At 43.6% G+C, this 239,212-nt stretch overlaps 4 protein-coding genes across 6 annotated transcripts in view; 2 read left to right on the forward strand and 2 right to left on the reverse strand.

Moving 5' to 3' along the window:
* Nucleotides 1-34,654: 34,654 nt before the first annotated feature.
* Nucleotides 34,655-53,814, reverse strand: tafa5l (TAFA chemokine like family member 5, like). Its single transcript, XM_071900159.2, has 3 exons — nt 53,718-53,814; nt 42,173-42,322; nt 34,655-34,806 (listed from the first exon to the last, which is right to left on the reverse strand). Exons 1-3 carry the CDS (start codon nt 53,812-53,814, stop codon nt 34,655-34,657), a joined length of 399 nt encoding a protein of 132 aa, XP_071756260.2.
* A 23,270-nt stretch (nt 53,815-77,084) lies between these two features.
* On the reverse strand, nt 77,085-167,805 carry mtor (mechanistic target of rapamycin kinase). 3 transcript variants are annotated; one of them, XM_071900163.2, is made up of 58 exons: nt 167,692-167,805; nt 167,069-167,218; nt 166,525-166,633; nt 166,131-166,363; nt 164,345-164,545; nt 164,095-164,229; nt 163,718-163,993; nt 162,577-162,685; nt 162,267-162,450; nt 161,000-161,128; nt 160,060-160,304; nt 159,218-159,433; nt 158,354-158,559; nt 157,580-157,702; nt 157,324-157,407; nt 155,087-155,179; nt 154,634-154,768; nt 153,215-153,344; nt 147,073-147,323; nt 146,549-146,635; nt 144,702-144,869; nt 142,646-142,758; nt 142,046-142,208; nt 141,453-141,545; nt 140,849-140,995; nt 139,278-139,420; nt 138,790-138,952; nt 137,957-138,102; nt 114,299-114,374; nt 110,439-110,578; nt 107,523-107,623; nt 106,769-106,884; nt 103,908-103,985; nt 103,114-103,221; nt 99,104-99,229; nt 97,477-97,608; nt 95,897-96,012; nt 90,699-90,816; nt 90,096-90,293; nt 88,910-89,010; nt 88,577-88,673; nt 87,992-88,090; nt 87,724-87,846; nt 86,384-86,566; nt 85,467-85,601; nt 83,555-83,729; nt 82,147-82,282; nt 81,787-81,934; nt 80,995-81,117; nt 80,282-80,364; nt 80,097-80,169; nt 79,945-80,019; nt 79,261-79,396; nt 79,003-79,068; nt 78,824-78,904; nt 78,448-78,528; nt 77,940-78,045; nt 77,085-77,625 (listed from the first exon to the last, which is right to left on the reverse strand). In XM_071900163.2, the coding sequence occupies exons 2-58, from the start codon at nt 167,195-167,197 to the stop codon at nt 77,610-77,612; spliced, it is 7,557 nt and encodes a 2,518-aa protein (XP_071756264.1). In that variant the 5' UTR covers nt 167,198-167,218; nt 167,692-167,805; the 3' UTR covers nt 77,085-77,609. The 3 variants fall into 3 exon arrangements, with proteins under 3 accessions (XP_071756264.1, XP_078144130.1, XP_071756265.1); XM_078288004.1 differs by having other exon boundaries at nt 167,069-167,213; nt 167,692-167,733; XM_071900164.2 differs by lacking the exon at nt 167,069-167,218 and having other exon boundaries at nt 167,692-167,760.
* angptl7 (angiopoietin-like 7) lies at nt 129,151-132,816 on the forward strand. Its single transcript, XM_071900161.2, has 5 exons — nt 129,151-129,749; nt 131,098-131,198; nt 131,328-131,522; nt 131,780-131,975; nt 132,089-132,816. Exons 1-5 carry the CDS (start codon nt 129,389-129,391, stop codon nt 132,256-132,258), a joined length of 1,023 nt encoding a protein of 340 aa, XP_071756262.1. The 5' UTR covers nt 129,151-129,388; the 3' UTR covers nt 132,259-132,816.
* Nucleotides 167,806-185,833: 18,028 nt separating the features above from the next.
* The window catches only part of agrn (agrin), a 247,780-nt gene continuing 194,401 nt past the window's right edge, over nt 185,834-239,212 (forward strand). The window contains exons 1-2 of the mRNA XM_078288305.1: nt 185,834-186,272; nt 188,138-188,399. Of these exons, the coding sequence (XP_078144431.1) occupies nt 186,072-186,272; nt 188,138-188,399 (463 nt within the window). The 5' untranslated portion in view covers nt 185,834-186,071. The remainder of the gene's footprint in view (nt 186,273-188,137; nt 188,400-239,212) is intronic.

Here is a 239,212-nt window from a genome sequence, read left to right on the forward strand (position 1 = left end):
AAGTATATCTTAGATATTTTATTGAGAAAATGACATTGCATGTTGAAAACTTGTCTAAATTATAGTATATGTGTATGTATAGTTATAGTTATGTGGTAGTTATGGATAGGATGGTGGCAGTGATGTATGCTTATTTGTGTGAGTCTGTTATGTCAGTTCAAAAATCAATTTGTTTCATTCACTCTCTCTACGTCTGTCTGCGTGTTTCAAACCTGATCCAGTTTTGCAATGAGATGGGACAACACTGCTGTTAATGCATGAGGTCCAAAAGAGTGTGTTTGCAAACTGAAATCTGAATTCACATTGATGTTGTGCTTCACGTTATCCAACATGGTCTGCAGAGTCTGCCTGTGGAAAAACACAAAACACATTAAACCAAGACATGATGGTGGGCCTGGACTAACACTGATGGTCCTGGGCAAATGGCCCTGAAGTTACATTGATGTCCGATGCAAACGTTATTAGAAGTTAACAAACGTCATTACTTAATAAACCTCACTTATGTGAAAATGTTGTGTATACGAGTGTGTGTATGTGTGTGTCAGAGACATAACGTTACATAAGAAATATGCTATCAATTGTGATAATGAGAAGGGTTAATGCACACGTTGCTGAGATGCAGGTCTGGTCAGTAATGTCAATTATTCAGAAAAATACCGCCAGACACACGCTTGGCTCCGATACAAATATTGTTTTATTGAATATGAGAACCAAAAGAAAAAACGTTTCAGCAGCAAGCTGCCTTAGATAGAGGTAGAGCTACCACAAGTCGTAAATATCTAGTAACGTCTATTTTCACACATATTTCTTCACCATTAAATAGAACCCACAGAGGTTAAATACATATAATAATCCCCCCACCCAAAAATCGTTTGTAAAATCCAAGCAAATCTCACCTTTTCTGCGTTAGGACAGCCATGCACCAGCTAAACTTCACGCCAGGGCACCTAAGATGAAATGACGATGTTGCATGGGAACGCAAAACTATTGCAAGGGAATGCAAAAGTATTGCGAGGTAACGCAAAAGTATTGCGAGAGAACGCAAAATTTATTGCGAGAGAACGCAAAACATATTACGAGGGAACGCAAAATATTGCGAGGTAACGCAAAACATATTGCGAGGGTATCATATGTCATGTAAATTTTACCAATGTCTTACACAATACTGCCAGATGTAGCCGTATATCATTTAAGATAAATTACCATTTAGCCTTTTGAGCCGCTACAAATTTTCATTTTCTGACAATTCAGATACTGCCAGTGGCCTCATCAACATAGTGTATGCTAAACTGTTAGCATGGAGCCTAGTATCATCAACATATAGTGATGCTAAAGTGTTAGCATGGAGCCTACTATCACTCATAGTGTAGCCTATGCAAAAGTGTTGGCATGGAACCTACTATCACTCATCATAGTGTGCTAAAGTGTTAGCATTGATCCTACTATCACTCATCATAGTGTATGCTAAAGTATTAGCATGGAAACTGCTATCACTCATCACTCATGCTAAAGTGTTAGCATGGAGCAGAGCCAATGATCTACCGGGGACACATGGATGATTTTGGTATCTCTCCCAAATCTCCCCAAAACTCGTTGTATCCCTCTAACGTGTTTAGTTTTGAAATTGTTAGTCCTGTTATGTTTAAACCCCCAAATTTACTCTATTCTTATTTGTATCCTAATTTACTTTGCTGTATCTTTATTATGTGCTGCTGCAATAACCTAGTCTCCTCATGGGGATCATTAAAGTTTCATCTTATCTCTGTTTCTTTCCCATCTCATCCCTCCTCTCCTCTGTCCTTTTGGATGGCCCCGCTCCAAGCCTCTGCCTCCCACCCTGCAGCGCCTCAGCCCAGCTACACTCAGCCTCTCTCTCTCCCAGCTTTTCCTCCTCCTCTCTCCTCTCCAGTGGTCCTTGTCTAAGTGTGTATTTGCGTCTCTCTCTGAGGCCCAGTGTGTTAGTGCCAGATGACCTGAGGCCGCCCATGGCCAGTGGTCCACAGCTAAAACGATAAGGCAGAGGACTCCTTTCCTCACCGCACTTCCTTTCCTCTTCTCTCTTCACCTCCTTTCGTTTCATGTTGTTTCCTTTCCTTTTCTTTCCCCTCTCCTCCTCCTGCTCAGCCTCCTATCTTCCACTTTAAAGTACAAAGCATGGACCATGGATGTGTTTTTCCTCATTAACATGTGTTACACCAATATATCAGTTTGCCAATATTGGCCTTTTGATTAAAAATCAGACCATGGCCTGTCAGTGTCGTCCACCTGCAATTTGTTTGATTACATATTTATTGTAGAATTGATCAATACTTCACTGGTTGTCTATGGGAAGCCTTGAACCTGAACTGATTCTAATGAGACATTTCGATCAGATTCCACATGGAAATGCATGAATGTTTTATTATGATGATGATGATGATGATGATTATTATTATAAATAGATTGAGGCAGTGGGTTGGTGTCTCTGGAACTGCCTTAAAATGTTTCATCCTTAATCCTGTCTTTCCAACAGGATTTTGACAGTGTTAATTGGTAACTTTATATGATCAGCTTCTAAAATTACTTGTGGAGTGCCCCAGGGCTCAATCCTTGGGCCAATATTGTTCTCTATTTATATGATACCCTTGGGGCAAATTATTTGTCAGCATGATATTGTTCTTCACTTTTATGCGGATGATAGATGCATCTCTCAATTAATCCTACTGATCTTACTAGGCTGGCCATCTTACATGATTATTTGGCTGATATCAAGGATTGGATAGCTCAAAATTTGTCTAAATCCAGATAAGAAGTTCTGTTATTGGTCCTGAATGCTTTTCCAAACAAATTCAGCACTCCCTCGGCTCTTAAGCCCATGTAAAAAAATGTAGGCATCATTTTTGATCCAAACTTAAATTTTGAACACGCCAAGAATTTGGTATAGTCATGTTTTTTTTCAGTTGAGAAATATTGCCAAAATCAGTCCCTTTTTGTCTTTTCACAACATTGAACGGGTTACTCATGCCTTTGTGACATCATGTTTAAATATAGACAATTTAGACCATTACAATCTGACTAGACTACTACATGCTGATAGCATGACCAAAGCGTGACCAAGCATAACCATATTGCCATTTTTCAAATGACTGTTAAAAATCTGGAGAAAAAAGTATTTCAATTTGAAGATATTATCCGCAGCTCCAGTCCAATAATATTGCTGTTGGTATTGTCCTTCAGAAACCCATATCAGTCAAACTAGACTCATGACCACTTAATCTGACGAGGAAATATCACAAAGCAACATGATTACCTTCCACAAAATGAAAGTCACAGAGTTAGGGAAACGTATATAAATATATAAAGTAAATGTCAAACTACATCATCTGATTTTGTGAAAGACTGTCTGACTTTTGGAGCAATCATTTGCTGACATTTATTTTTAGGCTCAGCATTGATCCAAATGAACAGGTAACAGTGAGCTAATTATTTATAGAAATATGTTAACTTGTCATGAAATGTTAACTTCTAGCCTTGACGTGTGATCAAGCTAGATATTTTCCCCTCAAGGAAATGTGTTCATCCTCAAGTATTAATTTCTTATTACGGATATATAATTAAACTTTTTGTTAATATTCAGAAGTTCACGCACTGTAACTCAAAGGGAAATTGCCCGCATGTTCACAAGCCTATCTGACCGATCACATTTCATCAATCCTCTCGGTCTGCATAGAAAATATTCCCCCAACATTGATCTAGTTGTGGAGAAGCAGTCGGCAGCCTTCTGATTGTATTTCCCTAGTAATACCCGTGCAAGTCAATGGGGAACCGATGTATTTTGTCCCCAAATCAAATCCTACAACATCTTATGCAACCTAATGGAACAGCTTGCAAATGATTTTGCGAGAAATGGTCCGTGTCCCCATTGACTTTGACTGCAGCTTGCAGCCGTCTATTGGCTTCCAAAACCCCCAGAGAGTTTTGGTTAACCGCATCTGGTCTCTCTCTTTATTGGAATTCATCACAGCAAACTCTTTGGTAATTAGAAAGACCGTCCTTCATGTCAAATCAAAAACATGACTGATGGCTATTTGTAATCTTTTGTGTGTGCGTGTGTGTGCGTGTGTATGTGTGTGCGTGTTGATAGTATGCAATAGAAAAATCTGATTAATGATGCTCATCTCGCCCTCCCTTGGCCGTCCAAATGTAAACAGAGGACTCAACTGTTTGCTTGCAGTGTAATTAGTCAGCAGTGACAGGTCTCTCACTCTCTCTCTCTTTCTCTCTCTCCCTCTCTCTCTCTCTGCCTTTCTTGTCAACAGGACAGATACACACCATGCTGTCAACAAGCCTGATAGCCAGCACTGGAGGAAAGGTTAGGATTTACATAAAATACAGCAATCTGCTTACACACACTCTGCGTCAGAGAGCTTTCCCATTATTGTGTTTTTGTTTTGTCTCTCTCGCTTCTTTCTGTGTTCTCTATCTCTTTATTATTGCTCTTTTTCTAATGCAGACTCCATCGCTCTGATTGACTCCGCCTCTGTCACTCTCACACACACACACGGGCCGGCATGCATGTGCATGACTGAGTACACACACACACACACGGTCATAAACATTCCTTTGTGTTGAACAGCAGGTAGACAACAGAATAATGGTCATCTGTCACAGTCAAGGTAATCTAGTTCATACATAGGTTCCTATATATGTATACTATACATACATAACATATTGTTGCATTGTGCAGACGCTATCATTACATTATCCTCTTCAACAGCCAAAATTAAAATAGTCCTTGAAAGACAGAAACGGAGTGAGTCATTCAGCAGTTCATTTTCTAAAGCCTGAGGATCCATAATGCCATGAGCATTTCCTGGAAAGGCTGAGGAAAAACACGCAGGAGGGAATGCATGCATTGTGATACAGACTATGTATTGCCAGGATCCTGCAGCAATGATGATAATAATAACCTTCATGTTCAGAGCGGTGATCAAAGCAGTGTGGGGACGGAGCCCGGCTGCGGTAAGGAGTGAAAGGGGCTGGTGTTGAGGTTGACCGATAACCTTGTGCCGACAAAATGTCAACTTCTCCAAGGATCTGAAAACAGCCGGTTGATTTCCCATTAAGGCCCACTTACCTTTGACATTTTGCAATACACTCAGTAGGTGCACCTCCGTTTACGGAAATAACTCGCTCCTCCAGACAGTGAGTCACGTATGAATAAAGCATAAGTATAAAGCATGCAGGGAGAGGTTCAGTTGCTGTTCGACTAAATGTTACAATAGGCAAGACGCATGGTTTAAGCGACTTTGAACATTTCCCCACACAGTCCTGCTAGGGCCCTCAGGTCCTCTAATCAGGGGCTTCTGGCAGTCCCAAGGTCCTGGTTAAGACTGAATGGGTGATGGAGTTTTTGCCATGGCTGCACCAAAACTGTGGAATATCCTTCCCCAAAGCATCAGTTCAGCCGCATCGCTCGAAATTTTGAAAACTTGTCTTAAAACTCGTCTGTTGCTCTTATTCAGAGCTTTTCACAATGCTCTTATTTCCCTTATGTCTGCAATTTGCTGTTGGCGCTCCATGCTCTGCCTCCATTTTCCCCACTTTGATAAACACTGACTCTGTGTTTTTAAAGAGCTATATGAATGTAGTTGACTTGGGTTGAGTTGTACATGGTATGATTGGGTCTCAGAAATGGTCAACCTCCTGGGATTTTGACACCACAGTGTCCAGAGTTTACCAAGAATGGTGCAATAAACACTGCAACCCATGCCCATCCACTCCTGTCAGCTAGGACTATGAAGATGAAGCTACAGTGGGGACGTGATCACCAAAACGAGAACATGTACCATCGTCTCAAGATGGTTACTGGTACTGCTAGGTGTACCTAATAAAGTGAGTGTACATTGATATGCTACCAGTTCTTGAAAAGTATCACTGTTGATGGTTCCTTAGGTGGAACTCTAACTCGTTTTCGTGATTTCTATGTTTTAATTTAAATGGAACGATTACATGGTCCTCTATGTTTTGAGAAGAATTCTACAACCCTTGGGCTGATGAAACCCTTACAAAACACATTGGATAAATTCACTAAATGCATGGTCACACAAAAAAAAGAGTCTGTTTTGCTTAGTTTCTGAAATCTGGAGATACAACGTTTTCACCTGACAGCAATGATTTACACAGGAAGAGAGAAACAAGGTTATTTTAAGGTGCTATATATAGCATTTTAACATCAATAAATCAGTTCCACAAACAAGACCATCACTGAGAAGATTGGCAGCATCAAGTTGGCCTCTACTCTGCATTCTCCATTGTTTCTCCACCTGGTGGATTTGGAGGGAAATCTGCTGGATTGCTTTACGGCACAAAAGAAGAAGAGGGCGCTGTTCTTCTTTCTGTCAAGTTTCTGACAATGGCAGATGGTGGAAGGAGTGAAAGACTGCTGGAAAAATCACTTTCAACATGTTTATCCTCTTCAGGAGGGGGAGGGGGGACAGGAAGCAACAGGCATTATGGGAAATGTAGTCTTAATTTACAGACACACAGAGACTAATAATCGTCTCCACCATGGTCTCATTTGTTTACAGTATTATTACCATCTATTACCATCACATCTAAGGTTTGTGCCTGTGTAAATCCAGCTATAGCGGCATCAGGTCTCCTCAGATCCTGTTTCACCTCCCGCCTCCTCAAAACTACCCAGAAACCCTGCTGGCTCCGAAGCAGCAGAGAGAGAGGCAGGCGTTAGTCAACATTTTCCCTCAGATTCCTCCCCACTGATGCGCCACCCACTCCCGTGAATGCCAAACAGTTTCCCTTTATTATCTCTTGCATTTACATGATTTTTTTCGGGAGCAGCTTTTGCTTCATTCGTCCTACCTCCCTCTCCTCCTTTTCTTCCCCCCCACCCCCCACCCCCCCCCACCCCCCCTCTGCTATCAAAGTGCTGTATCATTACGCTTGGGATAATCCTGGACCCGTCCCACCTCCCTCCCTCCTACCCGTCTTGAGCCTCAGCCCTTCAGATTCCTCTGTTTTACAGCGTGTTGGGGGTTTGGAGGGGTCTTTTTTTTGTTTTGTTTTGTGCTACTGCGAAATGATGATGAAACCATATGGAGGTCGGTGGTGGAGGGGTGGGGGGAATAGGGAGATGGGGGGGGGGGGGGTTACATGGCGGCGTAAATGACTTCTTAGCAGTGCAGCGAGATGTGAAGGACAGACTGACGTGAGACGGTGTGGCAAGCAAACTAATGAGCTACACATTTCACACCGGGAAAGAGAAAGAAAGAAGAGAGAGGGAGGGAGGGGGAAGGAGAGAGAGAGAGAGAGGGAAGGAGCAAGGGGGAGGCGACGCTGACAGAGATAGAGAGATGAGAGAAAGGGAAAAAAGAGGAGGAGGAAGGAGGAGACGACGCAGAGGAGGAAGAGAGAAAGTGGGAGAATGATGGAGAGCAGAGGATGAGGGGAAAGGCCTTGCATTTGTGAAGTTAGGGAGAGAGAAGGAGAGGAAGAGGAGGAGAGAGGAAAGAGAGAAGACTTGGGGGGGGGTAGGATAAAGAGAGACATGAAAAATGACCTTTCTTCGCCAGCTTTTCTCATTTATCCTTGCCATGACAATGAACAATAAAGTTAGTTTCAGTGAGATATTGCATGGCTCCGCCGTCTCACAGCCAGCTGATACCTTTTACCTTTTTTTGTTGTGGCTTTCAAAGATTTCTATTCATTTGTCTGCAAAGGAAATACACATTTGATGCAATCTTCAAAGCATTAGTGTTATATGGGGCCGATATTGACTTTCTATTGTGAATCAGATATCAGCCAGTCTGTGTCGTTCACTTCTGATATGATGGATATGATGCAGTTTGTTTGATTCCATATTTATTGTAGAATTCATCAATACTACACTGGTTGTCTATAGGAAGACCTGAACCTGAGCTGATTCTAATGAGACATTTTGATCAGATTCTAAGTCTGCATGAATATGTTATTAGTAGTAGTAGTAGTAATGAATACATTATTTATATAGTTATATAAATATATATATAGTTTCTAATTTTAATTCTTATTCTTATCATCCAGGGTTTCAGTGGAGAGCTTTAGTGTGCCATGATGGTATTGCTCTCTGCTGTTGCTGTTGAGTACTTAATATTTTTTTAGTATGAAAATGGTTGAATTTAAAGATACTGAGTATCACTACAAAATATTGGCTATGGGCAGCTTCAATCCAAAGATAGAATAGAATTTGATTTATGTTATGAACAAGACAGATAATAATAGTGTACTAATAGTGTTTAGCATTACAATGAAATGAAAAGTGACTTTTTTAAATTTTTTTTATCTTGTTAGCTAATTCTCCATATCATAGCATGCACCTATGTAACAATAAATGTCAACGAAATTACATTTTTTACTTTCTACTATTTTTAATTTCACTTTTATTTTTATTTCAATCAAGAGAGACTAGGATGAATGCTCAAATAAAAAACTTTATTCATGGCATGAAACATGATGGAAACTTTGGCGTAAGCTCCATGGAGGAACTCCTCCCATTCGTGAAGTTAGGAGTGCATCCGGGATGGACATAGGAATTAGGATGTCCCCCTGGGGAGTTCCTCTGGAGCCTGGAGCCTGGACCCTGGTGGTGATGGGGTGGAGGAGGGACGAAGGAAAGCACAGTGACTGGAATGACAGCAGCATACAGCATAGTTCTGTGAGTAGCACAATAGCATAGTAGGTGACGTGTTTATACTCTCGTCACCTAGACGATTGGCTCTCTGAAAAAGAGAGGGAAGTGACGGCTAACTCTGATTGGTTCTCTGGAAAAAAAAAATTGGTGCCAAGTGATGTCACCACCTGTTATACTCTATAGAAGGTGACATCATCTGGCACCAAATATCAGCCAATAGCAGATGGCAATTTCAGTAGCATGCTTTTTACCATTAGATGTCAGGCTTTACACACTTTTGGGTTTGTTGTTCAGTTACTCTTTAAATAAAAGTGACACGAGTGGCAACATGGCACGGTGGTGCAATTTTGCATTTTTGGCCTCACAAGCAAGACATCATCAACATGCTTTTTACCTGTAATTTTAAAGGAAATAATAGTTCTTGCTTTGACCGTTTAAACTCTGGTTGGTGTGAACTAATTACAGCACCACAAAAAATGGCCCTGCAGAACCTAAGGGCCACTAGTTATCTCCCTTACAGAGCAACAAACAATTCTCGGACCAATATGTGTCTAAACCATATAATTATCTTATTACAACTTAAAGGGGAATACCACTAAAATTTATATAATTATCTAGTGTCCGCGCATTTTTGCTGGGCCGTGTTACTGTAGGTGGTAGTGTAATGTAATTGGTTCATCCTGACCAGAGGTTAAAAAGGGCTAACGTGTGAATAATCAGCTTTTCCTCTCTCTCTCTCTCTGTCTCTATCTACCTCTCTCTTCCTCCCTCTGCACTATGCTGATATATTATGCTATTTAAGTCTCCCTCTTTTCCTCTTTTAGTTGAGATAAGAGTTAATTTCCACTGCCTCTCTGCCTCTCTCATTATTGTAAAAGTCCTCCTTTTCATGCCAAGGAACCTGGCAAAGGCGCAAATTGCTTGTCCTGCTAATACTTTATTAGAGGCTGCTGGTGTGCACGCACTCCTTCAAACTCACTCGCAGTCGAACTCGCTCACGCTCTCGATCAATCACAAATACTCTCCTCTGCTCTCTCTATCTGCTGTAGCGACCACTGACACTAAAACTGGACCGTATGCAGACAACCATGAGTGAAAAAAAATCTTATTTTTCTTAAAGTGGTAATATGCATGATCCTCATTTTTTCTTATTGTGGAGACATCTTTGATGCTAAGCGCTCACTGATGTGGTGTTGATTTATTTTGTCTCCATCTCTGGTGCTCAGCACTCATTGCTGTGGTGTTTCTGCACTGCACTTTCCAGAGATCACCTGTCAATCAAACAGTGTGTCCAGTACTGTTACATCTTTTTCCTTGGATTTTCTGTTTCTGTTTTCCATGGTGGCTATCACTGCTCATGCGAACTACCCAGTTCTTCTTCTTCTATTTATTCCAAACAAACCGGAAACATAAAACGCATCACTTCCTGTGTACCAGAGGATTTTTCCCAGGAAATAGCTACCAGATACTGGGTGTTTAGAACAAAAGATGTAAAAACTTCCATGAACTGGATATAGGTTGAATCACTATTGTGCTAGATCAATCGGTGGTAGAGTAGCAAAACAGATATTGAGGTGAGATTGTTCCACTTGTTTCAAATGCAGTTTCACTTGTTTTAGGAATTTTAGAAGCAAGTGTCTGTATTTTTAAAGAAAGCCAAATGAGGCAGATCACACTGCTATTATTGAGAAAATGACACTTGATACAAGGAAATTCTTGAAACAAGTTGATTTGCATTGGAAACAAGTGAATTATCTGACCGCAGTGGCACATTTTGTCACTTGTTTGAAGAAAAATCATAAGGCTTACTACTGGACTAAATTACTACCGTATTTCCTCTAATAGTGGCCCGGGCCTTTATTTACCTCAACTGCAGAGGGTACCAGGCCTTTATTGGAAGCAGGCTTATATTAGAGACAGGCCTTTATTTCTAATTCCCTCTGTTTGATAAGTATATTTGCTCATATTTTAGTACGAAGCCTCCTTGTTTTCTGATCTGCTTCTGTTGGGGTACGTTAGGTAGACGTTTTTTTGTTACTGCAATGCATTATGATAATTACGGTAATCGACGACGGCATGCTCCAGAGACTTCCGCTGGCCGAGCCATCTTGTGGCACTTGTACGTTACTACAAACTACAGTTACAAACAGGCACCAGGAGTTTACCGGTATCCACCGTTGTTTGCATGTAAGCTGAAGCTAACTGAAGCTAACTGAACCTGGGCGCCGATGTGTTCCCGGTGATCCGGCCGAGATTTCGGCGGGGGTCCGGGGCTTGGATCGGGAGGATCAATGCGGGCCGTGGGCGCGGTGGAGAGGCAGCAGCGGAGAGAGGAGACGGACACGGTGCAGCTATATACTAGGTTTTGACCTAGTCTTGTTTCCTTTGTTTTTTCCCCCGGCCTGTATTTGAGACCGGCCTTTATTTGTTTGTGTCGACGACGGCCCCGGCCATTATCGGAGACCCGGCTTTTAATTGACTACAGGCCACTATTAGAGGAAATACGGTATGTTAAGAAGGCTATTTTTTGCCATGCACATACTTGCTGACGAATGCATAGACACGCGCATACTTGAAAAAAGACACATTTGTGCACACGTATAGACATGCAACACATAACGTCATGTAGGCAGAAAAAACAGAGCGATGGGAAGCTCATCTGGGTCTAGATCAGTGATTCTCAACCTTTTTCATATTGAGGACCCCTAATTTAGTCCACATTAGAGCCACATTAGGACCCCCATTTGATGAGATTTTGTCTCTCAGCCCCAAATCTGAGAATATTTGTATTGTTAGATATGATTTTGTCCAGAATTCCATGACTAATTGTATTGTAGATAGAGAGATAACAGTGAAACTATGACCAAAACAGTCATTCTTCTACATTCTCTAATTGTGTTAACTTCTTGTAAATTAAATAACGCTGAAGTTTAACAATTCATCAATTTTCTGGGGACCCCCTGGAACCCCCTCAAGGACCCCTGGTGGTCCCTGGGCCCCACGTTGAGAACCACTGGTCTAGAGGAAGAGGAAAACTAGGAAGAAATGCCATGGTTGCCCATTGCTTTAACCAAAATCTGACAGGAGGAGGTGAAGGCGATCATCTAATTGACTATAGACAGCATCTCTCCTCCCATAACAACTCTGCTCAACTGCTGCGTCAGCCTCCAACACACAGCATTAATCTGATGGAGAACATCAGGAACGTCTGTCTCTTAACTCCCTTTCTTTATCCGTCTGTTCTCTTTCCTCTTGCCTCATTTCCTTTCTCTCTCTCTCTGTCATCCACTGATTCCCTCCTCCTTTTCCTCCTTTCTCTCTGCTAATCACTTCCTCCCTCACTGCCTCTCTCTCTCTCTCTCTCTCTCTCTCTCTCATCACCATGCTTCACTACAAGGGATCTGAGCCAAGCCTTTAAGACAGATGGATGATGATGAATGGCGAGAGGAAACTTGATCTCTCTCTCTCTCTCTCTCTGTCTTTCGGTCTGTCTCTTTCTTTCTTTCTTCCTTTTCTTTCAGCTGGTCTCGACTTTGTTTTCTTTGATGCACTTTTGAAGATAATGAGAATGCGCCTTTGGGAGGGAGATGATATGCTTTCAAATGACTAGGGCCAAGAGCTACTTCCTCGGTCATCGAACATCAATAGAACAACACCAGTTGGACACCATCAGGGTCGAGGCTGCATTTTCCCTTGTTTCTTTAGAAGCCAGAAACTGTTGCACTCAGAAGTCGGTTAAGATCCTTCTTGTGGAAAACCAAGTTGGAGTTGTCGCCAACTTGTTTTAGCCCTTTACTGTCCTCCTTCCCTATGATAATGATGCGACTCTGCTCGTATCTCCATCGGTTTGAGGGTAGTTGGGGATAAAGATCTGTGAGCAGAGTGACATGTAGCTGTAGCCTTTGATGAGACGCAGATGAAACCTTCTGGGAAATCCCCCCAAGACCCAAGATGGACTCCCCTCGGTCTCAATTATGCCAAGCTCTGCTTGGTATTACGACTTTCTCTCTCTCTCTACAGTCTCTCCCTCTCTGTCTCTCTCTCTGCGTGGCATCTCTGTGGCTCTTGTAGCACCACAGGACAGTTCTGTCCTTTACCTTTTGATCCCAGGCAGATCAAACACCAGCAGGTCTTTGATGATAGTGGCGGTGGGACGGATCCCAGGGCTTCGGACCCCCTCGGTTTGTCACTGGAAAACCCCTTGACAACCTGTAGCAGCAGGCCTGGAGTTATGTTGCTGATGACTCCTCACAGGAGGCACCACAAATAACGGCTGTGTGGCCATGGGGGCGCAAGACGGGAGCGTACATCTTGATGACTGTTACGCTTTGAGGGGTGTTTGAGGAGTGGCGAGCCGCTCTGGTGGGATACACTGTGATGTAGGTGTTTGAGCGATTTGTGACTCAGGTGTCTGAGGGATTGACAGAGGTTCAGGCTTACCAATGAGACAGTAGGTCTCAAAGTGAGTTCCGGGGATCCCCAGGGGTCCTTGAGTGGGTCCCAGGGGATCTCCAGCAAAATGAGGAATAGTTTAAAGGTCCCATATCGTGTAAAACGGGATTTCCCTTGCCTCTGTGATGATAAAGGAGTTGGATGTGCTATCTAAACATGGTGAAAGTATCAAAATGCACGATCGCCAACTAAATCCACACAATCCATATTAGAAAACCAAGCCTCTAAACAAGCTGCTTGGACTTCTGTAATTTGTGGCGTCACAAAGGTTTGCTCATTATCATTTTTGTAAGAAATAATAGACTAAAAAAGTGTTTTTTTCAAAGCAGTTGAGCGGTTGTCATGGTTTAGTACCAGAGAGTTTTCCCTACCTGTCGCTGCCTGCTCTGCCGTGTCTGTGGTGTCTCACGTTTCACTCTTGAAACGGTTAGCCAATCAGAACAGAGGGTCGTTAATATTAATGAGCCTTAAAGACACAGCGACAGAAACAGCCTGTTCTTGGTAAGGCTCAGAGAGATGCTGGAAAATGAACGTGTAAAAATTGATTGAGAGTGTTTTTGGTACATGACACCACACACACAGCTTTGAATGGACCTCAAGACATGAAATAAAACACTGGAAAGTGTAGAATATGGGACCTTTAATTCACTCTCACTATCACTATAATTCAAAAATTATAATAATTACAATAAAACATATCCCAATTAAAGAATGTTTTAGAATTCTGATCATTGGTCTCGGTCTGACCACTATTATCCCCCCACAGCTCTACAATTTAATATGAATGGCCTAATGGATGCCTATCTGTTGCTCCAGGACATTAAAACATTTGTGAACCCCTGGACTCAGATAAGAATATATCTATATATCCCATATCACCATTAGTATAGCAGAAAATTAGCACAATAACCATCCACATAGCAATAATGACCTACAAACAACTCCAGAAAAGGACTTGGATGAGCAGCAAGGCTCTCCAGGGAGATTTATGTGTTAGTCATCATCTATTCAGCTCTTTCCATTAGCTCAGGTTCTTACCTTCTCCAGCCCTTGCTAATACAGTTCTGAGCAGTGATATAAAATGATACAGCTGATATGGACATTTACGGCGCCCATATCCATACACAGAAGAGACCAGACACTTGAAGGTCAAGTGGAAGAGGGGGGGTGGGGTGGGGGGGGCAGTCAATTTCAAAGGACCTTTTGTCAAGTCCTTATTGAAATTCATCAATAAAAACGGGCCGCCCTAAGCCTTTTCAGAAATAAAATTGTCATGCTAATTCATTTTGATTGCCACATTGGAACGGCTAAACAAAATGAATGGCGGGGGCCAGATGCGCCCGCCGAAGCGTAACTCTGGATATTTCATAGCGAATTACCCTCGATCGACTTGCCCCATGGATCTTCGCGCAAATTCCGATCAAATGCCCATGTGTGGAATTCCAATCACCGCTTTGCTAACTCATTGATTTGCATGCCGAAGAAGCACGCATTAAAACCCCACCAAAGGCTATACTGCTGAGTGGGAGTTTTTCCAAATCAAAGAACGAAGCGGATTTGAATTTTCATCTGAAGAGTGCGCCTGCTGACATTAAATGAAAGAATTATTCAACCGCTCGTGAATCAACAGATGAACGTTCCTCCTTACCATTCAGTACATTTTCGACTCATGCAGACTGTAATATGTTTCATTAAGTCGCTGGCGCTCGAACACACTCAAACATAAGAATTCACATATCAAATGTCTTTCAGCTGCTATTCTGAAATGCAGGGAGAGACACAACTGACTCAGACCAAGGAACGGAAAAGTGCATCAAATACATGGACGGTTGTATATGTTAAAGACCAAAGACCATCGTATAGAGACACAGTAGTGGGATAACAAGCCCTCTGTGTTGCATGAGAGACAGGGCTCTTGTGGATGAGAGGGGGAGGATGCTTTCCAATGAGCCATCTGGACATAGGCCCCCCAGGGGACATAGAGCCAAACATGCTCAATCCTTCTCTCTCTCCCTCTCTCTCTTTCTATCTATCTATGTATCTATATATCTATCCGTCTCCCTCTCGCTGTCTCTCTCTCTGAGCAATCAAAGTGAGAAACAGCTATAGAAATACATTGGGAAACACTCCCACATACTGGCAGCAACTCATTCAGGCTGCATTCACACTGCAGGCCTTCATGCTCAATTCCAAATTGCTGCTTACATCAGATTTTTTTGAATGACTGTTCATATGTATTCTAGGATGTTAGGATACACAGAAGAACAATAAGAGAACTTCTTCTTCGCTTCTCCTGCTCTTTACTAGCAAACATGTTGTCTTAGATAAATGACAGCTAATGATAATTCAGATACAAGTCGGATGTAGGTCGCATGCCTCAAGATTCGTTTTTGTAGCACATATCCATGTGGTCCAGATGGGAATTGAAAAAATGGGACTATGCTGGTTTTTGCTGTTCACACTGCAGTGTGAACGTAGCCCCACACTCGACGCCCCTACCCGTCTCTTTCCTCGTCATTTCTCCATCACCCTCACTCTGCCTCTCGCCTTCACCCTCTCTTACTCCCCTTCTTGTGTTTCTGCCTCTCCGCCTCTCAGTTGCAGGGATTGGAGGCCCTCAGGGTATTGATTGGGCTCGGCTCGATGCTGTCAGAGTGATGGGAGACATGTGATTCACAGACGGGCTCCTGGCCCTGGTACATTCAGCCCGCAACCACACACATGCACACACACCCCCCCACCCCCCCATACACACACACAGATGCAAGGAAGCAAATGCATGTATACACGCTTACTCTGGCACCACGCACATGCACAGCTGCACAGACGCATCACATCGCATGCCGATGCAAAAAAGCAAATGTATATACACACCTAAATGGGTGCCACACGCAAGTATGAATGCACACACACCCCCATACACACACACACACACACACCCTTGGGAGTCTCTCCTGACACCCTCAATCTGTCACAGCTAAAACCCAAGGGAGCAAGTCTTCAAGTCAGGAGGGCTGGGACAGTACACTGAGCTCAGTGGAGTTTGAGCTAATCAAGACTGGCAATGACAGACTGCCTGGAATGACAGACTTTTTTTTCGTTTTACTCTTACATTTTTCACAGTCGAGGATATCTTGTGTCTTGGGTTGGAGGCATGGAAAAGGGAGTTCGCCCTGGTGAGCAAATATGTAACGTGCTTAATCACCCATCATGGGACTTGGGCACAAGTCTGAATGGATATACAGTAGATAGTGAGAGTTCTGGATTTAAGGTTGGAAGCAAAAACCAAAGACCAAAAGCATGGCAGAGAGATAGAGAGGGGGGGGGGGGGGGGGGGGGATTTTGATTACATCAATCTAATTTTCATCTTACAGCCAATTTAAATTGGATGGAACAAAGGAATAATGGCTTATGGCCATATTTAGCCACATTTACTGACAATAATTATAGGACTGCACTCTAAGGACAAGTTAACGTTTCTTCTCCCTGGTTTTCAAGCTGAGAAAAAATACAGAAGAATGTAATATTATCACAGCCAGTCAAAGATGTGGGCTATAAGCAGTAATGTAATAGTAAATAAAACGGGTAAAATATGAGCTCCAGTCACTGATCATCAGGAAAACAAACACCAGTATAAACAGCAATCAATTCTATTTTCAGACAAGCATTAATTATATGTTTTCTGTCCTGTGTCCTCATGTAACCTACATCAGTTAGATACTACTTACGTCAATGAATTTACATCATAAAGATAAACTACATCCCTGGCTACAGCACAACCTCACTATCCATATGCTGTAGCCCCAATTACGCAAGTTTGTTATTAATTTATTATACATCTGCTGTATTTTATTTCATCAAAAGGAATACATTTTTTTATTACATATACCGCTGTTGTCCTTGACTTCACTGTATTGTTGTTATAGTCATTGAGTCTTAATGCAGCTTTGCGCTTATCTTTGTGCCTAATTCTTGGTACTGTTGTTGCCCTAGTAAAATGTAGATTCGTCCTTCTCCTTCAGCGAGTCCTCGGTGTCCTCTGTGATGTTGGATGCTGGTTTGTTCGCTTTGTGCGGATCCCAGGAAGAGCAGCTGCTGGCAAGTCCAAAGCTAATGAAGAATCCAAATAAACAACGAAGTCATCTGCATCTGCGATGGCTGGAGCTCGGCGAGACGGATGCTTCAGGAAACAATCGTGTGATGAACTGACCCAGGTGTTAATTGGTGCCACTCAACCTTTTAAAATTCAATAAACACGTCGATAGTCCCGCGTGGCAGATCCGGACCCTCATCGTGGTGAGATTCCCGCTCCTTAAGTGGGTCAATGGCAAAATCTGACCCCTGACTTCATCAGGAGGGCCCAAGAGGTGCTGAGAGGGACGATTCACCGTCAACACAGTACATCAAAGTCAACGTATGGGGCAGTGCTGCGCTACACTGTTACGTTTCCCAGTAACATTTCAATTTCAGTAATATCAAAGTTACGAACCAAAAAAATAAGTCTTTACTTTTGTTGTCACTCCCTCTAAATATCAAATTAAAGTTGAATTAACCAAAAACTAGATCCCAACCCCATATCTCCCCTGATTGTTCTTTCACACTCAGCATGTATCTTCATAGCCCGTGAAGAAATGCGAATGAATACCATACTCTTCATAACACCTTGAATATATCACCTTACTGCGTCCTGTTAGTGTGCGAAAATGACGGCTCCATTGGTTAAATTTGGCCCCGGCCCACTCTCTCCTTGACTCACTAAATGAGGGGAGTGAAGGATGTTGTGCTCTTCTGCATAAGCGCTCGCAGCAAAATAGAGTTTATTAAGACCCATAAAAAACAACATTAAAATTCACAACCAAGGGAGCGTCGCCTGACCCCCGGAGAATGATAAATTAGCTTGTGTTGCTCTAGCAAAACGACCATTTTATACCTTCATCCGCCCCCCCCCCCCCCCCCCCCCGGAGCCGACTCCCCTTCAGTGTGGAAGCACTCCAGAGGGCCCCGGACTGTTGGAGCCGGACTACGACTGGTGGAGCGGCGAAATGTTCCTCATCTTTTTGGATTCCGTTCATCAGCTTTTGTCGTTTTTCCTCCTCAAAGGAAATCAATCAACAGTGGGCTATGAGGCGTGAATGACATTTAATTCAGCTGCAGGTCTGTTTTTTTCCCCATTGAAGGCATGGTACAGTACTTGCCATACCTTACCCTAAGTGAGTTCAAATTTGATCTTATAGTTTTTATCATTATAATGGAGAGCAAAGATAAAGCTAAAAAATAAAAAATAAAATCAGAAATTAGCCATTTCTTCAAAAAAAAATGTCACATCAAGGCAGCATTCAGGAACCAATATTCCCTATAAGCTTCTACTTTAGTGACCTACATCTAATAATTTATCACACTGACCAAATAATAACCGCTTTGTCCCCAGAAATTTAGTTGATGTAAGCAGGTTTGAAATTTTGGTGAGAAATTATATTAGTCTTTAAACTTTGCATTACATTAGCGTTTAGTGAATACACGTCCCAGATTGTATTCTACTTTTCACTAGCTATGTATCAAGTATTTCCACTGCCAATGCCGGTCTACATGTCTGGCAGCGTTTGTAATTGTTGAGTTGATTGCAGCCACCTCCTCATCATTAGTTTGAGGAATGGCACAACAGATTCCATGTGACAGCGGTACTTAGATTTCCCAAGAGCCAAACATACAGGTGTCTGGGCAGCATTTGAGGTGCGATGAAGGAAAAAACATCTAGGATTGGCCATCAAGTAAATGCTTATCAGTGATATTCAAAGTGAGATTGTGCAATGCGTGTTTGCAATTAAAGTGATGTTGAACTTTGGTAGTACCCTGGGTTGTGTAGTTTCCCGTCCATGATATAACCCCAAAATCGTTGATTATCTGTAATTGGTTGAAAAAAAAGTTTGACTCGTTTTTTATATATTGGCACAATCTGCTTCGTTCCATCGGCATAAGTTTCGATTTCAGTGTTACAGTTGTTCAAATTGAAAGGTTTAAAACATGAAGAAGTAATTCACTTAACCACAAGTGAGTGACAGGACTAGTGTTTGTTTGTGTTCGTTTATGTGCTAGAAGTGTGATTTTGAGACCTGTTCTGCCGTACAATGGCAGTGAATGAAGAGAGAAAAAATGCAATTCTGCAATTGTCTCCCATGGAGCACAGGAGCAACAACAACAATTGCCGATTTTGGGGTTATATCATGGTCAGGAAGCTACACAACCCAAGGTACTACCAAAGTTCAACATCACTTTAAAAAACATTTGGCCGGGAGGTTATTAATAAGTTGTGCTATGTTCCTGCCAACGGGTAGAGTGGTAAATCGTCAACGTAGGTTTGTGAAAAAAGAATTCGGAGTTGGTTATGGTTTCAGCAGTTGGAGGAGCCCAGGGCATGTACTCTTTCCACGTGGAAAGCCATTGCCCTGTAAGTACCTAGCTTCTTTTATTTAGGCATTTTTTATGCTTTAATTGACAGAGATAGTGAGAGAAAGACAGAAAGGTATGGGTGGGAGAGAGAGAGAGGGGAGGACATGCAGCAAATGACCGCGGGCTGGATTCGAACCCGGGTCGCTGCGGGAAGGACTGAGCCTTATATGGTACGCGCTCTACTTGGTGAGCCACCGGGGGGGGGGGCCCCCAAGTATCTACCTTTAATGACGATGCGCTAGCTAACCAAAGTCCCTCGTGACTCGTCATTGGCATCTCATTAGTGCTATGCTAAGCTAATGGCTCAGTAAATGGACTTTTATGTGCGCATAAATGCTAATTTGCTACGCTGCAGCGCTGTTCCAACGACGCTGTGTTTAGCAAGTCCGAGCCTCAGGAGTGTGTTTGTGTCTCATTAGCCTCGTCCTGGGATCTGCTATGGAAGGAGGAGGACTCGGTTACAAAACAAAAATGAAGTCAATAAGACCAGAACCAGTGCCAGTCGTCATTACGGACGGACATTGTCACAAAATGAAGCCACTTGAGTGTCAGAGCCTTGGTGGTAGCGCTTTGAGAACTAAGCTAATACCTGGAAGGAATACAGCGGGAAATACGATGGCTCACTCTGACTGCTGTTGCAGCAGCAGTTCCTGTGAGAATTGTTATTTTCTCACCGCTGTTGACCTGGAAACCAACATACGTGCACACATACACAAATATACACGCTAGCTCCAGGGAGGGGAGGCTGTCCTTTTATCCTCCTGTCATTTCAGAGGAACAAATACATTACATTAACATGGACATCTACAGTGTTTCTAGTAAAAAAAATAAAAATAAAAAAAATAAAAAATCAATGTATACATAGTTCTCTCACCAGAATCTTGCTTGTGCCCTTCCTTTTCTTTCATATTCCATCAAAAGGAAATGTATCTTCCTGTAATGACACCCATGGAGCATAAAATTAATTGAATATATACATTATTTCAAACATATTAAGCATCTGCAAATGGCGCATCCCGCTGTCCTGCCAAAACGCATTCCATATCAAAATATAGGCAATTTAGACAACGATTTTGAAATACATTTAATCACACATGAATGGATGTTAATTACAGAATTTAATTTATGTGACATACTGTAGATCTTTCCCCCTTTTTCAATAATATTTCCCCAATATAAATATATCTATGTACTTAAAGAAAAGACCAGAATGAAAGTAAAAATCAAACCAAAATTCATCCATGATGATTGAAATGAAAATGAAAGTCTGTAAAATTACAAATGAGGGTGAGCTCTGGCCTCGGCGTGTCCCAAAAATATACAAGAGTATGAATGATGTATCGGATATGATTTATTTCACAGTGTATCTCAGGATGTGCACACTCACACACACACACACACACACAAGCATGTCCACACCCATACAGGAACCGACACACATGCACACCCATACATACAGACACACGCAAACACAGACACACATATGCGCGCACACATACACAAAGACAGACATATATACTGTATATACACAGATGCAAACAGTTGCATACACACACACACACGCGCACACATACACACACATGAATATAGACCGGTAAAATCAGCCAGGGGTCCATATCTGCTAAATGCTCCCAGTGGTGTGTACAGGATGTGTGAGGTTCATTGACAAAATCTATTGGGCTAGTCTATGTTTGCACCACATAAAAAAACATAAGTTATAAGCCAAGTGTCCACATTTCACCATCATGACCTTCATTCACTGACGAAAGACAGAGCCAAGTCATTTATGTCCTCTGCACTTTTGTGACACTACAATACACTTCCATGCTGCTTCACGATGTCCATCCTACGTATACGGAGATTCTGCAGGCTAGAGCCTCGAAAGTTTCACCCAGCCCCACAGGAGATAAGCATAAAAGGCTGGAATTCAATGAAGGATACGCCCTGGCTCAACCCCAATAAAGTCACGACTGTTTACCAGAGAGCGCTGTCATTAAAGAAACTCTGTTCTGGGCTGGAATATCACCCCGGATGGCTTCACAGCGGAGATAGTAAAGAAGATGACGGGGCTGACTTTTGAAAGACCTTCGGAGTCAACTCGAAAATCATATCTTCAAGGAGTCCTCCCCGGCGCAAACTGACAGTGGCAAACAAAAAAAACAAAAGGTACTTCAAAAGACTTCAATGAATATTCCGCTACCCCTGTTAATGTCTTTTCATGGATTGGTTGTGGTGAAGGCTCAATGCCGATGGTGTGCGGTGCGGTTCGCTCGAGACTTCCCCCGAGAGATCTCGAGACGTTCGGACCAAGCGAAGAGCCGAGAGTCTTTTCGTTGTGGTGATCGGAGAGAGGCTCTGGGTGGTTTTAACGGAAGGTCGGGCCTTTTGCGTATTCGTTTGGGGGGCTTGGAGTCGGTGAATGGATACAATGTTCTGGTGTGGTGATTGGCCTCAGTCCCTGTTGTACCATGGATGTCAATAAACCTGCGGAGGAATGGGAGAAAAACAGAAGGGAGAAAATAGAAACCGTGAGATGAAGACATTTCACATTTGAGCACAGTCTCTTGTGGGGTTTTTTCCCCCTCCTCTAGCTCTACTTCTAGAAGATTTCACCCTCTTCAGAAAGCTAATTCTATAAATATTAGGTACATAGTAGGTGTATTTGATAGATAATAAATATATTATTTTCCACATATCTAATTCATTTCACATCCAGTGAAATTCTGCAGTTAATGGGTTAATTTAGCCAATCAACTGACTTAAAAACCGTTTTTTGAATTATAATAGAACTATATCATGAATATGTTATGTGGAGGAATCTATAAATTTAAATACATAAATGATTCAAGGTGACAGTGGACAAATTTGACACCCAAGACTGCCCATATGAATCATTCAGACGCTTAAATATGAGTTGGCAAATCTACAAAGAATTGCATGAATTCCCAGGCCTGGCAAATAAATATTTATGATGCCCCCAATTCCCCTTTTCTCCCTGTCCTTGGTAATTGTGCGTGATTCATTTTGTTTTCTTGGTGGAAGAGGGAAAATCAATCTTAGAATATTGGCTAGGAGACATAAAGCATGCAGATTCCAAATGCCTCTGGTTCTGCGGACTATAAAAGCTTCACAGCCACTCAGTCATGTTCTCGGGAGTGAAATTCGGTTTAAATCTCCAGTAGATTTCCTTCTTTACTAAAGGAAACAACAACATTTCTGGAAGTGAAGTTAACCTGCCAGCGAATGTCAGGCTAACCTCGATGCAACGTTTGCCCAGGGAATATCGGCCTGGGGGAACACAAGGCTGACCCTTAAGTCTTATTCATTAATCTGACTAATTACCATAGTCAATGGCATTTAGAAAGCGATTTTGAAAGCATAGGTTTCGTTAAGGCTTCCCATTTCTTCGGCCAAAAACATCCCTCCATAAATATCAGCGTGTGCTTTGTTTGTCCTAACGGAAAACCTGGCCATTTGAAGTAGCCTCTCCCTTTGATGTAACGTCAGCGGGCTTTGTTAATTTGCAACCTTACGCATTTCAACAACTTCTACCAATAACTCCCTTTGATTTCCCTTTTTACTATTTCTTTACATAGGAAGATCAAAGTTACTCAGCATCCTAGTGGGGGAGGAAGGAGCCCATTGTGTCTTCTCCATGTCCCAGACAGAGCTGATTAAAGTGGTGGTGGGAGTGGTATTTGGGAAATAGATGATGAATAGACACTAATGGCTGATCCACTACTGCAGTAATTGTCTGAGTTAAATTTAACCTGTATACCATATGTGCTACCTTTGTATACCATAGAATTTGTAATGACTCATATTTTGCCCTTACAAATGATTATTTCTGCTTTCGAATACTGCATTCTACAAGATTCAGCATTCAAAATATTCTTGGTTGCTTGTATGTGGCAACAAAAGCAATAGGCCAGAACCAAGGTGACTCACTAGAAATCTTGACTCAGTATGCAGCACGGAATAAAATATGTAACGAAACAAACTCACCTACTCGCTTGTTTTCCTCCGTTTTCTACGACGGCTCCTTGGGCAAAGGCTGGAAAAGAGAGGAGAAGGTCAGCGTCAGAGGAGCAGAGGAGCAGAGGAGCAGCCTTCACTTTCTTTTCCATTCAAGTAAACTGTCAGGCTGTTTCCCTCAGAATATTGGCCTTGGACGCGGAGCAGCATATGTCCGCTTAAAAGCACAGATGGCACGGCTCTCAATTATATCTAAGGCGAGACGATGGAAGCTGAAGGTTACTTTGTTCTCTCCCAGTTTTTATGACCTCTGAGGACGCTGCTGCTCTCTCCGACCAGGAAATCCCAGCAAGTAATGGCCGCCTCATCATCTGGGCTAAAGACTGAGAGAAACCTTTGCTTCTTTACGGTATCACACAGATTGAAAATTTGATCACATTAGCTACAGGGCAGAGCGATGAACACATGCCTCCTCTTTTTCTCCATTTTTTTCCCACTTTGCATCTCTGTGAACAACAACTTCTCACCTCCCACTTTCATTTTTAGGAGAACACGTGAAAAGACTGTTTTCCCCTTGACCGGAGGAAGAAAACAGCTCCCTTGCTTTCTTAATATTGGTGAACGAGCCACTTTTGTGTAGATAATGACTCGGCTAATCATAATCAGGAAGCTAATGGTCTGTTTAGCCAATCAGAGCAGCCGAGGCGAGACGGCTGTCTGGGCAGCGCATTGGAATTCCCAGCAGCAGCCACTCTCTCCTCTTGGCTGTGCCAGGCTTTTTTTCTGCAGCAGCAGCGAGGCAAACTTGGTATGCTGCTGCCCGCCCCGGCCTGTCGCTCTGCCCGACGTTCCGCGATCTGTTCGGTCTGTCTGTCCCGCCGAACCGGCCCCAGCGCCGACGAAGAAAATGCAGCCCCTCCGAAGAGGCGCTGATCCATCACACCTCTCCGCCAGCATGTCATCTAAATGCTAAATACTTCCACTGCATCTTTAAATCAAAACAAGAAAAGAAACGAGGACTGGCGGGCGGTTAGGGGTTGGAAGGGATAAAAGCTTATAAGGGCACAATAGAATCCACCGAGCAAACCCTTGGCTTTTTGATTACATTCATTTTTGGGGGGAAGAGGAGATGCGGAGGTGGAGGCGGGGGCACGGAATGCTTAGAAACATTATGTGTTTTCCCTGAGCGTGTGAGAGGAATCCCAAGATCTTGTTATCCATTCAAATGTACAAGGGGAAAAGAAACAGGATAGGTATTGATACACCCAGCTTTCAAAGAAAACAGCATTTTTTTTTTTTTTTGCTTTCTCCCCAAAGAACATCACGAGTGCACCTGAGCTGCTCCCATAACAGAGCGCCCTCCTCTCCCCCTGCTCTCTGTCTCAGTCCAACTCTTAGCGATCGATTGGAGGGATTCTTGAAGTCGGAGCAGAGTGCTGAGGCGGCAGAAGTGGCCAGCACTATTAACTGCTCCTACTAATTAAAAGGGTAACAAGGTGAGTTTGGCCCCACGGGACGAACTGTGCAAGAGACAGAGAAGGCTGCTCGCCTGCCAAGCGAACCACTGAGCAGTGCTCACTGCCCATGGTGTTTACAAGACAGGAATCCAAGGACATCGCAGACATATTCATCTACCGCTGGCACAAGGGATGAGGGAGATTGAAAGATAGGGGGAGAGAGAGAAACACACTACTAAGCGCTTTGCTAATTGCTTATGTTGGGATGAAATTGAAACACTTGGACCTCATCTCTGAGCTCGAGGTGCTCTTGTTTCATCATCACTTGTAAACATTGAACACTGTGCATAAATGATAAAGTTTCACAGTTCGAATGAGGTGCACAGGCTGGATCTTTGAAAGAGTGCCAATGGAGATTGGCAAAAATATTAAGGGATTCAATTAAGTTCTTCCCTTATCATCAAGACAGCATATTTTGGGATCAAAGTCTTCTTAAAATACAGTGCGCTTCATATTACACAAATAAAAACCTCAGCCAAGGTAGCATTGGAATTCTTTTTTTTTTTTTTTTGCATTTACCAGTGTGTATTAATGTTGTTGTTTTTAGCATTGGAATTCTGAGAAATTGTTTCTCGCCGAAAGGCAGAGCCACTCCAGGTACACCAGACAGCTTGTTTGCTCGCTGCTCAAGGGGAAACGAAGCAGGAACCGCAAACGCGGTGGCACTTCAAGCCGCTAATTCTCACCCGCAGCCCAGCCAGCCATTACAGAGACAGGCGCTCTGCCATCGCAGCGGTAACTAAAAAACACAATCCCTGGGGTCTTTCCTAACAAGTGGGCTCCAGAGTGACATGCTGGGCTGCTGGAGAGGGCTTCATCGGCTTCATCAACTAAAGACTCATGGAGCTCCTAGCCATTAGCAGCCACTAGAACTGCTGTTATTATTAGGCTAACAAGCACAGCTATACTGAAGATCCTGAATGCACGCTGAAGGCCCGGACTATGAGCTCCATGTACAAATACATCAGTGTGAGGCACTGTGCTTTCAGAGGGCCAAAAACAACATTAGTTACCAAGCAGCTGGCCCCATTTGCTGCATTATTTCCAAAGGGGATGCCACCTACAGCAAAACCTCACACCTATTGTCCCTCGCTGTTTGAGGAAATCGCGGTGACATAATGCAGGAATTGCACGTGTCGGGTGACGAAGGCTTCTTAAATAGGACAGAAATTATCAAGATTTTGGTTGCATCACTGGTAGGGGCACTGAATAATTCATTAAAAATGCATAAACAAAAGATCCAAAGGGCACAAAAAGCATCAGAACTGTGAAATACAATGTTACGTAACATGCTTGAATGTGTCCAGTCGGTCCATAGACCGAGCTTCTGCACTCCTTATTCTTCTTCATGCCCCGTGCTGAAACGTGGCCTATGGCTCTGACAATTTCACACCAGACGAGACTCGGGAGAAAAGCAGCGTGCGGAGTAAAACACAAATGGCAGTTCAAAGCCTGGCAATGACAGAACTTCAAATAGGGGAGTGGGCGAAAGTGTGCTGAAAGTGACAGCAGAAAGGGACCACATTCACTCCGGGTCTCTGACGGGGGAGAGGAGAGGGGTAACATACGCCCGGCGAAACCCCGAAGAAAAAAGAACTGGATTAATAGAGGATGGCAGCACCAGAGGAAACAAAAAAAAATAATACAAAAACAATGAAGTGTTGCTTTATGAAGAGTGAAAGGCAACGCCAAAGGAGACGTTAGATATTGTAAATGTAATCATGACGTTAACGACCTTCTGTAACAGCAACAGCTATGATAACGCAAATGAAAAAGGGGGGGGAAGCAAATGAAAGGGTGAGAAGTTTAAATGTGTCTTTCTTTTTTCTGCACACCTCTATCCATCCAACCTGCCTGGGTGTATTTTTCTGCATCAATCCCCGCACTATCGCCTAAAGACGGATGATCATGTCACCGCATCTGACAAACAGATGAGGGAAAACCAAAAGGAGTGCATTTTTCTTTTCCGCTTGATGAATGGAAGATCTAGAAATAAATAGAAATGAACAATACATTTGCTTATCAACCATAGCCTCTGTCTACGCTGTGTTTGGCAGTGACATTTATGCTGTTGGAACGTCAGTCCTTTAATAAATATACATCAAAAGACATAGCAGCCTACAGTGTCTATCCCTTAGGATTCAATAGTGACAGTCAGATATGTTGACCAGATGGGTTTCCAGCACTGGGATATCAAAGGAAGGCTGGGCTATGATGAAAAATGGCTTGGCTGGTGGGTAGTTTATCACAAATTGAGGTGTTATCAAGTCAGCAGTAGCTTGATTGATTACTAATCACTGATAATAGTTTCAATGAATTGTAGATTTACATTCGTTTAGACAGATGCCTCCACAAAAAGCTCAAGTGCAGTAAAGTAAAACCTCGCTTCTCCAAAACCTAAGACGGCTGAAATATATTCTATTAGTTGTGCACGATTGTTGGAATTTACTTGCTGGTGCATGGAATTTAATAATTTCAACTGCAAATTAGACTGAAGGCCAATAGAGCATTGAAGGACACGGTACAAAGCATGCATATCTAATATTTGATAATGCTTTTGCCTTTTGCATTTTGAAGTTCATTTCTCTAATGACCTTCATTCCTGATGGCCTTTCTAATACTTTTCTACTGTATTAGAAAGAAGACTCAGGGGAACACTCATGACACAGTAACTGCTGTATGTATCTGCCCAAATCCTTTCAGGACCATGAATTAAAAAATTATTTATTTTCTTTCATTACGTATTTTGCTTAAATGAATGCTGCTGGTCACAGACTGCCCAATGAATTACTAACTAAAAGTGATTTCACTTTCATAGACCGTTTTCCCATTTTGTTTTGCCTAACCTTTATCTAACTAGGTCAACCCACTGAGAATGAAAATCTCTTTTTCAAGAGGCCAGAAAGCAGCATCATGACTAATTTAACAGTTGTAGATAGACAATATACAACAACAACACATAAAATACAAAAATACAGTCAAATAAAAGATAAGTGGAAAGCCACATATGCTAATGAACAGCGAAGCACCAGCACTGGCTGCCGCTGTGACCCCTAGCCACCACCAGCATTCAGGCTGTTCAGCCAGTTCTCCATTCACTTGTAGTCATTTAAAAGTTATGCTCTAATACATATACCAATTACAGTGATGTGGCTGCCAGTAATATTCGTTTTTCCGATTCATCACAGTGCCTGTAGCTAACAGTGTTCACGGTTTGTTTTGTGCATCAATGTGTTTATGCATCAATGTGTGCAGTATGGTCACTATTTCATGGCACACGTATATGCAGATTGGAGTTTTAATTATACAAACATTTTTTGGAGGCAGAGCTGCTCTGGAGGCGGAAATAATCTCATTGGTTGAGTTAAGGATCAAAGAACCTCTCAATTATGTCTAAGGCTTTTAAAGTTTTTTCTGGTTTAGTAATGTTACATATAGCAGTCGTGTCACACCTGTAGCATGTGGGACGCCAGGTGAATGCAATTAACTAGCTGGTAGGATAGAAAACCAGCAGTACTGTGGGTCCAGAGGACCAGGACTGAGAACCACTGACTGTGTGATGTTCTTATAGTTAGCTCTATAGAAAAAGTGAGATTGCAAAAGTTACCACAGGAATGTAATGGAAAGTTTAAAAAGTTTCTAAAAATAGAAATGTGTTGAAATTGTTCACTTATCGGTCCATGATGAATATGTAGAATTGAAACCAAAAGGAATATGGAGAACCATATTCCACCATTTTTTTGACAGTGACCATGGAGAGATCGGATCATTCTCAGCTATTGTCTTGTTAATAGACAAAATACACCAAAATACTGGTATTTAAATGCGTTTACATGCATAAGAAGGGGGCTAATGCTCTGAAGTCTAGCGCTCTTGCCACAAACTGAAAGAAAAAATGCAATGTAGCCATACTAAGTTATCTAGGTTAACTAGTTAGCCTGCCTGACCTTCCAAGTTCAAACCGGTTCAAACTAGCCATACTAGCCTGCAGCTATCTAGGTAAGCTAGTTAGCTAGCTGCTGACCTTCAACATCATGAATGCCATGGTCATGGTCATTGGCATTTATATTTTTTATTTATATTTTGACTGGAGTTCCTTCTTTGCCATTCAAGCTTGCCAGTTAGCAAGCCTGCTATTTGCAAAATAGCAACATTTTAGAGGATGTTTTTTTTTTTAAATATTCACCAGTGAAGATCAGGTAACATTTTCCCCGCAATAGAGATAAACCATTTTGGCATAAAACCCTGCAGATATTCCTATTATCAGGGTCCATTTTTGCATGTATTTAATATATGGTCTGTATGATTTGACTAGGTTTTCAAATTGTAAGCAAGAGAGAGAGAATACAAATTTTGACTAACACCAGGGTCAAATGACATTTGTGAGTGTCCATGAACTCATATGGAGGAATGCATGTTAAGTGAAATACCACTTAATCTTAATAACATGTTGTCTGATGGCCACGGCATCACCAAGCTGAGACAGTTCAGTAGCATGGACTGTATGCTGATCCAGACCTCAGCAAATTCACCAGTAGGTGTTCACTTCAAAAGATATCCATCTTAACATGTCATTTTGTGTCATGTTCTGTCTTAAAATTGTATTTTTCTTAAAACAAGTGGAAGATTCTGCCAATAGGAGATAATTCCACTTGTTTCTAGTGCCAAGTTTCACTTGAAACAAGGAAGAGTAAGGCAGATCACCTCACTTGTATAAAGAAAATGATAAGAATTGAAGAGTTGATTTGCACTGGATAAAGTGAAATTATCTCACCCCAATGGTAGATTTTACCAATTGTTTTACAAAGATGAGACTCCATTCTAGATAAAATTACTTGTTAAGATGGATATTTTCTGCAGTGTACCTGAGAGTCAATCTTAAACCTCACTGCCTTGTGTTTATTCTTACCTGGACACATATAACATTATCCCTTTCCATGCTTTTACACTGACAACAGCTGTTTCTGTCAGTCGTCAACCGGAATCTGTCAGCTGCACCGCGATCAAAATTCCCGACTCATTTAAAGCTGGACACACACATTCGTATTACTGACTGTGCCTGTGACTCTGTGGCGTTGCCTTTGAGCGGCGAGCTCATTAGAAGTCTGTCTCTGGTCAGATGGGTTTCCAGCAGAACAGTGACTGTGGTGAAACATGACTTGGCTGCCTGGTAGTTTGTCACAGACATTGAAGCCTTTATAACCGAGGTGCTATCAAGTCTTACATCATAGCGCCGTTGAACTGCAGATTAAATTGGTCCGAATGGCATCCCCTGCCTCGCCATCCATCAAAATTCTCACCTCTTTAAATACTGGACAGGAACATTTGTATTGCTGACTGTGCCTCAAGTCCAATTTAGCCAATTTTTTTGCCTTTCTTTATTATGTTTTTAATGCTTTCCTTTGATGGTTTATATTTCTCTATGCCTCTTTTTACAAGGCACACCTTTTGCTGCTGCTGCCCCTCTAAATCAAGATTTAATGTCATATGGCATCCATTCAAAAAAGCCACACAGGGAATGCGTGCAGACCCAAATTCTCCATCTATTGAAGTGGCAAGCCAAAAAGCCCGCAGAGCTAACTGGCTATGATGTCTTCATGTTTGCAGCAACACTGGCAGGACTACACACACTCCACTAGCTTTTTAGCCCTGGCGAATGCTGGAACAAAGAGCACATCGCTGGAGGATGGCCACCGGAGCAGAAAAAAAGAAAATGCTACAAAAACATGATGCAAGCCTCTCTGACCTACTGGGTCGTGCTGTGTGCGCGTGCTGCTCATTTTGCAACTCGACTTCATTTGGAAAAATACACAACTGCAGCTATTCTCTTGCTCTCCGGGCCACACACTAGCTGAGCAATGGCATTTGCTGCGTGGGCGTAGTTATTTTCTTCACAGCTACTGTCAAGTATTGTCTGAGGGACACAGAGTGCACATGAAACCGCGGTTGCCTATGATCAAATCAGCGTTTCAATTACTTACAGTTCATAATACACAGCTCCTCTACCGTGTAAAGTAACATTTGCGGCGTAGAGCATCGTATTGAGGAAATTGCCTGGTTTTATCCCGCAGTGAAGAAGAATTTCTAATAGGCTTAGTTTTAATTTGAACCCATCACTTGATTGGCAAAGGCCAACGATCCAGTGCTCTCTCAGCACGCAGGGAGCCAGTGATATCATCTCACAGCCCCGCAGCTTGCCTGAATGGAGAAAAAACAATTTACTGTCCTCTCTTCTGTCAACTTTCCACCCAGCAACCAGCCTCCACTTCACACGTTACACACAGTGGACGCAGCACCCGATAAACCATTAGCCGTCACAGCCATGAATATCGGATGTCCGAACGCCCTCAGAATGCACCACCAGTTTGAATACAGTCCCAGGGCGAGACACCGCCCCCCCCCAACCCCCTGTAAAGTTTGTGGAACCCCCCCCACCCCCCTTCCTTCTGACCCCATCGGGCTCTCCACCTCGGAGAATATCATATCTGGACCTTTCAGCAGCTCACTAGTGAAGACAAATTGCCAGCTTGTTTGGGGGGGGTTGGGTGGTGTGGGGGGGCTCCTGAGAGTGATTCATATTAATGGCTAGCTGGCAGTGGAGAGCCGGCTGCATATGCAAACTCCATTAGCAGGTTAGGCTGGAGTGTGTGACCTGGCAGTGCCACCACGAGCTACACACTGGAGTTGAAGGGGGGGGGTTGCAAGTGCAATGGAATGTGTGTGTGTGTGTATGTGTGTGTAGTTGAGTTAGACCGACATATCAGTTTGCCAATATATCAGGCCAATACTGGCGTTTTATTAAAAATTGCCTTTCTCTCCCTGACTCATATTCCACTGGTTTAGACTTTTGAATGATCCCTCACTGCATTATGTCCCGCCCCCAACATCCTGTTTCGACAGGAAATGCATCAAATCAAGGAAGTAAAGATGCCATTTCATGGGGTCCTTAAGGATCAGATATCGGCCAGTCAATATCGTCCACCTCTGATATGATGGATGTGATGTAGTTTGATTGATTGCATACATTACATTACATTACATGCATATTCATTGTAGAATTGATCAATACTACACTGGTTGCCAGACTGCAATGTGACATTTTGATCAGATTCCACACAAGTATGCATTAATATGTTATAATATATGCAGACTCTTAGTGTCCCATGGTCTAAATGTTGTTTCAGAGGATTTCCCCACCCTGACAAGAATAACATTCGGGGGAAACTGAATGGGACTGTTTTAGAAATGATCAAATTGAAAGATATTGAATATCAGCACAGATTATCAGCTATCAGCAGCTTCAATTCAAAAATATCGGTATTGGCCTTCAATAACCCCTATCCGTCGAAACCTAGTGTGCGTGTGATGACAGAGAGACATTCACAGATTAAAACCTACATGCCTACACACACACACACACACACACACACACACAGGCAGACACAGACACAGTCCGACAGCGCTTGGCCGGTCGCCGAACTGGAGCCTGGCCCTGTCATCCTTTCCTCCTCTCTCTCTCTCTGTCCTTCTCTCCATCCTCCAGTCTGATCAATCCTCTTTATAGATTTCTCATTTTCATCCATCTTGCAGAATGTGCTTTCCTCCCATTTCAGGTCTTACAACAAATACATCTGAATACCTCCTCTTCTCTGCTGCCAAATCCTCCCTATCCCTGCCCCCTCAAAAAAAACACAAAAAAACACCAGCATCACTTGCAATTAACTTCTCCAAAAAAAAAACCCTCTTCACCAAAAGCAAATTGAGAATACGCAGTAGAACATGTAATCTGCATTTTTTTTCTTATCTATTTACAAAAGCTGTAAACACTAACGCAACTCTGCTGTCAGGATAGATTACAGCATGATGGGAATGCGAGCGTGAAATCTGCTGCAGCTGCCCAGGGCTGCCAGACAAGAGAGAGAGAGAGAGAGAGAGAGAGAGAGAGAGAGTGAGAGAGAGAGACTGAAATCCATCAGACCCAGTCACAGGTTGACCCTTGACCCTGTGTACCTGACAATGAGGACAGCAGTCTTTCCCTCCCTCTCCATCTTGTCATCCTTCGCTGACATAAACTTGCTGTATTGTGCTGTCTCCGTCTCTCTGTCTCTGTAAGTTACCGTCTCCCTCTTCTGCTTCTTCCCTTACTCTCTCTCTCTCTCTCTCTTTCCCCTAACGTCTTGGAACCCGAGGCAGATGTCTGTGTGCTTCAACTGTAGAACTGCATGTTTGAGCAGATTCATTCACTTTATTGACACGGCAGCCATATTTGATTTACGTTATACTCTGGGCGGGAAACCCTAAAAATGTTAAATATACACCATAATTATCCTCCAATATATAACTGGAGGCCAAATTATCCAGGGAGGTCCAGATCAAAGGCTACAGCAACTGGATTGAAGGGAACCCATGATTTTGATCCATAACGTTAGCTAATGTTAGCAGTTGGCTACCTCATATTAAATGTATTTCCAAGCCAACTAGGTTGAATTGTGTAAATTGTAGTCAACAAACTAGTTAAAACTAGTTTTAACAGTAGCAGCTTTAACAAGCTTAAGTCACCTATCGCTAGTGTTAGCTACATTGAAGACCCGGCTAACAAACAATTTGACTGTCAAAGAAGTCCTGCTAAGGATATGAAGTAATGTTAAATAGACAACATTTCTGGAGACTGATGACTGAAGTTATTATTATTTGGTGAATGTGATAAATAATTTGACATAGCTCACCAAACTATCACTGTCATGGCTTCCAAGTAGTTTTCTGGTGATTTTTGCTGGATCTTTGCTCTCCACTCTAATGATAAAAACAACAAGATCAAGATCTTGTTGATTTGGACTCAATCTGGCTGAGGTATGATGAGTGCCACACCTTGCCATACCCAACTGACGCCTGTGTGTTGTTTCACTGGTGAACAAAGTAAGTAGCAATCACAGTGCAAACTGTTCAGTAGCGTCAACGCTGCAGCGTTGCCAGTTCAGAGGCACTAGATGCATGTTGCACTGCGAGCCGGGCCTCAGAGGACCAGGTGACATCATACTGAAGGGATCAAAAATTAAGCAAGTTTTCTATTCTTTTACGTCTCTCACAAAGCCTTAGTCAGAAACAGGTCCTCACTGTTGTCAGCTATGTTTTTTTTACTACTCTCAGCGCTGTACTGATACATTATAAATAATCTTATCCAGAGACCACCAAAATTTTAGTTCTCTCTCGTGTCAGCAGATGAGTCAATCAACTGCTCATATTCATATCCTGATTTAGTATTGTTTACCTTCATCATTATAACCTTCTTAGGTAGTCAGCATTAGTCAGAACCATTATACGTATGTTCTAGGCAGAATTTCTGCAAATTGTCTTTCACTTCAGAGAGCCACACTGGTGTGTTTGCTTAATTGAACCTGAACGATGGCCTGCTGTTTGACTGAAGTCTGCTGCTGCTAGTCCTGAGTTGACTGGTGGCTGAGGCCTCACATGGTACGAACGCTGTCAGGGTTAGAGGTTTGATTCCCACTGGGGGCCACCCATGCTAAAAATGTATGCGTGCCGTGCAGGGTACTGTAAGGTGCTTTGGATAAAAGCCTCCACCAAACAGCATATGCTAGTGCTGTGTCTTGTAAATTACCGTGACGGTCTTGATGCGACCGCTGTCTCTGGTGCAGGTCCACCCAGATCGGTTGAACAGGAGGCCGCAGACTTCGCCCTCCAGGCAGGGCGCCATCTCACACCACTGACGGCTCCGGACGATTCGCGCTGGGGAGGGGAAATAAGTAAAATTAGACGGACAGACACATAGATAGATAGATCCTGTTTTATGCTAGCCAGAAGCATGTCCATGTGCTGCTGTGTCTAAGGGACTGTAGGATTTTCATTAGGTCCTTGCTGAACTGCCATGTCTGAACTGCCTGTGGTAGTAACCTTTATAGACCAGCTGATGCTCCAGCTGCCGCTAGTTTTCACTGCAGCTGCATCAGAAGATTGATTTTTACTTTTTAATTGCTTTTGAAAGTATTTGGCTGGCTAGTACAAGATTCATTTCAAGTTCCCTCGTTTCCTACGTAAGTCGTGTCATGTTACAACATGAGATTGTTGGATTTAGTTTTTGCTTACAGGGTTTAATCCTTTGTTGAGTATTTAATGTTACTGTAGTAGGCCTTGCTATGTGTATGTTAGCAGTAACTTTAGTTATTAGTTTCATCTAGTTTTTATCTTAATGACCATGCACTTTTGAGGTTTATTCTATGCGCTTTGAAAGGGTTTCATAAGTTCAAAGGTTGTAGCATTTTCTGAACCCATAGATGACCATGTAATCCTCCAATTAGTTAAGTTAAAAAGGGAAAATTGTTGAAAGTTGTGAGGTTTTCATATGACAACAGCAACAGATGGAAAGAGATAATGACAGGGTGTGGTAGTAATGAAATACTTGTAACAGCGTTTTGTATTCTCAATATACATTTTTTTTTAACTATTTTGTTATGTTACCGAAAATATAATGTATTTTGATTATAGATACTGGAGGATTACTTACAGGAAGGCCATTTAAATAGTGTCAGGTGTTCTAGGTCTTTGGAAAACACAGCACAGAAGAAAATTTGAACAAGAGTTCAAAGTACATTTCTTGAACTTTGTAAATTTTTCACCTTTTCTTCCTTTATACCTCAAATATGGCAAAGTAATCTGAAAGTAATCAGAATACATTATTGAATTTGGCTAATCCCTTGGATTGCATTACAATTTTGATGAGGTAAACTGGTAACTGTAATGGAATATACTTTCAAAGTAACCTACCTAACCCCAGATAAATATATAGAGAGAATGGAATACAGAGGAGGAAGGCAATAAAAATCGAATGGACTTGGTTTTCAATCTTATGAAAGTTATTTGTCTGCTGTAGATGTCAGGCGGTTGGAGTGAGAGCCAGCGATGCCCCCATTCTCTCTCTCTCTGCAATCTGTCTGCATGACACTGAATTAGCATCTGCCTGTAGTCCACGCTGATAAGCACTGATTGTTCTTTACACAGTGTGCTAAAGCAACACTGAAAGGTTATCAGCTCTCTGCGGACCTGGCCGGGGCCGCCGCTCCTGCCTACCCACGATCCCTCAGGGCAGCGCGCTATGGAACGAGGTAACACGGGCGGCAAATTGAAAGAGAGGGAGTACAATTCGTTGAATGTCCACAGGAGAGCCGAGGGCGGCAGAAAGAGGGAGAGAGAGAGAGAGAGAGTAAAGAGGTGTGGAAAGGGAGGCCTTGTGACATTTCACTGTGAGGTAACCCCGGTCCAAGCCTTGTTAACAGTCTGTCGTTGGAAATTGGTCCTTGGAAATTACTGCTCTGTAGATATAAAGCCATTCTCCCTCAGCAAATAACAGATATTGTTGACACATCTGAGGAAAGAGGAAGGTGCATACAGTGCAATAAGGAAGCTAGGTTTACCGTGGACAGAGCAATGGAACAAAGCAGTCCATCCCCCTGTCACTTCATTGAACAGAACAAGCTAAACAAAATATTAAAGGCCTGCAACTAGATTTTAGGACAGAGCGGTCATTTCTGCTTCACCCTACCCAGCGATTCCTTGATGAACGGGGGAAAAACTAAAGCGACCCTGCTCCTGACACAGCAACATGCCGCGGTGAATTTCCATTTTCACAGCCATCCGTCAGGCGCGACAAAGCGTAGATTTATCAGTCACTTGCAGATGTAGTTTTGAGTACATTACAGGGCCAGCAAAACTCAATTTCCAGGGCACAGAATAAAAGCTGAGCTGGCAAAGCGGGGGGAGTGCTGACTAACCGCGGAGTGCATCAGCCAACCAACCCAGAGTAGCGGAGGTTGGCTAAAATAAATGCATTTTCAGCTCCTGCCACAGTATCTAGGTACTCCATAGCATGCCCTTGTTACTTTTTCAATGCCATCTATGACAGTTTGACTTGATCTATGATGACTTGATGAATTTCCTGGTGCCATAAGCCGTGGAGCATTTGTTGGGAGAGCATTGTGGTGATACTATCATCAACAAAGGCATCATGAATAACACAAGCAGCATCAAAATGGCATCGCTGCAGTTTCACTTCGGCCCGCCTCCATCCATCAAACCTATCTCTATCCAATATGCTTGCGTACACACATGCAGACACACACAAACACAATACTAGACTTTCAGCTTCCTGGTTATATATGGGGTTGTTAGCAGTAGCAGTACTAGTAGTAGTAGTATCAGTAGCAGTATAGTAGCCGTAGTAGTAGTAGTAGCAGTTGTAGTATTAGTAGTAGCAGTAGTAATAGTAGTAGCAGTAGTAGTAGTAGTAGTAGCAGTTGTAGTAGTAGTAGTAGCAGTAGTAATAGTAGTAGCAGTAGTAGTAGTAGTAGTAGCAGTTGTAGTAGTAGTAGTAGCAGTAATAGTAGCAGTAGTAATCGTAGTATTAGCAGTAGTAGTAGGCTATTAGTTTTGTACTGCGTTTTTAACATGGTTTTCTGAGTTTTGGCCAACCAAAGTCCTGTTTTCCTGTTTTGTAATGGCTGGGTGTGCAGTAGCAGAGGTGAAACAGCTGGCTGTCGTGGTTAAGGCCGTCTGTCCGTCTGGCTGGGTGACACCTGGGTGGCCCGTTCTGTCGCCGTCACTGTCGGAGTCCCACCCAGAGTTCGTGGACGTCGGCCCAGGCTTGTCAGCTGCCAGGGTCCCTGCTGGGGGACAGCTCTGGACCTCCCACCAGATACACATATGACCATCTGTCCCCCTGTACGCGGTGCCAAGCCCTGCCTAGCTGCCCGGCACAGCACAGCAACACAGCCAGACGGCTGCAAACTACCATGTTATCCAAGGTAGAAGCACTGTTGGTTTGCTGGAATTTACTCTAGTAGAAGTGAAAGTAGTGGTGTAAAAATTCTACTAAAGTTAAAGTAAAAAGTAGCTCATTTAAAATGCACTCAGAGTACGTTTAAGTTACTGAGTTACCTAAACAAAAACAGACATTGTTAGAGACATGCAATGTAAAAAGGAGTTAAGGCTATAAAAAAACAAAATGAAGTGCATAAAGTAAAGCAATTTATTGTGTGATAGAACAAAAAAAGAAAAAAAGAAAATGCCAATCATTTAATAACATTACTACATTGATGTGTCTTTTCCTCTATCCAACTAGTTAGCAATGCTAGCAAACTAGCTATACAACAACCAGGCTAACACAAACCAGTAACAGCTGGATGGATGTTAACTAAGCTGCTATCATGGATACATTTGAGCATTTATGTCACAGTTAGTTAAAACTGAGGTGAAGAGAGAGAAAGCGTGTGACGCTTGCAGCTTGCATATATCTTTGCTGCATGCAGACTCTTATCACGGTGGCCATCAAGCTTCATATGATTGCAGTGTGATGCGGTGGCATGGCAACAACAGGCCAAGGAGAGAGAGGGAGACAGGGAGGAGAGGAGAGAAGATTAGAGTGAGAGGAGGGAGACGAGCACATAATCCTCCAGTGTATACAGACTAAACCAGCACAACGGTAACTCACATCACAGGAAGGGAGCAGAAAAGGCTTGCAACGCAAAAAAGGCTTGCAACACTTCATGAAAAAAAAAAAACGAACAAAAGAAGTTACTTTTAATAGCGTTGCACTTATCTTTTGTCATGTAGTGTGATATTGTTCAATGAATAAAAAAAAAAAGAATAACAAGTCGTAGGTAGGCTAGTCGATATGTCGTCACAAAAGCGCGCAAGCTAGCAGGAAGGCGGGGGATATAAAAACATTCGTTGACGCCAAATCGTCTCTTCTAAGCCACCAGTTGCAGATCGTACATTTGTACAATGTACCTGAGCTTAGATCTGAAGAAAGCTGTGGATTTTTCTTATTCATCAAATAAGAGTTTGGGTACATGAAATATTAGTAAGTTTTGAGGCAAAAGTAGCACTGCCACCGCTCTCCATAGGCAAACGATGATCATGTGTACCAGCATTTAGGGGGAAAAACAGAGAAATTCTAAATGGTGGAAAATCCATTATGGCATACATCAATGATCCTGGAAGCAAATTTGTAGAGCAAAGATAGCTGGGTATGTGCATCAGATTCCATGGCATTCAAGCATGAAGGAGATATGACTGGTTATTGAAGTTTTTCACTTTGACCTGTAATCACTGTCATTTTGAAACTACCGGAGCGCAGGGGTAAGGAGTTCCTAATGTTTTATTCACTCGGCATGGACAGTTCCTGATGTTTCCATTTCCATGAAAGAGCACCATTCTAAAAAAATCAAATCTCATGTATTAGGAACATTGTCTCACACATCTCCCAAAACTGCAGAGAGCGGCCCACTACTTCCTTCGCTTTGAGATTTATCGAGTTTGAGAGTTACTTGAAATTGACCTCGAGTGATATGACCCAGAGGACGCTGAGCCCTTGCTGTTTTAATAACAGCTCAGTGGGGGGAAAAAAATGGAATATCCCAAAGCCTCAGCGAGAATAAATATGTTTATAAGTCCGTAAATTGGTTTATATACTTAGAAGGGCAAAGGAGAATTTATGGGAATTCACATCAACACAAAGCGTAACTGAATATCTTATGAACTAAAGGTCGGGGAAGAACATGTTTATAGCGAAAGCATTAAACCCACTGTGTTCGTATAATATGGATGAGTTTCCCTTTAAATCCTCGTGATGACGGACACCATTTCAGTTGTCAGCGGCCAGGCCTTTTAGATGGGCCCGTGAGCAACAGGTTCCATCTTTAATGCACTGGCTATTAATGGAGTGTAGGGCGCGGCGCGGCGCACAGCCAGTAATAATCAATTTCCTGCCGCTGTAATCATAGTTCTCTCTAAGTTAATTAGCATCTGTTGAGTGTTACAGAGAGCCGTCTGCAGAGAGAGAGAGAGAGAGAGAGAGAGAGAGAGAGAGAGAGAGAGAGTGGGGTAGTTAAAAGGAGTGTGGAAAGCATGACACTGGCTCTACGGGGACGGCAGGGTCATATCAGGCCTATTAGATTAAGATTGTCATCGGGGATGAGTCATTGCGTGACGTAGCGGACCTAATGGTGCATCTGATGCTTGTGATATTGTGAGATCCAATCTGCATCGCCTATCCCCCACCCCCCATCTCTCCCATCACTCTCCGCTAGATGCTGTCCAATAAAAGCGAAATGGTTCCCAAAAATAACAATTACAAAATGGATGGGCGCTACACACTCTCCATTAAAAGCAATGCTTATTGAACTAGAGCATATTGAACGCTGGCCAAGGAAGCCTTCAGACAACAATCAACAGGAAAATGCAGCACTATATATACACACCGAAGACGATGGGAGAGACGCAAAGTGTTGACCAATTTGCTGGTGTCACACTGATTGGGTGGGGGAGGCATAAAGCAGACAACCAATAGGAGTCTAATATGCATCAAAAAAGGGAGAGACGCAATACCCTTTCCTATGTTGGGCTGGCAAAGCCTTCCTATCCTAAACCATTGATAGTGGAGGGTAAACACAACTAAAACCAATTTACCACCTTTTTATTTATAATAATAATAATTAATTGATTACATTTATATAGCGCTTTTCAAGGCACTCAAAGCGCTTCACATGTCGGGGGGGGGGGGGGGGGACTCAACTCATCCACCACCAATGAGTAGCACCCACCTGGGTGATGCACGGCAGCCAGTTTGCGCCAGAACGCTCACCACACATCAGCTATCTCAGTGGAGAGTAGAGAACTGAAAGAGCCAATTAGGTAACGAGGGATGATTAGGTGGCCATGATGGAAGGAAGGCCTGTTTTTTGGGGGGAATTTTGCCAGGGCACCGGGGTTACACCCCTACTCTTGCGATAAGTGCCGATGGGATCTTTATTGACCAGAGTCAGGACCTCGGTTTAACGTCTCATCCGAAGGACGGTGCTCACTCACAGGACAGAGTCCCTGTTTCTGCCCTGGGGCATTGGGGATATTATTCATGAGACCAGAGGGAAGAGCACCTCCTACTGGTCCTCCAACACCACTTCCAGCACCAGGTGGTCTCCCATCCAAGGACTAACCACAGCTAGACCTGCTTAGCTTCCCAGACAAGCTAGCGATGTGATGCAGGAGCTATGGTGCTGGCTAAATTAATAGAATACATCTTAGTAAGCAGTATCGAATTGTTATATGCAAATATGGCATGACTGCATTTCTGAATAATCTGCGTTAATGAATATCTGAAAATATGACTGATTTTTGTATATATCAGTGGTTGTTTGCCTTATGCTAATCACCAACTGCCAACACCACCAACAGTTTCATGTCATGGACCCCCAAATAGACACATTAAACAACTACAGACCCTCATTGACTCCATATGGGAAGAATTCTGTTGTTGTTGATTTAGCATTGAACTGTAGAACTGTGCGCTGTAGGTGGAGAGATTATAGCGGAGAGAGCGGCGGCTATGATTAGAATAGTCATTCTTATAATCGTTCTCTAACTGGGATAATTTCTAATGAATTCAATTATAGTTTAATTAAACTGTTCCTAATTTTCCTGGGGGCCCATTGGGACCTCCCTCAATGACCTTTTGGTTACATTTATCCAGGGGGAAGTTGCTCTTTTCCATTAACCCCCTGCTTCACGTTTATACAGTTCCACGCATTCACACTGGGAATCCAGTGGGGTTCAGTGCCTTGCTCAATGGGACTGTGACAGTAGGTGTTGAGGGAAGGGAGAGGATTCACTTTCCCCACCCACATTTTCTCAATCGGTTGGGAGATTCGAACCGGCAACCTTCCTCTCAGAAAGCCCCCCTCTCTCATCTGCCTTTTCATTTCACTACCTAAAGCCCTTTCAGCAAGAGAGGGGGAACTATTAAGTGAAATCAGCTGGGGTGGTGTTTCATTGGAATGAAAACCTGCAGACTCTTGAGTCACAGTTGCACATGATTGAAACCCACTGCTCTAGGCTACTGCTTTTAGGAATACTGATTAGAGCAGGGAGGGCAATTATGTGTCATGGAGGGCCGGGAGTCTGCAGGTTTTCATTCCAACCAAACGCTCCAGCCGCTGATTTCTCTAATCAGCACACTTTCAACCAGGGAGGAAGAGCTAAAAAGCGAAATCGTCATCCCATCCCTGAGTTAGACAGACAGACAGCGCGGAGTCGTCCCACTCACCGTCTACGCAGGCCGGCTTCGCCCTCGTGGTCCCGGCAATCTGGCCTCTCCGGCAGGCGCAGCGGGCCGTCTGCCGGGCGATGGTCCGTCTGGGAACGCTGCTGTCTCTGTTGAGCATCACTATCTCACAGGTTCCCACCGCCAACTGGCCTGCCAAACACAGCAGCGAGGAGCAAAGTACATCGCATTACCATAATGAGACTGTAATGAACATATTATGCAGGAGGAACCGGCGTTCAGAGTTACAAACAACCAACAGGCAGCCCAGATGCAGAGCCATTTGGCGGTCTGTGTAACGCTTAGCAGTTTAATATTCTAATTCAACATGAAAAATAGATAAATGGGAGATTCACTGCGATGTGCTGAAATCTCAGAAAACAGGAGGCTGGATTGCTTTGTAACTTTTAATGCTAAATAGTAGGATTGTGTGCTCTTTGGATAAAAAAGATCCTCTGGTAATTGTGGAAAAGAGAAATCCAAGGCACTCCGAAATCTGTTAAAAAAGCCTCTTTTTCTATTTGGCTAGTCTTAATTGTAAGTTAAAAACTGTGTTTTTCATTCGGAAACCATTTGTTTCCCCCTTTATCCAAAGGGTGACTTTTTCCATTTCTCCAGTTTAGATTTTTAATTAGAATATTAAACTGGTAAAGTGTTACATGGGCCATTCTGTGAAATATTTTGGCCAATTCTTGGTTGGGTTGACATGCCAGTGGCTGCTGGGTAATGCTGACCTGCAGCACAACCAAGCCTGCTGCCCTGGTGAGGCAGCAAATGGACAAAATGTCTTAACTTGACGAGTGCCTTTGCTCAGAAATCTCCATGGTGTCTGTCTGTCTCATGTTGCTGTCCAAGCAAAGAGAATTATTTCAGGCACTGCAAATTGATGGATAACTCCAAGCCTAGGGATGTCTGGTTTATTAGGGTTTTTTTTCAGAGAAGTTTGTCAGAATGTGATCTCTAAATTAATTGGAGAAACGGGCAACTCACATGGGGGCTTCAGCAGCAAATGGACTGTTTGGGAAATACAAATTTTCCATCTCTAAAAACATCTGAGAGGGAGCATTCCCTTCATCATCTTGACTTCTCATGTCAGGGGAGTATAAAGAGTTGATAAAAAAAAAACACTTTCAAACTCTTTACTCAACTTTTTCCCAACAAATAGTCCAATTTGAATTATGTCCACATGAAATATTGAGTGAATTTGAATGATTCAAGTTGGAGAGGAGGAACATTTTGAGGCATTTTAGGACCCAGAGAGGTGAATTTCTAGTGGGAATAACCACAACGCAAATGTTTCTACAAACACGCGGGATCACGATTAACGCAAGGTCGGACGACTCTGAAGGTTTTAAGTTTCGCTCCAGCTCCAGAACTGCAGCTGAAGCTTTTACATGATAAGTGTTATCTAGTCAATAATCTCCTTATATGCAGAGCTGAGTCAGACAAACACACTCGGCTCTGCAGCCTTCCCTGTGCAAGAGCCATAGGCAAACAATACAATACGGCAGTAACAATTACAATGCGTAGATGTTTGGATGTAGTGAATGAAGCCCCCTGCATGGCCTTTTGTAGTTCACAGCCTCATTTTAACATTTAATGATGAGATAGTGATTTTGTCTAGGAGGCATATTGGAAAATCTTTGAGGAGCATAGTTAATTGTCTTTTATTTGGGCTAACCTGGTGTGTACGAGGAAGTTATTAACTGCTATATGTCTTATGTTTTGCAGAGAAGTGAGCTTTACTCAAAGTTTAATCTCCGTTGCTTAGGGCTACCAACTCCCTTCAGAAATACTTCAAACACACATCTGGAAGAACAAAGGTTTCAATATATGTACAGTCGAGGACACATTTTCCATATCAATTAGTCATTTAAAGTCTAGTAGTGCACCACCAGCCTCAAGTGAGCAAACTAACAAAACCATTCAATAGACAGATGTTTGCCTGCTTAGCTGAACTTAATTAGTACATGTGTGACCATCAAATGGGACTGAATTTGAACTGTAATTATCTGCTCCTTTTCCAAGAGTAAAGTATAGAATTAATTGTGGATACAGAGCAACTCATGACCTTAGAACTGTAATCTGAAGAAAGAAACACCTTTCACTTAGCCTACTGAATGAATAGGAAAACACATTGAAATAAAAGCTGCTCAGTTCAGGGACAGATTTGAGATAAGCATAAGGTCAGACCCTCCAATTCCATTTTATTCCTGGCTACTGTATTATGGCACGCTCCAACCACCACTCCTTAATATTGCCACTTCTCAAAAACCACCAAATTAAAGGTGATTAAGTAACATATGTATTTTACTGTCCAATAGCACAAAATGACCATGATGAACCTGTCAGTCTCTGCGCTCTGACCATTTTCAGCTGCTCAAAGACAGTGCTACAAGTGAACTACCACTACCACTACCAGCATTGCAGCACATTTCGTTCTCAAGCCAAAAAAAGCAAAAAGCAGTATTATTTTGCATAGTGATATATTACCTTGTTAGTAGACGTTTCTGTTGGATATCAGCTCTAATTAGCTAGCTTACTCGTTCTATTGAATCTGAAAATGTGACCGTAAGCTGTGCCAGAGACTTGTCAATGTTGGTGCAATTTCTTGATCGCAGATAGAGGGCGATAAAAGTCACAAATAACTTAAATAAGGCTGCATTAAGCAACTTCACACTTTGATGACCCCAAGTGGCAGCGAGCGATAATTGTTTGAATTTTTTAAAAATTGAAGGACTTCATTACCCAGAAATTATGTAGGCCTAATGTGATATCAGTAAACTGCACTGCTGTTAGGAGACCATTTAGAATTTCGCGCTGAAGTTTGGATTTGTGGGAAGATTTCGTGTCAATGACCATACCCAACACCAGAATTTAATTTGGGTAAATTGGGTAAATCTACAGTGTCTGAATTAGTGGGGATGGGACGCTCTTCTCTGTTGTAGCCACAATTTGTGATTTAGACTGATAAGATGGATGGATTTTTACATTAAACTATCACCTAGAGCAGTCTAGGGAGACATAAAACACAACCGGCTCTACAAAGAACTGGGGGCCGGCTTGGAGTGCTATGCACGTTTTCATTTCACGGCATCAACCCGACTACCCCACCCGCCACTCCCCCGCCACCAACACCGCCACCTACCCCACCCTCCACTCCCTTTTTTTTGCTGAAACGAGTCCCTGCACTTGGCGGGTGCTTGGGGGGCGGCAGCGCCATCAGATATCGGCGCTCTCTCCCATGTTTCAACAGTGAACAGATGAATGGGCTTCATGCGATAAGCCTGAAGGAGGCGGATAGGAAGGGAGGGAGGGAGCGAGCTGAAGTGGGGAGCGGTGGTGGTGGTGGTGGTGGTGGTGGGGGGGGTACGCTTCGTAAAGTGCCCTCAGCCACGGCCAGCGCTCCGTCATGCGTAGGGGAGTTAATTCATGTGACAGGGGGTTTCTGTCACTCGGCAGCGCGAAGGCACTTGGCCTCGTCTCTATTTCAGATGATGAAATGCGCATACGGCTGCGGCGGCGGCGACAAGCGTGCCAAGTGAGGGATGGCACCGGGCGGCCGTCCGGGCTCCGGTTTCCATCACAGGCGACGTCTACGGCGCTACGGGAAGCCGATACAGAGCGCAGAGACTGGCTCTGAGCGGCGACCGGCAGCCACATGACCTCATCGCTGAATCACAAGACGATACATGTGCAAAGCGGCGATATATACACTAAGACACTCACGCGCACAGTGGTTCCAATGCACAGCTTAGAGCAAAGACACGAGTGAACTCATGTCTGTGCTGGACAATATCAATGTTTTGATCAAACATTGCAGATGACAAAACCACAGGACCATAAATATCTTTATATTTCTACATGGAATAGGCTGCAATGTGTCCACATACTGTATGTCTCCCTATATTTTATGTCCATCGTTGCAGGACTGAGAAATGATTGATAAAGTGAGATTAGCAACTTAAAGCAATACATATCTTGAGTTGCAATGTACAGGGTATGATTAAAATATAGAAAAACCTATACTTGAAATATCTGGTGCTGGGTACAACCACAGAACTTGAATGGATAGAACGGTCATTCCTATTCAAATCAACATTCCAGGATGGTCGGAGCAGAGGCCATTTTGATGTTTACCATCGGGCTAGCTTCTGTATGAACCGGCATCCGGTAAGTCGCCGAGGTGAGAGGTTTTACAGCAAGAACCAAAGCAGCTTCTCTGTCTCCTTGCTGCCGTGGATTGCTAACATGCTAATGTTGACTAGAAGAGCTAGAGAGAGAAGTACAGTCTTTGATAAAGCTACGTTAGCCTCGTCGCTAACGGTAGCTTTCAGTTGAGTTTTGACAGTTTGCTAAGCCCTCGTGCAACAGACACATCTACACTAACACTAACCCTCAAGCAAGTGTGACACACTTAACAGCCTTAATGCCCAGAGTTGTGTTGTCACCATAGCAATTGCATAATCGCCATTTTAAAATGTACTAGCCAAATTATCATGGCAAACAGTGGAAGGACCGTTCTATCCATTCAAGTTCTGTGGGTACAACCCATTGGCCAGGGTTACTACTGTACCGGTGCTTCATGTTAATGTGCCTGTTAACACTGCAACGTTATTGATTCTGACTATTTTACAGTCTTTTGACACCTTTAACAGCCAGGGCTCCAGACTAGATGTTTGACCAAGGGATTAATTTTCTGTTGGACTCAACAAAACATGAAGATCTCCCAATTTAGCTAACCTTCCTTCTTGTTCACAAATAAATTCAAATTAATAAAGTTCAGAAATATCAGTGGTTGCTCCTAATTGATTAAATACCTTTATCAATTTCAGACAAGGCAATCATATGAGTCACAGCTCCCTCCTCTGCGATATTCTTATAGCATTGAAACATATTCCAGATTGGTGGCTGTGAGAAAGGCTTGACTTCTCCATAGGGACTTTGCTATAAAATTATATGACAGGCTACACTGAATGAACTATGACAAGGATTACATTTCCATATTAAAACAATATTCCTTTATAGATTGTAATTACTTGCGGGCTGCTAAAGACGAAAGTGAGGTTTTATTGCAATGAACATCATTGCAATCTATAGTTTCTAACCATATGTTCTGGTAAAGTTAGTGCAGTTAAATATTCATGACAATATTTTTTGTAGTTGTTATTATTCCTCATAAAGACCCAGCCATAGTGGGGAGTTTTGGACATTCTGTGCTGGCTACATTTCCTGGCATCGAATTCAACCAGTGTTCCGTAAGAGAGCCAATCAAATTCTAATCACTGCACTAACATACAATAATAAGTCTGAGTAATTATCTTCATCCAATTTGCATTTCTTTCTTGATAGAAGTGGTGTTTTCAAGTATGAAAATGGCGGCGTTAACAAGGTACCAGTGGATACAAAATGGTTTAGAGAGCAGGACAATCATATTAACATGTACCGAATCAGATATGACCCCAACTACTCATCTGTGCAAGATTAAAATGCTGTGAGACATAATTATTAAGGGCCCAAGTGATCACTCAAAATCGTTATGTTTGTAGTAGCTATAGTTATCGATTTGAATTGCAATTACCACTTTTTTAAACAGTGAAGTAGTGGTGAATAAAAAGGAGGGTGAACTATGATCTCCAATAAGACAAACAGCCACCAATATAAACAAAAATGTATTATATTTTCAGAAAAGTATTCATTTATACTTTTTTCCTTGAAAGCCCAATCCTCATATAACATATCCTCACTATTTTTGACGTATACTATGAATAAAAAAGTCAATAAACTTCTATCCCACAAATGAAAAGGTGGATAAAAGCGAGTTTAGCTGGCTTTACCCTCCACTGCATCGCTCATTATGACCATAACCTGCAGCACTAAGCTGTCATCTTCCCTTCATGCCCATTCTAATCTCACAGCTCCATCCGTTATTAACAAATCAGGATGACATCTAATGGCAATCCGATTCAAATAAGCATATGCTAGTCAAGACAGCTACAGCCAAGTGCATCTCATTACGTTAACACCATTTGACGCCTGCAGCGCAGTAGGTAGCATGTAATAGGACACCAGGTGAGAGGAGCAGATGTTTCATTGACCCCATGCTATACGCTTCCTGACACCACTATGATCCTCTGCTGCTAAACAAGTAGGGCAGCGGAGCACTGGAGCGACACACACACCTTATATTAATGTGCATGCTTTAAAGGGGAATACCTCCAGTCTATTTCAGATCTACAACAGTCCAATCAATATTTATGCAAGTTAACATATAGTATAATCTGGAGCTGAGAGAAACGATTTAGGAAAGAAGGTAAAGGAGAGCATGGGAGCAGACGTGGTGATTTCTGGAGATGTGAGGTATGCTATGCTATTATAGAATGAGGCTCATTTCTCTATAATAATAGCAAAATAAGCACTCTGTTGGCCCACAGTCAGTTGACTATCCATTGTCTATGGAGCCGTTCCAGGTATTGCATCTTGTTGACATTACAGGTTCGAGTCTTTGGACTCGAGAGTCGCTCATGTTCACAAATGCGTAACTGGATTGTACTAGACCTTAGGAATGAAGTAGGAATTTTTAAAGCTGCACTAGGCAAGATTTTATGCAAAAATACAGCCGTCTTATCGGCCCAACGCCTGAACTACACTGCATGCTTTAAATTTGTGTATCCGAACTTGTTGCGGCCAGGTTGCAGCGCAGCATTTTAAGCTGCTACACCCGTTCCACTACTGTTCCGCCAAGGTCTGCTGGTTGTGTTGCGCCTGTCTACATTTTACCTATGTGTAAGTGAACACAATTATCTAGTTTTGCTTATTTTTCCATAAACAACTCAAGCTGTACCGGAACTTTAATGCAAAACATAGGGTACTTATGTCCCTTTTTTGAGAGCATAGGTGTACAGTCGCCAAATAGAGGGCTTGTCAGCAAATGCATGGATAACCTCATCTCCAACATTTACTTCAGTGGCATTGGTTTATGTATGCTCTATGTTGTTTACTGACATTGTGATAAATGACTATAATAGGCAAAATCTTGACATTTATATGTGTAAATGGCTCAAACACACAACAGACCGCTGCGTTGCCCGACAAAATAGAACCCATGCGTATCTCCAAATCCTCCGATCCAGCTCCGTTTCAGATCCGCTGTATTGATGTAAATGGCTGCGTATCTGATCCGACCCTTCAGACACAAACGGACGGGGCAGAAACATGGCCTAGCACCGGACAGCTGACTCTGGAGTCAATATTCTCTGTGGGTCCAAGTACTACAAGTATGTAAGAGACAAATTATATATAGGTCCAAAATCACTGAACTTATCCTTTAAATAAACACTTGAATAGGACTAAGACACTGAAACTTCGGTCTTGTCTACATAGTGTTAAGGTTATTGTTTAGGGTTTAGGGTTAGGTTTAGGGTATGTGCGTTGTCTATATATAATGTACATAACTTCTCATAGATTTGTTACCTGAATCATTGCAGTGGTGCAGCATCAGCCCAGATTGTGGTGATATTACAATGTGGAGTTCACTCAAACAATTGGTTCTGGGTGAATACAGGCTTGAGGCGTAAAGACTGAATGCAAAGGCAAATAGCTGCTTTGTTGAATGTAACGCAGAGGGGACTGTACAGCCACAGTGAGTCACCTCAAATTTTTTTTTACTGAGAAAGCCCTCTAGGATGCACTCCTTTGTTTTCCTTATGTTAATGCAAACATGAAGAAAATAGTGAGCATCGGAGAGACTGTTACGCCTCCGCAAGCAATCGCGTATCTGGAGCGAACTGTGGCTTTAACGTTCGAGCGCGGCCCCGTCCTGAGGAGAATGCGATCATGGTATCAAGACAGAAAATAGAACAGGACACAAGATTGAAGGAATATAACCCAAATCACTTACACCGCTCTGCCATTGATGGAGCAATTTCAAACCCGGTACTTTCCACAGAGAAAATAACAATGCAGAAATACACTGAGCGGTGCACTATACTCAACCACAAGGGAGGTCAAAGCTGACGGCTAAACAGAATTCATAGTCAGGGAGCTATGAAATATGAGCTTTGTGCGCTGCCAAATTGATTTAGCTGTAAAAGTTCTTTTCATTTTTTTGTCATAAAGATGCTCATATTTTTACAGCTTCGGCGCCTATAGAGGAAAGCCGGGATGATTTGCTTACAATTTACAGCCAAGGTCATAATCAAAGCGATCCTCCCTGTGCATGCTTAATGCCGGCTTGAAGAGGACCGGAATTTGAAATCATCCCTTTTTTTGCTTCAAAAAGTCAGTAATTCTACTGCTACTCTGATTAGTTTAATGCTCGGATGGATAGGCAGCGCTCCCTAAGCTTAAAAGAGAATACCGACCAAAGATTTTTTAAATTCATCATTCATCTGCCCCATGAAAGATTACTGCGTCCCACATAGAGACGGAACTGTTAAAAGATGGGGGGAAAAGGTAACTGCGATGGTGCTCCGGAATCATTTTCTGGGATAAAAGACCATTGTCTGGTTTGCAACTGACATTTGGATATGAAACTTCAGAGAGGCGTCGCATGAGTCCATGAGTCCCTCATCAATGGAGCAGCTCCATAGTGATTGTAGAGCCACAGTGAGTCACTACTGACAATAGCCTGTAGATCTGTCTCATGTAATCTGCGCTGTCATTCCCATCTATAGCATGGAGATCAGAATGACAGCACAGATTGTCGTCTCTGGTTCCTAGCTTTGGGACAGAGTTATTTGTGTCTGTAAGTCCTGATTGGATTGTCCGAAGCAATCAAAATGACATGTGAATTGTGACTTGTGACATGTGCTATGACATGCGGTATTCCCCTTTAAGTGACTTGTTGCATTAATATGACAATGAGTTTCGGATGCAGATTTATTACAAGGCTGCGAGTCACTTGGTTGATCTAACTTATCTTGATTATAGTTTTAAAGTAATAATCCATGACATTTTAATAGAAATAAATGTCTGTTTTGCTATGTCCTATTGTTGATTGCTATAACACAATAGTGATTCAACCTATATCCAGGTCATGAAAGCTTTTATATTTGCTGTTCTAAACACCCGGTGTCTGGAAAGTTGGAAAACCCTCTGGTGCACAGGAAGTGATGCGATTTAGGTTTCTGGTTTGTTTGGAATCAACAGAAGAAGAAGAACTGGGTAGTTAGCATGAGCAGTGATAGCCACCATGGCTGAACAGACAAAGAAAAGAGAAACTCAAACTGCATCAACAGAAAAAGGAAAAAGACGTCAAAAAAAGTACTGAACACACTGTTTGATTGACAGGTGATCTCTGGGAAGGGCAGTGCAGAAACACCACAGCAGCGCTGAGCACCAAAGATGGAGACAGAATTAAAAAAAAAAAACAGGGATCTTAAGGATTAGCAATGGCTTCATTTGATTACATACAGTACATTATTTCAGTAGGAGGATATTGCGTATTGTCACTTAAAGTCAAAGCACTGATTCATGGCATTGAATTCCAGCAGAGGCCAACTGTCCATGTACCTCAAACTTACAAATAGGAGAAAAATTCCTCTTTCTCCAACCTCACAATGACACCCACCCCCACACCCCACCCCCCACCCCCCACCAAGGTTTGTGGTTGACAAAGCAGAGAAGGGTTGCCACCGCTCCCTGACTGCACCACTGAACCGGAATGGGGTCCGGCGAGGAAATCCAGACATTTCCAAATTTATCGTTGAATAAACTGGCAGCGTGGAGGGGGGAGGGGGGGGGGGGGGGGGGGGGGGGGGGGGGGCTGACAGGCCATTCATCGTGGCGTGCGCCGGCCCAATGGCGTGCGCGGACAGGCTACTGTGCTTTGATTTCCTGTCCCGGCCACCATGACGGATGAGCCACAGAGGGGCGGAAGGGGAGGCGGAGGAGGGAGGCAAAGCAGCCGCTCACCACCACCACCATCACACCGCTTCACCTCCTGCCCACCCGTTCACCCACACCTCGCTCTGTTGCCGGGGCCCTCGGGGGCCGTGGAGGTGGAAGCGGTGAAGAGGTGGTTTGACTCACAGGTCTGCCATCAGAAAAGAGACGCACACACTAAATGATACAGGCTTAACTTAACGCCGACTAATGAAACGAGAGTCCGAATTATAAAACAGCGATGGCGGTCAGAAGTGCGTACTCTCACAACAGGATTGAGTGGTCAAAGCAGCCAGTTTCAAAGGAGGATTTTAGCAGGATTTGCAGATTACCAGTATGGATTAAAAAATACTACAACCTTCATCCTTAAAATTCAGCCCAAAGCGAGGCGGAGGAGCGGAGGAGATACCTTGAGCGACGCACGCAGAGCATGTCAAAGATCAAATCATATCCGGAGGAGTAAATGGGGTGGGCGAACCCGGGAGATTAGTTTTACTCTGCGGAACACCAGGGGTGGTCAAGTTCATAACGGATTGATTAACCGGTTTGGCACCTCACAATAACAAGGTAATGAGATCATTTTCAGATGAAAACAAGTCAATAATAGATGCCTGGGGGGAGGAGGAGGGATGCTGTAACTCCTCAGATGATATGCCGTAGCTTGAGAGACAGGGAAGAAGACAGTGACGGCAGCATTTTGGGCCAAAACACTGCAAATTAAAGGAAAAGGGAGGATATTTCAGTGTATTTTTCACATCAGTGTCTACTTTTGTATCCGGCAAGCGGCCAAAGACATCGATGTGGGCACTGTCCCTCCTCCACAGGGGTAATTATGCTCCCGGCCGACGCTTGATTGGAAGATCTAATCTGCAAACTTTAGCGTTCAACGTTTCCCCAAAAAGTTCCAGAGCTTTGGTCTGTATTCTGCATGCCTTCGACAACACCGGCCCTGCTAAACGTGAGAGGAAGCATCCTTTGGCTTTCCGCTGTGTGTCGGGGTGAAGGTGTAATTGCACCAGCAGATAAATGGTTTTATTATTCAGCAGGAAAGCGTGGATGGATGTAGTCTTAACCAGAGAGAAATGATGTAGCTCTGAAACGATCTAATGAAGGCACGAAGTCAGGCCTTTCCCCCGTCACAGCCAACTATCTGACCAGAGTGTTGCTTTTTTCACCTGAAGCTCAATCATGGCTTCACCGAAGCATCAATCCCTGCAAATTAGCACCTGAGAAAAGAGGCTGATGTGTGTTGCTTTAGGAAACGGCACCGAAACAAGGAAAATGGTGAGGTTAGTTTGAAAAGGACACCAGACAAATATCACAGCAAAAAATATAAACTCTATATAAAATGTCCTATAGGAATGTTCCACAGAAGATACAAAATACCATAAAGTATGATAAGGTCACTACAAAACATCATAAGTTCTTATAGGAATGTTATAGTGATACCATATGAGATATAAAAAATACGATTAAGTACAACAAGGTCACTACAGACACATGACAAGTCCCTGCAGGGCTATTTTCATTATATTCTAGGGATTTTTCTAGCATGGCGGGATGCGACCACACCGCGTGCAGCTGCACCCCAGCCACCACCAGGCCCCTTGGAGACAATGCCGACTTGCTGACAGAGGTAATAAACAGATGTAAATGGCCTTACCCTCTCTCAGCAGATGGGAGTAGATGAGCCAGAGGAGCAGCAGGCAGCAGAGTGACGCACCTCCACCTGCGGAGAGCGCCTTCACTCCAGACTGCATCCTACACACCTCGCACCTTTCAGTATCAGCCCAACTTGAAAACACGGGAGGAGGGGGGTTTGCGGGGCTCAGATATCACGCGGATCGGCGGGGAGAACGGCTATTCCAGCGGTGTTTCCATAGCCTGTCGTCGGCATCCATTTTGAGCTTATAATAGGAGAGGGACTGATAATAATCCCCCCTTTTTGCTTATCACATTCCCTCGGCGCGCCGCATATCCACCCGGGCTGGTCACCACACAGAGAGGCTACAATGTCACCAGATTTGGCAAGTTGAGCAGCCGACATAGACTTTTGCGAACGGGTCGAAGTAGGCAGAGGGCAGATTGGATCCTCAGACCGGGCTGATGATGATGGTGATGGTGATGATGATGGTAAATTCGGGGGCTGAAGACCTCCTGGAAGCCGCCGTCACCTTTTTTTTTCCTCCCCTCTGCGCACCGCACTATTATTATTCCGACCAACTTCTGCACCGAGGCAGGCTGGGTGACACTATTGGGGAAACATAGAAGTTAACGCTGTCGCACATGAGCAGTCCGCCAATCAGCACGGGAACTTGTCCTAAAACGCAACACATAGCCTACGCGCCTAAAAAAAATAAAAAAAACAGCAATGGGCGCAAATGCGTCACGCGCGGCCACATATGGACCTTAACGGGCAAAAAGAGTGTCACGTCAAAACAAAATGCACGCGAGTCCGGAGCGCGTCGATGTCACTGGATGCGGTGAAGTTGCAAAAAAGGGCAGAAATAAGCGTCGTCTTGTCACCTGTATGAGCCTGGAGAGCGGGATGGATGGACGGACGCTCTGGAAAATTCTCCGCGCTGCTGGTGCTGCCTTGCTCCGCGGGCTCAGGGAAGCTCTCCGTATAAGCGCTGGCTTCAGATCAGTTGTCCGGCGTTGTTATTCTGTCCCGGTCGGGTCGATTCGAACACCGAAGAAGAGGATTTTCTCCCCCTCCTCCTTCGCTTTCATCCATGGAATGAATTGCTGCTGCTGCTGCTGCACCCCGAGTTGCCTTCAGTTACAGTGTTCCCATCTGATGCCCCCCACCCCATACACATACACTTAGTCTCTCGCGCACGCACACACTGTCCTCATTCCTTCCCTGAAAGTGAGAGAAAACTTTGGGCTTCCAGGCTGTAAATCCCCAAACTGTAGATGATGAAGCTTGTTTACATTGCAGCAATATGTCCCTTTTTACCCAGAGGTAAAGGGATTGGGATGGGGGGGCACAAAATAGCATCAGCATTGCCTACATTTTGACACGTTATTTTTCTCTCTGTCCTTATGCGCTCTCTTATAGGCAGGAAATTGCTGTTCTAGGGGCCATGGTTAACATTTTGCCTACTGGCACTGAGGGGAAATGGAATCAGAGGCTTCTTCCTTCTGAGAATAGGTGGTGAAGTCACATTATTGCAATGAGCCGGGACTCAGTTTACTATATTGTGAGCATGAACAAGTGTCTCCAAACCCTAGAAACAACTTTACTGGCAGTGAGTGAGCAGGAGGCAGCTGTAACAGTACTGTAGCCTACACCAGGCTGCTGCTGTAGGGATAAGAGTCTGTTTACCTCACAGCTACAAGTGCAAGCAGCCTGTGTGCAGTCTGAGCTTTGATTCTCTGGGTTCTAGTTTTGACTTGTTCATGTCAAAGTTCATATGCACTGTATCAACCTGTGTACTACTACTACTACTACTACTACTACTACTACTACTGCTGCTAGTACTACTACTACTACTAGTACTGGGCTATACTGCTACTACTAGCCTACTACTACTGCTGCTAGTCTACTACTGCAACTACTACTACTATTACTGCTAGTACTAGGCTACTGTTGCTACTATTACTACTACTGCTACTACTAATATTACTAGTACTATTCCTACTACTAGCCTACTATTCCTACTACTGCTGCTACTACTAGGCTACTAATATTACTATTACTACTGCTGCTACTACTACAACTACTACTGCTCCTAATAACAGTGATAATAACAATAACACATATTGAGTCAGCTCTCCAAGATTAAAAGAATAGCAACATGTGGATTCTGTTTTTAGAGTGGATATGTAGAATCTCAGAAGGCAGTGACTCATCATCCACCTATTGCAAGTGGTGTGTGAGAGAGTATGTGTGTGTGTGTGTGTGTGTGTGTGTGTGTCAACTAAAGAGCCCTGCAGATGCCAGTCTATCTTCTGAAAGAGCGCCATTTAAAACTCCCTTGCCACTTGAGGACCATAGCTATAACTCACCCACCCCCCCACGCGATTCCATGACCAGTCAATGTGCACTTTATTAGCAGATGGAGAGGTGGCCCCCACTGCACTGCTGTGCTATCACCCTTTCACTGAATGGCTTTTATGATGACGTATTGGCCCGGGCTGGAAGACAGGGGCCGCTCACATCATCACTGTAATATAGGAAAAAGTTGCTGGTCCTCACACTGCAAAGAATATGCATCTGTTACGTCTTACAATAGTATTTTTGTTAAAACAACTGAAAAATGTAATCAAATTATTGAATCAAGAGATATTATTTTGATACTAGTTGGGTGATCTGCATTGTTTAAAGATATTGTCCATCATTTCAAAAAAACAAATTTTTGTCTCACACCATTGGCAACTGGAAAACAACATTTCAAGACTCAATACTACACTAAATGATTTGTTAAGATGGACATTCTTTTGCAGTGCAGCTATTCAGTAAGAAATGATTCAGTGTTCAAACATAAATGAACCAATAGGAACACTGTAGAAATGGCACTTGTTAAATGTTGCTACTGAAGTTTTTGTTACATTTGTATATTTTTATTCAAGCCCATTTTGTTGCTCTAGCTTGTTTTAAGTGCAAATACTGGTAGTAGGTTACATGTTACCAAATATAGCAACTGGCTTTGACTATAAATTAATTGAATACATTTCTGTCACAGGTTTACTATGAGGCTTGGCTTATACAGAAGAACAGTACATAATAAAGTGGACTAGAACCTCACTTATCCAAACCCCTTAGGAATAGAAGTACAATGAACTGTACACAGAAGTGCAGACTTGTGAAGAGTAATTACAAGAATTCTTCTAATGGAATGCCATAGTTGTAGAATGTGTTGAAGTTATTCTACAACATTTGTCAAGTGGTAGAAAAACAAGCCAACTAGGACTCTGAAAATTGAAAATCCTAATAGCAGGAGCATTAGGAAACACAGGCACCTCCTGAATGTGATTTGTTATGTACTATCAGATCAAGACAGGCCACAGCGACATGGACCCCCACCTCCAGTACTCCTTTTCCCACCCACTCGGCGTTCATTGGCTTTGCTCACATGCCGGAGCCGAGCATATGGTGCCTCATAGCATCTGTAGAAAATGGACCTTTCTTCTGCATATAGCGAGGAAAAAATATAAATTCAGTGGGCGGTTAACGATTCTGCCATATACATGCTGCATAGATTTTGTTTGAAGTCATGAGGTGAAACTGTTCACGTTTGCCCCGGAAAATGCTCGGCGTAATTCAAAAGTTAACCCCTTAAAGTGGAGTCTTTATTGTTGCACCGGGAACTCAAGGCAACCTTTTCAGCAAGAGAGCGTGAGTGTGAACAAAACCCCATTCAGTACGCTTCTACCCGCTTGTGCGCTGCAAAAAATGACAAGCTGGGAATGGGATTTTATTTTGTATCCAGACTTCTAAACCTTACTTCAGGATATTTTTCATCACATAAGGTTAACAAGTCCGGATACACAAAATAAAATCCCTTTCTAAGCCTGTCTTCTTTTGCAATGTGCATAGTGTAGTGCCGGCAGACAGATCAGCGGCGTCCAGCTGTGGTATTCATGCCTCTAAACGATCCAAATTTTGCAAAGCAGGTGACCCCTAAGGACTCCGGCAGCATTATATTGGCTCGGCCCCGTGGACTGCGCCTTCTAAAATAACTCCCCATGTTCCACACGGATGTTTGTTTGGTTATTACAAGCATAATTCCCTTCCTGCTCTTTCCATGCGGACGACGCGCGTGGCGTGCCACTCAGACGGGACGCGGACTGGACCCTTTTTCTGCTCCGCTGGAGAGAGAGCCGTGTTGACAAGCCGCCGCAGAAAAGCAAAGGAGCGTCTGTCCTTTTGAGGCGCAGCGGACCTTGAAAGAACAACACAAACAAATCCGAGAGCAACTGCAAGGTCCCTCACGCAATTACTGAAGATGCAACGTGCCCCTCATGATGATTCAGACTGAAGAGTTCTCCCTCTTTCTAGCCTCTTCCTATGGAAAATCTCTGGGTGATTTTCAGGAGGAGACCAACCTACTGCAGCATTCGCATATACAGTATATGTCAAAAGAGCCAAACACAAGGTTAAAGTAAGAAATATCTGTTTTGCTGCTCTCTATTGCTGATTGATAAAACACAACAATAATTCAAGCTATTCCCAGTTCAGGAAAGCTTTTACATTTGAAGGGTCTCTTTCCAAAATGCTATATCCATTTTGGAAAAATGTTGCTTCCTGAAATTCATCAGGCAATATTTGAACAACAGAAATGATTCTGTCCTCAAATAATGAACTATTTTATAAGCAAATGTGTTTTAAGAACACTCCTAACGTCAATGCTAATCCATAATTTGCTTCCTCGTGCGATGAAAGCAGTGCGAATACGAATGTGCGAAACTCTTCATTTGCTGTTCTAAACACCTAGTGTCTGGTTGGTCTTTGCACAGCAAGTGATGCATTTTATGTTTCTGGTTTGTTTGGAATAAACAGAAGAAGAACTGGGTAGTTAGCATGAGCAGTGATAGCCACCATGGCTGAACAGACAAAGAAAAGAGAAACTCAAACTGCTTCAACAGAAAATCCAAGGAGAAAGACGTCACAGTACTGGACACACTGTTTGATTGACAGGTGATCTTTGGGAAGAGCAGTGCAGAAACACCACAGCAATGAGCGCTGAGCACCAGAGATGGAGACTAAATAAAACGAAAGAGGATCAATGGCTTCATTTGATCACATACTTTGATTCAAATTGCTCTTCCTCCCCTTTTCCCCTTCAAACTCTACATAAACGCTATTCCATCTGTTTACGAGCACTTGACCAGAGACCAAACAACAGCATTGATTGTCTTGTGTTGGGTTTGTTAACTAGTAATATCGAGCCACCAACTTCATATGAGTTGTGGTGACACTGAAGTCCAATCAATAGTGCAGATTCAATGGAGATGCAGTGATTTCCAGCCCCACGCGATAGTCACTATTAGTGACTTACTAACCTCTTCGCTAGTGGAATGCAGCCTCTGAGAACATTTCAATTACAAAGTGTTTTTTTGTTTTTGTCCGTCTCTTCTCCTTCAACTGTTATGATCAAGATGCCGACTCAGGGAATTCAATATGGTGTCCGCGCCTCAAGGAATTCAGCCTATTTTCTGGCCTGTCAAGTTCTGAACTGTCAGCACTGATAGCCGCCCCCCCCAAAAAAGACCAACTCTTTAGACCAAGATAAACAGAGCCCACTTTTTTACTCTTTCCTTAGGTTTCAGCAAACAAGCTTCCATTGTTGTTGCATCTTATTGTTCTGCAGGAACTGTAGCTTTGGAGAGTTTGTTTTTGATTAGGAATGTTTAATGGCCTCTACACATTCAATTATCAGCAGCCTGCTCCACCAGTCGATAGTCATCCGCTCATTAATGGCCCAGAACTGATTACCAAGGAGAGAGAGAGGTATGGGTGAAATGTGATTCATTCAAAGTGCTAATTAAATCCTCCTAGGTGGGAGTTTCAATCCCTCTAGAAACTTTGCCAGTATTTTACTAAGTACCACAAATAGCAGGGTCAATACTGGTACGATTATAAGATGCACTTAGTAAAATTGGGTTTTGGGTTGCTGTAGTATAGGCTTGTTCAACCACCTGGGTTCAATACCGAAAGGATAAGTTCTGTGATTTTTGACCTACATATAGTTTGTCTCTTACATACCTGCAGTACTTGGACCCATAGAGAATATTGACTCCAGAGTCAGCTGTCAGTTGAAATGGCAAGTTCTTGTTGCTAGGCCTCTTGCTGCTAATAATGAGTCCAAATGGGGTTTGTGAGTACATCTCCAGCAGCAAGAGGCAACGGAGCTTGCCATTTCAACCGACAGCTGTTAATATTCTCTGTGGGTCCAAGTACTACAGGTATGTAAGAGACAAATTATATATAGGTCCAAAATCGACAAACGTACCCTTTAAATCTACCTCAGATATAGACCACTGGCATTGCCAACAAGACTATCAAGGAAATTGTAGTAGCAAAAAGAGGGAACACTGTCTCTGATGATGTCATATTGAAATGCTTGTCGGCCGGTGTTTGCATTTTGCACTTTTTTTGTGGAGCGGAGCACAGAGTAAAAAATGCCATCAGAGGATTTTCGACTTCTTTTTGCCTTTTTGATGTTTAGAGGTGCGCAGGTTCCCTCCTCTTTCTCTTCACACTAATTTAACAAACCTGCCGCCAATTGAACTGAAGGACCTAATCTTGACACAACAGTTTCCTCTATTACTCGGATCAAATCGTAGCCTTCACATCTTCACAGAGCCCTCCTTTGAACCACATCATCAGTGCGGAGTGGATCTGTTCAGTTTTAGATGTTCAAAAGCTCCACTAGGCATACTGCCAGCATCCTATTGTCCCTTTCCTGGGCCTCTTGGTTTAAGCTCTCTCCCACTAGCACTGGGAGGAGAGGGTTTATGCGGGTGGGTGTGCAAAGTTTTTCCTGTCACAATTAATTCTATGGGAAATGCCAGTGACGAACAGGGTTTTTTTGCACCCGGTTGCTCCCGGCCTCATTTGCCTCGCTGCCGTGACACACCAGCAGCATCGACGACGGTGAGCAATAAAAAGGATTTTTACATTTTCCCTCCCCCCTTGGACCGCCTACTCGTTTCTCAGCGCTCATTCACTTTGTCTCATTCACTTCCCAAAGACAAGCAAAATGAGCTCCTGTGTCCGCGGAACTGTGCGGAGAGCAGGTGGCGTCTAACGGGGGCGTTGATAGGTTCGTGCCAAATGTTCAATGCCAACATATTTCTGTGGTACAGGGTTTTGGTGAGTATGTGTCATATTGTACTATATATAGCTATAGTGAAAGCACAATGAACCAGGCGCCTAAAGATGGGGGGGGGACACCTAGTTTGACGTCAAAGTATCCAGACATCAACATTGTTCATGCAAATTTGGAAACACTGGGTTCCTGTTGCACTCTGGGACACGCCAGGAGGACTGAACCCCCTCAAGCCGGGAAGCTGCCATCATTAACGCTCCATTCCTCCCACCGACTAGAGCCGTGTTCTGGTATCTTGTTCTCTCTGGAGGAGCTGTTGTGACAGTCAGCAGTAGATGCTACTGCATGTGGCCCTGCTATCACTAGCGCTCGCTCCTAGAACATTTACTGCCTTATGTCTACAAGGCGGCCCGCGAATGCATCCCTCTCCCCGTCGAGAGATGCCGCTTCGCATTCCCGTCAAGGCCGGTTGTAATCACCGCCTGTAGGCCTACGGGCGTCTCTCGGTTTAATCTCGGTTCCAAACTCCTCGGGCCGCCGGCTCTCGATGCGTCAGCCCCGCTTTCATCACACGAGGAGAACTCGACGTGGAGGAATACCTTAAAACTACTGAAATATGTAGAGGCGTACCCTGAAACCAACAAAAAAAAAGTGTGCAGCTCAGGCTGGTTGAGTGGGTGAGTGCATCCGCATCTGCATGCCGTGTCCCACTTTGCTCTTCACCTCCGACAGAAGGGGGAAAAGAAATGTATGACAGGGCTTACTGTCACTGTCGAGAAAAGCAACAGAGACAGTCAAGAGTGCAACAGTACAGTAACAAAGTGTCTCAGGCTTGCTTTTGCTCTCTCCGTTTCTGTCTGTCTCTCTCTCCTTTGATGCCGTTTCCATGAGAACAGCAAGACAGCGCAGGTAGGTGTTGTTGCCCCCAGTGTAAGAACAACCAAACTGAATGGAGGAGAAGCAACGCCGGGAGATTTTTTTTTATCGTACTCACTCTCCTGCAGAAGCAATGGTATTTCAAGTCGACGCTTTTGTTGTGCACATATACAAACAGACAACACACGCACGAGCCTATGCCCACATTGAAATACATCATAGCACATATCAGGGTGGAGTCCTGGATACTGAAACTGTAATCCAAATATTCAAATTAGAATATTTGCTCTCAATTATTTTGTCCTTGCCTTAACAATCTTCACCGTTTCTCTTTTCTATTTTTATTAAAGTGAAATGAAAACCTGCTTACATGAACGCGAATTGAGCCTGACCCTATTAACACACATACATGGCTTCACCCCCTGCCCATATTCTAACTTTAGTTTATACACACACCAAAGCCTCTTAAGTCAGTGGGGTAATGTTCTCATTTTCACACAACTTCGCCTGTTCGCGTACGCAAGGTTACGTGGGGGCGCGGAGATCCCATTTGCCCGAGCCAGAGAGTCTCTCAATGCCATTTAGAGCCTTCTTGGACACCATGACAAAGTGGAGTGGTGCGGCACTATTCATCTTCCAGCTATGGCCAGGAGCCCCTGACACCCGAGCAGACAGAGGGAAATGAAAAGAGGGTGCAGCGGGCCAACGGCGCCATACTCTATCTGCCGAGAGACTTGGCTTATCCTCCAGCTGTGTGGGCACTGCCTTTGAATGCAAACAATATGGCTGCAGAATGTAGGGCAGGCGAGAAAAGAGGCTCGGGCGGCGCGGTCGCGAAAGCTATTGCTGTCTCCGAGGCTTAACGAACTTTCTGTGTGTTGGGGGTTTAGGAGTAGCGCCGTCTTTAAATGGGAAGTCCCTGTTGAATTTGTGCGACTGCAACTTCTGTGATCCCTATTGTCACATGCCGTCATTTTAACGAGACCATGGCTGTGGCATGACGGAAAAAAAAAACGGCTTCTCGTAATATTAGTGTCACCGCTGTTGCATGATTCACCCAGTAAGCTAAGGCAGCGGTTCTCAACGCGGGGACCGGGGACCACCAGGGGTCCTTGAGGGGGTTCCAGGGGGTCCCCAGCAAATTGAGGAATTGTTAAACTTCAGCATTATTTCACTTACAAGAAGTTAACACAATTAGAGAATGAAAAAGAATGACTGTTTTGATCATTTTACTCTTATCTCTCTACCTACAGTACAGATAGTCATGGGATTCTGGACAAAATAAAAATATTCTCAGATTTGGGTCCAAGATGAAAAAAAAAAAAGTTGAGACTCACTGAGCTAAATTTTACAACCCTGTATTTCCTCTTCAGCGGGTGTAGCCAGCAGGTAAGCTCTCTTAAGTTAACCAAGTTCTCATATGAGGTAAAATTTATTTGCTCTGCTGAATCGTTTCTTCAGAAAAAAAAAAAGAAAACGTGTGAATTATGGGGAAAACCAAGCTTTTGATCATGTTTCTATGACTACCTAAGAGCCATCTGTCTGTGTGAGAGTTGTCAAAATGATGGGCAGGAATTTAATCTGTGCACCTGAAATTAGACTTTTGGGAGAGCGGGAAAGAGAGATGGCTCATCTTTTTTGGTTGACATCAGCTGAGTCACAGCTGCCAAACCCACTGCTTTTATTTTGTCATAGACCTAATCAAATATTCATGTCATAAAGCAAGGAAATCTGCACAATATCATCTAACATAGGCTACTGCTACTGTTCATGCCTATCAGATTTTCCATCAGATGGACTATTATAACTGAAATGTCTTGAGATAATTGTCCACTCCCAGCTATTTAAAGATGTGTAACTGCAGTGTGGGTGTTAATGTGTTGAAAGGATGGGTTTTAATCACTTTTTGGGTTTGATTGTTAGAGATTGCATTGGCCCTCTGGGTGTGTATTGGAGAGCAACGCTCCCAACAGCCCGGCACACTAGAGGCACGTAAAGCTCTACGAAAGTATGAACACAATCAATCGTTGTGATGGCAAAAACTAGGAAAATAAGGTTGAAAATAACCAGAATTATCCTTTAAACTGTAGAGCGCCAGCCAGCCGGCCAGGAAACATTCACAGCAGGAATTTGGGGGTTTTGCTTGTCAAGTAGTCGGTGGCAAAGTGACTCCAAGGTCCTGGAACAGCGGGCTTGTCTCCGCAGCTTCCCCTGATGGTGCCTCACTGTCTCCTTCCCAGCAGCATCCCTGATAATCCTGAGCAAACCAGCAAGCGCACATTAACATTGTATGGGGAAACATCTGAAGAGGCTCCCTTTTCTGCGTCTACCAGAAAATTCGTTGTAATTGCGAGAGAGAAAAAATTCCTCGCTACCGCACGTTTGCCATTCATGCTCGTTTTACCTCCACCAAGAGCTGCTGCTTTGTTGTTCCTGTAGAGAAAGCGCTGTCCACTTGAATGTCAAATGGCCTCTTCTTTTACTTGGCAAAGTGATTATAATGACTCATCCTCTTATAAGAGAGCTAATCTGAGCATCCATTTAGCAAAGAAGTGTTTCACCGCTATATCAAGCAAGCAGCTATTTCCTTTCATGGAAACCACTGCTTCCTGCTTGAATCAGAGAATTGCCAGCAGGCACAGAATCCAAATACGGTCCTGAAAAATGCTCTGCCTGCAGATTACAAAGAGGGCCCTGAACTGCGCGAAATATTGTAGCATTAAGACCGCACAACGAAAGTATGTCACAAGATCTTGCCACTGTCAGTCAGCTGAGAACGATTCAATTTTTAGGAAGGAGGAAAACAAAGAGAGCACCCGAGTGAAAGCAGACAGAAAACAAGAAAAGGCTGAAAACAAAGACGCAAAACGCACAGGGGGGGAAAAATGAGAGAAAGAGCAGTCAGTAGAGGGAAAAAGAGAGAAAGAGAGTAAAGCAGACAGAATGAAAGGAGGCACGGTGAGCGGAGATGAAAAGGGGGAGAGAGCGAAAACTCAGATCAGGGGTAATCAAGCATGTGGCCGTTGTGCAAAATTTACAGGCGTAATTTGGGATCCCACGGCCCCGGAGTTTGGATGGAGACAGAGGCACGACAGATTCTCATTTTGCCAAAAACAGTGCATGCTTGGTGGGCTTTTCTGTCACTGCCCTCACCCCCCTCCCTTTCCCTCCTCTCTCTGGTGGAGTGCTTCTCCAATCCTGCACAAATGAAACCTGCGTCAGAAGACAGGCAGCATATCTGGACTGTACTGTACCTGAAGACACAGTGCCGAGAGGGATCGTTTCAATTGTGGAGGGCAAAAAGAAAAAAAAAAAAAAGAAAAAAAATTGTGAATTAATTTTCATTTGTTTTCATTTGGAGCACGTCAACCCCCACCCCCAAAATTTTTTGATTTTGATTGATTTTTAATAATCCACAAGATTTTCATATAAATGCCCCTTTTGCTACTCTCTATATTCTATATCTATATATAACAGCAGGCTCCCTCATGCAATTACCGAAGATGCAACGTGCCCCTCATGATGATTCAGACTGAAGAGTTTTGCCTCTTTCTAGCCTCTTCCTATGGAAAATCTCTGGGTGATTTCAAGAGAAGACCAACCTACTGCAGCATTCACATGTACAGTGTATGCCTTAAGAGCCAACAACAAGGTTAAAGTAAGAATGACCTTCATATAAATAATTTCTGTTTTGCTACTTTGCCATTTGCTGTTCTATACACTCGGTGTCTGGTGGCTCTTTCCTGAGAAAAATCCTCAGCAGGGTAAACACAGGTGTAATTAATAACATTAATGATGGTTCCATTCCACCTAGGTGTTCCAGTGCCAGGGCCCTGGTGTTCCTAAGGCCGTGTCCACACTAAGCCAGGTAAATTTGAAAACGCATCTTTATTTCTCCATTTTGGCCTTCCATCCACACTAAGACGGCATTTTTGACCACCGATAACGGAGCTTTCTGAAAACGCCAGCTTCGTGTTGTAGTGTGGATGGTGAAAACTGAGCTTTTCAAAAACACTGACGTGGAATTGTCATGTGATCTCAGGCGGTAGTCACACTCCCAAAAGACTCCTAGTCTATATTCTCTGTGGCTTTGACGGTCTTGTAGTCATTCGTTACTTTCAAAAGCAGCTCAACTTTGTCATCTGTCCAGACAAAGACGCTTAAGGCTCTGCTACTGCAGCCATGACAACACTTCCGTAAACAGTGGTAACCATGGTGGTAACGAGGTCATGGGTCAGAGGATTGTGCATGCCCAATAGGGTAGATTTCACTGTTTTCCTATATTTTTTGCATATTAGTGTGGACGGGAAACTTTTAGAAAACGGCCTGGAAACACTAGTGTGGATGGAAACGCAAACGACACGAAAACGCCATTTTCAAATTTACCCGGATGTGGATATGGCCTAAATGGAATAGAACCATCATTAATCTTATTACTTACACCTGTGTTTACCCTGCTGTGACACATCAAAATGGCTGCCGTGAAATGGGAAGAACATGAGTTAGCATAGTTAGCATGAGCAGCGATAGCCACCATGACTGAACAGACAAAGAAAAGAACGCCACTTACAGAAACTTCATCAACAGAAAATCCAAGCTCCGCCCACACTGTTGGATTGACAGGTGATCTCTGGGAAGTGCAGTGCAGAAACACCACAGCAATGAGCGTTTAGCACCAAAGATGGACACTAAATCAAAAAACACCACAGCAATGAGCACTTAGGCAGCGGGACATTGGCATGGCAGGTTGCCTTGTTGTGGGCGTGTCTCGAAACCTTTTGAGACCTTTTGAAACCTTAAGAACAAACCTACAAGGGCAGTTTGAGTGCTCACCACCTGCCATGCAAATGCTCTCCGGTGACTAACTTTATAAATTGTTTGAGTTGGATTATACAGTTCTGGAAAGGCAGAGACAGCAGGGATGACCATGGACTGAAATCACATCTGTACAAATTACATTGGCCGATAAAACATGTTTGCAGATGACGCTCACCTGCACTCCGCCAAAAGTTCAACTAGTTTCAACTTTTTTGACAGACTGGGTTGCGATATTCTCACGCACTGCTTCTCCGTCAATCCATGTCATCCATCATGCGAGGATAATACCAGGACTATCAATGGTATTCATACCTGCTGAGTATTTAATCACGTGCTTCAAGGACATTTTTCTCTTGTAGTTCATGTGTATAACAGCGAGGCAATTTGGAAAGTGCAACAAAAACTCTTCGCGGGGACAAAGTCCGCTGTCGATAACGCTAAAAAAAAAGGCTAAATTAGGAACACAGTGTTTCAGCGCGGCATCAATGATATTCATTTGGATTAATGGCAAAGTGGTGCATATTCACTTCACAGCTTTCAAACTCTGGTTACCTTGAAGAACAGCCTGCAGTTTAATTAGAAAGCGGCTCGGCTCCATTGTGAGGGGGGGGGGGGGGGCGGAGGAAGGGGGTGGCAGCAGTCACTGATTGAGCACTCTGTCTTCAAACCCATTTACCAGACGAGAACCCACTAAGAAACCTTGAGGAGGAGGAGGAGGAAGAGAGAGGGAGGGGAGGGGAAAGAGGAGGGAGAGAAAGTGGGAGATAGTGTGATCGTATCAGTGTCCTAACAAGGGGAAAGATAGGAATGGACACACACATACTGTAAAGCAGGGGTGTCCGGTCACGTGGAGGGCTGGGAGGAACGCTACGCTACACCTGCAACCAGAGAGGAGGAAAGAATCCGTGAAATCAGCTGCTGTAGTGTTTGGTTGGAAGTAAAACCTGCAGAGTCTCGGTCCTTCGCGGCACACGATTGGAGGCCCCTGCCGTGAAGGAAGTGTGTGTGTGTGTGTCTGTGCAGCAACTTCATGGTCTTGTGAGATTTCCTTCGCTGAGGCCGGGCCAGCCAGCACGCTGTCACAGCTTGGCTTTGCGGCTATGTAAATAGGCTAAAAATGGTGGCTGTACAGTATCTGGCTGTGTTGCCCTGTGGCTAACAAGCCCACCACTGTCACCAACGCCACCACCAGCCTTACTGGACCAGCAGCGGTATTGAGTAAATGCCATAATGCTCCCATGATGTCTTCCTACGGAGGGAGTGGGCCACCGCCGCCTGCTTGCCCGTGGTTTCGCTGCGTAATGAAATATGTCTCCCTTGATGTATGGCTGCAGGAGAAGCCCAAATCGAAAATTGAATCACACTAACTTAATTTGTGGTCGGGGCAATCAAATTACTTGTTTTGGCTGCAGTGCTGACGATGAATTCATCTTTGTGACAAAGCTGTCACGGCAGCGTAAAGGGGGTGGAGGAGACAGAGTGCGTATGTGTATGTGTGTGTGTGTGTGTGTGTACTGTATCGGGTAATGGTGAAAAGAAGTAGCTCAGAAATTTGCCGTGGGTGCTGTCGTTTGCAGTATTGTGCCGGTGGCCACCTTACTGTCAGTGGAAATAGCGAAGTTCCTCTTCACGCGTTTCTTAGCACAGACAAAAAAAAAAGGTGTTTTACAGCAAGCAACGGACAGCTAGGAATGTAAGCAGATTAGAGACACTTGGGTTGCCATGTGGTATACTTCGGAGCATTTGTGTGTGTTCCTCCCTATCATAGTTGAGCTTGACATGAATGCCTTACGCAGTTGGGACCCAACTGGACCTCATAGGACTCAGGTTGAGCCCAATTGTTCACATGATTGCTCCACGTTGGGTTGGACTTGGGTACAAAAATATCTAGAACATACTATTTTTATGACAGAACTGTTAGCCAACAGTTAGGTTAGTTGGGTTTGGGCTCACAAAAAGCTATATCTCTGACCTTAGTTTGGGTTCGGACATAAGTCTTTTGTGTTTAGTTTAAGCCAAAGTCCATTTTTCAGGCTCTTAACCAACTCTTAAGCACTTGTGATGACAAAAGACACCCAAGACATCTCGAGATACAGCAACCACTGCATAACCCTACGTTCCCAGAAAGAAGAGGTCTACCTTTGGCAGCAGGTCAAGCCGGCTGTCTTGTCTGGGGGGACAAAGGGTGGCAGGGTCCACTTCAGACCCCGTCAAGACTTGGTGGTGGAGTTTTCCAGGGCGAAAGGCTGACAGGAGACGGAGAGAGTGGGGGCAGTGTTTGTGTGCTGTTCCTTCTTCCTTCCCCTCGCTTCACACGTTCTGAAGACCAACGCCGCAGGCACGGAATAGTTATGCGCTGAATAAGTCCCATGAAAGCAGAAATAACAGAGTTTTTATTCACGGAGGTGAACACGGCACGCAGAATTAACGAGTTGCGAGATCCGGGCCCCTGTTCAACCAATTTCCCCAATTGGGAATAAGTGTGTGATGGGCCATCGTAAATAAAGCCTGTCACACATACTTCACATCTATGGACATTTCGCACTAAGGCTTGACTTAGTACACACATAAAGCACATACAAATGGAGGGCCACCGTTTTTTTTTTTTAGGTCGGGGGGGCAAAGGACAGCCAAGTACAAAAGATAGAAATGACAGTCAGCCTCTCACAGTGATGGATAAACATCAGTGTTTTTTTGCCTATGATCACTGACATCTCTGGTCATAACACTTGACAAATTATGTTACATGGTGCAAATTTGCTTATGGCAGCGCACACTTACACCCACCTCTTACCGTTTCTCTTAACATCTACAGCATAACCAACCGGGTCTCTCCCTCTCTCCTCCTCCCGATATCTCCATCTTCCAGTCTCGCACAGAAACAACGCTGCTTTTGGCTTCTTAAGGCCGAGCGACAACACGCTATAAATAGGCCCCTGTTTACCCCTCTGTGTTTTGTTGGGCCCGTGTCCTGCTGTGACTCTGTGTGCCAGCTCACTGTTTTTGCTTTGGTAGTGTCACATTCGATAGCCTCGAGAACAGAACAAACAGACTGAGGGCTTGCCGAGGAGGAGGGGGAGAGAGCGAGATATGTAGGGGAAGGTGGGTACGAAACGACGAGCGAGATGGGTGATAATCCAAAGACAGAGAGAGGTAAGGAGGGGGAAGCTACAAAGAGAGAGAGAGGAGACTGCAGTAGAGGATGAAAGAGGAGACATTTTGAGGGGTGAGGGGGACTGAAGAGCTTTAGAGAGAGACAGCTTTTAAGAGAGAGGGGATGGAGAGGAAAAAAGCTCCAGGGAGAGGACAGAGATGGAGTTCAAAAAAAGACAGGAGGCAGACTGAATGAAAAGAGCTAGAGAGAGAGGAGTAAAGATGCAGAAAAAAGTGTGTCAAAGCCAAGGGACTGCTCTTTCGAGAACTCTCTGGACGTCCTGGCGGGGCAACCGCTCCCCTGTCAGGTCCACCTTCCCCCTGGACAAGGCCCGCTTGTCACGTTAATGGCCTGGAAGGAAGACCGTGTCACTTTATCACCTCCGCCGCGCCGCCAACACGGCCATGGCTTTTGTCTTTCCCGGCTCCCTCTCCGCTCCACAACTCCCTGGAAGTGACTAATTGATCCTGGGAGACGGGGGGCTTTTTGTGTCTCGGGGTCTGATGAACAATGCGAGGAAGAAGCCGCTGATAAAGGGGAAAAAAAGAAAGCGAGAGAGAGGAGAATGTGCGAGCGGATAATGTAGCCTACTGTCTGCTGCAGTGCCATCTCATTTCCCGGCACAAAAGTAACATCGCCACTTTGTAAATGAAAGTCAGTCAGGCAAAAGATGCCCCTCACGCTCCGCCGGCCCCCTTTTTGAGATAATGGCCGCTCGCACATTATTTCTCTAGTCACAAGATTGAGTCAAAAAGCAGCGCGTGGGTAGTAAATGAAATCCATTCAACCGTGTGCGTGTCTCATGTATCCAACCCTCAAAGCGTTCCGAAGTATTCTCACAGGAATGTGTACAGGAGAAGAAGTCGCGGGCCTGTATTCTGTAATCGCCGTCCTATCACTTGACTCCAAATCTCTATACTAGGGATGGGACGATATATCGAAATTCAATATATCACGATACAAAAATGTGACAATACGTATCGCGGGGCAGAAAAATGAATCACGATATTAGCTCCATTTTATTCTGCTGTAGTAATCACAAATGAGACGGCTTGCCCATCAGAACTTTACAAGATCTCTGTTGAAATTATATTATTTGCACTTTGTGATGACATTTTTAAATTGTTGTTTATATTCTAGCAAGCCAGTGCCATCGCTAGAAAGATCTGTGACTCAGAAATCAACATAATTCTGCACAGTCAGACTTGTTGTCATTGAACTTTTATTTATTACACCGTATCGTGCTTATATTGAATCGTGAACCCTGTATCGCGTATCGTATCGTGAAATAAGCATATCATCCCATCCCTACTCTATACTCATCGCCCCTGGATCCAGTCCCTTTGCATATCTGAATCTACTATCGTTTACTCATCTGCCCCAGGACATGCACGAGCGGGGTAAAAGAAAACGCTCGAGCAAACGATGAGGAAAAAAGGAAAAGGCAGCAAAGATTCAAGGAAGACGAGGTGGTTTAGGCCAGTGAGCACCGGTGGATATCAGCCAAGAGAAGAGAAGGGAGGAAACCTATCTAAAAGGAGGCAAGGAGGCAAGACCCCCCTCCCCCTCATCCTCCAAGAGCTCTGGCCTTGTCAGATATGGTTATGCTTATTAGAGACACAGGCGAGGGGGGTCACTGCACCAGCATGCTTTAGAACATCGCTACACGCAGGCTACGATAAGAATAGTGCACTGAATCATCGCTTACAGTGTTGTGTGTATGGATGATGCGCGGTGGATGAATTGGAGATAAGGCCAGGGAACTGTACGGGCCGGACAGGGCTACTGTACCGCACGCTGTGTGTGTGTGTAAATCCATTTGACTCATGACTCAAGGATCCTTCGAAAGGCTGAATTACATGTAAGAGCCGTTTAAGTTTCCCTACTTTGCTCCCTCTCCTCATTTCCCTTCTTCTAGGGACTTGTGGACAATCAAAAGCCCTTCCAGAACGATTCAAACGTGAATGGGTAGGGTTGAGGCACGCAATAAACTTGTTTTAGATTGCCGCATAATGAATGTGACATTTCTTATGGGACGCCGCTCTGGAGGCGACAATTCAATGACTTCATACCGGAGTGACTTTTTACATAACAATAACTATTGAATGTTGTTTTTACCCTGTTCAAGCTGAGCCTAAAGTGCTGTGTTAGAGGAACGCTGATTGGGCCGGGCTGCAGCTAACCCCAGGAGCAAGTCCATCACGATTGAAGATTCGAGAGAAAGCAAACATCCGACCAACCCCCCGAAAACACTTAGTCTTTCCCCATCTCTTCCTCTATACCCCTTTTTCCATTTTCTCACGGTACCCCCGTCCCATCTCATCCCCCCACCCCCAAAGCTCCTCTCCTCCTACACCATCCCCAACCCCCTCGCCTCACCCCCTCCTTTCACACCCTAATCGTTGAGACTTATAGAAAAATCAATTTCCACTCCCCCGCGGAGAGGCCCAATGTTTCACCGCCGCGTCTGATTGATGACACGCAGACACCATCTCACACCCCGCCACTTTTTATCGCGCCGCAGAGTTGGTCACCATTCAGCGCATTTTTATGGCAAATAATAACAGGAGATGTAATGGCCGTTCCCTCCGGTGAGTAAATCTAAGCGCAGAGACAAGAGGATGGGCCACCCGGACAGCTGGAGGACGGCTCCGCGTCAACAAGTTACTTAGGCTGAATGATTAGGTACATGGCTGTGAAGGGCTCGGACAATTCAACAGCCAGACGTGAAGGCTGTTTCTTAGATGGGTGCCATCCAATCTGAGCTCCCAGTTCTTAACGTGACGACAATGTCCGCTGCTTCAATACTGGAGAGCCTTCACTAAGGCCAAGCCAGCTACTAATCTGTACCAAATGGACTATCATCAACAATGTATTGGAAGGAGCATCCTTGTGGTTCAGTTTGACGCCATAGAATCAATTTTTTGAAGACCTGTAAAACTTCATACTTTTCATTTTTCATACTTAAAATGATGTATTTAGGCTTCGAGTTGAGCTCGTTTAAAACAATAGGAGACCTTTTCAGGACCTGCGGACTCCATACTTGAGACTACCTAGGTTTGAAGCCCAGCTCATGTAGTCGGATCTCTCTGCCTGCTGATTCTGTTGATTGTACCTGAAAATAAAGAAAGATGAGGAGAGTGACTGTCCAATTTCTCTCTCTCTCAAGTCAGTAGTCCTTTAAGCTGTGAAGATGTACACACATGCAATGGAATGAATGCAGTTGGTGGCTGAAATATTGTCATAGTACTTCCTGATCCAAGGATGTAATGAGACAAAATTAAAGTCTATTATCTCTTGACCCTGTTTACATGGCATGTAAACATGTTAGAAAATGTCAGTTAAGGCATGTGTCTCCTATCTCTCTCCACTATCCAATACAGCAGAAATGCAACAGAAATCTCAATACCGCCAGTTGTTGTGGCCACTGAAACAAACACGTTTTAACAATCTTTATTTATCCGGGGAAAGCTTTTGCTGAACATGCACATTCACAGTCAGATACAGTCACACCTGGGAGCCGTCAGAACAGCCTCTCCTACTGTACCGCCGGCCACCGAGCGAGCTCTGCCGCAGCAAATATAAGGTCACTTTGTGGTCAGACGCCCACGTAACCGTGTCAAGTTCAGAATAATATTATCAGCCTCGCAGCATCGTTCTTTGAGAAACTGTCAAGCCAAAGTGTAGCCTCTTGTTTGTTACCTCTGCCCCGCAGCACTTTAGTACAGTGTGCGGAGTACATGGATGACTCAGTGTCCAGGCTCAGGGCTAATGGAAACCTTTACCTCCCCCAGCATCGTGCCTCAGACCACACGGGGGCACGTAAGCGGTAATAAGACATGCCGGCGGGAGGGTAAATGTTGGCTGGTACACTAGGGTCAGGTCCTGGATGGTGAGTCAGTTGTACTGTAGACAAGAGTGATGATACAACTGAAGTCATACAGAGACAAACAGATGTAAGAAGCTGCGTTTAGGGCTTGCTGTGATATCTTAAAGCAGTGGTTCTAACTGTTATTTCCTAGATAAGAAAACCACAAGAAAGGATGCAACTTAAAGCTGCACTCAGCAAGGTATTTTATGTAAAAATATCTTACCGGGCTAAATCACAAAGTGGGGCTGTAGAGAAGAGTGTCCATCGCCTCCAATTAAAATGCTGTAGATTCACCCTATTTGCCCAAATTAAATGCTGGTGTTAGCTATGTACAGGCACAAGTGAAAGCTGGACTCACCAACGTTAGATCTTTTCCTCTCTCGTCTCTTTGGTATTCTTTGGTGTAAAGCATCACAGACTGGGCCAGGTTGGGAAACATGAGCGTGCTGTGTGCAGTTTACTGACATCACTGGGTGTTGAAGTTACATTTTTTTCCAAACAGCTACCTCTTGCTGCCATTTGGGGCTTCATTTGTAATGGCGGAATCGATGAAGCAAGCGAGTAAACTTGTTAAACTAGTAACCTTGCTACCTACCTCTTCACTTGTCATTGTGGGACATGTGATCTTCAGCAGGAGAAAAATCGGGCAAAGTCAGACTGGTAACTGGCGACACTTCTCCGTAGGTATGTTTAGCTTAGCTATTAGCCTTTATGCATAGTCCTTCGCTAGCTTTGTCCTTGGGGGCCTCCATAGTCCAGCAGCTTTGCTGTGCTTTATTTACAAATGTGTTGTGATTTCCGTCACCCTCTAGTGGTCAGAAACACGCTTATTGCAGCTTTAATCTCATCCTTGTTTAGCCTGCAGCTATTTGTGTTTACCTTGACACTTGACAGCCAGTGGTGTTGACTGTAGCTGAATACAACAGATTTTTATTTTTCCATGTTCAGATTTCATGTTTATATTTTTTCATGTTTTCAAATGTTCTGCTCAATTTCTGTGGTATTTTAACAAAGTGACTGTACATGACTTAATCAAACTGTCCCAAAATTTGCTACTGACATTCGCCATACAGATGGAAAAAAAACAAAATAAAAGTCACTGCACTGTACCTATGCTTACACGGTTGACCATACATACATTTCTGACATCCCGGCTCTGGGGTGTACTAGCAGGCAGGGTAAACAAGGCTGGAGCTGGTGGGAGTGCGTGTTTGAAGCGTCCTTAGAGAGCAGCGGATCTCAGGCAGGCTAAACTGCTGTCAAGTTCATCGATACTAGCTTTACACCACAGTGCACAAAGACAGCCCGAGCCCCGGCTGCGGGGCCCCCGCTTTAAACACTCCAGAGCCCGCTATCGAACTCCTCTGGCTGGCCGTCAATATCGCCTGTGTCTCTCTCGCTCTCTCTCTTCACAGCTGTTAGCCATGCCAGAGAGAAGAGTTGGAGGAGGGAGGTAGGGGGACAATATGAGCCTATACATGGTGAGTCAAAGTGTTTTTCTCATAACCACAGGGAGGCACTGTGAGTTTGGGCAAGTTCTTGGTGAAGTACTCAGTTGGGAGAGTGCTTCCAGCTAGCATTGTGCAGATGTACCACAGTTGTGCTGGACCCATTAGCAGTCTGACAACTTGAATCCTGCAGTGAGACACACTGGAGAAGTATTCTCAACAATGTGATACCATTGATGACTATGTGCGTCACAAACGCGTTAAGAAGGCGAGAGTGTGAAAAATTGAAGGCGCTCGTTGCGTAAGGAGACCATCGAGCTTGAGTTGAATTCCTCTTGTTTGGTGTAGGCTGCCTTCCTCTTGGGGAGTCTGTTAGTGTGAAGATAAGTAGACCGCAGAACAATAAGGGGCGTCAAGGATGTAAAATCTCAAGTTCGAAGCAAAGCGAGAAGCTGTTGGGCACGTACTTATTTTTTTTCTTCCCCCTATAAAGTTTGAAAATCATCTTGAGAAATTGAAGGGAGAGAGAGGGAGAGAAATGAGACGCTTTTGCTAGAAAATTGAAATCTCGTCCGCAGGGCAAACGTGCGCATTAGTTTGTGTGACTAAACTCCAGACATCGAGCACTTATGAAATCTCTAGACACGCCGAAAAGCCAAAGGAGTGGAATAACATCCAGCGGGTAGCTCTTGTGGAGGGAGACGTGCTTAAGGATGGAGGACGAGATAACAGGCTGGAGGAACAGGCTGACATCCCATAGGGGGGGTGGGTGCTGTACTCCTGAACGTGCCGCTGTATCCCATCAGTCCTCATGTCGTGGCTCAAGGTGCCTGGCCTGGGTGGCCTCGTGCGACAGCCTTAAGGCCTGATGGAGCGTGGGCCGCCGCGTCCCCCCCCCTGCCTCCACCGCCGAGCCCCTTCACCTTCCATCACTTAGGGGCATCGTCTCCCGGCAAGTATCATTCCTCACCGCCGACTCAGCTCCACGCGGGCGGCCTCCTTCTCCCTCGGCGGCCTCCCGGACCCATCTCCACAGTCGGTAAACAGCTAAATCCCTCTCCCGATCGATGGAGCCTATTTAACTTGAGCTATTGACTCGCCTGCCCCTCAACAGACTTGAGAGGCTGAAAAAATACAAACAAATTAGACGGGCGAGAAAGAACAACAGGAACGATGGCACAGACTATGAAAAGTCGCATTTTCAATAATGAGTTTTTTTTGGGGGGGAGGGGAGGGGGGGGAGAAGGAAGAGTGACAGAGAGAGGGGGGAAAGGAAGCGAGAAAGAGAAGGAGAGCGAGAGGAAAAACAGAGGAGGAATCGATCGATGTGAACAGATAATCGCCGGGGCTCTGTCCCGATGTGTAAAGAGTGTGACATTGCAGAGGTGGCCGCGCCAGGGAAGAGATCAATTGGCTGCTTTTTGTTGCTCCGTAATCCTTAACTATCTATAAGTAATTAACCTTCAGAGGAGAATGCAGGGAACAAATAAAGGGAGAAATCAGAGGGGGAATAGCAATGAGCCGAGCTGAGGCAGAAGCTGCCTCGCACTGACCAGATTACAGCTGAGGAAACCAGATTTATAGCTCACCGCCGCCTCTGCAATCCGATTCGGTTTTTATTCCTGCCAATGACTACATTTGCTGTAAACGATTGCGTTTCCTTGTGGTCTTACTAATGAAGATAAATATAGATTGTAGATGATGTTAGAACTAGCAATTTCATCTAATTTCAAGAGTGTATGTTCAAAATCCTTAGTATTTTTATTTTTTTTAGAGATCCAGTCTCATCTCATCATCTCTGGCCTGATGGCTGCATCCTCTTCCAAAGCATTTGCTGAGAATATGGAGGAGGAGTTTGTTATTAGGAGTCATAGTGCCCTCTATGGGTGCTAGCAGAAAAAAAAAAAAAGGGAGAGATGCATCCCTGCTTTTCAACAGGAATCCTATCTGATCCAAAAAAACAGGATTTTTCATTTCTATATCATAATTAAGCCCCTTTGAAAATCTTTTGAACTAGTTCAGTGAAATTAACAACCTGTATAGTCAAAGAACACAAGGCAGTCATTTGTAGTATCTTTACAGGATTTAATGGCACACAAATGCCCATACAGTACATTATGACCATCTTAAATCAAAGTCCCTCATTTGTATTCAATCATGAGTAACCTTCAAAGAACGTTTAAGTTAGTAAAAGGCATACAATATGTTATTCAAATTTGTCACATTAATACACAATAATACAATTGACTGGTGGGTTTCTGAGAAGCATACAGGGTGCGAAGTAAGAAATCGGATTACTTGATACAATATGGCCACTGTAGAAAGCATTTAGCAAATAATGACGTAAAAAGCAAGTCCTTCCTCATCAAGACAGTGACTTAAATTATGTTAAATTATGATAATCAGGTAAAAACAGCTCTTCAGGTACTTCTTCATAAACTTAAAAAAAAAAAAGCCCATGGCAAACCGAAATCCTCTAACAAAGGCTAGCCTTGTGACTTGTAAGTACCTTTTCAGAGCATACCTGTTTGGCTACAGTGCCTTTTCATGGTTTGTCAGTGAGAGAGACTGGCTGTCAAGTGTAACCTCTGCTGCCAGAGAAGGTCCTTCACCAAAATGGACACCTGCAGGGAGGAAAAAGAGCAGCTTATTCACCAAAGTCTAGCAAACCGTTGTTATCCATCTGTTGCTGCTTTGCTCATCCTTTTGTTAGGTCGAAACCAGTGATGTAGTGGTAAATGATGTATGTGATGATTTTACATCGTCAAGATTTATGTCAGCCTAAAGAGGTGGGAAACCAACCCTCCACTTACATTTACCCTCCACTACATCCCTGGTCTAAATACAAGACTAGAGAGTTGACTGGAGCAGAAAAAGAAGCCGTCTGATGCAAACAACAGCCAGCAGGCAGTTGAAAGGTATTAGCAATGCTACTGACCATCCGATGTAGCACTGGCACAGGTTTTCATGCGACGTGGCTTGCTTGATGAGGAGCTCCACTTGCGTCGGCACGTCCAGCGTCTCGTCGTGAGAAAAGTCTCGGCCTGAAGGGAACAAACTCCCATCAAAACTGACGGCATGCCTTGACATTTTCAATTCTGAGCATTTTCTCCACCAGGTACTTTATTCAAACCAGTGGGTTCTGTTAAGCTAACGGTGCCGACTGATTTCAAGAAGGAATTTTATAAAGTGCTACCAAGGCTTTTTTGGGGTGGCTGAGGAAGATATGGAGAGACCTTTCCTCTGCATTATGATAAGTGACTGGTGAAGAAAAATGCCTGTAATATTGTGTGACTGAGGAGAATGTTTGAAACATTTTTGGACAGCACTTGAGCACCTATGGACATCTGAAATTAACAATAAAATCTTCATTTCAGAATAAGGAATTTTAACAATGCTATCAAAACATGACTATCTTCAGGTTTGACTTGTGCTGAGGAGCGTACCTGTGAGTTTGTCCCGCACCCTGTTGATAATCTGGATAGCTTTCTTGTTGAGCGCCTCGGGTTGCACCAAGCCATCTCCAACTGAAAAAAACCAAAACAAACACACACGTGGTTAGTGAGTGTCTCCAGGCACGAAACGGCTATCAACATCATAAGACACGGACAAGCGTGACTGTGCCGTCTCCGGCCAAAAACCCTTCACAGTTGAACGAAAGGGAAGTGGACTTAAGCGCCGGCTTACGACGGCGCGACAATTGCGGCGATCATTTATGACGGCGAGAGAGCTCCGTGTTGCAACGGCGTTACAAATACAGAAAAATAAAATGATATTTCGACAAATTAGCCATGAAATGGCAAGTGAAAGCTGGCGACTCACTGAAGGAGTGAATGGATTCAGGCACTGTGGTTCCCGGTTTCTTGTGGGTGCTCTCTCCGAGGTCGATTCCTTCCAGAGCCTCTGCAGAGGACGCAGTACAGAGAAGACACATTGAGACACATTCCTATAATATTCATTAGATTAAATGGAAGCAAAATGGTCACAGTTTGCAGACTAACCCACTGACTGTCCAGCGGTGTAGGAGTCTGTTCTGGTGCGGGAGCGCTTGTTGCCTTTGGTATTCGCTGTGGGTGAAACAGGTAAGGTGTGTGAGAACGTGTAGATTTTTGCTTGATAGGTATGCCAGTAAGTGACAAATATCTTTCCTTGGTCATTCTTGAAATGAGCATGATATTTTAAGATGCAAATAACTTGCTCCATACATGAAAAGTGAGAGAAATACGTATACTGAGTGTGAACAGCTGATAATCCCTTACTGTCCATGAGCCTCCAGTTGAGCAGCGGGTCGTAGACGAAGGCCTCCAGCACGGCCATGACGCTGTCCCGGTGCTCCCTCAGCACCTCCATGACCGTGTGGCATGTGATGCGGTAGTTACCGTCCAGCCCCGTCACCTAACAGACAACCACACACACACATACAATGATCACATCACTGTGAATGATGCATTTTCTTGTTCTGTTAACCTCACAACAGTAAAGGTCAGTTGGGCTCGCTGAAAATTTAAAAAGTCTCTACTTTTTAAGACATTTAAGTTAAATTCTTGATTTTTTTTTTACTGAAATAAATGGTGGAGAGTGAGTAGTGGCATCTGATGGTAAAATTGTAAACACTTTGAAAAGATAAACAATCACCTTTAAGTATTTAAGTGTTTATTGAGACAAAGCTGAAAGGGAGACAGAATAGGGGAGACGCAGGACAAGAAACTCTGGCAGGATTCGATGAAAGGCCAGCAGAAGAATACACACGGCTCCTGAGGCGGGGGACTTAACCACCCGGCTGACTCTGGAACAAGCTGAAGTCATTACATCCCTCTCTTCCTAACCAGTTCACTTTTTAACCTTTCAAGCTGAAGCGAGCACACTTCCAGCTGCTTTCAGCCGGCCCACACATTTCCTCCTTTTCTTGGTGTGTATTGCAGGATGGCGAAGCGCCCGCCTACCTCCATGGCGTTGGTCAGCATTCTCGTCAGCCGGAACGGGATCTTTTCAGGGAATTTCTCTCTGGTCATGGCGACCTGTTGAGGATTGTAAATGAAGCTCAGTCTCAGATACCTTTAAACCAGGATCTATCGAAAAAGGAACTACCTCTCACCTCGAAACAGTCTCCGAAGTCGATGTGGAGGATCTTGCCGCTCAGCCGGTCCAACATCAAGTTGGATGGATGCCTAAGGACAAATGGAAATACCGTCTCCCCATTAACCTCTCGATATTATTAACAACCTGGTGTAAATGATGCATCACAGGGCTTATGAAATCCTTTTTGGCGGAGACGCTCACCTATCACCCAGACCCAGGATGTAGCCCACCATTGACATCACAGCCAGGGAGCGAGTGTAATTGGTCCTCCTGTCAAACCACACCTGGTGGGGAAATAACATCTGGATTATGCAGCCTCTACTGACAAATGTACAGTATATAGCAGAGCACAGCAGAAAAGCACAGGAATCACTGGTAGGGTGTTTGATTCATCTTTCCAGACGCTTCAGCTGCATGAGGTAAATAAGGGGCTTGTCACATATTTCCAAAAATCTAAAATGGATTCAACATGAAGGTCTGCTTTGTCAGTTGGACTCGGGGAACCCAGAGAACTGATTCTCGAGGGTAAATTAGTGTCATTTCCCTATTATTTCAGGTAATATGTAGCACAATGAGAGATTGCACTGAGAAACTGGGTATTCTAAACACATGCTTCCCTCTTCCCACTATGGTCACCCCCATTATAGAAAATCATTTGACCATTCTGCAACAAATCGGATGTAAATTTTGTCCAAAATGATAGTTTCCAGGCAAAATACCTCTCATACGCCAGTCCCTGGATGAATAATTTATTGATCTGAATTACAAATTGGTACTTTGTATGAAGAAGTTTAAGCATTCTTCTTTTAACCCTCCCCCCCTCCAACCACTGAGATGTGAGGATGGGTGCTGCTAAAGAAGCTCAAGTGAACTCCATCATTCTTTCCCTGTGCAAACAGAGTGCGGCGTCGTACCTCGGAGCTGGGGCTCTTGAGCCACAGCAGCTTGGCGAGGTCGTCTCCGGCTGTGTTGTTGACGGCGTGTTCGAACACCTCCACCTTCTCCATCAGCGTCAGGTGGTCGTAGTCTGGGGCCATCTGGAATCCACAAACGCAAAGCACGCTACATTACAAAAGTACTCGCAGATGTGCACACATACAACCACGGCACAAGTTTCATCAAGCTGAATTTAAGATTTCTTCGTACCAGTGAGAACAAAATATAGGACCGATTATCAGCAACATTTTTAAGACTTCTACAAGTGGATATAAGACCTAAAATGCTACATTTAGCTGTATTTAAAGCCTTGAGTTTAGATAATATATGTTAAGACATTGTAAGACTTTTTCATAACCTTCAGACACACACTCAAACACTATAATCTATTCTTGTCTCCTCCCAGCTTCCTCATTTTTCAGCTTAGACTGATCGATCGACTGATTGATCGACTGATCTACTTAACGCCTTGCTATCGTGGATGCTCAATCTGAATGGACAAGTAGAACATCATTAGTAAATGGAAAATGGTCAAAACCGTGGCAACACTGTTGGCACATTGGCACCAACAATGGGTCATTTGCAAGCATACAGGCTCATTTAAACATGGGTTAACAGATAGCTTGATCAGAAAGGATTCAGTAGTGTGATCTTGTCAAACTTCTTACTACTGTATAGCTGAGCTTCTTCACCCAAATAGAGAGATTGGTGCTCTAACAATGGGAGCAAAAATTTATGCAAGGGATGTTAGTGCTTGGGGTGGTCCTGACCCTGAGCATGATGCGATGTTCAATGTTGAGTAGGATCTTCTTCTTCTCCCTGTAGTCTCTGATGAGGGCGTGCAGGGTGTCACAGTGGGGCACCCAGCCAATCAGGCCCGAGTTGGTCGACAGGGGGATCACTGCGTAGCGCTGGATGCTGACGAATGCAGCGCACAGACAAGACACACACACACATATACACTTAACTGTTATGCATTCAATAGTTCAATTGTGAAACTACGTGTCCATGCCGGTGAGGGTGTGTAAGTGTGTACTGCAGGATATTCCTGTGTGAGCATGACTCTGTGTGTAGCCTAGGTTTGGTAAGAGAGAGAGAGTGTGTGTGTGTGTGTGTGTGTATGTGTGTACCTGAGGTTCTTGCGCAAGGACGCGGGGTCGTTGGCCAGCAGCGTGTTGACCAGGCCAAAAAGCTGCATCACCCTCTCGTCCTGTCTCAGGTCCTCGTGGCCCTTCAGCAGGAACATGAACTCATGGCCATTACTGCCTGCAGAGGGCGCCACACAAAACAACACAACGCCTTTCAGACTTGAATGAAATGAACGAAACTGAGCTGAAGTGATTTGAACTGAACTGAGATGAACAGGACTGAGCTGAGCTGAACTGAGAAAAACTGAGCTGAACTTAGGTAAACTGAGCCCATTTGTGCCACACTGAAAAAACTGGTGGAGTTCATATAAAGTTTGAAGTTTCAAATGATCTGCTGCAGTGTAACTTTATGATTGTGGCCAAGACATTTTTCCTGATCAACTCACGTGGAGAGGAAAAATATATGCATGTACTGGCTAAACTGCGGTTAGGTATCAACCCCAATCCTCCCGAGCAGAATCCAGTTTTCACCATGACAGAAAGGAAAATCTATTTAACTTATCGGCAGTACAGATGACTCCAGTTATGTAACTGTACCGAGATCTTACAATGCCCTCAGTATTCTCAGCAGACCGCATTACGGTGATTCCGCCACCACTGTAATTTTCATACTAGCTTTAATGGAGTCAACCAATACCCCCGGTGGAACCAGCAAGACAATGGATCTATATAGTCTCTGTTCAGCCCCTCTGGCATGGCTGATGGAAAGACAGACGGGGTGAGAAGAGAGACGGATGAAGTGAGAGGATTTTGCTACTGATGACAATCCCAGTAGGCGATGTGTTTTGTGTCGCTAGGAGAGGAGAGAGCGCCGACGTTAAATCCGAACCATCTGTGGCGGGCGACGGGTCTTGATCTTGGTCTCGCTGGAAGGGTCAAGTGATTTATTGGCCATCGTCTTTTACAAAGGATGCTGCGCAACACTGACCGATGCCATAATACATATCAAAGGGAAGAGTAGAGGAGAAGTTGTCGACATTACTTATTCAGATCAGCGCCAATGAATGGTGATGAGGAATCCGTAATTGATTTGAGCATGGCATACTCCATTGTTTGGGATAGAAAATGAAAAAACAAAAGACTAAAAAAATAAAAAAATAAACAAATAAATAAATAAAAAATAAGACTTCATAGTAAGACTGAGTGATTCCCCTATTGGTTTAATCTTCTTTCTGTTTTGCAATGCAGGTTGTTGCTCTAGTGTTTTATCCAGATACTTTGCCATGACAGATGCATTAATTCTAAATAAACAATATCACATTCTTTCTAATGTGGTGCCCCACCACAGCTGAAACAATACGAGGGTAACGCTAAAACTCCTCTTTAATCTATTCTCCTATTCTAATGCGTTCACAGGCCCAAGGCTCGTGCGCTCTCCTCCTCGTCTTACCCATGATGGTGAGCTTGCGCGGGCGCTGCTTGGAGGTGATGACCTGCAGGGAGGGGGCGATGGACTGGATGCGGATTATGGGCTGGTTGGGGTCGTAGGTGCCCGGCACGGCCAGCTCCAGGTCCCTGCACATCAGCAGCTTGGGAGACACGTACTGCAGCTCCAGGGAGGTCAGCTGCACGAGGGGGATGTGGCACAGGAACAGCCAATTAGTTTTCAGTTTATTAGGCTGACAAAATGGCACGCTCCTGCAAACAGTGCCTACGCTAATATGCACACAGTGTTCCAGATATTGGCTCATATCCAGGATGTATATATGCACCTTTGTCATGTTTGAGTCAAATAACTACTGTGCAAAACTCATTTTGCATAGGCTGAGAAAATAAATGGTAATCAGGATAACATATTTACTGGCATCAGTATCCCAAGTAATATTGTAATATCCCAGGCACTTTATCCAGGTTTCTCATAACCAGGATAAGAGCTGATCCCGCTTATTGTAAATGGGATATGGTGTTTACATGCACCGGCTCAGAAACAGAATGCTAGAGTATCCCAACATTATGAGAATATTAATGTGCATGTAAAGGTAACCAGTGAGTCATATGCCAGAGGTTTGCTAAATAAAACAGGAAGAAATGTATCGAGGGATTCAGTTACTGCAGAAATGAACATTAAAATAGGTGAAAACAAGTGAACCTGAGTGACTGTGAGTGTGGTGTAATCATTGGTGGAGGGCACACTGGTTCCAATATCAAGGGAACAGCTGTCCTCCTGGGACCATCCTGTATGACGCTGCCTTGGGATTACTGAGAACGCTACACTGAGCAAAAAACCCAGTCAGCAGCAATCTCATGAGCCAAAACAGTTGGTTAAATAGAGAGACTGAAAGAGAATTACAAATTGTGTACGATAATCGATAAGCCAAGAAAGGGCAAATGATGGCCAAAAGGGCAAATGATGGACAAACACCCAGAGGAAAGTTTGCGACACCTTGCAGAAAAATTCAGGCTTTTGTGAGAAAAGTGGGTTTGACAAGGCATTAGATAAGTATCCCTCATAATATAGCTAATAAAATGCCTACTGAGTGTATGTGTGGGTGTATGTTGATATTGGGAGGGGACTGCTATGCTATCCAAGGTTCCCGTCATTCTTCTTTGAATTCCATCATCCTTCTCTCTCATCAGGTCTCAGTCTCCTGCCATCTTTCGACAGCTTTCACCGGTATTCTCCCTTGGAACATAGTTCAATGACTTTACCTGGAGAGGGAAGAATGAAAGGCGTCCCTTGTTTCTCTATTATTTCTTTCCAATCAGTCTTTGCTAGTGTTGGCACGGGTAAGGTAATAGCGCTGCGATGGCATGGTGAGCTTAAACCGTGAATAACAACACCTTCAAGGCACTAATTCCACTCAAATCATGGTATCCATCACAGCTGAATGGCTCTCATTCTTCGGGCCAATTTACCTGACCTAGATAGATCAGCTTCCCCTGCCACGGGATAAAAGAACATAGGCTCGGACATGAAAGGCAAAATATATCTCATCACAAGTCAAATGATGAGAGATGGGAATGGAGATTGGAATGCTTACTTATAGCTTAACTGGTGGGCTGGCAGCTCGCTGCCTCGCAGCAGGGCTTCAGTCAGAGGGGCTTATTCAGCTGGCAGAGCAGACACCACCGCCGCCGCCTCGAGCAGGTTTCCTCATCTGACTCATTTCAACCATGTTTCTTTCATTTACATTAGTTTGATGAGTTGGGATTCACTCATACAGGCTGATGTATCTTTGTTCCTTTGGTACACGAAGTGCTTCACATATTCCTACCCGAGGCGAGTTGCGAACGCTCCAGAGGTTATGTGTCAATTTGTTTCTGGTGGAGCGCTGTAGTGTCAATGTTGTGATTCCCCTCACCTGTGGCAGCTGCTTGGAGATGCGTCGGAAGACGTGGTAGTACAGGTCCCAGGCCTGGGTCAGGTCTTTGACGTTCCCGGAGCGCATGTACTTCCTGCACCAGTCCTGAGCCTCCATCAGGTCCCTGCCGTAAGCCTGGATCACCATGCAAGACAAACACGCTCAGTCCCTTCATCACAACTAATTCATTTAATTGACTGAAGATGTTCTGTCGAAGCAGCGGTGTAAAATTCAATGTCAAGGCATTAAACGGCACTTGGAACAGATAAAAAAAAATTTTTTTCAACAGCATTAAATGAAACAGAGCATTTCAGTGTGCGGGCTCTATTTCATTTGACTTTTTTCCTTCTGTAAATTCACATTGATTTTTTTATTCTCACTTTCTTAGTTGTTATATATGGCATACATTTTAGATTTTCATTCATTTTCATAATGCATATATTCTCATTTTTTGTTAATTTTTCTTTGTCTCAGAAAGAATTCATATATTTTAATAATTTTTTACATTCATATATTTTTATGTAATATGTTCAAGTGTTGTAATTGTCACTTACGTTACATTTAAATACCCCCCATTTGCTCCATTCTTTTTTATATCCTGTGCTCTTTGGTGTATCCTATTATTTGCCAATTTTCCCCTCAGGAATCATTTAAATTTCATCTAATCTAATCAAAACCAATTCCCCAGTTTATCAGTAGGAAAGAATCCAACCACCATTAACGCAACTCCAATTCATTGTAATTTGTTACATCACCACACGGCCATCTTGGTAGGAAAATAACAGGTGATTGTAATCAATTGACAAACATAGCCAAGCTGTGTGCATGGTAAAGCACCATATTGGTAGAAAATGCATGTGACATCATGGGAATACTATAAATAGCAAAATTCGAGCTGAAATGGAAATGGGACGGACCTGGTTGAAGGAGGTCTCTTTGAGGGTCTGCGGCCCCCTCTCCATCATGGCGTGGAGGGGCTCCAGCACGGCGAACATGCCCTTTACATTGCGCTCGCCGAAGTAGAGGCGCGAGGCCTCCTCCAGGCCCTCGTGCCACATCTCATGCCACAGGATGGCCACTCGGATGAGCTCCTCGCTCACCTGGGTGGAGGAAAGGAGCAAGTCAGGCTGCTGTCTCATAGTTCCCCTCAATACTTTCAAAAGGCAATGTGATTAACTCTCCCGAGGCTTACATTTACATTTTAGCTTACCTCATGATATATTGATGAAATTTTTTTGGAATAGAACGAATATCACAGCATTGGCTAAGCCTCTGAAAGCCAATAATCCTACTACACAGCAACCATCAGCACAACCTAGAGAGCAGCCTTAGGTAGAAATATCCTCTGTAACGGTGGTAGCAGTTTTTTACTTCTTTGTTTATATATCCATTGGGATATATAAATATCCAAGAGAAAGGTGGAAGCAGAAGTGCTGGAGAGATGGATGAGTAATGCTAAACAACTACAGAGGTGATAATAACTTCCCCCTTCTTTTGTGAGTGTATTCATTTTGTACCTTTGACCATTTATCTACATACTATCCAGTTTGGAGACTATGGGTGCTTAGCACAAGACTAGCACCCAGTATTACATGTTTGCAATACCATTTAGACATTAGGAAACTCAAGATGCCTTTCGACATAGTTGATATATTTACGAACACAACAGTCATTATTTATTTTCTGAGGCTGAAATGTTGGGGGAGTTCATCTCTTAGATAATGGGAGGCTATGTGTCCTTGGAAAATAATGAATGTTTGAGTTCACCTTTTTCTTAAAGTTCAACAATTATTACTGGTCAGCATAATGAAGAGGCAACCGTTAACCAATGGTAGCGATAGAAATTATCTGTATTACCATAAACATGAATATTCAACACTATAAAATTCTGTGTATTCCTGAATAAATCGTTGAACTGCCAACTCTCTCATTCTTGAGATTTCTTCAACATATCACAATTTTCCTTTTATTTTTTTATTTTTTAGTCCCAGCACACACCAAGTGTTACAGAGTATAGTTGATGATGCAAGTTAGAATAGGTTAAGGAAATAACAGGTTAACTGATGGCTGGAAGGCTGGAAGCAGAAGAACCAGTTACATGGAGAAGGCCCAACTGTCTAATTTATTCTGATGGGGGAACAGATAAACTGCTAAAATAATCCATAAATGGTTGCCGTGACCAATCGAAGCCGCCATTTAACCCTCTGAGGGTCAAATGCATATCTTTAATCTAATTAGAGAAGATAAATCCCCATACCATGATGGCCTGCTGGACCAGGGTGTTGCAGTGTTCGCACATGTTTTTCAGGATCTTGTTGGCAGCGTTGTGGCGGGCTGTGGTGGTGGACTTGGAGGCCACGGTCAGAGGGTAGATCAACGCCTTGGAAGAGAACATAGAAACAATCCCGCAATTAATCACTGACGCAGTACTGTGTGAAGTTATGCAAACATGTTGTGTTTTCTTTGTAATGTCCTAAATTGTGAGCCAAAACAGTAACTAAGTGTTGTGTGGAGAGGTTTATTACTTGGGGATGATAGCGTCCGATGTCCGTTAGCAGCTGGTGGATGAGGCGGCCCACCAGGGCTCGAGGGGTGTCGATACGAGCGATGAGCTGAGGGATCACCTGTGCAGGTAGAAAGAGAGAGAGAAAGAGAGAGAGAGGAATGACACTCTACTTCAACAACTTGGATTGTATAGGAAAGATGAAATGTAGCAAGATATGCAGTGTATTGTAAAGTTATTTGTTTTGTATTTAGACCTACCAGTAACCAATTTTCACTTGTAATTGTGTACAATTAAAAGATGGAAATATTTCTTTGCCTGTATTAATAAGTTGTATTGCCTGCTGTTCATTACAAGTGTTGAAATACCAAATTTAACAATCCCTTCCTCCCAAAGTCATTATATATAAAACTGCAATAACTTCACCACCTTGATGTGTTTTATGAAAAGTCACTAAAGCACCAAACAATACGAACATACAGTATAGCACATCTAATACAATCCCAATGAAGACCATTTACAGATAGAAATGTTCAAATCAACCCACTTCCTGAACCTTTAAGCAGTCTCCACCTCAAATTTGTGTATGTGTGCGTGTGTATGTTACCTGTAGCCAAGTGTCGATCTGAATGGTCTTGATCCCCTCCACTAGGGCCTCGTTCACCTCAGGCCAGTGACCGTAGTCAAACCACAGAGTCAAGACCCTGAATGATAGAGAAAAACATCAACAACAAAAAAAAATCTGCCCTTTTCTGTCTCATTCTAGAGAATAGTGACAATCTTGATTTCAAGAAATCACATTATAAATACCATACAGTTCCAGAACCAACCACTAGAGGCCCAGCTATCCCCACACATTAGGTCTCTGAGGTGTTTATGAGTCGGTGCTGTTGGTTTGGCTGGAGTACTGACCCCGTCTATGTTAGAGTGATTTCCTTACCTGAGAGTGTCCTGTAGGTTATTGCCCCTGGACAGGGAGATGGAGCGGAAGAAGCCCTGGACTGCAGGAACCGTGTACAGAAGTAACGTCTTAGACAGGTCCTGCGGAGGGACAGCCAGACAACAGACGCTTTTTCATAGAAGTTTAGAAGGCAGCAGTTATATGGGAACAACATTGGCATCAACTGGGTATGGCAATTATATTATTTAGCCTAAATGAGTCTAAATTTCTTAGTCTTTATCAAGTAAAGATCAAGCAAAAATTGTTCCAATGTTCCCTCTAAGCTGATAGTTTGGTTATCACGCTTAGTACAAAATAATATCATGTCAGTCATCAGCCAGTGCTCCAGTTTGGCCACAGAAATTTAGTTCATATAAATGAGTTCGATGTTTTTCAAATTATATTAGAAGCAGGGACTTTGCCATATCCTAGGCTTTCATGAAATGATGCCCAAAGAAAAAAGTCCCAATACATTTTTTTTGTTGCAGTTGATATTTTGAATGTGGCAATAGCATTACTAAATTTAGTTCAGCGACTGATCATCATTTTGTTTCTGATAGTAGGCTGGAGCAGGCAAAACTGATATTTATTTAATTTATTTACTTTACTACATCTTTGTGATTGTGAAATCCGAATGGAAAGATACATATACTATACTGTATATATATATATATACTATATATATAGATATATCTTACTATCATCACATGACTTATTTGCACTCCTCACCTTACCTGTCTACCTTGGCTATCCTGATGAAGATAATGTGTAAATGGAACACAATTAGGGAACATTACAGCCATTATAGTGTGGACTCTATTAATTCGGTGTGAAATCCAGTTATTATTTCCATCTTAGGGGAATCAAGACCACTGAGGGCCGGTCCTTCAAACCCTCCAGTTGACAGGTGAATGTATGATTTAGGACCAAGTTATTGCTGGACAAAGTGTGTAATTGTGCGCATACCTGTGACAGTGTGTATGCCTAGATGATATATCAAGGTCTCAACTCATTTAACATTTGACCTGGGGTGGACACAGGGGTTGGGCATGGTATTTATGTGGCTGTTGTGTGTGTATGTGTTAAAGAGAGACAGAGAAAACCCAAAGACCCTCCTCTGGTCTTGCATGGGTGTGAAGGAGGCTAAATTCTACTGATTCCACGCGTGTGTACATGGGACCTTCACCTCGTTGACCTTCTTCTGGCCCGGTGAGGGCACGGGGCTGTGTTCGGTGCTGTCCACCTCGCTATCGCTGTTGCTCGCCTCGCTGTTGGCGCTGGCGCCGCTGGTGTGCCGCAGCTTCTTCTTCTCGTCGCGCCCCTGGTTCTGGTGCTTGTAGTGCAGCACCGCCTCGAAGTTCATCACCGCCCAGGCGTGCCAGGCCTGCCGGGGGAAGGCGCAGACGGGGTGAATTAGGGTCTCATGCAAGCAATTTTCCAGTTTACTGAGGGATAGATGAGATATCTATAGGGGTATAGTGCCATCTTTGTAGCCTGCGGCACAGGTGTGGACAAGGTAAAGCAAAGATGCTCTCAGCTCCATCACCTCATATCTCTGATGCATCAGTAGAGATACCGCAATTATAACGATTTAATGCATGGAACACATGAACACAAAAAGCTAAATGAACTACGTTACGCCATTTTGGGTTCAAAGGCAATAACACCGGGTCTAAGGTTTTCCTGGTGAGACTGCGGCGTCAACCTCCTGCCGACACACCTGGGATTTTACTGGGGCCAGTGTGAGGTCAAAGGCGAGAGGTTGGAGTTGAGAGGGGGTGAAACTGACCTTGTACCAGTTGCGGTCGTGCTCGGTGGAATGGCTGTAGTACTGCAGCACCTTGGGGATGGTGCTCTCGTTGATGCCCTGCAGACTGAGCTGCCACTCCCCGAGCTTCAGGAAACATCTACATGGAGGAGAGCGAGAGAGAAGGGAGATGGGGGAGGTCTCGAGTCAGCGGTCAACATGTGGACCTTTAAGTGATAATCCATGACATTTTCATATAAAAATGTCTGTTTTGCTACGCTCTATTGACGATTCATATAACACAACATGCAATAGTGATTCAACTTATACCCATGTCATGAAAGCTTTTAAATTTGCAGATCAGAACACCCAGTGTCAGGCAGGTCTTTCCCTGGAAAAATGCTCTGACATACAGGAAGTGATGTGTTTTACGTTTCCAGCAGCAGCAACAGCGGTTTGCTCTGATGTCAGGCCCTTGTACTGTATTCTGGAAGTAATTAATACCCTAACTGCCATTTTCTGGCATAGAACGGACACATACAGATATAGAGTAGAGTAGAGAACAGTAGAGAAAAGAGTCTACGCAGTCTTTTCAATGCCAAGATAGCGACTTAGGCCAGAGGCCAATACTGGCGGTAGAAGCTCTGTAGTAACAATTCAGTGATTCCAAATTAAGCATGAGGGGGGGGGGGAAGTACTGTTGTGACAGGTCAACAAGAAATATCATCATGAGTTTATAACCATGCTTTTGCTGTCATCGCTAAGAGAGAAGAATTGGCAGTGATATTCAGTCCGACCCAGAGCAGTGCATTAAGGGAGAGAGAGAATGATAGTCTTGGATATCATGCGGGCATTTATCATCAGTATCATTACCTAGAGCTGCAGTGCATTTATCTACTGAAAGGTTCTGGGATCAGATTCCGGAAATTTTCAATTATCCTAACCGCTTTTCCTTCAATTTCAGCCGACCGGGAGTTCTGTGGCATCCTTGACGGTGCTCTTAGCTCCATCCATCACTCCAAGAGACACTGAAGGTAAATAGTCAAACTAGTTGCGTCTGGCCGGGCCAAGACGCGTGGCCGGTTTACAACACGGTGGACTGAGGAGCTGGCAAGCACCGTATAGTCGTCCCGTCTATAAGCATCTAACGGTAGTCTGCACTACTGCTTCCAGAGCACCTCCAATAAATTGTCCTTTAGGATTACGTAATTTCTTCGGAGTGTTTTTCCATGCGAGTGTACAGTATGGGCTTGGTGGGCCGATGCCAAACTGTTTCTTGAGACCGCAGTAAAATGTTAACAGGTTGAATTGTTGGGGAGGGGGCGGGGGTGGGTGGGGGGTTTGCGGGTTATGGGACAACATGTTGATTTATACAGGAGACGCCAGGTTCACTGATCTTATCGATAACTCCAGAAATGTTGCCACCGTGTAAAATAAATAACAGTGAAATTACCCTGGATTCTTTGGGGAGATGGCGGAGGCATCTATGTGATTGTGTGGATGTGTGTGTGTGTGTGTGCGTGTGACAGAGCAGACCAGGTGTGCTCCATTCCACACAGCCGACCTGTATTCATGGAAGTGTGTCAGCACGTCTGGAGAAAACCCATCCTAGCTGAGATTATACAGGTGTTTTCCCCAACGTGCATTCCTCAGACGGCCAGAGTCGCTGTCTGGAAGATGCAAAAAAAACACCCCAAAAAACAACCTTCTTCCCTCGTGTCATGCTCGCTTGTTGCCACACAAGATTTATGAGATGCGAAGATGTACATGACTGGTGTGTGTTTGTGCAGAAGGCCCGATCAGTGTACTGTACATGGGACTGTACTTGTCTGCCGTCCCGAGCCCGTAAATATTCAGCCCCCCGCTTTGCACCTCTTCCTTGTTTTTAGTTGTTGGGTCAGAGTGATATACAGTGAAATGTTTTTCGCTCCAGCTGTGCCAGAAGTAAACTTCTCCAAAAAAGTAATCGCTCTGGGAGATTGTTTTCGAATCTCTCCCCCGTGGGCAGGCATTTAACGTCCAACCTTACAGGAGAGAGCTTTGAAGATCCCACTGCAAATATGTTTATGAGCCTGCGGTGTATGCAAACAACTTCCTTAGGGCTTTGGGGTCTTTCAGAGCAATTTTTGCAAATATGAAACCTTCCATTTCCATTTTCTAATCCCCTAAATCAGCCTTGTAAACTAAGGTTAAAGATCGTCCCCTGCTGACTATGAACTATGAAGTATGATAGCGATTTGAATATCAAGTAAAAATGACTTCAATATGGATTTAATTCTGAAATTTTGACTGGAAGAGTTAGCTGCTGCCATCGTGCTGGCAGTAAGGGGCCGACTTTGTGTTGCTTGTCCTCAGCTGCGATGGCATTTCTGAGCTTGCTGCTGCATCCCTTGCGCAAAATGACTAAGAAGTTCAGGGTGTTGCTTTGACAGCTGTTTGGTGCTGAAACCAGCTCCACATTGCATCTTTTCCATGGTGAGATAAGGTGATGATAGTGGGGAAGTGCCAATGCTGTGCCAGGGCTGTGCATGTCAGATGAGGAGGACAACACCCATGGGAGAGGTGCGGGTGCAGGTGGTCACGCTCGAATTGCATAGCAACGCTGGGGAGGAGACACACTTGGTCTGTGTTACCTGTAGGCACATTGCCATGTTTGCATAGAGATAAGCAGCTGGGGACAAGCTGCCAAAGGGGCTGATTTTGCTAAGAGAGAGAGGGTGAGATGTGCAGAGAACTTGGCCGGCAGTGAAAAGGAAAAATGGGATGCAAATGGACCAGTAAAAGGTATCATGCCAGATTGGGTCATGCTCACGGAAAAGGAGCAGAACGCTCTGTACATGACCCCTAGTGTTTACAACGTGAGGGCAGAGAATACGTGAGGCTGCTTTTTCCTTGACTCAGCTTGTCGCTCTGTATTTTCACCATTCTGCTGGAGTGGGAGCATGGAGATTGGCTACTGAGATTAATGAGACATAATGACACGCTGGCATTAGTTACGGCAAGTTTGACTAACTGCAGATTACCGTAGCTTTCCCTCAAGACCTTTGGGCCAAGAAACCAATGCCATGGAGCCAAGCTTAACTGTGCATCCATCTGAAGAGATAATGTAAGAGTGTATTGCTTTTAAGGGCAGTATACAATGGATATCAGAGGTGCCGCAACACTATCTGGATTGCTATTTAGGGCAATCCAGCTACCCAAGTACTCGTACTTGGATCACCAGATGAAGCTGTCATGATACCAATACTTCAATGAGCTGCAATTTGGCGTAATAAAATACTTAACCAGCGAGAGGAAAAATGTCTGCAGTGTGCCGACTCTTTGATCTCAGGGAAGCAAAGTGCCGGCTGTGCCAAGCTAAGGTGTCTGGCAGTGTTGATAGTGGAGGGGAGGCAATGCAGCTCCGTCACTCCCCGGCCAGAGACAGAATCATTCTGGAAGTGAGGCGATTCTGCCTTCAAAATAAAAGTGTACCATTTCTCGCGGTCGCTTTTGGAAAAAAGAACAATTTAATAGAATCTTTGCCGCTGCCATTGTGGACATTTATTCCATTTAGAGGGCTACTGAAATCCACAACATTACCAAAGTAACTCATAGTGGCAAAGGATTTGGACGTTCCTTGCTCACAGAGCCTTTACCCACAGAGCCTTCATGTATCAATTTGTGTGCTAGCTTCTCCACGCCACCTCCATGACTTGCCCCCAACTACCTAGCTTGCAGAGGTGGGTGTGTCTACCTCCCGCTTGTAGGATCTCTCACTTACGTCCGCTTCACATCAAGACATAGTTCACATGTAGCGAACATTACCCTTTTACGAGAAAGTGGATTACACACTTTAATTTGTTTTAATTACAGATTGTTACAGATTGTCTGGATGGCGGGAAGCAAGGAGGAAGAGTGAGTTCTCACCCTTTTCCAGAGAAGGATTACAAACTATGCAAACAGTGGCTCAGAGCAATCAAACACCCGCAATATGACGAGAACACACCGTCAAGTAAATTAAAAAATCTTTGGGTATTCAGCTTGCATACCCTTGCAAAATTTGTTATCAATCAGACCGGTAGACCGTCACAAAAATGACAGTTAAGTCAGGAACACTCTCGTCATGAACATAAAACCATAATTGCACAAATGGTTATACAGTTGGATTGGGAGGTACAGGTTCTGCTCTCTGCTTTTCACTGAGGTGATAGCCAGCAACATGTCAGCACCTTCACGCATGTGCCAAAATGCAAACTCTAACTTACAGAAATAACCTGACATTGAGAGTGAAGCCCAGCCAACCACCCATTAATGAGTCATATTTAATAAATGTGATTTTAGCTGCAAATACTACATTAATACTCAGCTTAGGTGAAATTGCAGCGGCAAAAGGGAACAAGGGGACCTCAGTTGAGGCAGCGGGGATTGCAGTTCCAAGCGTTCTTAGCGGAATAGTGACATCATTCACATGCGACAAACTCCCTAGGGAAGAGGAAGGTCCCTGGTGTCGAGGGAGCCGCAAGTGCTGGAGATGGAGCCGGGCAGGATAAAGACCAGTTCCAGGGTTGAATGTAAGCATTCACATGACCCAGTGATGTCTGGAATTATGAAGAGCGGAAAGGACTGGCTCGTTGTTGGGGTCGAAGTTGTTGGAGTCGCAGCAGTAGCAGTGTGACCACTGTTTTATCTTTTTGACAAAGTCTTCATGAGGTGGTAAGAACAGAAAAGGCAAGCGGGACAGCAGCATTTTCTTGATCCAGGACATATAAACCAGGGGGGGTTCGAGTCTGACACCCCGGGAGGCGAAGTGCCATGACTGTATAGTGTATCTAAGATTTGAACACTGGCCAATTGCCAATGGAATTAGGACTTTTATTTCCTAGACAAGAACTCTGATGGCGGGTTTGGATAGAGGTGGTACTGGTGCCAAACTCTTCAAGCTTGATGTGTTTTTTTTTCTTATGCGAGTATCCAAAAAAACCTCTTCTGCCTCCTAAGGCTCAAAGCAAGACATCTTAAGCACAAGACAGTAGATAAGGCACAACCAGTCCGCAACAGCATGAGGAAGGTAGGAACCACAGGGAAGAATGAGGAGTTGGCAGCTCAAATAGACCACTCATTAAAAGTGTCAAACGTGATTGGTGTTTGTATGGATCAGCTGATGGTCAGCTGATGTGGTGTGCATGAATTATGTATCCTGCCTGAACTAATGCAAGCATCATTAGTGCACATTGGGAGGCAAACATGGTGGGGCAGACCTGGCCATTAGCTTGTGGAGCTCTTGCTTGTGTTGCTGGTCCTCAGCTGCGATGGCGTGTTGGGCTTGCTGCTGCATCCCTTGCACAAAGTGCTGCATGTGCTGGAAGGCATCGATCTGGAAAGACAAGATAAAACCCTGGTGAGGAACGTGGTAGCAGCGAGGGAAATATGTTGGCTGGTGGTGTTTTGGACTTTTCTACAATCATAATTCTTTCCACAGGAGGTCAGAGCAACAAGACTGCAACAATAGTTCAGCTCAATTCAAATAGTGGGAGGCCATTTCACATGAATTTAGTTTTTAAAATTAATTAAAGCTGAGTGTGTGGCAAGCTTTTTTCAAGATAGTTTTTTAGTCATAGCACCTCTCAATACTGGTGCACATTTTGTTTTTCTCACATGAGAAAAACAAAATGCTCTTCCCTTTACTTTCCCTTTACTTCTAGTCCAGTATCCCTCATAGATGACTCATTACTGCATTTGATAGCACCCCAGCCACGGCAAGAATGACAAGTGACCCTCCATCAGGCAGACAGAGCTGAGGTTCCCTACTGTTTCAAAACTAATCTATAATAATAAGAATAATAAACTTTATTTGTATAGCACCTTTCTTAACAGTGTTACAAAGTGCTTCACAAAAGCAAGTACAAAATACAGCAGTAAAACAATAAAATAAAAGGATAGGTCGTCTCTGGCTCTGTGTGTGTGTGTTTGTATTCAGATTCCAGCCTGGTGAGCAGAGCAGCTGGCCCTGGCAACAGCAACAACACTCACGCTCACACTTACCTAAGTCCCCTAATGAGGCCTGCACTCTGGGAGCCACAACCGCTACACAACACCTGGTAAAGAATGCGGGTGTGTTTATGTGTGTTTTGGGGGAGCGTGCATTGCATATGAGTGTGTGTGTGTGTGTGTGTGGGGGGGGGGGGGGTAGGGAAAAAGGGGCGGAGCAGATCAATCCCATGCTGCTCTGGTGGCGTGCAGGGGCTAGCCACTTTAGTTAAGCTCGACTATACTGTCACTCAAATACCACTTATAGTTAGGGATGGGACAATATATCAAAATTCAATATATTGCAATACAGAAATGTGATAATATGTATCGTGGGGCAGAAAAATGAATGGTGATATTAGCTCCATTTTATTCTGCTGTAGTAATCACAAATGAGACAAGCTCTCCATTGAAATTATATTATTTGCACTTTGTAATGACATTTTTAAATTGTTTACATTCTAGCAAGCCAATGTCATCATTTGTCTGTGTTTGTCATACGTTTGTCATATAATTTTCCAGACTGTTCCCCTTGCCACATTAAATATTATTTGCTCTTTTTGTGACTGATGCTCCTGCAATTCAGGCACCAGGAACTCTGTTAGTTGCCTCATTTTGCTTTGAAAACTTGCATATAGAAGTGCTGATTATCAGGCTTCTTTTAAAGTTGACACATACTGCTGATTACCATTCAACTTAAAATGACTCCCCTGTGTTCATATGAAGAATGTTGAATGATGACAAGTAAAACACATGGATCTACAACTTGTGTTCACCATCAAACCAGCATGTCAGGTTTGTTTGCTCCTACCTTGCGGGCGCTCTTCCACATGTACTTCATGTAAGCGTAGGTGACATGGGGGTGGGCGGTGGGCAGCGGGTGGTCCAGCTGCTTGGAGGGGTCGACGCCCAGGAGGAGCACCAAGGTCTTGTGGGCCAGCGCCTGGAGGGAGGGAGGGGACGAGGGAACGGGGGCAAATGAAGGGCCAGAGGGGGAAGGATTAAGTGTCAGGGGGGTTAAATGGTTCAAGAAGACCCGAGAAGGTGACTCTGACCCCTGCCAGCCCTTGTTAATAGAGGCCCTTCACCAGCCTGAGCCAACAGACAGCTTGACTACTGCAGCTATGTGTGTGTGTGCTTTGGAAATGAGTGAAATAGCGAAAGTGAATAAATAAATGAGTGCATGAATAAGTACTTAAGAGTGTGTGAATGAGGGAAAGACATAAAAGAGAGATAGATAGAAAGAAACCCAAACTGGATGACCACCCAAGGTTAAAGTCTTATAAAACAGTGGGGTGATTTTTCCACAGTGGGCATTCCTTCACTTAAGTGTTTTGTTTTTTTTACCCCCTGCAATCACATTTCACGCCACCACATTTGATGTTGGCTGCAATGGGCCAATTACAGCTCTTTTCTTTACATCATAGCAGGTGATTATGGCTTTGTGTGTGTGCGCGCGTGTCTGCTTGAGCATGTAGATGGAAAACTTGGCCAATTGCCTGTAATCACTTACAATCACTTCAAGAAACAGTGAGGTAAAGGAGGGAAAATGTGACACTTTTATTGGGGTTTCTGTTTCTAAACAGTGTGATTGAGAGTCCTGCGCTTCTATCATCAAAGCTCGACTCAACAGAGGTTGAAATTCTACGGCTAGAGTTCACGCTTGCATTCGACTCCATCATGGCTTGATTTCCCTCTTCTGTTTGACAAGAATGATTTAATCAACTCCAATTCTATTCCTGCTGAATGCGATGTGAAATTATGCAGGAGTCAGCACAGAGGATACTGTGGGGCCTTTGTGTAAAATAATATATATTGCATCGTTAGATTTTCAAACTTGCTACAGCTTCCAACTAGGAGTCTCGTTAGAGTTTCCAGCTAGGCATTTGTTCTAGTAGTACATTTAAAGTGTCAGATATGTGGACATGTGCGAGTGTTCCTTCATGCATTTATCCTGCATTAACACTGCAGACAATTCTGTCTTGGACGTTATACAGTAGGACCAGTTAAGTACATTTTAACATAAAAATCGAATTAGTTATCAGATGACTCCTTGTAACTTCTGATGGCTGAAAAGGGTAAGGCTTGATTTTTCCACTTTACTCTTAGGAATGGAGCCAAAGTGCAGCAGTCATTCAGCCAGCATACAGTAAAAAGTATGACTTCTACAATGCCTACATCTGTATTACAGGTTTAGATCTGTCGGGAAAGGTTTTCCATCATTTCGACAGGGGGAAAAAAATGTAAATCCACCTCTGAGGCCATATCTTATCAGTCAAATCCACACCGCAAGGTACGAATCACAAATAAATCATTTATACACTCCTTTTGTACCAGATATAATAGCTTAACCACATAATTTGATCCACATCTGCCAGTGTGTGTGTGTTTTTTTTAATCATTTGGGGAAGGGGTGCGCTTTAATTGCGTGTACTGACCAGGCGTCCACTCTTGCCACAGAGGCTGGCGTACTTCAACCAAGTCCTCATGTCCTCATGGGGGTTGATGACCAGCGATCTGACCATCAAGATCCTCTGCCAGTCTTCCACAATGCGCTGGCAGCCCTGGGGGGGAGACACACACACACACACACACACACACACACACACAAAAGAAAAACAAGGGACAGCCAGGTCACACACACATTTCTTTAGTTACTCCCTTCAAAGAGGCACTTCATCGTAAAACTCTCAAGAGAATGAACACGTGAGAGCAGGGTGGGGTATTAACAGTGGTCCCTCTCTTTAACTCACGTGCACGTGCCTAAAAATTCACGTGCTGGAAAAACAATAAGCCCACACACACATTTGTATTATTAGACTTTTTAGGATCTTCCACTGGCTACATTCATTCCCTATCCACCCAAAGTTCCACCCTTGGACACCCTTACACTGTTATACATCATCAATTTGTGATGTTCGATACGTTCCAGGGGTTATTTTGTGATGAAGTGTTAATTTACTTTCCCACACGCCACTTTCCCTCAACCTGCCTTGTCCACTTCTACTTCAGTTAGTGATTTCCTACATTTCCCAGAATGACTTTCAGCAACCCCCAGAGAACTCACCTGGTTTTACATATAGGTAGAAAGAGCAATAACAGTAGTGATTGCTTTAGAAACGACAAGAGGGAAAGAGTTACCAGTCTAAAGAAAGCGAGTCACGCCCCTTTACTCAAAACACAACATGTGTTGCGGCTGTGCTGCATTATGGACTATTGAGACAATGGCTGGTGGAGAACTTGGTATCACTTATCCACAGGAATAAGAAAAATACCACCAAACAACAAAATGGACCCAGAAATTCAAGGTACTGTACTTCACCAACAGCTGTCCTCTAACAGTCTTAAAGGTCCCATATTCTCCACTTCCCAGAGTTTTATTTTGTGTCTTGAGGTCCATTCAAAGCTGTGTGTGGTGCCATGTACCAAAAACACTCTCAATCAATTTTTACACGTTCATTTCCCAGCATCTCTCTGAGCCTTACCAAGAACAGGCTGTATATGTTGCTGTGTCTTTAAGGCTCATTAATATTAACGACCTCTCTGTTCTGATTGGCTAACCGTTTCAAGAGTGAAACATGAGACACCACAGACCAGCAGAACAGACAGGCACAGGTAGGGAAAACTCTCCGGTAATAAACAATGACAACCACTCAACCGCTTTGAAAAAAACACTTTACGTGATACACGTGATACACGATACTTTTACACGTCTATTATTTCTTACAAAAATGATAATGAGCGAACCTTTGTGACGCCACAAAGTTATGGAAGTCCAAACGGCTCGTTTAGAGGCTCGCTTTTATAATATGGATTGTGTGGATTTAGTTGGCGACCGTGCGTTTTGATACTTTCACCATGTTTAGATAGACCATCCAACTCCTTTATCATCACAGAGGCAAGTGGAATCCTGTTTTACAACATATGGGACCTTTAAAGTGTTTTAGGGTAGATTTTGCATTTAACCTCACCACTACATGCCTAACCTCACACCACGACTATCATTGGCTGAGGGAAAATTCCAATCACCAAGTTGGTAGTTTGCATGAGCAGCGATAGCCACCATGGCTGAACAGACAGAAAAAAAGCAGTACCTACAGAAACTCAAATGTCATCAAAAGAAAATCCAAGGAAAAGAAGTGTCAGTACTGGCCTCATTGTTTAATTGCCAAGTGATCTCTAGGAAGTGCAATGCAAATACACCACAGCAATGATAATTTAGCACCAAAGTTATAAATAAATATACATTTAAAAAAAAGGATCTTGCAGATTATCACTTTAACCTTTACCCTAACCTAACACTAATCCTAATTTTAACCTTAATCCTAAACCCAAATCCGTTAAACTAGCCCCTTGAAGCAGTGAGGACTGTTCAAAATGACCTCACTCGGAAGGTCTAAAATCTATACTGGTTTTCACAAGGACAGAGGTGCAAGAACACACTCATCCACACACACGCTAAACAGCGTGGTGGTGGCGTCCTTTGCCATACCTCTAATCCTTTGATGAGAGAGAGAGTTGGAGGAAGAAAGACAGAGGAAGAGTAAAGGAGGAGAGAGGTGACTCCTTGACAGATGTGTGAGGTTGGCCTCCAATAAATCACTATGGAGAGGGGAGGCCTGTCAAGCACGGAGCCCCGGTGCTGGTGCTGCCATTATGGGCCCTGTGTGTTTGCTCAGGAAGGCCCTGCTTGATCCCCAATATCCCTGAAACCCAACCTTCATCTTTTATGAATGGAAAAAGTCAAGATGATCAAGGGCAACTTCACTTTACTGCATGGGGATTCAAGTGTGTGTGTAGCTATGTTTCCATCCAACTGTCAAGCTAATTTAAGGCTGACTTTTGAAATGTCACAAAAAATAAAATGCAAATTAGGTGAATTTCCATCAGATGGGTTGAGACACATAAATAGGCCTCCTGAACCTCAGAAAAAAACCACATCTACCATTTCAATATTTGATTAGTAGTGGGCAAGTTGTTGCTGTTCTTTAGTGTCTGCTTATGTTGGCCATATTTCATGCTTTTATCCCAAGACAAATACAAAGAAATGCATTTGATAATACACTAATGCACCAACTAATGGTCATACAACCACAATGGATACTCACACATGTGAGAGACCATGTATGGCATTTCTGGGAGGTCAAAGTTGACAGAAAATTATGTGAAGAATGTGTCCAAAGCCATTTTTGTAGTTGTGCAAAGAGTCTGAACCATTCAGTGGTCTGTTCAAGCCAAGCCTACATCATTATTTATTCACAAAACACGTTTCCATCGCAACTTATTACATAATTTCTTTATCGACAAAACAAAAACATTTTTGCAATACTGAGGAAATTTCGAATCTTGCCGTTTCCATAGTATAAGAGAAATACTAGAAATTCTTGGATACAAAACCCAGCTTATGTGTGTGGAAGAGAAAATGATGTGTGTGCCACTGATATCCCCCTCAGGGTGAGGCAAGACAGTCCTAGAATGTAAATACGACCTTGCGGGGCTGCTGTCGAGGCAGAAGGCGTTGTTTTTTTGGTGAAGAGGACTTTCCAAAAATGTCAATAACACCTGAGCTGGCGAAGAGGGGCAGGAATGTCAACACGGACTGAGAGCTGGGTGCCAAGGTGTCAAGAGTCAGGAATGGTACATCGCAAAAAGCAAAAGGCGGACCCGCTTATCGCCTACCTGACTTGAATCTCTCCCTCGACGTGCGCGGACAGGACAGAGGCATGTTTTTGATTCAGCTGCGAAAAAGGCCAACGTGGAAAAGATGAACTCTTGATTTCGTAGCGTGGTATTATCTCGGATGGGCTGGCATTTACAGTGAATTGCGAAGACTTGGCGGGCGGGCGGCATTTTTCCCTCCGACCGCCGGCGGATTTGCGGTTCTTCCACATGTCCCCTTGTCTCATTTTAACAGCCTGTATTATGTACAACTCTGTAATTCTCAATTAATAATGATAATAACAGTAATCATAATCAGTCTCGGGAAGCAGGGAGGGTTTGGAAGGGGTTTTTAGTGTGGGTTATGCAAACATAATACGAAAGGGTATTTCTCTTTTTCTAACATGAGCCATGCTTTTTCTTTTTAATAACCCTACTTGTAGACAACAAGGACAAGGTTTTGTTTTGTTTCTTTGACGTTTTATTAAGGCTTAGGCCAGATGTTAAGTGTGTTTCTATATGTGTGTGTGTGTATTTTTGTGTGTGTGTAAAGAGGAGTTGTGGGGGAGGCTGCAGAAAAGCACCAAGAAACATACAAATCTACAAGATGGATGAAGCATTATTCACAGAGGCACTGGCGTGTGTGTTTGTGTATATGAATGTGTCTGTCTGGTAACTTCTCCCATTAGTAACAGTAGCCTTTCCCACATCTGCTTTGGATTGCGTTTGTACGTGTACACGTGAGCGTGTGAGTATGCGTGTGTGTCCATATATCATGTGCCAGAGTTACCTGAAGCCTCTCCCACCATGTTTCCCTGATAATGTCCCTCCTCTCTGGCACCAGCTTGTACTGGATCACCTCCTCCAGCTCCGACAGCATCTGGCAAGACACCATGGCCTGGGAAACACGCACATACGCAGTCATTTCACTGGTATAGTTACAGAAATTTGTATTACAGAGGATGTGGCAAAAGCTTGTTAATAGGACTGTTATTTTCTTGCTTTGCTGGCACCCATCTCATAGCTTATGTAATCCTTGAGGGTATGGTGGCCAAATGTTGTTGCAACCACCTAGACCTTTGTGTGTGAAGTCTTTAAGGAGAGCTCAGTCATCTCCATACTGTGGTTTTCTGTGCATCTGCCATTTCCAAACACCACTAGAGTCATCCAGAGTCTAAACGCCTGCTGAAGTGTCTAGTCCTGCGCGTGTGGTGGATTTGCTATGCCGGTCCACGCTGACCCGATACACACAACTAATTAAATTTGGAACAGAAAAGAAAAAACTGCGGGCCTCAATGCGGACTCCGATTTTTCAGCGGGCAACATCTGTATGAGATGAATGCTGCTGTTATCTGGCTCCAGCTAGTGATTTGGAATGGTTGCTCGCATAATTCCATACATAGATAGTGGAAGGAGAAACCGTAAACAGTTATAGTTTCGACTTCCAAGGCACACAATTTGTCAGATTAAAGTGTTTTATCATATAAATCTTTGCTAAAACTTGTATTGTTGTGACGTAACCCCTCCGCACATAAATGCTATGAAAAATGAGATGGTTGACCGATGCATGAAAGGAACACTTACTCCATAGGCTCGACTGTAGCTCTCTCCAGCCATGGCCGTCAGCTCGGCGTCCAGGAGGTCTCTGGCTTTGTCAATGCACTGCAACACCAAAACACACATATTTACAGTCTGAATTTAAATCTTCCTGATATAATGAATTTAACACATTCATAATGACGCGTAAAGATAACAAGAGCAGTAATGCAATGCTGAAGATGACCATAGTTTTTTAATCCTTCCCCTGCTACTCCAACTCTTCGGCAAAACTAACGAGGAGCGAAATGTGGCATTTCCTCAGCAATAAAAAAGCGAGTGTGACCCCAGAATGTACCATGACACATCGTCTTGCACTCCGAAACCGCAAGCTGCTTAACCTGCGTCAACTGCAGGCACCTCTCTTGCATCAGGACCAACGGGGGATTGGACTGAGCCCGGAGTGTATCAAAATGTAGGAACGCCCTTCTCAATTTTGGTACTGCCAATAGTGACACATTAGTGACACATTAGTGACACATTAGTGCGGCTAGGAGTAGAACGCCTTGTATAACAGGACGGTTTGATGCACTGCTGAGTGCCAGGTGTTTTATGAGAGGTCAATGAACCGCTGAGCACAACACTGTAAAGTTATGTAACCACAGCCGTGGATGTCAAATGTATCTCACAAAAACTTTTTATACTTTTTAAACTTTTAAAAAAAATTTATGCACATACAGAGCATTCAGAGAGAAACGGGGGAAAGGGAGCGGGATAGAGAGAGAATCAAAAGGGGGGACAGGGGTCAGGGTTCCTACCTTGGCCATGATAAAAATTACAGGACTTTTCCATGACTTTCAATAACTAAGATGGAGCACATCCAGGACATAAAAATGTTATTCTGGTATATTCCTGTAAAGTGACTCATTTGTCACTTACAACTTCCCCAGAGAATTTATCAAATTCCCTTACTTTCCCTGCCTGGAACACACCTCTCAAAATTCCATGATATTCCAGAAATTCCATGACCATTAAGAACCCCGAGGGGTGGTTATGATGGAGAGATGGAGACAGAGAGAAATAAATGATGGAGATCACAGAACAGGAAAAAGGGGCAAACATGGGTGTTGTGGAGGGAATCCTGCTGCCTTCTTGCGCGTCTCCAGCCCATGATTCCGGGGACTGTAATTAGCGGGCCGGTCCCGATGAGGGAGGACGACGGATGAAGCTCTCCGAGGCCCGGGACACACAGCTGTTTCAGCCCGACTCCCGGCAATTACTTTTTTTCGAAGGGGAGGGAGGCGAGAGGGAGAGATGGCGTGCCAAAAACACCCCGGCAGGCGCGCACAACAAGAGGAGGGGGGGTTGCGGGGAGGGCGGTTCGGGACGAGGTGACAATGAGGCTGCTCCTTTATGGCCTGGACTCGGTTATGGCTCTGTTTACTTTCGACTTACTGCGCCGGGGCCTCGTTGGAAATGTGCAGCCCAGACGACTCCTGATAAGTGCAGTGTCTGGCTTCTGGCATGAACATGAGCACAAACAAACCAGTGAACCAATCTCCCATTCTCCGACATAAAGGTTGCGCCTGTGTGCTGAACTTAGGTTTAAGCCCGGTGACGTTACTTCATCACTACGGTGCGGTATGCGTGCCTCCATGTGAACGGGTCGCTCGAAGAAACTCAAAACCCAAACACGGGCTACGGTTTGTAAAAGGCACGAGACAATTTACAAATCAGACGCACACTGGAGGCTTGGGTATATCATAAATCTTGGCACAGCGAACGATGTTGTTGGCGTGAGAGCCACTGGTGTGTCTACACATCGTCGCTGGGACGGACCAATCACGGAGATTTATAAAGCAGAGCAAGCTGAAACCGTTCAGACAGATGCATGCTGAGACTCCCGGTGCACATGTCTGGTTGTTGGGGGTAGAGAGGGAGGAAAGAAAAAACCCTAAGGAATCAAAAGGACTTAAGCACGAGGATTACCAACCATATCCGGAAGACTAGACTGAGCTCATGTTGACATTTAAGCTTTCGCCCTCACTCCATCTGCTTTTCATTCCTCCTTGTTCATTGTGAACGGCCTCATCATCGACGAGAGTCAAGAGTCGGCTTTCCCTCTTCAGCTGATGGAGAATCCTATAGGCCACACCTGGACCTAATCTCCGAATTAGAGGGGGAAGGATGGGGAAGGGTGGCTGCGGGGGGGCACAGGGAGTAAGTCTCCAGGGCTTTGTGGTGAAAGAGCGACTTGGAGGATGAGTCCAAGGAGAGTGGAGGAGCAGGTGTACATTGGTATCAGCGCTGGGGCTCGTGTTCGTTAGACTCGTTGGCATCCAGCCTGAATGGATCCAACGCCAGGGACTATGAGCTCATCTAATCTCATCTCCTCCATCAACCCCCATCAGATGAGGAAAACACCAGTGACCACCACCAGACCTTGTTGATAGGCAGGCGGGGGGGGGGTGGGGGGGGGAACAGGCTCTTTATTTGCCGAAGGCTGAATAGCTGTGATGATTTATGATTCGGGGAGTTACATAATGTTTCCACACCAAGGAAGTACCACATTGTAAAAGGAAAAAAAAAAAAAAAAGCTTGTGTATTTTATTCCTTTTATGAAAAGGCTTGAGTTGAAGGGGGAATTCGATCCTGTCTGGAATAACGCTGAGGCCATTTTTATATTTCTTTACCGTGTTCTTTTCCATAGCTTTTAGTACAAGGCATTAACTTTTCACACCTTGCTATAAAGTCTAATGCAAACGCCAGGAGCCACGAGACTAGACAAATTCCCATGTGGCATGTCTTTATGGGATGTTTTCTAAAAATATAGACCTTTAATGTACATGGAGTGCAAAAGAACAGCGCCACTGAGTGTATTTGTGAAGGATGATGACGACGTCACTCGCCTGCTGGGCCAATGAGAAGAGGTCCTGATGCAGGGCTAGCACGGCTCTGTAGAACGCCCCGTCGTGTGTGTCTCTTGGGATCATACAGGTGTACTCCTCCATGCTGTCCCAGTGTCCTGCAGAAACAGCAGCAATATGAAAGTTTAACTGTCTCTGTGACTTTGAACCAAACTGCATACAAGCTTGCGATGACATAAATGAAAGCAACCTCAATATTCAGTTTCCTAATGACACCAATAAAAACAAAAGACGTTCTGAGTCTGGTTGGGTATCGTTTCAGGGTTCACAGTTAAATTTGGAAAAGTCAAAGCCACGGGCCTCAGGAGACGCTTCTCCACTACGTGTGGTCTCTGCTCTCAGTGCAGTCGTGTCAAGAGGGAAGTGCTTTTCTCCACCATTGCACGTTATGATATGTCAACGTTATGACTAGATGCCATTTCCAGCTGGATATGAGAGGGGGACTTGGCTAGAGCTGTTGCTGTTTTCATTAATGCTTGGCTTCAGGTGCATTGAGTCAGGGAGAAGATGGTCCTAAATGCTCCATGCAAAAGTCTACAATGCTAGGAATGGAGAACAATATTTCCACTGTTGCACAATGTCTTTTCTCCTGACTCCTTTGTTATGTCGCTGAACCAGGAAATCTCTGACACTGCACGGTCTGTGTAAATTCCAATGAATCATTTGCTTTTATTGTATAACAGATCTGTCACACTGTTTTCTGTTCAGCTCGGATAGGGAGAATGTGAGCGGTTACCTAGACCCCAGGCGGCAGCAGCAGCCATGCGGGCCATCTTGGCCTGGGTCTCCTCGCTGACCAGCGTCCACTCCTCGCAGCACTGCTGGTGCAACTGGCCCCTGGGAAACAGACAAACCACAGGCTTAGGATGGCAGAACAAACAAGGGTTACTGACGACATAGAGACATAATGAATTATCAGTTTATTTGAATGTGATGTCAGCTATCAGGCTCCTTAGTTGATCAGCTGCCTTAATCTTTTATGCAGAGAATGCAGTAATGTTAGGCTACCTTTCATAAGATTAAGATTGCACTTTATTGACCATTTTCATGGAAATTTGTTTTGCGACCAGCGCCAGAACAACATAAATCACACCAAATGGATAAAATCACAAAACTAAACACATCCAAAAACAATATTGCACTAAAAATTAAGCGTTCAGACAAGATACACATTTCCCACCTGTCTCCCTCCTGCCTCCATAGACCAAGTCTTAAAAGTGTGTACCTGTGTGCTAATGTGTGTGTACATGTGTGACCATGTGTGTGTGTACTTTGTGTATGCGTATGCAAAGACCTAACGTGAGTCCCAATGTTGGTTTAGAGTCCTTAGTGAATAGGGAATGAATGCTAGGTAAGTTATGTGCTTTATTATAAAACGTCAGAGTATGCTGTCTTACAATGATAAATGGATTCAGCTATGTATATCACCATATGTCACTGGATTGCAGCAGTGCAAACAAATCACCATTAAGAACCCAGTTGTGCGATGTTACGTGAATTTCATTTGCGTACGAGAAAAGGATTCTGGGAGCTGTGTGAAAAAACGCAGCGGAAGTGTGAAGATTCTATTAATGAGATACTACTCAATAAAGAACAGACATGATTTGTAGAAAATTATTTTCTGTACAACATGATGAAGATTCATATTGCACAGGTATAGAAGAGTGAAGTGTCTCATCCCTGACTGACTAAAAAAAAAGTTATTCTACAAAAAAAAAGGCATGCACTGTTCCTGTAAGAACAGCCTTAATCTTCCATGGACAAAGAGGTTCTTCTAAGATCCAAGACAATGTTAATAATCATCCATACACGTGAAGACACTAAATTAAAATTTTCCATTTTTCCTGCGCCAAGCATTATTTGATGAACTCATTCACCAGTATGGCCAAGCAGAGCTGGCCGAGGATGAGAAGGAAAAATGACCGGAGCTAAAACTTGGTTTCTATTATATCTGCCATTATTTATTTATTCATTTGTTCTTACAGCTGAACATCTTAAAGCGGTGTAACGGCCTGCAACACTCCGACGATATCATGTATCCCAGCAAAACAGATGCGCGTCCCTGTCGGGGTCAGGTGCATCTGACCACGGCTAATTCTTCATTAACAACAATCAGTGCTGCATTATCCGTTCACTGCACAGGAGGACGAAACCCAACGCATGTGTTTTACAGGAAGGACGTTGGAGCAGGCTTAGATGAGAGAGAGGGAGAGGGACAGACGGAGAGAAAAAGAGAGAAGCAGGTTTGGAAAGGGGGGTCATTGGAGTGAAGCCGTTCTCCAGCTGCCTGGCTATGGTATAATATATGGAAGCTACAACAACAAAAAGACCCAGTATATTGGCTCTATGCGTGTCTGCAGTGGCCTAACACAGCAGGGCCAGCGGAAAAGAGCTAGGGCTATCATTTGACTCAGCAGACCATCATTCACGTCTTTGGAATTTCACTTGAAAAGACACTTAAATAAATACTGTGTGATTGAAGAGATATACCTATGATTTTGCAGTGAATACTGACACAGTCCAAGCATAATGAAAGTCGATCTCTAGTTGTTCATTTCATTTTAGTAAAGTATGAGCATAGAACTTTAACAGAGCGCATAGACATGCAAAAACTTCATCAATCTACTAAAAAATAATCCAGATTATAACCTCAAAATAATGAATAAATGAATTTTCTCCATGCATTTAACACAAGTAGTATCTCCAAATAATATGTATCTACATTCTAGACAAAAGGCTCGTTAAAAAGGTCTGTAAAACTCCATCCAGCTTTGAGTTTGGACTGTCAAAAAACATGAATCATCAGATCAGCATGAACAAAGAACTGTACAAATCCCGTTTACCTTAACTGGAAACAATGTGTTCCCATGAGACTGGCCTCCTTTGACACATGACTGGGTCAACTGTTATGTCACTCCGGGCCTTACCCGCCCACACGCAAACACATATGCCCACCTTCACTTGAATCATTTCCTTGTAAAAATGAATCACAGAGCGTATACAACAATGGCACAGGGACCCCGGGTTACATAAGCAAATTAACATCTGCTTAGCGTCGTGAGCGTTGTGACGATCCACATATTTAGACCCTTCAGATATTCTGTGATTTTTCTTTTTCCCCCAAAACTGCTCTGTGAAGGTGGGCGGCGTTGCTGGAACTAAGCCGGAGTCGCGGTGAGCTTTCATTGAGCTTGGGATTGGCGACGCCTATTATTGCCGTGGGTTGTCTCTTCTTGCATTTCCCAGTAATATTACCTTGGTCAACTTAGAGAAACCGTTTTCTCTCTCTTTTCGCCCGGTCATTAAAAGGCCTAGTGTCAGGACTCATTAGGAACGGGCTGCTAGGGATGGGTAAACTCCAGGCAAATCTACTGTCTCCATCCATTATAGTCATGGATGAAAACTGAAGAATGCAAGCTGCTCTCTATCACTTCAGTGAATCACGCATAATACATTTACATTGAAACGCCAATGGTAGAGTGTATATAGGCGTGATCAAAAGACTCCGAAAGAAATACTTATGGTATGGCAGTCTTACAGCAGGGTTATGTGGAATACAGGCAGAAAGCATTACTCAGCCAATCAGAAATGTGGAGTGGGACCATCAGTTTTGTAATTACTGCACTGACAACAGATATGACTCCTAACGTACCATTCTCCCAGGGCCTCTAAGCAGCGCATTCGGCCCAGGATGAGCTCCGGGTCCTCCTTGTTCATGTCGATCTTCTTGTCGTACGCCACCAGGGCATCCTCCCACTCATGCAGCTTCTCGTACCAGGTGGCTTGGATTTCCTAGTGAACGAGACAGTAGGAAGGAGACACGGGAGAAACATGACAACTGGAACTATGCGACTTTAAGAATTCACACAAATTAGTCTTACTTTGAATCCAATTCTCTGGCATCAATCGAGTTCTCAAGTCTGTCATCATGACAATTTGACAGTTTACTGATATGGCTTTTTGGTGTAAGGGAAGGCTTTCAGAATTGCTCTCCCTGTTTATTTACCAGATGCTGAGCTGGAAGTTAAGGATTCTCTGTTAGTGAGACATAGGTCTAAACAAAGTTCCACAACTGACTCTTATTATGTCAATGACCTTAATTTCTTTATGATTATGTTGAACCGGATAGTCGGGGTGGTGGTCTAGCAGTTATTCATAAGACCCGTTTGAAACCTTTTCTTCATTTGAACTTGAACTTGAACAATTTGAAATTTATGATAAATGGAAAGAACCCTGTATTTTGTGTTTTGGTTTAAAGACCCCCCCCCCGCCCCAAGCTGGACAAAGCCTTTATAGTGATATGATGTCCTTAGTTATGCATAAATGACAGAATTTTAATTCGTGGTGATTTCAACAGTAGTAAATTCCTGCTTCTAAATAAATCCTAATTAAATAATTGAATCTTGCACAGCATGTTCTCGGTCCCAAACTTCTTTTGGTATTGATGTTTGTAACCTGGAGGTTACAAACCTTCTCCATCTACATGCTCCTGTTAGGAAGAATCATACAAAAATATAACGTCTCTTATCACTGCTATGCAGATGACACACTGCTCTACCTTCCATTAAAACCAAATGATCAGCACTGCTTAGCAAATTTAAGAGATTGTCTGTATGAGATCAAAAGCTGGATGGCTCTCAATATCCTCCAACTGAATGAAAGTCTGAGATTGTCCTATGTGGTCCACTGAGCTACACCAACATCATCAGTAATGATTTAGGCAAACTGTCCAGTTTTGTCAAACCTCATGCAAAAAATCTGGTATTTTTGATTCAGCCCTGAAGTTTGACAAACAGATTAACTCAATGGTTAAATCCAGCTTTTATCAGCTCAGAATCATCTCGAAAATCAAGCCCTTCCTATCTTTCCCTGATCTAGAGATAGTCACACGTGCTTTCATATCCTCCCTTCTTGACTACAGTAACGTCTTTTACTCTAGTATCAGCAAAGCCTCTCTCTCCTGCTTCCAGCTTAGTGCAAAATCCTGCGAGTATTCTCCTGACTGGCTCTAAAAAAAGGGAGCATATTACCCCCATCCTGAAATCCCTTCATTGGCTCCCAGTCAGGTGCAGAGTTGATTTAAAAATCCTTCTGTTGACCCCTGGATGGATCTCAGAACTCCTGCACCCACACGTTCCCACCAAGCCCCTTAGACCCTGTACCCAGGGGCGTTTAGCTGCTCTATAGTCGCGTCTTTCCTCCAAGGGCGACTGCGCCTTTGCTGTGATGGCCCCGTCTCTATGGATGTCCTACCACTTACAGATTCCATTGATATATTTAAAAAACGTTTGAAATCCTACCTTTCCTACAAGGCTTTTGTTTGTGACTGATCCTTTGTCTTTCTTGTTTTGCTTTCTGCTGCATCTGTCTTTACTTTATGGTTTGTAGATTTGCTTTATTTGCTTTCTCTTTTGTCTTTCTCTGATTTCCTTTTGCCCTGTTTTTATTCCCCACCTCGTAAAGTACTTTGGTCAAACTTGTTTTGTATTTAATGTGCTATATAAATAAACTGACATTGACAGTACTGCATGGTTGATTGGAGATTCCAACTTGAAACACCTTCCTGGACCTGTAACTTATAAATGTTGACTTCCTGGTAAGAGTGACCTGTGGGTATTGGGTTCCTTCAGGTGACCTCGGCCAATGATACACAGATCCTTTGTCGACCTGGTGATGAGCCTGACTGGGATACCAAACAGAAAAGTGCTGCCACCTCCCACAGTAAACCTTTCCAAATGTTGACCTCATAAACAAGGATCCTGGAAGTGCACTGTGGAGCTGCTTTTACTGAATCTCGTCACTTCAGCCGTGCTTTTAATGGGGAGCATAATTGCAGCTTACAAAGACAGAAGGAAAGGCCATTTCCCTGGGAGCCCCACCTGTGAAACGGTCGGTGGGCTAACAACTTGACTTTGGCCTAAAAGTAACCACTTAATAAAAATCGAGTGGGTGCATATTGTAAAGAGATCCGTTTGGGATATTTCTTCAACACAGCTCTGCTTCGTCCCTGCTTCTTCCCACAATTGCCCCCATTCATTGATGTACATGCGCTTCAAGGCTATTTAACTTCTTACATTTAGATTTATGCTCAGACTGCCAGGGAAGCTTGTGGATTCTGTATTGTTTACTACTGTGCTCTCATACAGTAAATGCTAACTAGTTGAAGTCAACAGAGCAAAGGACGGATTGTAAATAAAAAAAAAAACAAGGGTGACAGGGTGGGAGACATGTTGTAACAAAGAATGCCTTTTCCCTCTTATATAATTGATGTGGAAAATCTGTGTGAGGGCGTCCAATGCCTTGTCTTCTGTTTAGAAGGGTATCTGGACCAGCTCCCTCCATAGAGAACATGAAACACTGTGGAGCTTTAGGTAATAGCAGTGAGAGGTATCCTTGTGCATACAGTTAGGGTATTACTGAAAAAGGTAAAAAAAAAGTTCATATTAAAAGCCATAACATATTAAAAGCCATAACATACTAAAAATCACATAAAGACTAGACCTTTCTTTAATTTAATATGAATATCAATGCCAACATTTGGAAGTGACATATTTTGTGGGCTTTCCACTTGGCAGGTCAGAAGCCACACAGGGACTTGCAGTGAATGAAGTTATTAAGGGGCTTTACAAACCATTCATTATTACAATTTACAATTACAATTACAATTTCCCATTTGGCAGACGCTTTTATCCAAAGCGACGTACACATGAGACTTTAATACAACACAAGCAAGGTTCTAGTCAGGAGAGAACAACGAGAATAAGTGCCATAACGCTAAATTCTGGTCCAACAGGACATAGGTGCTACAAGGCAGTGCATAGAGTGCATAGAGGCAGATAAAGAGTTTTTTTTTTAGTTTTTTTTTTGGTTACACAGTCCATCAGGTGAGAAGGTGTTCACTAAAGAGCTGGGTCTTTAGCCTTTTCTTAAAGATTGAGAGGGACTCTGCGGATTGAATGGAGTTTGGTAACTCGTTCCACCACCGAGGAACCACAGAAGAGAAGACTCTGGCTAATGAGCCAGAGAAGACTCTGGCTCATTATTACGAAACTATTACTGTACACATTGTTTTTTGGTATGAAGCATTACATGTTTTTACCATTGGCAAGCAACAGCCCAGCAGTCCGAATCTTTACAGAATATACAGGGAAGACAATAACAGTAAAGTGAATGTTACTGTCTTATTATTGAAGTGAACAATCCTGAAGGCAGCCCATGTATTGGATAAAAGAAGTACATAACTCTGGTCCTTGCACTTGTCTAGCGACCAGTGTAGCAGATGTTTTTTTCCACGTGCGGCAGATTAGAAACAGGGCGTTCTGGGGGCACGTGTCTCAAATGATGCTCATCCCCATGTTAAAGTGTGTGTATAGGGAGGAGATAGGAAGACACTTACTACAGCCCACAGAGAATGGGTTTAGTTTACAGAGCAGATAATAAAAAAAATAAATAAATACATAAATAAATTAAAAAAAGACTAGGGGAAATTTTTAAAAAAAAAAAAAGACTCACCAGCTCGCCAAAATGTTTCATGGCATATTCCAACACCCCGGACGCTGCCTCTGGCTGCTGCAGTTTATTGTTGATGCTGCAAGATATGACAGAAACAAAGAGGATGTTTTAGGCTAATTTACATACCAAAATCTGGCAACCCAATCTTAGGGAGCTCGTGCTTGCTCTAGGTAATGGATAACAGTTTAGTTTAGACATGCATACCAGTAAGAGCTGATGAAATGGGAGGAAAGGATGTAGGTACCACCGTCACTGACCTAGTATGTGATTATACATGGACAAACAATTGAGTAGGTGGTATATGTAAGTATGTCAAATGAAGCTAACTGACCTGTTAAGAAAAAATGTGAGCAGAAAGAGTAAAAAAGATTTAATAGAGACGAATATCCTCTTGACACCTTGAAGACATTGAACTGTTAACACGGCTAAAGCTACCATAAATTCTGAGAAGAGACATATTTTGACAAGGAATATTACCAGCATTTACAAAACAATGACGCTCTTGCTCCTGCCGGTAAACTGAGACGCTCACTGCCTTGCTTTTTGGCATGCTAAACAAATGTTTCCTTTCAACAAAGGTGTATATTTTTGAAAGGTAAATGTGTTGGGCAGCGCATCAACTTGTGTCATGCTTGGGAGATAAATTATGTGTCATCAAGACGCCGGTCCCTCAAATGTGTGTAACCCCCACTCCCCACCCCAAAAACCACATCTGGAAACACTCATCTGAAACGCAAGTCTGTTGTATTTCCTCAACTGCAAAAGCCGTGCTCGGCTGCGGCCAATACATCTGTAAAAATGTAGCGTTTGAAGGGACCTGGTATGCGGTGGAGGTCCCGAAGACAGCGGGCAAGAGAGTTGATGAAGGATACCTGAGCGTGTGTGTCAGACACCCGGGCGTGACGCGGGGCGAGGGCCAGACAAATGTGATGAGAGGGCACAGCAAGTGGTCACACCCAGGCTACAGAAGCTGCTGGTATCAAGCCGCATGCTAGACAGGCAGCATAACAAATACAACAAAGAACAGGAGTGCTCTTGTACGTAGTTGTGCACAGAAAACTTTTACAAGCAGGTGATAACTACGAGTCATTTTGAAAAAAAACTTCATTGCCAAATTAGTAGATCAATGCACTGAGGTGTTCATCATATGACAATACACACGAAACGATTATTTTTAACAGAGCCACTATATAGTGGCCACTTCTATGAGTCAGTTTGGTGTATGTTGTCTTTTTTGGGGGGTAAAGTTTGCGACTGGCCGTGTTGTAGGCAAACAGCTTTTCATGGTTGGCTGTTTGAGAGAGGGGAGGGGATTAGTCACAATAACGTTTCTAGTAGACTGTAGTTTCGTGCAGTTTAAGCAAGCCACTTATAGTCGCTGTCAATTCGCCAATCAGAGTCCATATTCCCGCTGCACGTCTCTCTCTGCCTTGAGTGGCAGAAAAAAAAAAAGCAGAGAAATGACTGAGCCTCTTTGTCTTAAAGGGTAACTTCGGTATTTTTCAACCTGGACCCTATTTTCCCAACTTTTTGTGTCTAAGTGACTAATGGGGACAACAATTTTTGAAATTGGTACAGTATTGAGCGAGATCGCTTCAGCCGGCAGCCGTGAAACGAGCTGCAATGTAATCCGACGGGGCAAATCGCACCGTCAATGTACGTCCACTAAAAGTGCTTGTTTTTGCCACTGACAGGCTCAGATTGTTATTATAAGTGTCTGACAACATTATGGAAAGGACCCTACAGAGAAATAAAACGTTTTTCTTTACCTTTGGCTTGAGCCGGTCTGTGTGTAACTTCCTGCAACAACTCAACTCTCGCGAGACATGGTTACAAAAAAATAGGGTCCAGGTTGAAAAATACCAAAGTTACCCTTTAATGTCCATCCGGTTATTTCAATTTTAGCAGCTGAGGCAATGCAGAGAGGTTGGCTATTTGTTGCTTTGCCATGGGCTCTCCGCAGGGAAAGAAGCCACAGACCTGGTCACTCCCCGCAGTAGGTCTGGCTACTTGGCTAGCAGTGTTTCCCATACATAAACATTACCTGTGCAGCCTGGCCAGGAAGATTTGTTCACGTCCACTCCATTCCCCCTCTTACCCTCTATGTAACTAAACACAGTGAGAGAAGAGCGAGATACGGTGTGGCATCCTATGCTGTTTTTTTTTGTTTTTTAAGATTATTTTTTGTCTTTATTAGATAGTTGGAAGTGGAGAGAAACAGGAAAGACTAGGGGACAGGGGGGTGACATGAGACAGAGGTCCTGGGCCAGATTCAAACCCAGGACATCATGGTTACATGGTATGCGCCTTAGACCACTGAGCCACCAGGACGACCCATCCTATGCTGATTACCTCAGGTAAGCCCCCACAGGGATTGAACTTTTCCCTCCCTACGACAGATTTCAGGGAAGGCAGCAGTATGATCAGTATAAAGTGGCATAGGTAACATAGGTGGCATAGTATAGTGATGATGGGTGTGTGTTTGAGATGGTAAAAAATATACAAGGTGAGTGACGGTTCCTTCTTGATTTTTGTTGTTTGTGTGATGTCATCAGTTTAGCCTAGATGTTGGGAATTATTGGAAATTTTGAATGTACAATTGATATACTTGGCTTTGATATTTTATGTTATATTGGTCAGCTTCACAGACAAAACAGGTGGTGAGCTTATAAATTGCATTAATTAAGTTTTTACTTGTTACTGTAAGATTTGTGTGGGTTGTTCTTGAAGACAGCCATTATGCAACAAGAAGCCATACAGGATATGTGTGATAAACTTTAGTGTTGCCCGTAGAACCAAGAGCCACATTTGTATTTATGTGTTGAAGATATGGGGTGTCACAACAGTCAGGGCATAAGCCTTCTTCATTTCCTTTTAAAAGGCAATTAGTGAGCATCCAATGTAGCATGTTATTGTTACTGACAGCTATAACCCAATATTAGTTTAGCTGCTGTGGAACTGTGGAAACTGTATTACAGTTAGACCTAAGCATCCAGGGTATTTAGAAGTGAAATACATATTCTAACCTTGATTACGAACCGAGTCGAACATCTTGAACATCCTTTGAATCCACATGACACCCTATATTGTCCTTTCGCACGATCTAGCCTTTGATGACTGATATTTCCAAAACAAGTCGGTGTATATAGGTGACAGAGAGGGCAAGCGTCTAGCACCTGAAGGATATCAAACTAGACAGAAAGAGTGTGGTTGCATAACATGGGAAAGTGAGCTCATCTCAGTAAATTAGTGTTTGTCTGTGACTCTTATGGGCTGTGATTCAGTGGCTCAGCAAGCAGTTTTAACCAATGTTCCATTGTTATTCCACAACTACCATCCAGCATTACACCTAATACTGACGATATCACAAGGCTATCTTGTGTATACTTGAGTCATTTTTGACTGAACCCAGAAATTGCCACCTGCAGTCAAACAATCAACCTCCGAGCACCAAATCAAAAATGAAGAACTGCAAAGCCTCCTTGTCCCACCGCAGACAAGCTGCCGAGGTATGCTAAGGCTGCCCAGATGTGCTCTCGTCTGCGAAGACAAATCAGAATAAATAAGAGCTTTCTCTCCTGTGGACCCTGGAGAATTCATTGTCCCTCAGTCAGAGCCATCTGGCTGCCAGCTCCAAACACACACACTCTAAACACATCCAGATGACGAGGCTCACGTAACGTGCTCCTCAGTGAGAACTCCGTCAAACTACGAGCGAGCAGAAAACTTTCTCGAGACCACTGTCAAGCCATCTTCGTGTTCAGGGCCACAAGCATCGCTTCCCAACTGAAGCATTCCTTTAATTTGCTCCTGTGAAGCACGGGGAAGGCGGTTGAAAAAGCTTGAGCTTAAGTTGTACCAAGTGTAAAATCTTCATGATTTATTATATCTTGCCATAGAAATTTAGAGAATGTGCTCTGTATCTTGAATCCAATTTCTTTGTGGTTTTAGTCCAAACTTGCTTGGTTCCATAGAGGTTTAGAGGGGGCAAACATCCATTGCCTTTTTAAGTGAAGGACAAGGGCATTTGAATGTGTAATGTAAACAATATGAAATGAAATAGCTTGAGAGTGAATTCATTAACAACTTTTCCAGTAAAGCTTCGGAACCTACCTAATGTGGCCATAACTTGCAGTTCGTTCCCAAAGTCAGTGTAAATAGGTTGATCATGTTTCTGAGCCATCATTCAGCTTGCTTTATGCCTGGGAATTTTTAATAACTCTTCTATCAAAAACAGAGCTGTCTGTGACATTGCTAAATAATAATAATAACGCATTTCATTTGTATAGCACTTTTCATTCATAGTGAATCTCAAAGTGCTACAGAGTTAAAAACATTTTAAAAAAAAATGAAAACAAAGAAAAAAGAGATCGCTAACAAAAGTTAACACGAAAAAGCCTTCCTGAATAAAAAGGTTTTTAGGCCTGTCTTAAAAGAGTCCAGGGTCTGCGCTGCCCTTAGATGGTTGGCAGGAAGGCTGTTCCACAAGCGCGGTGCAGCTGAGCAGAAGGCCCGATCCCCCATGGTGCGGAGCTTGGTACTGGGGGCCCGGAGGAGCAAGCTGTTGGTAGATCTGAGAGTGCGGGTGGAGGTTTGTGGGGTGATCAGTTCTTGCTGTTCATCATTTCAAACCAGGGGAGGAAAAAATCATTACACCTCTAAAATTGAAGTCAACCAACCACCTTAAACGGACTTGGATTTCTAATTCTAAAGAACTTCTAAGTGTGTCTTGAGTATTGTGCTTTAAACTATTATAAATTCTAGTCATGGCAAAAGTATTGGGTATATTTTTTAATCAAAAATGTTGATTTGAGTATTGCAACTGGGGCCTCAGGTAACAGAGACAGGCTGCTGAATTTCCAACACAGAGAGAAACATATCACTCTATCCTCATGGGCCCAAAGAGTGAGGCACAAACAGCTTATCACATTGCAAACTCTACACCAACGTGTATGCATTAATCATAACAAAAAACTGAATGACTACCTCGGGTCAGAAAGTGTCCCAGGGGAGTTGAGGTAACCCCTAAACACCTTTCAAATGTTAAACAAACTTAGCTTGTCAGATAATGAGAACTAAAAGAGCCACGTAGAAAGACAAATCCCTCTATTCCCGTAAAATCATCCGCAATCCCCATCTCTTCCATTCTTAAGTGGCTTGGCTTTTTCATTAAACAGAGACAGACTGATCCCTGGGGAAAACGTCGAAAATTCCCCCGCGGAGCATAACATGTGCGAGAAGGAGAGGAAAAAGCGGGCCTCACTACTGGACCTAATCTAATCTAATCAGGAAGATATCCACTTGATCCTTGCTGATTTTTTTTGGCCTTTCCCTTGCCAAATGTTGACTCCATCCCTTAATGTTGACCATAATAACTTTGAAATGTGAGCGGCTATCTAAACACTGTTCAAGGAAAGACTGAATCAAGGTCCAATGAATTGATGCACATTAGTTTCACTTTGAACATCATGCACATATTTGTAAGCTTGGATATTTCTTCGATGCATATTACATAATCATGGTAGAGGCCATCCACAGACATGTAATGGAAGCGCTTTTCAATCATCACTCAAACCGGGCATAATGACAGAGATGTGTCCTGGAGCTCTCTCAGTTAAGTGCAAGGGGTTTCTGGAACTGCCCAAACCAGTGATATCACATTGTCAAAGCTCCATCAAAATTGAGAAAATTGTTCAATTATTCTGTGGTCAGTCATCTGCTGGGCAACTGGTGGGCGTATGTGAAGGTTCAGGATGAGTAGGGAATCATGTGTAGGCCACACATGACTTAGGAAGAACTGCATGTGAGGAAAGTCCATTAAGGAAGCTTCAAGCTGTGGCAGCTCCAATAAAGGAGGAGGAGGGTTACTCAATTTGCAAGAAGGAAAAGGTTTCCCATATACACCTCTAAAAATATATACAAATGAAAAATATACTGTGATGATGTTGCAGTCTTTTGCCCTTAACTCCACTCTTATCCAGGAGAGTAGATGGTTGCTGGAGACATGCATTTGCATCAGTCAAATGATGCAGTCTCTCTCGTAGGCAGAATCGCTACATGTAATTGAGATGAGCCGAAACATGAGTGTGTACACACAACTGCTTATTGTGCTTAATTCTCTCTAACCCTTCTCTCTGAATTCTGTCTCAGCTTACACATGCTCCACAACAGGGGAAAGTGGAAAGTGACATCGGCTGTCTGACACAACTCTGGCCTTTGCTCCTAAGGAACCGTACATCTGTGGGGCGGCCAGAACGCAATCAACAATGGTCTGAGGCGCTTGGCCAGAATGAGCCGAACCATCTAGCACCTTGGGGGTGTTCTTTCCATTGCGCAGGCCTTTTCCTAGCAGATTACAGATGAGAAACGGGGGGGGGGGGGGGGGGGCTGGGACTCTCTTGACAAGTCACACTCCACTGCTTCCACATACCACTTTCTTTGAAGCTACCACTTTCCAAGACGACAGCGCATAGAAAGCAAAGAAAAAAAAATCCATCGAGGATGACCTCATGTTGTAGAAAGGAGTCGATGCGTGGCTTGAGCCTGGTTGGAGAACCTGTATTATAAAACAAAAGGTTCCAACATCGAATCCCTCTATCAGAGCTGAAGGACAAGTTGCGCATACTGCCCTCAAGCTCATGAAAAGAAAGGTATCCACCAAGCCATAAAATGCTGCACAACTTAACAACTTGTAACATTTTTTATTTATTTGTGTAATTAGTATTTTGGAGAAGAATTCCAGGTGGCAAGCAAATACTTCTTGGTTGCATTGACTAAAAACGAATAGTCACTCTAAATGCTTAGCCTAGTACCTATGGTATGTTTGTATTAATTTGAGAGATTTCTTGACTTAAAGCAAAAGTACTTCTGAAGCAATCTAGTTAAAGAATTATTGCATTACTACCAGAGATGGACTCACCAGGAAGACACTAATGTGCTTTCAGGTGGGAGCCTTCTAATGTTGTAAGTAAAGCACTCAAACCATTATGAAATTTAAAATTCATGTTTGTTATGAACTATTGAAGCTGAAGCAATCCATGCATTTTTCCTCTAGACAGAAAACTATTGACTAATGTTGACTCACATCAAATAGCAGCAGGACTCGGAAGTGCAGAAAGATGAATGGTCTTCCAAAACAACAAAAGGCAGCCCTTTTGCCATTACCCATTCCTTTTTTCCTTTTCCAAAAATCCCTCATTTGGAGAAATGATCAGTATCGAATTCTCCGCGTTTGTGCATTGTATGATAGTGAGCATGGTGGTGGGCCAAGACTAGCTTTGTTTTCCTTCTCCATACATAGAAACGTGTGCCAACGGGCCCATTCAGACTAAGGCAATTAGACAATGATTGACATTAAAGGGCCCAAAACATTCCTATTTTTTCAGCTGGATATTCCACAGGAGCATGACTGAGCTCTGACTGAATGAAAATGATACTCTACTACAGACTATTGACACACGTGAATCAAGGGATGAATGTAGCATGCTGTTACACTGTAGTTTTATTTGATTTTCCATTTAACCTAACGGGAAATATCCTGTCCAAAGCACTGCCTCAGTACAGATTATAGCTATCTAAACAGCTGCTATTGTTTGATGCTGATAAGATCTTAACTCTTGAAAGAGTCTGTCTAGATTTGAATAGACGCAGAATTATCTCTCCAGCTGTTTGAAGCGCAGGGTTAAGGTACTATGATAAATGTTGCGTGACATATCCAACACTTCATTTTTCAATTAGATATCTCAGCAAACTATCCCATATCTGACCAGTTTCATTCAACACCATCTAAATTGAAGACCCGAATCCTAAACTTGTAGTACATGAACACGACATAAATCTTCAAAGAGTATGACCCCAGTGTTGCATGAGCGCATCTAGTAAGGATGTAATGAGGAACATGTTATCATTATCAAATACAGACGTTGGCCACTACAGGTCTTTGGGGGAAAGCAACACATCCCAGCATGCTATGAGCATGGGGGCAAAGGAAGGGGTCACCCTCGGTCATCTTTTTCCTCCCAGATGGCGTTGGGACGTGGGTGGCTGGAGGGGGATTTCATTCATCCTTGACACAGTTTGACTAGGCCATTGTTTCTTATTTCCCTACAAACATCAACATGAAAAAGGGGTTCTTTCATCATTAGGAAGATGCCTTGCTTTCATTTTCCACAGCATGGGAAAAAATTTCTTCACTTGAAATGGGTACATGTGAAACCCTTGAACCTTAGAACCATTTAAAAACTTTGGAACTTGGCGTCCTACATGTCCCAGGTCAATTCAAACATGATTTCATGGAAGACAATTTCTCAGACAGAAGCCTAAAGAACTCTCTTAACATAAAAGCTTAGTGCTAGAATTCATTTTTGGGGGTTCTGTGAGTAAAATACTGTAGCATATATACAAGTTGTGACCACTTCACAGATGAACAAAAATGCCTCTGTTGAAATGTTATACATGAAAAAAGAGGCCACTCTATCACTTACATCATTTGACATGACATTTCTCTGCTTTTCTTTTGCCTCAAGTTAGTTAGGCATGTTAGGGGGCCATTGAGACATCGGCCGGAGAAACCATTCCACCCATGTTTACGCCACACTGTTAACACATTGAGACACAACCGCAGAATGTGTCTCCTGGGTCCCTCACCTTGAGGTCAAGAGGCCAAAGGAACAAAGTGTCTCCTATGGCAAAAAAGAAAAAACTGGAGCCTGACTGTTACCTCATTGGAATGTTGCCGTTGCTATTTGGATGGAGACAAAAGGATCCACAGACAATGTTGCGAGACAGACTTGAGTTTCCATAGGCTACATACTGACTACATTTTCGGTAAAATTACCCATTAAAATGCGCTTCCGCTGAATGATGCCAGTCCTGTGATGATCACATTAATTTTGCTTTTGTTCAACTTAAATTGACTTATGCTATAATTGACTTTCCTCCTAAACAATGGAAAACAAGCTGTGGCTGCGGTTGTCTCATTTCAACAAAGGGATTACGATAGAATCATAAAATAGCAATGCTGGCTATTGGTCAAAGGGACAAAAGTTCTTTAGCCTTTGGTTACATGCTGTATATAATTTTCAGCAGCAGTTTTCAACAGAAAACTCATTGAGCAATTCCATCCTCGAGGCACAGAAATTGGTATGGAATTGGTTAAGGCCCACACTGTAGCATTATAAAGAGGAAATGCTCAAATTTTTGCATTTTTATCATCTATCTTAATGGCATTACCTACTTCAGAATGCATGAGAAGACACTCGCAAACACAAACACAGTTAACAGTTATCGACGTTGAATCCTGAAACGCCGGCACACGTGTTCTTTGTTTTCTGTCCGGTGACACAGCAATTCTTTTTGTCCTCCTGATGTCACGCGATGTCTCTTTGAAGCGGTGCCACGTAGCCAACTGTGCTTACACAAAGCGGAGGAGACTACTCAAGTGGGATAGTGGCTAATCCGTCTTCCCTTCCTCCAGTACACCTCGTTCCGGCTACCGCTTTGCAGGGTGGTGAGCAGACGGCCAGTACCTGGCCCGTGTCCCTTGTACGATAACAGACGCCACCTGGTAGCCATCACCGGCCTAAGCCACCAGACCTCTTGGTGGCGTGCCAGGGCATGAGGTCTGCCGCTCAGACGGTTGGTGGATGCTCAGGCGCATACGGTCTCCCTCATTATAGAGAATATGGAACAGTTTATTTAACCTCTACACGTGACCAGGTCTAACTGGGATGCGGATAATTTTCCATATTGTTATTTTAAAATTTAAAACAGTAAGTCAGTTGCTTGCCTTATAAAAATAATAAAAATAACATCCATCCCATTTGCGGTAACATTGAGCAATAAGCCACAAGAGGCCGTAGTTTAATGATTTAAAACGGCCTAGAGGCGTTGTTAGGCACGAGATGAAGCGGCGGAGTGATATACGTGCTACCAAACCACAAACGAGAAGGCCAATGTTAAACAAATATTTTACTTTTAAAATAACAATGAAATGTTATTTTTCTAACTCTAACCCACCTAGCAATATAGTTCTTCAAGATTAGTAAACCAACATGACTACAGAGTGACATAAGTAGCAGTCTGAGTGGTGAAAGCAAAGCAATCTCCAACAGTCACACCCAAAAAGCGATTAAAACACGTCCTTTCAACACAACACCACCCACACTGCCTACATCTAATTTCCAATTATCCATTGGCTGAAACCTCTGTATAGTGCAGTATTAGATGTTATTTTAACTTGTGTGAGGTAGTTGCCAAGTTCAAGTTCTCTGATGCTGCATTCATGCCATATCGGATAAATAAATATGAACTGCCGACTGGGAAAAGGTGTTCACATCAGCCTCCTAGTGGTAATTATGAGTAGGATATGTGGGATTTTTTTGCGGGCTTTGATATCTCCTACCTGGGGTCACAAACTGCGGAAGTGTGTCAACACAAGCGGTAAACACAGCAGGGAATCCAGTTATATTCACACTAATAAAATCAGCAATACTTACAAAAAGCAAAAAAAAGATCTATGTAGTTCGATTATGGTTGATTTTAAATCAAAACATGCAAAAAACGTGTTCAATCTGAAACAAAATTGCTTGTACATATTGCTACAATGATAACCCAACAAGTCAATGGTTACCTTCAGCTATAGTACATTTTTTTAACGTATATAAGAGAAATGCTTCAGGAAACGGTCAGTTCAAGCAGCTCAGGGAACTATAATGCCTTCATACATTCAAAGCTCACACCATAATATGTGCGATTCAAAAGGAAGATTATCTGCACGAAGGCTCTTCACAGGTGGAACAGGTTACCGTTAATAAAGATTATATAATTCCACGTCTTCAGATAGAAGCCCTGGAATTCACTGGCTCCTGCTTTCACCTTCTGCCTTTCCCCTAATTGAACCCATGAGCGCTCTGCCTGAGACTGACAACTTGGCCCCACTGGTCAATGAATGGTTGATTTCAAAATGGATTTTCCAGGATATTTAGGGGAAAAAGACGCCTGTTGGTGAGTATACTCTGACTAAACACAAGTCACGATTCGCTTTGTCAGCTCACGCTTATCAAAGATAGATGACTGCAATCAGAAGAGCAGGAGGTACACTTGATACGTCTTGTAGGGTGGAGAAAAAAAACCTGTAAAAGGAAATGTGCGGGCTTACCGTGGGGGTGGAAGTTTAGAGTATGGTGAGACATGTTTAACGGGTAGAAGGTGTTTAGAGGAGCCATTTCTAAGGAAAAAGCAACATGATGCTGAACGTATAAAACGGCATCCAGCTGGACTTTGCTGCACCAGCGCTGAATGACAGAGTCCAGGGCAAGAGGAAAGCGATGCCGCAGGGACGCATTGCTGGAGAGTGAGATGTGACTCACGGCGCAGTTAGGGCAATGAGAATATCCAGGAAAGCGAATTATCTGAATTTTTCCAAAAGAGACTGACTCACACCGATGACTTAAGGTTCGGACTTAACGGGGGAAGTCAAAAAGGTACTGGGCACAGAAAGTATCCGTTTACTGGACAAAAAAACAACAAGGAATCAGGACTCAGTGTTCCTGTAAGTCTGTATCATGCCTGCAGAAATATTCTTCAGAAGAGAGATGACAAGAAAAATATGGAAAAATGGAAACGTGACTAACTTGTGACTGAAATGCGACTCAACTTCTGTCAACCAAAAACACACACCTAGTTTATGAAGTCTTCAGTTAACTTAAGTTCTACATTGTTGACTATCTATGCTTTAGAGACTAAGATTTATCATAAAGTCAAATCTTTTAACACAATGTGATCTTTGTTGTGATGTTTCTTTCAGGTAGAGATCATCTAAATGCTACCAAATATTATCCAATATTCTGGAAAGGCGAGACAGAATATCCAGTAATACACTGTGTGAGGTAATGCGACTTGCCCTGCATGTTACAATCATCTTATCTATGTGCTGTTTTGTGTTAAAGGCACTAGCAGGTACATGTGGCTAAACCCATCATTATCAATTTTTTTTTAGACAAATTGGGGAAACAAAAAAATATTACATCGTGTTCAGCATATAATCGGAGTTACAAAATTGTCAGAGACAATCAAGTTAAAACTTCCAGCAATGTGAACATGTATATATATTCTAATATCTCTCTATCATGTTTGTATAAAGGACAAATAGGCTTATGACTCCCAGATGCCTCGCAGAAATGAAATAAATACGGTAAACTAAGAACACATGTCAACATTCAACAAATAAAGCACAACAAGCAAAGGGGGAAATTGCAAAGCAGTGACCAGTTCTAAAGAACAGCCAGTAACAGTCAGTGAGCCAAATGCCCGGGCAAAGGACAAGCGATGCACATCCAAATATTTAGCCTTCAACACAGTGACACATCAAAGCCATTACAGACTGGCCATTCATACTTATGTAATATTTTGGAATATGAAAAAAGTCTTTTTTTTGTTTTGTTTTTGCTCCTGACCGCAGCTCCCATGATACAAAGATGATGGTGAGCAGAACAGTCTGAAATATTTCCTTGTTTGCCTGACCAAGTGAGGAAAATTTAGGAGAGGGATGCCTGCCAACTTAGCAGGAGGGACACCAAAAAAAAAAAAAAAGGCTCAGCTGGTGATGAGGTATTATGCAATGAGGTGGCAGATGAGGGCGAAAGTGTCAAGTTTTGTTTTGGTTCCATATATGCCTTTCATATTCCGTGAAAAACCCGACCACCTGGTTCTTGCCTCCACAGATTACGTAAATTCACATAACTGAATTATATCACGAATCCACTCAGGATTGTATAATCAATGAGTCGTATATAAAAGGTGCGTATTTTTGGACAAGAGATAAAAATGCAAGCCGTGGCATAATGCATACAAAAGTGAAGGTCTTGATACCATGGTTTCCGGGGCATGTCATTGCCATCTTATTTTATATGCAGTGAACTCTTTGATTCATTACATCATTTAACCCCTTCTTTTCCATAAAGGTGGTCCAAAAATATACAATGTTTCCCGTTTCAGTGAATTATTTCATGAACGCAGCAGTCTCTAAGACCGGAATACAATTCAGATTGTTTTTTTAATTGGCCATTGTGTGGGGCTATCACACTCACTGGTCTGAGGTCACTGCTTTGTATTTTTCATTAATCAAGCCGTGAAAACATTTGGCTCTTGGAGAAATATTCCCCAACCTTTTCCAATGTTTTTCAAAAGCCCATGACACACCCACTGCCTCGTGTATGCAGCGTTTTCCCCCACAAATCACTGAATTACTACAGAATAGCACTGAGCAATGAGTCTGCATAACACGCTACAGACAGTTGTGTTAAACAATAAAAGTATAGGGGCTCTTTTAACAGCTTTGATGGAACCCTGGGGTAGAGAGGGGGAAGCATTTTCCCATGAATAAAGTGTAGAGCCACAAATTAAGTTTTGTGAGGACTGCCTGAAGTATAGAATGATATATTTCTATTATATAAATACTGAAAAACGAACACCAGGGCACATCTTTTTGGTTTTCCAACCTCTTTTACATATAAATACTACCACACAAACATTTTTGTGACCTCTTTTATACATAAAAGGGCAAGAATATAGTGTTATGTATCATATAGGGTTAAGAATATACTGTTTTTTGGCCAAAAAAGATTACCTTAACATACCAAAAGCATGGGTTTGAGACCTCAAGGACACTATACTGTTAAGTACAAATACTACTATGACAATCACAGTCACCTTTATATTTGTTTATAACTGCATAGTCCTTTCTAGCGGCACCGTGTCGTCAGACCCTTTGCCGATTGTTCCCTAACAACTTGTACTTAATATTGTTCACTTAACTGATTCAGAGGCAGGAGTTTCATTCAAGAAAACATGAAAACAGATGTCAATGTGGTCCTGTGGTCTGACATATAGGTGAGAAAAAACTCAAATGAAAAGCGTTTGGCAGCTATTCATGTAAGTCACATTAATATCACTTTATTGTGTTGCCTGCTGGTTCTCACAGGGAAATAGTGTATCGTTTTAGCTGCTTTGGAAAATATAATGCGAGCGTGACGGACAAGTTTTTATACACATGGACAGCGGGGTAATTTTAACCTTAAGGCTTAACAAAGCCTTTTTCTCTTTGTATCAACACCCTTTTGAAATGCAGCGTTGTACCGCTCTGCTGTGTGCGGAGCAGAAGGCATGCGTGCTTCAACTGCTGCCAAAAAAGGTGAGGAATTCAGTGGCATCAATAGCGTACTTAACCTACAATTAAGAGTAGTTAGTGACTTCACACACCTCTTCGGCATGTAAAGACTGAATTTACTGAAGAAATGGTCACCCCTAAGGATATAGTAAAATCTATCATTAACAGGGATAATTAAGGTGTGAAGACAAGGGAGAAAATTGCACACTTGCATACAACTGCTTTTAGCTATAAACTTACAAAGCCTAATACAAGTTCTACAATAAGTTTCTATATAGCTAATCCACTGAAATACAATGAAATACAGTTAAACCCAAGGCAAACAGAAGGATGTAATTCAACTCTGTCACAAGTGGCACATCAGTAGAAGCGTAACAAATTCGGACAGTAGCCTTTGTTTTGTTTCCTCGGCTCCTTCTGCCGCTCCACCAGGCAGAGGCAAAAAAAACAGCCTATCGCCCTGAAACTTTCAACACCTGACAAAGAGAGGAGAAACGGGGGCCGAGCTATTAAGGAATGAGCGAAAGTAAGAGAGAAGGAGAGGTGGAGGGGAGGGGGGGCGGGAAAAAGGAGGGATGGGGAAGGTCCTCCGCCCAGGAGGTTGGAGGGTCAGTGCAGTGACTGGTGTGCACCAGGAGAGAGGGGGAGGACCCACATGTAAAAATATTTAAGATGCACAGACAGAGCAGGGCTTCACTGAGGAGATAAGACAGAGCCTGGGTGAACACTTGGTCAAAGGAAGGCTCCAACTCTACTGGTCGGCACTGAACTAACTAACTGAACCAAACCAGTCTCCAGCGTCTTTTTGAGACTTCCAGCGAAGAATTTCAATTGGGACCGATTGCTTTCGAACAGAGCGAGCAAAAACAAGCAAGACTCTGACGTGATTGTGAAGATCTAGGACTTTTTTTTTTGCACAGAAAATGGCAAAAGTAAATTTAAGTGTAGTGGCGTTAGGGCTCACCCTGCTCCTGTTGGCAGAAACGTGGGCCCAGAACCCCAGGAAGAGACTGGCGCCTCCGAAGCCTCCCAAGGCTCAGTGCTGCGACGAGGTGCGCTCGCTCAAGGTGCAGGTGGCCAATCTGACCAGTCTCCTCGAGGAACTGGGCCGCAAGCAGGAAACGGACTTGATGAACGTCGTGCGGCAAATGATGGAGCTGGATAAGCAGAACCGGCAGCAGGAGGCCCGCGTCACGGAGGCGGAGAGCAAGTACTCAGAGATCAACAACCGCGTGGAGATCATTCAGCTGCAAGCCGCACAGTCTGTCACTCAGACCTCGTCAGGTAAGCGCCAACTCTTCGGCTGTTGACAGCTGTGAACATTCTGGTCGCTGCTTAGCGCGCTGCTGCTTAGTGTCAAAGCATCTCAGGTAACAAGCTTTGGCTGAGCATTTCTTTACGCGAAAGTAATTTGTTAATAGAACAGTACAGCGACTATGTGAAAAGTTCACCGCTTCCACATGGTAGAACAGATCCAATACCTGCTTCTTTCTTTCCCTCGCCTGTTGAGCAGCTGCTTCCAGATTGCGCTCTTCTGGTGTGACCAGATTCAGACCAGATGATTGCCATACGCACAGCAAAGCCATAAAAAAATCACAGACATGGACTTTTCAAATCTAACAGAAAATTTAGCTGACCTTAAAATGTCTCTCTTTCCCCTGAAGACCTCTTCAGCCAGTCTTACTGAAAACTGCTGTTTGGAATTCTGTGAAGTTTGATTTGAGTACATTATAGGGTCTTCTTTGATTTGGATATGTGCTTATTTCTTTTTTTTTCTTTTTTAGATATTCTTGATAAGCCATTAATTTCACTGGAATGTGAACCGTTTTTTTTCCAAAACTCAAATAGGCAAACTATTTCAGATACAGGACGCTATACCTATATTTTAGCTGTGAAAAACTATAGTCAACCTTGCATGCTTCAAATCATGGGCACCAGACAGCTGCCGTGCATTGGTGATAATGTAGACTGCAGTGTACACACTTGTCTGAGTTGCCCTACAGCAGCCGAAAGCAATAATTTGGAGCTGTAGAGTCCCGTCTGCAGGGTTGTCAATAAAGACCACCTCCATCATCTCCATCATTCGTCTCGACTTTAACAAACCATTAATCACTATTGGCTGCTGCAGAAAAGGTTTAGCCAGGCATGACGCAGTTTATTATTTCAATACTTTAATAGCGTGGTCTAGCAGGGCTACATACAGCATGCCACTGGCAAAGAGAACACAGAGACCTTTTTTATAGCTTCAGCAAATTAGAGACACTGTGCAGACAGGAAAGCGGGGCAGGAAGAGAAGCAAAGATTAAAGTGGAGGTTTCCACATCAGGCTCTCTCTCTCTCTCTCTGACAGACACTTTTGAAGTATCAGGTTCATTTCTCCGCAGTGATCTCATAGCCCTTCTAAAGGCATCACCATGCCATGACAGGAATAAAAGAGGGAATTACGCAAGAACCATGAGCCATGCTGCGCGTAATTATCCTCTTTTTTGATCTCTTTCACTTTTGGTGGGAGAGAAGACAATTTTCCCTGCCGTCCCCTCGCTCAGATATCCATCCACCATTTATGGTCAATTTACATTTTTAAAACGACATGTGGTTTCGCCATAATTGACCAGATCCCTGTTTTTTCTAGATGCCATCTACGACTGTGCATCACTGTACAGCAGGAACTACAAGATCTCTGGAGAGTACAAACTGCCTAAAGACGAGTTACTGGGTTCCCCTGAGCTGGACGTAAGTCATACTCAATGACCTGTGAGCTCTTCATTGCTCATATAGGTCTGTTGTGCATACTTTTTGGTAGAGTGTGATGCTTTTCTGTACATATATTAAGAAATGCTAAATTCCTGTCGACGCTTTTAGGTCTTCTGCGATATGGAGACAAATGGCGGTGGCTGGACTCTGATCCAAAGGCGCAAGGTGGGCGTGACATCCTTCAACCGTGACTGGAAGCAGTACAAAAACGGCTTCGGAACAATCCGCGGAGACTTCTGGCTGGGCAATGACCACATCTTCCGTCTAACAAGGCAGCCCAGTGTACTGAGGATAGAGATGGAGGTACGTGTTTGGAAACAGGGCACTAATGTAGGCCTGGACTGACACACCAAGAACACATAATCCATGGTGATTCCATAGCCAAAACTAAGAGAACATCAACAATTTACACCAGTTAATTCTTATGGGCTTTGAAAATTAACAAGTCAAACTAATGGCTTTTAGAAACCTTAAGCAGACAGTGGGAGTCAATGCTCTCAGGTGCACACTTTTCTATAACCTTTATTTCTCTGAATCATGTTGTGTGTTTTCCACTATAGGACTGGGAAGGAGAGACTCGCTATGCTCAGTACGGCTTCTTCACTGTGAGCAATGAGGTCAACAGCTACAAGCTCTTCCTTGCCAACTACACTGGGAACGCTGGAGACTCCCTGCGCTACCACAACAACACCAACTTCAGCACCATCCACAAGGACAATGACAAATGCGTGGACGACTGTGCTTCACTGCGCAAAGGTACGACAGCGAAGTAACTCTTACTCCTTACAATTTACGTGGTCTAGTGTTTAATATTAGTTATTTCCCATTGATTGGTAATGACTCTAATATTTACCTTGACCTCCTTACAGGTGGTTACTGGTACAACTGCTGCACTGACTCCAACCTGAATGGTGTTTTCTATCGCAACGGCGAGCACACCAAAAGCACAGATGGGATCACTTGGTACGGCTGGCACGGGCCCAACTACTCCCTGAAGAGAGTGGAGATGAAGGTCCGACCACAGAGTTTTCATCCATAAGTGCTTCAGCTGCAGGCCCGGGATGAAGACGATACGCATGCTTGCTGAGAGATTTAACAAATACCTGTGCAACCAAATTGTGGCTGTGGGCTGAATGTGTGATGTTTTTACCATGTTTGATTGTAAATTGTAGTTGATTTCATATATTTATCGGTGAAATATTTTATTTTCTTAAAAGCTTCGATAGAAGCTCTTCTACCACTGTTCCATATGGGTAACTGGATTTTGATTGCCTCTTGTCATTTGTCTCAAAAGCACTAGGATATTTTCCTCCATCATAACAGGCCATCTATAGGCTATAGTGAGAATGGTTACAACTAATGGACTGGTACAACAATTCATAGCAAAAAAAACCCTATCACAATCTATCACATATGTTGCAAAGGACCTTTGTGAATTACTGGAATGGGACCAACCACCCAAGTTATTTCCTATGAATTACACTGCAAATTTTATTGTAAAAACCTACCTGTTGATGATGGAAATGTGTAATTTGTAAAATGTGTACAGCTCTATAATTGTTGTTTTATGGGATAGAAAATAAACTTGTATTTTTAAAAAAAAGTCTGAGTATCCTGTCTCAAACATGATTCTACATTAGTTGTAACTACTTAGTTGCTAAACACAATATTAGAAAATGTGACAAATTCTTAGGGAGTCTAATTGGAGTCTTGCCTCCATTCATGTCCAACAATGACCACACATTTGCCCTAAGCCATTGACCTCTGACACTTAGGTCACCTCCTGACATCCTGGCCAAAGGTCCCAGGCACATAAACCAAAGGCAGGAATTAAGACCACACACATTTCTAACAACTGCCATCTAGGTAAATGCCTCTATACCTAGCTTTTACTACTTTGAAAACAATAACACCATTTTGCTACACTTTGAACAAACTGAGAGCATTCCTTGGAGCATTCCGAATAGTTGAATACCTACAGAGAGGGTGCACTGCCTATACAGCCAATGCCAATGACAACAGTGGACTGAATGGTGCTCTAAACAGACCTTTGGACAGTCACAAATGACCAGGTCTTTCTATTCCAAGGGCCATAAACATCCAGACAAACTTGTGGCCCTGGCAGCAGAAGCAGAGCTTCAACAGTGGTGGAAGACAGAATCTAAGCAGCTCTGAGAGGTCAGTTACTACTAGGGCTACTCTTTACAGAATGGGGGCCTACCATAGCCTTTGGGCCAACATAAGTAGTACACCCCAGTTCTAATGGCTATCATGCTTCATTTCAAAGACTGCTGCTGAGAGTCAGTCATATTTGGACTCTGGGTTCCTTTGTAGGCATAAAACCAGCATAGAAGCCATATTGAGGAAAATGACTGAATAAATATGCCATCAAACAGACTATTTCATATGAACCTGAGCATAAACTATGTATTTATAAAATGTTCCACAATTACATTCAACACAATTGAAATACCTTGCGTACACTTGGTGGTTAAAAAACATCCTTACTGGAATTCAGATTTTACCGAAAATACAAAAAAAACATAACACCCAAAACCCTGGTAAATCTTTATCTTTCCAACATAGATGTAATACTACAGCAAGTCCACTTCAGCGGTTAAGAGGCAGAATTAAATAATACACAAAAGCCTAATCCAGCACTAGATGGGTATGATAGCATGGGTTGCTGCTTAAGATTTTGCTTTACATCTGAGCATACCAGACTTTATTTGAAATTCCATTTCCATGGTGCCCAGTAACATTATGGCCACATATTTACAATAAAAACTGGGTTCTAGTCACTGCATTGGCAATGGAACCGCCGGCCATATGGTTACACTGTAAATGTACCAGCCTTTTTCTTTTAGAGGTCTTCATAGTAGCTACCACACTACATACGCTCCTATCATTAAATTCAACCAGAAATCTTCAAGTTTAACACTCATGAGTGATAGAAATAAAACAAACAAGCGAGTATCAAATCCCCTTTAAAGTCCTTGAGTGATGTATCAGTAATAGCTCAATTGTATCTTATGTTTCAAATGCTCAACTGATAGCTTTCCCCTATTGTTAGGAATAACAGGGAAAATGTGAGCAACTTCCTGGCTCTAGCAAGGCTCTGGGGGCTGAGCACAGAGTCAGACCCCAAACTAATTCATTTGTTTTTCTCCAAAGCCCCCATGCCTGATTCATAGTGTACCCTTGCATCTGGACACTTCCAGGAGTGGTTCAAAGTTGGGCACATGTCTATCTCTCTTACCCATGTGCAAAAGCCTAAGTTTCAATATAAACAGGGATATGAAGAGCAGTTCCTAAAATACTGACAAATTCACCTTCAAACACCATGACTCACCAACACTGACACAGCAATGACAGTGCCTCCTCCAGTGTCATCAAAGAGTGTGAATCAGATGCTTTCTAATACAGTCACGGCAGGATAGAGCCGGGTTTACGTAGCGCTTTTCTGCACACAAGACTCTGGATCTTTTATGGGAAATCCTGGAGAGGTGAGAACCATATGGAGAGATTGAAAACACTGCAGTGCCGGCTCCCATCATTCATCATCATCAAGGCCCCCGAGAAATTGAAAACAGGCCCCTGAGAAACACTATTCCAGACACTCGTAGATGAAAAGGAGGCGAGCGTCCAATTAGATGCCTGGAAAACAGATTTCTTCATACAATGCCGAAAGACACAGAAATACAGGAGAAAGGATGAGAAAAGGGGGTGGAAAAGATGAACGCAGATACCAACGTGTTACAGGATAGGAGGATATGTATGTTATCATTTATTTATCTATTAATTAGAATAAAATGGACTTTAGAGAGAGCGATAGTCCAATCGTTGTCTTTAAATTCTAACTTCTAAGTCAAGGATTGTTATTTATAAATGTACCTGCCAGCTTAGCCATTTATTTATGAGGAAAAAATGAGAAAAAAAAAGGAGGAAAAAGGAGAATAATGCCTTTTAACCTTTAGAGGAACTTCACATCAACCAGCCAGCATACATAGCTCTACTAGTGTCACACTATAGATGCACCACTCAGGACTCGATCTCACGACCTTTCTTGCCATAGGCAGGTCATGAATTTCTTGAGCCAGCTAGGAAGTGATTCCACATGTGTTTTGTTTCACAGTATGTCTTTGTGAGTGCAGGGTTTAAAACTGGTGCATTTTTAATATCCAAGAAAATCTTTTGCCACCGTTACTGTGGAATCTGCTTGAACAAAGTAGATTGAATTTATTTTGTCAAAATGGCAGTCTGCAACATAATTCTCTGTTCACTCATTTGCATATATCTTCTTCACATATCTTCTGTATAATTTCATCAAAAAATGTGTTTTATCACAGATAAACTTTGGTTGGTAATCTAGTCAGATATAAAATTGTGTATGAGTGGAGATGTAGACATTTTTGTTGTGTGGGAGGAGTCTGACTGAATTAGTTGTTGCACACTTGTAGCACATATGGCTGATATTCAATGAATTTTTGAAGTTTTAAACTTTGGACAGTTGCTATAGCACCACCATCAGGAAGATTGGCCAGATGTTACAGTATACATGGTTTTGGACCAGACCGGACTACTGTGCAAAGTTTTGAGCATTTTTGTTCATAGGAAGGGAGTTTTTGTCAGAAGAAACAAAGAAAGCTATAAAGAACACTAGGGGTGTCACGATTCTCCAAATCCACGATTTGATTTGACTTTCGATTTTAAGGTCACGATTCGATTCGATTTTCAATTTAAACGGGTTTTTTTTTCAGCACTGACGGCTATGCCATTGTTAGACTATCGAGTCTTGATTTGTAAAGATCAACAGATCATTGGTTTTATGCCCTGACAACTGTCATTTACATTTTTAAATTCTTCTTTAAAAAGATGGTATCAAGTGTGATATAACTGCCATATTTTTTTTTTGGAATGTACCACAGGCCATATGGTCAAATTTTTTCAAAGTTTTTCCATTTAAAAAAACACAACTTTCCTTTTAATTTGGTACCAAATACATGGCAAGGCGATTCAGGGCGTCTCCTTACTGAAGTGTCATTCACAGTATGACAACAAAACAGATCCTTCCTATCTTGGCTAACGATAAGCTTTCAAAATCCATACAAAACCTCCAGCGCTTCATCCCACACAGTAATAAGATCAGACAATAATAGTCGCCAAACAAATATGGAAAAATTCGCCAAACTTATATGGATAAAAGTCGCTGCAACCCGGCCAGTCCTCCTACCGGAAAACAGCGTCTGTCTCCGGCGGTGAGAGCAAGTACGTCCCGCTGTTTAGTGAAGGTGATCTTGTGTCTTGTTTTATCGAGGAAGAACAAGCGATTTCGATCAAAAGACTTCAACTCACAATGTCTTCGTAACTTTCCACTACATACGGCGGGTCAGGTTCTGTTTCACAGCACAATCTGACAGCTTCCAGAAGGTTTTAAAAGCGTGACGCTTAGCCGGCGAAGCCATTTCTAGATCTAACGTTACCGGTGGAGGACGACTAAACCCGGGGAAAATCAAACGTCTCAGTGTCACCCGATATACAGTATTTTCCGGTTCCAGTTCATCGATGACAACTTGAAGTATATAGGAAAACAAAGCTGATAACTTGATTTTCAGTTTTTGGTACATTTTAAATGATTTAAAAATGACGGGCGCTCTTGGGCGCTATAGTGAAATATAGAACGGGCGCCCTCTAGCAGCTACGCTGTGTCGTCATTGAAATGTTGTTGTTTTTTTTTCTTCAGACACGTGCAAGTAGGCAGGGGTGGAGAGAAAAAAAATACTGGGAGAATCGCGAACCTGCTTGTGATTTCGAAGGTCGAAATCGAACACTCATTTCGATCGATTTTCGATTTAGAATCGAAATCGTGACACCCCTAAAGAACACATACAAAAACATTAGGCTGCCTGTCCTATGGGCCCTGCCACCTAATAAGGAGTATAGGGCCATAGGAGGTACCACTTTTGACCCACTAGAGATGATTTTTCATCAGCACCTACCCTTCAAGAGGCTACGTACATGCCCTCGATTAACATGAAGAACTGAGATTGCGGTATATGCATTTAGCAACAATTGATTATTTTAGCTATAATGACACTAATCAAAGCGTCCCATGGCATCACAGCAGAAGACTTCACTAAGAGATCGACTCCACAGATGACTTTTGGTCACAAGTTCCACAACAAACGATTTTCCAAAGTAGAATGCCTCGTGCAGCATATTATTGGATATTTACCATACATCTTGAGGGAACTGAATGGGTAAAATAGACATTTGACACCAAATCATAATAGTCTTACATAGCCTGTGCTCTCGCAGTATTTACATTTAGTCACAAAAGTGAGTGACAGGCCTGCGTTGAACAACACAATGTCTAGCATGTCACTTTTGGGGCCATGACATGCCACCAAAACTAAGACCAGTGAGCCAAAGGACATGGCTCCTAAGACTTCAGGTTTTCCACTTAAACAACTGCGGTTTAACCAAGTAGAAATACAGTTAGTCGCTTACTTGGCCTAAACAAAACATTACATAAGCAGAATGTACGTTTGAGCTGGACCGTTAAATGCAGTCACTTTTCATTTGTCTCAATACTGCAAAGCGAATACCTCTTGAAAAAATCTGACGACGGTTAAGCTGCTTTCAATCGAATGCTGTTCGAGTTTTCAGTGTTGACAAAGACCATGCTTACTTCTCCTTTGGAAAACTACCGCCTCTGTTCTTATCAGAGCTCCTACCTGATAAGGGACTCCAGGATGAGCGGAGAAGGGCCTTTCTGGAACTCCAGCTCTTTGTAATGCAGAGCCTTGGCGTAGGCACGACACTTCGCGGCTCTTTCTCCGAGCAGCACGATGCCATTATCGTCTCTCAGAGGCAGAGGGCCCTGAAAGAGGAAACAATTGTGTACAACTTGAGCAAGGAAGGGGACAATTTGGGGAAAAATCTTTAATTGCTCATAAAATGGAATTCTTGCACTTTATACCTTGTCGAGCATATAATAACACAAAAACATTACATTTTTGTGACAGCACCATAAAAGTTTCTAGTTCCTAACTTTAAGCCACTTCAGTACACTTTATATGTAAGGGGCATAATTCAACTGACCCTAAATCTGTTCAAGAGCATTTTAATGCCAATTAGAATGAAAAGTAAGACCAACTATAGACCTTTCAGAATATAGGTCTGCAGGACTGGGCTGATTTCTCACCAGAAATAACAGCACACCAACAAAATGACTGGTTTTAAAGATGCCTAACAGTGAATTTCAGACTTAAAGAGACTGGGAGTGTCTTGAAATTCCAATGGCTGGGTAGTTTTTGTTCCAAAACAGAGTATGGGCCGAAAAGTGTGTTGTGAAGGCCAGAAATCTCATGGTTGAGTCAGTAGTATGGATCAACAACCCTATCAATGCAGATATATTATGGCCATTTTGTGATTTTACACTGTGAGGCGGTAAAAATGTTACTGCCCCTTTAAAATGTTCTTGAAATGCTCTAAAACGGTCTAACTGTATTCAAGACGTTTTAAGGCCTTCAATTGAGCCACATTGCCACGGTCCGATCCCACCGACCTTGTCACTGTGCTCCATGAACTCGGCCAGGTTGAGCAGGGTCTGGGTGACCTCGGCGATGTCCTGCGAGGTGAGGGCTAACTCGATGCTGCGGATCAGCTCGTCCTGCTGGTCCTCGCTCAGCTCCGACCAACAGGACAGGAAGGCCGCATTGAACAGGTCTCTGTTTACACATAATTACAGAAAGGTTTGTAACTGCAATTGGAGTAGTAAATCAATTAGTAAGAAGTTGACTATGGTTTCATGAAGAATCACTGTACAACCAGGTACGATGTTGTTTTATGGCTTAGATTACTAAGGTGTACCCAAATTAAAAACAAAGCCATTTCGCCGTGAAAAGTCCTCTTCCACTTCCAGCTGTTTTATAACCCAATCTTAATATGGGGAACATGTGGAAGCAGTCTCACTGTGCTTAGCTTGTGATGCGGCGGGGATGTGGAGTGTTGAGGAGGGAATAACAGAGGAAGGCAGACATGATAGCAGCGTACCTGGCGAGTGGGATGTACGTTTGGGCCAGCGACCAGCAGGATCGCAGCGCCGGGGAAGACGACTCCTTGAGCAGGACCACGCTCAGGCGCCTCAGCCACTCCAGCCAATCGTCTTTGGACACCTTCCTGGCTGCGCCCCAAGCCTGCGGACAGACAAAGAAATCATCGATCATCAAGCCAGTCCACTTCATAAAGTCAGTGGGAACTAAGTGGGAGTCGCGCAGAGTTTCTCCAGACCTGCGTTGTCACAGGCGACGTGTGTGGGACGGCCTGGCACGCCGAGATGCTGACTTGAATATTTGTCACGTTCTAATTAGCGGCCCTGCCTTTGCTTAAACTGACTTATTATCACAGTGTCAAGCCAAATTCAAGAAACTTCACTCCTCTATACCTGGCCGCTATTAGACTTCAGCACAGGGTACAGAAAATCTTCAACAAATAGGATCTTTATTGAGCAGCATCTAATTAATAAAAGGAAGTTGCATTGTTGTGAAATTTTAACTGCACACCTTAGCTGTGATTTTTCACAAAACTCATAATCCTCTTCTCATGCAGATTAAATTCATGACATCAAGAACTTGTGTTTTTTTCCCATTACATGGACTGCTGCCACATAGTGATACATGGCAATATGCATACACTATTTCTTCTGTATTCATTTAGCACAGCAAGGAAATTACCACCACTGATAGAGGAAATGTGAAATTAAAAATAGCACTGTAATTTAGTCTTACCATCATTTAAAACTAAAAATGTTTCAGAAGTAATGATTTAATTATGACAGTTTTAGCACTACAACCTTAACTTGTAACATACCTGAGACCCAAACAGCAACAGATATGGGACTAAACTACAATTATCCCCCCCAAGCACCACAGCTGCATAACATTACGGAGGAAATACTGTACATAGTTAAATATATTTATGATCGCAAGACAACACATCCTTTTATAATAGAGCACACTGTGGTACAAGCAGTTTGTCTATGCATGTATGCAATATGCTCTATGTTTGCTGTATTCTCCACAAAAGAGGTAAAGGCAGCTGATCAACTAGGGAGCCAGAGAGCTGAGATCACATTCAAATAAACTCATTAACTAGACGGCACTCAGTAGAGCTCATACCTCCGCCAACACTATGCAATTGTCAATATATGCCAGTTCCACATGTCAGATTTTCACCAAAAGTTAATAATTTCTTCCATGCCACATTACCAAGTTGTTTCACATTTTCATGACTGGAGCTGAAATGGGACATGAGATCTGCCTGTTCAAATTCTAACCACTTTTAAGCATTTTAGCTGATTATCATAACACCACATGGCCAATCAGCTCTATATCTGTTCAGTGGTCATTATGGCTGCCCTTCTACCACTGGACCAAATTTTGCAAAAATTAGCAGGGTGGTTATGTCTGCAAATATGAGTTATACCTCTGAAAACTACATTGGACCTGTCCGGTTTGGTCAGGTTTGGTCAGGTTTGGCCAGGTTTGGTGTTCACATTCATTAACTATGTAACTGTAAAATCAAAATTGATGGTAAAACGTCCGTTATCCCTCCACCCTCCTGACCTTCTGAAGTGCGGTGGTGCTGACGTGAAGCTTCTTCATAGGCCCCGCCTCCACCGGCCCGCTAACCAGCGTGTCGCCCTGGTTGCCGCGAAGCTGGCGATGCTGGAAGATTAGAGGGTCCTCTTCCTCCTCCGCCAGAGTGTAGCCCTGATGCGACCACAAACACACACACACACACGCAGTCAGCCCACACACAGACTAACCACTGAGTCAGGCCTCGGAACATGTTTTGTGAATGTACAAGTGCATTTCCTTCCTGAGGGGAAACTGTTGATAAACAGTACGTGGTAATGACTGTTTGTAGTAGACTGTATCTTAACAGCTGTTGTTTATTTATTGTATATAATTTGAGTGCTTTGAGCTGTGCAGTTACTCTCCAGCTTGAAGGGTTGCAGTGTTTGGGCTTGAGTGAGTGAGGGGTGCAGAACAATGAACATATGCTCATGCGTTCAGGAGAATTGTTTGAATTTTGCAGAGTATCAAATCGTTCCATATGTTCCCTGTCTAAAATGAGAATCTGAGTGCGGATTACAGGTGGAGTCTGGGTCTACGATGTACAGTGGGCAGAGAGAAGCTGGATACAGTGGGAGGAAGGGAAACTGACCTTGACGATGCGACATATGAGGATGTCATAGCGCTGGTGGTTGATCCTGTGCTTCAGCATCACTTTGTTCACCATGGGGATAAAGATCTGGTACTGAGGATAAGAGAAAAGGGACAGCCAGTAAATAAAACGGTGTACACGTGCTTGTTTATGCAATTTAGTCTCGCTGCTTCATTCCCACCACCATAAGCCAAATAACAAAGTGTCCTGCGCTCGTACCTAACCCCCACGGGCCTCGGATCAAAAGCTTCCCCTTTCAAGTCGGGGGCCAGACACGGCTACATGTGGTCTGGTGGTTCTGAGGTTAGGGATGAAAAAGATGGGAGGGGTGAGGGATGAGGGAGGGGAAGTCTAGGGAGGGGAGGGAGGGGTAAGCGTGACCTCATCCACTCTCATAAACACCCCTCCCCGCTGCCAAACGGTCAATGACATCAGCGGCCTGGCAGGAAGTAGTAAAAACCGTGGGGGGGGAGGGAGCAGATCCCCTGAGAGGAGATACCGACACACTGTTCAACTAAAAGCAGCAGCAGGGAGGCTGGAGGTAGTCTACTGAATAATAGCTACATCTGAAGAGAGCCCTGGGGCCCGGCTACCTTCTTGCCCAGCTGGAAGACGAGCGAGGACAGGGTGTCCATGGAGGTGGCGCGCAGCTCGGGCGTGCTGTCGAGCGTCCGCACGATGGGGTGGATGATGCGCGAGGCGTAGTCGGTGAAGTCCAGCGACTCTGTCAGCCGGTCCAGCGTCTCCAAGGCGACCCTGAGCCAGACGGAGGGAAAACAGATCAACACAAAGTGCTTCGGCTTTACTTTAAACGCTAGCGATCCACCGAGGGACAGAGGCACGGCCCGTTCCAGACGCTCTGACATTAAAAGGGGGGAACTTGAAAAGCTTCACAGCCTTACAGTATTTACGAACTGGTTTCTTCCATGATGCCGCAGAGAGTGCAAATAAAAATGAAAACACGGCGAAGTATGTAAATGCTGGCAGTGGATCATTATTTCTGGTATTGGGGGCTCGTTATTTCTGTGGAGCAAGTGCGTACACTTTAGAAGCGAGATGCGGGAGAAAATGCAACATTAGCAAATACAGTTCACTCATTTAAAAGCATATTTGGGATCCAGTGAGATTGTCAGTATGGCTTTCAGCAATCTCACTGCATCCCATGCTAACACTACATGGGCACAGGTACTGACTTGCGGGCCTGCAGGGGCACGTCGGGGGCATCGAACAGCTTGACGATGGGGGGTAGCAGCAAGTGGAGGTAGTCGTCCAGGTTGGCGCCGAACAGCTGGATGGCGTTGAGCAGCTGGAAAGGAAAGTTACACACCACTCAGTCCCAAGTACCTCAACAGATAACGGTGACCGGTTCTGTTTTAATGAGCTTGTTATGGCTAAACTGTTTTCTTCAGGAATTCTCATGAAAAGCTGCGCTGTAGCTTTTCCGCACGGTGTTGGCAGATGTGCAGACACTTCTGGTAAAATTCTGCATTACTGCTAAGGTTACAAGGCATAATGGATGTTTTGGGTACCGCTAAACCTCCAATCCCACAAGGCAGCTGTCCTCAACACGTCTTTAAAAGAAGAAATTCAACACGTTCGGTGAATTTGGTGTTTTCTGAGGAACCCGCATTTGGATCTGATGGGAAATGTTGTCATGTTGTATGCGTGCGTGTGTGTGGAGTGTGGGTGGCTGGTGAGGTCGTGGTCTTAATGGATGACGTATGTTGCTGCCAACTAAAGACCCCCCCTCCCACCAGAAACCACCACCCCCACCCCCCCCTCTTCTAACCCCCACCTCCGACCCGCCTGTCTAAATTGCACTGGGGTGAGACTGCAGGAAGTTGAGGTGGAGGTGTGTGTGTGTGTGTGTGTTAGGGATGGGGGGGGGGGGGCAGAGCAGCTCCTTGAAATGATGGAGGTATGTTTTCTTTTCGTCTCCTTTGGACTAGAGGGTAACCGGATTCCCTGGCTCCCTCCGTCCATGACCCCCCATCCCATGCTGAAGATTAGGCTGGAGACCCCGGGCCTGAGTTATAGACTATCCAGACTGCGGGCTGCTGGGTTATCTAACACCGCAGACACTGAGACAAAACAGGACCCGCCGAGAGAGAGAGAACTTCGGATGACCGTGGGCCCCGTGTGATGTTGTCCTTGCGGTCTGCGCCCAAACCATGATTTAGGGTTTGGGAGAAAACCTGGATAAGTATTGGCGGCGATGGGTGAAAGAGGAGAGTGTGCCTGCTATGGGTCCATGCTTGCTCTGAGTTGTTGTATTAGCGCTGTGTGGGCCAGACCTGAAAGTTCTTGATGGATATCGACGCCGACCACAAACAGAACACAGCACCCCGATATGTCATTAGTTAGCTGGACTCCTGTGCTTTCTGAATGTGTGTGGAGTTCTTAGGCCACACAGACCGCTTCCACTTCTTGGCAGTGCTGGCAAAATGAACTTATCGACTCAAATACGTAACGAAACTTGACATATCTGTTAATTTTGTTAGCTTTCTTTAGTAGTGGTTACTGGTCAAAGTCCCCCCAAAAAAATCAAAGCCCAACCTTGATCAAACAAAGGTCAATTACATAACAAACATCATTTGGGGTCATGAGTGTAGCAGCTGTGATCATGACTAGGAATTTATTGATATCGCTCTGTCACTGCCAATATCAATTCTGAGTACTTTTACATTAATCAGCTGATACTGAGTACCAATCCCATCCATTACTTTTACCAAACATCAGTTTGGGTTTTTGAGAAAATGCACTTACTTCATATTTAATAATCCATATTTTAGTAAGTACTCAGTACTTAGTACTCAGTGCTCCAAGTAACATCTGTAAGTGACAACTCTTAAGTAAATCCATATAAGTAATCCATACTCTTTCCGATACTTCCCACTCTTAAGGCTGGTTCATGCTTCATGTGGAAACCACTAAAAATTAGAAACAATGCAGCACCTCCATCCAAGATTGGCTGAAAAAGAGGAAACAGGAACTATTGTCCGATCCCGGTGGGGTTCTTGAGCTGTAATTGTTGGATGCATACATAACCCCACAACTGTTATATATTCATGTATATTATCTATCATTTTGACTCTTTGCGTGAGATAGTTCGGTATTGGGAAAATACCCTGATGACCCTGAATTACACTATTTTAGCCTGGTGTAGACGTGCTATCTGACATCAGTGTTTGTGCGTTCTTCATCCGGCCTGCTTCCCTCAGTGCTGTCCCTCCATGGTGCTCTCCTCACCTTGATGGTGACGCTGCGCCCAGTGCTGTTGTCGTGCATGAAGACGCGCAGCATGTGTGGGATGAGCTGGGGCAGGTAGAGCTTGAACTCTCCGCCCAGCGCCACCACGATCTGCTCGATCAGCAGGATGATGGTGTTCTGCATGGGGTTGTTGGGTGTCCAGTACTCCTGAAGCACAGAATGGAATAAGTTAGCATGCAACAGTATAGAAAAGCTTTATGTGGAGTAATTACTCCATTACTGATAGACTTGAGGAGTCCAAACAGCAACCTGTCCTGACCAAACTTACTCAGCTGCTATATGGCTGACGTCTGCCTCTGAAGGGAAATGTGCAACATTCTCAGCCAAATGTACGCTACACAATTTCAGATTATGATTACCCTTCCAACTTAGCCTAAATATTAACTGTGTCCTGATGATAAAAATCGGTTTCCCACTTTAAAGTTCAGATTCTTCTATAATGGTAAAAATACACACTAAACTAATTACGCCTAAGTCTATAGACAGACACAACAGCTGTACTGAACTATGAGTTTGTCCTAAATAACGAGTGACCTAAATTCAGTTGAGTCCAATGTCTTTATGTAGAGTTTTTATGATAGTCAGAAGGTACATCCAAAGCACTCAGTACCAAGGACTACCTCATCCACCTTGCTTTGGTATATATTAGTGTTGAGGGAGCGTGTGGGTGTGGAGAACTGGGTCAGAATGTGTTTCCATCAGTGAGTTCAGGGAGAGCGGCGTTTGGACAGAGATTTCCCACCGGCAACACAAAGGCTTTCACGTGCCAGAGGCAGAAAGGGAGTTTTGGGGACGCCAGATGGGGAGGCATGGAGACAATTTCCTGTCAATTGGGATTGACATCACATCCCTGAGTGGCTCATGACGGCGTTTTGGAGAAACTAAGCCACTGTGTATATTAGAGACAATAGGAATTGGGGTCGGGGGTGGCGGGTTTGAAGTCACACAATCTGCCAACGGGCTTCAGCTGTGAGATCTGGCGGAGGTGTTTTTTTCAAAACCAGCCCCCGACTTCCTGCTTCCCTCGCCTGTGGCCGCTGACTGGAGAGCAGAGTGAGTGTACATCCTGAATGGCTATTCCAGCCCCCTCATCTGGACGCGGGAGCGAGGCTGGAGCGAAAATGAATGGATTCTTTGTTTTGCTCGCCATTTATTAACTCAGAGGGACTGGAGGTGCGACGGCCCAGTTCTCTCAATTTCGTCTCCGCGGGAGGAGTTGCTGCCGCGGCCGATAGTTTCGAAATGTTACCGAGATTCCAATAAAGGGCGGACACTTGATATTTTGTGCCTTGCTATATGATTATGTGCTAGACAAGTGTGTTTGCGCAAGTGTAGGGGCTATGGCTTTAGCAGCCATCGTCCCACATCGTGTGGTAAAGTCATGAGTCATCAATAGTTTTTGCTTCAGAGTGGATTGGATAGAGCAAATGGAAACATGCATCGGAGCTGTTAATTGAAATCATGCATTTCAGGGCTGTGTGGGAAATAACTGTTCATAGTCCACATAACTAGTCATGTGGACTATACACAAAATGAGAGAGGGCGAAGACTATTACCCCACTGTAAATAACATTATTTCCCCATAACTCCCATAACCGTAGTCTCTTTTTATCTCGCTCTTTAAGCGCGCCACACATGTTGTGCGCTGGTGTGTGACACGGGGCCGAACTTCGTCCAGGGGCCCTGAACACATTACCCCTAATGAGGAAAGCGGAGAGAGCGCAACTGAGCGCAATTAAGAGTTTGCAGCTGTTTGTCTGACTCACAGGAAAATAAGAGAGGAGGGGTTGGGTGACGGGGGAGGAGGGGGGGTTACCGTTACTCACTCTGATGAGGGTGAAGATGTCGTCCATGTAGGGCCGGATGTGGATCTTCACGAAGCACACCACCATTCCCATCTGCTGGAAGAGGAACTGGAGGACAGCAAGAACACAGAGATGAGAGAGAGACGGAGAGAGAGAGAGAAAACAGGTGTAACCAAAACAAGATGAGAGGCTTGGCTTGTGAGCGGGCGTCGGGAAACTATCTGGTCCCAGGGTCAGTGCTTTAGTCATGGGCACCTGGCTTTTCATTTCACGGCCTGGACACCCTGCTCTTGAATTTATTGGATGGAAAAATGTATAGTCGAGATAAAAATAAAAGGAGGTGAGCGAGTGCAGAACAAGTCTTGCCCGCTGGCTTGAAAAAAAAGGGAGGAACGGGAAGATACCATTATGGCTACTTCATTCCATTTTAACATTCCAGCATCTTCTAAACGTCATTTTACATTTTCTCTGTGTTTTATATGTGCTCTTTATTTGTGAATCAATATTTTACCCTGAAATACCAGGGACTAACCTCTACCACTTACCTCTCGGATGCTGGCGTCGCAGACCCGGATGACGTTGAGGAAAGTGGGCATGACCTGGGGCAGGAACTGGACGCACTTGAGGCCCAGCGACTTGAAGATGAAGGTGACAGCCTGCACCACCATGGTGTGGTGGTTGGAGAGTGACGGGTCCCTCAGGATGCGCATCAGCGTGACGATGGCCACCGCCGGGTAAAACTCGTCCAGGGGCAGGTTGCCCATGTTCACCAGCATCTCGCTGGTGCTGTAGTCCGCTGGGAAGAAGAGAAAGGGGCAGGGTTAAATTTGCTTTCTATGGTATATAATAAACCAGTGGCCCTGACTATGTTTTTCTGGATGGAAACCACTTTGGCCAGAGCAAGGGGGGATTCATTTTCCCAGTTTCCTACATCCCATATTTCTGCCCTCTGCTGAACTGCAGCAGTTGACGATTGCGTTTTGTGCTTTACACGTTTTGTCTTGTTCACATCCCGACATCAACTGTGGAAAACAACTTTGTTTGCCAACACAAACGCAGCACTCCGCTTCTCTCTTAGGCTTCTTTTCTTCCTTGTTTTGGAGGAATGAGGCAACGCTCCATGATATAGTTTCACGCGGTTAAGCAAGTTTCAGTCAGACGCGTGCCAGAGCAAGAACAAATAACCTCGCATGAACACGACAAATAAGATAATGGAGGAATATATTACAGAGAGGGAGGTCTGTGCTATGCAAGACTAATTTTTGAAGCATCGGCTTTTGGCATAAACGCCTCTCCGGGATTCAAGAAATTCATGTGATTGGCCTCCAACTGTAATTAATCATTTCAGAATCTTTTTGGAAAGACACAATGAAATAGCTGGGGAATTATGTAGCAGTACAGTGAGGCGCACGGTTACACAGTGTAATTTCACATATTACATCACATACACCAAGCAATAGCAGAGGATCCATAGTTCTTATTTAAGTAAGTAGTTTTATGAACGTTGTGATAAGGCTATGTGAAAGGGTCTGTCCACCTATCATTGTACTGGTGCTGAGTTTTACAAGCAAGCTGGGAAGACAGACAGACGTCTGGTATTCAGCTTTTCATTGCCCCGGTGTGGGAGTACAGTTTCACTCGCTGCACTCTGCTATTGTCTTCTCCCTCCCTTCAGCCTCCCGACTCTAGACATAATAGATTGGCACAGAGCCTGTGGGCTAAGCAGGCTAGCTCAGCTTTTACTATCCAGGCCTTCACCGAGTCTAGATTGATGATGACGTGGTGATAGATGGTCACACATCTGCATCATCTCACAAAGAGGCATCAATTTGCCTACGTGAGGCAGCGGTACTGTACTATATCAGCTGCTAATCCTAACAAATAATAAAAGGCACAAATCACAGAATCTACCGAGGAGGAATACGTATCTTGTCATCATTCCTCAGGTATGTATGAGTGTCAGCTTTCTGGTCTTGACCTCTGTGGGTATCCGGCAGGTCATGCTTGAAGTCAGGTGAGGAGCTGGGACCGAGCCAGTGACCTCCCACAACAAGAGGACACAAAGCAGCTGCCAAAGATGGCTAGTGCTCCAGACAGTGACCCTGACTGTAACCAAATCTGTCCACAGAGAGATATACAGCCTCCCATTCTGGTCACAGTCCATTTAGCTAGGGAACAAACTGTTAAAACTATTACCGGATAGTCCAATGTCACATTCAGCAATGCATCGCTGGTTTGGAAAATACAGATCTCCTGTATTTTCACACACACACACAAACAATGCACATGACTTAAAACAGACCTGCATTTACAGGGTATCTGCAGGTTTCAGGGAGCCAAATTTAAGACTTTTCAAGACCTTTTTTTAACATCACCTGGAATTGAATTTAATGCCAATTTATAAACCAAAATAAAGAAAGCTGGGAAAACCAGTATATTAGTGATTGAACACAGCTAATCAAAGTTGTGAAACTATAAATGGGCAGTATAAGAAAAACAACACCAGGAAATTAATTTGTAAGTGACATTACGTCCAATTGCGTTAGTAAAGCAGATATAATACACAAACATGTTTTGCATATTGCACTACTTAATCAGTTCTGTATTGATCTAAGAGTGAACTTGCAGTGCAACAAAATCTGTCATTGCATGGTGAAAAATATGACATTTTAATACTTTTTAAGGCCTAAAATCTAGTTAATTTCTATTTTTTTTTTTTTCACTTTTTAAGGATCTGAAATACCCAATCTTACCGAAGGACTAAAAACAACAGGATTTCAGTGTTTTTGTCAAATGGTGATATGGGGTAAAAGTCAGCGCAGCAGGAGGGTGAAAGGTTGGGGGGGGAGAATACGTTTAGATGTGTAACCTGGTGTGAACTCGGTGATGACAGTATTTTGACATGAAGATATCTTTCCATGCAGACACTGCCAAGGTATGAATATGCCTCCAGGGCTCTGGGATCCAGTTCATACTTTGCCCTCATCATTTGAGACTACAAATATATGGACGACATTGCGGCAGAGAAATATTCTCCATCTCTGTATACAAGGCTGATACAGCATCCTAATGATCCAGCTAATAAATATGGACTATCAATACACATATCTCCTCTGTAAAAGGTACTGATGTAAGTCATACACAATCTAAAGCAGATGCTTGAAGAGCTATAAGTCTTAAGTAGGTCTCCATAAATCAAAAACCTCCACTCCAAAAGATCCCAAACCACTTGTGGCAATTGCATTTCCCTCTGAACTGGCAGAGCCTCGTTCTGGATGAGCTCTGGTTGGGTACAGATCAGACAGAAGCCAGCAATCAGATCCTGAAAGACGGAGGCTCCCACAGATCGTAAACCCACGGCCACATTCGCTGTTGACTTTTCAAATGCGGGGGCAAGGCCTACTCCAAATTCTATTTTGTCTTGAATGCGTAGACGTATCACTTTGCCCTGCTCCATTTCTAATAAGCTGGAGATTTATGAAAGATAATACAGCTTAGTCATAAAGGATAATAAGCGTTTTTGGCCAGACAGGAATTACTTGGTTCATGTGAGCCAGATTTGGCACTTCAGATAATTGAAGATGAAAATAGTTTCTCTCTAGAGTAATCGTATTCTGAGCAAAAAAAAAACAAAAAAACCTGTGTGCATGTGCTTGTGCGAGACTGAACACATGTGTTTTATTCAGTTTTTTCCATGGCAGCGACTCGTGACCGACTGAGGGGCTTCTGTGTGTGCGCACGCATGTGTCTGAACATGTGTGACTGTGCGTGAAAGACTGTGTGAACATCAGCACAATTAGTTTATTTCTTTTAGATTGCACAATTATCGTACAATTCGGTGAAACGGAGAATGTTTCATTTCATTAAGAACAGCTGCTGTATGAATGCTCCTCTGCTGTGGCCTTCTTTTCTATTCACATCAGCCATTAAACGTGACTAAGTCAAGCACGAGCACAGCAAAAAGTGAACTGAATAGGCTGCTTGGGAGAGAGACAAGCTGCTTCATGCTTGAACTTCAGATAAGGGATAACTGAATGCTTAGCTGGCATTATTTCATCAGTCCAACCTTGCAGAAGAAGAGACAAACCCAACTATGATCAATGGCAAAGGCCTCCTTTTACACCTAGCATGCGTCTTGTATCCAAAATTGTGTATAGATATGATTTATCTGGATTACATTTACACCTGGCATTAAAATGCATCTCTAAAACTGCATCACCAAAATGCAAATTGCTACGCACGTCGCTTGATAATATTTGCATCCTTTAAAACTGACAGTAAACACCTCATCTCGCTTGACGAGTGTCCTGAAAATACATTTTAGAGTGTTACTATCCGAAATGCCTGCCGGCTGTTTAATTTGTGTGCGCTTCCTGATAGAGAGATCCGTACATTTACATTTATTTCTTTTTCCATAGTGGCTTTAAGTGGAGTGGAGACACATTGCATTTACACTTTGTTGTTAATGTGTGCAAATGTATCTCTAACCACCTCCAGAAGTGGTTTGGGTAATGGGGCCTCCAATGTGTCTCAGATGCATTTACGGATTGGATTTTATGTATTTTTGCACTCTATCCAATCACAATCTGATCAGTCAGGTGGAAAGGGTATAAAATGGCAAATCTGTCCTCCAGGCCCAAAGAGGAAAAAAAAAGCAAAAAAGAAAACCAAAACATTTACTAGTGAAAAATGTGTCAAATATTTTGGTTACAAACCATGTGAAAATAAGTACAAAACTGTGCAAACTTTGTCTTGGGGTTTAGTTGCCCCTCAATATTTGACTGACTCATCACAAATTCCAGTATGATGTGTGCAGGAAGGCCAAGCCTGCTGCAATACCAACTCCTCTAACGATCCATCAGGCTCACACAGGCACAGTGAAATCACAGCACCAAGCCAAAGGTAACGTAAAGGCCCATTATGTGAATGTGTGAATAAGGCCCACACAGTAAGACTGAAAACAGTCTCCTGTTGATTTAGACTTTCCAGCTGCTGCTGCTGCTGCTGCTTTTACTGCTGTTGTTGCACTGAGAAGCTAATACTACTCTGACTTAGAGGGACCCAAGGAAAAAGTTAGTAGTTAATAGTTAATAGTCAATATGTTCAGGGTTTTTCCTGCATAGAAAGTTTCTTTGGCAGCCGCCAAAGCGTAACTGGTGAGCGCCAAAGCCACCAGAATGGAAAAATAATAATTTGGTGCTTGTAAAACGTGATTTAGAAGAGTTTTAAATGAGATTTTCCCCATGTTCTATTTTTGGTTGCTGTGCACTACTCTTTCCAGCAGGGCAGCGGTCGTGAGCGCTGTTGTACCAACTCTCGCTTTGCATAAGAAGTCAAGTGAAAGCAACAAGCAGGGCGGATCCCAAAGCTCCAAAAATCACTCCTCCTTTCCTCCGTGAGCCAGAAATTGCTGTTGGTGCCACTTGCTGTCCCGATAGCGGAGGAGACGAGAGAAGCCGCTCCTGAAGTCTCCTTCGGTGGAGGATGCACAGGTGTATCCTCCCCAGGAAGTCTCTTCAGTTTTTGGGAGGTCAGTGCCTGGACCTTGCTGTGACCATTCGCAGAATATGACATCAAACTTGGTAGGGGAATTACTAGCTCATAAATGTGAGTAAATCAGCAACTTAACGTAACTCACAGTTAAAATTACAGTCAGTGCTACTTTCAATCTTGTACAATTACTAGTCAAGTAGCCACTTCATCAGCAGCAGACATCCAGACATAGCAAATAAACTGTCCCAAATGGCCTCATCTTTCCCTCGCTCCTCCTCACCTCCACTCCATTCCTCCCCTTGTCTCCTCTAAGTTACTTCCTGGTAGGAGAGGAGTGGTAGTGAGGGAGGGGGGGGGGGAGGAAGAGTGAAAAAGCTTTGGGATCCACCCGTGGCGTTCAGCAACATGCACAAAACTACCAATTCAAAACAAGATGCAATCGAGACAAAAATGTTAGTGAACTTCATCTGCCAGCCACTAACTGTGGGTAGGCTGAGGCTTAGATCTGACTTATTAGCCTGTAATTTGTATGCAGTGTTCAAAACTAAATGTGAACAGCCAAATATTTTTCCAAACTTGGTATTTTTCTGTTAATTCTCTTAATTTTGTGAAATACTTAAAGATATGCAGACCTCATTTTATATTGCCTAATGATAGAAAGTAGAATATAAAGATATATTTTTTACTATGTGTTATGGTTCTTGTCTGGTTCAGTTCTGCATCACTGTCCCAAGTTTCATAATGGTTAATTGTGAAAACAGTCAGAATAGAGGAAATTTCACTTGCTTGCATAAATTGTACAGTTAATCAACAAAAACTGTCAAATCAACAGCAATCAACAGTCAAAATTAAGATATTCTTTTATACATTTAATTATACATTTTATTTTTTAGATTTCCCCTTATAGGCAGAATATGATCAAACCACTTCAGCACTGAAAATTATTTGGGGGCCAATCGGTGGCCCCAAATAACAAGGGTCCAAATTTATTGTATAGAGGGTTGATCGATTGAAGCCCTTTTCTGAGCCAGGAAAAACCCTGATGTTTATTTATGGTGCAATAAAATATTTTTGTTCCCAAAATTGTGACAAATAATCATGATCACAATATTAAACAAAACATTCAAGGTTATCATTTTAGCCATGTGTCTGTATGTGTGTGTGTGAGTGTGTCCCACACAGAGAGAGGCCTACCAGAGTCCTGGCTGGACTTGGACTCGGAGAGGCTGACGGCAGAGGCGTCCCGTGACTGGTCGATCATGCCTATGTTCACCTTGTGCTTGTAGGGGTCCAGAGCTCCCAGCAGGCCCAGCACACGGATAGCCTGGTGGACACACACACACCACTATTGATATCACCGTTTCCTCTATTTCTTCAGCACTGGCAAACTCCACTGCAACTGAAATTTGCCCTCCGCTAGTATAAAAATCTGATGGTACAGAAATCTGTATCAAGTCTTATTGGCCCTGATGGACACATGAATATGGGGCTAATGTTTAGAATTAATCCTAATATCATAGTATAAGCATTTAAGAGACAGTTGGCTATTTATGAAGTACTTTCACGTGCTTTTTGAAGGAGAAAAACAGCCAAACAGATCAAATCAGCAGAAAAAGCAATGAAAGTGAGGTAAGAAGTATAAAAGCCAGGCAAAAAGCATTAAAGTAAACCACAAAAGAGTGGTCAAAGGCAATAAATAAAAGATTATAACATAGAAGTACGTCTATAAAAATGAGTTTTAAGAAGTGATTTAAAAGATGATATAGATTTTGCAGCCAAAGCTGCACCAATCGCATCTGGTTTTTAATCTAGGATTTGGAACCGCCAAAAGGAACCTCTTGGTTTGGATCTAGACATTTGGAACAGCCAATAGGGACCTCTTGTTTATAATCTAGACTGTGGCACAGCCAATAGGGACCTCTTGTTTTTAAGACAGACTTTGGAACAGCCAATAGGGACCTGTTCGAGGACCTCATGCTGTGATATAGCTTGGTGCCAGACCCATGCATGACTTAAAAGGGATCAGTAAAATCTTCCAAGCTGCATTTTGTACAAGCTGAGGCAGGGATACAGAGAGTTGCAGTAGACAAAACGAGAAGAGATAAAAGCATGGCAGACTTTTTCTAAATCACTAAAAGGATAAAAAAAAAAATGTCACATGAACAGTGACTGGGTCTGTACTGGATTTTTGGGGAGATGTTAAACTGCCATCCATGACTCCCTTGTAGGTATGATGTAAATAATGCATTATTTTAGTGACAAATTATTTTGACTATGTGCCCGCTGAGCCTCAAGTAATGGATTAGGAAAGAAGCTATGACAATTATCGCTTACATCACAGCCTGAGGCTTAGGAAAAAGCTCAATTTAACTATGGAAAGTCCACATAGCCTCATACATATTCCTGTGATTATAATGATTATAATTCCCTGGTCAAAGCCAATGCATTCGAACAGACCTTCATTTGTTTAGTGAATGTTGACAGGTAATGTTTTTGGCGTCCTAACGAGTCGCTGTGTGCCACCGAGGCGAAACCGGGGGGTTGGGTGTGTGTGTGTGTGTGTGTGTGAGGTGGGCAAGGAGTAAGTGCCAAGATGGGGGCAGCCATGCATACCTCTCTCCTGATGCCCTGGTTCTGCTCCGTCTTGAGGAAGTTGAGCAGCACCTCCAGAAGGGAAGGGTACTTGCGGTAGGGCTCCACCACGTAGCCTGTACTGGCCACCTGCTGGCCCAGGGTCCACAGCGCCACCTGGTGGGAGCAAATGTAAATATTCTGTCACTTTTTTATTTCATAATTGTATCAAAATGAAACTTCATTAAAAATAAACCTGCATATACATACATTTTTTTTAAAGAAATAAATACCCTGCATGAAGCAGAATAGAAAGCTTCTTAAAACCGGGAAAATGCTGATGCACATGATGCACACTACTGAAGATGATAATAAAAATTCCTCTGGAGGCTTAAATTGGGGGCCGGTTTAGAGGTAAAGAACACTGGAAGGTGTTGGAATGAACTGAGGAAATATTGGAACCAGATGAAGCGGCCGGTCGTTTCCTTGACTTACCTGTCGCTTGGCCAATGAGGAGGAGTCCTGCAGCATGTCCATGATGATGGGGAAGAGCTCGTCCATCCACTTCCTCATCTCCAGGCCGCTCACCTTACAGGGAGAGTGCAGGAGAACCAGTCAAAACAGAGCAATCTCGCAATCTGTCCAAATTTGTGTCAATAAAATCTGAGAAAGGTGTAATTTTATAATCACCTTTTACAGTAAGTCAGCTTTGTAAAAGATGTCATAAATGACTGTAGTGAACCTGTGCTAATTTCAACAAATTTACACTGAAAACTAGGGTTAGACCAATACAGGCTTTGAAGACCGATACCACTATTTCTAGATTGAAACTCCAGGTAGCCAATAGTTTATTCCAATATTTAATATGTCCACGTTTGACCATTTTCAAGCCCTAAATATTCCCAAAAATTACAAGGATTCAGTGTTTCCCTCAGAATTGTATTCTTGTCAGGGTGGAAACAGGCCATCATGGGACACTAAAACTCTCCATTGAAAGCTATGCTGATCAAATTCTTTTAGTTGGGGTAGCAGCTCCACAAGGCCAAAATCTGCCTAAGATATATATCAGTAAATTGGTCTAACCCTACTGAAAACACTAACTCTGCTTTGTTCAAACACACTAAACTAACATCTTTTTAATGGTTGGCCTAAAATTTGCCAGCTGTCCTCTGTCTTCCCTACATTTCCTTTTGTCTTCCTGTGATGGGTCCTGAGCTGCTGGGACTCTTCTGCCACTGACTCAACCTTGAACACTTGGTCTACCCGAGCATCTCCTGCACTGTCTCTGCGCTGCAGGGTCAGCTTTCTTTTAACTCTGCCTTTCTGACTCCTCTCACGGGGCCAGCGGATCACCTGGACAGGGCGGGGCAGGGCAGACACCCATAGGTGAGACTCAAATCAAGGCTCTTTCTACCTTGGAAAGGGACAAGCTCAGATTGCGATAATTAAAGCTGTTAAGGTGTAAGATGTTAGTCATGTGCACAGGGGAACTCTATTACTCTACAAGCTACAAAACCAATACACTGCATGGCATGTAGCGAGGGCTAATACTAATCCTATCTGGGCCCAAAGCTCATAACTACTTCAAGGAATCAAAACAAATCGAAAACACATGTTTTGCAGGAATGAAAATGTAATTCTTAACATTGTTCTGTTCTGAAATCTCATAATACCGGTTAATACCACTTTCCTCTATTCTTATATGATATTGTCCAATATTGCCTGGCAAATTCTTTATAATGGGATACAAATGTTTAATATTCAGGCTGTTTTTAGTTAGTCAATAATCCAATATGTCTTAACATAATATCTGCACATTTTCCATACTCTGTAAGCCCTTCATAAATCTGCCAGTATCCCCTCATAATTACTTGTAAGGGCATGATAGAAATGATCAAGGCTACAGTTAACTTGCTGTTGAGATGCTAAGAAATTCTTCTGACAGCCGCTTATCCCAATCTTTGGGCCTTAAAAGCAGGTATTGTTGTTGAAATTTCTTCATTAAGTTTTTTTCTTGCAAGAATGACTTAAGAGGCCATGGATATCAATGGCTGATAACATGCTAAATTAAACAAAAAAAAGAATGGGATCTGAAATTTTATTTTGTTCTTAAAGGATAAGGCTGGTGTTTTTTAATGCATTGCTTACCATCAACAAATCCTATGAAAATAACAACAAACACGTCACAGAGCCATGCTGTTGCTCTGGCGACATTTCATCATCGTGATGCACCAGGCCAGCCGACTTTTTCCTCAAACAACTTAATAAGCCGGCTGTAAACACATTTGCGATCTCAGGAAAGTAGTTCCATAGCACCAAAAATAGTCCCTGGCGTAATGAAGAACTTGTTCCCATTTGAATTTGATTTGGTAATAACTACAACAGCCTGACTTTTCGTGGTAACAGTTAGCGATTTTTAAAATTGAAACTATGTCTTTGTGAGCTGTATTTCAAGGTTTTTAGCTTACAATTGGAGCCAATGTCTTCCGGTTTGAAGGCTAAGAACGGTACGTGGGAAGTCAGAAAGTAACGGGAGTAGAGCAAACGCATTGTTAATGTTATTTTCATAGGATTTGTTGACGTAAGCAATGCATTAAAAAACACCGGCCTTATCCTTTAACCAGTTCAGGAACATTACGTTATAGCAGAAATGTTGCCAAAAACAGAAATGTTAAAAATTCTATTTTGTTCAAAAGCAAGCAAGAGAAAATGGTTTTGTTCTCCAGCCCTACCTGAGCCAACTCTCCAATGGTGGCGAGGACGCTGATGACCACTCCAGGGTTTGGGTCTGGGTCTTTTAGCTTGAGGATGAGAGCCTGCAACACAGAAGGGAAGAGGTCACTTGAGGAAAACAGGATGCAATACACTTTTTTAACGTTAAGTTCCTTGCTCAAGGGCATCACAACAGCAACAGGACTTGAACCAGCAACTTTCCAGTCACAACCCTGCTCATGTAATCTCTATGTCTGGATACTGGCAGAGTTGTACCTTGAGGATGGGCTCCATATATGGGCGTATGAGGCGGGGGGCGTTGGAGACCAGGTGACCGAGCATGCGAGCGCTTTGCTCCTTGTTCCTGCCGACACCACTGTGCTCCAACTCCGTTAAGATCTGGACAGAGAGTAGGGAACATAATTAAGTACAACACAATAGAAAAGAATAGAATAGCACGGTTTTTACCCACTTTTTTATTTGCAGAATAGTTTACCCACCTTTTGGCCAGACATAAATCTTAATGAAGTTACTCATAGAATACATCACAGTAAGTAGTAAGATACCATGGCCTTTGCTGCCCTCTAAAGGTATTCAACTGAAACAGCTGACAAGCAAGTCAGCCTAACAAGCAGCGCAAACAATATTGGAAAATTGTTCATGATGGTGGAAAACCTGTGTGTAGCTAAAAAAAACTAAGATTTCAAAATATCCATTGATTGTATTCCATTGTTTTCCATTGATTGCATCATACAGTGGAAACACTCCATTTCTGGGTACATGAACTGAAAGGTTCTAAATACACAGTGCAAACCATGGACAAAACAATTCTTCAATTTCACCAATATCATGGCTAAAATATATTTGAAAATGTTTTCAGATATTTAAATTTGAGAAGTACTCAATTTAACTTCCAAAGAAGCCTTAAAAAAGGACCATGAAATGTGAGTGAAAATAAACAAATACTGTCTATTTTTTAACTTTCTTAATATAATAAGCAATGTGTTAAACTTATTCAACACAATGTATGCTCAGGTATGCCTCTCCTACCTGGATGAGCATCTTGCGCAGGAAGGGCATGACGAAAGCGGGGTTCATGCTGCTGAGGCGTCCGATGGTGCAGATGGCCAGCTCCCGGATCTCGAACACCTCGTCATTCAGCGCCACGAACAGCGCCTGCAGGTTCTCCGCCTGGGCGAGGTGGGCGTCGAAGCGCTCGTCCAGAGACGCCAGCACGCAGTAGCGGATGTCTGGGTCTGCGGGAGAACGGGGTCAAGGAGGAGTTGGACTGATTTCATGAACAATCTCTCTCATCACCCTCATCATCAAGGTCATTACAGCTGTCGACAGCTACTTGTTTATTCCATCTTTTAACTGGAAATATGTCCATGAAAGAAAAAACTTCAGCATGTCACATAAGAAACATTTCTCCCAAATGTGTAATTTTTATGTATCATGTATGTACACTGTAAATTCACATATTTTCTAAGCTGTTATATTGAATGTATATCACACATATTTAGTATTTTCATTATTTTGACCATTTCATCTTTGCCTCAGTATGTTCTACTGCTGCCATTTTGCACGACCTGCACATGCTGCAAATTCTTAGATTTCTTCTAAAGTCTTTCTTAATGTGTTCTAGTGCTAAAATTGTTGGTTGCATTATGTTTAATACCCTCCATTTGCTCTACTCTGATTTATATCCTATTTCTTTTTGCTTTATCCTATTATCTGCTGCTGCGACAATCCGAGTTCCACACGGGAATCAATAAAGTTTAATCTAATCTAATGTCGATTTATGCAAAATGGAGCTCTCATAACATCCAGAGATGTTGCTACATCATTATCAATTCAAGAAACCAATTCTCAATGAAACCACATCCCTCCGCTATTCCTTCTTCCCCGTGGTACCTGGGTCGGTGATGCCCACAACCAGCAGCTTGCTGAGCACGTCGGCCACCACCTGCACGGCTGTCTGGCTGACGACGTGGCCGTGGCCGCTGATCAGGTGGATGGAGGGGGTGAGGAGGCGCGAGCAGGTGCGGGCCGCCTCCATCCGGATCTCCTTGTGCTCGCTGTTCAGGAAGTGATCGGCACAGTGGCGCACAAACTGGGTGAGGGAGTGTCCTGGGGGCAGAGTACCAACAGGGGGGTTAAAGGAAAAATCTCTCAACTGACTTAGGCTGGTTGACACATTCTAGTTTTAGGCTGATGATTTGGCATCACTACTGATCGATGTGAGTCAGTGCTAGTTTGGGGCGGTGGTACAGCTAATCTTTTAGTCTAGGTCAGACTAGATTGACAGCTGACAGTTGGAGATAGACAGGAGAGATGCCTGAAGGTCAGTGCAGATTATCCTGTAGTGTGAACAGGCTTAAGACCGCCAACTCGGGCCCAACACAATTTTTTCAAACATGTTCGATTTTGTCGGGTCGAGTCTGGTCGGACTTGTGTAGTGTGAAGCAGTACAAGACTCACCAAGAGTGAAATCTGAGTGTGACACTCACAACAGCCAATGAGAGTTTAGATACAGGGAGAAAAAAAAGAGAATAAACTGGAAGAGAAGTCACACAACAGCAGCCACTCACACAGATAGTTTATATCAGCAGGTATTAGTAATATCAGAGGAACTCTGTCTTCTCCAAAATACAATATGCTGGAATTTTTAGTTTACAGATCACAGGCATGGCAGATTCAAATGGGATTAAAATCACAAATGATCTGTACAACTATTACATATCACCAGGTTTTACCTTCAAACTCGAAGCTTCCCAGCGTGCGGAGGGCCAGGGTGATGCTGCCGACGTCGCTGGCCTCCGGGATGTTGGTGAGGCTCGGCGAGGCCAGCTGGTGGGCCAGGCCTTTGGGCATGCCGGGGTGACGCAGCGGCTTGTGCATCAGCACCAGGGAGAGCATCTTCAGCAGGCCGTCCTGGATGTCCTTCTTCAGCTGGGGGATCTGACGGCTCAAGTCGTACAGCACCGCCGTCAGCGCAGGGCTGGAGGAGCAGGGAAACATTTAGGAATGACTAGGATGGAACGATGGACAAACAAAGCAACAAAACATTAGAATCAGGTGAGGACACACAAATGTGTAGTTTTGCTTGTCTACAAACACACAACTCCCACCCCTCCAATCACAGACACTGGTAATTGTCTTTCATTCAAGCCGTTTCCAGTACTCCTATAACTAGGGTTAGACAGATATATCAGTTTGAGGATATTGGCCTTTAATTAAAAATCAGATATGGTAATGGGGCATGGAAGAGTTATTAACTATTGGTGAAAATCCAACATGTGGACCTGACATATCTTGACAATTGCATAACGTTCTATCTAGTGATCTAGTGATGATGATGATGATTATTATTATCATTATTATTAACATTATCATTGTCATCATCATCATATTTAAATGGAGGGTTTTATTGTCCCATTGTCTAAATGCTGTTTCACAAGCTTTTCCACCCTGACAAGAAAAAACATTCTTCTTTTTTTTAATTTTTGGCATGAAAATGATCAATTTTAAAGATACTGATTTTCGACAATCGGCAGCTTCAATCCAAAAACATCGGTATCAGTTGAACTAAATATAAATCCAGCTTCTCATATAAACTCATACACCCAATGCAGGCTGTGGTAAAACCTTATCAGTAGACTATGGCGACGCTGTGGTTAAAGCTCTCTCTCGTACCTGAGGCCCACAGCCAGCATGGGTTCCAGCAGCTCCTTGATGTCTGGTTGGATGCTGGGACCCATGGCTCTGGACAGCATGCTGATACAGGTGAACACTGTGGCATCCACTTGCATGGTCTTTTGCCTCCTGTATGCACACAAGATGGGAAGATGGAAAAAAGTGTATCAGAATTCCATTCCATGTGGACACGGCCAGCATCCCATCATTTGATTTTTTTTTAGCATTGCTCACAACACATCCTCGTGTACATGGTATAGTGGAACTATTCAGATTCTCAGGCGTTGTATGTAAGGATCTGCTCCATTTTTTCCAAATGCTAATACTGCATCTATCTCCTCCATTTTTCTATTCAATAAGTCAGTGGTCGTCCTGATGAGGGAGAAGGTAGAAGACCGGGGAGTATGTGGGCTGTTATCAGAATCCTGGTTGTTGTCATTTCGCTCAAGGTTGTTGCCATTTCCATTGAAGATGTTGATGTTCCCATTGTGGGGAAGCTTACTAGGGAGAGAAACAGAGGAGGGGGGAAACGCGCGGGTGGCAAATGCTGTATTTTAAGTTTGCTGTGAGAATCCTAGTCCCAGGTCTGTTTGGGTGCATACCGTCAGGTCTGAAAAAGGCTCTGCGTCCCCAGGAAAGGTTGAAAGTGTCAATAAAATTGACATTCTGAAAGGCATATGTCGATGATAGCCATGTGTTTAGGGCTATTAGTCGGCTGAAGCAGCCAATCCCACGGCCAAATGTGGGAATAACCTGATATGTAGCTTTGAATTCAGGATTTGTTTAGAGAGTTCAACAGGTGGCTGTGGATCTACAAGAATTCAACTCGCCAGTCAATCGTCATGATGGCAAAAACTAGGAAAATAAGGCCCAGGTTGAAAATAACTGGAATCAGTAAATTGGGTTGTTGTATGAGCAAATAATATATTAAAGGAGAAAGGAAATAAATAAAAATAGAAAAGAAATTCAACATAGCACAACCGACAATTACAACACTAGAATGTATTGAGTAGAAATATATGGATGATAACCATGAAAGTGTATGAATTACAGCATATATGCTGGGTGTGCAACAAATGCATTAGAGCACACTGAGACATGGAAAGAAAATGTAAAATATAGTATGTACTAAATGAAAATATAAAAAAAAAATCTAAAACTATCAAGATACATGCATCGTATGAAAAATACGAATATGGGAGTATGAAAAAAATACGTGAATTTACAGCATATACACAGGATGTACAAACTGTGGCTGCTGACTGACTTGTGTGCAAAGTCCTTTGGCGGTAGGGCAGCCTTGATGATCTCTAGGATCTTGCAGAGGTAGGGTTGGATCTCGGCCCTGACGGCCACTACCAGCAGCCCCAGGGCCTGGAAAGCTGCCGTCCGCTCCTTCTCCTTCTTCAGACAGCCCAGCAGGTGGCCCATAGTGTCTGACAGGTACTGGTCTGCAGGGACGATTTCAAAACACACAGTGAAAATGATGAAATGTGACTCACAACTCTAACCTTGATACAGTGGAGAGAGACAGAAAAAATGGGAGAGAGTTTCATGCAAATTTCCAAGTCCCCTACCTGTAAAGGTGTGCGGCTGGAAGGCAGCCAGGCGTGGCAGCAGGTTGAGGATGGTCGCCTGGATCAGAGGGTTTTTACTGGTCCTGTATTTCAGCACCCAGCGACACACCTGACCCAAGCACAAGACACAAGCCGATGTCAACAATGATCCATCTGCTGCTCAAAACAGCACTGGCCTTGTGTTGTTTGACCTCACATAGCTGGTAAACCTCTTCATGGTTTACAGTGTGATGGATTCACTATTGTTCCCAACAGGAAATCTCATTTACCACCATCTGGCTTTCAAATACCACAATAATGAGAAATCAGTTTGTGCTTAGTCAACACACGGACCAGTCTAGGCTGAACTGATTTGACATTATCGACAATGTTGAATTATCCAATAGTATTTCCCATGTCAATTTGCCATCAAAGATACTCAAGCCAACTTCCCCTCTCACTTTTCATTTGTATTTGAAAATAGATGATCCACACAGCAGTTTTGAGAACAAGCCCTCAAAAAAGCCTTCAAAACAAAGCCTAAAGTACAGCACAGTTTGAAAACGCTTCAAAAGAATGTAGCATTATGTAGTATTATGGGCACTCCGCAAGATTGACTTGGCTTATTACAGCAGCACAATAAGCATCTAAAAATGAAATATCCCAGTGCAGAAGATGGCAGAGCATTTTCACAGTAAGTGTAAGTTGTGTGTAGCTCTGGTGCTCGTAGCGTGAAATAGCTTTACGTGCAATATTTTCATTATGACATGTTTAAAGGCGCATTATGTAACCTATGACTTTCATCAACCTCTATTGGCAGCCAAGGAATTGCAACAACAGACAGGCCTCTGGCGCAGCTTGAAATTGATATAAACAATAAATTTACACTTTCACAATAGAGAGGAGTAAGCTATCCGATTAGTGCAGAGATCCAACCGAAACGACTAGTGAAAACGTAACACATCATCCTGCAAAATACTGTAATAATAATACTGCTTTGTTGTTTTGGCTTGAGATCAAGGTGTTTCAGCTGAAATTACGTCGTTTACATTTCTTCTTGAGCCTATGAATTGATTAATCGCTCGAGTAATCATCAGACTAATCAACTATCAAAATACCTGTTGCAGCACTAGATCAATCAAACCTCTGCCGTAATATCTACCTGGTCAAATCGCTCCTCCATCAGCTCGCGGCAGTAGCGGCTCTCCACCAGCGAGCTCTTGGCGGGGACCGGCGTTGCCCCAAAGCTAAGGAAGCCCTGGGGCGTGCTGTAGCCCAGCAGGCCCAGCAGGGCATTGGACTGCTGTGGCTGGACCGACTGGAAGCTGGTGAAGGGCGTGATGTGGCGCGGCTTGGTGCCAAAGCCCATCAGCTCCTTACAGTACTTGTCGTGGACCAGTTGCTGCTGCGTGATCTCCTCCATCTCCTCGCGCATGCGCTGGTGGAGAAACAAGACAGTGGATGTTATGGTTAAACTGGCATTGAAGGAAAACCGCACCTAGACACTTTTGTTTTGACAACAGTCAATGTAGGCCTCACCTCTCCCTCCATGCTGCTGATGCGAACCAGCTCGTTGAGGATGAGGAGGGCGCCGTGGACCCTGTCGTCACGATTCATCCCCTTCTCTTTGGCCAACGTCTCATCAAAGCCTTTCTCTGCCTCCTCAAAGGTTTGCTGGTAGAGAGAGCACAAACAAGTTCCCCATTACAAGCAAACACAACTTATACTGATGAAAGATGCTTCATAAGGGCAAAGAAGTGGCATGACAGGACAAAGCGGAATCCCCTACTTTGTACCACTGTGGTTTCTGCATTTCCTTGGTCTCCCTCTGTGTGGTGAGGATGAGACAAGCTCGCAGGGCCGACACGGCCCCTTCCCGGATGGCCTGCTTGGGGTCCCACACGGCGTAGAAGATGTTGTCAAAGAAGGGCTGCACTTGCTGAAAAAAGAAGGTGGGTGCGCTCACAGCCAGCTCCCTCAACACCAACACCTGGAAAATAAAGGGAAAACCACGTTACAGCCAACTCATTTTGATGCCTTTAACTCTTACAAGCAACCAAAACAAAAGCTTCTGAATTAGTGGAAAATATTGGTGTTAAGTTTTCAAACTTCCGTGACTAATGCAATGTCACCTTTTGTTAGGCTTACTTGTTCACTGTTAATAAATAAATGAAAACTTGTGCTTTCTGGTGTCAGTGAGCAATAATCATGTATTATACCAGGGATTTAAAGTGTGACCATTCTGGAACTTTGAAAAATGAGGTAATTTGAGTTTTTAATACGGCTAATGCCCCATAATCTGATCACTGTATCCATGTTAGGAACCGTGGAGTTGCGCATCTGACAGACCTATCTATCTCCACATTTCGTTTCACTTGGTTTTGGTGCTGCCAGTGATGGAGAAAGATCCCCAACTTGGAGAGAAGCAGGGCGCTGAAAGTGAAATACGGCAATATTTTACCTATAAAGCCAATAAAAAGGCAAACTGTAAGATATTATTGCACCAGTGCAGCCGTTTGCAAAAGATGTTTAAAAGTTTGTGTCGCCAAGGGAGGCAACACATCTAATTTAGCAAAGCATCTGTCTGACAACCATCCCAATCTCTACAAGGAATTCAAAGCCTGACAGGTGTGATGACAACAGATACATGACAAGAGTAGATTAAGGTATTTTACACGTGAGTTAATTCAGACCCCTTTCCCCCAGTCCCTGACGAACACAAACTGAATACAAACACACTGACACTGATTCAAGCCTGATCCTCCTTGTGACCAAAAGCATAATAATAATAACATGTAGGCCTATTGTGCACACACAGTTTAAAGCTGCACCCTGTAAAAGTAGTATATTATAGTATAATATGAGAATGTATTCATGCTTCATAGGTGCCAAAAAATAATAAAATAGAAGTGCATCAGGAGGAGACACTGAGGAGGGAAGAGGCAGGTTGTGTGTTTTGTGTCAGATATTTTGATATGTTATATGTTAGATATGTTAGATATCGAGGTACCACAGCTGGTATCGGTATTATTATACAAGTAAACTCTGAAAAATGTTATTACATATGGCATGCTTTGCAAAATGATACTAGAATGAAATGAAACTAGATATAGACAGTAGTACATGAGCTATAACTCTGAAGTTATAGTATTATAGTATTCTCCTTTAAGAGAAAAATACAAAACTGTCTCCTAAACAGCAGTAAGCAGCGCTCCGTCCAGAGGAAGCTGGACTCACCAAGCAATCTTTTACCTCTCTCATCCCTTTGGTATCCTTTAGTATAAAGAGCTCACAGACCAGCCAGGTTGGTAAACCTGACTAACATCACATTATATGACTTTGGGGTATTGAAGTTCAAAACAGCTTTCAAACAGTTACTTCTCACTGTCATTTGGAGCCACCAACGCCTAGTACAGCTTTGAAAAGTACAAAGTAAGCACAGCAGCGCAAAGGGACTAGAGTCGGTATAAGTCCTCTGCCCTCATCTTCACTACATATAAACACCGCCAAGATCTAGTGGTATTACAACAACAAACAACACAGTTCGTGCTGGCTGGGTCCCGCTGGCTACTTACCGCGGCATGGCGCCTGCCTTCATTCCTGTCGGCCCCCAGCCACTCCAGGGCCCTCTTCACCTCAAACTCCACATACTCAGCGGTGAAGGTGTCCCCCGCCATGGATAGGTGGCCCATGGCTTTAGAGGCCATCTCCATCACCACCGGGTCGCTGGAGGGCAGCAGGTTGCGCAGGTAGTTGGCAAAGCGGCTGATCCTGGTGGCATTGCCTCCCTCCACCCCGATCAGACTCACTGGAACAAATGATAAACACATACTATTATATACTGTTACATTACTTCATGTAGTAAAGATATAGATCAAGAGCAGCCATTTATCCCAAACTCATTTCCACAGGTTTACCAAGACCTTGAAGTAAACTATATTATGTGGCTTATCATGGTATCAGACTTACCAATGGCAAGAATCCCCCCTTTCTTCTCATTCACATCAGAGCTGGACACCAGCTCAAAGATGTGGTGGTTTAGCTCATCGTAGAAAGTAGTGGCTTCATCTTGGCTCAACTGGGGAAGGATGCAAAACAAATATCAGGAACATATTATTAGGTACACTGGGAGAGGAGAGTTGGCAATGTGATCCCATACAGCAACTTCTGCCAGAGATGACAAAGTGAACTATACAGTGTCCAAAAGTCTGGAATCAAAGGGAAAGGAAACTTTCCCTGTTTTCAGACACCCTGCACTGCAGGAACTCTGCAGCCACAGTCACTCTGAATACTGTGGCATGGGGCTACAGTCTGATCATTGCTACTTTGGAACATCATGTTTGGTGAAAGTAGCCCACTTTACAGGAAATTATGTCCAACTTATGGTTATCACTCTACCGTTGATACTGCTGCAGCTGCTATATGCAGCTACACACATGCACCATGTACTGGCCTTTCACCTTCATGACAGGAGTGGTTTTCTATTAGGTCCATGAATGTTTTTGGTAGTTACCTCTCTGAGCTCTGTGGTCACATAGTGCTGCAGGTCTTTTGCAGATTTTGCTCTGGTGTCTTCATTCCGACTCTTCAGCCCGCTGACAAATTGTTGCAGCACAGTGGCTGTGCCTGACATGATGACCATGACCAACTAGGATGGCCTACTCTGCAAATAGCACAATACCAAGAGTGGATAAATGCATTCACGTCAAAGTTCTGAACAGCTAAAACAAATGCAACAGTGAATTACAAGTTCGCGTTAAACATAAATTCCAAACTTGGAAAGAAAAAAACATCTGCCCTACGTTGGCAACTCCCTCAGTCAAAGTTGTTGTTAGCTAACGTTATGGCTAATGTTTATGGTTAGCTTAAGCAGCTAACGTTAGCAAATAAAATGTCAAGCCGGGTACCAGGCATAGACAATACACTAAGCTAGCAGGTTAGCATCTTGTACATCAATAGAACAACATGGAATACGAGACGAGTGTACGTAAACTAGCCAGTTCAAAGCCCCATTAGTGTAACATGCTGGCTTGGTTTAGCTAACGTTAGCAATAAGCTAGCCAACGTAGCCTGCTAAGCCAGCTAACGTAAGATAGAGATAGCTAGTAAAGACGCTTATCACTGTGTATTACTTACGTTTTTAAATGTATATGTCGGTCACTTAACTGATACTACTCCACTTCTGCAGAATGTCTATCATTGTACAAATATCTCGTACATGACAAGGTTAGCTTAAAACCTCCTTGCTGATGGCTCTGCTGACAACCAGAAGGGTGCACAGCATTCTTCACAAACGTTGAATTGCGCACTTTGCGCAGCCCTGCGCAGAGCTGCTGGACGGAACGCAGCTCAGATTGATTGATTGATTGAGGTAGATTCGTTGCAGAAAAAAGTGTGAAAATAAGATTCATATTTAGAAATCCTATTCTCATGATCTCACCGAAAAAAGAATATCATTAAGTGTCAACTGGCGCATCATTGCTATGAAAATAAGATGAGATGGCATGCAATGACATGAGATGAGATGATGGGTGTTTGCAGTTATTCACACAGGTATACATGCCAGTGCAAGAGCTTATGTGCAGGTTATGCACATAAGCACATAACTCTCCACATTCAGACTACATATGAAGAGACTGTGGCCATATAAAAAGGAACTTGTGCAAGCAGTGCAAACTGTGCAGATGTGCAGGAAGTGTACATATAGTTTTCCTGAATTGGCAACACACTAACTCTGGAACTTGAGACAAAATGACAAAAGCCTGACGCTCATGTCCCAAACACTTAAGACAATTCTGCAAAAATATAAGCACATTTGCATGACACTACACACACTTCTGTACAAACCAACTGGGTTTGCTGAAATGTAGACAGTATTTTTTGTATTTCTGTTTGTTTTATATTTGAGTAGGCATGATACTCTTTTACAACAGGCTACATATGCAAGTAGTAAGTGTAACATAGAAAAAGAAGAAGACGTAGGCCTATTGATGTGTAAAGGTATTCATTAGTGTTTTTGTGTGCACTTGGTTCTGAGAAAGATCTATTCATATGATGGCGTGTGTGTGTGTCATATGAATGCATTTTGAATGTGTTTTTTTATTTAGAGTTTTGAGAAAATTAGGTATAATTTCGGAAAAATGTGTGTAAACAATTCAGAAAAATTGTAATAGTCTAGAGCATATAGGCCTATATAAATGTATCAATAATATTTACAGATGTGCAGTGTAGACCAGAATGGAGTATTATGAAATTTGTCCTGTGCAAACATCAAGCAGGCATAGAATACATTTTAATTATAGGCTGGATGATGCCACAACAAATTTTTAGAAAGATACTATCCAAATATCACAGTATACTATACGTTACAGGAATATTATAATGATACAATAGAAAAATACCATAAAGTATGATAGAAACTCACAGACGCCACAGTCACACAATCCCTATAGGAATATTATAGTGGGGTTTTGTTATTTGGGATGAGATCAACATTAAGCTGCATACCCAAAATGTGTCATGGTCCTACTCATTTCCAGCCATAGGGGGGAGACATTGTCCAGCAAAACCATCACTTTTCATGGAAAGGATCATAGCTGAATGTAAGTAGCTCTGTATCTGAACCATGACATTTACAACAGTGCAACACACCAATTAGACCCACTCCCGTGTCTGGTTGTAGGAAATCAGTCTCCAAATGTCAAACACATTTTCATCATCAAAATGATCATCATTACCATCTCCACTTCCATTTTCCCCATCATTAGGTGCTGGTCCTGCTATAATAGATGTTTCATCTGGCAAACAAACTTTCTACTTACTGTTAGTGCAGTGATCTACTGACACCGGTGGTTCCCAAACTGGGGTCCGTGGACCACCAGGGGTCCTTGAGGAGGTTCCAGGTCCCCAGCAAAATGAAGAATAGTCTCATTTCACAGTGATCAAATATATAAGGACGAGTGTTTTGGTCAAAAGTTTCACTGTCATCACTGTTTATGTCACCCCATCTACAGTTTAGACATTTATATCAATCTGTATGTGACCAAGAATTATGTCCAGTAATGTAGTATTAAATAAAAAAGTGGGTAAACTCAATCATATCGCTGATTAATCATATGGCAACAACCACCAATATAAACAAAAATCAGTTAGGCATGACTTCATCCTTTTTTCCTTGAAAGAACCTTTATCCTTTATATGAACCTTTATAGAACTTACACCAGTCAGATACTACTGAATATCTATTATGAATTTAGCTCATAAAGGTCTATGTCAGACTAAGAAGGTGGGTGAACTCTAATAAAAAAGTAGTGAAAACTGTGTTTAGGCAGCTTTACCCTCCACTAAATCCTTTGAATATGTCAAATTTGTCTCTGTGACTCCCATTTGTTTTGCCATAGTGGATAATGGTTGCTGACGTTTATGTTTATGTGAATTTGACTCACACAGTTAGTAAATAATATGTTGCTTTACAGTCTGATTATGAGCCTCTTGATTTAGGGAACTAAAAATTGCAGCTGAACTAACCTTCCTACTTCAGGAGGTTCAGAAGGAATTCACTTAATAAGTTAATGCCAATGCTCAAGCATCTGGTTAAAAGTAACCTAAAAATAACCTGTTTGAACCACAGAGGCCAAAGATTCAACTTCAGACAAGAGAAATGTGTTAGGAGCAGTTCTTGGTGAATGGGGGACCTCAAGCACTTGATATGTGCAAAGTATAAATAACTTCTGGTGATTGATCTGTGTACTAAATCATTTAAATTCTCAAATCTATGGGTTGAAAGGAATACATTTATTCATTATTATTGTCTTGGATTGTGGGCGGGTGTCGTTTTGTTTTTGATTAAGTTTTTTTTCTTGTATTCAGTACAAAGCTTGTTTATTATTCTAAGGGTATAAGCTCATTATGATAGCAAAAGAAAGAGGAAACTTGTTATGAATCCACTCATTGAGTTTCTTCTTCTATCGCTGATTTAACCGCTTAGCTCACAGTTACATAGGCCTACAGTAGCCTAAATGAAAACCCCAATCAGATCACACAAGGCTAATACTGTAATCGGTGTGCAGTGTGTGTCTGTGTGTGTAGCTGAGATTGTGTATGTATTCTGCATGCGTGTAAGCCTTTGTTATGCGTGTGTGTGTGGTGTCAGTGTGTGTGTCTGTGTGTGTGTGTGTGTGTGATGTGGTTTTGCAGAGGGAGGGGCAGCTGAAAGGAGAGCCCCTGCGGCATCGCGGCTACCGCGCAGGGAGGAAATTAGAGGGCGAAGGGGGTGAGAAATGAAATGTAACAACAGCGGAGCGCACCGAGGAGGAGGAGGAGGAGGAGGAGCAGGTCCCTCTACTGCTGCACCCAAGGGCCCCTCTCTCTCTCCCCCTGTCCCGGGCCAAGCCAGACATATTTCACCGATGAGGCGTCGACACGCTGCAGGCAGGCACCTCTCGCTCTGTATTGGCAAGATTTACCTTCCCTGCCTCTTGGACATGTGCTTTCACTGGAGGGGGTGGAGGGGATTTGGGGGTGGGGGTGATACACTCACACACACGCAATCGCTTGACACACACTTCCAGACGGGGCTCTTGTCCCGACAGGCAGCCAGCCTCCTCCGCTAAGTGACAGACAGGATGTTGGACGCACTTTCATCACTCCGAGGCTTTGATTCCTCTGCCGTCGCTCCCGCTTTACTTTTCCGCTTTTGCCTCTTCACTCACTCCGGCTTTTGAAATATTTCCCTTAGGATGGAGCGTGTCATTCCGTATAGACTTATAGAGGAGGGAGAGAGAGGTGAGCTCACACCTCCACTTCATCCGTCTACCCATCCATCCATCCACTAATCCTTCCCTCCCCCCCATGTTCTTTCCCTTTCCCCACTTCATTCCTCCGCAGGTTCTTATGGATCTTTGTTGAGGAGGAGGAGGGGTTTTTGTATGAGTCACAGATTCCTGGGAAAGTAGTCAAGAGGGAACATCTGGTTCTGGATGTCAGGGGGGGCGGCTCTCGTCCCCTACCTGGCCGCGACCCAGCAGGGTGTATCAGCCTGTATCCTGGCCTGCACATATCTGCCCACCCTGCCCGGGCAACACGCCTGTGGCTCTACACTGCACAGCACGCACATACAGTATCTTACTTTGGAAACACAGAGTCTGTCCAAGGTGATCCATGCACAGTGTTGAATGTATGGTAAAGTACAAGAAAAAGTATTGCACCGTACTGATCTTATTCACACAGCGGCCATTTTGAACATTTGGAGCGGGAAAGTCTACCCGGAAGATTGGCGTATACATATAAAAGTTACTCCAGCTCATATGTGAGGACAAAATACAGATAACACTAAACGTAACAGTTACCAAATTAGCTAGCAATCTCGAGAACAACTCTTCGAATTTAGCAGGGACGTTAGTTAGCTTACTAGCTAGTTAGTAAGCTGCTAGCTAGCGAGACTCTGGTAGCTATTATAATGGACTAAATATATTAAAGCTCCATTCATTTCAAATATTTTTCAGTAATATATGCGTAACGAAGGCACACTTCCGTTACCCAATACTTGCACCATTGCACATTTATATTGTACATCGAGTTTATAGAATAGTTTGCACAGCATGAGTAATTGCACAACAAGTAGTGATTGAATATATTTTATTGAATATACTGTATATTTTACTAAACATTTTAAGTTTGTTGAGATTGTTCTTGTCTTGTAGCAAGGCCGTAGCCATGGAGTCAACATTGGGGGGGATCAAATCTGCCGGGGGGTCTGGGGGACCCCCCCCAAAAAAACATTCAAAATTTGAAAACTTTTTTCCTGCCATTCTAAAATATTTAACACATGGGATGAACTTTTTTTTTATTTTTACAATAATGTCTAATAGTGTATTGTATTACATTGCTCTGTTTTTTCTTTTTTACCTTTTCTTGTTTCATTGAATGTAATGGCAGGGATTAGGGATTAATAAAGTACAACCATAACCATAATCATATAAACAGAAATCTATGCACTGTTATATGAAGACAAGTCCAGATATTGTGGCCAAGGTTTAGCAAATTGTTGTTTTTTTATTTACATATTTACAAGTAAACTTGGGTGGCCAGCAGGGGCGTTTGCTCTGCTCTCCTCTCATTTTCTCCTCGTCCTATTTTCTCCTCTCCAGCCCTCTCTCCTCCTCTCCTCTGGTCCTATATTCTCCTCTCCTCTCCTTTCCTCTGCTGTCTTCTCCTCTCCTCTCCAGGTCTCTCCTCCTCTCCCCTGCTCTCCAGTCACCTCTCCTTTCCTCGGCTCTCCTCTCCTCTTCAGGTCTCTCTTCTTCTCTGCTCTCCAGTCATCTCTTCTCCTCTCCTCTCCTTTCCTCAGCTCTCCTCTCCTCTTCAGGTCTCTCCTCCTCTCCCCTGCTCTCCAGTCACCTCTCCTTTCCTCAGCTCTCCTCTCCTCTTCAGGTCTCTCCTCTTCTCTGCTCTCCAGTCATCTCTCCCTCTCTCTCCCTGCCCTGTCAGCATCCTCATGCTCTCTCTCTCCCTCTCTCTCTTTACTCTTAACGCACCAGAGTGAACATGAAAGAAATATTATCAGTAAACAAGTGGTGTTTCTTGCCATGATGTTCAGGAATGGATTACTAACCATTTGTGATCTGAATGGCAATGATTATTATATCAAGAAACATTGACTAATCTCTTGTACTACTGTATACTTCTATCATCTGACTGGTACTCATTTTCTCACTGCTCTCAACTTACTTTTCTTCTTTTCTGAGGCTGCCCAAAAAACTGACGAATGTCACTGCCACCCTTCCTCTTGCTCATGATGACATTTAAAGCTGACTGTAATAAAACTGCTTGCACTTTAATCAAACAAACACTAAAAATTCTATTTATCATAAGCAAGTACAGCTATACAGTATACTATACGAATATGCAATAAATGAAAGCTACTACTGTCTACATAAATTACACATGCAGCGCAACATAAATGATTGACACTTTACTCAGACTTCACGTGGGCTTTCTGACAAATATAATGTAATAAAGACCTTAACGTTAGTTGAATACGCCCGTGAGCACCATTGTTGGTCGCTGGGTGAATGTGTGGCTAATGAACTTTCCAGAAGTGTGGAGATAGGTCTGGCTATTCGAGACTACTTTCCAGGTAACTTAGCTATGATAGCTAACGTTAGTGATGGATGATTGATTAGCACTCGCAAATCGGCCCGTTTTCACCAAAAACGTTTGTTTCCAATCTCGGAACCCATCGTCTATTGGTCTGACGACGATTAGACTCGTACAAAATATTATTTATATCCACAATTACAGTTCCAGCGCACAATGACATTGATTGTACCTACCCACAGCAGTCGAGCACCGGCTTCTGCTGGGGTACGGCAACTCCACTTGGACAAACCACACGCAGAACTGCAGTAATACTAGAACCGGTAGTAATAATAATGGCAATTGTTAACTTTAGTAATGATTACATTTGCTAATGATTATTTCGGACGGCGGTGCGTGGTTGCCTGTCGTAGCATAGCAAAAAAAATTTGTATTTATGGTTTTTATATCAATATATTGTGGGGGGGCAGTTTGAGCATATTTGAATATTGGGGGGGATGTGTCCCCCCCAATATATATTATAATTACAGCCTTGTCTTGTAGGCGCTGGAGCAGTAACTTAGCGTGGGCATGGATTGATAGCTCCACCTGCAGAGGAACAATAAACAATGTTAAGCTTGAATGTTACCCTGATGTGAAATGGGCTTTTCACCGTTTGGCTAACAAATGCCATGAATTGGTTTGGGCTTGTGCAATATTTTTAAGTGCAATAACATATCTAAGTGCAATAATATCTTGGTGCAATGTGAGGGTTTAATTGTTTGATCTGCAAATCACTTACCTGTGTCTTGCCTGTGTTCCAGGGTGTTCGAGCAAAAGAGTTCCCCGAGTAACTGTGAAGCTCCATGTGTTGTATTGAGATGTACCTGTGTTTTGTTTGTGATATGCTGTTTGATTTGTAAACCTGAAAAACCCATGAATAAATCATAATTAAAAAAAAAGAGTTCCCCGGGGGGTGTCCGAGCACCTATATATAGTTCCGGGAGGGACCATGTGATAGGATAGCAGAGGGGGTGTTGTGTATTTGGGATAAAATGTGTAGAATTGTTCGTATGTTGTAATATTTATTGTCTGAGAATAGGATTTGTTTTATTGTATGTATTAGACAGGTTGGCAGGTTAAAGGGGAAATGTGCGGTTTTGTTAAAAGCCATTGTTAAGTACACCCCTGTTGTTGGTAGCGTCCAGGTAGATTACCTGTGGCAGAGTATAAAAGGCTGCCAGTTGACATCTGACTATGCTGCTGGTGGGACCCTGGAGAGCAGCTCACAGCTATGCATCTTGGTTTTTGGGCTGTTTAGTCTGCCAGTGATTTATCATTTTGTTGCTGTCTTTTTATATGTCCTCTTTGTGAGTGAATAAAACACCTTATTGGTTGCACCTTACCTAACCTTGTTGCTAATGTCAGCTTTCTGTTGAGTTTTGACAGTTGTCTAAGCATTCTTCCAACAGACACATTCTGCACAGTTCTCAAGCAAGTGTGACACACTTTGCAGCCTTAATGCCCAGACTTGCATTGTCACCATAGCAATTAACCCTCAAAAGTTTATAATCGCCATTTTATGCTGTAGGGGAGAGCAGGGTAAGATGAGCCACCCCCTGTATGCTGGAAATGGTGAGCACTCTGTGACCAGGCATTTTGGAGGAGACTTCGATTTCAGCATGGCTGCGATGGAACCAGCCACATAGGAGTAAGTACATTTCTGCTCATAAAACTGTTTTTTGCAACAAAAAGTAAAATATTTACATTCATTGTTTAATGGCTGTTGCCTCAATACCAATTTAGCTACATTCAAACATACAATAAATGTTGGTCTACTACCAAGGACTAAAACCACATGAATTAATTAGCAAAAGGTTAGCAGTGAACTAGTGTGTAGACCAACTTTTTTCAAAAAGGTGGATATGGGGTAAGTTGAGGGAAAAAGGGGTCAATTTAGCCATGGGACCATGTAAGTTGTATGTTCATCCTTCTTTTGTTTAGCTGCATTCTTACCAGTTCATTTGAAAGTCAACATCCTGAAATATGTGTGGAAGCGTAGTTATGTCTCATTTGTCCTTGACAAGATAGAAATTTTAGTAAAAAATGGCTCATCTTACCCCACTCTCCCCTACTAGCCAAATTACCATGATAAACAGTGGAAGGACAGCTCCATCCATTCAAGTTCTGTGGTCCCAACTGTGAGTGACAGCAGAGGAATAAGATGAGACCATTCGGCAGAAATGAGTCAGCACAATCAGTTAGATGAAATAGTGCAGAATAGCGCAGAGACAATGTGCAATTAGCTAATGCAGCTGGGCAGCCATCTTGGGTTGAAGGGTGACTGCAGAGGAGGAAGACCTGATGATGCTGCAGCGATGCCCGGCTCCCTGTCACGGTTTTCTTCTGGCACATCGCTCGATTCTCTGACTTAGGGAAGGGAAGTTATGCACTTGCATGCACACATTCGAGTCATTGATTCCTCCAGTTTCCTTCCCATGGTGAGACGTATGGATCAAACACCTCTGCTAAAGCATGAGTCAGAGTGCTGGGGAAACCTAAGGCTAGCTTATGGAAATGAGGATCCACTTTGACACCGAGTTCCTGTGCATCAAACAGTCCTTAATCAGGGAGCATAAGTCTGTGGCTTAAAATGGCATTGCTATTCCCATATAGCCATTACTCATAATTTCTACTGCAGGCTTTAGTCTCCCTTTAAGTAATCTTCTTGTTATGGGGAGATTCAGTGCGTCCAACTAAGATGAGATGACAGTGAATTGCTCTTACATTGCAAGTAGCTTGATTTCACATCAAAACAGCATCATAATACACAAAAAATGTCAGAAACACAGTTGCAGAATACAAATTCAGCTCAGTCGCCGCAACTAAATCAGCCGGCATCAGACAGGTTTCTGATCTTGCAGTTTGTCTGCAGTGGCGTGGTCGTGGGCGTCCTCGGTGGACTCATTTCCTAATGGACTAGGCCGAGCGGCTGCCAAAGAGCAGGCCCGGGAATGAATGAATGGCACCCATTAAACAAAATGGCCACCAGTAAATTGCGGCCACTCTGCATAAACGAGCGGGAGTTGGGAGCAGATGGATGGAGAGGGCTCGCTACTTACTAAGAGGAATGGAGGCCGGCTCGCTATCATTCACCGCTGCCCTGCCCGTCAGGCTGGGGAGTAAACAGCGCACGGCTGGCCTTCGCCTGAACGCATCTACATGAAGCTCACACTGACTCATATATTGCAGTTGTCATGTGAGCATTTAGTGACTCCGGTTTGGGGGATTTTCGTGATTTCATGGTCCTCTATGGGTTGAGAAAATTCAACGACCCTTGGTGCTTATGAAACCCTGTCAAAACCCATTGGATCAGCTCAAAAATGTAAAAAAAAAGATGGTGAACATTACAGTCATGAGCAGATACTGATAATCCCTTTCCCTTTCAGTTAAGACAGCTATCATATAAGACCCTATAATCATGCATTTGTTTGGGAACATGACATACTAACACCATGGGTAAGATAGGAGGCAGCGCAGAGTGTGACATGAGGAAGTGAGAAGGCTTCATCTGGCTCCCCTATCTGTAGTGAGGCAGATACAGCGCTGTTTATCTACCTGGTGTTCCTCACAGACACTCCATTATCTTGTCTCCACTCCACCTTATCTACTGCAATCCATTCAGATAAGACAGATACTAATGATGGTGGAAACCTCGAGGACCTTAAGGCCGCTGTATACCATTTGTATTGGAGATGAACTCTAGGAGCAAAATGATGAAAACAGTCATTAGACCATCATGAAAGGCACAGTGTGTGTGTGCACTGCATAGTGTGTGTTGGCATCCATGGGGTCATGGGCATGCATGTGAATGTGTAAATGTTGGTGTTTGCACATGCATCTTGTTTGAGTGCATGTGAATGAGAGAGAGATAGATAGATAGAGAGAGAGAGAGAGAGAGAGAGAGAGAGAGAGAGAGAGAGAGAGAGAACCTCGGCTCAAACAGCAGACAAAGGTGTCTCTCCTCTCTTATTTCTGACTTTTCTTTCTTTCTCACACTGGAAGGCATCACTAACCCCCCCTTTTCTTGCTTACCATCCACAACTTGAGAGAAAGGATAAAATGTTGAGAGAGAGAGAGAAATGGGGAGAGGCTCCAACGGGCACTGAAGTATCTGGCATTCCAGCTAAATGCAGAGGGATAAAACCAGGTGTGAGACCAGCTCTCCTGTTTAGACTTGACGCCTCAAAGCGGAGGGCCATCTGGCACACCGTCAGACTGCTAAACACAGTCTGTTTGCTGCTGCTGCTGTACCTCCACTGTTTGCTTTGGGAAAGTGGCCCTTGTAGGGAGGAATACAGTGTGGCATTGGCAAACACTATAAGTTTCTCCCTCAACCCCTGACTAAACTTGGCTTGCATTTAGTTTGCCTGCAAGGAGCGAGGGAACCTTCCCTTTAGATGCCATCTGGATGTAAAATAGGGGGGAATTGTTTAGTACTTCCAAGACTTTTTCATCTGATGGACGTCAAACAAATGAAAATACAGTAATGAAAAAATAAAATGAAATCACTTAGCAAGGTCTACAATGCTATGTTACATCCTCAACAAAAGATAATACACATTCATATTCACATTTGCCGTGAAGAAGTCCAACAAGCAATATGCAAAACCTAAAATAAAACAATTTCATGTTGTAAAATGACACTTACCTTATCAGGGAACCAGGGAATAATTTAATTTCCTTAATGTTTAATTCACAAGACAATGAGCACAATGAGAGAATGTATAAGTATTTTGGTCGTAGGTATCTCTTCCCACTTATAGTAGAGGGTTAAGCAATTCTATAATAAATCATAGCTAACAAAAATCTTATCAAATGGGGTCAGTCGTCAGTGCGGGAACAGATCCACAAAAGGGCTTCGGTTTCTGAGGTTTTGATCCAGCTTAAGGAACTGAGTCATTTTGGTTTGTCTGAATGTCTTTCAGAGGCTTTACCCATAGCGAAAAATACATATTCTACATCTCTGTGGCCTAAGGAAAAGGACCTCGATGAGCTTTGTTACATTCTTGCATCTACACTGAGGATGCTTTTGAGCAGCATGTCCCATAAGGCCATGTACCAAACCCCCCCCAAGCCTTTATCTGGAATCCAGTAGGAAAAGGCTGGAGGCTCAGTGACAGATCTGACACATCTCTGCTGCAATAACAAGAAATGCAGTAAAAGCAGGAGGTGCCAGTGCCTTTCGGTGGGTTTGCCATGTACAGTACTGACTTCATGGACTGGCCCAACATTTCTCATGTAGTCTTTGAAGAAGTAACGCACAAAGTTGAAACTACAACACACTGTTTTCCCCAAAAATTCACTTGAGCTATGTTTGCCAAAGCTGGAATTCGATTTCTTTTCAAATTTAAAATCACACGAATTGTATGGACAGCAACAGTTTATGCATTCTCATCTGCATAACTCATATGCATAACTCATCTAATGGCTATTTGTGACCACAATGTATTTATTTTTGTTAGAAAACAGTGGAATAATTCCATGAATGCATACTGTGAGATGAAAGGATGTTTATTTCATTAAAGTAAAATGAAAGTAACCTGGCGTCTGTGTGCTATTTTCGCCTATGACAATGTCATATTTAAGAGCCTGTAGTTTTATAATAATAAATACATATGTTACAATTGTGATTGTTGTGTGGTGTAGGGGAGATATCAGGCACCTTCAGTAAAAATTTGAAGTAAATCCAGGCAGTACGTGAAAAATCACATGAGATTAAGTAGGTGCTCCCTCCCTGCAGAAAGGCTCTATTTTGCACTTATTTGCCTATGGAGTGATCGATTACTGATCAATTTCATCATTTTTGCAGTAAATTAGTTTTTATGACCATCCATTTCATGAGTGGAACATATCAAAGTTACGTTAAAAAACATGGCTGTGTGTTTTTTCGGCAATTTTGGACCTATATATAATTTGGACCCGCAGACAATATTGGCTCCCGAAGGCTTGAACACACATACGGATGCATGTGCGCATTACCATGCACATGCACATATACATACAAAGTCACACACACCTCTATAATGTCTCGGGGCTCACAAGGTAAGCGCGGTACCACCTGACCCCGACGTGTACATGACACTTATACATTATTTCTCCGGCCCGGTCATTTGCGCAGGAAGACGACAGAAAGAGACGAGCAGCCAGTGGGAAACTGGACACCGTGTCTGTGGGCTGAGGCAGATAGATGCCAAGCAGGCCAGGCATGCTGCTCTGTTCCCAAGCTGATACCTGATAAAGGGGATTGAGCCTGTCCTCTGGAAAAACAAAAGAGCTACAGCAGCCTCTTTTGATAACGCTGGAATGTCTCCGTGTATGTGTGTGTGTGTGTGTGTGTCGAACGCTGCTGTGATGGGTGGCTCAGTGGGAGTATGTGTGTGTCTATAAGTCCAGTGTAGAGCAATACAACAGACATCATCAGGATAAGGGATGTTTGGAGCAGAAAGCAGAATTGGACGCCAAGACGATGAATAACGATCTGGCAGGAGCGCTGCATTATTTATGCGGCACGCATCGCAAGATATCGCTTACACGACTCGCACACCAGCGCAAAGGTTGGATTGGGTTCTTCCGATCCACAGTGATTCTCCGAGCGACCGTGAAGCAGCGATACACAGGGAGTACCGGCGATGCAGCTTTGCATTCAATTTGGCTGCTAATGCGGCAGCTCAGGTTACACCTCTGTACTTCCAGAGACACACGCCTCAACACAGAGTCAACTGTTTCCAGCTGTGAAGGATTCCTCTGTGTAAGCCATCAACTCTCACTGGAGCAGGCCCATAACTTATTGAAACAGAATATAATTATAGGCTTCATCTGCATCCATCACTGTCAGAACTGTGAAAAGTAGAGATTGACCAATATGAGCTTTTGAGGGCCGATACCGATATTTTTGGGATTGAGCTGCCGATATTTTATGTCGATAATCAATTGCTTTAAATTTCACCATTTTCATGCCAAAATATATTTTTTTAAAAAGTATTCAGTGTTTTCCCCCTAGAATTTTATTGTTTTTAGAGTGGGAAAGCCTCTGAAACAGCATTTAGAACATGGGACACTAAACTAAACCACGTCTAATAGTAATAACAACAATAATAATGTATCCATGCATTCTTTGTGGAAGCTGATAAAAATGTCACATAAGTTCCATATGTGACTCATAAATATATACGTGCTGAGCTGAGTGTTGTTAGTTTTGTCATTGAATTTTGTTTAATTCTTATTCTATTTTGTCCTATTTATGTTTACATATACATTTTTGCTTGTAAAGGCCCTGACACACCAAACCGACGGTCGGCCGTCGGCCAATGTCGGGCCGTCGGTAAGCGTCGGTGTCCCTAGTTTTTGCGGTGTGTCCCGCACCGTCGGCACTAGTCGGACCCTGTCGCCGTCTTTTCGGCCGATTGAGCATGTTGAATCAGCGTCGGAGCCGTCGGTGAGAGAGATCACTCTGATTGATAGTTTGTGTTTTGCCTCTGGATGATTGGACTGATAAATTCCTTCAACATGTGGAACAGAACAGGAAAGAGCTGAGCGAAATTTTTAAAATCGGAGGTTTCATTTATCTCCAGCTCTCGACACAGGTTCGGGAAAGCCCCTTGAGCCCGTCGCTGGAGTAACGTTATTCATGATTTCACCCATTTAGTGCGGTATTATTTATTTTTCGCCTCCGCCTCTTCCTTTCTTCTTCCACAACCAAAAGACCAAGGGCTGACAATGCCAGTGCCATTTGCAACTTCTTATCAGACATATGGTTATTCCCCTCACGCAGGCGCAGAACGTACGTGCTAGTTGGCCGTCGGCTGTAGTCTTTGCGGTGTGTTCAAGTGCAACTTTTTGGACCAGACGCAGGCGACGTAAGGCAACGCAACAGTCGGCCTTCGTCGCCGCTGGTTCTTTGACGTCGGTTTGGTGTGTCAGGGCCTTAACATGCACTTGTGTTCTGTAAAGTGTAGAGCAAAAAGTCAATAAACATCTATAAAAAAAAGAAGAAAAATTAAATGTCGCATAAGAATCAAGTCAGGTTACAGGCTTCCAACAGATAACCAGTGAATAATGATCAGTTATGCAATAAATATGTAATCTGCCACAGTACTGTGCAAAAGTCTTAGACACCCTAGATTTTTGTATATAAATTTTGTCTTAGATGTTTATCTTCTGCATTGTGTCAGTAGACTGCTCTTTATAGTAATTTTTTTTATATTTAGAAACTTTTCATTATTTTTGAAAGCATCTTCGCTTTACGGATTTTTTTTTACATGTGCCTAAGACTTTTGCACAGCACTGTACATATCCGATTTTTAATAAAAAGCCAATATCGGGACATCAATATATCAGTCTAACCCAAGTAAAAAAATACTACTTTTCCTCAGATTGTTTATAGTTATGAGACCGCAGCATCGAGTGGCTATTTGCCAACAAGTGCAGTCTGAATTCAACAGTATTTTCAACAGTGCAGCCAACAACCAAACAACTCCTGCAAAACGCTGACGGAGAGAGAGAGCCAGACACACTCTCTCTCTCCCCAAAAGCCCAACCACAATGATGCACTGGACCTTTTTCAGCCCGGCCTCTCCGAGTCAGCGGATAAATCCCCTCTGAGGGAACGGAGCTCCATGTCTTTTGCTCCTCTTATTCTCCTACTGTAATTCCATCTGCCGTATGGGTTTGATTGAGAAAAGAGGCCTTTATGAAATGTCTTCTTCCAGTCCGATGCTTGTTAAAGCTTGTTTACTTTCTGGGGCCTTTGTGTTGAAATATTTGTGGGAGGAGGGGGGGGGGGGGGGGGGGCTGTCAGAAGACAATTGGTGGCGGTGGTGGTGGTGTGTGTGTGTGTGTGTGTGTGTGTGTGTGTGTGTGTGTGTGTGTGTGTGTGTGTGTGTGTGTTTTGGGGGGGGCATGATAGTTCCTGTGCTCTGGAAAGTTTCAGGTCAGGAGAGATGTGCTCAGTGTCTATAGAGGAGGACTGACATTGATAATCTACAGCGGTGCTCAATGCCTGTATGTATTTTTCCATAGAGAAGGATTTAAGACTGAAACTGCCATCTGCCATCAACAAGTTTTTGCACAAGATGTTGCCGCATCTTTCTGTAAAAGACCCAAATCTGAATTTTTGTACACACAAAAATACATAAATTCCTCAAAGACTGTGTTTGTTCAGATTGTGTTGTAACTGAGATTACATTTCTACTTCACTTCGACAGTTCACAAACAGCAGAAACACACCTTTTTATCACTTTTGGAATATTTCAAACTCATGTAACTCTCAGTCTGTACATCCGAGGTTCATTGAAAGAATACGAGAATAAGAACATGTCTCCAATCCAATGCTTTGACTTGCAGGGACATCCATTTTATACTTGGGTTACAGTTTGGGTCTTGAGAAAAGGAATACCGCTGTGTTTCAGTGCACAGTCATGCTTTTCCTCTGCCCTAAAACACCAGTTTTCATGCACGCTCATTACTGTTTACTAAAACCAGAAATAAGGAAGGAAGTTGGTTTTGCCCCCAAATTACACCCGTGTGACACAGTCCAATTAGGCATGAATTACAATAAGAGCATGGAGTGGGATTTTTATTTTTTTTCATTTGGGTGTATTTTCTGGTTTGCATCAGCTATGAAATGACGCTCGTTTGGATGTGGAGGCCCAAGAACATGTTCTGTCCACAGAGTCTCCGTCTCCCATTTATTGTTAATGGAGCAGCTCCAGGCCCATGACATCACAGATGGTGTGATTTCTTGCTTTGTGAGAATGTTCATGCTCGAATAATATTGACTCGACTGCACTAGACCAAAGGAATTAGCCCGTGTGGATTCTTAAATCGAGCGGTATTTGTCATTTGTAAAGTTTTCATCCAGTTGCCCTCATCTAAACTTCAGGGAAGCTGCGTATAAGCGATGAGAAACTATACATCATTTTCCATCAAATAGACAGACTTCTATTCGGGTGAACTCAGCTGTCAGAGCGGAGGCCTACTTGAACAAATTTCTGCAAATATCCTCTCTAGCAACCGTGCATAACCAAGCCTGTCATTTTCCCAGGAATAGAAGGCTAGTTAAAATTACAGCTTTTGAGGAGTGGAAATTTACGCACTGTCTGCTCTTAAATAGGAGCTGTAACTAAATAGCCATATGGTAGCGTTTACAGATTTGAACATGGGAAGTTTTCAAGATATAAGGAGAATCGTTAATGATATGTGACATGGCATGACTTTAGCATCCGCCTGTTGGGCTGGAGAGTCCTGTTTTGCATGGACATTTAATCTCGGAGGTAGTTTTACATAGGTTTTGTCTCTGGACCTGCATCTGATTTTTGTTGTCTGGCTATGGGGAAGAGAGGAAAACCTCAGAGTAATCAGAGTAAGCAGAAATCTATCACAAAAAATCACATCAGTGGAGCATTCAGGAGCAATGTTCCCTTTAAGCTGATAGTTTGGTGACCTGCATCTAATAATTTATCACATTGATCAATTCTTGTCAGTCATAACTCCACTTGCCTCCGGATATTTAATCAATATAAGCAAATTTTGGTGGTGAATGATATTAGATGCAGGGACTTTGCCAGAGCTTACACCAGTGGTTCTCAAAGTGGGGTTTGGGGACCCCCAGGGGTCGTTGAGGTGGTTCCAGGGGGTCCCCAGCAAAATGAGGGAAAGTTGAATTTCACTGTAATTTAATTCACTAAATGATCTCAGTTCAAGAATGTATAAGCATGTCTATTTTCATCACAGGTTTCACTCTCACCACTATTATCTCCCCACATAGTTCGACAATTAAGTACTAAACCAACAAGAAGTATTCATATGTGGTCAGGAGAAAATCTTCTGGTCTAATGTGTGTCTGTTTGGAGTGCTGTGACAGGAAAACATTTGAGAAGCCCTGTCTGTCTGTCTGTCTGTCAGGGTCTAGTGAAGTGATGGAGGTACAGCAGGCTACAACTGGACTAGTTCCTCCACCAATGTCAAGCCAGCCAGAATAAAAAACATGACTACCAGACTCAGCTCTCAAAATGAAACCCTTATTGATGAACATGTGTTTCAACATGAGTAAAGAGGTGAGGACAACTTACATGTCTACTGTTGTTTTAAAAGTCCATTTAACCCATTTCAGTGCCACAATTGTTCCTAAAGGCTATAAGAATGGGAGCCCTGATTCCTCTGGCGTAAATCCAATAAACCCTAAGCTATAGCAAAGTCCAAAACTTCCAAACCTGCTTATGTGAACTAAATTTCATGGGGACAAAGTGGAGAACGACTGATGACTGACAAGATATTACCCATAATCAATTTTACAATGGTATTTGTGCCATAGTGGTCATATGTGTAGCAGTGGTAAAGAGGCACAAGAAAGCACTGAAATAGCAATTTATACTTCTTTTAGCTAAATATTTATTGATAGTTTTATTGGTTCAACAGTTAATGTATTCATATGAATAGATTTTATCTAAATTTGTGAAATAATAGCATAACTCTATAATGTTCCACAGGTGAAAAGATAATACAAAATTAATAACCACACTATCAGATTAGAGGGAATATTGCACCCCAGATGTTTTTTTTTTTTAGATAAGGCTTCCAAATCTATTTGAACTTGACCTTTGCTCTTATCATAATGATAAAAACTACAAGATCATATTTGGACTCACTAAGGCATGTGGCCATACCGTGCCAAGCTCAATTAACGCCCATGGCTATCATATAAAAATCTATATCAAGCCATATCAGTGGCACAAATGTTCCTTCCTCCTGCCCTGTGGATCCGGAGGGAGGGAGAGAGGGGGGTGGGGGGTGGGTGGGTGTTGCTGCTTATGGGGAGGCAAGGGCGCAGTCTGTCCGACGGGGGGCGGCGTTGGACACCAGTTTCTGCAGGCAGGCATCCCAGCCCGCAGGTCCCCCCCAGTCCTCCTCCTCCTCCTCCTCCTCCTCCGCCACCGCCACCACCACGACAACCACCCTCACTTGTCGGATCAGCAATTCAGATTGCATGCAAATCCGGGGAGCGTCATTGTGAAAGAGTGTATGTGAGAGAGAAAGAGAGAGAGAGAGAGAAGTGCAGTGCATTCCTGGAGAGAGAGAGAGAGAGATATATCCCTGCCCCTTCCTCCTCCTTCTTCTCCTCCTTCTCCTCCTTCCTCCTGCTCTCCCAGCCGGCGGCGGCAGAGAGGGACTTCAACCCGGGCTGCAGATGCGGGGAGCTCGGCTGCAGAGTGATAGAGAGACTGATAGTCCGTAGGGAAGTTGGGGAAAGGAGGCTCGGTGCACTATTTCAACCCGTTATACATTCGAAAGAGTTGGGAGTTGTTCGCGGAAGGCTCCGGGGGGTAAATTGAAATCTAGGGAAGTTTACTTTTTTTGTGTTGTATCCGTGTGTGGCGGTCATGGGTTCTCAGCGGAGACTGTGGGCCGGCCGGACCGCGCTGCTGCTGCCGCTGCTGGTCGCCGTGCTGTGGCAGCGCTGCTCCGCAACTTGCCCGGAGAAAGACTTGGAGAAAAGGGAAGAGGAGGCCAACATAGTTTTGACCGGCACCGTGGAGGAAATCATGAACATGGACCCGGTGCATAACACGTACTCTTGCAAGGTAAGACATGTCCCTCTAGGTCAGTTTTTTTTTTTTTGAATGAGGTTGACGAAAACGACCAGAAAAAATGCTAGTAGAAGTACGTTATCCGACATTGAGTGTGCAGGAATGCGGCGCCACAAGGAAAAATACACCTGCTTCTTCCACGAAAACTAGCAGGAAATTTATGAATGTGGCGTATTTGAAGGCACATTATCAGCCAGTATAAACCCTATATACCCTCATTTAGCTGCTAGAAGCCATTGCCAGTGAGATTTGTGTCCCAAAACCTCTCATTCGCATCAACAACTATCTTGGAAAAACTTGATTTTACAAACTCATTCATCCGTACGCATGTGGCAGCGGTTGCGAGGACGCAAACATGACATGAAATCCACTTTGCATCCAGAAATAGATAGAGGGTGTTTTTTATTTCCACTTACCAATTACATAGCTACAGGGGAGGCCTACCCGACTATGTAATCATCCCAAACATGTTGCAGCAGCAGAGTGGCCCCTCACTGGCCCCTGGCTGCAGCTCTCGCTTGATTTGCAGTCGTAACTGGAAATGTGAAAACCTGTAACTTATCATTTGCCACTAGCTATAAAAGATAATATTCCACCAGATGATTTATTCTCTGTACATAGTGTTGTTGACAACTGCTACTAGCCAGTGAAGATTCTCCCTTATGAAAACTATAGTAATCCTATAATATATTTTAGAAGGATACTGTAAGTCCCCATAGGAATATTAAAGTGATACTATAGGTGATTCCGTAAAGTCACTATAAACTCACTGTTGAGTCCCGTAGACGCACTCTAAGCCCCTAGAAGAATATTATAGGAATATTAAAGTCATTTTTCATAACATTCCATCATATGATTTATTCCCGGTAGAGAGTTTTGACAAGTGCCACTGCTTGTATCCAAACCAATGAAGATGCAAAGCCATGCATTACAGTGTCACAAGTAGTTTTATTAAAAGCATTTGTGACAGTGTGATAAAAGCTGATTTAATAGAAATTAGGAACTCAGCAGCTGTAATTATTATGTCTGTGGCTAATAGACCACATAATAACACACACTGAAAAAAGCCTCCCACAGCCTCAAACAAGCACATTTTCAGTCATGACACTGCCTCCTTCCTATGTCCCCATTCCCTGGCCATTCATTTTGCAACTAACTTTCGCACCATCACAGAAGACCTGTGGTAGACCACTCTATAATCTGTCAGAATAAACAAGTTGTGTTTGGCTGCGCAAGTCAGCTCTCTCTCTCTCTCTCGCTGCTCTTTGCTCAGCATCGACTTGCTTTCTGTCCCATGATGGATGAATGGAGTAGATTAGAGGCACACAGCTCTCGTTCTGAAAACGGAAACCACCGCCTACTGCAGAAATGAGACAAGACAGCTAACATGGAGCGAAAGGGCAAGCTTTCCCATGACTGTATTGTACATACAGCAGGCTTTGCTGCAGTTGCTCGGATGCAGTAACCCTGAATGTATGTCATACAGTGGTTTGCACAGGTTCTTAGGCAATCTGTGGCGGTGTCAGGACATGAGACACAGGATCAAACCTGGTAAAGGAATGTGTAGTTTGTATATGCAGCACAGAATCACTGTTAATATGCAATTGTGTCAGTTTGATGTTTTGGTAGGCCACCAAAAGAATCTATGTGGGAATGATTCATCCCATACACAGGTGTATGTACAGTAAGATCTCAAGGAACTTAAGCAGAAATGCAGAAATCTCACATGAAATACATCAGCCTATCATTCCAAGGACATGCATCGAGTTATTTTCTAATAAAGTGAAATCTGATGTATTTTTGTGGTTTCAATGAAGTGCTAAAACCTGTACTGTCTCTCTCCTGTGATCCGGCTAAAGGTCCGGGTGTGGCGCTACCTGAAAGGGAAGACCATAGTCAACGGCGACATTCTCCTGGACGGCGGCAACAAGGTGATGATCGGGGGCTTTGGCGACCCCGGGATCTGCGACAACCAGGTTGCCACGGGCGACACTCGTATATTCTTTCTCAACTTGGCCACGCAGATCATGTGGCCGGCGCACAAGAACGAACTGATGCTCAACTCTAGTCTGATGAGGATTACCCTGCGCAACCTGGAGGATGTCGAGCACTGCGTGGAAGGTAAGCAGCCATTTTGTTGTCCCTGCTTAATTCTGGACCAAGTAGAATGAGGCCTTCTTCTTAGTGCATAGCAGACAGTAAATGTCCTATGTGATCGGTACACCCTCTAGGTGGGATGAACACCTTGTTGCGAGTCTAGAAAAAGGAATTCTAGGAAAGGTAACTAACCATGTACAGGAGTTAAAGTGTGTCCGTTTCGTAGGGCTTCAACAATCAAAGTATCTTCACTGTTTAGCCAATCTATATACTGTTTGTTGTTTCAAGATTTGCCATCTGTGTGTTGCCTGTGAGGAATTTTGTATCGGATCCAAGACTCAAGGTAATCGTGAATCACTTTAAGTGGCAAGGATTTCACATATCGGCAGGTTCTGAAATTACATAGCCCCAGGCTCACACAGTCCAAGTTTCCCAGCACTCGATGAAATGGGGACACCTGAGTCATTTTAGGAGCTTTGTTGCCATGGTGAAACTCCAGCCTTTCTCAGGTCGGCGTAGCCTTGAGGTGGGTGTGCCCAACTCTGAGAAACACCTCCGGGACAGCGGCTGAGTTAGACGGAGGGACGACTCCTGACCTTTGCACCTAGTCACCGGGCCAGTTTATGAAGTCAGAGAGGAAGCTGCTAAAGACTCTCTCACACATAACCTGAGATGTTTACAGGGGACGCAATTTCCCCCACTCTTTTTTACAGCTGACCCTCATGTTCTCACCGTTTTTAATGGTCAAATCTCGGCTTCACTTTAAAGAGAAAGACAGAATTGGTCAGTGTTCTAATATTAATTAAACTACACAGAGGCAGAGAATGCAGTAGCAGGAGGCAGACTTGTGCAATGAATGAGTAGATCAGACTTGTCCGTGCTTGAAAACATGTCGTCTTGAAAAATAGTTTTCAAGGAGGCTTCCTGAGTTTGGGAGGGGGAAAAATGGAGATGAGTTATCCATTTTAGACATGACAGCTTTTTATTTGTCAGTTTGATTTAGATACCAAAACCCGAGCACGATAAGAGTCAGGCTAATTGAATACTCCTCTCAATCCTTTTTTGGTTGAGAAATCATTTGTCAGGCACTATGAGAAGAACCGTACAGCCATGACCAATAAATCTCAACATCCACCGTGATTGCGAGACTGTATCGGCCCATGCCCCCACTTATGCCAGTGAGCAGGGCTTGCTGCTGTTTGACTCCTACTGGTGCTTGACAATACTGGCAGCGGTTCAAAGTTTGAATCCAGCACTTAAGAGGGCCCGGAATACCAGGGGAAATGCATTCAGAGCACAAATCACCTTGTCAAAGACTTTTTGGGGCAATCAGAGTTCCAGAGTTGCAGCCTTTATATATTCTCTGCGCTTTCCTCCGAACGAACCTGGGTGGCAGGTTATTCCAATGGATGAGGCTTGTTTGTGGTGTTTCGTAGCATTTGGCACACACATAAAACTTCTTCTATTTGTCTGTCCAGGCACGAAACACTGCACTGCTAACCTTTTATTCTGCCCCCCTTTTCTTCTTTTTTGATTCCTGTTGTGGAAAGGGGAGTTTCTTGGCTCCAACAAACTGTCTAGAATGTGCCCTTTTTGTTGTGGGGCCCCTTGTGTTTGAAGAGGGTTTAATTCACATAACCTGATGGCTGGCTAGTTGTAGCTGCAGCTACAAACTCTAGATTCATGTAGGGAATTTGCTCATCTAGTGTTGCAGTGAAAGAAATGGCAGTAAAAGAAAATGCACTCAAAAGTCTTCATGATCAATCCTGTATCCTGAGTGTTACACTATGCCTAGAAAGACCCAGGAGTCTACTATATATCCTATACATGCATGCACTGACCTATAAGTAACATCTCGGGAGAACTCTCAGGTTCAACCACCAGATGAAATCGCTGTTTGTTTTTTGGGGGTGAAATTGGCCCAGATAATTAGCTGGCATGCCTCAATCCGGTGGAGAATGAGCTTTGAGGCTCGCTCCAGTGCAGAGTTTTAATTAAGAGAGTCAAGTCAGATCCCATCCGCTCTGTGCAACCACTTCCCTGGAGACTGCGGGATGTCAGTACAGCGGGACAAGACTCTACCTGCCGCAGCGCTCATTGTACCCTCCTCTCCTTTCCCCTCATTCTTGACATTTTCGATAGCTAGGATAGACTCAGGAATGCCTGGCAGAGGGCTAGGCGGGGAGGCACATTGTCTGAGACGGAAGAAAAAAGGCTTTGTGTAAGCCGCTCTCGTAGCCGTTGAGTTTTTGAGAAGGGACACCGAGGACGAGGAAAATAAGATGAGTGATGTCGAAGTGAAGGGAGAAGAGAGCGCGCGAGACGGGGCGTGAAGGAATTCTTTGTACATGTGCGGACGCGGAATGCCAGGGATGTTGTGTTTGTCATGGCATATTTGCGGGCGTTTCAATCAGAGACGTGCGAAGCAAAGATAGATGCCCCGAGGCATCATGTTTCACACTCGCTCCCCTCCCGTGGTCTTCGCGCTGGGCGGTGGCACTTCGGGGCCACTCAAGCCCTGTGTGGGATCACTTGGCTACAGGCTTTCATCTGCCTTAGAACGCCTTCCCCAGAGGAGTGTTTACAAGATCTCAGTAAACACTTGCGCTGCCGGCGAGCTCTTAAAACGCCTTATGCCATATTTACTACCATGCAAAAGCCCCCCCCCCACACCCCCCCTCTTCTATTTTCTAATGTCTTATCTCTACTTACTGAGGCCCTTACAGGCATGTCTGTGGCTGAATTAAGAAGTGGAAATAGCAAATAGCGCAACTCTTAAACCTCGAACGCACATTGTACGCATTGTTGAATTTGCACCTTGCAGGGGCCCGATAAGCGGATGGCCCCTGGCACCGAATCTCTCCTCCTTTGTTTGCTCCTCCAGCTACCATTCACTGAAATGTTACCGCATTCAATTGTGCTGCGCACAGAGTTGTCAGATAATGTGTCAAATTCAAACAGAGCCATTTGCCGTGTCTCTGGAAACACAATGAAGTCATGGTTTCTCACAGTGAATGAAGGGGGGGGGGGGGGATTCGAGGCTCAACGGCACGCCAGGGTCTCCAGGTTTTGTAAAAAGCAGACAAAATGAAAAACTGTCCTGGTGTTTATTGTTATTTCTGCTTTTCCACCGCCGTGTTAATGACAATGAAGAGAAAAGGTAGGGGTGTGTGGGGAGGGGGGGAGGGGGGGTTAGGATGAGAGGAAGCCCCATTGATGGAGAAGTGTTGAGCGTACAGGGAGATCTTATCTGTCTCGCTGTGTTTATCAGCTGGTTTTGTTTCAACTCGACTCTTTGCCAAAGTCTTTCCCTTAAGGCCCTGTCGGAGGACGGCAACAAAGGGCTGTTTCTTCCTTCTGTCTTCATCTCTTCCTCTCCCTTTTTTTTGTCTCTCTCTCTCTCTCTTCTTAGAGATGAGGCAGTCAGTAGTCAGTGCACAGTCATGCAACAGCTGCCTCTGGTTGCAGTTACAAAGATCATTTCTTTGTCCATTTTAAATTCCAGTCATATTGTGCCGCAACTATTTAAGTACTAGCCACGCTGAGTGTAGCTAGTGTGCGGCGGTGGCTGGACAATAAACAGTCCTCATGGGATGTTAATGAGCTGTGTTTTACCATTCTACATACCGCCGGCTCTTTATGATCTGCACGTACAGCAGTCCAGAGGCTCAAGGGGCGGTAATGGGGTTAGCCAGGCTTGCGAAGAGTGTGATGGGGGTCCTGATTTGCCAGCAGGTGGTCTCGGTTAATGATGGGCGAGCAGACAGTCCTTTGGAATGCTCCTCGGGGTGGGTGGGATGTGGGATGACTGTTTGAGCCCCCCATCCTCCCCTTCAACTCTCCTACGGTGAATGAGCCAAGGCCCCCCCCGGAAAATGTTCTGCTCTTTTCCCACTGTTTGTGCAAGGAGGAGGCCCAGAATGTCCTGGAATTCCCGACCTGCACAAGCCCCTACCTGGCTGCCGCCTCCCTCCCTCTCCTCTCCATCCTGATATGTGAGGAGGTAATGATTGAACGATAAGGGGAAAACGGAGAAGAGTGAGGACCTTGATTCATAGCGGCAGTATCTTTTTGCGATTTTTTTTTTTTTTTTTTTTTTCACACAAGGCTCATGCCATCTCATCTGGGAGGCAGTTGAATCCCCTGTCTGAAGAACAAAAGCAGACTTGTGTTAAAAGGCTTTTTGAAAAATGCAATGGATTGTTTGCTTTGAGATAGCCCGGGATTGTTTTGTCTTAGGGGTCAGTTCACAGCTACAGTTAATCAGTGACTCATAGCCCAGGAAGATGATTCACGTGATGCCAAGAGCATGTCGGCATTCCAGCCTGAGTTTTCATGCTTCTAACAGTTTATTGTTTTAATATCAGGCTGTACTACCTCATATATCAATCTGACCAAGAAATTCTACAGACCATTAAGAACATCGCCGCGGCGCAGTGAAACGTGACGACCCGAGTTCTATTCCATATTTGCCTTTCCCACGAATAAAAACGTCTGGCTTGTATGTAATCCCAAAGGGGGATATGGGAGGCATTTTATTGTGGCACTGGAAAGTGTGTGAGAACACTCCCAGCCCCACCCAGGTGACTGAGCTAAAGCACCAGGGTCTTGTGTCTTTATCCCGTCTAAGTCTGCACAAGCAGCCTTTTGTCTTCTGGGAGTCATGGGAAGTTATGGATCCAAGAAGACCGACTTGAAGGATTGGAGTTTTTTCTCAGGGTTCTTGTATGGATTATAGTTTGAGAGTGCGTGTGAGTGTGCGCACGCGTGCTTTAGTGCTTTTGTACTACGGCGTAGCCTTTGTCAATTGGTGTACCCTATGTGGCCTATGTCAAGGCATTTATGCAGTGAAGTGAACAGAATTGGATAAATGGAAAGACATGCTTACTTGAGTGGATGGAAGGCTTTGATGAAACACGCGACAAAGGACTGACGGGAGAAACGAGAGCGACGGACCTGTTTGCCAGCTAGCCCATAGTCTCCAGAGTTATTACACATTTTAGATTTTAATTAAAAATGCGAGAGCGGAGAGCCTGCTTGGCATAGCGATGAAGGGCTCCAAAATGAAAAAGCCATGAAAGATGGAAGAGAGCGAGGGAGGAATGGACCACTTACCGCAGTCTGTTCACCTTGGCTTGACTCCCAGCCCAGACCAGGAGTGTATCACTCACATGCTGATAAGAATCCTAGATGGTACTGATAGTACGCAGAGATACCTACCTGTAGTGACATGCCTGTCACTATGTGTGAGATGTTGACATGCTCACGATGTATACACATACAATATAACATCTAGCCTGTCCAAATATATAACTCAGATCTCCCAAAAAAGTGGTCTCTTAATTCATTGAGTGTTGTCACGTATTGGTTTGTGACTTGCTCAACTCCAAATGACAGAAGATGACTTCATTTGGCTCTTGATATGTAAAGAACCTGTACAATGTCTTCTGTACTCCAATGAACTCTGCTACACCTCTTACCTGGCTTCCCTAAGGGCATAAGACACTCAAAAGGTCTTGATGTTTTTTATGCGATGGCTCATGTGCAGTGGTTTGATCTTGAATGCACCCTTAGGTGGTGCAGGTAGTTGAAAGAACTATTTCTTGGATTGCCTTGAAGTCTCCATCAGCGCTGTCCCTGAACCTCTTCCAACAGTGGGGTTAAACCAAGTAATTATTTCCAAGGTCTCAGTTCTTTATCTGACCTCTACAACCTGTCTATCAATTTAGGTCTCATTAAACAAAATTCATGCAAAAACCACTAAATTGTTTATTGGCCAAGCGCATCATGATCCAAAGTGCACCTGGAGAATCATCAGTTCTTTGATGGTGAAGGTGACACTCTGGGAAAAATAGTGAGCTTTTGAGGCACCTGAAGTTGTGGGGAAGGTGTTATGTTAGCTGGTCTCAAAGTCCTGGCTGAGCTCTTCTGTTGTTTAGGAAGAGGGAAGCGGAACTGACCTGGGAGGCTCCGAGCAGGGTCTTGGATGTACAGTGACCCGGAAAACCTCCCTCCTCCATCCCAGACATAAAGAGCTCAGAGCTGCAGTCTGCGTGGGATCTGGGCTCCCTCCAGAGACCTGGATCCGTGACAAAATTCCAAGCTCCAAGACAGCATTTCCAAAGCAGGGCAGCTGTTGCGGCGAGTGTGGCTACTTACTGTCAACACGCCAAAAACATCAGGGTTAGAGAAAAGGGTTGCGGTGGGACTCGATGGTGATAGCAGAAGCCCTAATGTGATTTGTATTTAGGTCAGCTGCCACTCCAGCGCTGCTTGGATCAAGAGAAAACAAGGCAAGAGACAGGAAAGGCTGGAAAAAAAAATGCAAAGACTTTTTCGGGCCCTGAAAGTTAATTTAGTTGTGCAGTGCATTAGGGACTGTGTACTGGAAATAGATGGAAAGATGAGCTGAAAATGTGAATTTCTTTTTCACTTGGAGGGCTTGGTGAATACCTTTTTTAATGAGAGACAAATGACTTGCTTCTGCTTTTAATAGAAAAGTCTAAATTGAATATTTCTAGCGTTTGCCAAGTTGTCTTCCCAGTGATAGAGTGCAGTCAGCTGTCTCATGATGGGTGGGTCAACTTGGCACAGTATGGAAATATTTGCCAACAGTATTTAAGATGGGACGATTGTAAGCTGATATTGTGAAATGCTTCTCAGAATGAACTTCTTTCCAGTTTATCAATCAATCTTACCATTTTGACACAAGTATTTGTGACCCTTCGTGAATGAAATATGGCTTACAGGCCTAAAGAACAGAAATTTCAGCGTTCCTATTGTCATCAGAGTTCAGCAGGTCAAGTTAGGGAATTTACTGCTTGTTTTTTTCACCCTTCGTTTACCCAATTAACAAGACTGTGCAGATGGGAGTAGGTAACCTCCTGGTTAAATTGAAGCAGATGTCAAGGAAAAGCCCAAGACATTATGTATGGAAATGAAACAATACACAACTACCCCAAGGTGGGCTGAACAGGAAGAACCCAATTCTGAGAATAATTACATTCAGTCACCCCCTGGATGTGGCCTAGCAGTGCACTGACCGGATGCTGGTAAATATTTAAACTCGTCCTGCAGGGCTTGTTTCCTGTTTTCTCGTGCTATGCACCTGCTACACACCAATGCCCATATGCCTGCCAATGAGGCCAGTAATAGAGCTGCAACGATTAATCGATTAATCGATTAGTTGTCAACTATTAAATTAATCGCGAACTATTTTGATAATCGATTAATCGGTTTGAGTAATTTTTTAAGAAAAATAAGTCAAAATTCTCTGATTCCAGCTTCTTAAATGTGAATATTTTCTGGTTTCTTTACTCCTCTATGACAGTAAACTGAATATCTTTGGGTTGTGGACAAAACAAGACATTTGAGGACGTCATCTTGGGCTTTGGGAAACACTGATCGACATTTTTCACCATTTTCTGACATTTTATACACCAAACAACTAATCGGTTAATCGAGAAAATAATTGACAGATTAATCGACAATGAAAATAATCGTTAGTTGCAGCCCTAGTCAGTAATATAATGTTGCTACCCTTGGTTCCACCGCAACGCCACCACAAGCCTTACTTCTATATGCCAGTCTTTAATTTCTAAGAAACAGTATTTTCCATATTGCTTTATAGGGATGGGACGATATATCGAAATTCAATGTATCGCAATACAAAAATGTGACAATACGTATCATGGGACAGAAAAATGAATTGTGATATTTTATTCTGCTGTAGTAATCACAAATGAGGCGTGGATCTATTGAAATTATATTATTTGCACAGTCAGACTTTGTTGTCATTGAACTTTTATGTATTACATCGTTTTGTGGTTGTATTGAATCGTGAACCTATCCCGTATCGAATCATATCGTGAGCATATCGTCCCATCCCTATTGCTTTATAAATATTTTACGTAAGTTGGACCCGGCCCTAAGGAATTCCATTTGGCCCTGTTATGGAAAAGAGGATAATGATGTGCCGAGTTTGGCGTGTTGCTTGTGATACTATCTGATTGTTGCAGCAAAAGCTACATCTTGAAGCTAGCTGTTGAACTCCAGCCTCCTTTAAAAGCTTAGACTGCGCTGAGATGCTAAAGTCATAATGGATCACATAAAGCTTGCCTGTGGTGGTGAACTGAAATCTTATCCCACCCATAGCCTGAGTTAACATGGTCTATATTACAATGCTGCACATACAGGATGTAGGGGAGACTGGACAGTCGGTGGTCCCACGTTCACAAACACTCACAATTAGGGATACGCAGGCTTTTCCCGTGCTCTTTTGCTCCTCGGCCGACACTCCCGTCTCCATCGCTTCCTCTCCTCCCCCTCATCTATCTCTCCGTTGACCGACCATCATTGTGAACCCAGGATGAACACCCCCCCCCCCTCTCCCTTGTGACTGGTCCTCAAGGTTTGCTTGGGGAAAGGTTATAGACTTCTCCGCCAGTATCTGTTTGCTTTTCTTCACGTCTTCAAGTGTCTTCCTCACTCGCGTTCTCACGTTCTGATGGTCCGCATGCCTGTCTCTCTGCATCGTAACCTGCACATGTGTCCGTCTGTCATCACGCGGTGCTGGACATGTCATTCCTTATGCTTACACCACGATGCGGTTGCCCCGTCTCTGATGTTTCGGTGTTTCACTCTGCACCTTCGCGGCAGCGGCAGGCCGGGCTGATATACGACAGTTGTGTTGACCCATCAAGGTTTGAGTTTTATGTCTCCACTCTTGCCTCTTTTACGAGTGTTAAACTGTCCCTAAATATTTCGGTGCCCCCCTCCCCTTCTCCTCCTCGTCTTCTCTGTTCTCACAGTCCTCCTCCTCCCAGTGCTCCCATCTCAAAGTGGGTCCACCTGTAATTAGACTGGAATCCCATGGCCTGTAAAGCTGTCATAGTCCTAACAACCAGGTGCAGCGCTTGCAGACCTGACACCAGCCGCTGACCTAATTCCACATCACTAACCCTAACCCTAACCCTCTTTCTCTGCTTCCTCAAGTATTAACAGAAGTGATTTTTTTTAGCAATTTAGATAGTTCAGCAGATGTTCTTATCTGAAGTGACTTACAATGAATAAGTAGGTAGGGTTGAAGTGTCTTGCTCACATTGACAGGACTCATGGCTGTTGATGGAAACATCATTGGCTGTTCCGGAGATTGAACCTGGAACAGTGATTACCACTTTGGAGAGTTAATGTCACCTTCTCTAAGGTGTTTTGTATTCATGTCAGTTATAGATGGGAAGAATTAGTATGATGTGTATGATATGTGTGTGTGTGTGTGAGCGTGTGACTGCTGAGAAATCCCTGAGATGACACTCTCCTGGCCTCTGCTCTGTGAGGCCTCTCAGGAATCTCTCTCTCTCTTTCTCTCTCTCCCTCCCTCTCCCTCTCTCTCTCTCTCTCTCTCCTACTGCGCGCCCCTCTCTCTTTCTCTCTCTCTCCTGCTGCGCGCCCATCTAGGCCGACAGATTTGTCTGGCTGGAGTGGAGGCACTAGGCCTGCCCATGTTGTTTTAGCCAACAATGACAAGGAAGTGATGGCTTTCAGAGACAAACAGAGATATCTGGCAGGGGATGTCTCAGTAGCTTGAGTGTGTAGGTGTGTGTGTGTGTGCACCTACACACTCACACACACACACACACACACACACACAGACACAGACACACACTTCACAGACTCTTTAGAATCACACAATCAATTAGACAGACATACACACACACAAAGTGTGACTTGCTGTCTTTGACCTAGCCACTGTGATTGTTTTTACCTTTTTCTTTTCTTTTTATATGCATAACTCTACACCTCTCACACATTTCAACTAGCTGTCTTTCAACAAACCACAGTCTCCACAGTAATGTGTGACTGATCAGACTGTGGTTCCATGGGCAGTGAAGCCTACCCTATTGAAGTTGAATGGGCACATACAAGCCACCTGTAGAAAACCCCACTTCACAGAAAAAGGAGGGTTCTTCAACTCAAGGGTTTCTTTGGTTAGGGTAGTGGTTCAACATCCAGCCATTGGGTTCAAATGAACCACTACAAACTAACTTAATGTTAGTTACATGCTTGCCAGCTGTGAGCATTGTGGCAGACAACCTGCCTAGATTACTACTAAGCCAAGACAGTCAACAATGGTGACTGGCTACGGCTGACCACTAAAAAACAAAAAGCTCACAAAACAACAGTCGCCACATTTTCAAGTTTTGAAAAGCTACCTGAAAATATAACGATGACAAAATAAAATCTCCAATAATAACTTATACTAACATTACTGCTACCATGCAAAGCCTACTATGATAACATTACATTGTCAATAAAAGATGTATTCTGTGTTCACATATAGAAAGAAGTGGAAGAACGGAATGACATCTTGCTATAACTTGGAAATGTTCATGTGTTGAACTCATTGGAACAGCACATCCAGAATCATTTTGATTTATCAATTTAAACCATAAATGAACTGCAGCAGATATCGCTAACTTTTTGAAGGTAGAATTGATTATATAGTGTGGACATTATTGCCGCCGCTGCTTCAGAATTTTATGAAATGTCATGAAGTCGTAATTACACGACTCTGCAGAGGGCTTTTAATTTGAAACGACGGATACAGAAGTGGCGACATGTGGCGACACCCGGCCGAGGCGAGAGGGAGAGAGAGAAAGAAGAGAAAAAGAAAGAGAAGAGAGAGAAAGGTAGATTAAAAGGCTGCGTTCACACATAGCGTTTTTTGATGTGGAAAAAGCACTGCCTGGAGCGCTTTTTGTGAGGAGAAATAAGAAGCGGATCACGGCAACGTCACCTGACGTTAGCTGAGCAGCTGCTAGCTCACTAACCAGCTGGTTCACTTCTAGCAGACAGAACAGTGTTGTGCAACAAGCAAAGGCTTACCAGATATTTCCAATACATGTCCAGTATAATCCATACTGCCTTTCGATCGCTGTTGCAGTAACAGAAATTCACTTATTACAACGTCCAATTTCTCCACCGGCACTTTCACTTTCTCCATATTTGTTGTTGCTATGGGAAACGGCCGGCGTCTCTGTCATCGCGATTGGTCGGCTGGGAAAAAGCGGTTCACGTCACCCGGCGCTTTTCTGAAAAGTTGAACATTTCTCAACTAAAAAAACAAAAACATTTCTCAACTTTTGAAAGCGCTCCATTCTGACGAAAAAAAACGCCGCTGCAGCGCTTTTCGGGAGCGGCCGCCTTTTGTGCGCCTTGCGGCCGCTTCCCGTTACTTTTAATGAGAAAAGGGCGCTGGCGGTTGGGGAAAAAACGCTGTGTGAACGCAACCATAAATGTTGGTAAAATAATTGCCAACGATGTTTATATAAGCAATGTATTAAAATATTCCTGATTGCATTTTCAGATGAGTTTGTTAAAATATTTCTCCAAGAAGAGAAAGATGCCTGATGTCGATGAGGAAGATAGTCAGGTAACTTTACTTTAGCTAGGGAGGGGCTCAAGGTTCTTAGCTATGCCCCGAAGTTTTGAAGGGAAAGAAATGCCTTCTGGTTCTAAAATATGTAACGTTAGTGGTGGCTACTACAATATTTTAATGTTCTTACTGGTTGCGTGATCAAATATTTGTGATGTGAGAGAATTCTAACGTTACTCATTCTAAAATGTAACCTTATTAGACAAGTAGACAGGCAGGAGTAGTGGAGGCGAGTGGAGCAGGAGAGCAGAGTGAAGCAGGAGAGAGGGTAGAAAGTGAGGAGAGTGGAGTATGTTCTAGAGTTTGTTTTGCAATCAAGTGTCAATTTATTTCATATTTTTTAATTACCTATTGATATTCACTCCGACCGCGCGCGCACCACCCAGGTACAACAAAACCCTTTCCCCCCGCTGCTAAAAAAAATCCTAGAGGAAACACTGAACACTGATAATTTTGATTTTTATTACCATGGACTGCCAACATGGGTGGATTCGCTGCCATGTTTGCCACCTGTGTTGATACACTTGAGTAATTCATGACGCCAAGTGGGAGATATTGGAGCCTACAAAAAAATCCCACATCCTAGTGGTAATGACCAATAGGAGGCTGACATGAATGGACTTCCCAGTCAACAGCTTGTATTTTCAGTAGATCCGATATGACGTGAACACAGCATAAGCCCTCTTGCACCAAAGAAGTCCAACAAACTATATGCAAAACCTAAATCAATCAATCATATGTTGCAAAATGACATGACTTACCTTATCAGGACCAAATGAAAATCCTACAGTCTCTGTAGGGTTTTCAGCACATGGAGATGCTAGCCCTTCTGGCAAGCATACAAACTGGCAAATCAGAATAAAGAACTCAGTTCTTGAACCATAAAGAACCATTTTCTGGTATTATATACTATTAAACCCATTTTGTTCAGACTGTGAAGGATGGAGCACAGCTATGAGGAGTGAAAACAGCTCTGCAACAGAGAAAGTCTGCCCAGTAATATACCAGAGAGAGAGAGAGAGAGAGAGAGAAAGGAAAGAGAGGTAAAGTCCAAGATTAAAGAGCGTGAGTGATGGAGGGAGCTGGGAACAGACGGAGAGGCACAGAAGGAGGAAGAAGGGAGGAAGGAAGGGAAAGAGGGAAAAGGGCAAATAGAGTAAGAGGAAGAAAAGGGAGAGAGAGGCAGAGAGAATAACATGAGGTTGGGGAAAAGTTGGAGCCAGTGAAATGAGAGGGGAAGGACTGCAGAAAGGCAAGTGTATGGGGGAAAAATGAGAGGGAGAGAGAGAGAAAGAACGAAAGAGAGGCCGGGTGAATGACAAGAGATGAGAGAGTGAACTAGTTGGATAAGAAAGTGAATGTGAGAAGAAAGAAAGAGCAGAGAGAATGACGTGGTAAGAAATACAGGTGTAGGACGATGAAATAGTTCAAGAAATCTCGTAGAAACCATAACAATTGCAGTGGCCCCTCTTGTGCTTTACATGTGCGCATATTTCACCAAAATGCACAAAACTACTCTCCCTTGATGTATCACATGCTCTCTGTGTATCACATCAGGGTATATAGACTATCAAAGAACCGAATAAAAGCGCATACATTATGTGTATTCTGAAAGCCTACTTTCATGGCTTTTGCCTCACTCCTGTAGTGTGAGGGAAGCCCACACGAGAAGAGAAACAGTCTTAGAACCAGTGCCATGAGGCAGCTCTCAGCATTTTTCCAGCAGAAGCACGGAGTCTGAGCGCGGCTTGGCCTGAGGGAACAAGTTCCATCACAGACTGAGAGCTATTGCCAGAGGTATGCCCAGATCCGCCTCGTCTTCCCCCTCATTGTCACTCCAAAGCCCCTTGTATTACACAGGGAGTGCGGCCGTATTACCATACAGCGCTGTCAGCCATTTTGAAATGCCATAAAATTCTCTCGTTACCGTGAGAGCAACACAAAAAAAGTTTCTACATCCATCTTTCGTGAATGATAGTTTTTCTGTTCTGCGAGAGGATGGAGGCGTCCCCTGGAAGAGCACTCGAAGCCAGACATATTGGAGTGGGCTCTCAGAGAAATATGAGGACTGAGATGGATGGAGGCGTAGAGTGTGCAGAGTTTAGGCTCTTGCTGTCATAGTTTTTCAACAGGCTTTGTGGACTCTCAACTTCGGCCTGCGTAAGGAAAGACCTTACAGGGTCATACAGGGTGTCTGAAAAGTCTGGGATCATATGGAAATCACTAGGGATGGTATGATATACTTATCTCACGATACGATGCTCAATACGGGGTTCCACGATACGTATTGTCACATTTTTGCATTGTGATATATTGAATTTCGATATATCGTCCCATCCCTAGTAAGGCTGGGTATTGGCAAGGACCTCACGATACGATACGTATCATGATACATGGGTCATGATACGATTGTATCACGATACATTGCGATACGATACATATTGCGATACATTGCAATACTCTACATAATTTACTGAAAATTTAAAAATAGAGCTGAAAATACAACTTGCTGTGTACCACCTGCAGGCCTGGAATTAAGTCATTTTTAGGGCAAGGCCACTTTGGCCTTTGATAAATACAAATTTATTGGGACATCGAGGCCAAAATGTAGGGCACCAAGGCCAAAACCAATGGTTATTAAAATCCTTTTTTCAGTTCTTTTTCCTCAACAAAATAAATATCCTAATAGAAAAATTAAGTGCTGCAGTGTGATACAGCACATATGTAAGATGGCTCAGACTAAAAAGTTAGTTACATGTCCAGTAACACACGATAACGTAAGTGTAACCCAGGTTATTTTCTGTAAATTACAGATGTCCCTTAAACGCCTCATGCAGACTATCAGTAGACGCTACAGTTTACCGATGTTCCCTAAACGCCTCATATGCAGGCTACTGCTACTGCTACAGCGTTTTTGCTGCTCTCAACCCAGTTAATTTTGCTATATTCTTCATTACAGCGGCTAATTACCCGCTGTACGTTTAAACTTACACTAGTTCTGCTCAAGCACTCATAGCTCTCTCCTTTTAGTGACTTTCTCACTAATCCCACAGTTGTTTACACGCTTTTCAGATCTGCTAGTTACTTAGCTTAGCAGTTAGCGATAGCTTAGCAGTTAGCGATGGCTTCTCTCTCTCCCTCTCAGTTTAATTAATAATTAGCTGTTAATTGGTTGTGGTATACGTTAATTCCTGCCCTGCACCTGGGTAGTCTAATCTGTACATCACATATTGATAACATATTGACAAATTGAGTCAAAACTATTTAATTCAAAGGGATTTGAGGGAAATTTAAGGACATTTTAAATCCGTTTAAAACATGAATAATTTTTTTTAATGTATCGATATGAGGGGCTGGAAAATCGATACAGTATCGTGGAAAAAAATATTGCAATACTCAGCAGTATCGATTTTTTTGCACAGCCCTAATCCCTAGAAATCACTGATTCCTTCATAGAATGTGCTCAACATGCTGACCACCAATGTCCAGACACGGTTGGAAACCGAATACCACTGTACGTTTCTCTGTATCTGACAAAGCAGTTCTGGATTGACAGCTGGATAGACATTAGTAATGTGCTACTGCAGATGCTGCTGGTTTAGGATTTTCACAGACTAAACATTTTCCTTCTGGTTGCCCCAGAGAGCAAAATCGATATGTTAATGACGTGCCTCAGTCTCCACTTGCAGCAAGAAAAAATACATTGTGTTACTGCACGATTCCACACTTTTCAGGACACCCTGTATTTGAGCAGCTAGAGGTTATCAATGCAACGACATCCGTCAACAGCCTAGGACAAGTTGCAGCATGCGGTGCTCTGATGCGTTCAGTTTGAGCAAGAAAATGGAAAATGTCATCAGTCTTTCATTGGCTGCCCGCAAATATTTGCTTCCCTCTCTTACCTCTAGGACGAATGAGGTGAATGTCTAATGTTCCTCCAAAGGTCAAACAAAACCTGTCTTTGGTTTTAGTGTAGATTTGTATTGCTTATGGATTTGATGAGATGTGTGCTTGCAGCTAGAAATGTATGGGTGGTTGTTCTTGGCTTTGTCTAGAGGTAATTCCTCACGAATGTACTGCTTTTCTGAATACTCCTTTGAGCAATTGCTGTTCTGTTCAAGTTACCTTTGAGCAAAAGGTGGATGGAGCACTGCCAACTCAACTCACACCAATATTCTTTTTCCCTCATCACACACAACTCTATAAAATGAACTTGATCAGGCCTTGGATCCACGCCTAGGACAGAAAAATTCCCAGTGGAATTTCCCGGAGTCCTTTTTAATCCCGTTGGCTTCCAGGGCCTCGTTCTGGCCCAGTCAGGGTTCAGGTTGATGCGGGATGATCCTATCTCCAGATATCCCATTCCAGTAAATCAAGGGAAAAAGGGAAGGGCAACAGGTCAACCTCCAGTTGGCCTTTACCTGAGGGGCCGGAGGGAGTTGTGAAACGGTTTAGGAGTTGAGGGGTGAAATCAGGGCCAAGCGTGTTCACAACACCCAAAAAAACCCTGACACATTCCCAGACACAAATTCTTTGCAACAAAGTGGGACTACGACACAGAGTTACGACAAAAACCAAGCTGTAAGTTCGCAGTGTTAAAATTAGGATGTGTGTGTGGGTGTGTGGGTGTGTGTGCTCTTGCTCTCAAGTAAATCCGCCCCCTTCCTCTTCTTTTCATTGCCTTATTGGGACTAAAGTGGCGGTTTTGTTGTTCCCACTCCAGCCAAATCTCTGTCTTTGTCTCTCTCTGTGTTTCTGCATGTCTGTCTATGTGACTCACTCTTTTACACTCCCTATGTCTCTCTCTCTCTCTCTGTATGTCTCTTTCTCTCTCTCTCTCTCTCTCTCTGCTCACTCTTTGCAGATTGAACTTGCTGGTTAGGATGCTAGTGGAATCTTGATCAGGTCCAATTTACATCTAGACAATGGTGGGAGTCGAGGAGCGATTTCTCTCTTCTTTTTCTCTCGTCTCCCCTCCCTGAGCCTCCTATGCCTCCGTCTTGTCCTCCCCTCTGCTTTGGTCTGTTTGCCAGGAGCCCCCACTCCTTCTCCTTTATTGTTTTTTTGGAAGATGGGTGTCTTGAGAGAGAGAGAGAGAGAGAGGGAGAGAGAGCGAGAAGAATAAAGGAGTGCAGGATAGAGAGGGCGCCTCCTCAACAGTAGACTGAGCTGAATGCCTCTGGACTTCATCTGTGCTCAAGAGGACACAGCCCTCGCGATAATGAACTCCACACACTTGTCAAGGCACACACACACACACACACGGTCACACACTCACATGTTAAAGCCTTAAACAGGCTGTCGAGGGCAGAGCCAGCCTTCTGTCATCCCGTCTGCCCACGTTTCCTTGATAGCTTTGTGCATACATGACACGACACCGCACATTACCATCGATTAGCATAAGCTTCATTTGGCATCAATTCCAGTGTCATATTCAGACATCGCCGTTCGAACACTGATCCCCTTTGACAGAACGCACCCTCGCAAATAACAGGCTGCTTTATGCTCAAGCATAAAGCATCTCAGATTTGACTGAGCGCTCGAAACTGAAACTGTCACCGTGCGATAATCGCTGTTTAGGCTAATTGTACATAAGGAGGGAGCGAGGTGGATAGGCCTGTCAGAAACGGGGTGTGCTTACACTGCAAAAAAATCTACAGTGACTTTTGAAAGCCAGAAATCTCAGTACCTGGCCAAGTAATCATTGAGTCGCTATCAACAACCTTATCAACCTTTGCAGATGTATTATGGTCATTTTGTGCTTTGGGACAGTAAAAATACTTATTGCACCTCTCAAATAAGTGGAAAAAATGCCATAGGGGTGAGATAATTTCATATGTTTTCAATGCAGTTTCATCTGTTTTGAGGGCTAGGAACATGAGACAATACCTTGAAATGAAGCAGATCACTCCACTACTATCAAGATAATGATGCTTGATGCAAGAAAATTGTAGATTTGCATTATTAGTAACACTTTCCTTGAAGTGGCACTCATTGCATTATAATGAATCATAAGTGGATTATAAACACATTGTGAGTTAATGACAAGTTTTATGATCAGATCATAGTATAGTAAACACTGTATAGTCAACTGCATAGTTAATGACATTAAATGGAATGTCATTTACTGATGTTTGTCTGATGATTATGTTGTAAGAAAAGTTTATCTAGGCTTCTAATGCATCTCAATGCACTTCAAGAAAAAGTGTTATGAAATTGTATTACCCAAAAGCCTAATTTTTCACTTTTTTTTTTTTTAAAGGTAATGATAAGTTTTTAAGATTCAACAGCAAAAGACTTGTAAAGAAGGCTGTATTTCTCATATCCCTCATACCAACGTATGTCAGCTCAGTTACTGTGACACCTGATGCCCGGCGCGTTACCCACATTATCCTTCCTCCAAAGGAAAATGATAACAAACAGGGGGGACGGGCAGCCATCATGACGCAGGGGCCCCCTCGGCGCTCCAGAAGGGGGGTCCCGCCTCAGAGGTTTTACAGTCGGCGGATTACCTGCAGTCAGTCACGGCCGTCGTGTTTTGGATTCGCTTGCTTTAGCGCCGCCGTCGTTTTCCGAAGGAGCCGAAATGAGATCCGGCGCGCAAATCAGCCGGTTGGTTGGAGACGGAGCTCCGGCGCTCCCGACGGAAGAGTGACGTTTCACTGCCACCCCTCGCCGGATAACCGCTGGAATGTGAAGTATATTAAAAAGCCCCTTGTCCTGGGAGTGCCTTCTTTTTTTTTTCATCTTCGCTTTAATAATGGAGATGTGCAGAATATGATGAGGTTGAAACTTGGACTATGGGAATAGAATGCCAGTGTGAGAGGAGGACGGTGTGTGTATTTCCTGATTCTTGTGTGTGTTTCCCTATATTTGTGTGTGTGTGTGTGTGTGTGTGTGTGTGTGTGTGTGTGTGTGCGTGAATGAAGGGGAACGACAGCGTTTCCTCCCAGGCGCCGGGGCAGAGCATGAACCCTCCAGAGAACTAGTAGACAGCTTTTTAATTTCGGTCCTCTCCACCGCCGCCGGTTGGCTGAATTAACAGGAATTGAAATGTGCCGAGAAGAAGAAAGAAGATGTTTTTTTTTTCTTTCCATCCACCACAAAGTTCAAGACTTAAACTTCTCTATTATCACACTGGAGGGGGGGGGGGGGGGTCCACATCATTTTACCTGCCTGTGTGTATTGTGGAAAACAAGCTTAGCGCCGGAGCAGATTGTAAATCATCAGCCTCCCCTTTCAGATCAGTGCTGACAAAGGTTCGGAGGATCGGCTTCTGGTGGGGCATGGAGAGGGGGGGTAGCCTTTGTTGTTGACTTCTAGTCTTTTTAACACCCCCCCCCCTCCCGCCACCTATCCTCCATCATGGCTGACTGTCAGTGGCACAGGAGCGGCTCCGAAGGCCGGCTTAGCGCGTGCACCTACCTATAGGACTTAAAAAACACTATGTTCTATGTATGCTCTCCTCTTTCTGTGACATCCAGGACACTGAACAGGGGGTGAAAGGGGGGAGGGGGGGGGGGGGGGGGGGGGGAGAATAGAGTGATTAGCCCCCCCACCCCATGCCTCCCAACTCGCCATCCCGGAGCAGCAACCTCAAGTTCAGGGAAAGGAGGAGCTGCAGGGAGGAGGAGGAGGAGGAGGAGGGATTAAGGAGAGGGAACCATGGCGGTTCTGAAGAATCGGGGTATTGTTGCGGTCTGCTCATCAAAGCGTAAAGAGAGGTCTGAAAGAGGGAAGGGGAGGGGGTAGTGGGGGGGTACAATCCTGTCCTCTCTCTCGAACACACACTCTCACACACACTCTTTACGTCGGAGCTGAACGTCGCGATGCTCCAAACTCGGCGGTGTTGTCGGGGCCAAACTCTTGTTACGCATTCTCCTTCGCTTTATCTTTATTTCTGGAGGAGGGTGAAAAGGGTTTTGGCTGCATAGTGCACACACACTGTCTCACACACACACACACACACACACACACACACACACACACACATTTGTGTTGCTATGGACTTACTGAGGAAACGTAAAACGCATCACTTCCGGTGTGTCAGAGAACTTTTTCCGGGAAAGACCTACCAGACACCAGGATCCTCATCTTTCTATCCTTGTGAGAACATTTGGTACAAGAAAACAGAGACACACACACACACACACACACTGTAAATGCCGTACTCCTACCACACTTGACAGAAGTTTTCAGAGCAGAGCCTTGTCCAAACTGGCCAGCTTCCTGCACCCATGGGATCTAGTTCTGGTTCTGTGATCCAAGACCAGGCCTAAGATTTACAGTGGGTCTCAAAGTGGGGTCCTGGATGTGGTTCCAGTGTGTCCCCAGCAAAATGAGGAATAGGTAAATATCACTAGAATTGAATTTGCTACAAATGATCCCAAATCCAGAATGTATAAAAATGACTATTCTAATTCTTCTTCATAGGATTTAGTCTCACCACTATTACCTCCATGTGTAAATGTAAACAGTTATACAATTCAATACTAAATCAACAACAAAAATGTTAATTTTGGGGTCCCTAGGACCAAATCTGACTACATGGGAATCCGTAGCCTAATGAGTTTCTATAGGATCTGTAACATGAAAATGATTGAAAACCCTCTGCCTAAACAGCTGCTGGGAGAGTCAGAGAGCCACCAAACACACACACACATGCACACACACACACACACACACACACACACACACACACACACTCCATCCTTCCATTCCGGGTTAGGGAGACAGGTTCTCATGTCGGCAGATTATTCACGGGGATTTCGTTCTAAATGAGGTGAAATTATTGCGCTCCGAAGCAGGGCTTTCAGAAGTCACTGCCAGGGCTGGAGCTGCCTCATTGTTCTGGCTCCTTTTGTTGCTCGGCATGGCAGGGTAACCTGACCCGGGACGTGACAGGCGCTCGCCTCGCAAGAAAAAGCATTTTTAGAGAAGGGAGTTTAAATTTCAAGGCACTGCGATTACAGCGGAGGTGTGTACTTGGTGTCTTGTCAGGAGGAGCACTGTCCAGGACTCGCCTGATAAAGAAAAAAATCCCTTTTGTCTCTCTCTTTGGCTCTTATACTATTTCTTTTCCAAGCACTCGGCTCTTACATGTTTGTTCCCTTGTCCCAGAAAAATTGTAAGATAGGAATGGGATGATATGCTTATCTCATGATACGATTCCATTGGCGATATGGGGTTTCATGATTCAATACAACCATGATAGGATGTAATAAATAAAATTTCAATGGCAACAAAGTCTGACTGTGCAGAATTATGTTTATTTATGAGCCACAAATCTTTCTAGCGATGGCACTGGCTTGCTAAAATGTAAACAACAATTTAAAAATGTCAATACAAAGTTCAGATAATATCATTTCAATGTAGAGCTTATGAAACTGTGATGGTCAAGCCATTTCATTTGTGATTACTACAGCAGAATAAAATAATATTGATTGTATGTCTCTCTAATATCGCGATACATATTGTCACTTTTTTGTATCGCAATATATTGAATTTCGATATATCATCCCATCCCTATTGTAAGAACACTATGGCATTGACCTTTCTACTCCTGATTCTACTATTGCACTCATGTAAGTTGCTCTGGATAAGAGCATCAGCTAAATACCTGAAATCTAAATGTCAAATATAATACAGATCTCACCCCCATGTCATATGGGTCAGTATATTGCGCTTGAGTCCTGACCCTGTTGAGGGGGAGGGAGCAGGAAGGCACATGGCCAAGTGGTGTTTGTCTAAACTTGGAAAGCGGAAACCCGGAGTATGACAGTTCCCAGTTAGCGCAACTTAGCACTCCCCGCATTCTTCACCGAGTCCTCAGAGGGAGGGATTGCATGTTGTTGCTGTGCGGCTCTGGCTGTCGGTGCTTTCCAGGCCTGGCTGTCTGCCTCGCTCTGGGCCTCTGTGTGTGTGTGTTGGTGTGTGTGTGTGTGTGAGTGTGGTGCTCGCGTGGTCACTAAGCGGGGCTGTAAATGCCTGCATGCACAAACACTATGCCACTTTGATGTCTGGGCCGCAAGTTTGCTCAATGTTTGGAGTGGGTCAAGTGAGACAGGATTCTCTGTGTGTGTATGTGTGTCTGTCTTTGTGTATGTGTGTTTGTGTGTGTGCACGTCTCTTTGTGCACGTATAGTATGTATGTATGCTGAGACAAACCACTGGGGAATGCACACCAACTCGGTCACTGCTCCTCTCTTTCGTTTGTGCAGAACTATTATGATTTTCAGAACACGTTTGGTCATCAAGATTGCTTCAACCCAGCAGCGTCCGAACGCAAACACCCAGTTAATTTTCCATATTCCCTATTTACCCATTACGTACATTTCTTTCATACCGAGGAGGACCCTGCTCTGCTCTATCGCTCACAGAGTTCTAAAGCATGAGGGGATTCAGAAGTTGGATGTCTGTAGGGATGGTGGTGGGGAAAAGCCGGCCTAGATTTGGAGCCCTTCTGGGTCCTTGGCTGGGGGACGGGACGGGGGGGATGGTGGTCTTCTCTTTCTGTTTGGCCTGCCCTTTTGTATCCCTAATGACCTGGCCGCGTAAAGTTAGCCACTCTATTCAGGAGGCATTAAGGGTCATTTTACCTGACGACGGCAGTTTCCCCCCCTCACCGGCCTGGGGGGGGAAGGGCCGCGCTGTGGAGTCGCAGTGCCTTCTGGAGGGCTCCACTGTGGGAAAGGGGGTAGTGAAAGAGAGAAGGAGATGGAGAGAGTGTGTACTTTTGATATTTGCCATATTTGTCTCATCTCTATCCGGTCTTTTGTAAAAGCAACAGATCTGTCAATAATATACTTTGATCCCCGTGTGGATCTTCTCATGTCCCTTGACCCCCCCCTGGGAGGTCAGAGGTCAGATGCAGAACAGCAGTCCTTGGGCTGGTATTGATTCACTGTCTTGCTCAAAGACACTGTAGCAGGGTGGATGCTTGCTGACATGCAGGCTCGAACCTTGATCCTCCACTTGAAGGCTGACTCACTACACCGACCTGCTGCCCAATAGCAGCACATCTTTTACAGATTGTGTTTGTCTAAATCTCTACAGAGAAGGAAGCTGCTACCCTCTCCAATACCAGCTAGTTTTATAATGCGAAACGGCGCTTCCGACTGCAGAACTATGGATTTTTTTGCCAAGTATTTCAAATCCTCAAGGGACGACACTCAGACTAGCTTCATACTGTTCAGGCAGATGCATTCTAAGCCTTCACATTACTAACAGTTGTGCCGGGGACTCTGCAAGTGTCCTTATCAATCACACTTAATCAGGTTATAGGGACATTTATGGGACAAAGGGACAGAGGCACAGCAACATGCAGCCTCCGAAGTCCTGGCAGCAGCCCAGAGCGAAACTGGATTTATTTAAGGGGGGGCACTTAGACATATTGATTTCAACCTCCATAAAATGCCCTGGATTATTTTTGAAGTTGCTCAATGTTTCTTGATGCATACTGAACTTTGCAGTATGCAAAAAGAGCAGGCAGTGAGGGTTAAGGCACTAGTGTGAGGCTCTGCATTAGCATTCAGTTGCCAGCTTGCGGTTAAGTGCTGTAGTACCTGCTTGGTTGCTAAGGAATTGGCACTTAGGTAATGAAATGCCCATCGCTGACAGGGGCACTTGATTGTGCTGAGACCGAGAGAGGGGGCCCAAGCGAGAGGGGGAACGGGAGCTGGGAAGAGGGAGAGAACTGGGGATGGGTCCAAGTAAACATTAAGCACATAGCAGGGACTTGGAGGAGAATCTCTAATGGAGTTAGTGGCAGGGCTACAGCTACTGGCAGAGATCCATCACCCCGAGGAAGGGTCTGACAAGACCACTTGCTAAGTGTTATTCTCTCCGCGAGTCCTAACTCTCCGGAATGTAAAGAAGGGACTGTCAAGGTCTTCTTCGTAGCGCGTCAGGCATTTAGATCCACGAAACAAATCCTAAAATCCTCTGCAAAATATTTGCAAGTGCGACTAAATCCACGGTTTGTTATTCTCCATGACTTGTCGGGGGTTAGTTTGTGCCTATTAGTATCAGTCCGCCAACGACAGACTTAAGCAGCCCACCCACCGTCTTTAACATCAGTTAAAGTTTCAGTTCCAGTTTCAGTTTTGCCAACTTGTATTTCAGCTCGTTTTCTCTTTTGTACCAGTCTTGATTTTAAGATAATATGGGTGGTGGCATACCAGCTGGCAAGTTGAAGGATTGATTTTGTTGGCTTTTGTTGCTCTCGCTCTTGTTCCCCCTCTGCTCTTCCTCTGCTTTTTTTCCATTTCTTTTCACTGCTTCTTTTTCATCCAGTCTATGGGCTGTTTTTGTCTTCTTACCTGACTCAAGGCCCCACCCATTGCTCAACCTCCATGCTATAGATGGTCACCTGAGTATGAAAGGCTGTTGTCTTCCACTTGGGCTCCATTACCTCCGGGCCTCTCGCAATCCGTGACCTTCGGCGTCACCTTTTCACCCCTGTCCTCAGATTCTCCCCCGTATTGTCATGACCTCACGGTGATGCATCGACTACACTTAGGCTTCAAAAAACTCCTCTGATCACCTGCCCGCTCATTTATTATTAACCGCTTCACTGGATGGCGACTCGACAAGCGCGTCGCTATCTTCGATTCTTTTCCGGCAATGAGTAACGGTTCGAGTTAACAATGAAACCTGAGGAGGCCATTTAGTGGAGTATTTGCGCCTCTGTTGACTTTTGGACATTTCTCAAATTCCTTCCCCCATTCATGTTTTGTGCGTATGTCGTCACGTGTCAGTGCACCACCGGCCTTGTTCTGGTGTAACCTCCAACAATACAGTATATCCTGCACTCAGCTAAAATGAATGCATGGTGCTGCTGTATCCCATCCACTCCCAATACCACTCCCTGTGGTTGGGAATGTTTTTTTTAGATTCTGTTTGAATGCTGACATATGAGTTTTCTTATGACTCTCTTATGACTACTACTGTTAACGTGATACTGTTCAGTTGGCTCCTCCACCACTTTTATGAAATAGTTTTTTTAATTCATAGTCTTTATGATTGTATGCCTCTCTTTATTGCGTAGCCGTGGTGTCAAAGTACATGCTGTTGAGTTTGATTGATGATTTTCGTCTTTCAGACCCTAAGACTACTTAGCCCATACGGGCGATGCACACTTTTATTCTCTCCACTTCAAACACCGAGGGAGAAACACATTGAAGTTGTACGCTCACTAAATTGCTACCTGTAACACGGAGGCCTTAACAAAAAACCTGTGTTGTGGACACAGGTGTTTTCTCAGCAACGGGGAGGGGGGGATGAGGGGGTAAATAAAAGCGATTTCAAAAGGAACAGTATGGAGCTCGGAGATCTCTGAGATGGAGGTGGTGTTTTGAGGGTGGGATGTGCCAGTGGAAAGAGGATGCCCCCCCCCCCCGCCATTCTAGTCTTTTTCCTCACCTGTTCCGTGTGGCGATCACATACAGAAGTCTTGCTTGCAGTCTGAATAGGTTGAGGGAGTGTATTGAGCAGGCAAACAGACAAGGTTGAATTGGCAGTGTCAGCCTTGTCCCAACAATAGAAGATGAAGTAGCATGATAAGCACATTGTCTGGAACTGCAAACTGCCTGGCGTTACCGCTCGGGGTTAGGATCTCTAGAAAGCTGCACGGTGTGATTCATTGAACTTTTTCACTTTTTGTTTCACTGATGGTATATGAAGGGTGTAGCATTTTATTGTAGATCTCCTATCTGGCATGAAGACTAAAGCAACAGCTGGAGGGAAGAGAAAACTCTTAGGTGTGGGAGTGCGTGAGTCTTATCTCATTTCTGTGTGGGCATGTGAAGAAAACTTTGAGTTTTTATGACGCTGCCTGCATTTGACTTGGTTTTTGTAAACATATTTAGTCTTGGAAGGCTTACACATGACCTTTTCATTTTCATCGCTCTGGCCTTTGGTGATTATTTACAGTGGAGCAAACCCTGCTTTTGTTTTTTTGTAAGTCTATTTGGAAGGCCAATTCTGCCCTTTAACTGCCAAATAGATGGGGCATTACTGTGTAAACACAGTTTCACTCAGACTGATTACCTGAGTTAGACCCAAATGACTGTGGTTGATCGATGGAGTAGGCTTTTCCTCTGTAAACCATGCACACAGCCTCTTTGGCAGCCACCCTCAGTTCACTTATTTTTCCCTCTCCCTCGGTTTCCCCCTGCATGTTATGCTCACTCGCTTCACAGTGGGAGGCAGAGTTTGAATTGAGGCTATTGCGATAACTTGCTGCGATTGAAGGTCGGAAACACAAGTGCAATGACTCAGTGTTTGCTCGTTTGGATTTGTCACTTTGGTGGTGATAAGGAGCAGGGAGGGCCAGACAGAGAGAGAGAGGGAGAGGTGAACAACCTGTTCATTAAGGTGGCTTGCTAATGATTTACATGAGTTTGAGAAATGCACTCAGCAGAGTCAGTGAGCCGAGACAAGGAACAGAGGGGGAATTACAATGGCCCTGTTACCACAGGTGCCTGATCCTGTCCATGTGCCAAAGAGTGTTATGGAATACTTAAAGGTAAAATTCACCCTGAAACACTTGAACACTGTTAAAACCAGCTATCGGTGATGTACCTTGCATTTCTGGGCCCATTTTGTTGTTTTGTGGTGGATTTTCTTTATTCCTGCAGAGAAATCCATCATAGAAGGCATAGAGATACCCAGTTTCTCCACCAACATAAGCCTCAGTAGACCAGAATGCAATGCAGCCACAAGATAAGATAGCACTTTATTGATCCTCTTGGGGAAATTTAGACAGGTTGAGTAAGGGCCGACATAGACACATCATCATGATCATAGACCTTCCCCAGTGTTCACAAACTTCTTCACAAACTTCTTTTGTAGGAAATCAGCAACTGAAGTACGCAGGTTGAGGGAAAGTGGGTACACCAAAAAGTACAACACTTCATCACAAAATAGCTCCTGGAATGCACTGAGCATCACAAACTGACATCTAGCAGTGTAAGAGTATCCAAAGGTAGATTTTTCTTTAGCACTGTCAGAACTGCTGGGGTACATTTTTATCCAAGCAACTACTGATTTTCTAATAACCCACAAAAAAAGCCATTGCACTCAGCCCCACATAGATAACTGTCTTTATCCACATTATGAAAAATCATTTTCGTAATGATCGTCCTGAAACAAAAGACAACTCCGCGCCCCCACAGGTCAACTGAGTCGGATCCCACTTGGACGGACCGCGCTCACGTCTTCCTCCATATCTCCCTTTGCGCCGCAGCCCACTGGACTTTGAGGCTGAAACACAAGCCTTTGACATCTGGTTATCATTTCACAACATTTTAAATTGGATATTGGGATTAGCCTCGGCTAGCCTTGCGTCCCTGGGCTCGCCATTGAGGTAACTGGATTGCCTTGCTTGTAGTGGGCAGAGGATCCCTCCTGACTTTCCCAGGGCTCATAAAGCAATCCCAGCACTCCACTCCACTGCACAGTAATGAGCAGCTGCAGGGCTCAGGTTCAACCACGGAGGTTTAAAGCTTAAAGCCAAAGCATCCACCGCCACCACCGGCCTGGACTGTAGCCTAGACAGTGGAGCGGACCGCTGTCCAGTAAGCCCCTGGGCTACAGAGTTGGGTCTTTGGTTTTTATGACAGCGAGGACTCGGCATCTCCTGTCAGACTGGCCACCCCAGTTCCGGATCACTCCGCATCAACGCATTATAGCACAGAGGGGATCTTTGCAACAGTGGACAGTCATTCTAGATTTTGTTTGCTCTTAATCTTTTCACTCAAAGCCTTATTAGTTCATATTTTAGTCAAGGCCCAATTGTTTTGCAATGTCAGTTTTAGTCAGCAAATGTAGAATAAGCATGCAAACAGTTTTTAGAAAAGTTTCTAGAAAATCTCTGTGCTTGAAGGAGCTACATTTAATGAGACAGGATAGTAAGAGGCAAGAGAGATACTGAGGTGAAAAATATGCATTTATTCTCTCTCTAAAGGCAAAAATACTGCATAGCTTCATCAAGGAAAAAGGAAAAATCCACCCTCTGTTATATATCATCATTCTGTGATGTTCAGTGCATTCCTGCAGTTATTTTGTGATGAAGTGTTGTAATTTACTTTATTGGTGTACCTGCCTCGTCTACTTTTTCTTCAGTTAGTGATTTCCTACATTTCCCAGGGAACGGGTGTGAACTTGTTCCATTCAGCTGTGGGTTATATGTGTGGGTGGAGACAGAAGTAGCGGTAGCGATAGTAAGAGCAAGAGAGAGAGAGTTTTTCTAGTTGAGAAGCCTCTTCTACAATGGTTTTCTCCCCGTATGATTGTTGAATGAGTCCAGAAAGAAGCCCTCGCTCTTTGATTCTGAGAGATTGTAAATTGTATGCTGTCAAACTCCATCGTAGCTGCGCTGGAAATATCTTGCCGTGACGTCACAATGTCACAGCGAAATACTTTTGGCCATTTGGCCAGGTATCCATGGGAATAAGAAAAATACACCAAACCACAAAATGTGCACAGAAATGCAAGGTACATCGCCTAGAGCTGTGCTTTTTAAACAATGTTAGTGTTAGTCTCCTTATCTTTTCATGATGAACATGCAAATTATGTTAGTCTAGTTATTTGAAATTCACGGTGTCTCTTAGTCATGTAACATATGATTGCTTTAATATTGTTCTTGATAATTTTCATTGACAAAATAAACAGTGCTCTGGAAAGTATCCTTGCACAAAGCTGCTCTGATTTCTGAATGCATCATGGCAGAATGTAAAACATTCATGTCTTCCAGTGAATTATACCAGCTGTTGAAAATCATAGCCACTTGAGTAAGTAAGTAAGTAATTTATTTTTCAGAGTGTCATGCACCAAAAGGTGCCCAGCCCGCATGGGCTTACAAGACACTACAAACATAACAAACAAGAGCAATAACATAGTGAGAGCGAAAGACCAAATATAATACACCTCCATACATGTCAAACAATGTCAAACCAAATATGAACACAATCCTGCTCCTTAGGCATTACAGCTATAAAACATAACTTAGGCACATCTGAGGCACAGACTGTGCCTTTAACACATCAAACATAAAGCGCCCTCCTACGCTGTTGGTAGGCATTTAACACAAACTGGGCTAGGTGAAACACTTTGTCTGTAAACAGGTACTGAAGTCTACATTCATCAGGACATTCTGCAGACATTTTACGGAAAAGCCTATATCTAAGATTGTGATATAATGGACAATAGAACAAAAAGTGCATTTCATTTTCGACTTCTCCCAGATCACACAGGTGACAGTTTTTATTCTCCTCTGGAATTGAGTGGAAACGTCTGGTTTCCACCGCCAGAGTAAGAGACGTCTACTATAAGTAACTCTTTATGTAGCTGTTTCTGCTTCAACTACTGTTATTCATCACTGAGGCTTTTCACCAAAAAAAAAACCTTTATTATACTGAACTTTAATGAAATACATACCCCATGGCTCAGTAGCAACAAGTCTCAGATCATAAAGACTATTGAAGCTCCCCACATTGGCAGGTATATTAATTGCCTGTAAAGTTTACAACATTGCTGAGTCCCTCAAATCCCCCCTCCCTTGGTGATCTCCTGCGGTCCAGCCCTCTCGCTCAGACCGACTCTACCTCCCCTGCAGCCATCTCTTGGCTGAGGCCTTGGGTAACCATGGCGATCGCCATGGGAACACCCCCCCGCCAAGACTTATTAACCTCGGTCCTCTCATGATCCCGCTCCTGACAGCTGACACATAGCGGCTCCTTCCCATCACATCCTTTCCATTGACCCAGGAAGTGCTCCCTTCCCTCTGGAGTTGGCCTGCAGGTTGGGAAAACCTTGGCAGTCATCCAGGGGACGTCCCAGCCATCTCCTCCCACCGCAACGCACTCCTGCACGGTCTGGTAGCCTACCTGCACGGTCTTATGGGAGGGTGTTCGGATGTAGCCGAGAGCCACCTGGCTGCGGCGAGCGAGCGGAGCGCTGTACCTCAGCTGGTGTAAACCTAAATGGCCTCGGGGCCGTGTTACCCTCCTGTCCTCTGGGACACCCGGTGGCTGGAAGCAATGCAGAGCAGAGCCAAGATCAGGCTGGCAGCTATTACCGCTAATAAGAAGCAGATTTTTAAAACATATGGTTCCGATTGATAGAAAACCCGCCGCTCACAGAGGAAATGTTGTATTTCCAGCTTTTGAAAATGCTCTAGAAGCACCTGTCAGTTTGTTAGTTTTTCATTTGAGCTGCTTTTATTACATTATGCCGAACTGCTGTGAAGACAGACAGCTGTTTGCTTTGCGCTCAGATCTATTTGCTTTCCCTATAGCTTCTCCTACAACCATATGTTTCTAATCATGGGAAAGGGTTACGTGCATTTAATCTTATGAAATCCACATCCACATGTTCTCATATACCGCTCTACCAATGAACATCAGCCAACGTGATATTGCTCAAACACTGTCCAAATACTATTTAAAATAGTATGAAAATCCGATGAAAGGTTAAAGACTCAAGATATTTTTTGCTATTTTCAACAACCAAACAAACAGCGCTGTTGACATTAAATGAAACATTGCTGGTGATGGCTTTCCTTGTTAAGGCTTGACTCAGTCCCGGTTTTTGTTATCTCCCACTGGCATCTCCTGTTTGCTGTGGGTGGAAGCACCAAGCCTTCAGACAGCTCTGGGGTCAAAAAGGCAGATAAGAGAGGACAGTGTACAAGGTGCCGTTGAAGCAGGTATCTGTGTTGTTTATCCTCTCAGGTCACGAGTTTCCTTGCTTGGTATAGACTCCTAAAGGCTTTCTGTGTAGCGTGGCCTTGTTGCTATTTGTCAGCCCCACTTGCATTTATCACAGCAAAGTTCTCTCTCCTCTACATTCTGAAAAGGTTTCTGAAACATGTTGGCCTTGGTCGATTGCCAAGATCTACATTGATGCAGTTCTCTCCATTTGCATTATTCATTTCCCTCTGTCTAATTTTCATATGCTAATCTAATTAGATTCAGTTTGTTAATTAAACATACAGCGAACAACAAAATGTAGCGCCTGTTCGGCTCGGTGGAAATTATTCGGAGCCTGAAACCACCTCTCCGCACTAGAAACAAACCCATGACAGGCGTAATCCTGGAGATCGCGGCAACATTGTGATTCGCAGTGTATTGCTGTGTAATTATTTGAGCGCCACCTTTCCCTTGGCTGCTCATTTAGCAAAGCTCATTGTCATGTTAAAGCCTCATTAGCATGACACTGGCAGACATGATGCTAATGATATTAGAAATTAGCGGTAATTCGGGCATCTGGGAGGCACTTTTTTCCGATAGTGAAGGAGCGAGATGAAGCGGAGGTCTGCCTTTCAGATGCTTGTCTGATAGCTCTTGGCTCCGTACAGACATCTTTCCGCCTTTATTTTTTCCTCTTTCGCCTCTGTTCTACAGGAAAGGGTTTCAGTACAAGAGGAGAAATAGGAAGATGTTCTTTGTAGGACGGGCTTACCTCACACCACAAAACAGACTTTGTGCTTTCATCAGAAAAAAATAGCTGGGAGGTAAGCATTTCCCTACAAGGGAATGTCCTTGACTTCTCTCACTCAACAGATGTCATGTATTACTTTTTGAAGAGATGCTTTGGAGTACTGCAATTAAGGAAAATGCTATATTTTCCTCTCTTCTTTAGGATTCCGGTGGAATCGAGTTGCACAAAGCCTAAGTTAGATAACCCTCTAGAATATCCATCAGCCTCTAACAAAAGATATGTATATATCTAATGTATATATCCAATATATTTAAGGACATCATAACTTATGTGTTACCAGATGAATCATTATCCAATCATAGCATTTTCATCAATATTTCATCAAAATGTATGCAGGCCACAGGACTAATTCCCGACAGATTCATCAAGCCATTTACTTTGTTAAAGTGATCTTCACAAAAGTGTCTCTAGTGTCTTTTCACACCACAGAAGCCATAACCCAAACTGGCAGGTCCATCATGAGTTTGATTATTAAGGCAAAAGTGTTTTGTTGTGTCTGACATGAGGATTAGCAGCATTTTAAATGCTTGGCTTCATTCAATCGCAAATTTAATCCCCTTCATTTGAATACTTAATGAGATGCCAAATCTGTCTGGATTCTCACGCATGATGTCTGTGCGAAGCCATTATAATCACTGCTGTCAACTGTAATTGTACCTGAGATTTCATCAGCCCAAAACAAGTGGTAATAGCACCAGCCATCAGAAAGCAGCAGGATTTCTTTATCGCTCATGTTGTCAGTATGTCAGGGAGTTTATAAAAGTGTACAGTATGTGTGAGAGTTTTCTGGACAAATCTCTCTTAAACTTTGCCTCCCCACAAACTGGCCTGTCTTCTCTATAAACATCCAGCCTATGCAAAGGGTAGCTATTATGAGAAGCAGTGGCAGGCCAAACAGTGGCTATTCATTAGCTTTAGACAACTGTGACCATCTCCTATCCTTCCTACCGCTGTTTCAAAGGCACCGTAGCAACCGTGCGAACAAAAACCAGCTCTGGTCGCGACCGCAGGATTTGTGTGTGGTCCCGTCCCGGTCGTAAAGAGGCAAGACAAAGCACTTTGCGAGCGCGGACTGCGGCTCGAGCAGGTCAAGCGTTTCCCGAAGGTGAAAGCACTTGTTTGTTGAGGGACAAGCCGGTGGAATGCCGGCACAGTGGCTGTGTGCTGTTTTGTGTGACATGGACTTGGACAGAGTTTGTATATAGTAAGCCTTGTTACTGTCTCATTGACATGTGAGGCGTGTTTGACCTTTGGCACAAGCCTGGCCAGAGGCTATCCGCTTCCAGTCTTGCCCTGGAAGATGTCAATAGGCAATCTTGTGAAAATTCAATAACGTTGCTTTTCCTGGGAAAAGTTCAATTGATGGACAGGATTTGATGGACGTTCTCTAATAAGGGTTCTTTGTTTTTCTTTAACCCTGTAAGGGTGACTTTCAGCTCTCGAGCAGGAAAGGCTGCAGCAATCCAGTGGATGCCTTTCTCCAGGACTGATGGAAATCAATGCAGCCTCATCATTTAGGCTGCTCAGTTGATGGTCCCTGGGCTTCTCTGTAACTAATGCGCTCTTGCATTAGTTTCAGCTCCTTGGCGATCAGGAGCTGACTTGATGTGAGCATCGGCCTTCTTTTCTATTCAGAAGAAGAATGGGCCCGTCAGCTATGCCTGGGGAGACGACTTCATCTCTCCACTGGTAATTAGATCACAGGCACCGCTCGCCGAGGAGCCAGAGAAAAGCACATTGGGCTGTAACTGCAAAGGCCCACAATGGATGAATCAATGCCACTGTATCTCCTCTTGCCCGGTATTGGGGAGACAGCAAGGAGAATGGAATGCTTTAATGGAAACGCTGTGGCAGCGGAGGCAGGGGGCGAGAGGCTCGGGGAGTTTCAAACCACGTCCTCCGGGAGTCCTTTGCCGTCACCGTGTCTTTTCAAAAGTCCCTTTTGTTTCCGCGGCTGTCGTAAAATACGCAAAGAAAATGTTAACTTTGTTTGGTTAATTTCTTTTGGATGCGGAGATGCAGGAAGTAGCCTATGCGTGGCTCAGGATGCCTGCGGAGAATGGGAAAAAATGTTCCCTTTGGCCTCCCTCCACTTTATTCTGTAATCCTTCCCCCACTTCCCTCCACAATCTCTTTCCCAACAAATGATCAATGGTAACTCTAATGATATTTCATTAAGCAATCCATGTTTCAGTGCCAAGAGTCAGAAAATATTTGCAGCAATTAATCAAATTGAACTCAGGTTTTACAGACAGTGTTTGGACAAGAAACAAATAAGGGGAAACCCAGATTCTGTACTGCCTGGTTTCCAGTTTCAGAAACACATGCTCGTAAGAAATCCCGAAGACCACCATCCCTAACCCAATTGACATGCCTCCTTAAAACCCTAATCCTAATTGCCAGAGTATGGACAATTCTCTCCAAACACGGGATTGTCAAGGCGTCAGACTTTTAGAAGACGACCTTACGCCTGCCCCTAATCAGAACAGGTGTCTGAAGCCCCATATGCCTTTTTTTCCCCCCCACTGTAAGTTTTCGTGCCAGCATGTGTGCTTTCTCTGCACAATGCCGGCCTTATTTAGCAGAATACCTGTGTCAGGGTGCCTCTGCACTCCGAGTTCCTTCGCAACAATGGGATCCTTTCTCATACCTCCACGCCGCTCCTCCCTCCTACACTCTCCGTTTCCCACTGAGAGCCCCGCAGGCAGGCTTTTTTGTCGACACATTCAATAAGACTTCTCAGCGTCGCCGTGATTAATTACCGTAGGCTAAGGTCAATGTCATTTGTCGCAGTGCGAAAGCGGAACCAATGCCACTGCCTTGCCTAAGAGATGTCATATTAAGAAATTCGAACATGCCATTGCAATGCATGCATAATGAATGAAGGCAGTTCTTTTCGAGCTCTCCGATCGATGCGCGACTTGTTGATACCGGGAACTTATTCGGGAAGGTTATCGCCGCTGCTAGACACACAAATACACACATAATATATACACACTGCACATACACACACAGGACGCACTTCCATTCTTCCATTTGAAATCAGTCTGATTCATCAGCGAGATATTTCAACAGGTCGACAGCGGGGCTTAACGCTGCGAGCCCTTGTGGCAAGTTCCCTCACGTTTCCTCTGTTTTTGTCTTTTGTTGTTGCTGTATAAACTCAGAGTGTTTTCACAGTCTGAAGTTCTTTCCCGCGGGCTAAAACAACTCCGGGAAAAAAGTAACAGCTCCACTGTAGATGTTAACGCTTGTTCTCCGTGGGCTACACTAAAACGACAAACATGTTCGCTCATGAGTGCCAGAGGTGCAGATGCAGAGAGATAGGCAGGGAATGTAGCGGTGGTCAGCAGGCTGGAGAGTCTTAAAGACACGAAGGTTCATTTTTGATGTTGCACTGGCCCTCCGAGAACATTGCATTTGTCAGAAGTGCTTTAAGAGTCAGGGTGGTCTGACATTGGTAGGTCCTCGCTGGAGAAGCAGCGAAAGCATCAGATATCATCGGTCAATATAAATAATAATATAAAAATAATATAAAAAAGATGGGACAGTCTGTTCTCCTTCAGTGTTGCACAGGTTTATTTTGCAGATAGCATAGTGGAGATGGACAAAAGATGAAAGATGGAGCAACACCTAGTATGACATACTTTGAGTATTAATGTATAAGATTACACATTTATAATGACTTATAATGACTAACCCTAACCCTAGCCATATAAATGCATTATAAGTTGCTTATAAGTCTAAATGGCACCAACACTGCCAGGGTTAGGGGTTAAATACGTATAAATACGTATTGTTACATTTTTATATTGCAATATATTGAATTTCAATACATTGTCTCATCCCTAGGGGCCACCAATGCTAAAAATGTATGCACTCGTGGATAAAAGCATCCACCATATGGATGATAAGGGTGTATAGGGGCGGATACATCTATAGTGGGATCAAGACATCTCATATTTTAGAAGAAAAATCTCAGGATTGAATGTATCATTCAATATGGACATGGTGCGAAATGGCATCAAACTTCAGAGTGTGCACAATCATGACCTGGCATGCAGATACTAGCTGTTTTTCTTTTCTTTGAAGCCACTTCAGGGGAAGCGAGGCCGAGCTTAAACACGACGCTTCAGAACGAATCGAGTTTAGACCGTTAAAGCAGATGAGTTCTTCTTCGTCGAAACAAAGTTTTACCCGTCTCTCAGCAAAGAAAAACGCTCTATTACTCGGACGTCGAAGTTTGGTAATGAGATTCTTCAGTCATCTCAGAAGGTGAGACCTCATGCCACACAAGTCTTATAATCTGACCCCAATTTCAATCACAAATCTCAGTCTGAGTGGGAACGTCTTTTGTTTGACGAACCTTTTTTATCTCGGTGAGTTTCGGCGGTGCTCAGATGAGCCTTTCTGTGCAGGGGCATATAGGGGAGGAAGATGTATTCTGAATAATACATAGAGGTGTGTGTGTGTGTGTTGGGAAGGAAAAGCAGCGGCCTTGTCCATGTAGAGGTATACGGCTTCGCTGTCCCCACTTGACCCATTTCTGGTTAGTCACGCGACTTCTAATCCACTTTAAATATAGTGAAGAGGGCTGTGTTCACTGTGACCAACTTGCCATTTTATATAGAAATATACACAATTATGCAGCATTAGATATACTTAGCTCCGTCATATCAGTCCACAGTGATGTCATGTCTCTGCCTTCTCCTGATTGGACCAAAGCATCCTTTATCTTACCATTTTGTACAGGTTTATCCCAGCAATTTTACCCACAATCTGATATCTGCAATCTGGAAAGATTTGTCTCTCCATTGCCTTTGGAATTGACTGCTGTTTTGAATTTCAGAAATGAAATATCAAAGATTTATAAATTTTCCAAGTCAAGCAAGGAGATAGTAGTGGTAATTCTACTGCTTCCTCACCATTCAATTGGTGATTTGTTGGCCTTTTCTTATACCCACACAATCCATTTAACCTTTCTCTTACTTTAAGTGTTGTGATGTTTTCTACAGGCCATTACCAGCAAGTTAGATACAAATCTGTCCCAACAATTAGACCCACCGTCGAATGCTTTTGGAAAGTTTACACACACACACACACACACACTAGGAAAGAGGGAGAGAGTTCAGAAAGGGAGAGAGAGAACAGAAGGAAGAGAGGGAGGAAGAAGAAAAGACTGTGTGTGTGTGTGTGTGTGTGAGAGAGAGAGAGAGAGAGAGAGAGAGGCACACACAGAGAAAGTATGTGTGAATGAAAGAGAGGAAGGGAAGAAAAGAGAGAGAGAGAGAGGAAGAGACAGAGGGAGGAAAAGCAAGATCACAGGACCATGCAAGCTCTCACTGCCAGAGGTCAAAGGTGAAGGCCTTGAAGTGGTGAGGAGGTTGGGTGGGGGGGTGGGGGGGATGGACTTGGGGCCTCAGGTCAGGTAGTCTCTGAGGCTGGTAGTCTGTGGGAACCAGAAGTCAGACACGCACACACACACACACGCACACACACACACACACACACACACAAGCAGTCAGAATAGCTGACGACATTCAACAGGGTTTTAAGATGAGACTCCACAGGTGAATAGGAAAAGAAAATAATTTCATCCTATGAGAAAGAAATTTTACGTGTGTTGAATATGGACACAGATACAAAGCCTTTTTGAATTATGACTTTTTTATTGTTAGCATATTCAAATGTTTCAATTTTGTTTCAGAAATTTTTTTTCTCAGTGGATGAGGTCAGAGCATTTTCCTGTTTTCACTCTACTGCAACTAAATAGTAATTTATAGTGGGATATGTAAAGATTTTGCTTTTGTTTGATTAATTTTTTACAAAATACTATGTATATGGCAAGAGAAATAACAGATATCAAAAAATTTAATTACCAGTCATTTTTGTTAGGAAGCAGCAGGTCAAATTTGGTGGCCATATCTAAAAGGTTTTGCATAAAGGAAATTATGTCATTTCGAGAAAAAAGCGGTATTTTACAAATTTTGTGTTTGTTGTACTTGATACAGCTGGTATGAAAACACACCATACCACATAATAAGTTAAGTATTTATAGTTGAAACTACAGTAGTTATCGTCAAAATATTGTCAAAATTGACCAATCCAAAATCACCATTTTCCCCTGTGCTGTCTGCTTATGTATGAGTCTCTGTGTGTATTATTCCTCTTCTATTATTCATCTAGTATTATTTGTCCTCCTGTCATGCATTATTAAGTCCAGAGCATGAGGTGATGAAAGCCTGGTTTACCTGAACTATTATCACAAGGTGCAATCTGGGTTTAAGAAACTTTTCACGTTTACATGTGGAAAGGTGAAATATGTTGAGTCATAGCTGTCACACTTAGCCAGGGAAATGACCGTGAAATTAAAAGGTGAATTATTCTGTAACTCCACCTCTGAGCTCTTGACATTTCACTCGCTTTAGACTCAATAGCGCCAGCTCACTTCCAGTCACAAGTCTGTCGGCATGCAGGTTGGAAAAGAGTCGTATGCAGGGCCTTTGACTCATTGTCGACTCTTATTGTTAGATGATGGCACAGCAGGGGGCGCAGCAAGGGCCTGTCATTTATGGTCCCCTGAGACACACACACACACACACACACACACACACACACACACACACAGAGCGGGTGAACACATACTGTACACAAAACACATCACAGAAGGAGACAACACGCTGCAGGATTTCCCCCTCCCATTTATTTCATACCCCATCATTCATTCTCTTGTTTGGTGTGTGTGTGTGTGTGTGTGTGTGTGTGTGTGTGTGTGTGTGAGAGACAGAGAGACTGGGTGAGCATTCGTTTGTCAGAAAACGCACTGTTCTCTGCTCTGAATGTCAGGTCTATGATACGCTCTAACAGTAAATGCAGTATTCTAGCTGCTTGTTTTACACTAAAGTGAACATCTTTGTAAACTCAGTGAATCCTATCTGCAGTTGGAATGAGTCCTATCTGGGACTGGCTGTATTGAATTTCAATGGAGCAGAAGACTGTTGCGTCGTCCTCATGCAAGTATCAAATTGGATTGGAATTAGGGAAACTTTGCCAGCAGCCGTCAGATAGTTTAATGAAACAAATGCCCTCCATTAATCAATGTAGCTATCTTGGTCTAATGTGCTGATCATAGTCTCATTTTTAGCCAAGCGTTTGTGTCAAAACTTGGTTTCAAGTAATTCATATATCAAGGAAGTTGAGTTGCTCCCTAACGTAAATGGCCAATTTGGACTGAATCCTAATACATTGCCCCCCCCCCCCCCCCCCCCCTCCATTTTACAGTAGGCTAAATCAAAAGAAGTATATCGTTCTTGCCAGACTATTATTATGGCCTTGTCTACGTCTGCAAATATAGGCTAAGCTGTGCTTTAGTTTATTGTTTGGTGTTGAATGGCATGCACTATTTAAGGAGAGGAAGGGGTGGGTAGGACTGTCTTAATGTGTTTTTATTTTCATTGAACATGCATTAGTCCTACATTACTCTAATTCCTCTATTGTCGGAGTTCTACTAGCTGCATGCATTCCGGTTTCAACTCCCTGAAACAAGCCAACTCATTGTCTGCAAAACTTGCAGCTAAGCACTCAAAATATCCTTGTACTCGGATGTTACAAGCATTTCTTGATTCAGTCGTAATCCGGTTATCAGCTAAATCAGGAGCACAAATAATCTCTCAGAACATCAAACACAAGCTGTTTCCCTTTCAGTTTCTGCTCGCTGAGTTGAAATGTTCAACACTGCACTTGTGTTTTTGCAAGGTCATCGTCTCCTGCATCACTCGTGCTGATCATTCAATCTTTTACGTTTTTAAATGTCTTTAAAATAAAACCTCCAGTGCTTCTAAAAGGCTGTAGCTCTCAAGATTCCAAATCACAGTAGCGACTCCCACACTTGTGCAACGTAAATGTTGAAATGATGATAACCTATCACGTTTGGAGAACACTGACCCAAAACATCAAACAGCTTCACACCTGCTGTGCGATAAGCCTGGCCTACTGTGACGTGATCCGGGGGCTGATTATATCCATTCATAACTCCATGGTAAATCAAACAAAACAGTTACTACATTAACCAGGGGGGGGGAAGAGAACAAACCGGGCCTCTGTGTGCGCGGAGCGTCCAGACGAATCGAGTCCATCCATCTCGGTAATACAAACCCACGAACCATTCAATTCACTCGGCACATAAGTCTTAAGAGAGTGTCAAGTACAGGTCAATATGCCCTCGGCAGCCCAATCAAGGCTGATGAATACAAGAACGGCAAAGTGCAAAATGCCTGCAGTGAAACTACTGGAGTAAAGGAAAAAAGACCCAAGGCGAGGCCTGGAATGAATAGTGTAAGCCCTTACTTTGCGTTAACCACTATGAAATTCAAGTACATACTTTTTCATATTTATGGCATTTGTGTTCAAAATGGGAATGTCCGATGTAAATTTTTTCGGGCTCCGTGAATATTTTATGCGAGTGGCTGATGCAGGATTCTTTGGACTTGCTGACCAAGGACCAGTCAGCTTTTGCTCGCTCACTGTGGTCCGTGCCTTGTCAGAGTAAATCCCACATCGGCTGCTGTGAATGAAGCCGAATCCCAGGGAAACAAGGAGGTTTCCGCCCCGCGCCTCGCCAGATTTTCATTAGTTATGTGGTCCCGTGTGCCGACACCTGAGAGTGAAATATCCCCGCGCTGATGGAGTCCTAGCAGGAGCTGAGCAAACACCCCAGGTTCCCAGCACATCCAAAAGCTAATGCTTCGTCTCTTGGAAATGAAGGATGTGTGCAGATTGTGATGAATCTACCAAAAAAATGAGTGTCTTTGTCGCTCAGTTGCATCAGTGCTGAGGACCCAGGGCAGAGCCTCTTGGGAGCTCCTGTTGTTATTCTAATTTAATTAGAGCAGCTGGAAAAAGCCCCGACTCTTGTTTGGATTTAGGACTTCCTGAGTTTGGAAGTTGAAACGTTCGGCGTTCAGCATTTCCCTCTTCCCGTCTTGTAGTCGGGATCTTAAAGCCCTTTGAATCACGACACCGTAAAAAGTAATCCCCCCCAGGCCACGGGCTTTTGGGAAATGCTCTTAATTCCTATGAACCCCGTATGACTCGAAGGGAGAATTATAGACTTTCAGACATGAAATCAGTCACAAGGAGGCTTGCAGAAATCCTGCAGCTACGCGCTCGGGGTCAAAAAGTGATTTGCCGTACCCGTGCCTCTCTTGGCCCGGCGCTCTTCATTTGCTCAGGTCTCTACTGTACCAACAGCGCTATTGTATTGCTTCTCTTCAGTCTTTGCACAGGTGTCAGGGGGTGAATTGGAGTCAACACGCCTCTGGAGAGCAGCACACAGTATTTATTGCCCTGACCCAATCAGTAAAGGGTCAGCGAGGGGGCTAGCTGGGCATGGGGGGTGGTGGATGGAGTTGACAGAAGCGTTAATAGGGGGTAGTCTGGCTGGTCAGAGAGCTTGGTGGGTCGATGTGGGGGTTAGGAGGAGTAAGGCCCAACAGCTGGAACACATGACTGACTGTTGGCAGCCCGAAGACCTCTGCAGCAGTCCTATCTGCCTGCTCCTCCGACTCTGTTTATTTATCTCCCTTTCTTTTGGTTCAGCTGAAAGCAGAGAGGCAGCTGGGGCCTTGAATGAGGACAGAGATTATTTGAATGTGAAAAAGAAGGCAAATGCAACCTAGGCATTCAGGCTTGTATGACTGGACCTGGCAGGGGTGTCTATTCTGTTTTTTTTATTACTATTTCAGCTAAAGCACACTCTCAGGCTCTAGAATCTAGATAAAAATACAATAAAAAATGTGAAGTTTAAAGACGAGATGAAATGAAAAATGCCTTTTTAACCCTTTTAGATCACATCCCCGGTCATACTGTGCACCTATTTAACAATATATGCCAAAAAAAATACCAAAAATCAATTTCATTGTATTCTTATATCAAAATTCAATCATGTTTTCTTCCTGTAAAACAAAATATGCCGTGTGCTTACGTAAGCATGCCGTAACTAATTTCAACCAATAATATCATGACATCCACCCATCAATCAATCTTCAACTTTTAGCGCAGAGCTAAGAGGCTAAGATTCATTAGTTAGCTAGCTAGCAACAGCATGGTACTTCGGTGTGTCTTCGGGTGTTATGACACACCCACTTTTCAACGTTCAAATCAAATTCCTCCCAACGTTATGTCCCGCCTGTCTTTCCTGTTTCACTCGGAAATACGGCACGATACGGAAGTTAGATACTCTCGAAATGCCGTTTCATCTCGACTTTAAAGATACGTCTTCATCATACTAAGACAGAGTTCCTGTTGGCCAGGAAGGATTCCTGCTCTGTTGACTATTGACAGATTTAAAGCTTTTACGGTTTGCAGTTACTACTGAATTATTATAGTACAGTTAAATCAAATTTAAGCAATTCCCTGGGCTATAGGCCCAATTTATTAGATGGCTTAGCATGTGCTACACTGTAACTCCTAGCTTATTAGCATTGTGCTGCAAACATTGCTTCAACCTGGCAACCCTGCTGTATTTATATACACACTAAGAGTATTCCCACAATGGCACAGTAATTCATAGTTTGTAATAGCACAGAAACTGCATCAAAGAGGTGATTTGTAAGCGAGGAACATCTTAAAGCCTCAGCCATAAGTCTTGAAAAGAGAAAACCCTTTGAGGCCTATCCAGAGCAGAGGGGTTTAGGGGGTTGGGGGAGTGTGTGTGTGTGTGTGTGTGTGCGTGTGTGTGTGCATGCTTTCAGCTTGTCCTGTTGTCCTCATTTAGAGATTCACCTGCAGTGCACCTGAAGTGGCCAGCGGCCTCGTCCTCCTCCCCAGCCAAGCGTCCACAGCATGGCTGTAAAGAAAAGTCTAATGAAATTGTTGCGTTGGATCCTGCATGCTTATTGCATTAAGTGCAATCAATAAATCCTTTTTGTATGCTGGCAACCTCCCTCTCCCTGAATCTCAATAAAGCTGAGTGCTCTCCGCGTAATGAAGATTGCTTGGGAACTTGATTACTTTTAGTGCAGTCGAACTGAAGGGGCCCGTACTTGGCAATTTCCCCCACACTGTATGGGCCGTTACTTGACTTTTTGAAAAGATGGGTGCGCTGTTAAAGAATTGGGGACACCATATATTTTCCGCCTACGCGTACTGAGTCAACCTGCGCCACAATAGCATGACTGGCAAGGCGCTTTTATTGCATCGTAATGGATATCTTTCGCATGCGAAGCCAACTCATTGAAAATGTCACTGTCGGAGTCATATAAGCAATTGGAAGTGTCACTATTTGAGTTTAACATCGCTGCGGTCTGTGTGCCAATTGAAATTGTGCAAGTAAAAGCCGGGGCACGATGCGAGACTGCTTGAGCTTTTTAGAGGCTGTTTAAATGTCAAACGTCCTCAGTGTCTGTCACAAGGATTCTTCAGTAGACTGCACTCTCTAATTTGAAAAGTGTCCAACCTTTGGAGTTCTTGCACTTATGCTTCACACTGTAACGGCATCTACGTTTGCATCTTTGAAATGGCTTGTCCTAATTCAGTTGGTAATGTTTAGTTCTTATGCAGGATTTCCACCTCTCCCTTCTCTGGCTTACCTCACCGGTGCTGTGCTTTACCTCTCAGAAAGCCCCAAGAGAGGATTGACTCGGCCTAATAGCGAGATTATGTCCCCCCCCTGTCCCTTTCTTCTCCATCCAGCACTATGCAAGACTCGAACCTGCAGACTTGTCCCAGTTGCCTGGCAGCCCAGTTTCCCCCCTTCTCCTCCTATGGTTGAGGAGTGGCTGTAGGGACCTGCTGAGCTCACCGGCTGCTCTCGTGACCCAGACTAGATGGATATCATTATGGGATGGAGGAGAGAGAGGGCAGCACAGACAGGAGAGCAGCCTTGTTTTGTCTACAGCTCTACTCCCAATGCAGGCTATCTCTCTATCAAGGCACCAGCTGGGTGATAATCTAAGAGCTTCTTTGGCTATCTCCGTTCTCTCTCTCTCGTGCCTCTCTCTTCTTTCTCTCTTTCCTCCATCTTTTCCTTTGGAGCTTTCTCGGAAGGGAGCTCTTTGTAGTTTTTCCTCAATCTTGCCCGAGGAACCATCTTCGCCTGAGGGGAGAGAGGAAGTGAGCATCTTCTGAAATTGCAATCTGGATCACAGATCACAGCTTTCTCAGGAATTGCCTTAGTCTTAGATTGGTTGTTGAGTCCATGCCCATCATTGGTCAGTGCCAGTGAATCACGCATTGTTACCTTTAGGTCCCAGGTTAGGCTTAAAGGATTACATAGGTGACACGCTTTGATATGCCCAAATAAGGCAAAGCCAGAGATGATAAGTCGATTTGGATCAAACGGTAATAAAACAATGATTTCCCCAAACATGGCTCTTGTCTTAAACTTGTGACGCACCAAGCTGCAAATTTTTTTTTCCAGCACCTGCTTTGAAGTCTTATCAGATCAGTTTCCCGTTTCTGATTTTCAGAGGATAGCGCTCATTCGTATTCTGGGTCAGCAAGCCGGTTAGCATTGCCTCCGCAGCGTCCCAGTGCATTTTTGAAATATGGATGGCGAAGGAAGGTGACCGTCGTGGCTCTAGTGTAATGCCTACTGGAACCTGTTGGTGAACTGATCCTCAGGCTGTAAATATTTCAGTGCTTGTCACAGAGCTGAAGGAGGGCAGCCAAAGACTAGGAGTGAATGGAGATGGAGTTTCTCTGTACTGTTGTTAATACTGTTCAGTGGGAGCTCTGAAGGAGGACACACCACACAGTATATACTTATATTCCTTGGTGGGAAAAGTATTAAGGCTATATTGAAATATATTGAAGATGAAAAGCTTCTGTAATAGCAGCATGATTGTGAAAAATTCAACACATGCATGAAAATGTTAAAAATGCTTATTGTGTTGCACTTCTTTCTGCTCCTCCACTCCTGCTCTGACCTGCCACCACAATAAACAACCTAAAAACTCGAGGAGACATTGAACGATATAAGCCCAAACCAGCAACCTAGTGGAAAAAAATCAATATGCATTTAGTTACAACACTCAAGTCAGAGGACTTGATGCAATTTTGTTGTGATCTAAAAAGGCAGACGCTTGCAGTAACAGCCTAAATGCAAGTATAGATCTCTACCTTTTGAAATATGGAGACGAATTGAGGAGTTTCTGCTTTCCTGTAGCGCCATTATGTATCTTTATGCTGACTCAAATTGCTATGCAATGGCAGCATGATGGGAGACCATTCCCTGCCAGAATAGGTCTTCTTTATGGGAGTGCTTCGCTTTGGGCCCTGCATAAAACCTATAGGTGCTTTCGTCTAGACACAGCACTTCGTCAATGCAGTGATTGCATACTCTCCACGTGTGCTGATATATTGCTTAAAACCGCCGCTCTTGCCAAATGATGTCTAATGTGTTTTTTTTTCTCTGTCTCTTTCATGTGCTGTCCCCCTCTCTTGTCCTGCCAACGCCCTTCCAGGTAAGACCGCTCCCTTGACTTTCATCCTTTTGTCATAACGGTCATGGTCTCTTTCCCAAACCACATCTACCACAAATCCCCCCTGGGCCCCATCACATCTCAAAAGGACCACCCCATCTCTAGAGATAGAGGGTGGCCATTTTGGATTTTCTAATGTCAAGTATAGCCATGTTTCTAAATTTGCAGTCCTTGTACTAGTGTGACCTGCGTTCTACTTTTGCCTGCATTTGGTTACATATAGGTATACCTGTAGATAGTTGGATTCCATGTGTTTTACATACACCATGTCCTACATTCTAACAGGCCAAGGGTTTTGTTGCCATCCATTTTCCGCCCCTCTCTCCCATCCTGTGTCAAGATCGCACCATCCAACACTATCAACACAGCACCCCTCTGCCCTAGTTAGCTCACTACCATTTGCCATGTAGTCATCAGCTGCTTTGAGTTTGATGATTCTGCATGGAATATGAGTGGATTCCCATTTTTTTTTAGGTGGAATATTGGGCATTTGTTGAATCATTTATGGCACCGCGAGACAGCCCGTCGAGTGTTTGCGAAAGCGTGTTTGAACTCTTCTAGGGAGATCTCCAGATGAGAGTGCACTGTTCTGTTCTGACTATGACAGGTGTGCGCTTTGGTACTCTTCACAATAGCCCTCAGAGAGCCGTCAGTGCAATGTGTCCACTCTGGGCTCCGTGTCGTTTAAGAGACAACACCGCCGAAAGAGAAGAGCTCTATACAATTTAAGTGGGGGAGATTACAGTGAGTAAAAGCCTATTGCCCCATTTTACCAGCCGCAGCAGCTGAACTGTCTGCCCTTTTGTTTTCTACTCATTGTGCACGAAGAGCGCCGATCTCCAGCGCACTGGATGAGACTCGTACGAGCCTTCAAAAAAGCAGATGGTTTTGGCCAGGCAGAAGCCTTTTGCAGTTTTGATTGAACCCCCGTCCACCTTTGATGACACGGGAAAGGAAACAACAAGAGTTTGTCAGGAAGATCCAATGACGCCGGAGGACCCGGTGCTGTTGTTGCCAGGAAAGGTCCCAGAAGGACATCCTTTGTCATGTATATTAAAAGAGCTCTTCAGTCAAAACAAGGCCGCGCAGTCTGTCATTAAAGCTCCCAGATGACGGAGTTGTCCTTTCATGTGTTCCCCTCTCAGGGCCCTTCCCTTCCTGTAAAAGCGGTCCCAGCCAAGCCCCTCTCCCTGCAGCTTCAGCAGCTCCACCAAAATGGCTTTAGAAAGCAGATAGTCTTAGTCCTCAGGTCTGATTGGCTGAAATATTGGAAGCCATTGAAAAATACCCAATAAATATACTTATATGTAGGTTAACAACGACTTTGTGAGAAAAGAAAATTTCTAAATCGGTATCAATAAAGGGTCACATTGTCATTATTATTACAACTGCTGCTTACATACAGTATTTGACTTGAAAGATTTCGATTGACAAGGCAATGCTCGGTACTAGGTTACGTTAGCATTGAAGTACCTCAGAGTGCCATAGCATTACAGAGAAACAGTGGAGGCTTTGTGCATCGTAATAGGATTTTAATGCCTTCTCTTTGTGGCTCAGAGGAGGTTTATACTGATTAAATTCCAGACCAGCCTTGTGAATTGCACCTGCTTTTAAGAATATCTATACCTGAAATGATAAGAAGTACAAACACTGTGATTAACTGATGAGCTGTACAGCATGCTGGCTTTCAAGCAACGTGTCACGTTGGCCTATTGATTGAGGCTGATTGAGGCTGAGCTCTACATTAGCTCCCATCCGCTTGCAGTCCGACTGTAAAAGCCTCACGGAGGTGTCAGTGTCAAAGGCAATTCCTGAGATAGCTGCGGTGGTGTGGGATATCTTCAAGCCTTTCAGTGGAAGTGGCCGCGGTAATGGCCGCGTCGTGCCCGCTCCGAGCGAGACAAAACACCTGTCAGGAACGGTCACGCCTCATCGCGGTCCCTGTTAAAGTGGGAGGTCCTGTTGTCATTCAGTGCAGCGCCCCCATCTTCCCCCACAGTTTTCTCTGTCACTCCGCAAGATGCTTTTTGGGAGGAAGGAAGCTCTAGAAAGGGCTTCTCAGTTCAACCTTCCACCTAGAAGTGTGTTGGTGGGCTGGCTTCGTTTTTTTCTCTCTCGGCTAATTCTTGAATTGGTCAGATGAGGTAGGGTGGGTGGTTTGCTGTGCTTGTGGTCCATTTTGCCTGTGTGCATGCATATATATATATTGTGTATATGTGTGTGTGCAAGCATGTAAAGGTGGATGGTCTTGGGTGTAGGGCCCGGAAGATGGTTTGATGTGGCCACCATGTCATGCACAGCGGGATCCCTCTGACATGAAAAGGACGTGCACTGAGTGGTTTGAGGTTGTGTGTGTGTGTGTGTGTGTGTGTGTGTGAATGAGGAGGCTGGAATGCAGATTTCATACCCTCCCAGATAATGAGATTAAGGACGTGCCGTCTGAGGGAGGAATTCCAGCTATCCTGTTTCCAGCCACAGGCCTCTGCTGTTCCGGCATGGATGACCGGTACAGGACTGGTCTGGGTCAGGGGCAGGGGGGTTGGTTACTTCTTCCTAATTTCTGCCTCTCTCTAGCTTTATGGCCCTTAAAAAGTATCCTTAAAAAGTATTAAAATATCTTAAATAGTTATAGAAGTCTCATTATTTTCACCGTGCAATGACGGGTTTCTTTGCGCTGTCCACTCTCAGATTAATACAGAACAGGGTTAGTAGTACTATATCAATTGTATCTCACTTCACTAAACACAGTAAACTTCATGTCCCTTAATACTCAAATAATCAAAACGTCTTGGTGTCTTTTTTCTTATACTTCCCATTTATAGTTTCACGACTTTCATTAGCTATAAATAATTAGTTATAAATTCATCTTCAATTCAATTCCAGGTAGCATTGAAAACCTCTTAAAAGTTCCTAAATTTGGCTTTCTAAAAACCTGTAGATATGCCGTCTTTAGGGGGAAAAGATATGAACTGAAACACCTGAAAGAGTGTGTGGTATGATGAGGCTTCTCCACAAACCAAGGCAGTCTTGTATGGGGTTGGGGGTGAGGGAAATCTACATCAGGAATCTTATGTCAAAGTAAAAGTAATTTCCAAACAAGTTAGGTGTAAATCCAGCTGAGTTGAAGTGAATAAATAAGCTTGCTTGAATGTAGAAAGTAGCTATGGAAAGAATCAAGAATTGATTAGTATTGGGCAAGTTGCCATTGTTCCTTATTATATTTCATGCTGTCTGAATGCACCAACTACTGGCCATACAACCACCACATTGATAAAGCACTTTCTCTGCCTCAAGTGGGCGAAAAACTTTTTCAGTACTGAGGAATTTCATTGAAATTTGCTGCTTCCATTCAGTTCTTAAAATTCAATACAGTTATCATTTGCATAAAATGGTCGGATGGAAACCCAGCTTCTGCTTTTCTTTGTCTGTCTCTCCATTGCCTTTTCAATTTCCCGTCGTCTCATTCTGTCTCTCTCTCTCTCCTTCAAACTCCTTTACCGACTTGTACTCTCTCCGTCTGTCTGCTTCTTCATCTGTGGAATGCTAAGAGCGGGTTAGGAAGTAGAAGGTCCGCCCAGACAAAGCGAGCGTACGCTTATTATGGTGCACAAAACCCACTTTTATCCCCTTTCCTTTCTCGCGAGCGCTTCCTAACAGATAAAATCATTACAAAGCCGTCACTCTCACAGGACGGCTGTCAGGTATCGATGAACTTCGAACCAAAGAGTTGTGTGTGTATGTGTGTATTCTCGTGTTAGTCTCTGCATGCAACTGTACGAGTTGCATGACTGCCTGTGTGTTTGTGTGCATGCATGTGGTACTGGGATCCCACACAGTCACAGGCACTGGGACACCCACTGCTTTACGTGTCAGCTGTATAACTGGGAAATTGTGTATATGTGTGTGTGTGTGTGTGTGCATGTTTGCAACTTGAGCCCCTCCATGAAATGGCCTAGTCCCACCCGGCCCATTCACCCATAATGACTGGTCCTCTTGAAACACACACACACACACACACACACCGAACACGGGTGACTTCCGACATGGGACATCTCTGGCATTTTCCCAGAGCTTCTGCCTCGGTTCACGGCTAAACGAGAAAACGATCTACCGCACAGACTTCAAAGCTCTCTGCGTGCGTGTGTGTGTGTGTGTGTGTGTGTGTGTCAGATGAAGAGAGAGAATGAAAGGCACACCCAAGCAAAGAGTGGAGATGTCAGGTAGGAATGGTGGGGCTCTGAGAGGGAGAGATGTACCAGAGGAGGACTAAGACAAGTCGATGCACGTCCTAACCTGATCCTGTGTCAGCCTGCACCTGCATTCCTCTCTCTCTCTCTCTCTCTCTCTCTCTCTCTCTCTCTCTCTCTCTCTCTCTCTCTCTCTCTCTCTAAATACTACTTCTTTGGATCAAGTGAATCTGCTGGGGAGAATTTTGTCTGATGTACAGCGCTGATGTGTTTGTGTGTGTCTAACTACAGTCGGCGCAAAATGGGCCCCGTAATGTCATTTTAATGACGGTGTAATAGCCTAATAATGAGCAGCCAATAATCATCATTTGCCTAATGGGTATAACTTCACAGCTAATCACTTGGCCATGGATGTGGAGTTCAGCCTTCCTCTTCCTGCCATCTTGCCTTCCTTTCTTGTCTATTCAGTGTTTTCACCCAGAGACGTCATGATACCACAGTTACAAACCAGCCAGTATGATTAGTGGTTTAGGTTAACATCTTTCTATAGTCCCAGTATGATTAGTGGTATAGGTTAAAATCTTTCTATAGTCCCAGTATGATTAGTGGTATAGGTTAAAATCTTTTTATAGTCCCAATATGACTAGTGGTTTAGGTTAACATCTTTCTATAGTCCCAGTATGATTAGTGGTTTAGGTTAACATTAGGGCTGCAGCTATCGATTATTTTAGTAATCGAGTATTCTACCGATTATTCCATCGATTAATCGAGTAATCAGATAAGAAATACTTTTGCTTTATTAAAGAGCAATAGTAAATATACAAAAGAGAAAAGCTGTCCGCACGAAGCTGTCCATACGACACTGTGATTTACTGAAAACGAGGTGAAATAATTATTATTATTGATATTTATTACTAGGCCTAAATATCATACAAGTTCATAAGACTGGCTAATGTACATTTATTTGCTATGTTGAAGGGTTGCCCTACACCTGCTGACCCTACTCACTGCAATCAAACTAAACTGAATATACCTGCTGTATTGGACTAGTGCATTTTAGGCTCCAATTGCTACTTACACCACCTGATATTTTGATTTCTGGGGTATTTTATGCATCACTGTGAGGGGAGTAGGTGTGTGTGTGTGTGTGTGTGTGTGTGTGTGTGTGTGTGTGTGACTATCATAATAATAACATGAATGAAGCTCAGGCTTTCACAAATTGACTGCAGCATTTTATTTTCTGTGGTTATTTTCTTGAGCAAAACTTAGCTAACTTAGGGACATCATAACTAGCCACCATATTGATTTACGTTCTTAACTAGCCATTACATATATCCATAATTAACGTGCATTCTTTACTAGCCTTCATCTCATCCCGTTTTAATATTAAGTGCTGACTCGGCCCACCCGGCCAGTTTCGGCGTACGCCGGTAGCAATTACAAGTGGACCATATCCTACAGTCCCTGCTCTCAGTGGAGGGAGGGAGCTACGCTGTGTGTGGGAAGCGCTGTGACCGTCAGACCTCTCTGGATTAGACAAGCAAGTAGAGAAAACCGGCATCAGCCGAACCAATTTATTGCCAAATGCTTTGGGATTCAACACATTAACATTGCTTCCCATGGTCAGAAAAAGTCGGCAGATTTGTCGCTAGTCGCTTTTGAGAAATAAAGTCGCCAGGGGGGTCTGAAAAGTCGCTAAGTCTAGCGACAAAGTCGCCAAGTTGGCAACACTGGATCCGAAACTTTGGACACTTTCTGTCGTTTTCTCTGGCCTGTCTCTTCTCTTCGCCCCTCGCTATTTTCTCTCTCTTTCTCCAGCGCGTTGTGCAACAGTAATAATCATCCGTGCGAAACACTGAGTGTGTATATAGTTATATGGATTAAACGAAGCTTCGATGCAAAGAATTTGCATCGATGATTTTTAGTAATCGAGTTACTCGAGTTTCTCGAGGAATCGTTTCAGCCCTAGTTAACATCTTTCTATAGTCCCAATATGACTAGTGGTTTTGGTTGACATCTTTCTATAGTCCAACCAGTATGATTAGTGGTGTTGGTTGACATCTTTCTATAGTCCAGCCAGTATGATTAGTGGTTTAGTTTTTCTATAGTCCAGCCAGTATGATTAGTGGTTTAGTTTGACATCTTTCTTTAGTCCCAGTATGAGTAGTGGTTTTGGTTGACATATTTCTATAGTCCAGCCAGTATGATTAGTGGTGTTGGTTGACATCTTTC

Source organism: Centroberyx gerrardi, chromosome 14, assembly GCF_048128805.1.
Source record: "Centroberyx gerrardi isolate f3 chromosome 14, fCenGer3.hap1.cur.20231027, whole genome shotgun sequence".
NCBI classification, from domain to species: domain Eukaryota; kingdom Metazoa; phylum Chordata; class Actinopteri; order Beryciformes; family Berycidae; genus Centroberyx; species Centroberyx gerrardi.

Excerpts from the sequence above, each read along its gene's own strand:
- mtor (XM_071900163.2), bottom strand. The coding sequence starts at position 167,197 with ATGGTCATCATGTCAGGCACAGCCACTGTGCTGCAACAATTTGTCAGC. Across the intron at positions 144,870-146,548 it reads ACATCTTCACCCTCATCAGA|GAGTACTGGACACCCAACAA; the intron begins GTGAGTAACGGT and ends TCTGTGCTTCAG. Across the intron at positions 86,567-87,723 it reads TGGTCCAGCAGGCCATCATG|GTGAGCGAGGAGCTCATCCG; the intron begins GTATGGGGATTT and ends TCCTCCACCCAG.
- tafa5l (XM_071900159.2), bottom strand. The coding sequence starts at position 53,814 with ATGCAGTCTGGAGTGAAGGCGCTCTCCGCAGGTGGAGGTGCGTCACTC. Across the intron at positions 42,323-53,717 it reads CTCCCATCTGCTGAGAGAGG|GCCAGTTGGCGGTGGGAACC; the intron begins GTAAGGCCATTT and ends TGTGTTTGGCAG. Across the intron at positions 34,807-42,172 it reads GAAGCCGGCCTGCGTAGACG|CGCGAATCGTCCGGAGCCGT; the intron begins GTGAGTGGGACG and ends TCCCCTCCCCAG.
- angptl7 (XM_071900161.2), top strand. The coding sequence starts at position 129,389 with ATGGCAAAAGTAAATTTAAGTGTAGTGGCGTTAGGGCTCACCCTGCTC. Across the intron at positions 131,199-131,327 it reads TGGGTTCCCCTGAGCTGGAC|GTCTTCTGCGATATGGAGAC; the intron begins GTAAGTCATACT and ends CGACGCTTTTAG. Across the intron at positions 131,976-132,088 it reads CTGTGCTTCACTGCGCAAAG|GTGGTTACTGGTACAACTGC; the intron begins GTACGACAGCGA and ends ACCTCCTTACAG.